Source organism: Prinia subflava, chromosome 13, assembly GCF_021018805.1.
Source record: "Prinia subflava isolate CZ2003 ecotype Zambia chromosome 13, Cam_Psub_1.2, whole genome shotgun sequence".
In the NCBI taxonomy this organism is placed as follows: Eukaryota; Metazoa; Chordata; class Aves; order Passeriformes; family Cisticolidae; genus Prinia; species Prinia subflava.
The window spans coordinates 14,635,088-14,851,069 of NC_086259.1; the positions used below are offsets into that span (position 1 = coordinate 14,635,088).

General features: G+C 47.2%; 11 protein-coding genes, 1 long non-coding RNA gene and 2 other non-coding genes across 20 annotated transcripts; 7 read left to right on the forward strand and 7 right to left on the reverse strand.

Moving 5' to 3' along the window:
- Positions 1-223: 223 nt before the first annotated feature.
- Positions 224-5,062, reverse strand: LOC134557725 (uncharacterized). Its single transcript, XR_010082150.1, has 4 exons — positions 4,923-5,062; positions 2,961-3,068; positions 2,386-2,520; positions 224-351 (listed from the first exon to the last, which is right to left on the reverse strand). It is a non-coding gene; the product is annotated as an uncharacterized LOC134557725 (long non-coding RNA).
- A 6,074-nt stretch (positions 5,063-11,136) lies between these two features.
- Positions 11,137-16,969, forward strand: LOC134557639 (fractalkine-like). Its single transcript, XM_063410797.1, has 3 exons — positions 11,137-11,405; positions 14,053-14,173; positions 14,823-16,969. Exons 1-3 carry the CDS (start codon positions 11,336-11,338, stop codon positions 15,880-15,882), a joined length of 1,251 nt encoding a protein of 416 aa, XP_063266867.1. The 5' UTR covers positions 11,137-11,335; the 3' UTR covers positions 15,883-16,969.
- A 4,221-nt stretch (positions 16,970-21,190) lies between these two features.
- On the forward strand, positions 21,191-27,253 carry CCL22 (C-C motif chemokine ligand 22). The gene is made up of 7 exons (XM_063411077.1): positions 21,191-21,345; positions 21,722-21,833; positions 22,190-22,241; positions 24,058-24,130; positions 25,745-25,882; positions 26,458-26,563; positions 26,896-27,253. Exons 1-7 carry the CDS (start codon positions 21,279-21,281, stop codon positions 27,002-27,004), a joined length of 657 nt encoding a protein of 218 aa, XP_063267147.1. The 5' UTR covers positions 21,191-21,278; the 3' UTR covers positions 27,005-27,253.
- An 850-nt stretch (positions 27,254-28,103) lies between these two features.
- Positions 28,104-91,546, reverse strand: RANBP10 (RAN binding protein 10). 3 transcript variants are annotated; one of them, XM_063410767.1, is made up of 14 exons: positions 91,251-91,546; positions 90,252-90,363; positions 75,735-75,787; positions 57,715-57,882; positions 50,452-50,474; positions 44,748-44,932; positions 43,006-43,118; positions 40,602-40,710; positions 39,523-39,671; positions 37,425-37,620; positions 35,983-36,107; positions 35,027-35,169; positions 34,445-34,556; positions 28,104-33,241 (listed from the first exon to the last, which is right to left on the reverse strand). In XM_063410767.1, exons 1-14 carry the CDS (start codon positions 91,453-91,455, stop codon positions 33,111-33,113), a joined length of 1,824 nt encoding a protein of 607 aa, XP_063266837.1. In that variant the 5' UTR covers positions 91,456-91,546; the 3' UTR covers positions 28,104-33,110. The 3 variants fall into 3 exon arrangements, with proteins under 3 accessions (XP_063266837.1, XP_063266835.1, XP_063266838.1); XM_063410765.1 differs by having other exon boundaries at positions 35,027-35,172; positions 91,251-91,545; XM_063410768.1 differs by lacking the exons at positions 50,452-50,474; positions 75,735-75,787; positions 90,252-90,363; positions 91,251-91,546 and having other exon boundaries at positions 35,027-35,172; positions 57,715-57,822.
- LOC134557628 (uncharacterized) lies at positions 91,536-93,403 on the forward strand. The gene is made up of 2 exons (XM_063410770.1): positions 91,536-92,091; positions 92,272-93,403. Exons 1-2 carry the CDS (start codon positions 91,536-91,538, stop codon positions 92,361-92,363), a joined length of 648 nt encoding a protein of 215 aa, XP_063266840.1. The 3' UTR covers positions 92,364-93,403.
- A 219-nt stretch (positions 93,404-93,622) lies between these two features.
- On the reverse strand, positions 93,623-104,001 carry CENPT (centromere protein T). Its single transcript, XM_063410764.1, is given in 14 exon segments — positions 93,623-94,019; positions 95,730-95,834; positions 96,512-96,676; positions 97,189-97,279; positions 97,925-98,131; positions 99,063-99,491; positions 99,975-100,117; positions 101,235-101,268; positions 102,083-102,216; positions 102,394-102,487; positions 103,004-103,130; positions 103,673-103,768; positions 103,770-103,800; positions 103,802-104,001. Coding segments are annotated over 14 exon segments (1,980 nt in total). The 3' UTR covers positions 93,623-93,895.
- On the forward strand, positions 104,000-106,831 carry THAP11 (THAP domain containing 11). Its single transcript, XM_063410769.1, has one exon. The coding sequence runs from the start codon at positions 104,000-104,002 to the stop codon at positions 104,732-104,734; it is 735 nt and encodes a 244-aa protein (XP_063266839.1). The 3' UTR covers positions 104,735-106,831.
- Positions 106,832-107,853: 1,022 nt separating this feature from the next.
- Positions 107,854-107,936, forward strand: TRNAL-CAG (transfer RNA leucine (anticodon CAG)). The gene has a single exon. It is a non-coding gene; the product is annotated as a tRNA-Leu (tRNA).
- Positions 107,937-108,107: 171 nt separating this feature from the next.
- Positions 108,108-108,190, reverse strand: TRNAL-CAG (transfer RNA leucine (anticodon CAG)). Its single transcript has one exon. It is a non-coding gene; the product is annotated as a tRNA-Leu (tRNA).
- A 704-nt stretch (positions 108,191-108,894) lies between these two features.
- PLLP (plasmolipin) lies at positions 108,895-111,858 on the forward strand. Its single transcript, XM_063410588.1, has 4 exons — positions 108,895-109,127; positions 110,471-110,644; positions 111,020-111,139; positions 111,218-111,858. The coding sequence occupies exons 1-4, from the start codon at positions 109,014-109,016 to the stop codon at positions 111,329-111,331; spliced, it is 522 nt and encodes a 173-aa protein (XP_063266658.1). The 5' UTR covers positions 108,895-109,013; the 3' UTR covers positions 111,332-111,858.
- Positions 111,859-112,554: 696 nt separating this feature from the next.
- On the reverse strand, positions 112,555-120,524 carry ARL2BP (ADP ribosylation factor like GTPase 2 binding protein). The gene is made up of 7 exons (XM_063410891.1): positions 120,460-120,524; positions 119,602-119,719; positions 117,519-117,577; positions 116,361-116,467; positions 115,640-115,725; positions 114,741-114,837; positions 112,555-113,670 (listed from the first exon to the last, which is right to left on the reverse strand). The coding sequence occupies exons 2-7, from the start codon at positions 119,637-119,639 to the stop codon at positions 113,608-113,610; spliced, it is 450 nt and encodes a 149-aa protein (XP_063266961.1). The 5' UTR covers positions 119,640-119,719; positions 120,460-120,524; the 3' UTR covers positions 112,555-113,607.
- A 2,144-nt stretch (positions 120,525-122,668) lies between these two features.
- Positions 122,669-155,933, reverse strand: RSPRY1 (ring finger and SPRY domain containing 1). Of its 4 annotated transcripts, none has more exons than XM_063410691.1 (17): positions 155,790-155,933; positions 151,440-151,505; positions 145,802-145,977; positions 143,286-143,776; positions 140,382-140,434; positions 138,842-138,954; positions 136,154-136,280; positions 134,725-134,783; positions 134,298-134,364; positions 133,542-133,673; positions 132,121-132,236; positions 131,227-131,370; positions 128,370-128,481; positions 127,247-127,349; positions 125,947-126,099; positions 124,436-124,540; positions 122,669-123,505 (listed from the first exon to the last, which is right to left on the reverse strand). In XM_063410691.1, exons 4-17 carry the CDS (start codon positions 143,624-143,626, stop codon positions 123,409-123,411), a joined length of 1,722 nt encoding a protein of 573 aa, XP_063266761.1. In that variant the 5' UTR covers positions 143,627-143,776; positions 145,802-145,977; positions 151,440-151,505; positions 155,790-155,933; the 3' UTR covers positions 122,669-123,408. The 4 variants fall into 4 exon arrangements, with proteins under 4 accessions (XP_063266761.1, XP_063266763.1, XP_063266762.1 ...); XM_063410693.1 differs by having other exon boundaries at positions 155,762-155,926; XM_063410692.1 differs by lacking the exon at positions 151,440-151,505.
- Positions 155,934-156,120: 187 nt separating this feature from the next.
- On the forward strand, positions 156,121-169,367 carry PSME3IP1 (proteasome activator subunit 3 interacting protein 1). Its single transcript, XM_063410830.1, has 7 exons — positions 156,121-156,263; positions 159,143-159,288; positions 159,478-159,576; positions 161,407-161,528; positions 165,344-165,477; positions 167,434-167,498; positions 168,624-169,367. The coding sequence occupies exons 2-7, from the start codon at positions 159,159-159,161 to the stop codon at positions 168,839-168,841; spliced, it is 768 nt and encodes a 255-aa protein (XP_063266900.1). The 5' UTR covers positions 156,121-156,263; positions 159,143-159,158; the 3' UTR covers positions 168,842-169,367.
- A 2,709-nt stretch (positions 169,368-172,076) lies between these two features.
- On the reverse strand, positions 172,077-214,517 carry CPNE2 (copine 2). 2 transcript variants are annotated; one of them, XM_063410844.1, is made up of 16 exons: positions 214,447-214,517; positions 203,713-203,908; positions 198,248-198,427; positions 196,516-196,590; positions 193,742-193,813; positions 190,119-190,202; positions 187,042-187,131; positions 186,713-186,811; positions 185,854-185,940; positions 185,633-185,692; positions 183,097-183,230; positions 182,418-182,472; positions 178,123-178,174; positions 177,069-177,202; positions 173,573-173,809; positions 172,077-172,667 (listed from the first exon to the last, which is right to left on the reverse strand). In XM_063410844.1, exons 2-16 carry the CDS (start codon positions 203,878-203,880, stop codon positions 172,560-172,562), a joined length of 1,635 nt encoding a protein of 544 aa, XP_063266914.1. In that variant the 5' UTR covers positions 203,881-203,908; positions 214,447-214,517; the 3' UTR covers positions 172,077-172,559. The 2 variants fall into 2 exon arrangements, with proteins under 2 accessions (XP_063266914.1, XP_063266913.1); XM_063410843.1 differs by lacking the exon at positions 214,447-214,517 and adding an exon at positions 209,019-209,327.
- Between the last annotated feature and the right edge of the window lie 1,465 nt (positions 214,518-215,982).

Below are 215,982 nucleotides of genomic sequence, written 5' to 3' on the forward strand. Positions count from 1 at the left end.
TGAATGTTTCCCAGGAAACATGGGACAACAAATATCAGACATGCTCTGTAGAAATGGCATTTATATGGAGCTCTACGATGATCAAAATTACAAACCACTACAAAATGAACACCATGAAACCTATTGTCATCTCCCTCTTTAAACCCATGGCCACATTAGTCCTTCTGCTTAGAAAAGGCTCTGCTCTGAGGGAAGCAGAGTGCCCTGTGCAGTGCCCAGTGCTCACCTGTGCTGCAATGCACTATAAGGGATGCAGAATTGTCACCAGTCTTCAGTGGCTGAAATCCCACTGTCACCTGCATGGTGTCACCAATGCCCAGCGTTCCCATGGCCAGAATGACAGAGAAAGGGCTGCAACACACAGATAGCAGGATTCCTGGGGGACATTTATGGATGTTATCCCTTTTGCAGTCCAGTTCACTTGTGCTCACGTGTGCAAGCAAGGAGCAAACCAACCACAGTCAGTAGAAGACAAACAGAACAGACAGGATCAGAAAGAGCTACTGACTCTAGTATGAGGAGATCCAGCCTTCACAAGATCCTGTGGGATTAAATGACCTCATCTCTCTCATACTCTGCATCCAGCTTTCTGCAATTAAGCTTAAGGGTCATTTACATCTTGCTTACTTTCATCAGGCATCAGCTCCCCATATTGGCAGAGCTGGGCAAAAGTTATGGCCATGAGGATACCAAGGACCAAGTACTCCTGACATAATGTAGAAACAGAGGTGACAAGTGAGCAAAGCTGGCCATTCTGTGACCAAGGCTCTCGAAGCACCATGCACCTGCACCCTTGGTAAATTCCATGTACAAGGAGGCTGCAGTCAGCTAAAAGTCCCATGGTATAGTTATCTTCTACAGCCAAACTTTCTTTTGTCCACTGGTGCCTTAACTGCCATTGTTAAATCCTTAAATTTTAGGAGAATTGATCTCATTAAAAGCCACCTCTCACTCCAAGGAAGACAGAAAAAATACTACTAATTGAATTGTCTCGTGTTCATTAAAGCCTAAGAACCCCAAATATAATTTAATCCTAATTCTCTTTATATAATTATATAATCTTTATATATTACTTTTATCTTTATATATTATTTTTAGCAATGGTGTAAGAGCTGGTGTCAAATAGAATCAACTATTCCAATAAACCCAGTCTATTAGGTTAAAGCATCCATTACTCCATGTCAGTGCTGAAAAATTCTGTCAGAATCAGCAGCTCACAAGCTCCATCTTTCCCCATCACTCCAGGGTCTATTTCATCTATTTCAGTATTTAATTCCTGAAGTTCAGAAACTTTTTACATCCCTATCAAGCAGGATCCAACATGCTCTGTAGGACTCAATAGAACACCTGGCAAGTACATTGCAAAAAGATGCCAGAATTTATTGGGTATTTATTTTGGCAGTGACAAAAGGTCTGGGAACCCCAGAGAAAAACTGTGCAGGGATTTACAAGTTCTTGCCTACATATTTGCAGAGTCCAAAGCAGCAGCCTATTTGAACAGCGTCTGAGGAGCCTGCTTGAATAGCTTTGGCTATTAAGACCCTTATGGTTCACAGCAGAAAAGTCAATTTGCCTTTTGACCTCTGTTTCCCCAGCGAAAAAATCAAAGCCAGTCAACTGCCCCAGGTTAGACAGCAGGTGTGTGCTGCATTCCTGACCTCAGCTCCTACACCAAGACCTTTGGGTTCAAGTAACCTTCAACTCACAACCAGCCAACTAAACTGGTCTCCTTACAGGTATGGTGTCAAAAATGCATTACCCTCTTCAGTTCAGCCAACTGGAGAAACAGTGATTGTCTTCTGAGACTGACAGGAACAGCACAGGCTGTCCACAGCACAGCTCACATGGGGCATCTCATGAGAGGACCACTGGAAAGCCACGTGCCTGTGGCCTCCCAGAGAACGGGTCTATTAAACAGAGCCAGGTAACCATTTCAGGAGCTGCTTGTGCTCAGGAGGGTGCAAACCAGCTACTAATGTGTTCCAGCACCCTCCAGGAAACCTGGGACAGAGAAAGCTCAAGGGCTGCATCCTGCTTAAAACACCAGAAGCAACAGCAAACTCCACACGTCCATTTCCAGCCATGGCTGCAGGGCAGCAGCTCCATGCTCTGGTTCCTTTTGTAGCTCTTTACCAACTCTGTTATCACCCAAAGGTGTTTTGCACAACAAAATCTGAGCTGCCTCACCCCTGGGTGCTCAGCTGGTAAGGAGCTGCCTGGTTACTGAGGTTTTGAACCAGCAGAGTTTTCTTGGGACAAATTGGCACAATGAACTCCTCCCTTTCAGTGCTGCAGAGGAGCTGGTGGCAGTAATCCTGCAGGAAAAGAAACTGTCTCAGCACAGGACATTTATCCCCATCTTCAGCATGAAGACTCCAGACTCACCTTGTTCTGCACAGGGGTGAAGAGGACATGAAGGGCCGTGGAGAGGCCTGATGGCACCTTGCAGCACACATCATCGGGGCCCACCAGCTGGAAATAAGGTGAGCTCTCCAAACTGACCTTCACCAGCTGAGGAACCTGCAGGGAAGACACGGAATTATGGTTTTGTCACTTGTGGAAACAGGTGGACATGCCCTGGTGCCATCCTTAACCACTTTTCTCCACTCTCATCTTCCAGCACAGTGTTAAACCTCCACATCCCAGCACTTACCTTGTCCCTGTTGCTCAGAACTAGTGGCATTTCACAGACCTTACCAGGGGGGTAATTCTGAAACACCACTGAGAGAGCAGGGAGAGGTTCAGGTGCTGGGAGGAAGATTCTGCACTGATCCCCAGTGAAGATTCTGGGTGAGTACATCTGCCCAGCCCAAACTGGGTGAACAGTGGCCCTTCCACCTCTGCCCTGGGCTGATCAAAAGCTGCTGGACCACACTGAGCAGGCTCAAGCCAAGCTGTTCTTTTGGTACCCTCCTCAAATATCACATCAAACAGCAAGGAAAAAGGCAGGGAAAGGCCACCTTGTGATGGGATGTCTCATGCCTGAGGCTGGACAATCTGGGGCAGATTCAGCTTCTTAGCTCTGGCCAGCCTCTGCTTGATATCTTCTGGAAGACAGAGGGAGTCAGCTGAAAGGTAAAAAAAAAATCAAGAGCCTCAGAAATGCACTTGTTCCTAGAGGCTTTTCTTGTTCACTTGCTACTGATGAATAATTTGTGATCACAGCCACTAGGACAGTTCTGGAAGCCCTGGAAGTTACCTGCTGAAATATTTAACATCAGTAAATTAATGATATAGAGCAGAATGCACATGCTATAACCACGTGGCTCTGTCCCATTAGCTTCTCTGTGATTTGTTGTGACATATTTGGGGATTTCTGCTCTTTGGGCATTTGTTTCTTTAGTTTCACTGCATTGAGCTGGTGACCTTTGCAGAACTCCCCTAACTCCATCCTTGCAGAACACTCACAACCCACAGCATGGAGATGTCACTGCTGGGTGAGTCCAAGGGAGGCAAGAAAGCAGCTCTGTGCCAAGACTGAAGTACACCGGAATGGGTCCAAGTTTCAGAGCTCTCTTTTTAATTACCACTTGTTTTGTCTGTCTGGCCTCACAGACCCCTCCACAGAAGAACACAGACATGTCCTTGACAGAGCCCCAGCACCAGGGCATCTCCAGTCAAGTGAGCTCCAGTCAGCAAAGGGACGTTTGTGGGTGGGAAGGAGGAATTGCCCTGACTGCACTGCTGGGCTGGACCTGTGCTCCACACAGGAGAGGAGACAGAACAGCTGGTTTGGGAGCTGTTCTAGCTGGGACCAGCCCTGTCTCTGAAGGCTCCAGGCAGAGTTTGAGCTGCCCTCCACATGCCAGGTGCCCAAGGGCAGGTTGGTGAGAGCAGCACAGGCAAGTGTCCAGCCTGACAGAAGGAATTACTGTGACAAAGAGGAGGAAAAGAAGCTCATGCTCAGGGCTTCAGCTTCACACTGGTTAACTTGGCTCTGGTGCCACAGCCAGGCAAGACACTGGACTGTCCCTGAAGCAACACACAGGTCCCTACTGCACCAGGGCAGACCTCACCAACAGGATCCCCCATACCAACTCAGTTAGCAGTGTCCTGCTCAGGGACATGCTATGGAAGCACTTCAGCAGGACAGAGGGAGCTGCTTATTAACTCCAGGATGGAAGCAGCAATTTTTAGCCTGGGTGTGTCAGCCGAGGAAGCAGTAGCTGCCGCACGATGGCATTGTCTGCTGCAGAGAGAGGCAGAGGCTCCTCCAGCTCGGGAAACTCCGCAGGAGCCTTTCCCGGGGGCAGAGGGCGGTGTGAGCTCCTTGGGGCCCGCGGGAACTTTCAGGAGCAGAAAAGCGCAAAGAACTTATGTCCCTTCCTCACAGCCTGTCTCATTAGGGCTGGGGGGCCAGTACAGGGCACTGACCGAGGGCCAGGCATGGGTGGGTTTGTTCCTTATCAGCCATCCGGTGAGCGCCCAGGGGAAGCGGCGCATCCTTTGCTGCGGGGGTTTTTCCTCCCGGCGGATGCCGGCCAGCGGTGGCCGGGGGCTCACGGGGGCAGCTGCGCCACCGCCTTGCACCTCTCCCAGGGACAGCCTTCGCTCCAGCACTTGCGAGTGCTGCCCCATCCCTTCTGTCACAGCTCGGAGAACCCCTCAGGGGCTCCTGCTCCTTGCAGTTGTCTTGGTCCCGAAATTTCATCCACTGGCCTGAAGTGGGTGAACCTGCAGCTCTCTGGAGTCACGGGCTGGGGCTGGACAGGGAGGGTGCCGGCACACAGGGAGGACTCTGGGCTGGGGTCCAGGTCAGTGAGAAGGGACACAGACACGTCTGCTCTTTGTGCAGAGAGTTCATTTTGTTTTGGCACACAGTTATGAACAGAACTGCTTTTGCTCATAGCCCTGGTTTGACATCAGCGCTGTCCTAGAGGGGGAAAATGTTCCCCAAATAACACTTTGAGTCCCGGACATACCTCATCTCTGCTTTCTTCAGTTCTTCCCTACTGCCTCCTTGGGTTGATATGAGGAATCATAGCCTGGGGCACGAATCTCTTGTACCCTTATCCACAGCACCCTCTTTTTAAACTATCCCCAGGCAACAACAACTTGCTAATATCTGGCATCTGTTGCTCTTTTAGGCGACAACACAGCTATATTGACCTTAAAAACACACCCACAGCCACGACAGTAGGTCAGGAGCCTAAGAATCTCATGCATCAGGCAGTGAGACAGGAATGACGCTGTCATGGTTCCAGAAAGAAAGCTTGGCTAAGGCAAAAGCACGCTGCCCTGGAAACAGGCTGACTCTGTTCATCTAAATGCAGTGTTCAGGGAGCAGCTCTCCAGGGGGGGTATAGCTGAAACCCACAGGAGTGTGGAGGCTCTGGGCAGAGGTGGAGGGGGATGATGCACCCTGTTCTTACAATGTGGAGTGCAGAAAACCTGGGACTGGGGAGGGAAGGGGTGCGGTGACTCCCTGGTGTCTCAGCTGAGCCAGCAAGGCTTGAAAAGGGTTAAGTACCTGGGCAGGGAAATGCTTGCCTGGGCTTGTTTTTCTCCCAGCCCGAGTGTGGGTGTATTGTGCTGGGCCATGGAAAGGCTTGTTGGCTGCTGGAAGCCGTGCCAACACGGGGCTGGGGCTGTTTGCTGCTGCCTGTGTGTAACCCCGGGCACCGGCGGGAGCTCGGCGCATGCCTGTGCTGAGGCTCGGCACAGAGAGCCACCAGAATGACACCGGGTGACAGCTCCGGGCTGGGAGGCTGTGATATCCCATTCTCTAGGAAACGTGCTGGGATGGAAGGGCTCAGCTCAGCCCGGGGGCTGCCAGTGCCTCAGCACAGCCACATCTACCAGGTCACAGCACTGCACATGGCAGCCCCCCTTGTTTTTGGGGCTGGCCCACAGGTGTCACCAGCCTTCATGGAGACCCTGCTGGGGATCAGCCCCATGGCTCCACTGGAGAGAGGTTTGGGGCTCTCTCCTGCACCCACCATCATGGCTTAATGATAACCTCACGTCAAACAGTCCCCACAGCCTTTGCTGGAAGGTTCACAGACCTCTCCCGCCCAGAGGAGATGGGAAGAGGTGAGCCTTTCTGAGAACAGAGCTGCTTCTGGTAAGCTCCTTTCTGCGAGACTGTCAGCATGTGCAGACACGCTGAATGGAGAAGTGGGAAGAGAGGATGTGGAGAGGAGCTGATTGTGCTGGCCCGTGCCTGCCATGGGATGAGCTGAGGGCTGGCTCTGTGGCAGACGGGGACTCACAACACCCCAGGCAAAGGGCTGGGGCCAGGACCTGGCTGTTCCTGCCGGGATCATCCAGACGAGGATGCCTTGCACAGGCACTGGCTGCTCCTGCTGAGGTGGGGAGGAAGGAGTCGGGGGGATAAGCAGGGCTGCTGCAAATGGGCACATTCCTTATCCTCTCCCACAGCCAGGGCAGCAGGCACTTCACATTCCTCCTGGGGCCCCAGAGGTGGGGCAACCGATCTTCTGTCTCTCCTCCATCATGCCAGCTTTGTGGAACTGTTCCCTTCAGGGCTTGCAGCTATACTAGATTATGACATCAGACTTTCTCCCCAGCTCTGTAGGGACTCGGGCAGGAGCCAAGGATGTGTTCAGGGAAGCCTGCTCTGGTAGAATCCTTTCATGCTCCTTCCCCTCAGCTGAAAACTGCCCAGGATTTCACCCCTGCCATCCAGGCACCTTTCCCAAGAGTTCCCCATTCCTTTTCCTAGGAAAGAGTGCGCTCCCAGTGGCTGTGTTGCTCTGTGGGAGGCAAGTGACTCTTCCGTGTTTAGAAAGAGCATAACCATGTTGTGCACTGGGAGCTCCATGTTTGTTTCTTTAGACACAATATTTTCAAACAACTTCAATCTCGTTCATTGCAGCAGACAGTGCAGCCCTTGGCAGGCTCCATGGGACAGGCAGAGGATGAGTTTTCCTCAGTCTGGGCTGCTCCAGCTGCCAAGGAGAGGCACCAACTCCCACTGCAGGTGTGCACCTTTCCCTGCAGGGTCCCACTGGGATCAGCCAAGGGTTTGCAGCTCAGTTGTGATGCTGCCAGGAGAAGACCTGCATTCCACAGCTGAGCTGCTTTAGGATGCTGGTTGGTAGCTGTGGAAGATACAGCACTTTGCACTGTATGCTGGACCTCAAATTAGTTCTCATTTACAGAGAAGGAGGAAGCCATTGTGTTCAGAGAAGTGAAAGCCAGTGTGATGTTCTCTACCACTTTTAAAAACATTTTCTACATAAAGCAGTTTCCTTAAAACACAAGCCCCAGAGTGGTCAGTACTTCCAAAATTGGAGTTTTTCCGTCCCCTGTGGAGACACTGGCTGCAGACAGGTCCAGACATCTGCTTCTCATTTCCTGCTTTATTCTTAAATGTGAGAAAATACAAAATCACGTGGTGCCAAGAAGACTCTCTTGATCCCCTGCCACTTAATTCTCTCCCTTATTACAGTAATGGCTCAAGAGCTCTACATGAAGCACAGACGCATCTCCAAAATAAGAGGTCACATTTGGCTCTAAGGACCCCAGAAGAGAGGGGCTTGGTGGGTTGGTTTGTGTCAGAGCAGTGGCTAAGCTGCCAACATCACTGAGGAGAGGTGGGTTAGTGTGAGGTTGAGCTGCCACAAGGCATCTGGGAGCTTTGTCAGGGGAAAGAGGAATTCCATCATGTGTCCAGAGCTGGAGTCATGTGTCAGTGTGTCTCCCTTGCAGCACCAACACTGGCTGGGTCATCCCAAGAGCTAAATGTTCCTGCTGCCTCTTTCCAGCAAAGCTCTGGGATGGAGGACAATCCTGTGAGTAGACAAGAATGCTGTCAGTGCCTGTTATCAGGCCCTGCTCTAGTGTCACCAACTCCTGAGGCACTGGGAGCTCCTGAACGTGCTTCCCATTAAGAAGAAATTATCAACATTCTCCTATGATGATCTGGTCTGGTATCTTTCTTTCAGGTTCAATACAGGCTTCTAGCTCTCAACTGACTTTCCCTTTTAATTCTCAGTCTTGACCTTATTTCAAGGAATACAACTCTACTGTAAACAACAGTTCTTCTTTCACCAAGAACCAAGTAGCAAAAATTCCCAGCATGGAAACTCCCTGAAGGGGATGGGAGGTGTTCTGGGGACATTGCCTGTTTGTTTAGGACACAGTCCACATTCTCTTTCTATATAATTTCGCATATAAAGCTTTGAAGGTTCAAGGTGCTTTTCGCCTTCAAGCAAAATTCCTCAGGCATTACTCATAAATTCCCCCCACCTGTGCTTGACCCTGTGCAGAGCTCCAGCTGGTTGTGAACAGCCCTGGCAAAGCTGTGGTGGGTAGGAAATGCTGGAGCTGCTTCTATGTCTCTCCTGGGTAAGGTGGGATCTGGCACTTTGACCTGTGGTATCTGCAGTTTGGAGCAATAAATGAGTTCCTGGCTAAGGGCTGCCAGTCAGCAACCAAAGGTTAGGGGGTGACATCAGATCAGGCTTCTGAGTGGGCCTGGTGCCTGTCACCAATGTCCCCAGACCTTGTTCTCCTTTTGTGTGCATCAAAACTGGTGTTTAGGTAGCAGAACATCTGTCCTGACACAAAAATATCTTCAGAGCATGAGCTGGAGGCAGAGAGCCCAGACTCCAGCACGGACCCTGAACTGTCTGGCATGACATCCTTTTGTGGGTGCTGAGGGTCACACCTGGGGCAGTGCTGGAAGGCCCAGAGCTTGCAGAACCCCCTGTTGCTGCCCAGTGTCCAGTGTGTGCTCCCTCTGCCCACACTTCATGGCAGGAGCACAGGAGAATGTTTGTGAATGTTTTTTCCCCTGTCCATGTTTCCAAGCCTTCCTCAGCCATACCGCAGTTACATAAAAGGGGGGAAATCCAACCCTCTTCCTGTTAGCTGCTGCTTTTCTTTGGTGTGTAACACCCTTCAGAGAGCCTTTGGGTGCAAAGGGTAACCTCCAGAAATCTCCCAAGGAGGAATGGGAACAGGCTGGGATAAGCTGGCCCTGGGTCCCAGTTAGTGAGTTTCTCTGCTCTTTGTTTCCCTGAAGGCTTGCATGTCCCTGACCCGCAGGGCTGCACACTTCATCACTTGGATGCTGTTGATTCTGGGATTGCTGGTGTAGGAGGTCACCTGAGTGCTCATCCATATCACAATTTAATCTACAGGTCCAGATCTACACTGAAAAACAACCTGCTGTTCTGGAAACTAAAGTGAAACTAAGTCAAATTGAAAAAACAAGTCCTCAGACAATTCCTATTGTAACTAAAGAAGCTAAAATCTGTTGAAGGTAAGATAAGCTCAGAGAAGTCCTGAGATCCTCCACTGCCAGACTGACACAATGCCTGTGGTTTACCACTAGTTCTATCAGGAGTATCTCCTGGAATACATCAGATCCTCTGACTTTAGGTTCTTCAATGCTGCAACATCTCACAGAAGTGAAGTAAGGGTCTGCCACTGGTGTGGAGAAGCAGATGTGGGATGGGTTGGGAGTGATGGTGCCATTTTCTGACTGGTTCCATTGGAGGCAGTTGCTGCGCCTCTGTGTCCTGCTTTTGGTGGGAAATACTTGGGGGCTTGGTGGGGGCTCAGGCCCTCACTGCTGCCAGCACTTGATGGCTCATGGTGTCCTAGAAAGCCAAGCTGAGGCTGCAGCTGCCCTCCACTCTCCTGCTGTGGAATTTCCTTGTGCAGGCGTCACCTCCAAATCCAGCTGCTGAGCTCACAGGGAGCAAATGGAGATGTACAAAAGTGACCTAGAGGAGTCCTCTGCCAGGTAAAACACCTCCAGCCCAGTCTGCAGAGGAACAGCAGCTGCATTACCTGCCAGGGAGCAGTTTATGCCTTCAAACAACAACGCCTATGGCAAGCCATGCCTTTGGCAAACAAAGCACTCCCCCTCCCACTCACCTGAATGTCAGAGCCCTTCCTCTATTTTACCTATCTCTGGTAGCAAACCCTTTGCAGAAGAAGCAGAACCTGTTTCTGCAGGGGAGATGTGAGCATGTGTGGACTGTGTCATCACTTGCAGCAGCCAGGGTGCCCAATGGCTTCAGGCAATGCCATTTCCCGGAACAAAGTTTCCTGTAAGGCTCTGTGGAGCCTGAGAAAACACTATTTGGGGAAAGGCTAGAAAACATCACAACAGACTCAGCATGTTCTGTTCTTGTTGAATCAAACAGACTATTTCAAGCCTTAATTTTTATTTGATTTCCTTGAAATGGGTGTTTTCTTCTAGTACAATGTAAGCAAAAGCTGAAGTTGCAAGCTGGGATTTTCCCCAAATGCATTATATGGAAACCTGAGGATTTTCTCTTTTGAAAACTAAAATCCCAACTGGAACTGTTGGAATTTCCCACAGCACAGAGATGCCAGATCTCCACCAGCCCTGAGAAAACTTTGGCCAAAATGATTCCTGAGGCACTCACAGACTCCGTCTTGGGCTTATCTTCATCTTTCAGCTGAGGGAGTTGGCAGGAGAATATTGTTCTGTCTCCTGGGATCCGAGATGAAAGAGAAAGCAAAGGTGCAGGATGTGACTGCAGTGTTGGTGTGTCCACTTCTGACCTGGCTTGGGGCTGGTGCCGGAAAGCCCCGAGACAGCCTGGTCCTTGCAGAGCTGGGGGTCTCCTGCTGGCAGTGTCAGCAAGACCCCGATGTCCAAGCCCGTGTATATGGAAAATCAGGCTGTCACAGCAAGTACATGCTGCAGACAGCATGGCCAGGGCACAGGAGCTGCCTGCAGAGTCACTGGGGCCCTGCTCACCCCTCTCTTTGGTGATGCTCCTTAGAGGCAGCCTGGCCTGAAGTCAATGGGTAGCTGATGAACTCATAATCCTGATTAGCAAATTCCGTCTCTTTTGGCCTAATGACTGCTGTTATAAGATGGCTGCCAAAAAGGAAAGGAATAACTGCTTTGGCATTTTGGGTAATTAATAAGCTTACTGAGCAGCAGGGAGCTGTAGCTGGAGGTGGGGAGAGCTTTACAAGCCTAAGGACAGTGATGCCTTGGCACAAGCCAAGAGACGCATTGGTGGGAGCAGAGGAAGGAGCAGTCGACCTCTGAAAGTCACTGCCTGAAAAAATTGCCAAGTAGTCTGGGGCTGCTCTGCCTATGTTAAAGCTGGTGTGAGTACATCTGGGAAATTCCGGGAGCCATCCTGCTCCACAGCAGTCGCTATTCCCTCCCTCCCTCTCTTCCCTCCGCCTCCTGTCGTCACCCTGGACACGTGTGAGGGAGCTGAATAACAACTCAAGCTCTGTCTCGGCTTCATAATCCTGGAATGAGAGGCAGCATCTGTGTTGCTCCGGAGGATGCAATAAGCAGCCGGGAGTGGGAAATACTGCCGGTAATCCCTCGCTGCCTGCCTTTCCTGCTGCCCACCACGGGAACATGAAGGCTGCCTGTCCCCAGGTGCTGCTGCCGCCGCTGTGGGCCCTGTGCCTGCTGACCCTGGCTGGAGGTGAGCTCAGCCCCGCTTGTCCCCTCGCCCCCCAGGGAACAGCCAGCCTCAGGAGGGGATGCTGATGGGGCCGGGGAAGGGGAAGGTGGCTCTGGAGCGGCTGTCGGGACCTCTGTGGGATGCGGGAGATCTCGGCAGGATCAGGCCGGCTTTGGCAGGCGGTGGGGCAATGGCCGCAATGTCTGCAGCAGGGACATCCGAGCACCCCGTGGTGGCTTCTGTCACTCCTGAGGGCAGGTCGGGAGAGTATCGGAGAGACTTCCTGATAACCTGTGCCAGAAAAAAAAATTCATAATGTACTTCTTCTCCTCCTTTTTGCGTGTCCCTGGGGACTTGGCAGGAAGACTGCAGCCTGGCCAAGGGTGGGCGCCTGAGGAGCCTTCCCGCTGTCCTGAAGGAGCCGGTGCTGCCCTCACTGTGAGGCGGGGGTTTGTCCCCGCAGTGTGTGTGTGTGTGTGTGTGTCCAAGCGGGAAACACTCCCATGTTCTCTGGATAAAGATCTCTGCGGGCTCCGGGTGGCGCTGGGCGGGCTCAGAGCGCCGGGCCGTGGTGGGCTCACTGTGCCGGGGCTGGGCCCGCTGCCAGCGGCCCGGGGCACAGGGACCGCGGCCCGGGGCAGCCCTCAGCAGTGCTGCTGGGCTGACACACGCTCTCAGCACCGCAGGCAAGGCTGGACCTTGCCCAGAGCCAAGGGGGATCTATTACCACGATGAGAAGGGAGAGGGGCAAAGAGCCCCTGGCTTCTGCTGCTGCCAGCAGACGGGAGCAGTGAGGACAGCGCGGGTGGCTGCGGATGGAGCTGCTCCCTCCCCACACCTCGGGCAGTTGTCCAGGGCTGGCCCGAGAAGAGCGGGCAGCAGGGACACCAGGCTGCTCACCCAGCCCTGCGAACCTGGGTTGGCACTGCCTGACTCTGCTCACCCACGGCCAAGCAGCCATTTCCCCCGCAACGAGGAAATGCTAAAAGGCTGGTGGAGCTCCCTGGGTGTTTTGAGGAATTGTGCTGAAAAGCAGGCGCCAGTGGCTCCTGAGAGCAGTGGTCCTGGATGGAGAAACGCCCAGATCCCGTTGGCAAAGACTCGGATGCAGCTCAGAGAAGCGGGGCTGTGTGCCTCAGGAGGAGGGCTCCGTGCTTCTTGTGGCACTCCTCTGTCCTTGGACTGTGCTTCCTAAGCTCCTCCACTCTGGGAAAAACCTACCAAGAATTCAGCCAAATGGAAACCATTTATTTTGGCGCCAATAACAGTAAAATCAGCTCAAGGCTCTCAAAGGAACAGGGCCTTTGGGAGCAGTCAGGGACTGCTCCCCAACATGCATGTCCCTGGCTACCCACAGGGATGCTGTGGCCCTCTTGTCACTGTGCCTGTTTTGTTGAACTGCGCTCTTGAAAGTGGAGGACACCAGCAGAATATCCTCTGGCTAATGGGAGTTAATTGGCAAGTCAGCTGCCCCTGAGCAGGGAATTCTTGACCCTAAAGTGCCACAGAAGACATTATTGCATGAAAAAAGACTTGGCTTGACCTAGAGGTGGAAATGGGCTTCTGTAGAGGAGCCACAGGAGAGTTGTACTTGGGATTTCTTTGCAACCAGGGTTTTCCCCGGTAAATTATTCGAATGATTCACAGTGTCCCTGTATTGATGCTCATTCTTGTACATGGTACCTGGATGATTCCTAACTGAACTGCATAAAATTTGCCACATTAACTTGGGAATCAGAGGCAACATTTTGTAAGAGACAGCCTGATTGAAACCAGATGCCAGTTCCTTTCTTCATAGAGGCCCCAGATAAGTCAGGGCTTGTTTTATGTAAATCTCGTCCCCAGGGGTGTCAGGAACAAGTTGGCAGGATGTGTTGTGCAAGTAGTGCGTGTTGTGGGAGGCTGGAGGTGGATGCAGGCATGAATGGTCCCCAGTGGTGTGACTGGCTGTGCCCCTTGAAGGGGTCAAGGGCAGTGTTATTTTTGCACTTTGCAAACTGAAAACCATATTTTTCTGGTGGAGGTGAAAAAGGTGTGTTTAGGAAGCTGGGCTGCTGAGATAACCTGTGGGGAGTGAAGCATCACTCACCAAAAGGTTCTTTCTGTGTGCACCCTTTCTCTGAGCCCAGGCAGTTCAGAGGCTGTGCACCAGCAGGCAGAGAGGCAGGATGCTCACCTGGAGGGGAAGTCCCACAGGAGGAAGAGATAAGACTGATAAGGAGAGAGCAGAGCACCCTCCCCACTGGTCTGCATCTCCTGCACCAAGAGCACTTTGGTGAGGGTTGCAGCAGGTCTTTGGGGGATGAAGAAATGTGTTTTGTGGGCATTGTGCTGAGACCAGTCCTCTCTTTCCAAAGGGGAAAGGACCTGCAGGTCCAGGGGCTTGCACGTCCTACAGGACAAGCTGAAACACTGTCCCAAAAGCCCACAATTTTCACAGTGTTTCTTTTTCCTCAGTTTTCTGGGTATCTTATTACAAGTGTGGGTGCTACAAGCAAATTTGGCTTTGTTTTCATCAGGATCTGTCTTCATCTCAGTTCAGCAGGGATTGGAAACCTTTGTGGCAAGCTTTGGACTCATCCCTGGAGAAGTGGGAAAAGAAACAGTGCTGGTTTTGAGAGGCCTAGATAAAAAGCCAATGCTTAATGAGGTGAAATTTCTATTTCAGGGCAACCCAAGGCACCTCGGAAGTGTTCAATGGAGTGCAGAGGTTTTACGAGGCAGTTGGCGGAGAAGCTGATCAGGAGCTACCGCCTGACCGAACCCAGCTGCAGAAAACAAGCCACCATGTAAGTGCTGCCCCCCTTCCCATGGGATCAGGGTTAAATGGATGGGAAAAGGGACTGAGGGATGTGCTTGGCAGGACAGGGCAGAGGAATGACGCGGAGAGAGAGCTCACGTGTTTCTCTGAAAGCACCTATTTTGTCTGAAGACAGATTCAGACTTGTGAGCTTGTCTGGAAATGAGAAAAGCTCCATTTCTTTTCTTTGGGATAATTGTTGTTTTCTGCTTATGCTGAAGTTGATGCACCATTGACACCATTTTATTGCAGCCCAGGGGGTGGCTCCAGAGTGAAGCTGCTGGGTTGACCTTGGAAAGTCTCACATCACCCAGTAAATCAGAGGGTTTTGCCTTCACTCATGTGTGCCCCGGGGCAGCTGGTGCCTGTGGAGCTTTCTGTCCTGAGTGCAGGAGGGAAACGCTGTGTCCAAGCAGGACAATGCTTCTGAAAGTGAAAAACTTCTTAGGGGAAAACCCTTCACCCGTGAGTCATGGTCAGCCGCTACTCATTCAGTCCGATATCAGAGGCACCTGCCCTTCCTGAAAGAAATCATCCAGATAACACTTGGTGTTTGCTATCTACACACCTTCCCCATAGCTCTGATCACCTGGACCAGTGTTTTCTTTATTCAGTGAGTGATCCCTTTTTATTTTCAGATTTATTACTGTGAAGTCCAAGGAGATTTGTGCAGATTCAAAGGAAGACTGGGTGCAGAAGATCAAAGACAAACTGGATGGGAAAAAGGCCACAGTGATGCCACCACATGATGTCACCTCAGCAGAAGAGCCTGGTAGTCTTGAGAGACATGTTGGTCTTCCAGAAGTGACTCCATCTCAATCCACTGCTCCAACTGGTTTCTTCCAAGGGACTGGAACAACAGTTAGGGAGAGAATACATGCTCCTGCTGCCAGGACAGAGGTGTCCAGCAAATCCCCACTGGGCAGGCAGAACCCAACCCAGCTCCCTGCAGGACCCACCCCTGTCATACAGGAAGAGGCTGCACACTCTGAGGTCTCTCCAGAAGCAAAGAGAGAGTCCTCAGATTCTCCTGTGTCTTCAACAGGTGTTGCAGCAGGCGTGGGCTCTAGCCAGCCCACTCCATACTCCACTGTTCAAGGTATGGGTTCTCCTAACTCAAATTCAGACCTGATGGCAAATGGATCCCTGGACCCTACAAATCCCAGAGCCAACACACCAGACACTGCTTCCAGCAGCTCTAGATCAGATCTCCCCTCCATCTGGGACAGTATGAAGACCACAACACTCACAGATACAGCACCAGAGACTACTTCCATTTCTACTCTAAGCTCCTCCACTGCCATGGACAAAGCTGCTTCTGTCCATACCAACAGGGTTGTTGGTCCCTCTGCAGATGTGTTTGCTACAACATTTGATTATTCATCGCCTGTAGGGAAGCAAGAGCCTTCAGACACAGTAGTTTCTACTCACCAGGCATTCTCAGGCCAAGCCAGAGTGCAGATGATCACAGTCAGGCCAAAAAATCTGCCTCTGCCCAGTTTCTTGCCAAAGTCTCAAATGCACTTTTTCATCCCAGTTTCTGTGGTTTGTGGACTGATGGTTAGCAGTGTTGTTCTTGTATGGGTGTATCTGAAATTTGGAGTCAAACCAGAGGAAACATCAAGAGAAATGGTACAGGGCTTGCTCTACCAGCAGGCAGGACATCAAGACAATGTCTATCCAATGGAAGTAATATGAATGCTTCATGGTATGGACATTTCTGGTCTCAACTGTATGTTTGTTGCTGCAGAAAAGCTGTTCATGCTGAACTGGTAACCAGTAGGAAGCAAGCCTGGGAATAAAAATGACAGAGAAAACAGATTTTTTTTTATAGGGCAGAATGCCCAACAATGTATCTACTTCATCACTGACCAATCACAGTATTTTGGAAGTAAGAGAGACATTTCTTTTCTACTGACACTGTTATGTACAAAGGCTGTGGCTCTTCTATTGCTGTTGGTGGCTCTTTGCCAGTGATGTGATTTCCAAGTCGCTGTTGGGAATTTTTCTGTGGTTCATCGTGGTCCAGGCAAGAAGCCACTCACCCACCCACACTGTTGGACTTGGGCTTAGCCACCTTGAGCAATCTTAACACCAAACCCACACAGTTTGCACTTAAACTCTCTGCTGCTTCTTTCTTTGCACTCCAGGTCTCTGCTCTGTCAGACCAAGACTGATGCTGGTGGCCAGCTGGGTGCTGGCTCTCCTTGGGCTGATTGAATTGACTCTCACCATTTTCTCTTGCTGGAGACACGAGGAATAGCCCAGCTTTTCAGAAATAGTTGCCCAATGCTGCATCTGATCAGGGGACTGAAGGTCAGTGCTACAGATCTCATATTCAGAGAAGCTGGCAACTCTCAGTCTATCTCTTCCTTGAGATCAGGCCCTTCCTTTAGCAGCTGTGGGTATTTCTTCTTGCAGATGAATTCTAAGAGCTGATTCTTGGCAAATCAATGCAATAAACCCCTTCTGCCAGCTGATGCAATTTGTGTCCAGCTGCATCCAGCACCAGGGCAGGATAACTCTGATGAATCTTCACAAATGGGAGAAAACAAGAAGCCACACAATAATTTTGCTATTCCTGTGTTATCATTGGAACATTTTTGCTGTTCTCTGCAAGCACAAAACCCCGGAAATGTGAAGCTAAAGGCAATTCTGGATGTAGTCATGCAGGAATTACTCTACCACAGCAGGCATAACATCCTTTTGATCCCATTTTCTCTCTAGAAATAAGCACATTTGCTAATCCACACACACAAAAAAAAAAAAAAAAAAAGGCACAAAATGCCTGTTCATGGTCCTGTACTTCAGCCACATTTTAGTTTTTCAGTTTTGGATAGCACTGATCACCAGGCTATGAAAGCACTGTAAGGGAACCAGGCTTTTTTAACCTCAGATTGATTTTGATTTTTATGCATCCTGACATTGCTGTACATAAGTGTTATGTTTTATCTGTGGTCAAGTCCTGAAAGCCCTTATTAAACTTTAACTCCAGGATGGATTCTGCTGGAGAGTGCAAAGGTCTTCATGATATGATCTTTTGTAAGTAGACACATATCAAGGGTCAGATCCTAACCAACCTCAGTGGATCAGATCCCTAAGTACAAATATGCCTGCAGAAAATGAAAGGAAAAACATAATAAGCAAGATCATGAGGAATGATGGGCCAGCCCTAAAGCAGAGCTGGAGGAATGTGGCCTGTTAAATCTGTCACATTGCACCTCCAGGGCATCCACCCAGCCCTGCAGGGGCAGAGGACAGACTGCAACTGTGTTTGCTTTCTGCCATCACACATCCCTTACTTCTGCATTTTGCTGACTTGAGAGATTCATCTCGGCCTTTGCAAGTATGGGATGCAATCAGATTAATTGCAGTGATTAATTTGGAGTGAAATCCTTCCTTGAGCAGCAGCTCAGCTGTGGAACTCTGGCTGGGGTTGATTTTCCTGGAGGATAACTCTGGCTCTGTGCCACTTCCCTATGCACCCCACTTGTGCACAGCTGGAACTCATGAGGCAATGTACTGTGGCATTATTTTTATATGAAACACTAAAAATGTTATTTTTGTAAAAAAAGTTTTATAGCTTTTTGGATGTATGTAATATCCTGTCTGAGCTGCTCGGAGTCCAGACCTTTTTGGCAGCACTGGAAAACACTGTGCCTTGTCTATTTTGTTGCTGGTCTTAGATGGTTTGTGCACGTCCCTGGGAGCTGGATCCCTCTCCAGGCCCTTCAGCAAACAGAGTGGACACTTGTCTGCTGCAGGTGAAGTGCTTGTCTTGGAGCAGTGCTGGCCAGATGGACGTGCACCATCAGATCAGTGTGTCAGATCACTTGGAGTCCCTCCACTCTTTGAAGGGACACTGCTTTCAGCTCCACCACCAGCTCCCACCGTCTCCCAGCTGCTGTGATCCCACTGGAACCCATCGGGAGGAGCTGCTTCTCCAGGCTGTGCTCCTGCTTTCCCTTCTCCCTCTCCTGTCCCTGGGCCGTTTGCAGGCAGGGTGCTGGCACCCTCACAGGGGACAGGTGACACCAGGACAGGGGGACACTGCTGTTCCTCTCTGCAATGGGCAGTCTGGGAGGGAGGGAGGATGGAGCCTGTGGGTGTCACCCATTTCTGGGGGTTCAAACACCACTTGCTGCAGAGCACAGTGACTGTTACAAGCTCCAGTTCATTTGTATATTGAGTGTGTGCATGAGATATGAGCTGTACATTTTTATAGAAGTAATAAAATCCTTATGTTAAAAACTTTCTTCCTCAGGGGATTGAGCCTTGAGCTGAGTTACTGGGCCTGGTCCCTGCAGAGATGAACACCTATGACTGAGCACTCATGTAGAAACCACCCCAGCATCAAGAGATGGCAAAGCTGGCACAGCTGGATGTGGCCAGGCTATTGCTCCATCTCCTTTAAGGGTTTTGATCTTGCAGATATTTGCAGGAAATATATTTCCTCGCAGGGATTTGTGTTTCCCATCTTACTAAGGCAATAGGGAAAGCAAACAGCTGGTGTTTTGCATTGCTTAAGCAAAGCTAAGGCCAAACAGCAGCTCAGAGACAACAAATGTCACACTCCAAGTCTGTTGGGCAAGGGCTGAGGTAGGACCTCTCCCACCCCAGCCAGGGCTCGGGCTGCCCTTGTGTGCTGCTCTCTGGTGCTGGAGAGGTGGGAAGAGCAACTCAGTGAACGTGTCAGTTCTTAGGGGTTTGCCTGGGATGGGGAGCTGGAGCTAGAGGGTCAGGGGCGAGCATCTTCACTACATTTCTCCTCCCAGCCATCTCTCAGCCCCGTGCCCTTCTAGACAGATGCAGAAGTCAATGAAAATTTCCTGCAGCTGAGTCACCAGGCCACAAAGGTCATTTAGGGGATAACGAAACTCTAAGGAAATGAAAGCACTTTTTAAAAAAAAATTTCGTTTCTCCACTCTGTTGTGGAGAGGGCAGGCGAGGAAGGAGGAGGCGGTGCAAACAAGGCAGGATGAATCACTTCCGATCATTTCCGACAGGGAGAGCCGGCGCCAGCAGGGCTGTTCAGGGGCTGCAGCTCTGGGGATTTTGGGTGCTCAGTCCCTGGGCTATGGGTGGCACACGCTCCCTGCCTTTGCTGGTGTTGGTGTCTGGCAGTGCAGGGAAAGACCTTGTGGCAAGGGTGTCCCTCCACGCACCTTCCCTGCTTCTCCTGGAGCTCCATGGGCTGCCTCAGGGGCAGCGTTTGGTCTGTGCAAGAAAAGATTCGAAGTGACCGAGTAGAACAAAAGAAAACAGGGAAAACTTACTCCAAACCCTCCCACCTCCTCCTTGGGGACAAGTTCCAGGCACTGGGTGATGCCGGGAACATCTCCTGCCCTGGCAGCCCAGCTGCTCTTGCAGTGCCTTCCCCAGTGCACGATGTCTGTGGTTGTGTTTCCCAGCACAGCTGGGAGTGCTCAGTCACCCACTGAGACCCCAGACCCAGCCCAACTCCTTTGCCCCTCACTGGCACCGTCTGGCACAGGCTGCATCTGGTGTCCCCTCAGCTTCCCTCCTCCTCCTCTTGCAGAATAACAAGGATGCTATTCCTTTTTTATGTAAACAAGCACATTCCTCAGAGTCCATTCAAATTAAAGGAAAACTTGGTCCTGCAGAGGGGCTTTCCAGCACTTAACAATTAATATCTCCACATCAGCCTTTCCTTTTCCAAAGTGTAAAATAAGAAACAGCGAAAGTCTTCAGGGTTGAGTCATCTGGCTTCCATAGACATGGCTTCAAATCCTGAGAAAAGGGAAGCAGAGCATCCTGGACCAGATCTTCTGCCAGAAGAAACAGCTCTGCAGAAGCTTCTTGAGGCCCATCCAGAGCAGTGGATCTTGAGACTACATCAGCAGGATATTTGTCTGATGAAGCTGGGCTTGGGGAGAACTGAGCATCACCTGAGCAGTTCTCAGCATTAGGTGTTTTTTCTCCCAAGTATTTTAAAAGACATCCAGGAATGACAGTCCCAGGCACAATATCCTGCTCCAGAGAGTGGCTGGGGGATGCCAATGTGAAGAAGGGCTTGAGATGGCCCCTTGGGTATTCATAGGGAGACCATGGTGCCAAGGGATCTGCTGGGACCCCACTGCTCCATGCATCCACTTAGAGTCGGGTTAAAAAGAGGTTAAAAGGAGGAAAAGGTGAAAAAAATGTCAGAGCTGAGCATGTCTGACAAGGACCTACAGAGGGGCTCCTTGGACCTTCAGAAGGTCTGAGGAAGGGGGAGCCCAGCACAATGGGGAGAGCTGTGCCCCAGGTTAACACAGAGAGGCTGGCCCCTTTCAGCAGGTCCCTGCAGGATCTGGGATGCCTCAAGGCTGAAGAGGGAGGAAGATGATGGAAAGACACCCAAAAACTTTGAACAGTAAGTTTTCCATCCATTCCCCTCAGCCTGATGGTGACTCCTGCCCTGCCCTGAAGCCAACCCTGTCCACAAGGAAAGGCTCAACTACAACCCCTTCTCTTTCGCCCCTCACTGCCCAGTTATAAGCAGGGAATTTTGGTGGAAAGCTTGTGTCCCTCTCCGCAGTACCAGCGTGGAATGTGATACAATTTCTGCCAGTATTTGCCAACTTGCTGCTTTCAAGCCACAGAGGGCTGGTGGCAGCAGCAGTCACTGTGCTTCTGTTTAATGCTTTCCAGCATCCACAAGCCATCCAGACATCTCCAGCACATTTGTGTTGGCTCTGGGCTGAGTGACCTCAGATAGGACACCAAGCTTTGCCTTTCCTATGGCTGTGAATCCCCTCTCTGAAGGCCCAGGAGCTCTTGAGTTTACATCTGCAGAGAGGAGGATTTCACTTCCCTCATGACTTTCCCTATGTGGGTGAACACGGATGCTGAAATCATTTAATTTGTCTTTCCAGGTACTGACTGTCTGTAATCCTGATGATCCCATGTGACATGGAAATCCCCACGGGCCATGAAGCTGTAGCATTTCTTTGAATTTGGTTCCAATTCTTGGAAAAAGGGATAACTGCGGGGGAGTGGAGAGGATAAATTGCAGCACCTCCTTGCCTGAGCTCAGAGTTCAGCTCCCTCAGAGAGGCAGAGCAGCAAGGAAGAGCCCTCCCAGAGCCACCATGCTGACTGCAAAGACAGCCCTGCTGCTCGTGGTGCTCCTCACCCTCTCCCCATGCCCTGATGCAGGTAAAGCCCCTCATGGGCCACTGCTCCTGGCTGGGACTCAGGGCTGTCCCTTTGGGGTGGTCAGGAAGAAACCCCAGTGTGGAGCAGGGATGGTGCTGCTGACAGGAGGAGCAACCCCCGGCCAGGGCAGAGCAGCACATCCTGGGGTGCAGGGAAGGATGGAGACGGCTCCTGGGGCTGGGTGGCTTTGGCAGAGCTGCTGCAGGGCTGGGTGATAACCTGGAGCATCCTTCTGCCCCGGGAAGGAAGGAGAAGGACACCTGGGCTCCTCGTGGTGGCATTTGCAGAGCTTGGGGGGTGCTGTGTCATGGGGGAAGGTCCTGAGGACAGGCTGCCTTCCAGAGCCAGCATTCACCACCTTCTTTGTTTTCTGCAGCCCCTTACACTCCGTGCGAGTGCTGCTTTGACTACGTAAAGGGTGCTCTTCGGCTGGACATCCTCGTGAGTTTCTACTCAACTCCCAGGGAATGTTATTCCCCAGCAATTGTGTAAGTCCTGGCAGGTTCCCTCTGCTGTGCTGTCTCCTGGGCTGTGGTGGGTTGGGTTCATCTGTTCCCTCTGGGGACAGGGACAGGTCTGTGTCACTTCCACCATCTTCCAGCATGAAAAGGGCAGGACGTGGCTGTTTGGGCACTTCCACAGGGCCATCGTAGCTCCTGAGGGCTCTGCACAGGCTCTGGAGGTGCTGGGCTGCAGGGTGAGCTGCCTGTGGGACACCAGGAACCCAGGGCAGCACACAGGGACAAAGGGAAAGGAGAGAGGGTGCAGAAGGGGGAGGATGGTGTGGGCGCGAGTGGAATCACAGCTGTCATTCCTCACAAAGCTTCACCTTTAACTTTGGCAGGTTTGAGACCAAGAAAGGAGCCAAGGTCTGTGCAAACCAAGAGGAGAAGTGGGTGAAGAGAGCAATTAGAGAGCTTCTAAAAAGGAAAAGGCTTCGTGGCCCATGATGTAGAGTGGGTGCCCTGGTTCATGGTACCCAACTCCCTGGTGGGAAGGAAGGGTTACAGTCACCCTCTCAGAGGGGGTTATGGATGTTCCAGCTGCTGGGAGAGGGCACCCACTCCCCAGAGCCCTGCACTGCACCCACAGCTGGGCACCAGCTCCTGGAATGCTGCTGGGCCCGCCAGTACCTGCCTGCTGATCACAGCCACAAAATAAAGTTTACTTCATGTGATACTGGAGAGTGGTGTCCTTTCTTCTCCCAGCCCCACAGCGGTGCTGCTGCCAGCAGCTGGCGCTGGGACGGTGGCTCTTCCCACTGGGTCTCACCAGGGCAGGAAGGGAGGGGGATGGGTGGGACTTCAAGGAGACACAAAGGGGGCTGAAGGCTCCTCTGAGGGTTTTTAGGTGCAGAATTGCCATCGGTTTCAGGCTTAGAGGTTTCAGCCTGTCCCGTTTGCTGTCCTGTGAAGGAGGATGTCTCTACTGCCTGTCTCTGTGTGCCCAGGCCTGGGGTGTCTCTGAGCTGGGCTGCACAGGAAGGGTTTCTCTTTAGAGCTGCCTGGGCAGGTAGGACAGACAGGAGTTGCTGAATCAGACAAGAGACTCCTGCCCATACAGCCCTGGAAATTTTGCCCTTGCCAGGGGCCATGGAGAGCTCAGCAGAGATCCCTGCCAGGGCTTTGAGACAGGGGCAGAACTGGAAGGGCAAGAGTGAGGAAAGTTGTGAGTTAAAGACAGTTTAATAAATAAAGCAGAACTGGCACACAAGCAAAGCAAAAGAAGGGATTCATTCTCTCCTTCCCATCAGTGGGCTGTTGTTCAGCCATGGGGAGCAGAGGAGGGCTCCCTCACGTGTAACAGTGACCTAGGAAGACAAATGCTGCAACTCTGAATGCCCCCTACTTCCTCCTTCTTTCCCTGTGGCAGTTCAATAAGGGGGAAAAAAAGGAGAAGCAATGAAAAAGAGAAACCTTCCAAAAAATCCCCACCAAGTGTTAAAGAACTATCACTTGCCACCAGCCCAGATGATGCTCAGCCAGTCCCTGAGCAACAGCCACCCAGAGAGCCTTGCTGCCAGCACTCCCAGCTCCTGGGGAAGGAGATTTTGGCTGCAGCAGCTCCAGGGATGCTTTCACAGCAGAGGCAAAACCCATCCAGAGCTGAGGGATGACCCTGGCACACTGCAGGCCTGGAACCTGGGGTGTCACAGGCTCCACGAAGGTGGAGATCTCTGGGTGCACCAGCAGAGGCTGCAGCCTGCAGAAGCCTCTTAAACTGTTGCCTTTCCAGGTCAGGAGTCCTCAGGCCATGGAGTTATCCTGTTTGCTTGGACTTAGTGCCCTCTCCTGGCACAGACCTCGGGAAGCATTTTTATGAATCAGAGAATATTTCCCACCTCTACTTTTTTTTTTTTTTTTTTCCCATACCTATCCATTTTGATTTTTTAATTAAGGGGGTTTCATCAGTCAGAAAATTTGCATTCAATTATTAATTACAGTGAGGTTGCAGGTGGTTTGGACACCAATAAAATCCTCTGCAGAGTCTGTACCCCCTCTTCTCTCCACTTGCCTTTGCATTTGCCCAGCCAGGAGCTCCACACCTGGGGCTGTGCCACTGGTGGGGATGGCTCAGGAGGGTGCTGGGAACACCCCAGGCACTGCAGAGGAGGCTGGAGAGGACTAAAGCCAAACCCAAAGGTTCACTGCTGGGGCAGGGGCACGGAGGGAAGCCCAACCCTGCAGAGAGAGCCTTGTGGGGCCTTTCCAGGCCTTCAAACAACCAACATGCACTGATTTGCTCTATGAAGAACTGATAGTGGAGGCATCTGCTAATGCTTCTGGTGAGGGGAATAGATAGCTGAGGGAAAGGAGGAGCTGTGTGCCTCAGACAAGCCTGAAAAAGGAGCTCAGAGTTGGCACACAAGGTTTTCTGTGCCAGGAGATGCTGGTTGGTCATTAGCTCAGTTCTCCCTTAATTACAGTGGTGTGCTTTTAACCAGTGCCTAGGAGCTGGTGTGACCCTGGTGGCTGCTGGCCCCAAGGGTCTGCACTGGGGACAGGGAGGGCAGGAGAACCTGGGGGTGATGCAAAGTCCACAGAAGAGGACTGACTGGGGCTGCTGTGTCAGGCATTTTCTCCCTGCAGAGAGCCCTGCCTGGGGACAGTGGCACTAGAAGCCAGTGGGGCTGTGCAAGGCCCCATGCAAAGCCACCAGACCCCATGTCCTACAGACCATTTCTTCTAAACCAGCACTTTCAGTATGTTTGATCTGTTTCCTTCTCCTTTCTCCTTTCAGAGAAGTCATGCAGACATGAGATAATCTTCAAAGAAACCTATTTCCACCTTTTTCCCCTCTGAGAAGCCTTGGATTGCTTCATCTCCCAAACCACAGCCAGGTCCTCTCCTGTGCTCCCACTCAGCATCATCCTATGTGTATTCCCACCAGGAGCTCACCTCTTCCTCACACACTGCTGCATCTGCCTGCCCAGGGAGCAGATCCCTGCGTGGAGGTTGGGCTGATGTCCAACAGTGCTCCGTGGTGCTGCCACTGGGATCTGTGCCACCTGCCCTCCTCCCTGGCATCTGGGATGGCTCTCCTGGGGCTGTGGAAGGATCTGTCCCATCTCCCTGCAGGAATCCCCTGCCTATGCACTGATGGCCACAAGCCTCCATCCCCTTGACCCTCATTTCAATCCCAGTGCTGGTGTGGGAGGCAGAGGCAACACATGAGTTCAGACTTGTGTTCAGACCCAGTCTCTCTTCAGACACCCCACTGCCCCTGCCCCTGCTGAACCCACCAAAAGCACCTCTGACACCTCCTGCTCTGGGGTCCCTTCTGGATTGGTCCAGTGTGGCTTCTTCTGCCAGACATCCCATCCCATCCCATCCCATCCCATCCCATCCCATCCCATCCCATCCCATCCCATCCCATCCCATCCCATCCCATCCCATCCCATCCCATCCCATCCCATCCCATCCCATCCCATCCCATCCCATCCCATCCCAGTCCATCCCATCATGCTTTCCTGCCTAACCCCGTGCTCTCTGTGAGGCCGAGGTGGCTGGGGAGGTCTGTTTGGATGGGATTCCATCACTGCCCTTTGACACTGGGCAAACCAATTAAACCCACCCGACACCTGTCCCTGCTCAGGGACTGTGGGTTGCCTCTCCTGTTAGATGAGAGATGAGCCAGACAAACAGATGAGCCCTAGACTTGATGTTCTGCCTGCAGGGGAAGATGGTTTTAATCCGCTTTCAGTTCCTGAAGCTCCCTTGCCACGTTGCAGCTCTTCCATAGAATGCAGAAACGCTCCCCAAACTTCCACTCACCGCTGGAGGCGCCCCAAAAATAAACGACAGAAACCCCCTCACCCCGTACACATCTGAAATTTCTTAGTACGTCTGAAATTTCTGGAACTGCAGCCTGCGTGGGTGGCAGGCAGGGGATAAATGAGGGCGTGGAGAGAGCCACAGACACCGGGCAGGGCGGCACAGAGGACGGAGGAAGAGCCACCCCACAGCCACCATGCTCGCTGCCAGGACTGTCCTGCTGCTCAGCCTGCTGCTCACCTTCTCCCTGCACCACGCCACAGGTGAGGAGCCCCAGGGGCCACTGCTGCAGCTCAGGGCTCTGAGCCCCCGCTGGGGACATCCCACTGGGGAGGTCAGGGAGCAAACGCCAGCGGGGAGAGGGAATGGGCAACGCCCTGGTTGGGGCAGGGCAGCACATCCCGGGGTGCAGGGATGGATGGAGAAGGTGCTGGGTGATCTCAGCAAAGCCAGACCTGGGGAGAGGCTGCAGGAGCTTGGAGGAGGCTCTGGCAATCATTTCCCAGGTCTCAGCTGGATGAGCAAGGAGTTGGAGGGAGGGAGAACATGCAGCTGTTTGGAGCCTTCCAAAACATCCTGAAAGTTGTGCCCCTGCCTTGGAAAGCCCCAAAACCTCAGCCCCAGACTGAGCAACCCGACCTTACCGTGTGCTCTGGGGGCTGCAGCAGTTTGGGCTGTGAGGTGCCAGTCCCAGTCCTGTGCTTGCTATGTGAAGGGTGACAAGCCCCTGTCCTAGGATGCCATGGGAGCTGCTGAGATGCTCCACAGCCTCCATGCTGTGTTCCAAATGGTGCTGTTGTCTGGTGATGCAATTCACATCATCCCCTTCTCTCCACAGCCCACTTTGCACCCGTGGAATGCTGCTTTAAGTACGCACAGAAACGCATCCGACACCCTCAAAGCTTCTACGAGACATCCAAAGACTGCCCCAAGCCTGCAGTTGTGTGAGTATCCCAGGCTTTGCTTCCCATCCCAGATACAGGATCCCAGATCTTTGCTCCCCCATCCCCTACCCCAGTCCCAGCCAGGGGGGCTGTGGTAGGAGAGCAGCTCTGGGGGGAAAAGAAAGAGGGGAAAAAAAAGGGTTTCTGCTAGAGGTAGTGGTCTGGGAAGACTCAGACACTCACCATCAGCCCAAGGAGGGCACAGGCTGCTGGAGATGGCTCCAAGCCCTGATCCAGGATGGGGCTGCAAAAAGGGACAGGAGAAATAGTGCACAGGAAGGGAATGGCTCATGGTTCGTGCTCTCACTCTTCTCCTCACTTGCTCATTGCAGGATTGTGGCTGCCAATGATGATCACATTTGTGCCGACCCCAAGAAGGACTGGGTGGATAAAATCGTAAAACGGCTTCAAAGGAAAAAATTGAATCCATCCACTGTCTGACTCGCCTGTGCAGCCCTCCTGTCCCTCGAGGGAGCCAAGGGTGCTGGCAGCTCTTCTCCAACGGGTGCTGTGGCCGTGGGGACTGTCCCTGCAGGAGGAGCCAGCCTGTACCCGGCAGGATCACGAGTCACAGTGCCACGGACCAGCCAGATACCAAGCTCCTCCTGCTGTCACTGCCCTGCCAGGATGTGCCTGGGGAGCAAATATTTATAATAAAGACTCATTGCCACAAGCTGCTGTTTGAATTTCTCCTGATTCTCCAGACCAAGCAGCAGATCCTAACAAACCCAGGGCATGCTGCAAGCAAAAAAAGCCTCTGCCACGAGCTTGTGTTTCTCCAGGAGCAAACTGTGCCTGGTCACAGTGTGCTTCACTGGGAATGTGACAGTGGAGCCACAGGTCCAGGACCCATAGGGGAGGTTACCCTCACCCCCCAGGCAAAGCTGTACATCCTCAGGGCATGCTTGCAGCCCTATGGGCTTTGCAGGTGCTCCAGAATTAAGGGGAGGGTTCTGGGAGAAGATGCTGATCTACCAAACCCTTAATACCTTGACAACTTTCAAATGTGCTGGTGGCCACTGTGAAGTATCTGAGGGAGATCAGGAACAGTGTCCACAGTGCCAGGAGGGGGAGAACACAACCCCTTCAGCTGGGCAGAGGTGTCCTGGCTGCCTGTCCCTCCGCAGGGCCGGGGAAGGGTGGGAGCAGTGTGGGATCCCAGGTACTAAAACCAGGCTGCTGGCCCATCTTCTCGTGGGAGAGGTGCAAACATACAAGGGAAAACCTCAGAGGGGAAAGCAAGGGATGTGGCAAATGATCCTCAGCCTAAAGCTTCATCAGTGTTTTATGCTCATGGCTAGAAAACACTTGCAGGCTGTATCTTCTAGGACACCAAATGGCACAGGAAAAACATCCCTGATGGCATTTTTGCCCATGAACTGTAAGCACCATGGGAGGAAACAATGGTGGAAGGGGAAGCTGAAGCAGAATCAGATATTGGGGACAAACACCTCGAGGACTGTGCATCCCCTGTCAGAGGGGACACGAGTGGCCTTCCACAGTGAGCAGTGACTGACAAAGCACACGGCTCCACACTGGCTCTTGCACATGGATGTGTATTTTAATAAAAATAATTCTGTCAATATACAGCAGAATGTCGATTTCTTTACCATATTTCCAGTATATTTCATAGGCTTTTTCTCAGTTAAAATCCACCCCCCCAGCCCATTTTTTGAAGTTTTCATGCGAAGCGTCAGATAACTTAATTCACAAATACTAAGCGTAGGTCGAACCAATGTGCACAGTTTGTGAAATGTCCACGTAGCCACTGTTGTACCAAAGAGGTGAAACTCCCTTCCCAAGGCGATGAGAAGCCTGCAGTGGCACAGGCAGCTCCAGGGCTGCCGGGAAGCCTGCGGAGACCTCGCACCCCGTGCTCCAGCTGAGCATTTCATACCTGAGTTTTGAGCAACCAGCAGGAGAGAAGAGTTCCCTGCGTGCTGGGCAGGTCCTGGGGCTTGCACTGCTGTGTGTGAGAGCTTCAGGGGCCGCAGCCTCCTCCTGCCTCCCCGGCTGCACAGGCGGGACCGAGAGACACGACCGCGATCCCGATCCAACGCTGGTGCAGTCCTTGGTCTGGAAGTCACTGTACTTGTGGTTTTCAAATTTTCTTTAAAATCTGGATTATCCCCAGAGCTGCTGCTGCTTCTGCTTTCTCCAAGTCTAAGCCTGTGAGAAGCCCAGCATACAAAAATCCCTCCGTGCTCCCTTCTGCAGGAAGAATTCAGTTAAAGTCCTCCCGAGCAAAAACGCCCAAGCACACGCTTGGACCCAAGTGGAGCGACCAGAGAAAAGGTGTCTGCCTGGCCATGGGACTTTCAGCAAGGAGCAGAAGTTTGCATGGCCTCCAGGAATGTTTCTGTGGTGATGTAAGTGTAAATCCCACACAGGACTTGTGGGTTTCCTGTAAGCAGGAGAGAGTTAAGCTTCCTTCCCAGAAATAAGAGCTGACAGGACGTGTGCTCCTCAAGCCAGGGTGATGCCCTGGCTTGCCAGGCACAGCTCCAGCTCAAGCTGCAGGCTCTGAGCTCTGGTTTGGGATGTGGGGAGAGGGACAGACATGTCAGGTTTCACTCATCCATCACCTGTCACCTCTTGTTGCAGGGAAGGATAGTGGAGAGCAGCTAGTGCTGTCAATAGAAGAGGCCTCCAGGCTCTCAGCTCTTTTCTTTTCCTCCCAAATCTGCTGTAGCGCCCCTCACACAGCCCCAGCAACACTTCCTCCAGCTCTCTGCCCTACACAGCAGATGGGACAAGGCTCACAGCCAGCTCTGGCTCTGACCAAGACCTGCTGGGCTGCAGTTCCCTCCATCACTCAGCCCTCTGGGGCAGCAGGGTCCCAGTAGCACTCAGCATGTCCCTGGCATGGCCCCACCAAGTCCTTCTGCAGAAACACCTTGGTACAGCTGCAGACCCAACACTTGCTCTCTACAAGAGACCTGCTCTCTCCCTGCCCCACCACTGAGGCTGCTCTCACGCTGGCAAGGCTGGAAGATGCTCCTTCTGCAAAGGGGACTCCTGGGTGGAGTCCAGGACTCCAGGGCCCCTTGTTCCTTCTCCCAGGCTGTGACCAGCTCCACAGGGCCTCACTGCACCCAGGACTGGAGCGTCAGGGACCCCTCTCTCCACCTGCTGCCACAGCACAGTTCAAATCTGCACTGCCTCTTCATGGGAAGAACTTCCTGATCCTGTGCACCACACAGCTTCACAGCACTGACACACTGCTCTGCAGCCTGCCTCCCACAGGTCACCTTCTCCATCAACCCCATACCAGCAGAACTCTGAAACGTATGTCCAAGCAACATGTGTGACACATTAACACAGACAGGTACCAAAGCACAGCTACAATCCAGCCTGGTTGGCTTCGCTGAAGGAGGAGATGCTTCATAATCCCTGATACCCAAGGTGGAAAATGATACATTCAATCCATCCCCAGAACTAGTTCCTGCAGCTCTGGTTGCTCCAGTTTTTCAAGGCAGCCTCAAGAACAAAGCTATTTAAAGAATGGACTCTTGGGGACCAGTGACCAGGTTGCTTGAGGCACTTGGAATAACAAAACCCAAATCATTTTTATAAATGTAACTTTCTTGAATTGCCATGTAGCCTCTGGTTAGGTGTACAGCCACATCCAGTGTTATAAATCCCATTTCACTTTAGCTCTGTTTTTAAAAGCTACTGCAATAATCCAAGTTTCAGCTAACATGAACCATCAAAGAGCAGCCAGAGAGATTCAAAGGCAAGAGGCTTTGAAATACAACCTGAGAAAACCACATCAGAAATCCCATCTAGGAATCAGGGGTAGGTTGGGGCCTACATCCCACCACACACCACAAACATGCTTATCTTCCCCATAGTGAGTCATGAATCTGAGTACAAGAAGCAGAAACCACTGGTGAAACCACCAGAACACTTGAAGTAAATTTAAAAAACCCCAAATAACATCCATCACACATTTCTTGGCACCAAAATAAACAGATATCTAGGAACATCTCTTGGCTGTTTTGTTTTGGGTTTTTTTTTTTTGGTAGCAAAACCAAAATAAAAAAGGCGCTCTGGGACAGTCAGCAAAGCTTTGCTGAGAGTCCAAATGGGGCATTAGTTTGACACATGATGAGAGACTTGGCTTAAAGAAACCACAAAGAGAAGGAATCAAAAAACCTCAGAAAGAGATAAAGATGGTGTTGCTAGAAAGATGAGGGAGGCCAGACTGCTGCAAAATGGTGACCAGCAGCAGAGGAAATTGCTAAATGGGGAAGGCAAAGCAAGGTTCTGGAATATTTCAGCCTCAGTACCCAGAATCAGCCCAGCAGTGTGCTGTCAGCCTGAGATTAACGAATGGAAAGCCTGCAGGAGAATCCCACCAGGCAGAGCTCACATGCTGCCTTGGCATGTCTGGGACCAGAGGCTTTGGGAAGGAAACCTGCCCACTGAGTTACCTCTGCAGCACAGCAAGGATGGCAGGCTGGGCTAAGATCCATCAGCAGAGCTCAAAATCAACAGATGAGCTGTTCCCCAGAGCAAGAAGAGAAGCCGCAGACTGGCAAGTTAAATTCTGCTTGGTGCAGCTCTCTGTCTCCCTGGAAGACAGGCTGTGGTAGAGCTCCCTCTGCTTTTTGCAGCTGTACCAGTGATCTGATAAAAGTATCCTCCTGTTTTCTTAGACCACCACGGCTCTAGCACTGCCCTTACACACTGCACACCTTCACCAAAAGGCAGGGATAATGTTCCCAACCACCTCCAACCCCATCTGCACATTCACTGCCACAGTCTGCCCTGGCACCTGCCCCCTGCTCTGCCTTGATTTCAGACCTCATGTGGCAGCTGCAAACCCATCCTGCAAACCCAGAAAATCCTTAAGGCTTCGGGCTGCTGCTACTTTCCTTCCCAGTGGCACACAAACTCTCTTGGTGCTTGAAGCTCTGGCACAGGCTAACCTCCATTTTAAGGACAAATCTCAACAAAACCTGTTCATCTTTCATCGACCTTCCCAAAAAAAAATTCTGAACAGCAGTAAAATTCATGTTTGGTTTGAGTTCCCTTGGGTCCTCTCCAGAGCTACTGACCTAAAATTAATTTGGTGCAGAATTCCAATTCCTCCCGTGCAGCCAGGCTGAACCTGCCATCTCCTAATGGTGCAGCAGAGGATGTAAAGCACACGGTGCTGCCAGGCAGCCTGGCCAGGGAACAGAACATGCTCAGAAACACTCACAGGTGCTCTGAATGCTTGGTAGCACTCAAGTCCCTGGGCCTGGCACACAGGATGGACACATTAGTCCATTTTATTCAGAGGCTACTCACCCACAGATCCTTGCTGGTCTCTTTTGGGCCTGAAACTTCCATATTTATCTTAATAATCCCTAAAGAAACACTGCTGCTCCTTTCTGAATGGCTGAGGCCTGACAGAGCTGGTACTGACCCCAACCTGGAACCTGACCTCAGCTTGTCCCTGTAAGGACAAGCACAGCTCAGCCCAGGTTTCTCCAGACACTTCCAAAATTTATAGTGCTCATTTAGATCAGTGTTGCAGGAATGGGAGAGGGCAGGAAATACTGTTATTACTGAGTCAGTGGCAGAGCCCTCCTCCATGAAGCAAACAGGGGATTTGTTATTTAATTAAAAATTGTCAGCCCACCAGGGCATCACCCACAGATGTTTCTGGCCAATTCACATGACCTGGTTCTACCCACGCAGTGGCAGATGACTTCACTCACATTCATCATCAGTGCTGTCCCTCCAACTGTTCACAGAGCTGGATTTAACTCTCAGGGCTGTGAGATGCTTCTACAGCACAATCACCAACACAGGCAATGTCAGTCTTCTACTCTTCCCACTCACAAAGCCAAGATTGAGAGCCTTGAGCTCTGAAGAGAAGCACCATGAAGGACCAGGCTCCTCCAATTCTCATCATTAGTGTGTGACAGGACCTACCTCACCCGGCCTCCTGAGGGGTTGTATGGTGAGTGTGGCTGGGACCGAGTCTGTGGGCAATAAATACATCAATGACTTTGTGGAGGTGGAAGAGACCTTTTTAATAAACATGATTCAAATAAAATAAAAAAAAAATCCCTCTGAACTGCCACTGTGAGAAGAGTTCGGATTACTAGCACGGATGATGCTGTATGTGCACGATGGAGGGAGAAGGGAAGAAAAGAACAAGCTGTCACCAACTTGACGAGCTTCCTCAGTAAATCAGCATAAACCAGCTCAGCAAAACTCTCCAGATAAAATATCGGTGGAACCATGAGAAACAACTCAAATCAAAACAAAAGAGAAAAAAAAATCCCTACATCAGAAGGCGCTACATTAGAATAACCAGCGAAATACCGGGCGCCGCTGGAGCCGCAGCAATGGCAGGAGCTGCTGGTCCTCCTGGGGTCAGAGCAGCCACACGAGAGGGACTCACTGGCTCCTTGCACAGGCAGTGTGTGTGTGCTACAGGGGTGTCGGTGGCAGGGAGCTGGGCTATCCAACGAGGTGGTGGTGCAGAGTGGCAGCAGCAGAGGGTGAGGGGCAGCACTCCACGACGGCAGCTGCGCCCCGCTCGGTGTCAGTGCAAATAATCGTCTACTCTGGCGAAGGAGCAGGAGCCCAGGCCCACACGAGCCATGAGCCGCAAGCACTCCGAGGCCTGGCCCAGGGCCAGCATCAGCGGGGGCTGCTTTGGCAGGTTCTGAGATTCTGTCAGGGCAAAGGAAAGGAGCTGCTTAGCAGGGGTGCTCTGGCTGGTGCTGCCTCACCTGCACTCAGGCCTCTCTCTGTCCCAACAGGCACCAAGCCCAGATCCTTGCTGCCTCTGGAAGGAAGCTGCTCCCAAATTCTGCCAGCTTTGTGCTGCTGCTGCTCCACACACCCCAACACCCACAGCTCAGCAGGGCCTTTGGGTGCTGCTGTGGTGGCCAGAGCAACAGAAAGCCAACAAAGCTCCTGCTGATGCTGTTTCCAGAAAACACTTAAAACAAGAGATATCAAAGCATGGAGGAATAAGGAAAGGCAGGAGAATCTGGTTCCAGGTAGAAGGCAACCTCTCCATTTCTCCCACTTGTGCACAGCAGCCCAAGCCCTGGCTGAACTCACTCATGTCTTTACAGTGGCATGTTTTCTGAGGGAGCCCTCAGCTGAGCTAGACAAGGTGTCTGGTAACCTGTGTGAAGCATGGCCAGACATCACATCTCCCTGGTGACAGCCCTCAGCAACTTGTCCATGCTCCTCAAGCACTGGACAAACAGCTGCTGACTGTCAGGGGAAGGGACTGTCCTTCCCAAAACATGCAATTTCTGTTTCTCTACTCAGGCAGAACAGGAGCCCTCATGGGTCTGTCCATCAAGTTGTTCCTTTCCCCAGGAGGTAAGCTCTAAATCTCCTGGAACATTCAGTGTGAGATGCACAGACCCCACAGCAAATCTGCCTGGGCACAGTGAGCCAGATTGTGCAGAGCATGCAACTGCATTCCCTCCTAGAAAATAGGATGATACCAGGGCTGAACTCTGCTAATCCATACAGCTGGAAAAGAGCCCTGGTAAAAGCCACAAAATGGTTCAGGTGGTTTCAGAGCATCAAGGGAGAGGGGCAGGAAATGCATTAGAGATCTCCCTTTCTTCAGTTAGCAAGGGAGAAAAAACTTGAGGAGCATCCTTGGAAGCAGCATTAAAGAAGATGCGAGGAAGGGAGTCAAAATGGGAGTGTATCAAGGGATCTGTTCCCTGCAGGCTTCCCTTCTACTCCCCTTCCTGCATTACTGCCCTGACAGTCCCCAGCAGCAGAAAGAAAGGTTAAAACTAACCACAAGTATTTCTGAACTTCCCCTAAGTTCTTGCCTGCCACAGGACAGCCCTTGAGAGCAGGTATGTCTGGAGAAACGCTCCCACAGGAACCAGATCTTACCCAAAATAGCACTATTGAGAGCAGCACACACAGGTTCCCTCTGGATGGGGTCCAGCTGTTGGCCGACGGGGCAGTTCCAAGGGTCTGAGTAAGCTAACAAGCTAAAGGCATCCTGTGAGGGGACAGAAAGGCACAGTGAGATCAGGCAGGGCTGCAAACACCCAGGAAAACCACCAAGTCCAGCTGGGGCACCTCCTGCAGTCACCACGGTGACAGGTGTCTACCTCCTGAAAAGAAATGGCCCTTTTCTTCTTGGCAGCAAGGGACCACAGTGGGCCATCAAGATAGGTTAAAGAGGGTGCCCCCTCCACCTGGCAGGAGAGCCAGCACTGGAATGCAGGTAGAGTGCCACCTGCAGAGAAGAAGAGCATGCAGTTGCTCCAGGAAGCCAGGCAGGACCTGTGTTTCTTCTCTCTTGTGCTGAGAATTGGGTGTAGATGCTCTACATTCATGTTTTGATCTCTGATCCCCACACAGGTCCCTTCTTGCTCAGCAGGTGCAGAAGTGAGGGTTAGCATGGGAACTCACAACCCCAGACCTGGCCCAGAGAACTGCTGCAATGCAGCACAAGCCCAGGCTTACCTGAAGCATCTTTTTGTGCATGGTGTTCTTCCCATACTCTCTGCAAAGCTGCTCGCTCAGGATCTGCAGCTCCCGCCCAAACTGGATCATTCTCTCTGTGGCAGCGTGGTTCCCTCCACAGAGCTGCCTCTGGGGGCAGCTGTCTTCTAAGGAGAAGCAGTGGAGAAGGAACAATCATCTTGCATTCCCCACCAATGCCACTGTGTGTCAGAATACCCACAAACTCCTTCCCTTTCTGGAGCAGGTAGTTGCTTCCTGCCCTAAGTTTATCCCAGTGGAAGCTTTCTGTGATCCCTGCCCAGTAGTGGGTTTGTCATAGTCCCTGGCAGATACAGGGAAGATTTGAGCCCTGTTTAATGCCTGATGACTACCTAGAAATCCTGATAAAATCCCGGGAGCTTGCAACAGTGTATATAACTCAAAACACCCTGGCCTAACAAATCCTGGACTCAGAAAACTTTCAGTCAGAGACGCCAACACCACCAGCTTCCCAGTACGAGTGGCCACAAGAGCCATTATAGCTGAATCCATTTCAGGGGTAGTGTAACTGCTGCTCCCTCCTGCCTAAAGCACCCACAAACAAGACAGCCATGGCTGACAGCCGTGCTGAGGCCACTGGGCAGCAGGACATGGCACAGCCATGGCACAGCCTGGCACAGCCCAGCCCAGCTCCCCAGCAGGCACTTCTGCTCTGAGCTCAGTTTCGTGACCAGCACGGAACAAACCTTTGACTCCTACTGCTTTCCCTGCTCCAGAATACCACCAGCACTGCTGTGAGTCTAGGAAAAGCCAAACTTAGTTTTAGGTCCAGGACAGATTAATTTTCCCCATGAAGCAGGCACTTCATTCACTGGGTGGGGAAAGCAGCCCAAAGTATCTGCTTTGTCCCCGCAATCTAATCACAGTTTTAACTCTTGACACCAGCTCCCATTTCCCTCCTGCCTCTGAGAACCTACCCATGCTGGACTCATCTGTCTGCAGGATCTCCTCGTGTTTGTAGGTGCCATTCATGATCCTGGTGGATGAATTTTCCAGGACCCCGTTGGGGTAATGCTCAGCCTCCATTTCCATCTCGCTGTCACTGAGGTGAAAGGAGGGAAGAAAGGTCAGACGTCTAAATTAAAAAGGGAAGAAATGAAGAGCTTTTGTGCCAAACAGTGCCCAGCAATGGCCAGCACACCAGAAAAGGTGCCAGTTGGGCTACAGGGAGCCAGATGGTCCAAGTCAGTGCAGCAAAAATTGTTGCAGGCTTCTGAAGACAATTTATGAAACAGGATTTTGTTCCCTACATGCCTGTAATAATTCCAGGTGCAGAACATTTTGCATTTTCCCTTCAGGAAGTGGTGATCGTTGGTATAGTAAACAGCAGCCAGGTAACAGATAACACTCTCAGGGACTGCACAGAGGGGAAATCTTGGTTATGATACATCCCCAGTCCTTGCAAGGAGTGCACTACTGAACACTTAAGTGTCCAAGACAGCAAGCTGAAACTGCTGATTAATTAGTGATTAACTTGAACTACAAGAAGATCTTACTGGAACTTGGGCTCTACATAAGAAGACAAATCCAGCATCATTAAATGATTCTGGTAAATTGAGTCTGAACAAGTGTTTCTCACTCAGTTACATGCTAGGTGGCTCTCCAGAGGTCACAGCTGAGCTTACAAACTGCCCTGCGAGCCGTGCTCAGCACAGCACTCGAAGAATGAGTGTCAGCTGCAATTAGCAAGAGATTCTTTTAATCAAGATGACAACCTCTGCTCCACTGAGGCCTCAAACAGCCCTGCAAGAGCAGTGGAGAGTGAGCCCAAAGGAAGCTCAATTTTCACCACAGTTCACTCTGCTCCACACTCCAGAAAAGGCAGCAGTGACAGCACTGAGCTGCTGGATCACCTGTGGCTTCTTGGAGAAGGGAGGCTCAGTCTGACCTGCTGCCACAGCATGAAACAAATTCCTGCTGGCTCAGAGGCTCACTTGGAAGGAACAGGGCAACAGGAAACCAAGGAAATTACCCAAGAGGGCAATGCACCTCACCCAGTACAGGGCAGGAAAGCTGCTCAACAGGAACAAGTGCCTGGCTGAGCAGAAGCAGCACCAGGCTGACTGGGAGAGCTTCTGGGCAAACTATCACACTGAGATCCAAAGGCAGCAGTGTGATGGGACAGCTTGGTGCCTGAAACAAGATCATCATAATATTCCTTGTGAGATGAACCTCCAAGCCTGAGCCACAGCAGAGGAGCTAGAACAGGTTTGTGTCTGCTGGGCATAGTAGTGACCTTGTAGATAACCAATATTGTTCAAAAGGGCAGGACAGATGTCCTTCTGCCTCCTTAGGAAGCAGACAGACTTTTCCCCATCCCACCCCCCTCAGGTGTCTCCAGAGAGACAATAAACAATACCTGGTTTCTTGATTACTCGTACTACTGTGCTGCTGAGATTTGGTAGAATCTGTAGAATTGGACTCAGAGTAGTTCACAGATGAAGGGGAAGAGGAGGAGGAAGATGAAGATGATGAACTCAGTGTTGGGTATTTACTGTGACTCTGTTTGCTTTTTGTGGACATGACTCCATTGCTACAGGTTGGACTATCTGCTCCTGAAAGCCAAGAAGGAAGAAAAATGAGACCAGATTGCAATGTCACTCTGTTGTGAAGCCAGCAATTCAGCAAAACAGCAAACCCCAAAAGAAGAAAGCAAAATAAGACTGCAAATCTCAAATTATGGTTCATCATTCTTAAATTCAGTGGGGTTTATAGAAGACACAAACGAATATGAAAGGAACCCCACTGCTCACCAGCAACATCTGAGCTTCATGAAATTCTAAAAATGGGCTGTGAATTAGAGATTGGCAGAAAGAGTCCACAAGTACAGAAATTATCATTGAAAGCAGAACTGCCCAGGCTTTCCACAACCTATCTAAAGTTAGGGATGTACATGATTCACACAACACAGCACACAATAACAACCCTCTTAATGAGCACAAGCTAACCTTCCTTGCTGAGCAGAACAGAAACCACTGAGAGTCAGGCTTGAAATTTCACCTGCTCCTCCACAAAAGGTGCTTATCAAGCTGCAGAGCACACTGACACAACACACTAATGTTTATTCATTACCACAAGTTTTATATGGATTCAGAATTGATAGGGGCTAAAATATTTTGGAAAAACCTCATTATGGGCTTATTTTCTTCATATATTCTTCCCTAGGCAACCAATACTGATCACAGGAAGTTGGCTAAATGATGTGACCTGGCATGGCTGTTCTCCAGAAGTGATGGTGATATATCCAAATTGATCAGCTGATCCCACAACTATGTTTAGAGCAGAGAATGTATTTCTATCTTCTATCTAGCAACACAAAGATTCAAATGGATTGTTCTGTGCGTTTTTAAGACAAAGACAGAGTAGCCTGTTCAGCTCTGCTTCATCTCTGAAATATGCTCTGATGAAATTACCAGTCCTTTGAAAGAACAAGGTCTGACAGAGAACTGTGGAAGGTGATGACCATGTGTAGACACAAATATCTATAAATGCTACTTTGCACTGCAGTTGCAGATGTAGACATGAGTATTACTAAGAGCTTTTATGGACTGATGGGATCATTCTGACTATGTAGTCAAAGAAACACACCCAGGGCTTCTCACAACACAGCAGAGGAAAACAAAGATACTGGCTTGGAAAGGTGAGTGACAGCTTGGAAGTATTCAAGTAATTGTCTTCCTTTTCCTTAAATATTTGCCTGTCCACAGTTTGTCACATGCAGCACTGGGAATACCAACCCAAAACACACTCAGAGGGCTGTGAGCAGCTCACAGCTCAGTGAAGCAGCTCAGCCTGTTTCCAAGGGCTCTGCAGGTCATTTTTTCCTGGCTCACTCCATACCCAAAGCTGCACTCAGTAATTACCTAGGGAAGATATCTCAGGTGTCCTCATTTATCTTGTTCTTTCCACTTCAAAATCTAATGTTTAATTTCCCAGACTCTGAGGAGTTGATGCTCCAGAGCTGGGTTTTACTGAAACAGAACTGTTCCTTTCTCACATGTTTAGTGCTTGCAAGGTAAAGTCCATGGGGTAGGGAGAAGCTTTTGTGCAATGTATCCCCCTGACCTTTTGCTCCATTGGCAAAGCAGCTTCTGCTCAGTTCTTTTTGAAAAGCAATTATTTTGCAGACTCCAAGGTACAGAAAACAAGCTTTACTTTCCAGACCTCCTCTCAGCATCCATCAGTCAAACACTGACTCACAGGTGGCTGCAGTAGAAGACTGCCTTCAAAAGCTGCTTTATTCTGAAATAAACCTGCTCTGCAGACAACTGTGGAAAATAACTAATGCAAAACCAATTCTGTGACACCCATGGTAAGAGAACATCCCCTCAGCTGGGGAAGGAAAGGAAAGGAACATTCTGGAGAATACCACATGGGAAGCAGCAGGTAATGTTAGACACCACCACATCCACCTTTGACATCTGCTCTCCTCATCTGGAGACACAGGACACACTTACCAGTACTGTGAACGTGGGAGTTGCTTGATCCATGTCTGGGACTGAGGCTGGGGGAGCCGGGGTAGCTGTCCTGGGAGCGGGGGCTGCGGGCGCTGAAGCAGCGCACCTCGCTGTCGGTGCCGTTCACCATCTCCACGAACTGCCGGCACCTGAGTTCATGGGAGCAAGAGGGACAAAGGGCGCGTGACAGCCGGGATGCTCTGCACCCAGCCTGCCTCAGGGCCCGCCTGGGGACTCCCAGAACTTGCAAAAAGACATCTCAGACTCCTGATGCCTTTGTATTGTGAGTGCTCTGGTGGTGCTGCAGAGGAAGGAGTTTAGAAACTTCACCTTTAGTGCTAATGGATGTAGAGACGCTACCAAAAAAGCAAGTTTAATTCCACTGTGCTAAGAAAAAACTGTTCCTTTGCAGCTTTCACCTCCAGCTCTTCTGCAGGTACTCCAAAATTCAACTGTGGAGGGTTTTTTTTCAGGGAGAAGGTACTAAATCTGTCAAATACCATCATTCCTTCACTACTCCATCAACCTAAAAATACTGATGGCCAATGGAAAACAGAGAAGGAAGAGTACAAAATGCAATATCCACCAGTGACAGTGAGGACAGTTCCTCATTTAGCTTTACTGGGCATTGTCCTCAGATGTCTCAGAAGTCTGGGGAGAGCCATTCTGAACAGCTGGGAGAACTGGGACAATTTTTCCTTTAATCTCTACCCCAAACAGCCTTTTCCATACATCTGCCTTTCTAGGAACCTTCACAGTGACCAACACTGCTCCAGCACTGCAAGATCTCCACATGAACAGTAAAGAAACTTCTCTGAAGGAACTTCTGGCAGTCAGCAGAACTAAAATTCACCCACCTATGCCTGATCTCACAAGGCAAAGCTATACTGGGTCTGAGCAGCAACAAAAGGGCTACATCTAAGGTACTACAAGCACTGTGCAAAGGACTCCCAAAGGGAGCTCAAACAGTTTGAATTCAGAGCAAAGTGTGCAGCCAGACTGGATGTTTGGCCAGGTTCTTCTTCCCTCCCTCATTTACACATTTCAGCATTAGGCAGCATAAAGCTTTTCATACTTACTTTAGCATGAAGAGCAGGTTTGGGTTATGTTCTAGGAGGCCAGGATAGAGCTGCTGGGTGGCTTCTATAGCCTCTCCCACTCTGCCTGCTAATACTAGCTTCTGTATTCCTGAAAGCAAAAGGAGACCTAGTGACACACAGGACCAGCCCACAGGAACAGCCACAAGAGCTGTCTCCTCCATTCCACCCAGCTCCCCACTTCCACCTTGCACAAGGGCTTGGGAGAACTGGAGACCATATTTGGTTTATTACGGATTAGGGTGAGGAAAAGCCTGTGAAAATGTGAAAGGATCTTTTAGTACCAAAAAACCATCAAGAGTAGAAGGATCTGAAGGATGAAGTAGGTGGGTTGGGGTGCTCTGAGATTTTAGTCCTTTAGTCACAGAGCTCTGCAGCAATGGAAATGAAAGCAGGATAAGCCAACTGGATGGAAACAAGGAGGCTGCTGGGGAAGTGACAATTTCAGAGGGCAGGTCCCTAGGTCACACTCATATTACACTCTCTGTCTGGTTCAAGCTTGGAAGCAAATCTATAGCTCAGTATGAAATAAATGGAGTAATCTTAGAGGGTCTGTGGTCTTAAATCACAGCACGCTACTGCTTCCACAATATTCCTACCACTAAGCAGAAGTAATTATATCAACAAAATTGTGTTCCTGCAAGTCCACCTCAAGGCATTCCCAGAGAAGTACCAGCTACTGACTACACTAGAAACAGCTCAACGACTTGCACACTTCTAGGAGGTGCAAAGACATAAGGCAGAAGACACTTATCATGCTGGGTGTTCATGTCCCATGTATGCTCCTTCAGCGGGTCAGAAGACATAAATGCAAGACTCAACTCAAGATCTCTGAAAGCTCAAAGCAGCTGCTGATCTATAGTGACTCACATTTCTTTTTTCTAAGTGTACTTACAGATAAAAATTGAATGTACTTAATGCATTGTTTTTCCAGCACTCCTTATAAACAGCAGAGAGAAGGTTTGGAATGGCCCCTGAGGTGCTTTGCAAGCAGAGCCTCTGATAACAACAGGCTGTAGCTTCTGCAAAGTGTTGGAGCAGTCGGAAGCCCAGCCTGGTAAATCTTCATTAACAATCCCAGTAACAAACTGCAATGACTTGTCTTGTCTCCCACTTCTGTGTCTATCTGGTTGTTATTGCAGTTGAAATCTGGAACCAAAGCCGTGGCTCTCACACCAACACAAGAGCTCTCATTTCACTCTCTTGCACGTCCATTTTCTCGTCTCGCTGCTTTTGACAGCTCTGCTTTGCCCTGTTTGGCAACTCTCACAGATTTCATTCCCTTTTATATTTCCCCCTCTTTTTGTTTTCCCATCTGTGTTTTCCTCACACCTTTTATTCAAGCCCCAACTTCAGGGCTGTGTATTCCTTCCCTCCATCTGCCTTGTCCCCTGTCCTCAGAAAACTGAGCCAGCACCATCTCGCGTGCCTCCCGTCAGGCTCTGCCACTTAAACCCACCCCACTGGGAGCACTGGCTGGGGTCAGGGTTGCATAATGCATGGCCTGGAAAGCACAAAGCCCATCAGCACTAACAGGCAGCAACTGCAAGTTATTTAAAAGCAGAGTCCCCAAATGAACCCGAATGCTGGCTAAGCACATGCAATGTATGGAGATCAAGGCACAAAGGGCACAATGCTCTGCTACGTAACAGTCACACGAGAAACAGCTCACAAAGGGAAGGGAAATGTACAGGGATGTGCTCTGTATTCAGCAGCCAGGAGAATGCAGAAAACACACTAATGTTCTGCCACTCTGCAGGCTGAACCTGTGAATAGGAAAGCTTAAAAAATAGGTACAGCAGGAGAAAGCTATAAGCTTTATTCTGCAGGACCAAAAGCACTGACAGCCCTGCCAACTGAGAGATGAGCCACTTGGGAGCAAACAGCAGCAACCAAAACAGACACAGAATACAAATTCTTCACTCAGTGTGAGCTTAACACTTTGGCTGTGAATTTGAAAACCCCTCAGCATGTAAAAGTTACCTGAAATCACAATGTGCAGAGGGGCTGGAAGAGTCCTGAATTCGGAGCTGCAGCGAAATTAAACGGCTGTGTCTGAGTCCCTGTGCCCAGGCTAATGGAACTGCCCCTGCTGCCACAGCCTGCAGGGAAGAGCTCAAACCCAAAGGGATCTCTGGTGCACAAGCTCAGCTCAGGCAAAGGCCAAGCCCAGCAGACAGGGACAGGAAGGAGCAGGGCAGTTCTCCAGGCAAAGGTGGCAGAGGGTGGAGAGGGTGCAGTGATGATGGGAAAGGGCTCCCAAGCTCTCATGGTCAGCGGGGTGCTGTGGACAGCTCTGTACTCCCAGGGAGAAACTTCCACAGCACTCACTCCTCTGCACAACCCCAAAGGGAACACACCTGAGGAGTGACACTGAGAGACTTACTTTGTCTGTTCTTTATTGAGGTCTGTTCTTCCTGGATTGTGGTGTCTGTGACTCTGGCAAAGGCAGTTGCTGTTGAACAGTACCCATGGTGAACCAAATATGATGAAACCATACTAGAAAAAAGGAAAATACAAAGAGATGATGAAGCACCAGTGAAACAGAGTCATCACACTGGAGAAAAAAGAAATCAACACAACAGAAGTTGCAATCTCAGTGAGAAACTCTACTTGCTTGGGACATAAGCACGGTCCTACTTCTAGGTCTAAACTGTGTGTACTTACAAGACAGGCACCTGGTCCTCTGCAAACAGGAGAGAGGCTCTAAATTCATTTTACAGAGTGGAAAAAAATTAAAATATTAAGAATCTCAATGCATATACATTATTTATTTATGACTGCTTTCTAAGGCTCAATACTGTGTTACTGCCAGTGACATCCTATATAGACATAAATCTGAACCTCAGAGAAGTTCCAGGCTTTCAAGTAGATCTAAAAAAGAAGAAAATATTCTGGTCCTGAATTTCTTCCATCACTTATTTGCCAGCAATTATATCTTGAGTAGTTCAACCTCCTTATGAATTCTGCACATTCACGGGTATTTTAATCTAGTGACTGTCAGCATTGATTTTATAAACTTTAACATGCTTCGAAGTTGTATTTTCAAAAGATCTTGAGGGAGGGAGGAGTATCACTCTCAGAAAACAAACACAACAAAACTATCTTCGTGCACAGACCATTTCTAACACACTTGTGCCTTCCCAGGACACAGTGACTCAATATTAATGCTCACTGGATTTTAACAAAATCTAAAAAGCCAGCAACAGGATTTCAAAGTTTCTCATGATGAATCTCAAAACAGGCTTCTTGTGATGAAGCTGGCATTGATCTGATCACAGCTCAAAGCACACACTCAACTGGGCTACTTTCAGTACAAGAAAGAAGTACTTTATGAGTCAGCAATCATTTTTAGGCATAACATCGCATGCAGGTGTGTAATTTTTAGAAGTTATTTTAAATACAAGGGGTTCTGAGCAAGAGTTCTATAGGAGGAACTCAAGTGGTGACTGTGACAACCTCACCATGCACATCAGAGGAAAAAATTCTGGAGACCACAAGGAACAAATACAGGGATAAACTGGTCCCACTGCAGCAGAATCAACAGCTCTTGTTAAGGGAGGTCCTGGCTCTCTAATTTGGTCCCATTTTGGAAGGCAAACAGCATCAGTAACACTCCTGACCTCTGACAACTCCTGCCAACTGTTCTCATCAAGTTCCACTCAATCCTTTTTGCAATGAGAAGTGCTTTCAATATTCATAAATTTATAAAATGCCGTAATTGTGCTTTCAGTTAGGTTTGGAAGCTTTTGGTTTAGGCTATTTCTTGCTCATTCATTTCTGAATTCAGCTGACATACATACTGGCTTTTCTCCTATATTAAGAGTTTTTATGGTGTCTTCTCCCCTCCTGCAGTGCATCACCCCAGAATGTATGTTCTTCCATTATATGTTCTTCCATTCCTACAAGCTTTCATGCAATCTTTGGCTGAAAACTTCTCCCATACCATTTACATTTGTAACAGCAGCAATCTACAGAGGAAAGACTTAAACAACAGAACAGAGGGCAAAACAATTTGAGCAAAATGCAGAGTGGCAATTCTTGCCATAAGAGAGCACAAATTAGCACTTCAGAAGTATTTAAAGCCTAACAAAAGGGAAGAAGCTGGACACCAAGGCAGTGACTTACTTCTGCAGCATGGCTTGCCACTCTCCCAGCCTGTCTCCAATGGGAAACCGCTTAATGGTGCTCTGGATCTTCGCCCTCCACTCCCTCATGTAGTCCTCGATGTCAAACACAAAGGGCTGCTGCCCAAAGTTGGCATCCACGATCTCTCCTGGAGTCTGGAGACCCACTGTAGGGTAGAGGTTTGACTGGAAGGAAGAAAAACAAACCTGTATTAAACACAGCTTTCTCCTTCTGGTTCCAGTTATGTGGTTTGGTAAAACCAAAGAGCTGCTCCTTAAATTGAAATAAATATAATGGAATCGGAAGAGGCAACAGCTCTTTGGGTACTTCTCAAGGAATCCTGTGACTTATTGTGCATTTATGAAAAGTTACTGCATCAATGAGTTCAATCCCTCAGAACAATGGGTTCAATCCCTCAGCAGTCTGTGATCGAGGCCATGACTGCTGTCTGTGGATGGTCACTTCTGGCTTAGTTTTCTGCAATTTCTACAAAGCTTCAAGAGCCAGCAGATAATATAACAACAACAGCAATAATAATGGCAATATATAATAATGATTGTAAACAACAATGACAATAATAATAACAATAACAGTAATAGTAGTAATAATAAATGAGAGGTGCATCACCTCAGTCAATGGATCTATGTATTCCCTCCTGTTTCAACTCAACCCTTCTATTCCTTGGAAATTGTTATCTCAGTATTGTACATCACTGATGAAAAGGGAACAGATGTTCAGTGGTCTGAGGTTAGGTCTTTGATGGTCCCAAGATCCCAATACATCCACACAAGAAATTACACTACTTATAGATGAATTTCATTTTAAGGATAAGTCTATGGATCCAAATGGAAGCTTTGACCCATCACCAGAACATGGGGAAAATAAAAAGCTTATGACCATGAAAGTGCCTCTAAAATTCAGCCAATAATTCAGCTTCTAAGGAGGATTTAATTGAAAATAGGTGTACATCAGAAAGTACATCGAAGTTCTCTGAATGCATGCTGTTTTAAGAATAAGCTTATGGATACAAATGGAATCCCTGAGCCCACCTAAATGTTGGGAAAAGAGAAACAGCATCAGAAAAGGTACAGGGATGCCTGGTTCTCATCACTGAACACATTTTTCAAGAGCATGTTCCCTTCTCTGTGAAGTTACTTCCATGCAGCACAAATTACTTTTCTGTTTGCAAAACAGACAGAAACTTCACTAATTCTCTGCTTCACAGCATGTGCTGAGAGTCTGCAGGGTGGGGGAAGAAACCTCTACCATGCCACTCAGGAACTGTTTGGTGTTGGGTTTTTTCCACCTTGCTGTAAAGCACTGGAGCCACAAACTGGACACTGGGCAAGGCTCAGGGACACATGGATGGAATTGAAGTCTGGAAGGGGCCTGGCTATGGTGCCTTGCTCAGGGCTGAACCCATATCAGATATTAGAACAGTGGAGGGGCAGACCTCTCTCCTTAAGTCCAATCAGAAACCAAGAATGACCCTCTCCTCCTCTATAGCAAGAGACATGGGCTTTCCTACAACTGTTCTTCAACTTATTCTTCACTGCTGCAGAAATGAGGATGATTTATGCTTGGAACAGGTTCCAAGAGGGACTGCAGCATCTATGTTCTCATTTTCAAAACTGAACTGGGTAAGAACCTGACCTCTCTACCTTTGAAATTATCAAACCTCAAAAAAACAAAGAAAAGAAATGAATCTATAAATACAGGCTGGAAATTGAAAACAAAGATCAGGATGACTGCATTTCTGGTGATTCACCACATCTCCTCTTTCCTGTTCTCACACCAAGGAAGTCTCTAGGTCAGAGATGTGAAGTAAATACAGCAGGATAAAGGAAGAGCTACCAGAGGAAAATGCTGTAATTACATTTAGTCTCTCCATTCTTTCAAAACTGGCTGACATGGAAATATCCCTAATGAGGGATCAGATATTTTCCACTGTCCATACTTCCAACCTTTTATTATATTCTCAGTATCTTAAACACAAGGGCTTGCAAAGCCAGGAATCAGATACCCCAAATACTTGGAAGTTGGAAGCGAATCCCCCCACCCCCAATTTACAAGATGTCATGTATTTTTCAATCGCTTTTGGCTGTGTTCATCTTTTGAGCAGAAGCTGCCTACCCTCTATGTCTCTCAAATCATCTCTGAGGTAAAATTCTACTTTTTACATGTGGGATGTGTTGTTCTCTCTGTTTAGCAGCTGTTGGGAACTGCACGTATCTCCAGCACCCTGCCAGATGCAGGCAGACACAATCCCAGAGCCCACTGACCCAGGAGATGCTTTTCCTGCCAAGTTCTTCAGGAACACCTTCCCTGTGACACTTGGCCCACCTCTTGCCCTGATGTTGGTCACAACTCCCTTGTTCTTCTTGACCTGGTTTTTAACCCTCTTGTCCCTTTGCACTCCTAAAATCCCACCCTGGGCTCTTCTGGTTTTTTTCATCTCCTATTATTCCTTCAGAACTCCAGGCAGGATAGACCTGATCCAGGCTTGTGTAAATAAGAGTTGGGTCTGAGCACTGACTTAAATTGGGGAGAAAAAAAAAAAAAAAAGGAAACTCCGTCTTTCCCTCTGTGGGAATTCACTCCTATTTCAAGCAGTTATTTTGGTTTTAACTTTAGTCTGTGCTAAGCCAAAATGTGGGTTTTCCTGTCACTGTATTTTTGTACAAATGAAAACACCCTTTAAAGGAAACTGAAACAAGCCAAAGCAAGTATGTTTCAACATATGTGCCTCTGGTTTTCAAATTAAAGTATCCAATTCAACTTCCTAATATTGTGAATTTTGCAAAACATTGCCTTCACCATTTGCCTCTGAAAGGGGAATTTTGGAACAAGCATTTCAAGGAAATTATTTCTAATCTGACAATGTTTTGACGGTCAATTTAATTCCTTGTGTAATCCCACTGATAGGCTAACCCTTAAATTTAAGCTTAAAAAGTGTAGAAGTAATGAGGCTTACTGGCCAAGCTTCTCATGATGAGTGTTCCCAGTCAGCTCCAACAGCCCTTAGGCTGTAATGCAAGGAAAAGCTCTTCCCTAAAGCCCTCCTGGAGGGGTGAGTAATGAGCAATGGATCAGAGCCAAAAAATCCATGTGGAGCTGCTCAAACCAGAGCACTTCAAGGGTCTCTCAGGTAAGTTTGCTGTTCCCACTCCTGTTTGAAGTTAAATTTCCAGAACTGCAGCTTCAGCAGATGAAGAACACAGACTACATTCCATCTCTTTCCTATAATGGACACTTTCTCTTCTCTACCTTATGATCACTGGATATTGTGTTTGAGCCTGGATCAGAAAACTATAAAAAATGAAAAACATCACCTCTAAATTATCAACTTCATATTCTCTACTGCCTCAAGAATTCTCCAATCTCTGACAATATTCACTATATTTAAACCAAAGTCTATCTTGGGTTTGGCATCCCCTTTCTTTAGGGAAGGTGGTAACCTGAACTTGGAATAACCAATAATCCATGGACCAAGGGAGCAAAAAGAGCATATGGAATACATTGGTACTTGCAAGGGTGAAAGAAGAAGGCAGTAATCCAAGGGAAGGATATTGAAAAAGAGAATGAAGCCGAGTGTAGGCATCCTTAGGATGAAGCTCAGCAGAGCAGCAGGGTGATTTAGCATAGGCAGAGGGATGTCCTAGATCCACATGGAGGCAGAAGTCTCCCATCCTTGCTCACATCCTCAGTTAAGGGATGACAAGACCCTCACAAGCTTCTTTCCTCCTCTTTTTAAAGAGGAATGATCTCATGAAGGATAATTCTCAATAGTAGGAGGCCTACAGGGCATCAGCTGCTCTCCCTCCTGGCCCAGAAAAACAGTCTTATGGATTAGCTGCTGCTGTAAAAGACAGAAGGGGATTTCTCCAGAAAACAGCTCAGCAAACTGGCTGGTAAAGGCACAGAAACCACTTACACACCATTTAACCACTGCAGATTCCACCACAAGGCATCTGCCAAAACCTACCCTGGCCAGATCTTCTCCCAGGTTCACACTAAAACATCTCCTCTGCACAAGACACACAGACAAATAAGCTTGAGATCTGGGAGGATGATCTCACCAGATCAAGAAACAGCAGGACAGGGAGATGCCAGGGGCTGAGGAGAGTTTTGAGTTGAATCTCACTGGCACTGCAGGACTTCAGTGCAGCAAACACCCTCCTGTCTGCTCTGCTTCCACAGCTGCTCATCCCCTGAGCCTAACAGAGACTCAGCACAGAGCTGAACAGCTTACACATGAACATTAAATGTCTGTGTCAGCTCACTGTGCACTCCAGGATCAACAGGATGCAAGTTAAGCTAAGCAGGACAGGGAATTTCAAGCTGTCAAATCTGTGCTGTGAAGCTCCATGGCAACACTTGAGCTGTAAATGACAGAGCAGTGGTAAATGTGCTGGACAGCTATTTCTGACTGACAGGAGCCTAAATACCCACTGTCTGTCTCAGCATGGAGACTGCTCCTGTTGCAGAAGGAGAAGCAGTCTAGCTAGATGAGAAGACAAAGTGGTGAAAAAATTAGAAGAAATATGGTAAATCTGTGACTACTAATGCAATCTATATCCAGAGGGAAAACAAACAGCACCAAAAACTAAGTGGCACATCAGAGAAGCATCTTCTTGCTGTGGATGCAAGGTTACCACAATACCTCACTCCAAAAGGTTAATCTCCATGGAAAGGCAAACTAGTCCTTCACTTTAATAAATTGTTCTTGGACCAAGTGAATGAACTGCTGTGAAACAACCCACATAAAGAGTGTCTGGTTGAGAACACACTGCAATGTTACCAAGTTCAAAGACTTTAGGACCTAAAAAAAACAAAAACAAAAAAGACCCTGTACTGACAGCTGATGTGAAAAGGCCAATCAAATAACTGCAATTGAAGTGCAGGCTGTAGTTGGGATATGGGAGAATCTGTAAAGCCCTAAATCCCATTGGGAAGGTGAACAGGGAGGGCTAGCCATTATTTCTCAAAATACAAAAATTAAAGGAACAAGGTAAATTTTTTTGACAGAAAGTACAGAACAAAACAAAGCAACCTTTCCTTCACACAACAGGGAAGTCAGCCAAGACAATGGATCACTTTGGAGGCCTCAAAAAGTTATCGAAACTAAGAAATTTGTCTGAGGACATAATTTGGGATTATGAAATACAAAGACAGGAGTGCAACCTCAGGCACAAGAGGTCCTGTGTATGAGAGATGGATGCAGTGGATGTGTTGTTGTATGCCTGACCTGGTTTTACCTTTTTTCACTGAACACATCCTCCTTGTCCAGGAACGCTTGGGTCTAGAAAAGAGGGAACATTCTCTTGTGCATGGCCCCCTGTGCTTCTGTGAGACCTGACTAGAATCAGTGTAACTACGCTCATGCACTCCTCCTCAGAGTCGAAGCTGCATTTGGAAGACAATGACCTGTAATGAAGTTTGCATCCTTGCTTTAATTCCAGGAGAAGGAGCAACATGTTCTTAGAGGTGGTGAGGGATGAAAGGAGGCATGTGAGTAGCCCACAAACCCAGTCACAGGATTACAAAGTTTCAGAAAAAGGAGCATCCACATCATTCAGTAATCTGTGTTATCATGTTTTTTCCAACAGGGCATCAAACAGAAAAAAAAAATCACACCCCCACACTCTTCCCCCTCCCTTCTGTTTGCATCCTTAGTTAAAATACTGAAAATAAGTGTACTTACAGGGAGGTCTGTAAAGGCTATACCTGTGGGGGGAAAAATATTAGAATTAAAAAGACAAAGGATTTTTCCCTGCTTGCCTACATCCTTAACATGCTACAAAACATTACTGCATTTCAATAAATCCCAGCTCTGACCCTACATTTCACTACCTCATGTATTTAAAAGTAACTTCCCTCCCCAACCCCCTCCTCTGCAAGGTTTTGCATCTGGAGAAAGGTTCAGGAAAAAGCCTAAATGTTTTCAACATCTCTCCCAAAAATCTGATTTTCTAAAAGCATCTCCTCTTTTGCTTCTCCCTCTGTTACTAGGAAGAAGTTAGCTTTCAATACTCACTTTGATGTTAGAAACACAGTTTTAGTATAAAATTGCTTTGGTTTAGGTTGTAAATGGTTCTTCTTATCAGCCAGAGAAACAGGAATGAATATTCAGCACTTGGCATTACAGCTGGGGAACAGCCCTGCAACAGGTCCAAGCTGCAGCCAGGAGCACCTGAGAAATCTGTGCAAAGAACAGCCTCATTCTCAACTCGGCTGATACAGCTCCAAATAGAAAAGATGGAAAAAAAGTGCAAGGTTTCCTTTTTTATTTACATCTGGCATATCAGAAAAGAGGTATTTAAGCTGAGGTAGCCATTCCCTGGGACAGCTAACAGAGTTTTGGCTAGAGACAACACTCACCACAGCCAGGCCACCCCAGGCACAGCTCTGCACCTGGTTTAGATGCCACTTACTGCTCCAAAGGATGGTGCCTGTCCTCCCTCTCCTGTCACAGTGGGATCCAGCAGCACAGGGAGATGGATCAGCCAGAGACAGCAGCTCTACCCCACAGGCTTTGGGCCACCCTGACCAACAGCACAGGGGACACTGCTGCCACCACCTCACCAGGCTGAGCTAAACCCAGACTTCCAGCTAACATTCAGTCAGCCTGGAAGCTGCAGCCTTTCCCTGTGTGTGCTCCCAAGAATGCTTTCCTGTCCCCAGCCAGAGGAAGGCTGGTACCACACCAGTACACCCAGTTCTCACACATGTCCCACCTCTCCTCCTTCCCTTCTGCCTGGCACTGGAAGACACTGCAGAAGCAGAACACCACCCTCTGTTTTTAATTTTAGGACTATTTTAACCCAGAGCTGCAATGTAACGTTACCAGCTCAGTCTGAAATGGTAATTTAAACCAGTTTTAGGAGTCAGGATAGGAAACAAGTAATTTCTATTCAAAACAGCACAGATCCAAATCAAATGCTCGGAAAGAAACCCTGAATATTTTACTAAATAAACAGCCAAAAAAGTTAAATTAACATCATAGCAGATAGTCAATATGGTTTAATGAACATCCTGGCAGCTTGGACCTTGTTTATTGAGCATCATCTCTACGACCCAACCAGACTGTGCACACAGGTGATGTCGATCACGTGGCTGAGAAAAACATTCAGTAAGCATTTCTCTCACCTTGTCATTTTGCCCAGATATTGTTCCTCACTCAAACATTTTTCTCATTTTGCAATTATTTCACTCAGCTGGATGAAAAGGTGGATGAAAGCTTGTTACCCTTATGCCAGAATGAGGCCAATCTCCTGGAGCCTGCTGTCCACTGGAGTCTTCCTCTGCCCCCAGCACCTCTCAGAACCAAAGGTGGCCAGGTTTGGGCAGCTGTGTGGCTGGAAGCTGCTTCCAGCACCTGGACAAGCACACATTTTTTGAATGGACTACAAGGTGGGCAGAAAATTGGCTGAACTGTCAGGATGGAAGAGCTGTGATCAGCAGCTCAAAGTCCAAGAGTTATCCCTCAGCAATCAATGGCAGCGCCAATACAGTTTCATGTCTTCACTAATGACCTGGACAATGACACACTTCATGTGCAGGCTCACAGGTGTCACCAAACAGGACAGTGGACAATAGGCTGGAGGGCAAAGTGCTGCAGCTGGAGAAATGATCCAGCACAAGCCTCCCAAAGCTCAACAAAAGCAACCTAAGAGCCCTGCCACCAGGTTGTGATACTCCCAGAAAACAGGAGAGGATGAGGCTGACTGGAGAGAAAGCAGATCTGCAGAAAAGATTCAGGATCCTGCTGGGCAACAAGTAGAGCAGGAGCCAGCAGTGTGTCCTTGCAGCAAAGGAGATCAACCACATCCTGAATTGTATTAGTGAGTGTAGGTCAAAGGATGGGATTTCTCCCTTCTTTTCCAACACTTGTTAGTCAACACTTCAGCTTTGATGTTCACTTTGAGGCTCCCCAATACAGGACACAGTGAGGCTGGAGTCAGTCCAGCAGAGGCCAGCAAGACAAAGACAGGCTAAGGGAAAGATCTCTGTTCAGTCTTAAAAACATTAGGGCAGACACTTACTGCTGCCTACAATTGTCAGACAGGAGGGTATGAAAAAGGCTTTTCTCAGAGACACATGGTGGCAGGAGACAAGAGGCAACAGAGACAAGCTGCAACATGGGAAATTCTCATTAGAAAGCCCCCAGGTGATCTCCATTCTTGGAGATCAAGTGAAAACTTGATGAGTTTCTGAGCAACATGATCTAGACTGGGCCTGCTTTCAGCAGGGCATTGGATGCTTGACCTCCAGAGATCCCTCCCAGAGAAAATAATTCTGTGATTCTATAAATAAACTTATTACACTGCCTTTACAATGAGACAAATGTATGCTTTCCACATTCTGTTACATAACTCAGACTAAAATGCTTTATGCAGGCAGCACTTGATTTGTCACACAGACATGTCTGCATAGAGTTTCTGCATCTGCACTGCTACATACCTGCATCCAGGAAAGCCAACAGCAGAAAGTGAAATAAACACAGCTTCAATGTGAAACTGTTTTCTTTCTTTGCAGCCCCTCCAAAGCCTGGATCCAGTCTAACCCACAACCTTCTTAAAGACTGGAGAAATCAAGAGGTCAGGAAGCAAGAGCAAGTGTGTGAAGGACCTCTCCTGTAAGTCCATGTGATCGTCAAGGCAATGATATAAAGACATTAAATGAAGGTTTAGTGCTAGGGCACAGTGTGATTGACATCTTCACCTGCCAATCAAACAAAGGATTTCACTTTCCATGACTGAAGAGCACTTACACATGACCCCATACACAGAACGTGTCTGTGGATCTTCCAGCCCATCTCAGCTCTCCACCCAGCAACAATCCCCCTGCCTGCCTCATGACTGGCCACTTAGAGAATTCAATCTGCACAAGACAACGCACAATAGGGAAATCAGCCACAGCACTCCAGTGCCTGCACAGCAGGGTACTCCTCCAGCATCTGCTTAGGTAACTGATCCAGAGAATCCTTAACCAGTGCTGGTGGATTGCAATAAATACAACACATTCAGCAGTGTGGGCATCCTAAAAAGGAGACTAGGAAATGCCAGTGCAGAAAAATACTTGAATACTTCTCCAATGTGCTGCTGAGGAGAAGCACTGTCAAACCCACACAAACCTCTACATGCCCTTGGAAACAGATATCCTCCAATCAGGCCACTTGAGCAAAACTGCTCAGAGAACAAGGCTGTAGCCAGGTCTGGTATTTTCTGCTCATTTTGGTAGTGAATAAAGGTGGTGAGGCCCAGGCACAGGTTGTCCAGAGAAGCTGTGGCTGCCTCATCCCTGGAAATGTTCAAGGCCAAGGTGGAAGGGGCCCTGTGCAACCTGCTCTGGTCAAAGTTGTCCCTTCCCACAGCAGAGGGGTGGGAACAACATGATCTGTAAGGTCCCTTCCAACCCAAACCATTCCAGGATTCTGATTTTAAATTTGATTAATCTCAAGTCTTGTTTTGAACATTTCAATGCTCTTGCTCTCTGCAAACTTCATTTGAAGCTTTGAGCTCAAACCTACTAAACCTGGGACTGACACCTGCATCTCTCTATGACAACAGATTTCTGCATTACCCCTCATGTTCCTCCTAGTCTCTGAACTGGCTGCAGAATGGATATTTTACTTTTTAGGTTAACTTGGTCTTTCCAAGAGCCTGCACTTGAACTCAAACTATGGGAAGTTTTCTATGCCAAGACTTCAGAGGGTTGCATGCTCTTTTTATAGCCCTGCTGCTCCATTTACCTTGGTCTGCTGTCAAAGTCTGAGATCTGAGACACTCCTACATTAGTCCCTGAGCAAACTCATCCACTTAAACCCAGAGACCTGCTGCAGTCACATTTCCTCCTCATGTCCTGGTCCAAGACTTTCTGCTTAATGGCTGGCGCCCCAACATTTCTCCCTCTTTCTCTCCAAATTCATTCTCATCACACTTCTAGCCACATCTCATTATGTTTTTTTACTGCCAGGACTCTGCTCAGAACTTGTCAAAAGTGTTTCATCAGCAGCCAGAAGACAATCAAGACATTTTCCAGAACAGAGAATTAAGACTACATACGATGTCAAACAGTTTTCATGTGACGTCTCCAAATAAAGTTCAAGACTTAGCTCCAACCAGAACATCCAGAATTTGTGATGGCCAAGAAAACAGTTCTTATACAGTGCTCCTGATGGATCTGATTAAATGAAAAAGTATGGAGACAATGGAAGATAATAGTTTAGCAACAGAAGAAATTGCAAAGAAAACAAAAGGGGGGTGTCTAATTAATAGATGAACAGCGGAGGACTTAAATGGTGAAGAGTGAATTGGAAAGACAAAGCTACAGTAATTCCATTAAAAGAAAGACAAATTCAAACACTGTAACCCTGCTCTCAAGCTAACTGGCCTCACAAAAGGGCTGATTAGTCTCATGAATATTCTTGGCACCTGCAGTAGGATTACACAATTACCTCATCTCCTAGGAGGAGACATACATGGCTTTCACAGCTTCATGTCAGGGAACACCTAGAAAAAACACATTCATCCCCTTCCTGGTAAACCTTGTGCTTACACAACACAGCAACGAGATCCTCAGGTTAGCACAAAATATCATGGAAGTTCAAGATCTTCAAGGAGTTGCTTCTTTCAGGGAAGAAAGCATTCTGACTTCCAAATAAATCATTGCTCCTGCCTCCATTTGGCCTTGGCTCCTCTGCTGACACCTGTCTCGCCCCCTCCTCACCTCTCTCCCCTGTACCCATGAGGAGCTGTGTGACCCCTGGTCAAGGGGCTCCTCTCCTCACACTCCACAGGAAGCATTTCTGGATGCTCTATTTCTTTATCAGTGACACAAATAGACACTGCTGGCCTTTACCAACAGCCTCCTCAGATGAAGTTTCCATTCTGCTTTTGTAAAAAGGCAATAAAACGATCCTGCAGCTTTTGTGAGGTCACCTAGCAAGGTCTGCTGCTCCCTTCTGTGTTTCCATCCCAGTCTCCTCTGACTACACCATCTCTCCCCTCTCAGTGTAACCATTATGCCACTACAGCTCAAAGAAAAGCTGGCACACACAGGAGCCAGCTGTGAATGCTAAGGAGAGGCTGCTACCTGTCCTTTTCTCAGACAGCTCATGTCTTGTACTGAGGAGCTCAAGAGGACACCCAGGGGACAGCAATGCTTATAACTAATGCTGTTCTCTAAGCATGGTAACTTTCTTGTTACCTTTCCAGTTTCTTCCCACTGGCATTGTTCACCACTGGGGTAGGCTGCTCCTCAAGGGGTCATTCAATGTCAGATTAGAAAAACACAAGCTTTCCATCCAAAAAAGCCCCATCTTTGAAGGAAAAGGAACACTTAAATTTAAGAAAGGAAGACTAGATAACTTCCCTGCTGTAAAGAACTCTGAATGTCCCAAACAAAACAAATCTCCAAGCAAGGACACCAGGCAAAGAATCAGAGGGTGGTAATGATGAAAGGTAACACAGAAGTTACTGAACTGAGCTCTTTACTTGGCTTCAACTGCCCAGACATCCAGACACAATACAGTCCTGGGTACAAAACAGAGAATGAGAAACTAGCAACTTTTCAACTGATACAGCTTATACTGTAAGATTCTGATCATTAGAAAGAAATTAAATTTCAAATGAACAAACTTGTATTCATTAAATAGAAGACCTGGCTTCCTCCTGACTCTCACACTGTTGTTATGATGAAAAGTAACAGCACCATCAGGGAAAAAAAAAGTGAAGCTGGAAAACCACCCACTTCAACAGAAAACATCCAGAGGAGCACAGCACAAACCACTACAGGGCTTTTGTGGAAATACATGCTAAAATTCAAGGACTGCAACGGAGAGATTTTGTGAAATATTTCACTATTTCACTACCTCAGTTGCTGTTGTTCTATCCTGTCTCCTTCTTAAGCAAAAGCTCCTGCTCTCCACCATCAGCTGCTGCTTTCAAGCCTGTACTTGTCTTACCAGTACTGGACTGACATGGGCAGCCTGAACAGCCCCAGCTCTCCCAGCTTTTCCTCCTACGACAGATGCTCCAAACCCTTCATCACCTTGGCAGCCCTTTGCTGGACTCTCCTGTAAGTCCATCTCTCTCTAATATTGGGGAGCCCAGTACTTCTCTCAAGAGCTCACCAGAAATTCTGCACTCTTCAGGCACACACTGCACTCCAATCCCACTCCTTCCTTCAGCCCAGCCAGTAATTCAAAACATCTTTGCTCTGTTAAGTGTTTTGAGCAGGGTATTTTTGGTATTTTTCTACCAATTTAATCCTAAATTCAACAATGTAGAATTGACACAGCAAGGAGAAGCAAAGGAGTGCTTGACCCTCCCTGCCAAATCAAATGAATCCCAGCACAAAAAGTGAGATGAAGTTAAAGTTACTGCACAACTTATGTGATTAAAAAAAAAAAAAAAAAAAAAAGGACAAGAATTTATCTGGGGTGGAGAACATGTCATCCAAGGAAAAGGTATTTTAGGGGAAAATGGCCAAAAATTTCTATTTTAGACAAATAAAATACGACAGATGTCTGGAAAACATCTGAGGTATTAATTTGGGCAAAGTCTTTAAATCCCTAACTTTAAGACAGTTACTGAAACAAGTGTGGAATGAACCAAATTATAGCTCAGTGCTTAAGTAAGACCTCTTGTACCAAAATTATGTCTGGCTTTGCGAATGCTCAGCCCAATGTGCTGAGGCTTTCAGATGGACAAATCCCTTCGAAAATGAAGACACCGGTACTGTGGCTTTGTAGGTAGTTGAACAACACCCTAATTAAACTTCCCACTCCTTTTCTTAACTTCCCACTTCTTTCCTTTTCTTTCTTCTCCTTTCCTCTCCTTTCCTCTGCCTGTTAAACCTTACTGACAGGTGTGGGACAAGAGTTACAATACAAACAAAGTATTAAGAGCAGCGAGAGCAGGGCTGGAGCATCCCTCTCCTGAGAACACCTTCCCTCACTCACCTAAACTGTGACCATTCTTTGTGTAGAAGCAGGTATTGTTGATAAGGTTGACACAGCAGCCTATCACATCTCCAGTGGTGAACGTGGGGCCGTAGGGCTGCCCTGTCCCCGAGGAGCAGAAGGAGTGCCCATCGTCACCGTGGTACCCATAAGAATGTTTGTCCCATCCTGCAAAAGACAAGGCAAAAGAACAGGACAGCAGTGAAGCCAGTGCAGCAGAACGTGGAACTACTGCGACTCTCAGGACACCATTTTATGTAGGAATTCTAAAATTTGATTCCTATCCCTGATTTCTCACAATATTAATTTTCACATACTGGTAACTGAAAAGAAATTAAAGGTCTTTCATTTCAACGCATTTCTCTTTTATCTTACCTGAGTTGAAACAAACTACTCTTGTAAAACATTTGTGTTTTCCAAAACCAAAATCTTCCTGCAAAAGCATTTAACAATATAATTTCAGACAGTTGCAGCTTTGTCCGTAAGCGCTGTCACAGGTGTACCAAATGGAAGGAGGCAATTTTTGCATCCTCAAATCTGTATTTCCCTTCTAGCAGTTGATAAGGAATTCCATGTTTCCCTTGGGATACAATATTCCGTTCTGCAGACAGCTTAAAACACAACCCTCAAACGTCAAAGGGGAGTTCAATGCAAAGTGGTCAGTTCTAATATTGATATCTTTTATTTTTTCTGCAGTGACATTGTGCTAAGGGTTACAGCTGGCGCAGGGATTGCACCCTGCCCACTTTTTCTTTTCTGTATATCCCAGTAATCTCATTTGGAGCGTTCCTCTGAATTGCACAATCAAAGCCACATCTCACAGAGAGAGACTTCTACCAGAAAGAGACACCTGTGTTTTATATGGATATGACTGGATTTTTAGGGAAGCAAAAGAAGGTGCTTTGGCCATCTATTGACCTTATATGCCCAAGGGTACTGCAGATTCTGTTAAAATGTGGAGCAATGGCTCTGGCAAAGGGACTATGTAAGAAAGACAAAGACTGTGCAAGAAGTGCACATCCTGCAACGAGGCACAAAAAGACTGAGCACACTGAGAACTCCAGAGCAGAGCTCTGCAAAGGTGGGCTGGAACACTTCTGTGAGCCAGGATTTTCCTCCAAAACCAACAACAACATGTGGGCACTAGAAATTTAGTCTTGTAAAATAGTGCTAAAACATTGAGGCATCAGCACCCACATGCTCAGGGTTTCTCAGAAAAGCACAAAACAGTCAGTGCATGTCTAAGGCCTCATTTATTATCACACCAAATGAATGCCAGTGGGAAAGTCAGGGGATGAACCAAGACTGAAACATGCCACAGTCCAAAATTTTGGACCTCAGAGCAAAGTTTGGGAATGAAAGGCGTGAAGGACTCCCAGCATATTCCAGTCTAGAAATGGTGAGTAACTTCCTCTGTTTAGTCCCACACATTCAACAGGAACAGACTGAGATGTCCCAAGAGTCAGCTCCATCTTCCCTCGGATCAGCTCCAAACAAGCTGTTGACAGTAGCACCAGTCCTGCTTCAGATCTTCATGAAAGACAGGGACACCAGCACAGGCAGCACCCTCAGCAAGCACAAAAACCATGCCAGAATGACTTGCCAAAACAAAGAAGGAAGTGATAGGGGCTCTAGAGTCTGTTGTCAAACTTCCACTGCTAAGACACCATCCAGTAAAAATATCATTGAAATACTTTTGAATTTTTAAAACTGTGGCTCCTTTCCACTACCCATTTTATTTGCTCTGTTGCCATCACTGATGTATTATTTTAGTTTCCCCAAAACCAGACCTGTTACATGAGTGTCAATTCAGAACTCCTCTAATGAAGCTGTTGGTAAGTTGTAATTCAGATGATAACTTCAATCAATTTATCTCTTAACCTACTCATAATACAATATTAATACAAAGTTCTAGTTCTTCTGCATACAAAACATTCCTGGCATTACAAAGCACCTACCAAGAACTTGTCATCAGTTACATCTAAGCAGTGAAGTGCTTACACATCATGTACTGGGTAAGGCTCATCATGTCCAACTGTGAGGATGAGCTCACAAAATGCTTGTGCCAGTGCAGACACTACTGGTTCTGCAGTGGAAGAAATAAAGGTTTCATTACCTACAGATCTCAGCTGATCCTACTGAAAAAAACCCTCTGCCTGTTCCTTTATGGCTTGAGCTTCACAATATCATTTCTTACTGTAGCACCAGCGGTGGTGGTGAACTCCAGTGGAAAGTGACTGAATAAAGGCCTTGAAGATAATGACAAATGTGGTACATAGAGCAACAATGCCTGGGAAAAGCTTGTTTTGAATCTTATTCTTCCAAGAAAATCACTAACATAATCAGTTAAGGAAATTTGCTCACCCAGCACTTTGCTAAAGTTATGTAAAGTTTACTTTTTCAACTCAAATGCTATATAGTGCTGAACCCAAACCTGGCACCACACTAGGGGCTTTAAATCTAGACTGTCAGCCTTATCAGATCACCATGGTCATCTTAAAAAAACAAGCCAGAGTTATTTGAGTGAACTTACTGTACTCACTGTAAACAAAAGCTGAGTGGCATTAATTATATCCCTAACCTTAAGTTATTTATTAATAAAAAACAGATCTCTATTTCTAAAATTCTGCCCAAAATAAACATGGGGGCGGTGGCATAAGGATCATTCCAGCACTGGCCAGCTTCAGCCAATCTTCTGAAATTTCCTAATAATCTAAATTAAAAACAACAATCAGCACTTCTAGTACTTCTAGGTCAAAGTTATCTGGGCCTGTTGATTTAAATAGTGTATCCCTATTGAAAGCATTTGGCGTTATCCTGGATTACCAGCAGAGTGGGGAGTAACTCATCACATGTACTTTGAAAACAAAGACTCCAACTTTTCTCGAAACACTTCAGGAAAACTTGGGCTTTTCCTGCACCATTAACAATTTGCTATCGCCACCTAGGAATGGGTCCAGCACACTACAACCTCCTCTGAGACTCCCACAGCAACCTTTGAGTCTCCAGTTACTCAACAGCGTCTTCCTCCATAAAATCCTGCAGTGCTTTAATAAGGAGTTTCATAAGGAATCAGAACTTCCTGAAAGCCCTCCCCACAGCTGCATCTGCAAATTCTCCAGACAGTTTAACCTCTGTGCCACTTGCACTCAAGTACTTGCAGAAGTCACTGCTGTGACCTGGAAGGCAGAGATGAGGTGATATCCACATGCTCTTAAAGAGGCTGTCCCTGTGGGATAGGGGGTCAGCCCAGACAAAAATGCTCTTCGAGAACTGAGACAGCAGAAGTACAGGGTGTGCACGTGTCACACCCTGACTGAACAGTGTTACCACTTTCCAACCACCTGTAAGCAAAGACAGACCCAGCCAGATGGAGATTCTGTTCACTCAGTACTCCTGACAGGATTCTGTTCCCATTAAATTGTTCAATGCTCCATTAAGAACATATAAACATTCGTATCATTCACAGTGTCCTGCAAAAAAGAGTTTGACAGCATAACTGCAAGCAACGAAAACGTGTGTCCTACTGCTTGGATATATCCTGTAGTTCTAGCACTGGAGAAGATGACAGACTATGGATTTGGTGTTTCCAGAACATACATCAGTATGCAGACCTCTGCAAAATCCCTCATCAGCCCTTTTCCAGGTTGATGACTTCTAACTTATTTGGCTATTTCCTGCTTTACTGACCATTAATCATCATCTGAACCTTCTCTGGATTTACAGTGTTGCTTGTGAGAATGGAGATGAAGGTGCCCCATGGAGAGGGGAAGCAGGCTGCAGTTGTCCTCTGCACTGTTCCCTAGTCCTCTACAAGTTAATCCTAGCATTTTCCCTTTATTGTCCTTTTTATCACTGACCTGATGTTTCCATGAAATCATTGTCATCATTCCAAAATGCATCACTGCTCTGTGACAATGCTCCCTTTGCATCTCCCTGGCAGGGCACATCGCCTCTGCTCGCTCCCACAGCTCCCCCAGCACCTCTCACCACCCTCAATCTCACAGTCCTCAGCAGCTCCAGCCTCCAGGAGTCCATCCCAGGATAGAGAGAGGCAGGCAGCTGCTCCTAAGAAAACCCTGGGAGAACCCATGCACTGACAGCTTGTGACTGGTTGCTCATTGCAACAAGGCTGCTTAAAGTAAATCCCATTTTGGTCTCTTGGTCATAGCTATGTCTACAACAATGGACACTCAGCACCTACGTGCAGCTGTGGCCAAGGCTAAAAATTCTCAAGTGCAAGTGCAGAGTCCTCTCAGAATTTCAGAAATCTGGACAAAATTGGAGAATGTGCTTTTTCTTATAAAACACAGTCATGGACTCCTGATGGGCTATACTCTACAGACTGAAATCAAGTCAGCTAGAGTGGCTGCAGGGTGCAGTTTATAGTTCTTTCCTTCTTCCCTTTCCCTTCCCCATCCTCTCTTCAAAAGCACAAAATCACTTTAACAGGGGAAACTGGAAGAGAACAGAAAGGATCTGGCCACCTCACTCATGGAAGTGGTCAAAGCAAAACCTCAACATCCTGACTTTAAGACCGTTCTCACTACAGCTCATTTTGAAGACAGCATTTGAACATGCAAATATAGAATCACAACCATTATAGGTAGGACTTCGGCAGCTATTGAGCAAAAAGAGGTTAAATTTACATCCCTTTGAATTGAACTCAACACCCAAACCCAAAATATACCTATATATTTACTAACAAGATGCAGAATAGCTTAGATTGTGCAATCAAAGAACGGGAAGAAAGAAAAACAAAAACCATGAGTAGGGCTTGGGAAGACATTTTTTTATGTTCAACACCAAACTGAAGGTTTGTTTGGCCTGCTAACAAGGAAAAGCTGATATGCTGACCTTCTTGGCAGACTACCTTGATCCCAACACATAGGGGAAAAAATGAACAGCAAGTTCTACTGCTGCTGCTTGATAAACAGGTCAGAATTATGCAATGCCAGACACGTGGCAGAAAGGACTTGAGTTACTCCAGGACACAGTTACAGGATAAACTGATAAACTAAACAAGCACTGGAGCTAGATGTAGTGTGCTACTATCCCTGACTGTCCTACATCTGTCCCTGTTCAATCCCAACTTTCCCACTCAACATCAGCCTTGTGTTACTCTTGACTTTTTTGGTCAGATCCTGACTTCTGTACTTGGGATCAGATCAAGGCAGCAAGTGGAAAGTGACTCTGTTGAGCTGGGTGACCATTTACATCTCAGCACCACAGAAATAACATGGCCATTTAGCTCTCTGCTTCAAGAGCCCTAGCAAAGAACACAGAACTTTGGTAGGCTCTGGGCAAAAGTAGCACCACAACTACATCACAACATAGGTAAACCAGGACCTGGATAAACTGCTCAACCTAGAAAGTGAGGAGCATCATATAAAGGATGGATGGATGGATGGATGGATGGATGGATGGATGGATGGATGGATGGATGGATGGATGGATGGATGGATGGGCAGGATGCCCTGATGCAACTTACCAAGGGCAATATTTTCACTACGCCTTTTCTGGCCTGAAGCTTCGTTCACAGAGGGTGGAGGAGAAAGCCAAGTGATGACATCCCCAGTGCACCAAGGTTCAAACACGTCAAACTTACCATTAGGCACAAAGGAACGGGGAAGGCAACACCCAGAGGGATCTGTACTGAGATCCCCTTTGATGACATGCCAAAGGACTGACATGCAAGGCCCAGGGATCACGGAAAATGTACTTTTCCAGTGAGTTATAGCCAGACACGTCAGACTCTTCCTGCTCTGCACTTGCTGGGCTAAAGATGTTGGCAGACAGATGAACTTTATCACTGACACACGGACCATTCCCTGCTGTGAACATTCCAAAGGAGAAACACATTCTACTCAGCCCAAGCATTCACTGTAATGGGTGTAGAAGCTGCTGCAAAGGGCAAGGCCTTGCTGACCACACAGTCACTGGTAACCTCTCTGCAGTCAGGGATACCTGGGACATGTGAAGCTGTAAGGAATGGTGGAGTATGTTTGGGCATATGAAGGGCAGACAGAAGTTCCTCAGAAAGAATCTGAAGATTTGTAGATAGGGTTTGTGTCTGCTGTATCACGACTAATAAGAGAGTTTGAGACTTACTCTTCAGGACAGACCCCAGTAACCACTCTACAGTCTTCCCAAATTTTATCTCTATCTGCTTTCTCTCTTTCATATTTTAAAACATTTTTCATTTTTCTCCCCTCTCTATTCTTCTCCAGTATTTTGCCTGTGGCATTCCTCTTCCCACTCCCCTGGCCAGCAATCCTAGCTTCCACCTCTGCCCATGCCAGGGCAAGGGGTGTGCAAACACTAGCTGCAAAGGGACAAGAACTCGCGTCAACACACCAAAATAAACCAAACAAAATAAATTTTTAAGATTTATTGAATCCAAAGTCCAGCAGAAACAGATGTACAAACTTTGCCTGTGCAGTGCTTGGGGAATGGGATGTGGAGGGTGGAGGCAGCAGCAGAGCCCAGAGCTGCTGCTGGAGCACGTTCCAGTTGGAGGCAGGGCCTCCTCCATGCACTGTGCTGAGAGGGCTGCTATTGCTCAGCCAGCTATGGGTCTTTGGCAGCAGCAGAGCATGAGGTCAGGGAGGGGAGGGGATGTTCCACAGAGGCTGGACAGATGCAATCTGGTGCACAGAGAAGTTGGATGTTGCTTCTACACTGTCCTGAGCAAGCAGTGCCAGGCAGGGAAAGGACAACCACGAATATGGGGCAGGAGCCAGTACCACAGGAGAAATGGAACCCCCCTCTGTTGATTATTCCATCTTCCAGTGGATTTGGCTCTGCAAGTGGACGTGCCTCTAGTGTACATCAGTCCAGAACAGTGAATGCAGGCCTCTGCCCACAGCAAAGGGAAGGCTCAGCAAGCTTTGGTGGTCCTACAGCCTCAGAAGCCAAATGCCTGGTCATGAGAAGTCTGTAAATGCCTGGCCACGAGAAATCTGCTGCCCCAAGAAGATTCTGAGGGCTGGAGCATCTCAGCTGTCATTCAGTTTTATAGCACTTATGCCAAACCTTATGAAGCTGCATACACATCACATGTTTCAGTGAGAGCAGGGTGGTTGCTTTGCTTTCCCTTATTCAATCATGCTTTAGAATCAAATCAACTATTAGTGCTGCACACATCTTTCTGTTTCCATAATGAGCCTACAAAAGCAGCTGCTCAGTGGCCACAGCAACCTCTGTTACAGAACTGGGTATGTGGGCACAGGGGAGGCATGGCCCTGGCATGGAACAACTGTCTAGGTACAGTCACAACACCAACTGCAGGACAGGAATAGGAGCAGGGAACAGCGTGCTTAACACATTACAGCATCTCCCTGGCAGAGCTTCAAGGGCCTGGATATCTGCCCAGAACATGTCAGGGGTGAAAAAAAAAGAAAAAAAAAGACCCTAAACCCCATACTCCCAGGGATATGAAGAAGTCCTAGCTAGAAACATCCCCAAGTTTTCTTGCTTGCAACAGCTTCTACTTCTGCTGTAAGGTGGCAAAATGACCGAATGCAGGAGAAGGCCAAACCCTGCACTACAGGACCAATACTTCTACAGAGGATAAACCCACTTTAGCCCATGGAGCACAAAGTTCCCTGAGTAGGGGCTGGATGACTTCAGGTGCCATAACCTTTGCAGCATGGCCATGAAGCACAGCAGCATAGCAGCACACACACCCCAGCGAGGCTCTGCTGCTCACGGCCTCCCCCTCACCCCAGGTCCCAGCAGATGAAGCAGAGTCAGTTTGGCCCCTGCACAGACACAGATGATGCTAATCAGAGAGTGCAGGACTCTTGGCAGGCCTGGCTGCAGCTTTGGCTTAAAAGCTATTCCATGTTTTTCAATAAAGTACTTGTAACTGTAAAAAGAGACAAAACTCAGACCAAATCCTCACAGCAAGACTTGTGTGTGGCAAGAATCCAAAGGAGAGGAAGAAAAGAAAAAAAAAGAATCACAACATCTCTCTCATATTAACAGAGAGCAGGAAGAAAAGGACACAGTGACCCAAAAATCAGTATGACTCAAGAGTCTGGGAGATTGAGCAGAATGTGGGTGCTAACCAGCATTGCCTGATCTACCACAGAGACAACAAGCAGAGTAACACTGTACAATTCAATTTTTCACAATCTTAATCTGGCACAGTGATTTTTAGACCAGATTAGCAAGTCCTATCATTAAACAACCACTGCGAGTAAACTAGCCTTCAAAATAACATCACACCACAGCCTACACCATTATATAAGGCACTACCCTCTGACTCATAAAGAAAAAAAGAGAACAAAACCAGAAGGCTCTGGACAGTTGCAACACATATGCAATACCTTTTCAACAGGAAAAGTCTGTTCCACTAGCCCCACAAATTTGTGAGGACTCAATTTCACTGTTACTTAGCATGCACTTCACCACAGAATACAGTAATCAAGATAAAAATCACAGTTCCTTGAATGAATAAAGATGGCAAGTCCTCCTATCTTACAAGCTTGATGGGTCCATCTTCTGCCAGAGTCAGAACATGATCTGGGCTTCCCTACACCAGAGAGGTCAAGATGTGCTAGAGCCATTTACAGCCCTGTGAAGAGCACACCATGGTTAAAGCAGATACAGAATAGGCTGTTTCTGTCTGCAAAGGAAAAGCTCTCCAGCATGAGCAGGTCACCACTGCACTGTTATATCCATTATATTCCCTGACACACCATAGTGGAGGGGGTGGGAAGCAGAGTAGGGGTACAGAATAATGCAGGACAGGGATGGGGAAAAAGAGTCAGATAAGGAGCTTTTCCATTTATTTAGTGGAAGGGGTAAGGAACAAGTTACAATCAAAAGCTTATATACACAGGCTTCAAATCTCATCATACTAAATAATTCACATCTTCATTTATGGGCCAACTTTTCAACCTTCAGCTGATGGGCAAGAACACCTTTATAAAATATTAAGAAACTTCCAGCAAAATCTTGCAAGGTAATGGGCAGGAGTCATTTTACAGAGACATCAAGGCAGGACAGTTTAGTGACTCAGCCAAAAACAATGTCAGAGTTCACTGCAGAATGGAGGGGGTTCATATCCACTATTAAAAACAATCCCTAAAATGGTATTTAATGAGCTAAGAAAATTATGAACAAAACCTCACTTATCTAAACACACGACCTTATGTAGAAAGAAGTCTTCCAGAAGAAGCAACTCATGATGTTAAGAGGTTGCAACAAGGACTTCTAGATTCTAAACTGAGGTTTTTAAAATACTTTCCATATTAATCAAGGTGAAGCTTCAGGGTTTTCTGAAGAGGATCATATTTGTCTATCTCTGGAAATAGCTGCTACCCAGCAGTTTGAGTTGTAGTGAAATTGAGCTTTGTGTTAATGCTACCTTTTATCCAAAAAGCTCTGATAGTAAGCACAGCCACATTGAAGAATTTGTTTTAATCTAAAAAACAAACAGTCACTAAAATACCTGGATTTTCCTTAATCTGTGCTACAGCTGGAGATGCAACCTGTGGCACTGGGGAAGGCCAAACCCCAAACCCCACTGTGCAATGCCATCTCTGCTCTACTTTGGAAACTCTGCTTTCCCAGGGCACACAACCAACACAGCCTGCTGGATGACAGAGACATCCATGCAAAGGCAGGAGCTCCAGCATACCCAGATCATACATCTCTGGGAACATGTTGCATGAGGACAGAGCACAGAACCTCTCAAAGAGGCTAGCCCAGCTCTGAGAGAGATACAGCACAGAAGTCAGGGCATGGAAAAGTGCAGGACAGCACTAAAAATCACTTACTCACACTGATGCCTGAGCACTTAATGGCCTGTAGAAACACTTTTTTGGTTGTTTTCCAAGGCCAGGATTACTGTCTTGAAATAGTGACTGATGGTTTTGTTCAACTTTAATGGCAAAGCACTTTCCCAACTACTCCAGGGTGAGGCACAGCTGCTGAGAGCTCACCTCAGTCTGCTTCTCCAGTCAAACCTGAAGTCTGGGTGCCCAAAGCCAGTCTAACTGAACAGACCAAACGAAAAAAAAAAAGTATAAAAGAAACCCAACACTTCTCTAAAAACCCAACCAAATGCCTGGCAGCAGTTTTTCTGGCTGCAGGCAGGACAATCGTCACAATCAATATGAGCAAACATGTGACCTCAAGTCAGTCAGAAAGGGAAAAAGGCAGCAACTTTTTCTTTATATAGCCCAAGTTTTCATATACACAGGCATAAATAAAACATGATATTAAATTTAACCTTAATTCAGAAGGTAATTAATCCCAATCTTGTGGTTCAGGAGCTGGTTTTGTTACTCTCTGGCTCTGAACACACCTGATAGCATCAGGTCTGACCTCATTTGGGGACCCAATCACTCTGGTGCCACCCCTCAGCACGTATCATGAAGGAAATAACACATCTGTCCAACCCCCCCGTGCCCCAGCAGTATCAGCCCTGAGCACAGGGCTCATGTTCCAGAGCATATCCACCCAGCCAAGCTGTGCTCAGCTCTGTGCACGATAAGCTCTGCAGGGGCTACACCCCAAATGTGCAGAGCAGAGCAGCGTGTGAGGACAGAGCTTGTGTCAGAAAGCCCATTAATGATTCCTGGAAAACTGAAGAATAGGAAGGAAAGGCCTTCCAGTTCTTCTAAGGGACAAAGATGGGATGGGAATGAATGCTCAGCACATGCAACAACTCAGTTTCAATATTCAAGCTGGAATTTTCAGACAAGTTCAGGTGCACTCAGCATGTAAACTGAAAAACCGATTGAAAAATAGGAAGCTGACATGGGATAAGACAACTGAGCAGTTCAGTGGGACTTAGCTGAGGCTGACAGGCAGTGGACAGGTCAACCACAAATGACAAAAATTTCCAAAGACACACACACACACACACAATTTTTAAATAAAGATCATATAATTTTGAGAATTCTAAAATTTCCAATTTTAAAAATTTTGTGGTTTTAAATTTTAATTTTAAAAGGTGTTCAGCTGATCTGCAGACAGTGGAAGCAGGAAAAGATGAGAGTGAGTTAAGTAATGCCAGAGGAACTTAGATTCTTCAACATATGATGCAGCAGAGCAGCCATTAACATATACACAGAGTACATGTACACATAGATTTAGAGTGAAGATGAAAAAACGAAAGAATATAATGAGTTGTGTATGCCCAGGATAAACAAAAATTAAGTGCTCCTCAGATTACTTTCCTATGATGGCATTTTACATACACTGAGTACAAGATTGATTCCATATGGGAACAAAAAAATCTTAACACTAAAAATATGTGAAAGCTTAAGTTCAAAGGAAATCCTTTTGTTTTATTACAAGAAGCCCAAATTTCTTATTAATTTCTTAAGTATGACCTTAATTTTGACTTAAACAAAAAAAACCAAAAAAAAAAAAAAAAAAAAAAAAAAAAAAAAAAAAAAAAGTTTTTTTGAAAATAGCAGCTGGTGCAGTACAGTAAGAGCAGATTCAAGAAAGAAACAACCAGTTTCAAGCAGTCTCAGGACACTTCCTCCAACATGGGATTTTTTAATCTTTTTATTTTTCAGATAGGGATGGGTAGCCTGTATTGCTTAGTAGTGGTGACAACTAGCAGATTCACTTATATAAATAAATCCCTTCTCCAAAAATGAGAGACTCATGTAGATAAATCCAAAGGGTTGTGACTTACAAAGGCCAGAAATCTCAAATCTGCTGTAACACATACTTCTTTCTGGCCAGGTGTGTTTTTTATCCACCACTGCTCTATGCACTACAGCAATCTTCACCCACCCATGTGAGCTCTCATATGGTGAAGAATTTTTCTAAAAATCAATTCTGCACAAATGGATTCAATAATTGAGGAGTTGAGCCATCACTCTGACCCACTTTTACTCTCTTTTCTTCCACTGTGCAGTGCTAAAACCTGCCATTTCTAAACATACTGATGACCTCTTAGGAGGTAGAAATTACGCTTTCAGATAAAGACATATTTAAGTCAGCAAAAAGGTGACCCAAGTGACATTTCAGGAGAAGGTCTCAGCCTAAATAAAAATTCAGGGAGACACAGCAACCAAGTTAGCTTCAGACCACTATGCCTGGAAAAGATGCCCGTTTGTAAAAATGTTTCCATAATCAAGATAACTGTTAAATTGGGGAGAAATTTAATTGAGGTTTTCAACACATATCTCTTTCTATCAAAAATAACCTCTGACCACTGTTAACCACGTGATTCAGGAGAATGAAGTTTCCCAAAGGAGCTGTTTTAACCTGCATTACCTGTGTGATGAACCAGGCAAGTGGACAGATCCAGGTTAATAACAACCCCAGAACCAAGCAGTGCCCCCCACCCATCATTATTAACCCAATTATGTGACCCATTTCATATGCAGCCCCACAAACTGGTTTGATAGGATAAATTAGAGGGTACCAGAGGCATAAGCAATTTGGTGGACAGGAACTGGCACAGCCAGCTGAGAGATTCACTGCATGTGTAACTAACACCTGTCTAAGGCTCTGCTGTGACATCACCTTTGCTATGATGGAAATCCCAAATGCCTTTTTGGACAACTGTTTTTAAGGCTAGCTCTGAAAGAGCTTTGCAGCAGGACAAACACCATAAGGTACTATAAGCCAGAGCTTCATCACCTGCATAAATAAATAAACTTAATAGAAATTACTTCTAAAAGACAGAAAATCAAGCAGTGTGTCCAAGTTGCTGATGTAGCCAAGAGGCCCTGAAAGCAGACTGATTCACTGTTGTTTGCCACATACTGTTCATGTATTTAATCCCATACTTCAGGGCTTTTGCTGATTGCTTTAGAAGCCAAAGGCTGCCTTTTCCCAGGTAACCATGCAGCTTCTTCCCCTCCTGTTTCTGCTGAAGCCTTAAGAATTGTGAAAGCTTGGCAAGGATTTTCCTTTGCCCTTGTTTGCAGGATGGGATAAGAGCCACTTCCTGGACTTGCTCTGAATTTTAATGTTTTCTTTTACTATAAAAAGTAAGATACTGGTGTTTGTGATACATCCAGTGATTAAACATTCAGAAACATCTACAAGACTTGTCATTAATCAAGAAAACCTGACAAACAGGGAAGGGTGAAGAGCCAGAGATGTGATTTGGAGAGAAGACCACAAAGCATTCATAGAGGTTTTCATGTATAGAGGTACAAAGAGGAAAGAAATTAATTATTTTCCACCTCCACATGATCCAAGAATAGACTCAGACTACGTGGGCTATTCAGCTTTGTCATCAGGAAAAGTTTCCAACACAAGGACAGTGTTGGAAGAAGTTGCCAGAAAAATAATGAAAGACTGGTTTAAACACACACCTGTCAGACAGGACTAATGCATAATTGAATTCACTTCAGATCAGATGATTTGGTGAAGTCTCAGCTTCTATAATTATTACAATTAGCACTGGGACTGATTCCTTTAGCACAGGTCCTTTGTTTGTCAGTGGAGTCACAGAAAGTGATATACCAAAGCATAAACTGAAAACCTGCTTAAACACATTCAAAGTAGAAAGATTCCATGGCAATCACAGAAAACAAAAGAAAAAAAAAAAAAAAAAAAAAAAAAAGGAAAGTAAGAAAAAATAAACCACACCAAAACCTAACCAAAACTGGCTAGAAGAAAAATCTGGAAGACTTTAGTAGAACTTCCCACTTGGAACAGGATTAACTTAAGAGTTACATAGAGGCTGCCAGAGCCTTGTAGAATTGAGGTTTGAAAATCTAAATGCAGAGCTGCTGCAGAAACTCATCCCCAACTCTGATGAGGAATAATATCTTCCATAAGAATTTTACTTGTGCAGGACCAGGAGTTGAACTCAATGATCCTTGTGAATCCTTTCTATCTTGGGACATTTCTATGATTTTATGACACAACACCCACCCAGCCTCCCTTCTCTGGTTGCTCCCAGAGGGGAGCACACCAGCATGAAAATCCCTTGGGAACATCCCTAAGGAAGAAACAAGTAACTTCTTCCTCTCAAAGAAAGGAACAGGATGGAGTCTTGCTCCCTCTGCTTGCATCTCCTCTGGCAGCATGTAAGAAGCTGAGAAGAAAAAAAGTCCTACCTACAAATGTCAACAGAAGACATTTTCTTGCTATCAGCAAGAAAAGTCAAAGGAAAGGATCTCCAAACAAAGCTAAAATGGAAAGCCCAGTCCATGTGTTGGTTTATGGAGGATGAAGGATGGCTTACACAGAGGAGGAGAGCATGGGGAATTCTTAATTCCCAGGGTTCATTTCTATTTTATCTTTATGTCTAGATAAATGGGTTGCTCACAAGGACCTTTTGCTGAACAAAAGACTCAGGACACCTGGAGAAAATGTTTCTGCTTTTGCTGACCTGGCTCACAGCACTACAAACCCAGAAGCCAAACTCCAATAGGGAGCAGGTCTCTGTACACCAAATTCTCCTGATGTATCTGACTGCACACTAATTCAAGTCTGTAAAACATTCTTGAGTTTGAAAGGCTGTTCTTTTAACACAGAGTTTGGAGCAGGCAGATAGTGAATAAGCCAAGCAGTATCTTTTTGTTTGAAAAGCAAGCTGAAAAAATTACCAATGTTTTTGAAAACTAAAGAATGGTGAGTGAAAGCTGGCACTCCCTTCAGCATGTACAATGCTGCATAGCAGGGCAAGTCATTTATTAACCAGAGGGTGTTTAAAGTCTCTAAAAGTGATTGGTCAGCTCCTATCTGTTAAGAAATTGAAGCAGGGTATCCCTAAGGGTGTGGTTTCACAACATTTCAGGCTCAATTAAGAACTTGCTGCTACCTTAGAGATTCATCCATCCCTCCCTCTCTGCCTGGCTCTGTGTTCCTGCTGGGCTACCCTCAAAGAGCTCAAACAAATGAAATGTTATTTCTCAAGAGCATGAAGACTTGAACTAATGCAGAACATCTCAGGCAGGGGAGACTGATTTCCAGTGTGCAATCTCGTCCACGTCAAGGACAGGACACTTATCATCTTCCCATTTTATGAAAGTTTGGTGAAACCTGTACCAAATCACCAATGCATTTTCAGCAGGGCTTAGAAAAACTTACTGGACTGAGGGCTAAATAATAACAACAATAACAACAACAATAATAATAAATAAATAAAATATTTTTTTTAAAGGACAAATACATGTTACATGCAGGATGCCCAAATAAGAGCATTTGCTCCATGAGTCCTGAAGGAACCAGCCCACCACAACCCCAAAGGCAGAGGCAGGCAGGTTCCTCCCTGGCCTGAAGGCTCACCTGGCCAAGGTGGCAACAGCCAGAGCCAAAGGCTTGCAGCAGGGAAGAAGACTGACTGCAGATAGGGTGGGGAGGAGGAAAGGGTCAGGTTTCTCTCCTTTGATGACACTGAGCTAGATCAGTTCAGCTGCAACATGTAATTTCATCCTCAAATATCAAAATGCTAAGCACACATAAAAAAAAAAGAATGTGGGGAAAGAAGTGAGGAGACATTCCAATAAAAACCACTGGTTTAAAGCAGAATGCTTATTAGTAAATGTTCTAAATGTCTTTTTTTTTTTTTTAAATTAAGATATGTCAGGGTCACAAAAGTTGGTAGTTAATAATAATCCCACAATTATTTCAGACCTGCTGACTGAATTTCAAAGCACAGTACAAAGAAATCCTGAGTCAAATACAGACAGGGAACTCTCCAATTAAAAGCAGTCCCTATTCCCAGTGCAGACAGGGATACTTAATGGAACTCAGCTCGTGTGGCTCCAATCACGTTTGTAACCTTCAGAGAAAGCTCAGCACTTCCCCCACCAGCACTCAGCTGGGCTGGAGCCAAAATAAATTTGGCAATAAAGCACAAATGCCCTGACTTGGAACTGGATATGGCCAAACTGTTTGTCCTTGTGGGGGGAAAGGAGTTTGAGACACAACCCAGCAGCAAGATTGTTCCTTGAATTAGGACTCCCAGGGTGCCACCAAGGAACCCCAGTGAAACAGGGAACAAGAAAGGGACCAACTTTGGCTCCTGTATCAGGCTCTGGGTTCCCAACCACCACTTGTAGTGGTTACACACTTCCATGGCAGCACACTGAGTGAAAAACAATCTGTTAAAGCAGAAGTGACTTAGAAAGGGTCTAAGGAGACAAACCTGGCAGGGTTTCAGGTCACAAAAAGTTAAAATTACACTCTGACAGAAAGCCAAGTCAAGACTCCAAAGTCTGTCACTTCTTTGTGAGCTCTCACTTACTCTGTGCTGTGAAGGACTTGATAACAGCTAAGCCTGGAAATATGTTTCTCACTTCAGTTACTTGAACAATATACTAAAAAAAAAATATTAAAAACCAGATTCATTCTCTAAAAGCCAGGAAGATAATTACTGAGCTGTAATACAGGGCCATGCAGTTAATCTTACACAGATGATGGGAGGGTGACCTAACTATGACCACAGAATGATTCCTGGCAGCATAATCTGCATGTGATCAAACAAACAACAGGTTCATAGGATCAAATTTGTACAATTCATTGCTAAATAAGCACCATCTCAAGTCTCAAGTTCACTTTATGCTTTATTTCACCAAGAGAAAAGAATTCCATGTTCATCACATGCCCTCTAGAAATGACAGGGGTATACAGGCACTTTGAGTCAAACTGGCCACAAATGGTGCCCATGTAACTCCTGGGCTTTACAGCCATTTACGAGAAGTGGTTTGGGTAATTTTTAGTCACTAAAGGGAAAAATAAAAAAAAAAAAAGCAATTACACTGGCTGTTCAATTTCAGGACAGCACACCTGAGACATTCAGTACACACCATCTCAGCTTTGTATTGAACTGTGTATGTACCTGTGTTATAACCCCAGGAGAATCCTAAATTAAGCACAATCCAACCAAGCATCTGCAAGGCCAAGTCTACAAGACATTCCCCCCATCTTTTATCACACGTCACAGAGCTCTTTCTTGAACAGAACAGGCTCCATTGATAGCCAAACCACCCCTTTTCCAAGCACTTCAACCCTGGGAAGAGATGATGGGACTACATTCATGCTTTCCCTTGTCCATGGCACACAACCCACTTAGATCAGGAGGACTGGGGAGAGAGGAAGAGCAGAGAGAGCAGGACTGACTGATGCAGTTGTCATAACAATTACTAACAAATATTTAGTTTGCAGTAAAGTGCAAATTCTTGTAAGCACAGGTGTCACTGAAACCATTCTCCCCAAGACAGTTATCAGATCTTTCTTATGTTAGGACATTTCCAAAACATTCTCTTTTTGAGATACCAAGATCCATAACAAGGACTGAATACAGATGTCATCTTTAAAACAACTTTACCAGAAGTAACACCCAAAGGCACAGAAGCCCTCGCCACTGATCAGTTGTCATTCATTCTGGCATCTGAAGAACATTTACTTTCTACCAAATACAAACCCCAGCTGAAAGAATTTCTGGCACAGAAGTCACTGTGTCAATACATATCTAGGAACTGTTATTTTACTCAATAAATAGGATATCGTCAAAGAAGGATTACCAATTATTTATTTCTAAAAAGAAACCACTTAACCAACTTAGAAGCAAACCCAAACCCACACATTTCAAACAAAAAAAGCAACAATATTTACTGGAAATACCACTCTGCCAGATTTTTGTAGTCTTTTAGTGGGAAGAAGGAAAGAAGAGAGACAATACAACAGGCCAATTATCCTGTCATTTTCCCATTCTTTCATGTAGATTTGTCAAGTGGTGTACACAGGTTAAATGCAAAATGATTTTCCAACTTACTTTTCTGGCACAAAGAAGGGTTTGCCTGTCTGAAAGCTCATCTTGCCCATTACTCATTAGTTTAGTTTTATTTTCTATTATCTGCTAAAATCATTATGGCTGGTTGCATTGACAACACCAGTAACTCAATTTAAGATAACACTCAATAGGCTGAAGCTTCCAGATATAAGACAATTACAGTAATGCAATTTTGTTAATAGAAACACACAGTCACTAGTTCATATATATAGAGAAAAACCTTTATTTCAAATGATCATTTAACACAGATTGTAAATCAAAACAAACCTTAAGAGTGACTTACCAGGAAGCCTGTTCATGTTGACTCCTTGAGCAGAAAGTCCTATTCCCATGTACCTTCAAAAAAACCAAACAAAATATTAGTCAAGCAAAAGAGTGGTCATGGTACAAGAGTCCCTGCAACAAAAATATAGCACTAAAATAAACCAAACCCACACATAAATTATTTAAGAATGACAAAATTCCTAAAGATTTTCCATTACTCATATCTTTTATTGAATCCAAGATAAAATATCAGTCTCTTTTAATAACTGACAGCTTTCCAATGTACAACTACAGCTACTCCTTAGCTCTTAATTGGTAGGAAAAGGACTGGACAACAATCGGCAATTTACTTTCCAAGCTGGTATTTGTGAGGTATTTTTACTCATATATCAGAAAAAAACCTATTTATATAGGAGATTAACAAGACAGTAAAAATACACCTAAGTGCAGATACAGTATATGAGGACAGATGTCTGTCCAGTCTGATGTACTGTCTCCAAAAATAGCTGATAGTGGATGCAGAGGACAGAAGACACAGTTGAACTTTCCAAGAACACTCTTCCATTGTTCAGCATATATTTTACACAATCTCACTTTTTGAATCTTTGTAAGCCCTTTGAAAAGGCAACATCCTGCAGCTCCCCATTCAATTCCTGCCCAAACAATTTTTTCTTCATACTTGCATTTTTAAAATTGGAAGAGAGAGGAAAAGCATTTCCCTGATAACTTTCCTAAGGGTTTTGAAGTCCTGATTCATGCCACACCCCCTAAAGGTCTCCTCTCAAGGCTGGTTAATCACAGTCTGCTCAGCTGCTCTTATGGAAGCTCATCTCTCCCTCTGCTCCTGCTACACTTCCAGTTCTGTAACTTCTTTGAGAAGCAGGGAATAACCAGAGCCACCAGCATCACACAACACAAGGTGATTATTACAGATAACAGCATACCAATGTTCTCTGTTTTGGTTTCTATTCCTCCCCCTCCTGATCTCTTATTCCATTTATGTTTTGACTTCAAATGAGAACTAAACTCACTTTCCATGGAAGTGGGACACAGCTTGACCCTGCACTCTAAAACCATTTTTAAGGTTAGAAGTCTGTTCTTTCAATTTTTCTCATTGAATAAAATTTAAACTTTTGGGGTGTGTATCCCCTATTGCCTCTCATCCCTGTGTCTAATTTTGTCAGCTGTCTGATCTGCCAATAAAAAAATGTCTCTGTACCATCACAAAGTATTTACCCTTCTGATTTTATTAGCTATTCTTAAACAAACTTCTTCAATTTACAAGGTTTTATTTTCTGGCTTTTTTGTTGTTGGGTTGTGGGGATTTTGGGTGAATATTGAAGTGGCAGGGTCTGGGGGCCTTTTCTAGCACTTCTCAAAGGATACCAAACATGAGTGATTATGGTCAGTGCTGCAGAGCAACTTCTAAACACCCCTTTGCTGTAAACATTTTCTGCACTGCTCAGAGCACGAGTCAGAAGTTACATCCTCATGAGCTCCCTGACTCATGAGAGCCTCTCCAAAGCAGGCATTTATGGCATCTAAAAATTCAGCCTCCCAGAGTCATCTGACATACATGCATCTGTAATAAACTGAATTTGGAGATATTTTTACAGCCTTCCAGGCACAATATGGAAGACATTCCCCTGTATCTCCTGGGACTACTCCAGCTCTTCCCTGCCACCTAAGCCTAGTGCACTGGCAGATAAGAGTTCTTGTTCAATTTCTGTATTTCTACTGAGTCTTCTGTTCTACAGAGATTTCCTTACTACATGGTGGGTTTTGCCATGTGTTTTTTTCCAGCTACGTGTGCAAGCAGCCAGGATCCCAGTCCACAGCTACAAATGCACTCAGCTCTGTGAGAGCAGTGACAAGTGCCACCTCTGCCAACTGCTCAAGCCTGAGGGGAGCTGTGATTCAAAGTACCCAGTTGCTAAACCTGAAGCAGCAACACCAGAGAGCTCATCCTGAGCTGGGAGGTCTGAAACACTTAGCAAAGACCTGTCCAGGAGCAGACCATCCTGCTTCTCTGGCAGAACCATCCCCACCAACTTCACCAGGTCACATCACCAAGCTCCAGACCTCCCGAATTTGTTGGCTGTGAGAAATTTCGTTCAAAGAGCAGGATGTGCTTCTTGGCATAGGAACATTTCTCATGTCCTGATCTATTTGGCTCAGCTGGAGGTAAAACACTGTAGAACTGTGGCCACTTTGTCATGTGGTGGTGTCAGATTCCTTCCTTTCACTATCACACAGCATAACTCTTCTGGCACAGGGCCACAGGCCAACTCCATCCCTCCTTACTGCCTGAGGGTGCTTGTCTGCCCCTCTGCCTCGACATCTGCTGCTGCTGCCATGACCAGGCCTAGAACTGAGCAGAGGGGACAGCTCTGCACACAGCCTTGGCACAGTTCCTCTGCAATCCCAGCTGCAGCACTGCCACGGGTGCCCTTTGTCCCCACCCCTTGCTGGGTCTCTGCACTCTATTGCACCATAAGGGTGGCAACACCAAGCAAAACACTGGAAATCAGAGGAAATAACCTAATTGTCAAACTCAGATAAAATAGGTCATCACCCACTTTGGCTTATCCTGCTTAACTTCATTATTTTTATGCAGATTCACCCCCCTCTTTTGTGTACAGCAGCAAATCTGATGCACATAACCAAAGACAAAACTTATACAATAGTATCTTTCCATTTTCAGACAACATAGCTTTAAATTGAGACTGGAAGCTTGTCTTTTTATAAAAAGCAAGGACTACAACTCCACACATTCTAAATTTAAGATTACACTTTAATCTAGATACACAACACCATGGAAATATGTTGCTAAAAAAAAAAGGAACATGACCACAAACCTTCCCGGTTCACAGTTTTTTGCTCTTCAACTTCTGCTCCCATTTAAAGCTCAACACAAACTTTAAAAATAAGACCATAATGGCTGCAGAACTATAGACAGAATTTGCAGACAACCTAAAATAAAACCAGACTCCCTCACCATGCTGAGTTTCAACTCCACAGCCCACAGTTTATATTCAGAACTTCAAATTGTCACAGACTTGACTGCTGGGTTTTGTTTTAGAAAGTGCTACTTTGCTTTTCCCATCTACAATCAATTTATGTAATTACACCCAGAAGTAATGGATGAAACAAGCTTTCTGATCAATAAAGCCTCAGAGAAAAAAAAAAAATCACCCTACTCTCTTGAAAATTGGGAGAGGAAAAAAAATTAATCTTCAACTCTACCACCCCCAAAAGCACCAGATGCTTTCTGAATTTCTTGGTGCAGAACAGCTTTTCATTTCCTCGATTACAAATGTTCCAAATCAGTTTTGTGTATGCAATAAATGCAATACTAGTTAAACAATATTTGTGGACATCATCAAGAGCAAACTACTGCCTGTTTGTTTGTTTGTTTGTTTGTTTTTGGTTTTGGTCCCTTAACTGGAGGTCTTTTTTGACAGATTCAAAGAGCCTCTTAAAAAAAAAAAAGATGCACAGGAATGTCAGCACCCAGTCTCAAACAAGAGAAAAACATAATTTTGTGGGTACTGATACACTGATTTCCATTATCCATCACAGGTAAGACACAAAACTAAGCAGAAGTGACCTCCTAAAACCATCTTCACAGCAGTCAACATTGAATACTTGGAACTGCCCCCACACCTAATCTGAAGCATCAAAAATGCTGCATCAGTAGACCAATTCCAAATAGAGCAGACTGTCAAAAATAAACACAGACACATGCTGGTGATTCAGTCAGAAGAGCCTTGTTTCCACTCACCAGCAGCCTCGGCAGTTACCATAGCACCAAATTTTTCCAGACTCCTACTTCACCTCAGCCCTGCCCAGTCCTGGTTGCTTCAGAAAATGTGACTGAATCAGCCACGTTTGCCACCAGCCACATCCTCAGCTCTGCCTGTTTCACCCACACCCTGGAAGAATGAAGGGCCTTGGTAAAAAGCTCTCATGTCAAAAGATGCTGGTTCCACACACACCCAGCAGTATTCCCAGGATTCCTCCCTCTAGGTTTTACAGCACTATGACTGTGCTAAGATTAAGCTCAAAGACACAAAGCTTTTTGGGTCCCTTCCCAGTTCCAAGTACTTCAGCAGTAAATACCAACATGTTGCTGCTCCAGCACAGTGACATCTAAACAACACAGCATTCACTTCTGCCTCCTAACACAACTTGGGTGGTGGACTCTGCAGTGCAGATGTTTTCAATGCTGCATTTTAAATCCGTATATTTAAAAAAAAAAAAAAGTAATTTTTTTTCTGTCAATTAAAGACTTTCCCTTGGAAAAGAGATGGAAAACCAAAATCATGACTGCACTTCTGAATTAAAATTTAACTCTTAAAGATACAAAACATCTCAAATGCACTGACTCAGTCAGGAAGAATGATATATTGTCACTGGGCAGAAATTATCTGAAAAACAATGAGAAAAGTTATTTCACAGGAGTGACAACATGTGACTGACCTAAACTGACACAGAGATCTCTTAATGAGGCTGTTCTAAGCATTACAGAATCATAGAACTAGAGGAGACACTGATGGATGTGTTTAGTTTGTCCCTGAAGGGGAATCCACCCATATGAGAAGCAATTCTTTGAGTCAAAAGATGTTTCTCCAGAACAAACATGACACCCAGAGAACCTGCCAATAAGTCAACGTAAGAAAAAATTTTTGTGTAGTCTGAAGCTACTTTGTATGAGCAAACCCACAAAAATCCTTGTGAACCCAGCAGAAAAACTTCAGAACAGACCTGCCCTTTGACAGCAAGTGGCTAATGCTGAAATTCCAGGATTTCCATCTATTTGTCTTTTCCAGGACTGAAGAAGTCACTGAGAAGAACAGAGGAGAACACAGGAACAGAACTCATGTACACATGCACTACTTTCTTCAATTTCAAGAATCCCTGGAGCAAAAAACATCTCCATGGAAAGCACCCAGCACTTGGGAAGCACTGCTATGTGCAAAATAAAGGCAGGGCAGGAGGGAAAAGGCAATTAGCCCATGCTCCTCACTAGGACAAGCAGTATACTTTAAACCAAAGGAGGTATTTCTTTACCTAAAATGCTGCAAGACTTTCTCCAATAAACTTGAATTGAGTACTCATCTCTAACACTAGCTGACACTTAGCAAGGCAGATTTATTAAGGCTCTGCAAGGAGAAGAAAGACAGTATAAATAATAAATAATAGAGGTTTCCCCTGTATTTACTGTTTAACCTGTTGAAAGGTACCAAGTCAGGATGGTAAAACAATCCCTGCCACTCTTCTTTCAAGTGGCTGTGAGGTTCACCCAGCTGGCAGACAAAATTCAACCCATCTGAAAGCTGGGGAAACAAAGGGGAAAAAATACATTGGTTTAGCATTGGCTGGGTAACAGCCACAGGCCCAGGACTCTGCCTTCCTGAGCCAGTCCCACCCTGGTACAGTACAGGAGGCTGGAATGAGACTGCCAGGGATGCCAGCTGACATTGAGATTCAGACATGAAAGAGTTAAGACCAGAGAGGTTAAATAATTTGTTTTGAAGGCCATGACTTCCAGTAAAGCAGTCATTCCCTGCTCAGTTGTGAACCAACATGAACACGACACGCGGTAGAAATTCCTGGGATTGGCATTTTATTACGTGGCTCAGCCAAAGCCAAGCAACCCCACTGAGCCACGAGTTAAACAAGGGATGTTCCACTCTTCCAGAGGTTTGTGATTCAAAGGCTTCCTGTATCCTGCAGTTTTTTCTAATAACCACACTTATGTGGTAGGAATCCTGTCTTCCCAGCTGTCGTGCTCCCCACTCTTACACCATGCACAGTTAAATCTAAAATAAACAAACTAAATTACTAAGTTAGAGGTGAATAATACACCACACTGGTGGCATTTCAGAGACTTCCACAGTCTCTTGTGCAAAGCTCTGAACTAGCATTCTTGTCTGAGGTGGGTCCTGACTTCATGCCAGGTTTAAAGAGTGGCTAGAAATGATAACTCTTATCAACTCACCACTTGAAACCACATCGTCGCAGTTTTGGTGGGGGAAGGGGAACATTGTTTTAAGGCAGTGAAAAAACAAGTTACATCTGTTTAGAAAAATTACCTAAGGCATGTAAAATACTGGATTCCAACAGTCTCTGATTCCTCAGTCCAACAACAAGTATTTTGGAACTACTTCATAATGGAATATAATCTCTAGAGTGGAAGTGGTTCTGGTTTTATTTGTGCATATTGTGCTGTTCTGTGATGGTGCTTCAGAAACAGCACTGATGGGCTCCAGGAAGAATCCCAATTCCCCAAGAAGAGGTCAGTACAGACAAATAATGCAAGGCTGAAAAGAAGGGGATAAAGGGAAGAAAATAAGATTTTATTAGCTCATTAAAAACAACTTCAAGTATCCTGAGGCAAGGAGGAGTCCATTGCACATCAGCCCTTGGAAAGGCAGAGAATCCTTAAAAGCTGAAGACCTTGGAAGGGAAGGTGAGTGAGCAGGACAAAACTGAGAGGCAGCAAACTGGTAACATTACACATCTTCTCAGGGTGGTTATGAGTAATTAGTGACAAAATGACAGAGGAAGAACGAAAAGCTATTTTTGACAGACCAAGGGATCGTATTCCCAGCTCCCTTCCAATTCTAGGATCACGTTCAACTGGTATCTGCCAGCTGTAAGCAGGGCCAAACCCATCCCTTGTCTGTGCTACCTTCAGGAAAGGAAGACTGATGATGTAGATTAACAGTGTTTGTAGGAACACTGAAAGATGGAAAAGACAGAGATGAAGACTTGACCTGAGCACCATTTAAGAAAGAAAAGGCACAATACAAGCACTACCAGGGTAAAATCACCACTAAAATCTGTAAAGAATAACCAGTTACTCCATCTGCATCACCACATGCAACAGAACCCCAAACTGTGTGGTCAAATGCAAATGTAGCTGAAGCATTCCCACCAATTTATTATTTTTTTCCACTCTTGGCAGCTGACTCGTTCTCCAAGTCAGCTGATATCCACCAAAGTTCACACACAAACCATCTCAGTAGCAAATGGTGCCTGGAGTCTGGGAACAGCACAAAGCATTACTGATACTCATTCTCTGATTATTTATTCTGGTTACACCCAACTGAATAAGTAGGATTTTTGTTCAGGTTGTCCTGCTGATTAACAAACCTCACTTCCAAATGCACTGTTCATAGTCACTGAAAATATACTAGGGAAGTTTAACAGGTTTCCACGACTGAATGGATTTAAGATTGTTTGATTGCCAGTCTAAGCAACAGAACTTTTTTTCTGCCATGAACAAAGCCCAGAAAACAGTAAAAAAAGATGCTAAGAGTTACCACAAATGTCTAACAAAAAGGGAGGAGGGAAGAGGGAAAGTCATTTAAAGACTGTTTCATTCTGGTGACTAATCTTGCATTTCAGTTCATCACAACAGACAGTCAGATTCAAAATGCACACGTTGAGCCCCTGTTTTTTCCTCTGAAAACCAGGGGGAACAATACAAATGCAACACCCAAATCAGAAGAAAACACTCCACCACCAGCTAGCTGTCTCTTGAGGGGTATTCTCACATCCTTAAAGGCTAATTTCCTTTGGTTTAGGCTTGGATGGTAACAACTTTTATGAAAGGGGGATTTACCTGCTAATAATTAATGAAATTACAGAAAGAAGTAGCTGTAATATTGACATAAGATCTGGAGGGGGGATTAATTATGCAGAAAACATCTCAGACAGAAAGTAACACTTTTGAGAGATGTACTGGTGAAATAAGAACACTTTCTCTTTAAGCAGCAGCAGAGAGTCAGAGCTGGGATGAGCGCTGGGAAAGCACCACACACTGAACTCACAGATTTTTACACACTGACATCTCCACAACAAGGGACAAAGGCTTCGTGTGGACCAGGGCATCAGGACAAAGAGCTTGTAAACAAACAGGCAGACTGTGGTGTGGAAACAGAGATCCAGTCTTATGTCACAGGTACAATGTAAATCCCATTGCAAGAAAAGCAGTTTAAAAAATGAATCTGGCCACAGAGTCGATGTAACACAATTAACAGAATTCAGCTTCAGTGGAGAGCTGAAGAAGAAGAGTCAAATGATGATAAATTCTTCAGCAGTTCATCATTTCAAGGCTTCTTGAGTGAAAAGAAAAAGGTTTTCCCTATATAAAAGTTATCCAGCTTACAAAATTTAATTATTAAACAGAATTCCTTAGCTCTGCAAGCTTAGAATATGTAAATAATTAGTTCCCATTATTCTGTCATTTGATTTAACTGTAGTAATGTTCTACATATATTTTAAAGATGTTGATTTTGTTTTTGTCACATTCTTACCTTTTCTGTAACAGATACTCAGAAATAGCAGACGGATGGGAAAAAATAACCAAACAAAAATAACCCCTTCCTGAAACTTTTTTTCTTTACTTGCGTGCAAAATTTCATAAGAAGCTCAACAAAAACCCCCAACAGCAAAAATAATTATCACAGCCTGAAATTTAGAAAATCTCAGACCTCAGGCATACCTAAATCTACTCATCACAAGTGGAAAAGTCACATACCACCATCACTGCTTCCATTTCATTGCCTTATTTCACAAATTATTTTAATGATAAATTGATACTCGACTATTACAATGTATGGCCCATGACACTGCTATAAAACACTCAGTCCAAATTTCCACTTCACTGATAAAAAACGAAGGGAATTAAAAAAGCTATCAACTGCAAATCAGATATTCCAACTTCATAACTCCTTTACACTGAAAATTACACTGCTCTCAATATTACTCCCTTTTAGAAGAATGTAGCAGTACAATGACAAAGAAATAACAACTTGTAGGAGGTGTCATCAGTTGACACGAAACCTCTGCAGAAAAGGAGTCTCTACACCTGAGAGCACCAAGACACAGTTGGTAGCTGAGCAAGAAGGACTTGCTTGGACAATCTGCAAATGGGAACAAGGCAGGAACTGTTTATGGAATCTGTCTGGGGGCTTTATTTATGTGTTGGGTCGTTTAAGTGAGTGTCTGCAGAACAGCATAAATTCAAACAAGCAGACCTACCTGCAATCACAACCACCCCTCTCTGTGCTGGTTTTGGATTCCTGAAAACCAGGATGGAAAAAAAATAAAAAGAGGGGGAGGAAATCAATTCTTTACAGGCTTATCAGTGACAAATCAGGGATCACACAAGAAATCCTCAGTTCCTACAGAATACCCCTATCCTTCCCTACAGCCACATCCAGACAGACAGGGCACTCCAAGGTGTCTGAGCATAGGCAGCCAATGCTGTCAGAGCTCTCCATGGACAGGCCTCTGTCAGCATCTGGAGCCCATTAGAGAACACGAGCAAAAGGCTTTTCACAGAGTCATCACACTCACCATATGCTGAGGAGAAATGGAAAGTTGGCAAGGAGAAACATAAGCAAGGAAAAGGGGCAGATGATTTGTTACTAATGTACAGACTGCAACCAACACATCTGACCTTTATTTTTCTTTTTCAGTCAGAGAGAAACTAAGCTATTTTTAAGTCTGGCTTATGGTGCACTTGTGTATGAAAGCTAAAGGAGGATTTTAAATAAGCTATGGTATGGACTAAGCTCGATTAGCTCTTCAGCCACTCTCCTCAAAGAACTCTTTTCTCCCTCTCCCAGAAAATTGTCCTCAGCCTAAGCTAGTGCTGACCAACACCTCTGGACAACAGGCTGCACAGCCCAAATCAACTGTGGAATGTGCTGGAAGAAGGATACCACCATTCCCTGTGGCTTATGTCTTTCCAGCTTCCCTCTCCTGTCTTTCTGGGTCTCCACCTAAAGCAGAAGTCACTGCTTCAAGAACTGATCCAGCAAGAAGACTGTGAGCACAACTGAGCTCATGACACGGTCACTAGTGCTGGCACACAAAAACACACCATGGCAAAAAGAAAAACCATACTGAGATGCTTCCTGGGATGGCTCAAACTCCTCACAAAACCACTGGGCTGCCCTGGTATATAGAGGGCTGGCCACCCTGGCACCTCCTCTGCCCACAGAGCACACTTCTGTGTCTGCAGTCACTATGGGCAGGCAGTGGCTCTGTCCCCACCAGACAGGTCAGGATGCCAGCACAACAAAGTATCCACGAGTAAGCAGCAGTCCAAGACCAATGCAATCCCAGAAAAGACGGCAAAGGCAATCCACAGGCTGCTGGGCTGTCCCAGGAGCAGCTCAGAAATAGAGGAGGCAGCAGGACAGGTGACTCCTGCCAGAATGCAGAACCCATGCATCATCAGGGTTGGCCTCTGGAATGTCCTCCCCAGTCACACTCCATCACAACCCAGCACGTGCCTGGGGGAGGTAAAACCAGTCAAGAAACCAAACTGGTGGTCAGGAACACGCATTGTCACCTACAGATAGTTCAGCTTGCCCCAGCATAAAGAGGACAAGGATGACTTGTCCTTCTGAGTCACAACGGCCTCTAAGTTGTGGGCTGGCTGCCCTGCCCTGATGAGTGTCTCCCTGTTCCTGTTTACCAAGCAGAGATCATGCAGTGGAGAAACAGAGGCTGGGAGATGTGGTGACAAATCACCACCAAACAGAACCACATACTGGAGGGAGAGAGGACAAGAGCTCAGTGCTTCAAACACAGCTAAGGTTGAACTGCTACGAACAGCACCGGGATAAAAGCCTGAGTTATTTGTGGCAGCTCAGGAACAGAGGAGTCACAGGCATTTCTGCCAATCTGCTCATCTGAGGAATGCTGGAAGCAAGCCATCCACAGACTCACGGAGAGGCTTGGACAGGAAGGGACCTTGGGACATTCTTTCTTCATCCTTCTGCCCAAAGCATAAGTAACTCTGAAACTTCAGTCAGCAGACTGAGGGCTCCCCCAGGCAAATTTGATGAGGGAGATGCCAGTGCCTCTTCAGGCATCCTGTTTGGGTGCACAACCATTTTCACAAAGGAAATTCTTTCTTATGTCCAGCTGGCATTTCCCTTGCCACAACTTGTGACCCATTGCCTCTTGTCCTTTTGTTCCAGTTGACAACACTCAGGAGACAAGCACACAATGGCTCAGGAATTAACTACCAGCAAGTCTTAAAACAAAGCTCTTCAACAACACTTTGAATGGAGGGTTGAATGAGGGTTGCTGCAATCCTACCCTTTCGTCTCCCAGCTCAGGCCATCCCTTATTGACTGGCCTTCAATTAATAACAAGAACCCTATCAAATTAAAGAGAGAAAAAAAAAAAGGAGCGATTTCTGACAGTGACATCAATAAATGAAATCATCATCCATTATTTTATATCAGCTTTCCACTAGTTATCTCCCTGAACCAGCTCACCATAGCATGGGGTAGCAGTCTGTCTGCATGAGGGAAGGAGTAGAAACACAGAAAATGCAAGGGCAGAATCCCACAGCCCTGACATGTATCACCCTGAAGTGCTGTGGAACCACTCCCTGTGTGCCCAGGACAGACAAGAGGTGACAAGAGGGCTGTGACTACAGACTCAAACTAAGTTCTCTTCTGCTCTCCGAGGATAAGAAGGATCTCTCCCCTCAAGAAGTAGCAACAGATCAGCCTACTGACAGATCTGATTTGTTCCATGGTACCTAGGAACCTTGTAAAGGCAATTTTTCAATGATATCCTGGCAGTCTCCCCTCTCCCAGAAAAAACCAAAACTGCACAAAAACCAAACCCAGTAAATAAACATGACCTCTTATCAATTAAGACTAAATGCACCATGATAAAAAATAGCCACCATTCAACTGAAAGCAACTTTGAATCACACTTGTCCCTCTCAAAGGACTGTGGTTTTATCTCACGAGCAGTGGAAGATCCAAAGCTAAGAAAAGCTGATTAATCTTAAAAGTTTCTTACATACGCCAAATGGACTTTTTGGGTGCTGTACTTGCTTTGAAATAACCACCAGTAAATTATTTTACCAATGCTGAGGCAGAAAAGTCCAGTGACGGCAAAGGCAGAGTTTTCATAAATCATTTTGTTTGCTTCTTTAACAAATGCACCTTTCTGAGGCAGGTGCATTAAGGCACAGGGGAGACAAGGCAGTGCAAAAGAGGAAGCTTTCTACCAGCTGGGCAGGGCAAAGCACCTTGTGTATGTGCTGCTGCAGTCCCTCCTTCCTTCTTCCCCTGTGCTGGCTCTGGAGCTCTCAGCCTGGAAAACAGGGGGAGGCAAGGATGTGTGTTTTGACTGCTAGGATATGATGTTGTGGGAGAAAACAGGAGAGAACCAGAGCATACTGGTTTTAAATCCCCTTAGTCCAATGAAAAACAGGGAAGTTAAAAAGGTGGTCCTGACACCTGAGTCATCTCCATAGCTCAGGTTTCTCTCCCACAGTGACATCACCACTCCAAAATGGCACTGCCTGATGCCAATTCAAGAAGCCTCTTATCAGAGCATGTCACACATCGGCAAAATCCCTTGGCAGGCTGCAAAAAGGCATCCTGTGAGCTCTGGGATTCTTTCTGCTCTATTACGAGACACTGGGAGCTTCTATCCCATTTCTTATCTGAAACCCTAGATTCTGTTGTTTATTAGCAAGTGTCAGGATCTAACCAGAGTGCAGAGCCTTAAACTAACAATGCTGAGCACAGAAAGACAACAGCTTTGAGCAAAGTCAGACTCCTCAACACTTCCTGAAATTCGCTTCACCAAAGCCTTTCTTGAGTAAGTCTTGTTTCAAAACCAAATCACTCACATTTTAAACCTAAATGTGAAATGCCATCACAAACTCCAGAAGGAGATACACAGGGAATAAATTCACATCCTGACCTCACTGCCTCAGACAGAAGTCAAATATCCAGCAATAGGGCAGAGGCTGAAATACTCATTCTGAAAATGAGCTCAGAAGGATTCCTTTTTCTCTCCCCTTGCTAAAGTGTTGTTCCTAGGGATAGGCTTTGCCACTTACACTGCTTGAAAACTTCATTCCTTCAAATCCCTTCTTTAGATGTCTGGACCTTCAATCCTTTAAACTGAAGTCATCATGATGGAATAAACACTGGGGAGCCTCCTCAGAAGAGATCTCTGCCACAGTTCACTAGTACAACACCCTGAGCCTCCAGCAGGAACAATTCAAACTATTAAAGGTGAGATACACAAAAGCACCTTCTCAAGTGACAGCCAGGCAGCAGCTACAGTGGAAATTCACAACCACAAATCCCCAGCACGACCCTGTGTGAGATAGAAGTTGGATCTGTCTCTACCAGCAAAAGAAAAACAAGACACAGAAATGGCTGAGACATCAGAGAGGCCCTCAAAGCCTCGTCACTGCCCTGACCTCAGATCAGAGCTATCAGCAGCTCCTGTTCAGGTTGTTGTGTTAACACACATGGTTCTGTCTCTTTGGAATTATTCCTGGAAGGTGACTGTAATTTCAGAATACAATAAAAACAACAGATCATTAATACAGAAAGCTCTGATCTTGGGAGACAAGCAGAAAATTCCATTATCTGCCTTTAAGATTGATCTAGACTGCAGTAAGGATTAAGTGCTGTTCAGTGACCTTTTGTAATGTGATTTCTTTGGAAAATTGTCTTGAAGCTCACTGCAAATTATTTCAGTTTTAGCAGTTACATAAACTAATCAAGGGCAGTGTTTCAAAACAGACAAGCACTTAATAGCCAGGCCAGTGAAATGAAAGAATAAGGATGGTCTTTTCCCTACATTTATAAGGAATTCAGCCCAGCATCCACCTTTGCAGATAACCTAATAATTATCAAGGGCCTAAATGCAGCACAACCTGAGATCCTTCACAAGTCCCTTCACAAGTAGGCCACTTCTCAGTTCAACGATGACAGCAAAAATATTCAACTGTAACAAGTTGTCACCTTCATTTGGTTTTTAGTAGGAACATTGCTGCCCCTCCCCACAACCCTTAAACCGGTCAGAGTTCAAATGTTACACTTGAAGGACTGGATTAATTAATTAAACCCAACCCCTCCTCCTGTGTGGCTTTCCCTTCCAGATCATATTCCTGCCATACTCATCCTTTAACAATGAACAATGCCAGGGCCATCCACAAAGTGCAGACTGACACATTCACAATGAGTACAAATTAAATCCACGTTAACAAGAGAACTCCAGACCTTGTTAGAAATGCCCCTTTATTGCCTTCCCCAGTGCTCCAGTACTCTTCACCACATCAACACCACTGCAGCAGTCCAAAATTAAGCTCAAGGTTCCTCCCTTCTGCTTCACTTCATTTCTGAGGCATCATAATTCCAGAAATCAGAGTGACCAGACCTTGCCAGCAAGAAGAAAACCTATTTCAAGAAACATTGCACCGGAGACTCCCTGCTTACTGAATTTTTAGAAGTGCCCATCTCCAAGAGCTCAGGACACAGCTGTGCCAGTGCCTCTGCTTCCAGGGCATTCCACCTCATTTACATCCATTCATCAGGAGGACAAAACCTGCCCGTGCTGTGCCTGCCTGCTGCACACAGCAGCCACAGGAGCTGGAACCCTTCCGGAAAGGAGGCCAGAGTCCAGCAGAGCTGCCAGACACACATCCCCAGCCACTGGGCTGCAATGAGGCACTTACCCATCTCTACCTTTACTGACGATCTTCACTTCAAAGTAATAAATGCCACAGGCTGCAGGGATGGGGTGAGTGGCCCTGACCGAGGCAGCATCTTTGTGATTTTTACCGTGACCTAAGAAAGAACAGAAATGTAAGTACTGAGGGGATCTGGCCTCTCACACATCCTGATCTAAAACCTCACTATATGAAGCCAGCAGGGATCTGTTTCTACACGGAGCCAGCCATTTAAAGCACACTTTCCAGAGAACCAGCACATACAACCCTGCACTGCCACCAAGAACAATTCCTACAGCACAAGCATTTCAGTTCTCCCTTTGTTTTCAGTATGAAGTTTTTGAGAAAGACTCAGTACCACCTCTCCCCCTCCCCACAGACATAATTTGAAGACCAATGTACACAGAGAGAAGACAAAAATGATTACACAAGAGGGGAATGACATCAGTGTTTACTAGCCAAGCAGGAAAAGGAATAATCAGTTCTCCGCTGGGTGGGTAGGGAAAACAGCTCCAATAGCGAGCAAGGAAAACATCACACTACAAGTCTGTGAGCAGCTATTTGGGGTAAATCCGAGGAGCCAAAGCCCCAGCTACACAGCGTGTCGGGGCCATCCGACCCCTGGGCTGGGTTTTAAGCAGGGTGACAGAGTAAACAGCCGGTCCGGCAGCACCGGGCCCGGGCGAGCGACACTGCACAGCGTTATATAAGGCCACAGACTCCGCCGGGGAGAGCCCCCGGCTCCCCAGCGCCTCCGCCCCGAGCCCAGGCAGCCCGGCCCGAGCAGCCCAGCCGGGGCCCGGGGCCAAGCAGGCGCCCCCGGCCGGAGCTCGGCGCCGCCCGTCCCCGCGCTGCCCACGGCGCCCCTGACCCGGGGCCGCCGGACCCGCTGCCGCCTCAGCCCGCGCCCGGCGGGCCCCGCGGAGCGGCCGAGCCGAGGGCCACGCCGGGGCCGTCCCGCTCCGGGCCGAGGCCGAACCCGGCGCCGCCGCCCCAGCCCGGCACCTTTGTAGTGGACGCGCAGGTTGCCCTGCGAGAGGCCGATGTAGTTGTACTTGTCCTTGGGGCTCCAGGAGCGCGGCAGCGGCGTCTCGTCCTGGTTGACGGCGGGGTAGAGGCGGCGGAGGCGTCGGCTCAGCTCCTGCTCCTCGGGCGGCCCCGGCGGCGCCGCGTCCCCGCCGTGCGGGCTCCCCGCGCCCGCCTCCGCCATCTTGGACCCGCTTTGTGTCAGCGGGCGGGGAGCGAGGCCCGGCCGCGGCCGGCAGCCAATGGGCTGCGAGCGTGCCCACAATGGGGCCGCGCCGCCCGACGGGAAGCGCAGTCCCCGTCACTCGCGCGCGCTCGCCCCTGGCGCTCGCAGAGACTACAACACCCGAGAGGCGGAGCTTGCAAAGCCCCGCCCCCCCTCTCGGCGAGCTGCACGCTGGGAACTGTGTCCCCGTTCCGCTCTGCTCCCATCAGTGCCGCGGGGTGCGAGACTCCCATTCCCAGCGTGCTCCGCGGCAGCGCGGACCCAAGGGCCGCCCAGCGCTTGCAGGCGGCCGCCGGCCGCCTCCGTTCCCGAGCCGGTTTCGGCCGCCGCGCGGCGACCGCACGTCAGGCGCTGCGTGGGCAGCTATGGCGGCGCGAGAGGGGGTCCTGCGGGCGTGGCCGTTGCCATGGCGACGGGTAAACGGAGCGCGCGCCGTGGCGGGAGCGGCCGAGGAACGGAACCGAGCGCGGCCCCGGCAGCGGCGAGAACCGGGCTGCGGGCTGCCCCGGCACTGTGAGCGACCCTGGCCCACCCACTGCTGCCCACAAAGGCTCCTCTGGTTCTCTGCTGGATCCGTATTGCTATACAGTCTGTGTATGTATTTATATATATATATAAAAATGAATTATGCATATAAAAACTGAACTCCTGCTGTGAAGCCACGGCCAGCAGGAAGAAAAACAAGATCCTTGAGCCGACTTATGGTATGAGTTCATTCTTCTGCATATGACACACATAATTCCATGTTTCCATTCCTTTTCCTTGTCTCCATAGCAATTAACAGGCCCTTGTCATCATTCCAAAGCCGTGATTGTCAGAGCAACTGGGGACCTGCTGAAGGCACGAGCTGCATTCTCTCGATCTGAACTGAAGTTACAGGTCTGACACAAGGTTCTCTTGACAGAATGATCTTCTCTTCCTTGAGAGAATATTTATATAGTTACATATTTAGACTTGTTATATTTAGATGACATATATAGTTATAATATATATATTTAGACATCCATACAAGCCAGTTTGATACAAAAAGTTACAACCTCGGAGACTCCAAACTGCCAAATCAGCTGTTTGGAATACACCCAGTCTAAGGAAAAGGCTCCAGTGAGTTGAAGAATTCCTGTGGAACATCCAAACCCAGTGTCAGCCCAACAGAGTGACAGGCAGCAGATGCAGAGCACTGTCCCCTCCCATTCCTCCCCTTGGGAAGCTGCACCTTCTCCTGAGAAGAGTGAACTCTGACACACACTGGAGAAGGGAATCCCATCCATGCAGGACATGCAGACACCTACTGCTCCCAGCAGAGCTTCTCAAAGGACTCTTTTCCAACATTTCAGTCACACTGTATCAGCAAAAAATGCTCTTTGTTGTATTAATGGAATTATGTTTAAAAAAAATCCTTGAAAAATGTCAGCCCTTTAGATTGGCATTGCCTGCTGAAGAGATTTAAACTCTGTTGGCCATTATGTCCTTTAGTGTTGTGCAAAACCTGTTTAACTTCCAGTCCCTGCTGTTAAGAGCTGGGTTGGATTTCCAGGAATTGGCTGTAGTTTGAGGAAGCTGTACTGCACACACAGCATAACCCAGAGAGGAGGATCCACACCTGCAGCAGGATTTAGGACAGCCTCAGGATGGGGAGAAACAACTCGTGTCACACTGACTGCCCTGAAGGACACTGAAGAGAAAGTTCAATATCCATCTCCGTCCCTCTGAAACTGATATATGGGACAGGCATTATTCTTTCCCAGCTTCTGAACTGTTCTACAAAGTCTCACAATCCTTGACAGCCTTTGCTGTGTAAGATCTCGTTCCTACTGTGGTTTAGGCTCCCTGGAAGCAGCACAATCGTACACAGAAGTTTTCCTTTGTTTCCCTGTGTAAGGAGCACAGCACAGACCAGCTCCTCCATGCAGCAACTGCCTGTGCAGGAACACCAGTGGAAAACAAAGGGGCACCGTGGCTCCCACAGGGAGCAGAGCCACAGAAACCACACAGGTGTGTCAAACACAGACACCTGGCTGGCAGGAAGAGCACCAACACACCTGAATGCCTGCTAGGAACATTCTGAACACCACAATGCAGCAGCCTCTCAGCTCACTGGCATAAGCAGCATTGGCATTACACAAAATACATGCAATATTTTATTTGTAAGAGCTGTACAAGTATTCAAAGGTAACATGTAAAAATATGGATAGCCAAATTACTTGTAACAAAGGCTGGTGAGACCCAGCAGGGCGGTGTGGTGGCCACAGCACCACCTGCCTCCACCCAGGAGAACATCCAGCAGTCCTTGCCTGACTGGTTACGTGTGGAAAAGCATCAGCTCCAGCAGTAACATGGAACAACCCACAGCCAGCCCCTGGGAGCAGCCTCCCCACCCACAGGGGCCATCCCTGCACCTTCACTTGCGGGGAATCACTTTATTTCCACTCACTGCAACTGGAATCAGGAGCTTCCGGTACTCCAGAGGGAGGTAACGCTCTATCAGCACATTCAGAGACATCTTGTCAGTCACCAGCCCTTGCCTTTGTCCAAAAAGAGAGCAGAGAAGAAACCAGAGTTGTTAGTGAAATGCGTTTCCATTCGATATCAGAGTACAGTTTTCTTGCACTGATGTTTTTGCATTTAAGAGCTGAAATGCTCTGGCTGCTTGTGACAAACAGCTCCAGACTCGTGTTTGCAGGCAGCTTCTCAGCTCCTGTGCATGGTGCAATGCCAGGATTGCCCACACAGCAGAGCAGACCCAGAGGGTTCCTGCACAGCAGCTTCCCACAGGGCTTCCCACTGTTTACCATGGGGATATTCATCTATATTGATCAGGATCAAAGTAGAAGCTCATTGCTTTTTAAATTCACAATCCACCTACCATGGGATAAATTCTACCCTTTGAAGACGTGCACAGAACGATGTGACAGAAGGAAATAGCTCAGTACCCTGATTTTTTTACAGTCACAACTCAGAGGTGGTTGGCATTTGCCAACTGTGTAGGCCATGGAGTTTTCCAGTACACCATTTAGCTGGCCTGAAAAAATCAGCATCTCCCAGTTTTGCAGAAAGGAAGAAAGTGCAACATTTATTCACACTTTCTGTGTGGAAGGAACAGAAATGCTGTTCTTATGCATGAGCCAGCAACAATTCCTGATCACGAGGCAGTAAAAAGGCATAAAGACATCTAGAACAACGTGAAACAGCGAGTACATGGAATTCTTAAACCAGGACAACTAACCCATCAAGCCTCCTGACCTGTTCATACCAACTTCAGCACACACCTGTCAGGAGGGAAAATGAAATCTCTGGATCAGGACAGCAACAGATGAATCTTTTTAAGCAGCAGCACCAGCTCACCTACAGAAGCCCATACAACGCCAGTGCCATCAGCTGTGCCATGTACTATCCTCCAGGTGACTTGAACATCACATTTGAAACTCTTCCAGTGGAGATTAAGACCAACAAGCCAGAGCAATGACTTTAAATGAAATGCTGTGGATTGCTTCACGCCTCACAGAGTTTTACAGAGGGCTTCCAAGCCAAGAATAAATCCCTTGTGTTTTGGTCAGAGAACAAAGTAAATTCAGGCACAAGATAGGGGAGCTGTGAGTGTCCAGAAGACAGAATACCAGCGAGGCAGCTCTCAGAACAGCTCTTCCAGGCTGCTGTCCAGGAATGTCAATGTTAGGAGAGGTCAGCCCTGCCCACCCGGGCTGGGGGCTCTTTCTCCTGCTCTGAGGAGGAACTGTCAAGTTTGGATCCCAAGTAGCAGCTTGTGCAGCAGCAGGAAGAGGTGTATTTTGTTTAGAAGAGCAAGACACCAAAACAGACAGCAGGACATGTGAAAATGCTCTGTGTCAGTTGCAGATGATTTTAGCAAAGAGATCACTCCAGGATGCAAAGAGTGCAGCCCAGCCGCCCTCTCAGCATTTCTCTGCTTTTTCTATACATTTCCCAGACATTACTGCTTCACCCTCACACAAATCCTTCTCCTCTTGAATCCTCAGATGACTCCTTGCATTCACAACCCCTCACTACATCCTCTTGCCCCTCCACCATCACTGAAAGGTGCAACCCAAGCCCAGGGACACCTCCTGGGACAGAAGCGGCCTCACACAGAGTAAATCCCAGATCCCACACTTACCATGCTAACACTGCTGGTGCACATTCTGGCAACAACCAGGTGTTACTGGGCTATCAAAGCACCACCAAACACTAATGCAGATTAGTAACAACCCCTCCATTACCTTCTCATGAGGACTTCCAGGTCAGCTGCCTCCACTGTCTTCCTCCCTGCATGGTGGGTGTAAGCTTCCAGATCATCGCTCAGCTGCTTGAAGTATCTCTCGGAGCTGAGGGGGAAATCAGATCAGACTGTGGAGTGTGTGAACACCAGCTACCCACCCACCTCTGCAGGACAAGCTGCACTGGAGCTGCTCGTTGTGCAGGTCACAGCCTGCCAGGGAAAGCTGGGGGAGAAGTGACTCCAGCCCACGAACAGAGCTTGGCCTCTCAGCCCAGGCTCCCTGGAACTTCACTGCCAAGACAGCTGTGAAAGAGCTGCACATCTGACGACCAGAACCTTTCCCAAACTGCTTTTTGGCTGCTGCAGTGACACTGTTCAAACAATATACAGATTTTACTGATGAAGGTAACAAGGTCTAAGGATTCAAAAAGCTGAGAAACCTGGATTCTAATGGAATACTGCACATCCTTACTGTGCCATGACCATTGTCCAGAGCCATCCTGCCCATGGAAATTAATAATGACAAGACTCTGCTACAATTTGTTGGGACAAACCCCAGATGCTCCTGGCAAGGCTGCACTGATCAGATGCCCATGTGGCAGCCCAAAGCACTTTGCACATTTCTGCCCGTTTTTATCAGGCCTCCCAAGACTCTTTCCAGCTGAAGAGAGAGGGCTATCAGCTTGTCAGCAGCGCTCTCAACAGATTTATTACTTCAGGAGAGAAAAGAAAAAAAACCCTCAACACTAAAAATAATGGAAAGAGGGGTTTGTTGCTACGTACCATTTTTCAACAATTTTGAATGCATCTCTGGTCACTGGCATTTTAACAAAATGTCTGAATATCTCCTTTATCAAATTCCTTGGTACTTGAGGCTCACGTGGTTTCCTCTGGGATGTTCCCAATCTCTTTGGAACTGCCTTAGGATGCAGCAGCCGCAGGGGAGACCTTTGAGGGAAATTGAAAATTCACACATTGAATGAACACGGGAGAGGCAGAGAACACCAAGTGGAATTCAGAAAAACCCTAAGCTGAACTGGAAGGGATAAGAGCTACCTTGAGCTCTTCATTCTTTCTCCCTCCCAATTCTTCAAAACTCTCATGCCCACACAGGACAGTGTGCAAACAGTTCATGTGGCACCATGGCCTAAAGGAAATCAGAATTGTCTTCCATTCTAAAATAGGAAAAATTGTAATGTGGAAGAGTTAAGTGAAATCCATGGATTCACTTAGTATACAATTGGAAAACAACAGAAAAAACCTAGAACCTCAGGCTAACACATGCAAACCCAGAGGAGGCATATGGATCATCTGACCCTCTCCAGTACACCCATATGTGGGCACAGAATTTTGTCTTATTGTTTATTGCTTTAACAGACAAAGCTCTGAAGTCATGGGCTAGTCTGCTCTGCCCCCAGCCCACTTCTGCCAGGTCACTGCTGGACATGGCTTAGGCTTACCTGGGGGCAGCAGGTTTTGCAACATGTGGCGTTGACAGCAGGAGGTTCTCAGCTGGAGCACGGACAAACGCAGGAGTCTTCATGGAAACCTCTGGGAAAAAAAGTATTTAAGGAACCGAAGACTCTTTCCAGAACTCCTGGAGCAGGCAGTGCTGCCACAGCAGACAGAAACCCAGCCAGCTCCCCACATGCCTGGTGCTGGTCACACTCCCTGTGCTCTGGCTGTGTCCCCACAGCACCCTGAGCCAGCACAGCTGCAGTGCCACCCCCACAGCTCTGCCACAGGCTGGTGGCTCCTCTTGGGCCCCTGTGCTGGCCCAGCTGGCTGGCCAGGCTGCAGGGACACACACTCAGGACCAGGCTGCAGCAGCCACTGGCTGGATTAACTTAGATTGCCACAAAACTGCAGTCTTTTTAACCAGACAGAACTTCAGTCTACAAGCTAACTCTGTCATGTTGCTAAGCCACTGGCAAATTCTCCTGAACAAAGGGACAAGCTGAGCTACAAAATCACAAAGGCTAGACTATAAACTTCTCTATGTTTGCAGATTTTCATAACTCCCGGCAGGCAAAGCTCCTGTTATCAGCATCTCACCTGTTCTCTGCTATGAACCCAGAGCAGTTTCCTCCAAGTCTGATCTGCATTGTCTTTAACTTCACTCTTGAACTTCTTCACTTAACAAGTGAGAGCAGGAAAGAAAACAATGTTAACAGAAATGCTGAGCAGCTTTCTTACCTTGGCTTGCAGGGTGTTCAGCTTCATCCTCAGCAGGCTCTTCCCCTGAACTATCCAAATCTAGCATGATAGCCTGGTCCTCCTGCAGTTCATCTCCTTGGTCATCAGTTTCATTTAATGGAGTCGTCTCAGGTTTATCAAACGAGGGAAAGGCATGAGAGTGCTTGCCCAGACTTTCAGCTTCAATGCCTCTGGTAATCTCACGCTCTAGATATCCAAAACAGGAAAAACAAAGCACTAAAATAAATATCTTTGCCTGATTCTGAAACTTCCACTAGTAATTTTTAATCAAAGATACTACTCTAACTATACATTTGTAAACACTACTGCCAGTACAAGTTTTGGTTTCCCTTTAAATAAAATACAGTCTTCCAGCTTAAAATGACAAAATTGGTTTGATATTTCCCCAGTAATTAGCCCAGATTCCAGAAAACAAAGGCAGTTAAGTCTCTCTCTCAGCACTGATGCCAGTAATGCAGCATGAGAGAACTCTGGCACTACAGGGAGCTGTCAGCATTAGAGGTGTCCTCACCAGCTCCAGGAGAGCCGTGGGCTCCAGCGCTGCCTTCTGCCAGTGTCTGGACTAGGAACTTTCAAAGATCCCTTCCAAGTCTGTCTACACGTTCTACATATTATCTCCTTATTTTCTGTGACCAGTTTAGAGTGCCCTCTTCTGGGTCCCAGTACAAAGGAGAGATGGACACAGTGGAGAGTCCAGCAAAGGCCCACCAGGACCTCAGTTAAGGGACTGAAGCATCCCTCCTAGAAGGAGAGGCTGAGAGAGCTGGGACTGTTCAGCCCAGAGAAGGCTTGGGGCAGATCTTACCAATATACACAAGTGTCTGAAGGCGGTGTGTAAGGCAGACAGAGCCAGACTCTTTCCAGTGATGCCCAGTGCCAGGAGAAAAGGCAACTGGCACACACTGGAACATGGGGGGCTCCATCTGAACATAAGGAAGAGAGCCTGCAGTCATTACCCTTGGAGACTTGTAAGAGCCACTCAGTGTCCTGGGCAACCTGCTCTACGTGGCCCTGCCAGAGCAGAGAGGTTGGAGAAAATAAGCTTGAGGTCCCTTTCTACCTCAACCACTCTGTGAGTTCAGATAATACCTGCTAAGCCTTAACCCATAGTACTCACTGCAAGCCACCTCTTCTTCAGAAAAAGAAATCTGTGCCGCTGGGTTACTCTGCTGGGGATGATCCTGCTTCTCCTCTTGCTGTTTTGCAGGGGTTTCTGGAGATACATGAGTCATTCTGTCAACATGTTCATGATCAAGGCTTGAGTTCTTGGAGTATCTTTGGATCCTTCCCTCGTTTGTGCTCACAGCAGATACTGGGTCCTCCAGCCTAGCTTCCTCTTGATCTGCATCAGAAATCAGGCTCCTCTGCGCTGAATTTTTTGAATCTGACAGCTGAGGTTCAAGAGCAGAAAATTTATTTTGGCTCTGTTCATCCAGCTGGGGCTGAACAAAGAGCTCTGTGCTATCCATCATCATTTCTGCATCACTTGTCAGGATGCTTGATCGAATCCCAGATGCAGATTGTGAGTCCACAAGATAGTTTTGTCCTGTTGAGAAAGGTTTAAAACAAATTTTGTGTGAAAAACCATTCAAGATCATAGGAACACACTTTACTACCAGAACTTGTGTAATTCACAATTTAAGTCATTCAAAGAAACTTTAGTCCTCCTCAACAGATCTGAACAGATCCTGATTCAACACTGAAACTGTATGACTCCATTTCTGTGCCCACAACTCTGCCTACCAAACCAATAGAGACCTTAGTACCCACAGATGAAGATGATCCCAAACAATTCCTGTGGTTTAAATGACCAAAATGGGCAAAGTACATATTGAAGTGCACAGAATCAAAGGAACTGCCAAGGCACAACCTCATTCTAATCTTGCTTCCCAAATCCCACTCTATTTCTGTGAACGTGTCAGTAAATTTTAAATTCTGAAATACAGACCATGCTTCAGTAAACGCTTCTAAAAGCCCCTTTAACATAAGGCCCTGCCTGCCAAAAGAGAAATAACACCACAAAAGGAACCTTTGTTCATCAGCATGTTCTGTTCCACTCTGCCCTCAAACGCTTGCATGTCAACAGCCTTGCGGGTTTTGGGCCTCCGGAGCAGCCCCCTCTTCTCAACAGTGTCTGGGGCCAGCAGGGAACCCACAGACATCCGAATGGATCTGCAAAAGAGGGGAGAAAGAGTCAAAATCACACTCCACTTCCACCCTCAGAACACAGACATGACAGCTCTAACAGTGACACATTGTGCACAACTAGGAGAAATTTCCCCAAAAAACCCTTCAAGATTACATGTCAGTCTTTAAGTGAACTGTTTATTTTCATACTCTCACCCAACATCAGGGTATGTATCACAGAGATGAGGAAGCAGGCTGTTTTACTGCCTCCCTGAGACACTGCAACACTACAGCCGACAAAAGGGTCAGAGTTAAAAAAAAAAAAAGTTAACAATAAAAAAGGGAGAACAGATGTTTGAGAGTAAAGACATATTCTAGATGACAATGAGGTGGCAGGAAGACCTCCCAACAAGTTTAAGAATCTACTTAGTTTTAATATTCTCAGCAAAGTACAGCTACCAACACACTGTGAGTGTTTCCAGATGAGAGCTGATAGTAACACCAAAAGCACAGGGAAAGATGTGTCTCACTGTAGGTGTTCTGCATCCTGAAGACTGACCATGCCCAATGACCTCCTGTCCCTCTCTCCAGGCAATCCAATTAAAAACGGGGTTCAAAGAAGTAAAGAACACAGCCCCAAAAATGATCTTGTGTAGCACCCCAGACAAGGGCTGCAGTGAGAAAGATGAAATAATGCTGACTTGGGCCAGGGTCGTTTGCAAAGTACACAGGCAACACTGGAAAGTAAGTTCTTTGACTCACTAAAAATCTTTTAAAGTCCAGAAAATACTGCATAGATGCAACTGAAGTGACAAAACATTCACAGGCAGGGAAAATATTCTAAGGTATATTGTGTGCTGATTTACTGCTGGAAGCATGACAGCACAAGGAAAAAATGAATGATCCTAGCAAGTAAAAAGAGAAGCAATAGAAGTAACACAAGTTAGATGAACCCAGGCATAGAGAGCCACAATTTCTGAAAATCAAATGGTGTGTGGTGCCACACCTTCAAATTCCATCAGCAGAGGGGCAGATGACTGTGTTATTGCTAACACTAACACAGGTCTTTAACACAAACCCAGGTATCTGCACTGCTCTTCACCCTTCAGATGTGATCACACCTAGGACAGCCACAAGTTAAGACATTTTAGGTTAAACTCACCGAGTCATAATTGTGCTGTCCAGCGCTGACTGAGCTAGAAAAAATTGGTGGCACATTAGTTGAGAAATTACCCTTTACACAACAGGCCACAGAAACAGCCCAATGGATCTTCCTCCTTTCACAGCCAGTCATGCTACAATCCTCAAACACCATACTTTGGGGTAAACAGAATTACAGGTCACTTTACTATTTGTCTCCATCTCAGAAATGCATATTAGAAATCCAAAAAGCAGTTTCTGAAAGGTTAAGAAAATAGTTATTTCAGTGGAAATTTAACATGGTGTATACCCTAGATTTAATAATTTTAATTTTACCACATTGATAACAAGATGTTAGGCCTTGGTCTCAACCACCTTTCAGCAACCCAACCCAAACACACCTGGAGCTTTAGAAACACAGGTAACTATTCCACAGACTCTTGATGAAACTGGAACTCAAACCTGTTCTACTCACAAAGAACTTTACAATTATTTTATATAATTAATTAATATTGCAATGGAAAGCATGCAGCTGTTGTATTTTAAATCTTCCAGAACTGAGAAGAAGACAGGGATTGCTTCCTCTGGGGACACTTCAAAACTCAAAAAGCACCAAGCTGCAAAAGTAGTCAAGAGATTATATATATAGACATGGCAGAGCCTTGAACTTGGCTTTAAAAGGTTTCTTTTAAATTTGATAGGATAGGGGTTTTTACTTTCTCCATCATCCCCTTTGCATGAGATATTGCAATCTGGATTCCAAACCTACAACTGCCCAGCTGGGCAGCTCCTGGCAAATGAGCTGAGCAGGTGAGAACAGCTGACAGCAAATGCAGCACTGAGCAAGGTAATTCCTGCCTGCAGCCTTACCTTGGTACTGGGGAAGTCGTCTTTCTGCTGCTCTCTCAAATTCAGAAATGCTGAGTTTCTTTCTCTTCTTTGTCATGTGGAACACAGTGATGGGTGTCTCCTCAGGACCAACATCTGGCAGCTGCAATTCCCCCCTACCAAAAAAAAAGCAAGCTGAAGAGGTATTTCTGATAATCCCACCCAAAAAGATGCAATTTCGATCACGGAAACAAACACAAGTGGAGAAGTCCTGCTCCCCAGTCCCATCACAGGAGCTGCAGCTACACCTGGCAGTGTAATAAAAGTGTAAATTATAAAAAAACCCTACTTACATGCTGGAAACCCTCTTAGATGGGACTTCTGAATCAGCTTGTTTTGTGTCTTCAAGGGCAGATATCTGAAGTGCCAGCGGTGAAACCTCGGGTTCTGCCAACAAACCAGAACATTTCATTTCCACAATTCAATACAGCAAGAGCAACAAAATGCAGCAGGGCATCACACCTACACTACAGGCTGTAAATAACATTTACTAACAGGTTTAAATAAAGACCTAGTGAAAACTGTTTGGGTTCTGCTCCTGGGAAGGCTGGCAGTGACAAAGCCAGCGGTGACAGATGGCAGCACTGCAGCAGAAGGTGCCTCTGTAACTCACACCTGATCCTATGGCCAGAGGCAGCACCAGGATAAGAAGAGCAAGTGAAGAGGGTTTTGAAGAGGATCCTCAAAGCTATGATTTCACCAGTGCAAGGCCTGGTCTCTCACACAGCTGCATCCTGCATCCCCTGCAGTGACTCCTCTGTTACATAAATCAGTCATACAGCAATTGATTTCTGTTCTGTGAAACAGGGAAAGGACAGTGGGCTACCAAGAAACACGCCCCGTTTTCTCAACTTTACAAAAGCATTCTTTCTGTTCTCAATTCTCCCGAAAAAAGACACTTACGGTTCTGCATGACTCTCTTGAGCATAAGCCGTGGCGTGCCATTTCTGAGATCAGGGAACACTGCCAGTCTCTGCTTTGCCAAGGTGCTGCTGACAGACTTATTCCTATTTTCTACACTCAATCCAGTCTACGGGAAATCAAGAGACAAGCAATTCAAAGCTATTATTTTCATTATTAAAGACCTCAACAACAAAAGCATCCACCACCCATGTTCTAGTAACAAGCTAAGCAAGCTGGTAAGAAGCTTTTTCCAAACTCCCGAGAGAAATTACGCATGTTGACTTTCTGACAGTGGTGGCACTTCCCGTGTGGACGGGAGACAATTCAGCTCGGGGCATCATCCGGATGGGTTCCAGCATAAAACCCTGCTGCTTTTTCGTCCTGCTCCGGGACGAAATCCGGAGTGCCCTCAGCACAGCCGTGACCTAAACCCGCTGAACTGCGGGTTACTCGGCGAGTGCCAAAGTCAGAGGCTTTGGCCCATTTTCCACGATTAAAGGAGAACAAGGGTGAGGGAGCGGCCTCCGCTTCTGCTTCAGAGGCCTCGTTTCTGTCTCAAACCGAGATCCACCGGGCGAGTCCCACGGGATGGTCAATGCCAACAGCGACTCTCCTTTCCTTCCTTTCCTCCCTTCCCTCCCGCTCGCCCTCCCAGACCCCTCGGGGCACCTGGGCCGCCGCCCGCGCGTTGTGGCGGCCGCTGCGCCTGAGGCCGGGCTTGGCCCGGGATCGCCCGTCGGCCATGGCGGGCCCGGTAACGGCCGCGCACCTCCCGCGTCCCGCCGCCTCTCGCGAGACGTGCGCGCGCGCGCCGGGAGGGGCCGCGGCGCAGTGTGGGGCGGGTAGTTCCGCCGGCGGCGCGGTGCATTGTGGTCCGCGTAGTTCCGGGGCGGCGGCGGCGGCGGCGGCGAGAGGCCGCGCGGGCCTTGTGGGAGCTGTAGTTCGGCGGGGCCGCTCGCCCCGCTCGCCGCGGGTGTCCCCCCGCCCCGCGAGGCCATGCCGGGCTTCACCTGCTGCGTACCGGGCTGCTACAACAACTCGCACCGCGACAAGGCGCTGCACTTCTACACCTTCCCCAAGGACGAGGAGCTGCGGCGCCTCTGGCTCAAGAACGTCTCCCGGGCGGGCGTCAGCGGCTGCTTCAGCACCTTCCAGCCCACCACGGGCCACCGCGTCTGCAGCGAGCACTTCCAGGGCGGCCGCAAGTCCTACCTGGTGCGGGTCCCCACCATCTTCCCGCTGCGCGGCGTCAACGAGCGCAAGGCTCAGCGGGCCCGGCGCCCCCGCCCCGCCGCCGCCGCCGCCGCCCCGCAGGGCCCCGCGGCCGCCGCCGAGGCCCCTGCAGGGGGCGCGGCCGAGGACGTGAAGCCCATCGACCTGACGGTGCAGGTGGAGCTCGGGGCCGCCGCCACCATCGGGCCCAGCCCCGTGCGGCTGCCGGTGCCGGTACCGGCGGCGGCGGCGGCGGCGGCGGGGGAGGAGAGCCCGGTGGAGGGCGGCCCCCCCGATCACTCGTACTCGCTGTCGTCGGGCACCACGTCGGAGGAGCTGCTGAGGAAGCTGAACGAGCAGCGCGACATCATCGCGCTGCTGGAGGTGAAGATGAAGGAGATGAAGGGCAGCATCCGTCGCCTGCGTCTGGCTGAGGCCCAGCTCCGCGAGGAGATCCGCGAGAAGGACCGGCTGCTCCACGCTGCCAGCGCCGGCACCCGCAAGCGCCACGGCCTCTGAGGGCTGCCGAGGCCCGGCCCGGCGCGGGGCTCTCCATCCCGGAGCCTCCGCCGCGCTCGGCGCGGTGCCGGGCAGAGCAGAGATGGGATGGACCGCGGCCCCTCAGTGCCCGGCTCGGCCCACGCCACAGCAGCCGCCAGCCGGGCGAGGCCTCGCCGTCGGATTCCCCTGCCTGGACTGGATCAGCTCGGTGCCCAGCCCCATCCTCGCCCCGACGTTATCTCCGGTGTCACCTCACACCGGGCCCATCAAACCCGCCGTGTGCGGTGTCAGAACGCGCTGCTCGTAGCGTGGATGGGACCCAGGTCGTCACTAAGTGGACGTAGGGTATCAGTTTTCAGCAAATAAACTCGCTCTGTGTCAAGTGAGGTAACAGCAACACTACCCTGGAGAAGGCGTGTCCGACTGCCGTGGGCGCTGTGCCCATCATAGGAATGGTCGGTGATGTCGCGTTCAGCCTCGCTCAGTGGAGGAAAGCTTTAGAAACCCTCTCAGGGTGATGTGTTTCTTCAGTAAATTACTGATGCCGTAAAAGACTGCTGTTCCTAGCGTGACAGAACCCCCAGATTAAAGAGTGTTCTTGTACCGTGTAGTTTCTGCTTTCTCTGCAGCGTGTGTGTATTGGTTACAGATGTCTTGGTGCTCTCCACACCAGTAAGGATTACAGTCTGGTACAAAGAACACGGTGGCATTTAACAGCTGTAGTTTATCTCATTGGCTTAAGACTCCATCTAATGAAACGGAGGCTTTGTAACACATCGGAATTTTAATCCTTGGCTTTTGTTCAGAGAACCACGATGAAACAGAAGTGACTTTACCTGCAGTGGTTGCAAACCTTTCCTGTCTAATCCTAAACTAGTTGGCATGACTAATAATCTGTACATTAGGCAAGACCATACTAAAACCTGCTTGTGTGTTCTAAACCAAGATTTAAGAGTATTGTAACAAATCTATGTGGAATGGTTGTGTAGTTTCTGTTTCTAGCCAGCGTCAGTCCCTTCACTTTCTGCAACAGGAAACCAAACCATCGTTGGCTAGAAAGAGGGTGGAGTGAGGGTAGCAAACCCACAGGTTTGGCTTGGTTATGCACTTCCAGCCTGGCTGGTGGAACAGATCCCTCAGCATTTTGGAGGAGGAGGAGAAGGGTAGTGTCTGGTGCCTCAGCACAGCCCTGTGGCAATGGGCAGTGATGATGGATGTTGAGAACAAAAGGCACTTCACCACAGTGTGCCCATACTCACCTTCGAGGGAAGAATTCCCAGGGGTTCCCTGGGTCTGTGAGGTCCTTCTGGAACCAGAGTGCGTCACACTCAGCAGAATGGGATGTCACTTTTACTAAATTTTGTAGAGGGATTTTCTAAATGTAAAAAGTATCTTTAGTTTAAAATTATGTAATCTTTGTAACACTGGCTAATGTAGCTTTACAACCATCAGCTTCAACACTGTATACAACCGAACAAAGGGGCACCGTGGGGTTTTGTAGCCGGAGGTTTCTCTATAGATCCTGAAGCCAGTTCAGCTCCAGGTTGTCACAGCCTGCTATGTGATGCATGGGTCATTTTTTATTAACGTGTGTGCCAAGTTGGATGATCATCTGTAAGGATACTACATGTCTATCCATGTACTAAGTACTTCCCGTGACTTCAGTTTAATTTATTCTCCAATCTGATATGTAGCTCTCCAGCTCTGTGCTATCCTGATTTTTCTGCGAGTCGAGTTAGCGGCAGTTTTTTCGTTTGGTTGGTTTGGCTTGTTGTTTTGGGTTTGTTTTTGGTTTTTTTTTTTGTAGGACAAGCAGATACCTGCTCCACCATGGGATCTGACATATGTGATTGGTCCAGCAGCTCTAGATGCTCCCGTCAAGACAGTAGGCAGCACAACATCCCTCCTTGCAAACGAGGCTGGTTGTGCATCTGAGCTTGTTGAGAATGTGCATGTCATGACGGTCATGGTACTTTTTCTACCATTGGGATGCACTTCAGGATGTTCAGCCATTTGGCCTTGCTGGACTGGTTACCTGCTGGACTGTTTGACTTCTCCAGGTTACACTGAGGTGCTAACATGCTTAATTTTAATAAAGTATATTTTGTTTTCTTACGTTTCCTGTCTCCTCGTGGTTTATATATCTACTTCTGAAGGTTTTTGGCTGTAGCTTTGTTTTCTCTTTTGTAACATCTTTTTATTCGTTGTGAGGTCCACAGCTGGAACAGCAGGAATGTCTTTACATTCATGTAGGGTGAGGAGGAGGAGTTTGAGGTCGGTTCAGTGTACCACACACCTACCTGTGCAGAGGTTGGAGCCACTTGGATGAGCAATCAGTCCCAGGGTGCTCTCTGTGTAAACAGCAGGGATTTGAGCAAGGCTTCCCACAGTGCTTCCCCCAGCATGACTCTCCTGTCTGATGCCTGGTGGAGGAAGGATAAGGCACAGCCTCCCATGAACCAGCCTAGTGCAGGGAAGAGCTTGCATGTACTCTTAGGAGTTGTAATTCCACTTGCCAAAGTTCCTGGTTTTAGATTGGTTTAGAGCTATTAGTCTCAAGCAAATGTATGCAGCAAAAAATTTCAGCTGTGCCTCAGCCATTACACTTTAGGGTTGAACTGGGAATGTTAAATGCAGCTGCAGGATGGGGAGGTGATTGTCCCACTCTGCTCCGTGCTGGTGCAGCCTCACCTCGAGCTCTGGGAGAAGATTTGGGCACCACAGTATAAGAAGTATCTAAAACCAAAACAGAGCATCCAAAGGCGGCCATGAGGATGGTGTAGGGTCTAGAGGAGAAGCCATGTGAGGTGTCTGAGGGCGCTTGGCCTGTTCAGCCTAGAAAAGAGGATACTGAGGGCAGAGCTCAAATGGGGCTGCAGCTTCTACAGGAGGGGCAGCCCAGGGGCAATGCTGATCGCTGCTGTCTGTGACCTGTGACAGGACCCGAGGGAACGGCTGACGCTGTGCCAGGGGAGGTTTGGGCTGCATGTTAGGAAAAGGTTCCTCACGCAGAGGGTGGGCGGCCTTCGGAAAAAGCTCCCCAGGGAGGTGCTCACAATGCTGGGTCTGACAGAACTCACGGAACGCTTTCACAACGTCCTCAAGTGTAGCACGGGCCGCGACGGCTGCCCAGCGGTGTCAGGATGGCCGAGCGGTCTAAGGCGCTGCGTTCAGGTCGCAGTCTCCCCTGGAGGCGTGGGTTCGAATCCCACTTCTGACAACACTGACGTTTTTGCATTACGCTCGCCCATAATTGATTATTGAAAGCGAGCGTTCAGTTGCTTTTGAGCGCGCACGGTCGGTCGGTCGTGGTATTTTTTATTTTTTTTAAATTCACGCTCCCACCCGCCTTCGCCAGCTAAAAGCGGCCGCCGGGCGGCGCAAAAAGAGCTGTCAGAAGTGGGATTCGAACCCACGCCTCCAGGGGAGACTGCGACCTGAACGCAGCGCCTTAGACCGCTCGGCCATCCTGACCTGCCGCTGTACGCTATTTTACAGCCACGTCCCATGCCAGATGCCAGCCGAGCTGTCGTGTCCGGTCACTGCCGGGACACCCCGGGGACAGCCCCGGGTCCAGCCCTGTGTCCGCATTAACGACCTGCGTGACGGGGCCCGGGGCGTCCCGGGCACACGGCACCAAACTGGGAGCAGTGGCTGATAGTCCAGACGGTCCTGCTGCCACCCAGAGGGACCTGTGCCAGCCCGAGATACGGGCTGACAGAATTCTCCTGGAGTGGAGGGTGATGAGGCGCTACGCAGACCGCCCAGAGAAGCTGTGGCTGCCCCGTCCCTGGAAGTGTTCGAGGCCACGTTGGAGCAAGGCCAGGGTCTTGGAGCAATCTAGTCTAGTGGAATGTGTCCCTGCATGGTAGGAGGATGGAACGAGGTGCTTTAAGATCAACCCAAATCATTCCACGATTTTACAAGGAGACGCGTGTTGTCCCCCGCCCCCGCAGAGGAGCAACGCCAGGCATCAGGATGCGCCGGGGGCCACCAAATGTGAGCACCGAGCAGGACACGGCTGCACAGAAGGTTCGCGCTGAGCCGGGCTGCTCCAGGCAGAGCATCGCCAGGATACGGGGAGCGGGGCTGTCACGGCGGGGGCCGCCCTTTGCAGGCGGTACCCCGATACGGGGACACGGGCACACACCGGGAGCGCAGCGCGGCCCCGGGCGGAGGCGGGGGCAGCCGCGGGGCTCAGCCCGGCCGCCCCGGAGCCACCCGCGCCCCGCCCGCGGAGGGGCTGTCCCGGGGCCGTCCGGGGCTGTCCCGGGGCCGTCCCGGGGCCGGTGCCGGTATGGCGGGGCTGCCCGGCGCCGCGCGCGCCCGGAGCGCCTCCCCGAGCTCCCCCCCGGCCCTGGATGGCTCCTTCTTGCTCTCGCCGCTCGGGGGGCTGATGGGCGCCCAGGCCGTGAGTACCGGGGAGGGGGCGCGGCGGAGGGGGGAGGGCATCACCCGCTGTGGTGCTTTTCTTCAGCTGGTAACAGCCCGGGTTCTCTTTGGCTGCCATTCCGACCCCATCTCCTCTGTCTAACCCTAGTTAATCCTCAGCCCTAAGATAGTGCAGCCCCCTCTCTCCTCCTTCCCTCTGTAAAGCCAGAGGAGAAGTCGGATTCTTGTCCTCACACCCCTTGCCGGTTGTAACTCCGCTCAGTGCCGGGTGGTTCCCGGTGCCAGGCACCGGCTGATCCGCGCAGGCATCTCCGCAGGGCACGGCCGGTGTGTCGGCGGGTGTGTGAAGCCCGGGGACTCCAGGTGAGGTGTGCTGGGGTTGCTGGTGAGGCTCTCACACTCCCTGGAATACTCTCAGCTCTCCAGGTTGTCCTCCCAGGCTTTGGCGGCTGCTCTCAGAGGAGCCCAAGGGCCCTTGTACCGTCAGACCGAGCAGCAGCATCACCTTCCCATTGCTTCAGCATAGGAGGGAGCCACAATAATCTCCCGCTGGTGCCCTCCCCGGCACCGCGGGTGCCACACAAATGCACGGGGGTGGGTGTTCGTTCAGCTGCGTGCCGGGCCGCTTGTGACCTGCCCACGGTGCTGCCCCGCTGCGCGGGAGCCTGTTCGCTCGGCCCCTCTCCTCGGGGCAGCGCTGTGGGATGTGCCCTGAGCAGCCACTGTGAAACAGCTGGCACAGACCTGGCTCCTGGCTCCAGATTCCAGCCCCTGGGCATGGCTGAGCTGCTGGTAACATAGGGACAACGCTCAGGGAAGGGGCTGGGAAGGATGCTGCTGGGGGTGCCATGTAGGAGCATCAGGAAAGAAAGATGGAGGCAAGACCAGCAGCAGACACCTTTCAACTCTGCAGCTGGTCCCACCTCTGCAGCCCCTTGCTCAGGCCAGACTGTCAAACAGGCTCCTGCTTTCCCGTGCCAGCTGCCAGAGCAGGGCAGCTCACACGTGCCACCTCCCAGCCCTGCAGGAGCCCCCTCTCCATGTTTCTCCCCAGCACATATTTTGCGATCACGAGTGTTTGAAATGGATGTGACGGACAAGGAGGCATTGTCGGCGCAGCCGAGCTCCAGGGCGTTGGCAGGACAAAGGCTTTTGTGTTTCTTCCATGACAATAAGTGCTGCGGGCTTACACAGCGGCACGGCGGCTTTCCAAGGAGCCCTTCTCCTGCCGAGCCTGCCGCTGCTTTCCTGGAGTGGGGGGAACCCAAGCGCTGTTGGTGCTGGTGTGCCTGGGCTTGTGGGTGATGTTCTGTGCTCCTCCTGCAGGAACCAGCCCCTGAACACCCCCGTTTCACCCCACAGGTGCTTGGTTTGCTGGTGTGGTCTCTCATCGCCGCCACAACGTATCACCTCCACGCGGCATACGGCTGGGTGATGTTTGTGTCCCTCTTCTTCTGGATACTAACACTCCTTTTCTTCGTGACTTACCTCCTGCAGCTTCATCAGAAGTTCTACATGATCCCCTGGCCCCTCGTGGTGCGTAGCTGAGAGGGAGTGAGGGGGGATCCCAAGAGGGAAACATCTTGGTAAGATAGTCTGGGAAAGCTTCAGTCTCTTCTGGGCTGATGGAACCAAGTCCCCTGCACTTTGCACAGTGACATTGTTTCATTCTGCCCTTGAATTGCTTAGAAAATGCTTAAATCAAAGTCCTGTGTCAATCCAGAAAGCTACAGCCACCAACTGCTGCAGCTGTGGTGTCATCCAAAAACCTCCTGGCACAACCTGGGGAGCATTTAATGTGTTCCCCTGGGGAATGGGGAGGAATGTGAACCTGCGCCTTTTGCTCCTGCCTCACTCCAGCATGCACGAGGCCGAGCCCAGAGCTCAGCACCTCCTCTTTGCCTTCCCCAGCTGCTGATCTACAACGCTGTGGCCACCGTGCTGTACATCACCGCCTTCGTGACGTGCGCGGCCGCCGTGCAGCCGACGTCCTGGCGGCAGTGGGACTACAACCGCAGGGCGGCCGCCTCCGTGAGTACCGGCGGGCAGGGGAGGGCCGGGGGCCGGGGCAGCCGCCGTGGTCACGCGTGGGATGTGCTCCTCTTCCAGTTCTTCGCCTGTGTCACGATGATCACCTACGGGGTGAGCACCTTCTTCAGCTTCCGTGCCTGGAAGGGGCTGGGCAGCAACGCGGCCACCAGCCAAGTGACTGACCACGCGTAAGGAGTGCACGGCGAAGCCCAGCCACGGGCCACCCCGCACCAGCTTGTGCCAGGCTTGGTGGCTTGGAGCCTCGTGTGCCACCAGGGCTCGTTTTGGGACCAGCCTGTGCTGGCAGCAGTGGTCAGCACTGCTCACGTGGATGCTGCCCTGTGCTTTCTGATGATGCTTCCAGCTGACGTGCCCACAGCACAAACCACCGGCATCACCGCTGGGGGACACAGCTGGGGGACACAGCTCCTGCTCATCCCCAGGGGCCATCTGGATCCTCACTGGAGCAGCTCCACTCCAGGGGGGGCTCAGCCAATCTGGCACAGTCCAATACTAAAATTCACTAACCCAAGCCCAGGCTCCCCTCTCTGCTCATTCACAGCTACAGTGTAAGTAATGCAATTAACAGGATGCAGAAACAGTGGCAGAGCTGGAAGATGGGAAGTGAAGCAATGGAAGTGGTCATAGCTGCTCTTGTGTTGATTTCTAACAATTTGAATATAAATTTTATGCTTTAAATAAAAACATTCCTGAATCCAGCACTGGAGTCTGTCATGAGAAAATTTGTCTTGTGAGGAGGCAGCACATCCAGCCTGGTGGGGACAGTGGAGATGTCACTGCAGAGGTGGCTGCTCCCTCCCACTCCGTGTGGGTTTCAGCCCGTGTGGGCTATGGAAGGAACAAGTCCACAGGGTTCACCTCTCAGTGCTTTATGCACACACACGCTCGGAGTGTGCATCCAAGACCACAAGAATACAAACAAGGTGCCAAGGCTTTGATCACTCCCTCCTCCTGGCTCAGCACCACACACTCCTGAGTTCACCTCATTAACCAGGCAAGTCAACTTTGCCCATTAGCTGCAGGTCATTTTCAGAAATTACAATCAAGTCTGTGAAAGCTCTGGGAACACAGGCAGGATCAGCGCCTCAGGAGAGGGAAGAACCTTGCTACTCCCCCTGCAGAGTGCTGCAGACCACAAATTCACCTTTTATCTCTGTCAGAATGAGAAGTGACGCCCAGCCAGGCAGAGCAGCTTTTCCTTTCACACCCTCCTTGTACAAGTTAGTAAAAGTAGATTAAGTAAATTCAAAAACTGGTGCATGGTGAGCTGCACTGCAAATCTTACTGCATGCTCTGCATGGGCAAAGTTTTACCAGGTTGTCTGCAAAGGCAGGATCAGGACACAGAACTGAATTGATGGAAGGTGAGAACTGAAAAGGAATGGACACATGGCATTGGCCCATGACAGATCTGCCTTTATTTGGTTGCCAGTGAGTAAATCAAGGGTCAAATTTCCACAATTATGAATATATAGACATAAATATATATATATATAAATATAACAGGAACAGTAGGAAAATAAAAGAAAAAAATTAACAAGGGAGATCATGTTACTGAATTTCACAGTTAGAAATAGGTCTATTTAGAACAGGTCTAAATAAAAAGTTATAAACACTGATAAAAGACACGAGTCTCAGCCTTCCAAACTCTGACACAGTCCAATTTAATTTAGCATTTCTCCAGATTCAGCTGCATCACCAGGCAACTGAGTCTCCTGAACCTCCATCCCTCTGGGAAGGATGTGACCAAAGAAATGATGTGCTGTTCTTCTAAAGCAGACAATGGCTGATCAGCATGAATTCTGCCTTGGCACCTTGTAAAAAACTTCCCTGCACACACTGACTTCTCAGTTCAAACCACATCCCTGAGAACTGAGCATCTTTTACTGCCAGATGGCCACGCTGGATGGGATTGTGAGCAACCTGCTCCAGTGGAAGGTGTCCCTGCCCATGGCAGGGGGGTTGGAACTGGATGATTTCCAGTTAAGCAATGGTGCTGCAGGAACAGAAGGAATAAACTGTTCTCTGTGTTCAGCAGAGACAGGACAAAGAACAAGGAGCTCAAACTGCAGCTCAGGCACTTTACATCAGAGTGCAAAAGGCTCCCTGCAGCAGCAGCAGCAGCTGGGCACTGCAGAAAACTGCCCAAACCACAGGAGCTTCTAAGGAGATCCCAGCAGACATGTAAAGAGAAGTTTGGGTTGAGCTGGGGAAAGAAAGACTGCTTCTCACAGTCTCTTCCATCCATTTTGTAAAAGGGTATAAAAATTCCAGAAATCCTTTGATTTCACCCCCAGTCCCGGCCCTGCCCCACCGCACACCCACCCCCCTCAGAGCCGCGGTGGAGCCGAGTCCCCGCCCCTCTGCCCCGGAATCGCTGCCTCTCACCTCTGAAACGGGAATAGACCTAGCTTAAAATACAACAGCACTCCCTTCAGAATGACTTGTTTAATGGTTTAATGAAGTCACCACTAACGCAGTACTTAAGTCCAGACTTCGACCTTCTTTTTCCTAGAAACATGGGGAAAAAAAAGAAATCCGTGACTCCACGATGGCTTGGAGTAAGCATTTCAAAAAACGAAACAGGCAATGCATTATCTGCTGCATCAAACCAATATTAAATTACGTGTGATTAAATATTCAATTGAGCATCTGTGAGTGAATGTGAACCTGAGAAGACAGTGTAGGAATCCCTGGGGTGAGGGGGCAGAGTCCTGCTCCCTCCTGCTCGGGGATGCTGCTGCCCCAGGGATCTACTGAAATCTGGCTCGTTTGCCTCTCCAAGACCCCAACCTGCAAACCCCAAATGAAACCCCTCCTGCTGCTGATACATGCACTGCCTCTTTCTCTTCAGCCTGTCCCAATTTCCACAAAATTCACAGGGATGGGGAAGGGGCAGAGGCATAATCACAACTGTGCCTCTATTGCTCTTTGTCAAACAGGACTGGACCGACACTGATTTTCATTTTGCTAAGAAAAACCTAATCCAAAAATATTAGCATTTTTGATTATTTCTCCAGCTGGAACATAGAGGAGGAGAAAAGAAATGAAAGAGGCTTAAAAAGCTAATTTTGGATAGACTAGGAATAAAAAATAAAAGAAGATACTACAGAGTCAGAACGGCCAAGGTGGAAAGGGATCTCTGGAGGTCATCTGGGCCAAACCCCATGCTCAAGCACAGTCACAAGGACTGTGTCCACACAACTTTAGAATATCTCCAAGGATGGAGACTCCACAACCTCCCTGGGCAAGGAAGCTGTGACAGTGCTCAGAGACCATCACAGTGAAAAAGTGTTCCCTTCTGTTCATTTGGAAAACAATGTTCACAAATGCAGGAAATTCACAAAAGCAGGAAGAGCTGCTCCACATGCCAGCTTCATTCACGTTTTCTAGAAATTATTAAATGTTCAGTATGAGTTTAAAAAGCCACTCAGTGAAGTAATTTTTCTTTTGACTCTGTTACAGCCTTTGATTAAATACTGTGACCTACTGTAGTAACTTTTCCTTTGGCACTCTCAGGTGGAGCTACACAAAACCAAGAGCCATTGTGCCAATGAAAATAAACAATGTGATATACTCACAGCTCTGTATTCCAAGAACATTTCTTTGAAAGCCAGAAAGTCTGTAAATGTGAGCAGCAGATCAAATATATCACCTGGCATTTCATCTTTGTGTTGTCTACAGAGAAAAAGAAGTTAGGGAATGAGAAAATTGCGTGAGAAAAAATTGTAATTTTAAAATGATACAAGGTGAAAAAGGACAAGGAGAACAATATCAGTATTTAAACAAGAATGTTATTGCAGGTTATCATACAGCAAAAGTGCAGCCAAATGCAGTATTGCCAATCCAACTACATTAGGACATTTATCTAAATCTAAGACCTATGAGTATCATATCAGTCCTTGAAAACCAGACCTGTTTACTTATGAAACATTAAAAATTAAACAGATTAAATATTTTAAGATACTCAGTTCCCAGTTACACTTGATTTTCTTATTCAAGGAGAAAAACCAGTGATCTTTCAAAAACCAGCTCTTCAGGAAGCTGGTTAAGCTAAAATGACCCAATGCAAAAGCTGAACACAAAAACCAAACTCTTCTCTGAATGTTCCATAGGAAAATGGCAATAAAGGAATTTAACCACATGACTGCAACACCACCAGGCTACTGAGGAGCCTGGAAGAGATAAATAAGATCCAACCTGTCTGGCTTCAAAGTGACAAGAAATATGAAAATTCTCCAGTGCTCTCATTCTGATTTCCCTTTCTATCCCTTCAAACCCATGACAATTCAGAGATTTAGAGCAGCAGAACATGCTGAATGCAAGAAAAGTGGTCAGGCACTCCCTGCATGAACACTTTTTAAGTTAAAGTGGAACCATTATCTAAAGGGACAACAGCCAAACCTAAGCTTTAATCTAGATAAAAAGTACTGAGAGGCACATAAGCCACTCCTCAACCAGAAGCAAAGCAGAGACTTACTGCAATGACACTGTGAAAGCAACCATATCAAACCCACGGATCCGATCAAGCAACTTCTCTTCAATGTATTTCTCTACTAAAGAGATCTGAAAAAAACCCAGACAAACCACGGCAGTAAGATCACAACAGATTTCAGAAGCAGATTTCAAACAGCATCCTCACACTGACACCTTCTTGACACTCTGCATGATCCTTACTGGGCACAGCTGCAGGCTCCTCAGTGGGCGCTGCAGGTTCTGTTCTCACACCAGCCCTGAGGCACAGAGCTGAACATTTTTTGCTGGGGATCTTGGGGAGCTCAAACACTGACTATTTGTATGTAGTAACAAATGTTTTTCCAACATATTTAATGGTAGACTGGTCTAGTTTCTTGATTATGCTTTGCAAAAAGAATGTGATTGCATTATCCAATACAAGAAATAATACAACTGGAGAAGAAGGAACTTGGTTTGCACACATTAAACATATTATTTACTACAGCAATTGGCTAAATTTCCATTCAAAAGAGCTACACAACTTCCAAAATGTCTTCAGAAAATTTTGTGTGAAACAATGAGAAAGGAACCTAAAGCTTCAGAAAAAACTTTTCTTGCTCACAGACAATGGCTGTGCTTCTGAAGGAGACAGGAACATGCTGGGATCTGTTCCATGTAAGCTCAGTATTTATAAAGGGACAACTATATAAAAAAATACATATGAAAAATAGGAAAAGGTATCTTACATATTCATTAAAAATGTCCGTGTAGATGAGCTTGTTTTCTTCTGAGTCATCAAACTCCTGGTAGTGCTTCTCCAAAAAATTCCTCTGTATTAACTGGAAATCATCATCTGGGCCATAACAGAAAAGCAGCAGAGTTAAGAGTTCAGTCATTCTTTCTGTAACACAAACCCCACATTCACTGCTTCCTCTGCTCCCCTGCTGTAACCACAGAGCCCTGCACACGTGCAGAGTTCATCACATCAGCACCACAGCTGCTGCCAAACCTCCACTTCTGACCCAACTGTGAGAGGACACAGGCTGCTGGTGAAATATCACCAAAACAGTCCTCCTGCTTTACATTTATTTATAGTTATTTATTCTGAACCTCTTTCTGCTCGAGCTCTAAAGTCAGCAAAACATCTGTATTTTTTATTAAGTGAATACCTCTTCCCTACAAAATAAGTTTTTTTTCTTTGAATTTAAAAATATTAGTGAAACTCTCAGATTCAATTTTCAATTGCCAAAGAATTTTTTTCTAGTAATGGAAGAAAAAAAGAGTAAAAATAAACATGGTAGGTCACCATGGAATTCCACAGAACAGGTCCATTTCAACCAAAACCATTCCGTGATTCTGTGACCATCTTTGTGCTTTAGGGCTGGATACAAAGAAATAAAGTTCCTCATTCTTGCAGCTTTTAGTGCTGGAATAGAACCAACTTTCAGTCTGCAGCTCAGACACTTTATATCAGAGTGCAAAAGGCTCCCTGCAGCAGCAGCAGCAGCAGGGCACTGCAAAACACTGCCCAGACATGGTGGCTTCTAAGAAGATCCTGACAGACATGTCAAGAGAAGTTTGGGCAGAGCTGGGGAAGGGAAGGCTGCCTCTCACAGTCTCTTCCATAAAAATCCCAGAAAACTTTGATTTCTCTGTGAGAAGCATCTTTACTGCTTCTCTAAGAAGCAGTGTACTAGAGTGATGTGGAAAATAATTTTCAGGAGTCATAAGCACAGAGAAGAATTTTATGTCTATTTTTACAGCTCTACCAGGTTAGAGGTTCATGGTGAAGGAAAGCCTCCATGAAGCAGCCAGGAGCCCTCTATGATGGTTAATTAACAGAAGAGCAGCTGGCAACAGGTTTAGCAGCCCTGCTGTTGTCTGTACCTACTTGCAGACCTTACCCATTATGATATCCTCCAGATAGCCAACCACTGCATCAAACTCATCAGAAGTGGTGGAGCTGAAAGCAAAGGAAGACACGACTGCATAAGTATATATTTTGACCACAGCAGAAATTAAAGTTAAAATTAAAAAGTGTTAACAAAAGCCTAAGTAAAAATAAACCCAGTAATTACAAGATAACTGAAAAACTTCCTAGTTTCAACCTACAAAATAATCCATGGCAATGATGAGAAGACTGCTCCATGGAGATTCTCATCAGGCCTCTACTCTATTTCCTCCCAGTAAGGTGCCTAATTGCAAGAAAGAATAAATGTTGTTTTACTGGCATTACTGTCAAGGTAATTCTAGTTCTGGTGCAAAAGAATGTAAAGAGTGTAATTAGAACAGCAAATTAAACCTTTTCCAACCCACAAATCCCAGCTGCTGCCAGTTTCCCTTCTCTTTCCTGCACATGGTGATCACAGAACTACAGACACTCTAGAGAATATTTTGAAATATTTGGTCTTGTGGAATAACTTAAACTGAATGTATAAACAAGTATTACATAACTGAAGAAATGTAAATATTTTTATTATGCAAGAATCATCCTTATATAGTCCAAATAAATGGGATAATCTCCTAAGATTATTCTATCATGAGCAAATATTAAACACCATTATGGATCTGAATTCATCCAGGGAAGAAATCTTTGGTGCCAGCATAAGGAGTCTGGATCTATTATTGTGCAACTTGTTCAGACACAGTAAATAATCCACAGGATGTCTTTGTCATTCACAGCTCATCTTTAGTGGGAGATGAACTCTTCCTGTTTTTTCCAAGGGATGAAAGACAAACTTCTCTCACACATGAGGAAAAGAAGTCTCAAAGAAACAGGGACATTTGTCTTTAAGAAAAAACTCGCTTCGATCAGTGAAAGCACCATTTAAATTCAATTGAATGTCTCTTTCTCATCAGTAAACAGAGCAGGATAGCCCTTCAGACTAAGTTTTGAAAAGCTCAATAAAGTTGCTTTGCTATTAGAGAATACTCCGGTGAAATTAATCCCATAGTATTTTAGCCGACAATTTAACTAAAACCAGGCTCGCTCTGATCAGGAAAATTCAAGAGATCTTGGATTTAAAAAGGGGTCTGCTGAGCGAGCGATATCCTAGCGACAACACTCCTGCTCCGGGAGCGGAGCCACGGCCCGGGACAGCCCGCGAGAGGGCGGCACCGGGCCGGGAGCGGGGCTGGCACCCCGGGCACCCCACCGGGGCCCGGCGCTTCCCTTGGAGGCGCTGACCTTGCCAGGGATAATTTCCACTCTTTCTCCCCCTCCACAGAAATGCTACTGCTAGTTTTACAGCTTGTCCTAACAGCAACAGAAAAAGTGTTAATTTAAACCCTGGCTTAAGTCTGCGCAAGTAACAGAATTTTAACTGTTGCAAAATAACCCAGTTCCATCTCTGTATACAACACACGTGCATCCACACACCTACAGAGACACGAGCTCACCAGCCCTGGGGTTTAATTCCCTGCCCTGGCACGGGCGTGGTTCAGAGCCTGAGGCTGAAGGAGTTAAATCCGTTCATGACAGAGGCACAGTAACACCTCCCCTCCTGCCACAGCTCTTGGGAGAGGAGCAGGCACACACCTGTGCGGTGAAGCAGCGTCTCAGCATGTGCCAGTGTGGAATCTGGTGGAACTCACCGTGAATGGGCTGAGTTTCAGAAGGAGAGCACTCAAACACACAGGAAGAGTCTCCTCTCAGGATCAGACAACAGACACTCTTGGAAAGGAGAAATTCTGAATTTAAGATGAACCAGAAAAAGCAATTTCCAGCCTTACAAGGCTTGCTCTGATCCTTCAGCAGAGCTACCCAGTGCTACATTGACCACACTGATATTTAGTTTGACTTCACCTAAACTCTGCACTGATGTTATTCCCTCTTGCAGCTTTGCATTCTGCATCTTTGTTCTCCTGAGGCAGCATCTGCTACACAGCGTGGTGTAAATTCATTTGTGTAATTATATTCCTATCAAGGTACTTTAATTAGCAATTATCTTATTGAAAATCTGACACACGAGAACGTAGCATACTCACGTGGCCACACCCAAACTTTCTCCATCAGAAGTGTCCATTGCTCCTGCCTAGCCAGAGTGGAAGAGACAATCTGTATGTTTCAGCTGTAAGTGGTTATTTCTTCTTTTTGACCAAAGTGCTAAGGAATAACATGACTTAATGTTAATACAAATTCAATTGCTAAACTGCCATACATGTCCTAAAATGTAAATCGGGCGATAAATTTTAATTCTTAAACACAAGAATTGAAGCATCACATTTTTATAAAATTATTACTACTACTTTTCTATAATAACCTAAATAATCTAGAAACTTACTCTGCCTATTCAGAGAACAGGCTCAAAATGCAACCACTCCCTATAAAGGGGTTTTGGGCCACCTCTACATCTTTTCTCCTGAAACATCTCTGACTATTATAGAAGAAAAGGCAGACAAGATGAAGGCGCCCCCCTCGCTACAGTGTGTCCCAGACCAGGCTGGCAGGCCAGGCTTCGGGCAGCGATCCCAGGGGCTGTGTGTTGGCCGGGCGCTCGGCCCGGGGCTGTGAGCAGGTGCCGGCACAGGGCACACGGCCCCCGGCAATGGGAACCCAGCGCTTCCCGCGGCCCTCGGAGCAGTCCCGGGGCAGCACCGAGTGCGGCAGAGCTGAGCGCGCCCCTCGCCTCCCCATGCTCAGTCCCGGCGAGAGGGGGCAAAGCCCCAGGCACCCACCCCGCCTCACTCCCTCCCTGTCCGCAAAGGGACCCGGGGCAGCGGGCCATCACCCTCCCTCTCTCCACAAAGGGCCCCGGCAGCAGCAGCCCCGTTCCCCCGCGGCCCCGCGCCCCTCTCCCGCCGCCGTGACCGCGGCCCCGGGCCCCGCGCCCCGCCCGCACCCACCGCCCTCAGGCCGGCGCGCAGCCCCCTCCCCTCGCGCCGTCTCCTGGGGAACGCGCTCTTCCGCCCCGCCCGCAGCCAATCACAGCGCGGCTCCGCCCCGCTGGGCCCGCCCCCGGCCCGCCCGCCCAATCAGAGCGCGGCGGGGGCCGCGCGGGAGGGCGGGGCCGGCGCCATGGCGGGCCGGGGAGCGGGTCCTGCACCGGGCCGGCTGCGGGCCTGAGGCGGGGGCCGGGAGACAGCGCTGTTTGCTTGTTAATGGCGTTGGTAAAGCGGGTTTCCCCTCAGAGAGCAGAGCTCCGAGGGTTAGGGGTAGCCCCCAGCTGCTGCAGCCCAGCGACCAGCGCGATGACCTGGGCCCCCGCGGCACGAGTGTCCCACCCGAGCGCATAGCTACAGCTCGGTCTCAGGCGAAAAGGAATTAAAGAACAACAAACAGCCTTCAAGATGTTTTTATTGTTGAATGGACAACGTTGCTACAATTCATCTCCCCCTGTGAGGGCCTGTGGAGTCACCACCTCCCCTCCCTGTCCCCGCAGCCCTGGGGTGCAGGGGGCGAGGCTGGCACCGCAGCGGCCGTGGGGGCTCCAGCCTGACAGAAAGCCGGCAGTGCACAGTCTTTCCCTTTATGAAATGAACAGGACAGTTCTCTGCAACACAGCTCCCGCCTCTGCCCAGCACCAGCTGCATGGAAGACGGTCTGGGGCAAAATTTTCCAAAGCATTCACGTATTTTCCACATAAAGAACTTGGACGCTTAGTCCCGTGTCCACAAAGGCAGCGAGGGCCTTAGGTCACCTGCACTCCAAGGGGACAGCAGATGCCTAGAAGCCATTGTGGACTTGGGCCTGAAGACCTTAATCTCATACAGCAGTTGATACAAATTAGGAGTCCCAGGCACTTCTGAAAATTTTACCTCAGTTAATCCTGGCCAGGGAAACCAAAGCCCTGAAATTACTAGACTCTATTAAGGCAGAGTTCAAAATGGTTCTGTCCCACCTCTTCCCTAAAGTATGATTTGGGACTTTGTACCTTAGGGATAAAAACTCCTCATTGCATTTGGAAGCGCTTTAAATTTCAGGTGATTCTGAATTTCTAACACCCTTGTGGCAGTGATGACGGTCACATTTGCTCATTGAACACCGAGCTGGAAAGGACTCGGCCCTGACTGAAAACAAGGATACAGCAAAACATTGTGAAGTACAGTCAGCGAGGAAATGAGATCCCTGTGGCACAGATTTGCCAGTCTGACTTTAATCAAACCAGGCACCCAAAGTGGAAGAGAATCCACATTTTAGCAAAAACACTAACTAGCAATCTGCTGCTGAAGTCAGTCTACATTGGGACTAAAGTCAACGTGAAAATGATGGACAGAACTTTCCTAATTCACACATCTCTGGATGAGGTTCAGCACCCTTGAGTTAGCAAAGGCAGAAGGTGAAAGGAGTTGCTAGAGAGCTGGGTTCTAGGACCTGTGTGCAGAGCTCTCAGCTCCTGCTGAGGTCTGTAGGAAGCCAGAGTGCTCAACAGGAAGAAGCAGCCTCAGCTCTGCTTTGTCAGTACTTCATAGTACAATAAAGATAATAAATGATTTTAAAAATAAACTACATCACATCATGAGAATTCACTACAACAGCCTCTGCTGCTGAATCATTGCTGAGAAGTGGGATGGTTTTGGTGTAAATTGTGTGTGAATTAGTAAAGTTCTTCTATACAGACAGATATTTTTAAAAAATCAACCAGTGCAAGACTTGGAAGAGACCGAGTCATATCCTCAGTTGGTGCAAACTAAGCAGAACCCCACCGATTTTTGTGCTACTTCACTGACACCAGCTGTGAACCCTGATTCCTTGTAGAAACCTAGTAAAACTCAAGAGCTGCCTACTGAAGTGCATCTTTGACATACAAACATCACAAATGTGTAATTAAAGTGGAGCAGAGATTCCCACTGCATGACCAAAAATAGGAATTGTGGCCCCAAACCTGCTCAGAGCAGGACTGACACGTGGCAAGCAAGGTGCATTTTTAAGGAGTTAAGAATAAGACTGAAATTGCTATCCAAATAACCTTGTTTTAAATAAACTGGTCCAGAATTCTCTTCTAATATTGTAAGGTATATTCACTTTGGAAAAATTGAGCTAACTTTCAAAAACAACACTGATTAAAAAAGATGTTTGATGATACCTTAAAAAATACCCAGAATATCAAATCAATTCCAGTCCAGCATTATAATTAGTTAAGAATACCTCCCGAAAATTATAACCTCACAAAAAAATGTGGGTACTGAAGTTAAAAGCATCAGAAACATTATGTACTTGAAAATACCACTGATCTTTTAACGTTTAAAAACAAATCAGAACATTCTTTGGAATCACCAAGTTATTAAAACCTGTGAGTTTCTCTACAGTCTCCACACTGTCTTCTCAAATCAGTCTGTGTTACAGATTCAGTCTTTGAGCAGTTTAATATCGGAAAATACAGAGTCTCTGACCAGCAGGAGGCTACATTAAACAGGAAAACATTGGCATTCTCTTTTTAGTACTGACTTCTGCCAAAAATAGAGACTTTCGAGCACAAGCCAGCACGGCCCTGTTTTAGGAAATACTTATGTTCTCTTCTCTGCTAAAATGCATTGTATGTGTACTTCCAGTGCAAATTTTTTCAGCACTTTGCGACAGGCGAGAAGGAAAAGGGGAAGAAGAGACAACTCCCTCTGCTCTTGCTCGGAGGAACCAATAGCCAGAGCTCCTGACTGCTGAAACCAGCTCCCATCGCTGGCAGCTGGGAAGAGCTTATTAAAGATTTCGGTTTTAAGATGAACAAATTACAGGTTAGCATGAAATCTGGCCGTGGCTATGGTTCTATGTGCATAAAGACTGGTTAGAGATGCTTTCCCCTTTCAGTATTGGTTGGAGTTCATTAAAAACAAGTCTGTGGTCTTTCTCCACGTGTGTCATGAAATGTGAGAGATCTGTCTGACTCGGGTTTGTATTTCCTGTCGACACAAAGGGCAGGTCTCCAATTGCAAGGCACACTCCATGCACAGGTCACTGAAGGAGAAGAAAAAACAGTTAAAGCCTGCTTTTACAGTACGAAAAACTAATCAACAACAACAAAATAATACGAGCACTAAGCAGGTTAGTCAGCCTGCCAGAGGCACAGTCAAGATAAGTCCCTCAGTGTGGAGATTAGGCATGGCAAGTCAGGTGTTGTGGATCCATTTAGAGGCTTTGAGAGGAGCTCCTGCTGCTCTCCATCTCCCAGAGCTGCAGCTGCTCCTGCAGTTGGTCCCACTTCCCTGTGCTCATTAATCCGAGCACTCACTCTGGTCTGGAGAACAGCAGCCCCAGTGCCCTGCAGCGATTTCTCCACTTCTTGTTGGCACAAACCAGGCACATCTCTTTTTAACTTCCCAGTATCTGGACACACGGCAAGACTCCTTCCATGAATGCTCTAAAACTCTATGGAACTGGACTTAACTGGATTAATTTCCTAGCAGGCTGCTTAAAGGCAGGAAAGTGCTATTATGGTATAACTCATACCGCTGTCTCATTTTTAGCTTTTAGAGGAATTTGTGAGGCAATCCATTTGTCGAACATTTAATGAGTATATGATGAATTTTCTGCTCTCCTCACGTGATCTGGATTTCACAGCACCAGTATCAAGTACTAATCAGGAAAGCCTTTGACATCAGGGAAATGAGACTCAGCCCAGGGCAGCACACAGATGCAGCCTCTGTACTTCTCCAGATAAACACACAATTAGGGTTTCAATCTGCTCAGGTCTAGGATGAGGGGAATAGGGAGAATACTGTGTTTAACCTCAACACATCACATCCTTAAAAGGAAAGAAGGAAGGTTATTTCCTTTATCCTGAGGAGTCAATCAAGATGAGCAGGGACTGCATATGGCCTCATCTAAGCTGAACATCACACACACATTTTCTTATTTCTTTGGATTTGGGTTTTTTTTAAGTTTTACCTGTGTCCACACGGCCTGAGTTCTGTGTCTGCCACCTCATCACAGCAAAGTGTGCAGCAGTTCTCTCTGATACTCACTTGCTTCAGCAAAGCCAGGCGCCTGTGTCTGAAGGGAGAGAGAGAGACCCCCCAAAATTAGTTTGACTCCAAGCAATAGATTCAAAACTATCCTGAGAATTGCATCAAAGTCAATGTAACACTTGTAGCAGTACTACACCACACTGCTGATAAACATCGATCACAACTGCCCACAAAAAAAAAAGCTTAACACACCCAGAGACCTGCAAAGCAGACTGATTCCCTATTCTGGTCTGTCAGAAAGGGACAAAGAGGGGATTAAATAACAATTCTCCCTAGTTCCCTTTAAGCTGAACACTTAAAGAAATTGTTCTTCTATACCTAGGAACTTCTAGGAGTTAAGAAAAAAGAACTCCAAATAAATAAACCTCACAAATCCATGTATCAACAATACACAGAAATCCTATAATGCTCTAACAGGGTTTAAAAGAATAAAACCTGCAAATTAAATCAACATCCCAGTATGGCAACAGCCACAAGGGAGAGCAAATAGGTAAAAATCCCTCATTTGAACACACACAACACCCATCACAACTGTTCAAGGGCAGGGTGATGTGTCTTGCCCCAACACCAGATGCACTAAATTCAGCACAACTCTGCAAGAGTTTAGGTTAAATCCTGTGATGGATAATTAGGATCCACTCATACAGGCCTTTGCCTTATCTCCTATCACATTTCAGATGAATCAAAGCTATCTTTTAATTTAGGATTGGCTTATCATTTCCAAGCAGTCCAGGCTGTAGGGCAGGGATGATCTTTGTTTACACAAAGAACAACAGTGTCCAACCTTGAATGGAGCCTTTCAGTGCTATTGCATAACAAGGAGCCTGTAACACAGGAGGCCAAGTTTCACCAGTCAGGCATCAATGGGAAACCAGTTTCTCCCAGTTTGTCTCTCTTCTTTTGGCACAATCATGTAACAGCTCTCAGAGCTATTGCCTGAACTTTGCAAGAGCCGTGCCAGAACGACATCAACTCCACCTGAGCATCAGCCAGAAACTACAAACCTCAGGATCAGGACAATTTCAAGACTTTAAATCATTCAGCACCTCCATGCTGCCAGCACCACAAATTAGGTCAATTTTAAATAGGACATCTTTTTTAAATAACACTATACTGCCTCAATCAACCTAATAAACCTTAGATGGCAGAAGGTACTTCTACTAAAACAGCCTACTGTGTGTGCTACTAGTTAATATTAATTTATCTTAATATTACAAAATATATTTTAATTTAATGGATTTTGGTTGCATATCTCCTGCCTTACTGATGAAATTACACTGGAACCTATTGTCTCATCCTTTTAGAAGAGGAAACTATGAAAGTATGACCCCATAAGAAATTAATTTTGCTGAGTACAAGGCAAGACTTTGCAATTCAAAATATAAAACATTTTATTTCTCTGTATGCAAATACATAAGGCAGGAGGATTACCTGGGCAAAATGATTTTCTCTTCTGCTGTCAGAAAAGCATGATCATTGAAGGTACTAAACTTCATTGGTGGTGGGTACTTGAAAGGTTTCGCCCCAAAGTTGAACTCACATTGTTGATAGGACATGAAACTTGCTGCAGCAAAAAACCCCGATCTGCAACATGATGAACAAGGATTTTAGAAGGACTTTATTATTTAAGAGAGAACTTTCAGACATTTCAGACATGTTACTATTACCATTTGAAAATATACCCTGAGACAGAGAAGTTGAATACCAGTGTTTTGCAGCTAACTGGGAGAGCATCAAGTTGCAGCTGCACATACTTACCTTGTCTAGTTCTCCACTCTTGAATTTACTATCAGGATTTATCTGAATTTCTTACTGAGTCAGCCAATAAAGGCTGCCTACTGTACAACTAGGATTAGTCACACTTTTAAAACCCCAACTATCACCTCTCAAATTTACTGGAAGGGACAAAGTTCAGTAATACCCCAAGTTCTAACAACTACTCAAGTTTATCAATTCCATACTCAAAGAACAGAGCACTAAAAGCTGAAGAAAGAAGATACTCAGCAACTCTTTAAACTGAACTAGTCTCTGCCTGCATCTTGAACTTTATTTTGAGGAGAAAACATGGATGAAATTACTAGCCAGGTAGGAATAACTGACACAGTACTGTAATGTTTAATTAAGCTGCATAGGAAGCTGCTTTCTCAAGTACTACACCAGTTTATCTTTTCTGTAGCAAAAGGCTGAACTTCCCTGTGAGAGTTAGAGGAGTTCACCATGTGTTAATTTTAACAACAGTTGGCAAAATAAGCCCAACACCTGCCTGCAATGCTACCAAGAGACATCCTCTGATGAATATTCAATGTGCGGCTCCAGGAGCTGGCCCCAGTGAATGGCAGTCAATTAACAAGCCCTCTCCAACATGTACAAGATAGGCTTTATTTTTATATATATTATTATATATTTATTTTAAGATAAATTCCTCAGGCACCAGGAAATTGTTCATGTTTGCTGCAGCCTCATTCCATTTTAATGCTATGCTAATTTGACAGTATAAAACACTGAGCTGAACATACCTTTGGGAAGCCAAAACTATTTTTTTGGGACTCTGAAATCCACCTGTAAAATTATATCCTTCTTACTGATTTCTATGCAACTTTCCATGGGGAAACTTGCTTAATGATGGCTTCAGGTAAGTAAATATGAATTTACATCTCAAATTGAAGACTCTTCATATAATTAAAGCAATTATCCACAGAGGTCATGTCCTTCCAAATGAGCAGATACTTACACAGCAGATGAAAATACTTGCTTCTCAGCAGGAAGCTGGTTTCCATTTAAATAGAAGATCATTTGCTTTTCTTGCAAGTCTAGTAGAAATCCTATTGTGTCTCCTAACATGCAAAACAAAAATAATTTAAAGATTTCATTGCTGTTAAATGCCAACCACTGAAACAGTTACTGTTTCAAGTATCACATATGTCACTGTGAGTTGTCTTACTTAAAAGGAACTGTTTGCCAAAGCACAAAAGAAGAAACAATGATACAGACAGTAACTAAAAGAAAACCAAAACAAACCAACCCAAACCAAAACCAAAACACCCAGGAGAAAATAGTAAAAAAAAAAAAAGTATTTTAGTCTGCCAGAGCATTAATACTACACAGTTGTAGAAGTATTGCAGAATATTTGCCAAAGCCAGAAGAAAGCTGCACTCTGTCACTCCTTGGCTATTTTACACCTGCTGAAAATAGACTTTAGCAAGTGGGTGTTCTGAGAAGAAATTTCTAATATGCTTGTGCTATTTATTTTTAAGAGGTGTTTTAATTTAGCCATCCTTGGGGGAAAATTTTAATAGAAGAGAAGGCGGCACAGTTCACACAAGCATGGCATGCACAGAATCCTACCAAGATTTCAAAGCTGAGATCAAGAACAGAACTTTGCTGTCCAAGTAGTTATCCAAGAATTTAAAGTAAGCAAGACAGTGCAACTCCTCCTTAAAAAAGAAAAAAAAAAAAGTCTAATTCAGAGATCAAGGTTTTTTTCCCCCTTCTCTAAAACAAGTCTTTCAACTCAGAAAGGAAGATTTCAACCCTGTTGTGTACGACTACAAACAAGTGGAAAAAATCTAGTGATTAAATGTCCAATGTTAATTGATGCTATGATTTTCAGTATGCATTTGAAAAGAAAAAGTGTTTTACAACAGGAGTCTCTTTACACAGATTGGGGAACAAGACTGTAGTGCCCACTGTGCTCACTTAAATCACTCTTAAACACACAGTAATTATTAAACCTTCACAATCATCAGAATTAGGCAGTAACTGCTTTGCTCACTCCTATGAACAGACACCTGCAAGGGGAAAAAATCCTGTGCAGAAAGGCAGTTAGGCTAAAGAGCAGAAGACAGACTGGATACCTTCTTTCCAGCAGGGATGGGAATGTGGTTTACTTCTGGCGTTGTACCAGATCAGCTGCCGGCAGCCATCGTACGCGCAGGAGTATTCGTCGTCCCCGATGCCGTAACCTTCCTGGGGACACAGAGCAGAACCCTGCAGCCTGCAGCCACTCCTCACAGAGGGGCTCAAGCTGCTTTCAGTCACCCAAAACACTCTTCCACGAGCAGGAAGGGTTTCTTTCTCTCTCCCCCATGAACTAGTTTTAGTTCCATTTTCACATCAAAAGGGGATTTGTTGGGGTGAGGAGGAAGGGAGAAGGGGATATTGTTGCCCAAGTGTCTTCCATTCTGTGACCTCAAATCACTCCTGTCTGTTAAAAGTATTTAAAAATCAGAAGGCTAGCACCCAAATAGGTGAAATTTTTGCATCTTAAAATGTCACCACAGAATAACAACCACTCTCTTATCTTGAAGTCCCAGTACCAAACTTGTGATGTCTTCCCCACAAGATATCCATGTGCCACCAGAACCCACAGTGCACCAAGAGAACAAACACACAGCCCCCTTCACCTAATTTATTGCACAGTTTCCCTTTCACTGCCAGCCTCCCTCAAATTGTGAAAACATTATCAAGTGATAATCCTAAGGTCCAAACACAAAACTGAAGAGTTTCAGAGTGGGAGAAAAATCTGTCACATAGCATGAAGCCCAAAAGGATTATGGAAGGTCAGTAACTTCCTTGTGCTCAGCATGGTTTGTCTGGAGTGCAAATACCAGACAGCTCTGATTACACAAGCCTCCAGTGTCCCGAATTAAAGCTAAGCCCAGCTAATGGGTGTTTAATGTCATATTTAGGACTAGTCTTTTTGTTACAGATGCTGTAAATAAAGAGCATATGGCTTCTGAGGCCTGTGTTTGTGACACACCCAGAGGATAATACCCTTGGATTTCAGGCACACACCTGATGAACTTAAATAACAGCAGCATTTGGCCACCAGCAAAACAGCTGCAGCAACAGAAAAACCATCCTACTGTGACATCTCCCATTTTCATACCTTGTACAGGACACACAGAAAAAGGCACAAACACCAAGCTCCTTAACAGTAAGTGGGAAAAAAAATCTTTTAAGCCTCTTAGCAGTCTAAAGGCAGACACATGGCCTTTTATTTCCAACAGTTTCTGTTACATTCAGTGTCTACAAGGACTGTGCTCAGCACATGTCTGCAAGGTATTTTTGTATGGTTGGTGTTTTTTGATTTTGTGTTTAGTTTGTAACTTTTTTTTACTTAAATCACACTTCAATTCCATGCTAAAAATGTGGGACTGGATTTTGGATGTGACAGTTTTTGGACATGTTATACATCAGCAGAAGACAATGCTATTTCCATGAATAATTAGAAGAAATGGAACAAAACCTCTGAACTCAGAGGAATACCTAAGTTAAATGGTGAGAGATGCTATTCTTGCATTCCCATTGGGTTTCTTGCCACTGATGTTTGTTTAATCTCCTTAATTTATCTCATACCCCCACAATCAATATTTCCTCACATGTATTTGGCCTATCTTCATATTAGCTTCTGTATTTGACTCAGCTGTAGAATGACTTTTTCTATAATAATCAGAAATGAGCAGTTTTAACTGCTTACCTCTACATTAAACAATTCTTTTCCTAAAATAATTTCTAAGTAGGAACAGAAAGCTATGCAATTACAACAGTAAAGAAGGGCTTCAGGTGAGTTTCTCACTCAAGCTTAGCCAGTAGAAGTGTCAACTTAAAATCCCAGCTCTGTTTCCATTCTCAGCACTAGGCTAGGCCTTAAATTTTATCCTAAAATTCCAGCTTGCACTTTAATTAACTTTAATGGTCATTTGGAAGGCTGATAACATAAGAAATTAACTCTAAGATGAGGTAGAAAAGTTTTTTGGGTAGTAATCATTAGTTTCTTATTATGGAAATACTGAAACAAATTATACAGTAGCATAAAGAGTATACAAAGTTTCTAACAGTCATGCAGAATTATCACAAAGATTTAAGAAGAAAGAAGACTTAGTGGCATCTCCATGATGATTGACTATGTTTGGACTTCATGTGCAAGTGGCACATTTTGCTTTCATGTTAGCAAGAACATAATCTTACAAGTAAATACTAGGAAGAAGAATACTTAGAACTTAAGAATAAGATCCACAATTATCTGGATGAGAAACACAGTAAAGCAAGTTATAAAATAAGACAGAAGACTTATTCTGTAATCTCAGGGAAAGGCAAGAAGGTAGAGGGCTTATTCTTTTTGTAATCCTTATTTTTAATTAAAAAGAAGCTTTTGCATTCTAAGACTGTCCCATACTGCTGCTACCAGCAAGTCTAATGATACCATCTTATCCCAGAGTGAATTAGAGTTATTTCCCTTGTGAAAGTTAATTTAATAGGAAACTGTGTTAAAGACGTTGATGAAATGGCTGCTTGGTCACCTGTGCAAAGGACAGTGTATGAGAAACTGCTGCTCCTAGTGACTCATTGCTTGCTTCCAAAAACTTAAAACTTCCAAAAACAGTAACTACTGTTATCTAAAGAATTTCCAAGAGATTATGCTACAGGAAATAAGTTCCCCATAGCTTCCAGACAACAGCCAGCAGATTACAAGCTGTCTGTGCTGCAGCTTTGCCTGACTTAAGTGAACACAGTCTGCAGCAATAACAACTGACTTCTCTTGTACCACCACATTCAGCAAAACCAGCTCTTCATGGACACAGAAAAATTGAAGGAAACAAGCAAGTGCTCAGTTATGACCACAGAACAACCAGAGCTGTTTTCACAGATGTTGTAAGAAGGAAAATACTGACATTACATCACCAGCTGGATGACATTACAGGTACTCACATGGTTGAGAAATTTGCTGTCTTTGGTTGCCCATCCTATCTGCATCACTCCTGAAGTAATGACTGTAACTTCATAGTACCAGACTCCAGAATCCACACAGAACGTGCACCTCACGCTTTCAAAGGACGAGGCATCACATCGTGCCTACCAAAACCAAACAAATTCAAATTTAGCTTTCAAACAAACACCTTTCTTCCCTGCATCAAGTTTCTTGCATATAAGAACGCACCAACATAATTTTAGAGGCATTTTGGACAAAGTGACCTCTCTTTATAGCAGTAGTTGTCACACAAACTAGTGAGTAGGCAAGACTGAAAATTGTTCAGTGGTTAAGCCACAGGAAAAAAAGAAAAAAACAACTTAGAAAGTTGACAAAGAATTTAAGATTAAAAGACTAAGACAGGAAAACCTACATAATTGGTTGTTAACTGATTCCTGGTAGGAAGGACAAGGAGGCATTCAATGTTAATTCATGAAAATTCTTCTCTAAGTAGTCAAACAAGTTTTTAGAAGGAGTTAGAGAAGAAGGAAAAAAACCCACGTGGCTGAGACAACAGTCTGACTGCTGTGAGCTTTTCAAGATGAGACAGGACAAACAACAGAATGGCATTTTAACTAGAACTGTTCACAAAGTCAGTGAAAAGTCATCTGACTCTTAGAAATCCTCCTCACTTCTCTGAAGTTTTGGGGCACAGGCCTTACTTTAGTGTGAACATTTCCACAATTGAGATCAGGGTAGTATGTTACAACCCATTGATGACAAAGCAAGTTTTCTGTACAAAGCTGGCAGACAGCATGGATTCATTCTACAAAATCACAGGAGCAAGTGCAAAGCAAAACCTGCCTTTTTCTTCAGCCTCTTTTTCAGGTTGAAAACATGAAACAATTTCCTACCTCTAATCCATGTGGTGAGATCTTCAGGTATTCACTGACATCGTTACTGTTCAGCATAGCCCTAATGTTGGTCAAGTCAACCTTCTCATATGTAAACTGCCTGCCTTCTTTTAAAACTGAAAAAAAAAATCCCAACCAGTGTTAGTTATCACTGCTGTAAAATTTGATTTTAAAGATTTTCTACAATGATAATCTCTCTAGGATCCAGGTAGTTTTTGGTATAACTGAATGTAACACTGAGATTTTGCCTGCATGAAAACAGCTTCCAATACAGTGTGTGTTAAAAAGCCTGCAAAAATGAAAGCATGACCTGTGCCTCTGACTAGAGCTCCCAAAATCTAATTAGTACTTGCAGGAAACCCACAGGCAAATGGAAGGCATCCAAGTTCACACCAAGATGCCACTGTTTCAGGATTTACCATTGTATTTGTATATTCAGTGGGGAGAGTTTTTCTGATTCATTACAGTGGAAACATGAGGGGATAGGAAGAAGGGGAAAACAAGGATTTAAAGGTTTCTACCATCTCATTTTTAGGTGATGAAATTGAATTGATCCAAAGCAGTGCTCTTTCTCCCTGCTTATCCTTTCTACATGGAAGGATCAGAAGCATTTCTCTTGCCAGGTGCCAAATTGTTGACACATTCATGTTAATTTACAAGTCAAAGACCTTATTTTAAGACCCTTCATGTAACTCAAACTTGCTACAACACTTACACAGACATTTACTAAACACAGCTGACACTGGCTTTCCATAAGCTGACTAAAGCCCCTAAAGCCCAACAGACCTTTTACCCAAATTTATCTAAAAGGCATTAAAAAATACAAGGTCAATTAGAGTTGCTGCACCCTTGAAATCACAACTAACCAAGCAAATTCAGTGATTTTTAGTAATCCAGAAGATCGACCTAGAGAAATGCTTTGCCAAATACTTTTTACTTTTGATCACAAAAATCAAAAAGTGTATTTAATTTTAAAAGTCTTCTGTATTTAATTTTAAAAATCTTTCAAAGATTCTTTGAGCCAGTGGGGAATGACCCCAGGAGTGGCCGTCACCAGGACATGTCAGCAATCCAGATGTTCCACAGATACAGAACTGCACTGTTGAGCCACTCAGCAAATTTGCTGAAGTGTGGGCTACAGGAAATTGGTGAGAAGAATAATCTTCATTGCAGCTCCAACTTGCAGAGTACAAACCACTTCCTTTCAAAAACATTTTCCTTGCCAAAATTTTCTTTCCATACAGTAACACTAGATATATTTGTTGGTGTGGGGTTTTTTTGGTTTTGTTTTCTTTTTCAAGGACATATTACAAATGCAGCCAGGTACACTAAGTGCTCATACAGAATGAACACAAAGCAGTCCTCCATTTCTTTGGAGGAGTGATTACTTTTAAATTCATCCATCCCTTTGTTATACCTACACAGATTGTCTAAACTCCACTGGGCACAGAATCCAACCTGGCGTTTTAAGTAGTCTGGATTATCTGTCCATTTCTCCAGCAAGATCAGTTGGTCGCTAATGCACGATTCAGAAACTGTCATTTTATTTTCACCTGCAATTTAAGAAGAAAAAGAGTCATTGCCATCAGCTAGGGATAAGTTTAGTTAAAAATAATATCCCACAAATGAATGCAGTAGAACTCTCTACACACATCTAAATCTCAATATTACAAGCAGCTTGAAATTGTTTCCCCAAGCAGATGTGGAATTATCTTCACCCAGATTTACCACTGCTCAGCATGGAGCTGCATCATCAAGAGACCAATCACAGCTTTCTCCATCTCTCCAATACTGATTGATTTCTTTTCAAATAACAAAGGGCTCATGTCATAAGTCATTATGTAGTAATTTCTAAGATGAGAAGGACTGAGTTTCAGCAAATCTCTTAAGGGTTTGTGGGTGAGGGTGTCATTAAAGTAAAAAATATTTTTTCCTGCCTACAAACCCTCAATCTTAACTGTTGTCCAACTCCAATACAAATTTATGTTGGTGACAAAGGCCTCATGTCACAAATCCTTCTGCAGCAATTCTGAACAAGAAAAATATGTTTCAGCAAGTATCTCAGGGGTTTTGAGGGGTAGAGGGATGTCACTACAGCAATAAATACCAATGCAGAGTAAGTGACAATAATGCAGCAGAAGCCATGGTGTTGAGAGCAGTACCAGGCCAATACTCACTTGTTTGTGCAAACTTCTCCAGTGCTATTAGTGCAAAAAGCATCACTGTCGGGTGGGACTGGAAGTTCTAAACATGGGCAGTAAGAAAAAGTTAATTAAGAAATAGCCAGTACAGACAGATAAGAAGAGCTGCAAGTCTGTCACAGAAGGTTTTGGATTCAAAGGAGCCTCCAAAGTTCCTGTATTCCACCCTCCTGTGGAGAGCTGGTTCAAATAGATCAGTCTACCCAGAGCCTTGTTCCATTGACTTCCAATTATCTCCAAAGATGGAGATTCCACAGACCCTGGAATCTCAGCTTTCTGGAACATACACTGCCAATATTTAGCAGACATGACTCCAACTTTTCACAATAATAATAATAATAAAAATAAAATTGCATTCTAATTGCTATGTATGGATACATACCAAAAGATCAAAGGCACTTACCAAGCTGTGAAGTAAATATTCCAATATGCCTGGGCTGAGTAAGCCTATGCTCGCAGGACCTGCAAGAACATCAGGAATGAAACCCCTCCACAGGAAGTACCACATCACCACAGATCTTTTAAACACAAGGTAACAAATTAAAGAACACCAAACAGCTTCACAGCAAAGCAAAACTATAATATAAAACAATTATCATTGTTCCCAGGAAAATACTTGGTGCACATTTAATAATTACAGTTACTGGCACTTCACAGTCCTGTTCAGTTCACTGCTTTAAGTGGTACAGAGTTCTAGCCACGCTTCTGAGATTTGGCAATAAGAGTCCACTTAGCATTTTCATGCTCTTTACTTCTGAAAAAGACACTGCCTCCCCTTTACTTCCAGAGTCAATGTGTAAAGACCAGCTCCATCTATCAGCAGCCCAAAATAAGCAAAACTGAGCACCTGATATGGCCAACTTGATAGTTAATTATACAGCTTGCAGCAGCACCAGAGCAAGCAGCCAATTTAAAATGGAAAAGCCCTGAAATAGTGTCCACTTAATCAAGAGAGAGACACGAGGGAATCAAACTCTGGCATCTACAAGCTCTTAAGAAACTGCAGTGGGTTCCAACACTTCATTAGCGAATTTGTTGCCTGAGCTGACACAATGAGATCTGTGTCCACTAAGATGGAAGTAGATACAGTATCTCATTTTGATTTAGTATAATACAGTACAAGTATTACAAAAACACTTCTAGACCTTGCTCTTTGGTTTTTTCCCATAGAAATACAGTAATTGGGTTTTCAAAACCATTAGGTGACACCAAACAATCACTTTTTTCCTCTATTTCCTGTCCACTTTCAGAAAAGGAGCAAAAAAACTAGATACAAAAGAGATCATCAGCAGGAGGGAAACTTAATCATCAATTTCCAACAGTGTACTAGGTAGGAATGACAGGGAATAAAAATTCTATCTGAAAAGTCACCTTAAAATAGAATCTCAGCAATTTTCTTTTAAGCAACACAGAAGAGAATCTTTTTAGCTATCTACAATAGAATAAGACATGTCTACTGGAAAAAGCATATTTCTTTTTTATTTCTATACACCCTCCAAGACCACTAACTCAATATTCCTGCCTACACTCTAGAGAATGTGTCCTCAGTAATTCACAGCCAGAGCAGGTATGTAGAAAAGATTGATTACCAGTGCTAAAGGCAATAAAACAAACAGTGATCCCCAGTCACTAACCACACATCAGAAGGATTTGTGAATGGCTCATTGAGACATTTGAATCGACCAGATTCTGTCACACCTGGCACCCCCAACATGCAGAACATTGTTCAGTTCTAAGAAAACACCTCTGACCCAGTGGGCAGCATGGGTGCTAAAGCAGAAGGTGCTGCAGAGAGCCAAAGGGCAGCTGTGAGGAGAAGCCCAAGGCTTTACCTGCTAATTTCTCTGCCAAGCAGCCGAGCACCGCGGTCGTGTTGCGGTGCTTGGCGGGGTGACAGGCGTCCTGGCAAGCAGCAGCTCCACTGAGGTTTAATATTTCAGTTAACTTCTGTAATGCGTCCTGCAAAAGAAAAATCAGAAATCCCTTCAGTGTTACTGACAGAGCCAGCTTTCCCCTGGTTCAGTATCATAAAAACAGATTGTTTTTATACATTACTGAAGTCAGCATCGTATTACAGACAGCATGGGGTGGTTATCTTCTAAGAGAAGATAATGAAGGAGAAGAAAAGCTCAATAGATACAAGAGTTGTAACTTTAAAATTACTACCAGATTGTTGGTTGTTGTGATCAACAGCTCAGGACACTTCTGGACATTCCTAAGTGAGCTCCCCATGGCAATAGGAACCAATTAGCAGCACTGCTGCTATCTGATCTATTTCCAGTGTCCTAAAACTCACACCTTTTTCAAAAGACAAGGACTATTTCAGATTTTAGAATTCAGGACTAAAGATACATGCCCCCTTCCCAAAAAGCCCACATTCCCATCATAAATTTAGGATGTTGTCAGCTTTACAGGATGTCAAACTATTCTTGAGAGCCTAAGTGGTTTTCTGTAGCCAAACAAATTTAGGAAGTAACCAATGAGGGTAATAAATCTAAAATGCCATGCTTCGACTTGCTTTGTTCAGGCAGTATGGTGTGAATAAAATTCCAGATAGGTCTAGAGCATACTCTGCATTTTCAGGGTGGTTAGGGGTTAATCTAGAACAAGTCATCCTATGGGAGAACCCCACCCTGAAAAGTTCCAAATCCTCCTCAACTTTCCAGACTTCATGAAAGTTTCAGCTGATTCAGATTGAAACTGCATAATCTCAGGCAAGGATCTAATTAAAATAGAAGAACTCCTCATATTGAAGTCATCAGCAGCCATTTGGAGGAAAAATGAGCACTGCTCAAGTTGAATAGATGTGTTTTTTTGAACTCTGTTCTCAGCCACACTCGAATCAGTTGACTGTGCTAGAGTCTAAGGTCTGTGCAGAGATCACACTGAAAAGTAGTTATGTTCTTAAAAGGAAAGCCACAAAAACAGAACTGGTGAACAGGACTGAGCTAAGTGGAAAGAACAGAGAAAGAAGAAAGAATGACTGAGCTACAGACTTGGGATGGAAAGGACTCACTAAAATTAGACTCTTGACATACTGATACTGCTTTTAGCCATTATTAGAACTGTCAGAGAGATCAAGTATTTTAAGTTAAATAAAGACTTTATAGAATAAACAATTTACTGCAGTGCCCTTTTAACTTTATGGACTTTATAGCCTGCAAAACCAGAAAATGAAATACAGCCTGCTGCTGTTCTCCAGCTGTCATGGAAGTGAGGCACTGACTTAAAATCCCTAAGACAAGAAACTTAAAACTTACCCTCTACAGAAAGAAAATGAACAGCAGCACACACTTTACGAGGCTGCATGTGGCCAGCAGACCCCACAGCTGCAGCTCCTTGTGCTGTAAAGAAGCTACACAGCAAAAACCACTGTGCCCCCCAGAAAAACAGGCACCTCATTCCTTGTCTTGATAAGATCAACTATTTTATAGAAAACTCCTTAGAAGTACCCAAATAAAAGTCACATGGGTTTTGAAAAACAAATCATTTGATTGCCAAGGACATTGTAGAACCAAACAAAAAATCCAAAATCACTCTCCCTATGGTGCATTCACAGTGGTCTCCATTTCCTGATTTCTTTTTTAAAGCAAAGTTTCTAGTCACAGCTTTGTTTTCAAAATAATTCAGCAGTCTCTGTGATAATCATAATACATTTATTTTGTTTAAAAGTCTCAACTTTAATCAATAATCCAGAGGAAAAAAACCCCACTTCAGGTATTATGAGAGTTTGACCAATTCTCCAGCCATTGACGCAACCAATTCTTTATATCCCTAACAAAGGCAATGGAAGACTAAAACTGGCAGCATCAGCAGCTTAAGAAATGAAAGAAGCAACGATGTGATCATCAATTTCTGAAGAAATGAGATAATGACAAACATTTGAAGACAGACAAGTTCTCTGTACAAAGATTATGTTTAGCATCCTAAGGCACCTGAGGCTTTCAGTTACACATCTACAGCAACAGAGAATGAACATCTCAGGACAACTTTCTGCCCAAAACCAGATTAGTGGCCAGTAAAACAAAAGCATTCTCATTTGCCAAAACCATATATAGGTATTTCATAGTAGAAAAATATAATCTGTTTAGCTTAACACATTGTTTGCATTGCATTCCTCATGCGCAGGGCAGGAATAAATTAAGGGGTAACTTGTAAATGTGCAGCTTTGCAAATGAGAGAACAAAAGGGCAGAACTTGGGCAGCTTTTGCAGCACCTGCAGACCTTCCCTGCACAGTGTAAGTACAACATTGGCAGGAGAGACGGGCAAGAAAAGCAGCCCAAGGGTCTCTTGTTCCTTCCCCATGGACCAAATTTATCTTTTTTTGGGAATGCTCCTAGCATTAATTAGCATTTAGACACCAAGTCACCCCAAATTACATGAAGTGAATGCTACACCATTTTCTGAACCACAATCAGTCTTGCATCACTGGTGAAAGTCACTCAGAGAGATGATGGGTGTGGCAGCCACACATAACTGACATTGAGCCACAGATAAATGCATCTGCTGTCGACTCACTTTTGTTGGCAGCGGACATTCATCGAGGAGTAGTGTTATAACAGCTGGTCCCAGGGGATCTTCTAATGGAATAACTCTAATTAAAGATTGGACAACTTCCAACCAGCCTTCATCTGTCAACCACAAAACAGAAGTCACACTCAATTAACAGTGCAATTCAGAAGTGTTCAAAATACATCCCTAAACTGAAAAATCCTCAAAGTTACCCAGTGAGCTTAGAGACATCAGGAAAAACAGGGGGTTTTTTACACCACTGTCTTAGTTTGCAGTAGTTCAGAAGTTTAAATTCAAGAAAGAAAACGTTCACAGCAACTTGGGCAATAGTGAACACCTCTATGGTTTGGGAAGAGTCTTGCCCAGGCCAGAGCATCCTTTAGTTCTACTACTATTAGGAGGGAATACTCATGGTGGTACGGACAAGTACTTTGTTCTAGTGTGATACTCAGAGTTCAGCATCCAGTGTCAATTCTTAGATGTTAAATGCTACATACACAATGACACTGAGGAAATATTTCTTTTTATCAGAATCAGATCTCTCTTTTTGAGCTCCCTGAAGTAGCACAAGGTTCAGAGAAACTCAGTTGGTTTTCCCATGCCTGCTGGTCTAAAGAATGTTTGTTTTCCTAAGGAGCAGCTCTCACTGTTGAATGAGTAGACAAGGAATTTTACCTGCAAGCAAACATCCACTAAGAAGATGTTAAACTACTGATAAAGTAAACAGATTTGGATTTACAAGGAAATAGCTCCTGTAGAGGTGAAAATAAAAACAGACTGTATCTGTATACAGGTGAGTGAGGTTGAAGAAGCAGCGTTTCCTACAACAATAGAGCAGTAATACACTGGGGCTTGAGTTATGTTAGCACATTCCCTTGAAAAATATTTTATTGAATTGCTGCACTATCTAATCAGATTGATTAATTTACTTTAATACAGAAATATATTTCCTACGACCACTAGCAACACTATTAAGTAGGGAGATAAAAATTCAGCCAAACCAGAGGTTTTGTTGAAATCTTAAGCTGGGAGAATTTCTCCTGCTGTAACAAAGATGAAACAGCCCTTGCAGAAATGTGGCTTGTCTTGCAGGAGCACTGAGGGACAGGGCTGGGACAAGTACATCAGTAAAGCAGAGGTCTAAGGTCAGCAAGATCCAAACTAAAGGGAATGTGCTGTCTGCTGACACTGGAGCACATGGGCTCTATGGATGTGTACAGGATGGTCCTGCTCAGCTGCAAAGAGCCATTCTTTGTTGGTTTAATGCCACTACAGGGTGTTTGTGGCCACCCATTTGCTGCTTCTGGAGATTTCATGAGGGAAGTTTAACTGAATTAAAAAAAAACTCAGGCCAGTGCATGAGCTCAGTGAAGCTCTGGAGGGCAGAACTGTGTTGTGGTTCCTGCATCCCCAGAGCTCCACCACATCCCAACACACCTGGCTGAGGTGCATTTCTCTATGCAAAGAAAAAAGAGGGGCTTGGGGTTTGTCTTGTTTCTTTTGCTTGTGAGTCACAACTGAAATGCCCAACACAATGCCTTGATACCTGTTTCTGCCATTTCATGCAACGTGATCATGGAATAAGGAGGCTCCTGGTCACTGAAAGAGATATTACACAGGTCAAAATTTACACACAAACATCAATGTAATACACTGAATAGAATGATTATACACAGAACACAAATCCAGCAACCATTTAACAAAAGGAAGTGACACAGGCTGCACATTGCTAATGTCATTTTCAGATCTGAAACAGAGATGGGATTTGAGCCCCTCTCTGACTCAACATCAACATCTGTATGTCTTCCACAGCTGGCAGGTGAAATTGTGATCCACATCTGCATGTCTAAAAGCTGAACACAATGCTAGGCTTGGTGCTGCTCATTAGCAGGTTCCTTGTGGTAAATAATGAGGTACTGCCTGTCAGAGGTCACAAAGTGAACCCAGAGCAGTGCACAGGGGGCATCTCTTCAACAGGATTTTTTTCCCTCAGAAATTCTCTGCTAAATACATAAATATTAAAAAACCACCACAAAACTTAAATAGGAAGCCACCTAACAGCATCACAGTCTTCTACTAGAGATGTTAAAAGAAATAGTTAAGGCAGTTTAACAGAAAATAATTACTCCCATTTTCCAATGTGAAAACCACGAGAAGTTCAACAGATCAGATCCTCAGTACAGTGTGCTGGAATAAGGACACAAAGCTATGGACACATCTGTCTATCTGAGCAGGCACTGCCAGTAAAAGTACCTAAAGCAAGACCCCAAAATCCTGTTCAGTAGGCACTTCTAGGTCCAAAATGAGCTTATCCAGCAGCATGTCCTAAAATACTTTATACAGGCTCCTCAGGCACTGTGAACTAACCCCAAGCTTAGACTTTATGCTCCACACTCAATCTCTATCACACAGCTCTGAAAAGAAATTAGAAATGTGAAATATACAGGAAATTCAGAAAATTTCAATGGACATTAATTATAGAGATAATAAAACTAGGTAGTTTGAGAGATTAATCATGAAGAAGAGAAAAACCTCAGCTTTGATGAAATATATATGACATAAATACATCTTTTTTTTTTCTTACAAAAAGGTCAACACACTTAAATATTTCCACAAGAAAATGCTAAAGTGAAGTTTAACACATTTTTATATTGCCACATTTGAAACAAATAGTTGGGTTGTTTTTTTTAACTCAAGGCATCTTTACCTTTCTTCTGGAAAGTAATCTGCCCAGAAAGAAAAAGAAGTGCAGGACAAAGGATAGAAAGATTCAAAGAAAGGAGAAAAAAAAACCCAACAAAAATCCGAACCACAAGTAAAAGTAAAGGCTATGACAAAAAAGGATGACATTTTTATCTGCCAGACTTCTGATTTTGTCACGAGCAGCAGGTTCCCACAATACTGGCACTGAGCAAAGGACAATCCTACCCCACGGATTTGCCATTTTAACCACTTAATTTCCAACATCCCCCTTTCTCATTTTGAAACAAAACAGCCATTTTGGTAATTTCTTAATTTGCAAGGCAGCTTTTAATATAAGCCCCAAAATATAGAACTTATCCTTCTGAGTTTATGAAATTAAACTTCTAGGAAGTGGCTATCTCTAGATAGGAGAGAAAAAAAATTGTCAGGTATGTTTGAGGTCAGAACTTTGAGATTTGATAAAACCAAAAACAACAAGGAAAAAAATGAACCCCAAGAAAAAACAAAGAGCAAACAGGGAAAGCAACTATTCATTGCTTATCACAGTGCATTTTACAATAGTCTGTAGAAAAGCTCCTGTAATAATACAGCAGCTTCAGGAATTTGTCAGAAACAGGACTCCATGGGCAGTGAAATAACCATGTTATTGTCTCTCAGTAGCATAGGAAAGTGCTTACAAGATTACAAAACTTACTGCAAGACCCACAGGAACAGATCAACTGGGCACAGAAGTGTTGTGAAACAGCTGAAGGAGCTGAACTTGCAGGAGAGGGGACGGCATGTGAGACTGGGCAGAGGCTTTAAAAAACATTTGCCATGATTTGAAGACAGAGCAAAAAATAAATGCCCATGAAAAAACATCAGTCCTGGTATTTTCACTTAAAGCCTTTGACAGCAGGAAGGCAAACTCCTTCTCTGCAGGCACATTCCAGAGTTGATGCAGGTATATGAATCAAGGCTCACTTATTCTGAGCCTCATCCACCCTAAACTCAAACCCCAGCTGTCAGGTTGGAATAGTGTTTTTCCTTCAGTTCTGGTCTTTCCAAGTCCTAGCCTACACCATTCCCAAAAGGTGTGGAGCTAACTTAACCCATCATTTTAAAGGTCCTTTTGAAGCTCTGTAGAAAGAAACACAAAAACAAAAAAAAAGACAAAAAAATGATGAGCCCATAAATATCCCCCACGCCCTTAATGGATGCTTTGAGCATGCCAGGAATGCAAATACTGGGATTGTGAGTTGGGCAGTCACAACATGTGATCTTTAAAAAGCAGTCAGACTTAAAACTGGAAAGAAAACCTCAGTCTGTTTATTGAGGCTAACAAAGATCAAAGCTCCCTATTTTGCTTCACCATTTCCAAAGAAGTAAAATCCAGCCTGCAAACAGAAAACTGCACAAGAACCAATTTTTAGGACAGAAGTTCCCAGCCTCTGGAGCGTTTATTGCTCCCTGAACTTTGTATCTGTGCCAGGTAAGAAATCCTGAGCACACTCCTCATCCCACACGGGTGCAGGCCCACAGAGGAACTGTGAGAAAGCTCCTCAGCTCCTGGGAGAGTCTGTACCTGAGCACTCAGGAGCTACTTCTATTACCTAGGAAAGGTGCTCCTCTCCTAAGCCTCCAGATGGAAACACGTGGCTGCTTCAGGGAGGGTCAGGTGGAGATCGGTGAGAGGCTGGAGCCACAGTTTGAGAGAAGACAAGAACACTTTCACTCATGTTGAATTATCCCTTGAGGAGGTACTTACTTATCTACCAACGTCCGAATTACAGCCAGTGTGTCAAGCACCAGCCCATCCACATTCTGTTTTTTCCTTCTTGGCTCGTGAGGCCCTCGACCCCTCCTGGGTGGACGGACAGGGTCCCTTGGGTGGCTCCTTGCTTCAGGGACGTGTGCTCTGCTGTTCTCCGTTTGCCGGCCCCGAGGGTCCCCGTTGTCCTCGGCCCCGCTGTCGTCGCGGCAGACGCACGAGTTCCCCATGCTGCCCAAGGCTCCCAGGAAATGGGGAATGTGGTGCTCTAGAGTCAACAGCAGACCTTGGAAAAGGCTTCTGCTAGCATAGAACACAACCAAAGCAACTACAATCATCTAGGAAGTTTTAAGAGAAATGTTTGTGCGATCCCGGATTGTGATCTTTTTGCATTTTAAACGTTGCTACCAGCTGGAATGAGTGGGAAGTTGGAGACTTAGCTGCCGACAGAATCATTTAAAACACACGTTGGTCATCCAGAAGGAGGTCTGAAAAAGCAAACCCAGAACAAGAGTTAGTGTTACTACTGCTAGAAAACAACAGAAGAATTCCTATTTTAGCAAACACCACCGGTTGTGGTGGATAAAGCAGCTAAGAAACACAAGGCTCTACCTGAGGTCTACTGTGGGGAAAGGGAAAGGAAGGAAGAGGAGGAGGAGGAAGCTCCCCTGGTAAGGAGCTCTCACCCACAAACTGTTCCTTTCTACACCACCTATCACTTCCCAGCTCCTTCAGGGTTTTTGGATGCAGAGGAACAAGTTTGCCTATAAATCTCACACGTTGCTACTACCTTTAAATACTAAGTATCAACAAAGCAATTTCATTTACCCTTTACAGAGACATAAGGCTTATGCCACCCCAATAAAGGCTGTACACTTAAGGTTCTCATTTCACATCAGAACATTTCCAAACAATAAAATAGACAAAATTGTAAAGGACTAATCTTACAGTTATGGTTTATCTCAACAAACAATAGATTTAACAGAACCATTTGGTCCACCTGCACATAAATGCACATTTTTGGAAAATGCCTACATCTCCTGCATTCTCACCCAAAGAAGCACCAACACTGAATTAAACAGGAATTATAGACATATTTTAATGCCTTACAAATCTAACTGGGATTTTGAAATGGCTGTTGTGTGCCTGTTTGGATCTAGTGTCAAAGCAGTCTTCCCTTTTTGGGAACAAGGACTAATTCAATCATTCTTCTGTTCTTCATTCAAAGGGTTTGGATCACATACAGGCCCAAAAGCAACTGAGACCACGGGGGAGTCTCTCCCAGTCATTAAATTGAAAATGCAAGAGAAGAAGGATTCAAAGCCCCATTTCATAATAAGTTATGTTTCAAGCCATAGGGCATATTTCTGTAGAACATTACTTAGTCTCAGGTAAAACAAAACCTTACAAAAGATATAATTTCACTATTTACACACTTCAGGCATGTCAGAATAAGTAATTAATTTTTATCCTTTCAAGAATCAAGTTTAACATTTACACTAAATTCTGAATATCCTGTAATAGGTTATTACTATTCTTCAATTATTAAATAATGTCATTAACAGCAGACATGTAGCACCCTAAATTCAAAAGAAAGTCACAGAGAGCTGACACCTTTTAAATATGGAAGGCTCCCACCATCAGAGCCAACTGGCAACTCTGCAATTGCTGGCTGCCCTTTGGGACAAGATCACAACAACATTCAGAAGCCAGACACCGGTCATATGAGCGAGTCTTGGGATGTCAGCTGTCACTGAAAAAGCACTGCAACCAAGCTCTCACAGGCTCTTCTGTAGTTTAAAGTACATAATCTTTTAGCACAGCAAAATGTTCAGTATGAAGAAATTAACTGGAGGCTAACTAAGAAAAAAAAAATCAATTCCTCAAGGGACGCTAATTGGAAAAAAATACAAGATCTTGACTTCTTGGTCAAGAAATTCCTAAACCACAGATCATCAAAAGGGTTTCAGCATCACATCATGCTTGCTTTATGCCCTAAGCAGTTTGGCCATCAGGCCCAGAGTCCTTCCATCCGAGCCAACACAGCTGTCACCTTCTCAGTCAGCGAGCCACAAACAGATGAAAGGTGCCAGTGCAGATTGCAAAGACCTCAAACAGAATTGTCTGAGTTCACAACTGCTTCAAATGTCTTTCTTGATTTTAAAAAGAACTAGTTATGTTAAATGTAAAACATGTCTTTCTAGGGAATATGTATGTATTTATGAATCTGGGTCATTTAAGGCCATTTTAGCAAGATAATATTAAAATGTAAGACTGTTACAGATTTAGAATCTGAATAAAGTTATTCTGTAACTTATTGAAATAACAGTGAATCCATCTTGTCACCAATACAAGAAAAGAAAAGTTGTATTTTAGAGATTAACAATGAGTAAGAACCTACCTAAGAAACAAAAACAAACACGTGTCAAGATTAAAGCTGATTATTGAAGCCTAAGTTTTTCTGGCTGACAACTTAAAATGTGATTAAAACCAAGTAATTATGCTTAACTCACCTGTAAGTTTGCTTGGTTCAGGAACGGCTGGGGGAGCTCACAAAGTGCTGTGGCAGAAGTGGATTGTTCTCCTCCAGGGCACGGAGCCGTATCTGGAAAAGGCAGCACTCCTTTATGGTGGGCAGTGAGTCATGACTGACTCTGCTTTCACTCCCAGGAACTACGCTGAGGAGTCCCTGGGGAGAGGTGGAAAAAAAAGAGAATTCACTTGGAAACTGCATCCAAGGTAGATGTACTCCACCTCCTCCCTACACCTGCCATGACATCAAGCTGTGCTGTTATTTTCAGCTGTATCCAGCCTTTACAGAGGGGATTCTTTCAAGGCTTCAAAACCCAGTTTGTCGTCTAAAAGCTTTAGGACTAGACACAGATACAGAACGCTCAACCTCTTTCTACAGCCTTGGTATTCCAGACAACACAGCACCAAGGGCAGAGCAGTGACCAACTCCTCACCTCAAATTACTCCTACAGGAGGAAGAAGAGAAGCAATAATATCTGCTCCAGATCCCCCTCAAGTAGACACAGCAGAAAATAAAAGTACACTATAAAAGTTGATTAGATAACAGGAAGAGAGAAGTGACAGGATAAACTCCCCTTATTTAGTAAAGAGCTGGGTTTGACAGCATCCACTTGGCTCTTGCTCACCATCATATAAAAGGAGCTCATTGTCAAGCCTCAAACAAACTGAAAGGCTAAATAATCAGGAACACAAGGTAGGAGAGATTGCTACAGATCTAATCACAAACCAGCTTGTCTGGATAGGGCACAAATGCAGGAAGAAAGGTTCTGAAGTGCAAAGGAAACGAATAAAAATACAAGTTTTTATTCTATAAGGAATAGCTGGTACTCCAGCTCTCACCAAACAACACAAAATGCCAATGCTTGATATCTCCTCTGCCCCAGTGGGACACTCACTGAACAGCTGCCCCAGCACAGCTTGCCCTCAACAAAGCCCCCAGATCAGATGCTGCTGGAGCTGGACACCCTCCCTGCATGGGAGAAAAGCAGCTGCAGCCTCCAGTGCCCCCTGGGACCATCCCCACCACAGAACACAACTGCTCTCGGGGCAGGCTCAAGCATGCATGGATGCACAAAGGAGCTGTGAGCTGCACAGGGTGACCAACCTGCCATGGCTGGAAGTCCAAGAGGGAAAAATGAAATCATCACCCAGTGAAAGGGATGCTCTGGGAGTGGATCTGCACCTGCCTGATGCCCAGCCTGCCCCCGAGAGGCCTCCTCTGGATCATCCGACCAAGCACGCCAGTGCAAGAGTTGGCTCCAAGTGGCACTGGGATCATTTCTCTGCTATGTGCAGCACAAGAGTCAGTGATTCATCCCCTCAAATATTTGGTTACAGCCAACCATAATACTGCCTCATGATGGAAAATGCCTCTTCTTTCCATGAAATGGAGTGCACTGCCAAGCAAACAAAAAACCCCTCGTGCACATAAATGGGGAAGGTTTCGGCTACTAAAAACACTTTTCCAGTTCCTGCCACCACTACAAGAGTGATTTCCCCCCTTGAGCAGAGTAACACAGGAGCTCAGTCAACAAACCACACAGTAAAGCTGAAAGGTTTTCAAAAGCAAAACTGGAAGAGTTTTGGCTAGCAGTTTCCTATTAAGGAGAAAATAATTAGAAATATTTCCTCAGCATTTCTTTCTCAAAGAAATGATGCTCCTAAAAAGGAAGAGATGGAAATACTTGTAATGCCTGTCAGAGGAAAGTTCAAACCAGAAGGAAACACAGCTATCAATTGCTGCAAGATAGTCAACTTTGATACAGGAATAAGAGGAAGAACAAGCCTGTTCGAAAAGCAAGTTTTTATAATACAAATTTTCAGCTTTGAAATGATGAGGTTAGCACTGAAAACCAAGAATTTCCAGTAAATTACATATAACTAGAATGTGAAATGGAGACTTTCTCAGGAGATCCCATTCACATGAAAGGTCAACCTCTTACCTGTGAGACTTGTGCAACTAAAGAGAAGCAGCTGCAGGGTGTCCAGCCTGGTACCACGCAGCGCACGCAGCCAGGGGACTGCAGGCTTCAGGAGGAGCCAGTAAATACCCTGCTGGTTCCTTTGCATGTGGTAACCAACCACCATATTGTGTAATCTGAAGCAAACCCCTAATTCAGCTCTATTTTCTTTAAAAATACCTTGGAGGGTTAAGACTAGTGTCAAAACACGATGGGAAGCAGCCTTTGCTGGCGTGCAGCATTTCACAAAGCCATTGCCACAGCTGGTTGCTTTCTTGCTGAGGCAAGAGCACCCTAAACCAAAAGCAGACAGACCTTGAGTGTGCCAGTTTCACAGAAAGGGAGGCTCACCACCTCTCAAAGCTTTCCAGCTCCTGCACAAGTGCTCACCAGTGAAAACCCCCAGGGTTGTACAAGGTTTACACAACAATCCTGATGTCTTCTCTGGGTAATTCATCTTTGTCACAAACACAGGGCTGGAGGATCTGATCTCTTGTTTGACTTGATGTGAAGAAGAAGCAGACAGTAACTACCACCACAGCAGTTTCTTTTTCTGTATACTCACTGTGAAAGTCAGATTTTATAGTCACTTGCACATTGCATTTGTCTTTTCACTTCCTTTAAACCCCTTTTTTAAGCTGGTACAGGAACACTAAAATTGCAACACGGATTTAAAGTGAACTTCACTTTCTCACTTAAATGGGTGTGGCCAGAGCAGGCCTGGTAGGGATTCCTCCCTGCACAGTTTTCCCCTCACCTCTGGATACAGAGATACTCGTGCTCAGGACAAGACTTGTTCAGCTTTCTTTCTGAAAGGCAAACTGAAGCATTTACCACCTTCTGAGCTTCCCCATCTCAGAGGTCATTACTTGTCATCTCCCAGTCATTTAGGTGGAACTGTCCCTTGTACTACAGAAAACCTCAACTGTGCTTCAGTCTGAACCAGCGCTGGTATCGATCACACCTCCTGCTCCTCAGCTCCCCAAGCCACAGACGGATCATTAAATTCCTTATCAGAGACTGAGCTTAAGTCATGCTTTGAGGCAGATGAAAGTGCTTCTGAGATAATGATCTTTTAAAAAGATAGTGCTATCTGACAGCCCAGTGAAGTTGAACAAGAAGTGCCTCCAGCAGGGTGATGTGGCCTGGCAGAGCTGAACAAGCTCAGCAGTTGCCCAAGGAGCAGAGTATAATGCACTGCTTCAGAAGTGGCAGGGAGATAAAGATAATGCCCTGTAGATGGCAAGGAACACTAATCCTATAAGCTGCAGGGATACAAGCACATGAAATAAAATCGATTAGCTATACCCTATTAAGTTTTGGCACAGACATTCATTTGGAAGCTTATAAATAACTCTTTCAATTAATTCAAGTTAATCTTCCTTGCTGCCCAGAAAGTTAAAGGCGTTATCAACAATATAATTCTGACAAAAGCATTCATGATATCAGGATTCAGTATTAAATAAAAAAAACCCACAAAAAAGCCCAAAGCTCTCCCAAAAAATCCACAAGAAATTCCAGAATAGACAATGTTGAGAGAAAAGTGACTCTTTGGATACCAAGCAGAGGTGTAGAATGGCAAAGAAATCACACACGGAAAAAAAAAAAGAAAAAAAAGAAAAAGAAAGAGGCTTTTTCTAAAGCTTTATCTCGTAAAATTTACAATAGTCCATTTCAGAAAGGATAAAGCTTTATCTATATCAGTATCTAGAAATCACTGAGAGAGTTCTCTTCAGTCATGTGGAGATCAACTCCTTGCAGTACTTAAAGAACTTTGTGCCTGCGCAAAATCTAAACCACAAAAGCATTTTGAGGGGCAAGTAAAGAGACTGAGCAGCTCAGTCACAGCACAGCCCTGCCCTGGGAACTAGGATTAGAGCTAGCACAGGGGCATCCGAGTCCCAAGTGCCCAAATGACATTGTGGGCACCAGGAAGATGCTTCAAGGAGGGACTGCTGGAAGCAGGAGCAGACTCTTGTCAGCAAACCACCAGCTTCAGGTAACTGAGCCAGAAGAGTGGCAACTCAGAGTTTGGCTGTTTCTTGTCTAAACTAATCTTAGTGCTTTTCTTTCTTCTAACTCAGAGCTGGGCTTGTTTTCAGAAGAACACTGAGTGCAGAACCACTCTGTAGAAGGCAGAACAGTCTCCTGCTGCAGACCACAGAACTAAGCCCAGCTATGTGGCATGACTAAGCTATTGTGAATGCGTAAAATTCACATGTCCAAAAACTGTTTTCAGTGTAAAATTTTGATAACATTGCTGAAAAACTGAGCAATGCCTCAGTTGGAAGCTTGCTTTATCAGCTGTCTGGCAACTGCCTCAGTGAGCAGGGCACAGCAGACAATGTCTAGAAACAGGCTGAAGAAAGCTCCATGTCTTGATAATTGAAGCAGCAACAGAGGATGGCCTGATCTTTCAGTGGCCAGAGTTGAGAGCCACCTTTGTGGCCTTCCCTGCCAGCCATGGAAAGCTGGCTGCTCTTTGCCAGACAAAGTTCAGGGCTGTACTGACAGAGCAGGAAAAGCCCTTCTAATTCTCTTTCCTCCCCTGAGTGGATACAGTGACAGCTGCTCGAGAGACTGTCATCTGAGACCAGTACAACATGTAGGTCACTAGGTTAGCAAACCTTGGAAGCACTCATAGAAAGCACGATTCCTGAACTACCTGGGGCTTCAGAGCTGAAGAACACAGAGCCTGAAACACAGCTCTGGGCAGGTCACAGGAACCCCCTTATCTCAGAATAAGAGGGCCAACCCCCTTCTTTCACAGAATCACTAGGCTGAAAGAGATTTTCAAGATCATTTAGTCCAATCCATGCCCTAATACCTCAAATAACCATGGCACTGAGTGCCACATCCACCTTTTTTTAAACACATCCAGGGATGGTGACTCCACCACCTCCCCGGGCAGACCACTCTTGTACTTTTATCACAGAACTTACTTAAAACAACAAAAAACCCACTCACACAAGAACTCAGCTTCATTTCTCCCCATCTGTCTCTTCAGGACCTTTCCTTTGTGCCCTGCTACAAGTCTGCCAGTAAAGCACACGAGAGCCGGGTGTGGATTCACCAGCCAGGTGGAACGAGTGCTCCTGCCAGCTCTCACAGGTGTCCTGCTCCAACCACTGGGCTGTGGTATTTTCTTACAGTGTTTCAGGGCCCCTGCCAGCACAAAGAAACCCAGAGGAAGTTGCTCAATGTGCCGTGGCCAAGGAGGGGAAGGGCCTGACTGCCCGAGAGGTGGCTCGGACAAGTGCAGGTGGGTTAGGAAGTGGGAGGATGATGAGCAAGGATGTGTCTCACAAGGCAGTCTGAACGTGGCTTAAACAAGACTGTGCACCCACTTTAGTCAAAAAAGGTAGAAAGCTCAAAAACTAGTTAAGAGGCTTTCAAAATCCTGTAACAGTACCAGGAACATGAAGTCTCAGCCACCTGGGGCTTCTGCTAAATAACTTTCTGAGGAATTTCAGGAGAATTAAGGTTAAATTGTTTTGATAATTACATTTAAACACCACTTCACTAAATGTTACAAAGGGGTAATGCTCTAAAGAGAGAATAACTCACCTATTGTTAATTTTTTAAAAAATCTTTTATTTCAGGACTGATATATTAACCAGAGTTTGAGTGCAAACACACACACCATTCTTTGACTCACCATTAGCTGAACGTTTTTAAAAGCAGGGAGAACAATTCTAAGCCTGCTCATGCCAGACAGCTTTGCCTTTAGGGGGAAAAAAAAAAAGAGCATCAGCAGCTTGCTAGATTTTCTTTTTTCAGTATGACTTTCTAGCATGTCCCACTGCCTGCAGGAGGGTATAAGATACACATGAATGGTGCAGCCTCTTGGCTCATAGTTCACCAGCTGCCCTCTAACCTATGATTCAAGCTGTAATTCTACCAGTTTGGACTCATGCACCAAAGCCAGCAATCCAAAAAACCCATGCCAGTACTTCAGATGAAAATGTCCTCGACACTTGTCCTTCTCACACCTAAAAAAAGACCAAGATATTCAGATACTTAGAGCAAAAGGGAAGCATTTACTATGAAAAAAAAGAAAAAGCCTTAGAAAGGGAGAAAAATAATTACAGTTGTGTTTCATATGCTCAGAAACCACTGTTTCCCTGAGGGGAGAGATTTATTAGGAAAAAGATGGATTTCTTGTTGCTGATTATGATAAGTGACTGAATTCCATCTAATAAACGTGCATTAAAAACCAAGGAGCAGCACCTCATGCCAGACTTTGGACTGCCAGGCATCCCTGCTGCACAGGCAAAGCCCACCAAGCACACAGAGTTCCCACAGCAGAGTTGTGCTTCCAGAGCAGATCTTTGGATGGCAGATCAAGGGCAGGTAATTACAGGCACTTCTGGAGAGAGATCGTGATGCATTGGTCAGTCATGCAACCTTGTGAGTCATGTGTGAACATTTGACTTTTATTAGACCTCAGCAACATAATGAAGAATAGAAAAGGAAATAAAGATCATGCTGGCACAGCCACTGCCCTGCAATGTGAACTTTGCAGTTATCACACACAGACCAGGAAAATAAAATATATTGTCAGGACACAAGGAAATACAAAGCACACGAGATACTTGAAAAGTGAGGAACCTCAGTGTAAGACCACTGCCTGCACTGCTTTAAAGCAATGAATAAATTCAAAGTCTGCTAAGCAATCATAAGTTCAAAAGAGGGAAAAAACTCCAAAAAAACCCAGTTTGAAATTCTGAACACAACATACTGATAAAGGAGCAGAACATGACAAATATTATGACATTAGCTGGCCCTCAATTTACCACAAGGTGACAGCATTTTAAGTTGCTGCCTCTGTGTTGAGAGGGAAACCACACAGTGCACATGATGAGCTTTGCTCCAATTTGTGAGGATATCACCATGTAGCTACAAGACCAACAGAGGATATTTCCAAACACAGCACATTGCCAGGTAGGGGAGATAACGATAGGAAAGGAAATTTGAATGAAGAAACCTCAAGAGTTACAGGCCAGTAAGTGTTCTATAATAAATCACTGCCTTTATCACTAACTTACTGCTTATACTAATAAATATCTTCCTGCTATTCCTTGATTTTAACAAACAAGCAAAAAGCTTGAGGAGAATTGATTCTGATTCCACCTGATGGGCAGAATATGAGGCATGTCTTACATCTTACAGGAGGGAACCAAAGCATTTTAATGATCTATTTCAGTCCTATCCATTAGACTCACAGCAAATGAAATGCACTTCAAGCCAAGACCTCCTATGTGAAAACACTGATAATGTACCAAGGGAGAGCACTGCAGGGTTGTTTAGAAAACTATCATGTCCCTTTAAAAGGGGAAAAAAAAAGAACATTAAGAAAAACACAGAATAATGTATCAGTGAGAGAACATGAGAGCCACTGAGTGATCACCAAATTATGAGGCCACAGAGTAGGATGCCACAGGAGCTACCACGAAGCATTGCAGTGAAACTCCATGTATAGGAAGGAGGCTGAAGGTAAATAAAAAGGAAAGTTAAAGACCTCAGGGAGACCAATAAGCCCACCTTCCTGCAAACACACCTGGTATCACAGCTGATGATAAGGGAGTTGTGTGGACAAGCTGGATTAGGTCTATCAGCTATCCAAGAGTGGGTAAACAACCAAGGCTAAGCTAATAAACAATCAGCATCAGCTATGACAAGAGTTGTGCAGAATACAAAATACAGCACTAAAATACCCTGGAGGAGCTTCCTACTCAAGTGATGGACAGGGGAAGCTGAAAACTTTCAGTTAGCAGGAACCTCAAGAGAATGTCTGGATGAAAAGGGAAGAGACAAGAAGTGATCACGCAGCTACAATTGTGCTTCACTCATCTGAAAAAGAACACACCACGGGAAATTCACAATCTGTTCAAGCAGACCTATAAATAGGAACCAACAGCAGAGATTGGGGCACAAAGCAATAATAGCAATGTCCTAAAGGGAGGGACAGATGAGTGGGTGCCAGGAGGAGAAAGGGCCTCTTTTGCTGAGTGGACTTCGGCAGAGAACAAAGACAAAGGCAAAAGCGCTTACAGAAGAATGGGCCAGATTTAGATCAAAGAACAGATCAATTCTGGGCATTTGGATAAATGCAAAACAAAAACACATTTAACAGCATCACAGACTCTTAAAATAATATGACAAGTTTTGAGAATGCACAGTCCTCCAGAAATCCATAGTCAAATACAAGAATTCAAGAGGAGACGAGATGCAAGGGAATATTTCAGATGGCTCACAGGTGATGAGAACCTTCACTGTTTAAAAATCTGTATAGTTTATCAAGAAAACAGAAAAAAATTTAATACCAAGAAGAAAACAAGGGAAAGTCACAGTACACAAGTGGATGCAGATTTCCACATGATAATCTCATAGCAGTGATGGATGTACAGAAAATTAGTAGAAGAGCAGAACTGAGCTGAGGACCAGCATGAGAAAAGAAAACAACATCAAAACAAATACATGCATTCAATGCAAGACAAAGGACAGAAAAACTAAAATCCTGAGGCAAAGCTATTGCTGAGTAGAAAAAAAACCCCTCTTATATTGAAGAAAACAAACACTGACACAGACATAAAATGAAAAAAAAAAAACAACCACAAAACACACCAGCATTCAGAAAACAGAGCAGACTGAATAAATTTAGGAGAGGAAAGGCAGCTCTTATGTCTGTGTTTCTCCATGGACCAAAGTTTCACTGTGTGAGAAAACATGATAACACTGGCTGAGCACCAGAATGAACTCTGGGCTCAGGGATGAGAGTTTGCAATAACGAAACAGAAAATGAAAAGTGAGGTGACTACAGTGATTCTTGAGACCTACACTAAGATTGGACCTAGAAGGGACAGTGCACCTACTGCTACACAGCAGAACGCATAAAAATGGGTAGTTCTTAAAAACAGGGAGCTAATGAAGGCCTGCGAGACTGAAACAGCAATCAGCAGGGCAGAATCAAAGGGCTTAAAAGAGAAACTCATAGACGATACGGGCATAACACAAGCAGTGAACAAATCCTGCTCTCTAAGCACTGAAGGGGGAGAGCAGAGCCGAGCCGGGGTGTTACCGCACCGTAGGACAGGTGCCTGATCTATCGCCCAAAAATGCCAAACAGATGCAGGTACACGAGGGCATTGGTGGCCCGCTCCGCACCTCACATCTCCTCTGTAAAGGCAGAAAACTCTCCGTGGAGAGGCATTTTCACACTGAGAGCAGTAACAGTTTTCCGGATTCTGCCTCCTCACGTTCATTTAACCCTACTCCGCTATAACAACACCGCCGTGTTTCCGAGCTGCCGGGCGCTGCCACAGCAGCACGTCGAGTCTGTGGTTCCGCGATTCGATGTCATTTTGCCCCTCGCACACCAGACCCGCCGTGGCCGAGCCGTTGTTTTGCAAGTCATACGAGCACCGGGAGCTCTCCCCGCAGCCGGGAGGCGCCGTTAGGAAGTTCCAACCCCTCCCGGCCCCGAGCAGCGCCGGACCCGGCGCGCCCCAGCTCGCCAAACCCTCCGTTCATTCACCTTTTGCCGCTTTCTTCAGCGAGCTCCCAGCTCCACACGCCAACCCAGCTCTGGGGCCTCCGGGAGAGCTCAGCGAGCCCGGGGGCTGCACCTTGGCCACCAGCCTCTTCCCCTGCTTGCCCTCTGCAGGAGAGGCGGTACCGGTGGCCCCGGGGGCAGCCGAGGGGTGCCTGCGATCCCTGGGGGGCACCTGCATCAGCCACCGGAGCCGACGGGACCCCGGGCCGCTGCCTGGGGCCGGGGGGCTGCGCTGGCCCGGCCCCCGCCCCAACCGGGACCTCCGCCGGCGGCCCCTGGGGGAGCCCAGGGCGGGGTGGGCTGAGCACGGCGCCCTCACTCATTAACGCACGGCCAGCAACGGGGCCAGCAGCGCCCAGCCCGGCGCTGTCCCTTCCTCTCAGCCCAACGCGCGCCCCGCTCCACCCTAGCCCCGCGGCACCCACCGGCGGGGCCGCGTACGCTTTGCCTCACCTCCGCTCCGCGCAGCCCGGCCGGGAGCGCAGCGGGGCCGCCGCGGACCCCGCGCCCTCCGCCCCTGCCCGGCCCCGGCCCGGCGCTGCCGCCGCTCCTTTGTGCCGAAAGATGGAGGCGACTCACGGCGCGGCCCCGCCCCGCCCCGGCCCCGCCCCGCCCGCGGCCGCGCCCCCCGCCGTCTCCCGGGCGACCCGCCCCGCCCTTGGCCCTGCCCCCGGCGGCGGGGCTTCGCCCAATCGCGGCGCGGTGCTGCCGTGACGTCATCCCTCCGTCCAACCCCCGTCGGCTCCGCGCTCCGCTGTGCCCGCCGTAAGAGCGGCGGGGATTGGCTGCCGCGGGGGCGGGGCCGCCGAAGGAACGGCTGGCTCGGTTGGCTGCGGCGGGCGGAAGGGGCGGGGCAGCCGGCGGAGGGGAGCGGGGTCAATGGCGACGCTGCGGGCCCGGCGGTGCCGCTCGCTGTGAGGGGCCGCGGTACGTGCCGGGGGCGGGCCCGGGGCGGTGGGGCCGGAGGAAGCGCCCGGGGGCGGGAATGGCGGCCGTGGCCGGGCCGCCGGGCCCTTCGGGGCAGGGGTGAAGAGGCCCGGGCCTGGGCCCCGCGAGCGCGGCGGGCCGGGGGCGGCTCGCGGGACGAGGGGCTGGAGGGAGGGCGGGGAGTGGGGATCGCAGTGAGGACTCGGAGCAACGCGAGCCCCGCACGCCCGCGAGGGTTCCCCGCACGGAGCTCCGGGGCCGCCGCAGGAAGCGGGGCCCGGGGGCGGGTTCAGGCTGGTGGGGAGCGATTCATCCCCTCCGTGTCCGGGGCGGCCCCGGGCTCGGCACGCAGCGCCTCGTTTGATGTGATGCGGGGAGCGCTGCCGGCTTGGTTCAGTGTGGGCTGGTGAAATGTGTAGGTGAGTTGTCTTTGTTATTTAATGACGGCTGAATGTACTGGAAGCTGCAGTCGGGGACCCAAGACACCGTCGCTGCTCTGCATCTGTTCCAGCCTAAGTGGTGGCAAGGGTTACGAAGTTTGCGAGGTTGTTCGATCCTGAGGGTGTCACCATCTGGTATTATAAAACCCTGCGGTTTACAGCTGTGACAAACTTTTGTCATTTGCAGTGACAGCACAGCCCTAGAATACAGTCACCAGACGAAAACATAAATAAGTAGGGAAAAGTTGCTAAGTGCATGTTTTTTGTCAGGTCTGATTTGTATGTGTTTGCTTCAGGTGGGAGAAGGTGAAGAATAGAGCAAGATTAGCAAACTTTTTAAGTGCAAGTGAACTTTAATCTGATGATGCTTGATGGGGTTTTTTCCCCCCAAATTTCTTTTCCCCAAGATGGGGTTGTCAATGTCAGGCACCAGTTTTGAGAATGGTTGGATGGTTGAAAACCATCTCAGGTTGTTCCATCTCAGGCCATAATTAAACCTTAATTGACTTCATGTGTCTTAAAGTATATTATGAGTGAACTGAGTGATCCAGGTGGTTTGCTGCTGAAGGCTTTAGTCCCCAGAGGATGCTGTGTTCTTGCAGAATCCCTCCCTCTCAGTTTACTTTTATTACTTTCTGTCACCATTGTATTGGAACCTTTTGTTTCCTCTCTAAATACAGAGCTTGAGATGACACAAGTGGAGAAACAAGTGATGTTATTTATGCAGCACTTGGATAGGAAAGCTGGCCTTGTGATCAGGACCTGTATTCAGCAGTGAGATTCAATTTTGATTTTCTCTGTAGGTTTCCAGCTTGAACCACCTTCAGAAATTAAACTCCAAGATCAAGTGTTCCATGCTTTCTGGAAAGTGGACTTGTCTTAGGGTGGATTTTTTGGTTAGATATTAAAAAAGAAAGTAAGTTTACAAAAGGGAAAATCACTAGCCCTGGATCTGTCCTTCCTGTCCTCAGCTCTTAAGAGAACTATTTTGTCTTAAATTCTTTTGATAATACTAACCTTAAGAATGCATCTTGCTGTAATAAATGTTTGTCCAGCTCTAACTGGGATTTCTCCTGAGGCCTCAATTTTTTCATTTTTGTTACAAGCAATACCCCACAAAAGTATCAGTTTTTGTAAGGATTTCAAGACTCCCTGCAGGACTGATTCTTTGTGGTGTGAAGGAAGGATGATAAACAGGTTTCTTCCCTTATCTGGGTTACTGCATCCCTTCCTCCTTGGAGGAGTAACTGTTCTGGGATCCCTTCCGTGCTGAAATGCAGACAGGGTGAGATCCCAAATGAATAAGACTTGGCAGAACTGTGGGCAGTCCTTAACTTGCTGCAGTTATACCAGGGAGATAAGTAGAAAAAAAGTGATGTTTGCATGTCTTTAAATGAACAGCTCTGTGTGTACAGTTTGGATGTACAGGCTTAAAACAAAAACAGGCATCAGGGCTTCATTGTGTAGCTTGGAGCTGGCAGAATAATTCTGAAAGGTGACAGACACCTAGGACTTACAGGAGCAGTTCGTTTCATCCTGGGCTTACAGGTGTCATGACCACGAGCTTCCGTGTTAGGTTGACTACCTGGAGCATCCGCACCCTGCACCTGATACTGAAATCTTGAAGCAGAGGGTGGCTGCACTGTGTGGGAAGGGGCTTTGCTCTCTCCAGGGGAAGTGCTGCTCATTTTTTAATCTCAGCTCTGTTTTAGCCATGGGGAATTCCCTCTCACTCATCTGTTGAAGCCAGGTCCCCCTGGTTTATATACTGGGCACAGTGTTCTGTGGAATATCCCTTGAGACACTGAGGAGTCCTTGACTTAGGCTAAAACTGCAAGAGTGTTATTGATGTTATTGTCACACCAAACCCAAACCACTGAGCTGTACCAGCTACTAAGAAGTTTAGCTCTGGCCCAGCCAAAACCATTGCTAATTTCTGAAATCTCACTGTTAATCACTTCTAAATACACGCATTCATCAACTGAAAACAGGCAAGCTTTCTCAAATTTTCAGAGGTTGGGCAAAAAGAACTTGGGATTTGATGTTTTGCCATCACTTTATCTCTCTTCAGAAGAGATGTGGAGGAGCAGAAATAAAAGAATGAAAGAGTAGGTGAGGGTGTTTAATTTTACTTTTTAAAAATATTTATTTAAGCAAAGCAAATCCATTAAAACATGACTTTCAGAAAAACAGCCTGAGGCAGACAACTAGCAGGAAAGACATAATTATAAAAAAAGAGTAAAGCAGGAGTAATAGATGATGCTTATTAGTCTTAGCAGTTATGCAGTGAGTTTGTGTCTCAGTGCTTACTATCCAGTGTTCTTTAGAGAACTGAAGTTATTGTAAGGACAGCAGGTCTGTTTCTCAGGATATTTAATACTGTTTCACTCACTGAAAAGCATAATCAGACTCCTGCTGTTTTGCATTTTGTGTTTTTAGGAGACACTATTCCACAATGGATGGGGGAGATGGTACTGCTGACCTTGTGATTAACAAGAGGTTCGTGTCTGAGGCAGAGCTAGAAGAGCGACGAAAGAGAAGGCAGGAGGAATGGGAAAAGGTCCGAAAACCTGAGGACCCAAAAGGTAAGGGCTAAATTTTAGTAATTACAGGAAAAAGAGCTGAGAATTTTTCACTTTTGTGAAAAGTAGAAATAAAAAGTAATGGCTTTTTATATCCTATAATTTAAAGGGTTTTTGCATGATGGAACTGGGAGCTGTTGGTGGTTTAGTGTTTCTAACATATGGTCTCCCTTCCTGATTTGTTCCTTTCAGAATGCCCAGAGGAGGCGTATGACCCACGGTCCTTGTATGAAAGGCTCCAGGAACAGAGAGAAAAGAAGCAGCAGGAGTTTGAGGAGCAATTTAAATTCAGTAAGCACCAGCAGCAAACTGCATGTGTTGTATGCAACAGCTGTGCACAACTTCTGAGTCAAGGACATATCTGTGTGTCTTGTCTCCCTGTCTGGGAGGGAAACAAAGGCTTTAGGAGAGAATTATTGAAATCCTGGATTTTTAAAGGAACATTTTCTGGACACTGAGGCAGCACTGCACACACGCAAAACTCAAAAAGTGTTTGCAGTTATCAAACTGTGTGCCTGTAAATTGTTGAATACTGAGCTTATATTGTATATTATATATATAAAAAAACAACCAAAAACCTAAACAAACTTGACAGCAATCCATGAAAAAGTGGAAATGTATTGTGGTTTTGTGACTCTTGAACTCATACTTTAACATATGCTTGAATCAATTAAAGAAATCCTGTTACAGCAGATACTACATTTCCAAGCTATAATTATTTGACTAAAAGTGATTAGAGAGTTGAGATTATGATTTGGAAGAAGTAAATGTACATGTTTTGATTCTTCAGAAGTAGATACTTGACTCTGCTAATGAAATGGGAACCTCATTTCTATTGATGTTTGAATTTCTGCTTTTATAGAAAAGCCCTTTGAAAAGTAGCAAGTACAGATAGCAGCATTCATGCATTACAGTCTCCAGCTGGAGCTACAGGATTCTTTCCATCTAAAGAGTTTCTAGTAAACTTCAGGAAACTTCTGATCCCAGTCATTTCTGGTTACATGACTGAGCAATTCTTCCCCAAGGAGCCACCCAAAAATTAACTGCTGTCAGCCTGAATGGGAAGTGCTTCTGATAACTGTCTAAATGAATAGTTTTTCTTGCCCAGTTGTATTAGATCTGCAGCACCTTTGCTTTGGTAATCCAAGTACTGGAATGGGAAGTAGCCCTGAGAAGTAAGCCCACTTCTGCTTTTAAGGTAATCACAGCAGAATATCAGATACTAGCTAACCTGGAGAACAAAAACTGCTGCAGAGTGTCTGGGAGGGAACCTCAATAAAACCTCAGCTCAAAGGACCTCAGTGGCTGCTCCTCTTGGTTTGCAGATGAGGCAGACAGAAAATGAAATTAATTCATGTCACTTGCTTTAAAAAATGTCCCAAGTTTCACACTCTCTGAAGGGGGTCTCAGCAGTAGTAGTGAGTGCTACAACTTACTGTTTAAAGATTTATGAATGAGCTCTGCATGAGTTGGAAGGAGCAGGGATTGGCTTTTATAAAGTAACCTCAAATAATAATTGATTTCCAGAGCTTTTCTGCCAGACACAAGCTTGCCAATTATCAGTATAAATGGATTTCCTAGTTTGCCCTCAGAGTGACTAGGGCTTGCTTATGTGGGTGAAGATTAAAAATATGGTGACTTCATGTAAAAGCCTAAGAATCCTCCTATGGAATTAAACTTTAATGAGGACTAAAGGTGATGTTAGGGCTAAGATTTCTGATGATGACTACAAACAGCAAGATTTGATCTTTCTAAAACATACTGTTTATTTTCTTTCAAATTAAATCATTTGCTCAAGAGGTGCTGAACATCTGCAGAACAGGAAATAAAAGACCTTCCAGGTGCACTAGCATGTACTTTCCTTAAAGTAAGGTAGCATGTTTAGAAAGGATTTGTTTATATTTGGAAATTAGGAGTTGTCTCGTTTCTACTTTTTTTAATTTTTTGAACAGGTGTTAAAACTAATTAGATAGGAATTGTTTGCTGTAAGAAAATGTACTCCCTCGTTTGAGGGAAGAAGTAGTGTGGGTTTTTTAGTTGTTGGTTGGTTTAAGAACATTCAGAGGAGACAGACTTAGGCTTGGTGCCTGAAACCAATAATTTTCTTCTTTCTTTATTCAGAAAATATGGTAAGAGGCTTAGATGAAGATGAGACACATTTCCTTGATGAGGTTTCTCGGCAGCAAGAACTACTAGAAAAGCAACGAAGGGAAGAAGAGCTGAAAGAACTAAATGAATACAGAATATCCTTTGCACTAAAATGCCTGGTGGTTACCTAGAGGAGGGTAAGAGTGGGCTGTAGTTTGTTCTGTCAGTTGACATTCTTTCTATAAAACTATCACAGAACCTGTATAATGATACACTTTCAAAATTTAATGGTTTCATTGTAGCTTTGATAGACCACTGCAATGTTTGATATTCTCCCCCTCAACTCCCATTTCTCTGATACTTTTCTTTCCTTCTCCCCTCTCCATTGTTTTGGGGTTTGGTTGTGGTTTGGGTTTTTTTGGTATTGAGGTCATAAAATACCATCACTAGAAAGAGAACATAAAGAAGAAATAGTCTATTATTGCTAATCTTTTACTTTTGTCTTCTTTTGGAAAATTACATGCTCTTTTTTTTAACTGTATATTGCCTGATTTTAACATACCTGTTTGAAATAATGTGTGGATTGCTCTCTCTGTTACTGTTCTTGGGGTATTAGATACTTTCTTCCTTGCTAATACCTGCAGGACAAGAAATTAAATAAATCTGTGCAGATGTGCTGACTTTCTTCTTGGAAGTCAGTGCCCATGGAGTCTCAGCTCCTTTGGGTAATACACACTTGTAGGCAGGATTAAGAGCAGTTTGGCTTTGCTGTTAAATTGCCTAATTGTCTTGTAGATAAGCTAGAAAATCATATAGGATGCTTGTCCTCTCTAATTAATGTCAGTCAAAGGAGGTTGGAATGATTTGAGGATTTCTGTGCTAAGCAATATGTTGCCTTTTTGAGGCTTACTGAACCTGATGGTTTCCTTGTCTCCATTGCTTTTGAGTTATGGGTGAACAAAACACAACTTCTCAGAGAAGCTTTAGTGTTAATGAAAGAGCTTGTAGACACAAGGAGGTGACCAAAACCAGTCACCAAACAAAATTGAATAGTGCTGATACTACAAAGATTGGTCTTAACTTGTGTTACTCAATGATTTACAATTTGGAGCGTGCGTCCTGTGAAGAGCATCTCAATTAGCTCAGGGATATGTTTATGTAAAAGCAATCCTGATGCATTTTTTAAACTTCAGAAATAGACTGCAGCTAGCTGATGGATTTGGAGTATTTTCTTGATTTGCTGGATGTAATCATGGGATATTTGTGGGATATATTTAGTTTGGGTGATGACTGCTCGCGGGGCTGGCTGATGCGGGGCTGTGCCATGGGAGCAGCTGACAGCTCTGGTTATGTCATGTACAGCTGGGGTGAGCCATACCAGCCTAGAGGGAATTTCAGTTGCCTTGAATTAGCCACATAATGCACAGATCCCTGAACAGCCTGATCAAGATGTACAGGCCACCTTACCTCAGTCTTTGCACTCTCAGTAGTATTGGTGCCTCTGAATCCATAGTCCTGCTGTAAAAATTAAACTTATTGCTGATGGGGTGGAGGAAGGGAGAATGTTTTATAGTCACCTCATCTTGTGAGAAAATCAAAATTGTTGCCCGTTAATTTCCTTTCTTTAATTATTTTTTATTTAACCTTAATATTTCAAACAACTTCAGAGCAAAATGACTTGTGTTTGAATTTTTTGGTGGTCTGAAATGCAAAAGTGTTTTTTGCTTCTGCAGGTTGTTACTAATGGTTTATCATTGCAATGACAAAAATCACTGTGCTGTATCTATAGATACTGTTTAAGTGCTCTTCCAAATAAGTGAGAGGAATGTCAACCCAATGGATTTCATGATTTGCTCTTTTTCCTGGTATAGCATCTAATTTAAGCTACCCAGAGGCATGAATTTTCATGGTAAAAACTGCATCAATATTCAAGTACAGAGATATTTTTCCTTAATTTTTCAGGTTGAACAATCACAAAATTATACATCTTCAGGATAAATATGCTTTGGAATATTTTAATGTATTCTTAAGCATAAGAAATTCATATGCATGGATAAATAGGAATTTTTCTTTCCCCTTCATGAACAACTAGGTTTGTTTCTTCCTTATCCTATCCAAACCCCCCTGTCTGGATAAAGATTTACAAATATTTTTTAATCCATTTCCAAGAAGTATTTGAGAACAAGATCATCTTGTCTTCATTGCTATCTAAATGGAGGAACAGTCCCCCTCCAAGAAGCTGGCTTTACTGAAGGACAGCTTGTTTAGTGCAGTTGATATTTAAGATTGAGAGGTTTGTTTCTAATGTTGTCTTCCTGAGAGGGAACACTTCTTGGCTGGGTATAGCATTACATATGCTAATGACAGCAGGATGTATAAAATACCTACTAAAAATGTGCTGTGCCTTTCTAGTTGAGGAGTTTTAGGAGAATGCCATCCTGGATGGAAGCTAAAAGCCTGTAATTTGGTATCTTTTAAAAGAAAAGCCTTTGAGCTCCTCAGCCAGGCTTAGAATAACAAAGTAATGGACCTGAATATAACAGTTGAACACTGCAGTGTGTGGAAGAATTGTGTGGCAACATCAAATTGTGTTTGACACAAGGAGCTTTCAGATGACTTCAGACAGCCACAGGATGGCACTCCTGTGCCATCTCAAAAATAGATAAAATTGAACAGTGGTTTGGGCTGAGAAGACCTGGTTGAAGGAAGGAACAGTTACTGCTGTATCCTTAGGAAAATCAAATAATAAATGGTATCTGAACATTCCTGTCTGTAAAGTGATTGGAGGCTGAGTGTCTCTTCAAAGGAAAGTCTAAGAGTTTTTGATTTTCAGATGTTCAGTGTGGGGAAAAAAGCTATGGCTTCAAAAATATGGGCCATCAACATGAAATTCACTATGCAATATATGTCTGCAGTGAGTGGGGCACCTGTGAAACTCCAGCTTGTGGAATTGCAGTCTAACAGAGGAGAAACTGTTAGAACAATAGATTTGAGTTTATAAACATGCTTTAAAACTAGGTTAATTTGCCTTTGCCTGTGCAGTTAAAAATTTTTGCAGAATTTTGTGTGACTTTCCTGGCACCTCATCTACAACCAGGGTCTTTGACATATTTCTCTTCATCACACGAGGAGATGTGATCAGTGTGTGCAGAGTGTGCCCTAATAAACAGAGCCAGCTCCTTCTTATCCCATCTGAGAACCTGATTAAGCTCCTCCACTTCATTATAGATTTCAACTGCATTCCACCTTGCTAACACTGTTTTAATCTACTTAGCTTTTCTGAGCAGTTGCAGTCTTTTTTTGATGAATCTTGGACCACAGTTCCCCTTAATCAGTGTCTCCTTTCTCTTGGAATTGTTGCTCAGAGCAGCAGTAGAAGCCTTGTGGTCCTTACAGAGAGATGAGCTGAAAAGGCAGAGTGCTAAAGACCAAACCCAAAAAATGGAACTGTTCTGTCGTGCTTCTTTCTTGCTGAAATCTGCTGTGCTCAGCAGAAAGAGTGGAACTGAGTGCATATATTGTTACTTAGCTTTTCTGCTAAGGATGAGAGTGTGGAGCAGCAAATTTGAATTACAGATATGTTGGTCCCCTAGAAGGGGAACTGCTACATTGCCTGTTTGGTTTGTTTTGGTCCAGCCTGACCTTTTTTGCTTTTCTAAGGCCTTTAGGAAAAGGCAGGACGGTGGATATGTTCATGGCTGCTGGGTGTTTTTTGTTACACCTTTCTGGCTTCAGAACAGCAGCTCCCTGGACATCTTCAGAGGGAGAGCTGGTCCTGATACCCCAGAGGGTGAAGTGTCTTCTCTTTTGGCTGAGGCTACCAGCTCAGTGTCGTTACAAATAAGTTCATTTTGATAGAATATGTGAATGAACTTCGGTCACTGCTGTCAGCAGAGCGGGCTAAATATATCAGGGAGGAAATGTCTGTTCTCCCCATTCCTTCCCAGCTGATCCTTAACCCTTAATTCACAGCACTCTCGCTAAAGTGGGAGTCAGTATGGACCCAAAGAAGGAAACTGAGAAGAAATTGCCCATGAAGTCAGTGGAAAACAAGAACAAATTTTCTCAGGCAAAGCTGTTGGCAGGAGCTGTGAAACACAGAAGGTTAGTTTCACACCTCTATAAATTCATGAGGAACGGAACCCAGTTAGCAATGTAAAGGGAGACAGGCCAAAACTGCCTCCAGAGAGTGAGGTGTAAACCTTAGCCCTAAAGAAAAAAGGGGGAAGGTATAAGAAAAGACCAGTCTTGTTTCTATAGGCTCTCACAAACTGTGGGGAAAAACATGAAGCAAATCAAATAGATAAGTGTGTGTAATGCAAGTGGGTAGGATCTTCATTTTAGAGTGCCAGGCTTGGGCAATCCTGCTTGAGGTTTGAGGGAATCTGTTTTACATCTCTGTTTGTAGATAACAGTGTCATCTCACGAGTAGAATTCCATTCAGGTTGCCTCATTTATCAGCCAATTCTACCTGTGTTGAAAATGGATTGTTTTAATTGCTGCTGGGGGGACAGCATGGGGGAGACAAGGTTGCAAGAGAGGAGCTTTGTGTATCAGTTTGGTCCTGGGGATATCAGAGAAACTTGCCGTGTTCCTCAGTGATCTGCACTGATACATCAACACCCTTTTCATCCCAGGGAGGTGACAGCTGGGTTTGTAGTGTTTTTACTGCTTTGATCTTGGCCTGCAAGCACAGCTGCTGGTGTGCTACAGGTTATGGAGAAACCAGGCATGTGGGACCAGACTTATTTCCCACAGATGAATCATCTAATACTTAAGATGATTACTGACATCTCAAAATTCAGTGTGTTCAAATCGTCTCAGAGAATGTGAGATTATTTTTGAAGCTTATCTTGTAGGGTGATGTTTAGCTCCCAGTACAGGAGTTAATTGCATGTCTGAAAACTGAAGTAAGCACTTCCACCACCTAATGTCTGTGGGGTTGGGTGAGAGTTTGGGTTTTGGGAAGGCAGAGAAGAAAAACCCTGAGCTGATAACAAGCAGCCAGTAAGGTTGGTTTTGTCTTGTAACTAATAGTACTTATCGCAGTGGGATGTAGAAGAGGAGCTGGCATGTGCTTAATGGTACTTCTAAAGTCTGCAGATGGCATCTGTTTAAAGGGAGCATCTTAACTGACATGTCAGTGCCATTGCAGACTTGCTTTGCAGTCTTCTATTTTTGCCATCTTATCTTTTATTCCAAAGTGGCCCAAAGCAAGTGTAGTGTGAGCTCAACATCTGCTCCCTGAGCTTTGTAATTTCCTGTAAAGGATGTATTGCTATTAAAAGCTCTCTGCAAAGAATAACCTTTCATCTGTACTGCATGTTCTGATAGGGACCGAAAAGAGTTAATGCATAATAATGCTCATGCTTCATCAGTTCATCACTGCTGAATCTGGGAAGCATTTGTTTATGTGGATGCCTTAGAATCGGGAACATGCAGGAGCAGGGGGGAGGGGGATCTGAGCAGTGACAGGGGAGAGCTACAGAACCCCTGAAGAGTCAGAAGTCCAAGTCATGCTCCTTTCTCCCAGTGCCACTTTGGACCCAGAAAGGACCTTTCTGCACACTGCAGCTCTGTGAATTGCTGTCAGACTCTCTGGGCTTACTGGGTGCAAGATTTCTAGATGTTTTAGAAAAGGCTCTCTAGGTGCTTGAAGGAGGGGAAGGAAGCCCTGCAAGGAAAAAGTCATGAATATTGGCACCACGAAGCATGGTAATCATCCACGTGTGCAAGGCTGTGGTCATGTGGGTGTCTGAAGCACAGGTAGTCATTCCCCTGTGGGGCACATCCTGCTGAATAGGCAGCTCTGGGTTGCTGTGCAAGGGGTTTAACTTGAGCTCTGAGGTGTGTTCCTTTCCCAGCTTAACAAGTGATACTTGTAGTGTAGGTGTTGATGCTTCCTTGGATCGTGCATGTTCCCCAAGGAGCCTCAGCTAATGGTCATCAGGGAACCCTGCTGGCATTTGCTGTAGCATTTGAGGCAAGGTGTAACAATGACTTCACAGTAATTAAGTGGTTGCCTATGAAGAACAAGACACTTTCGTGTTTTTTCCACAGTTCAGATGGTGGTAACAGTGTGAAGAGGTTGAAACTAGACACTGACCACGAGGAAAAGAATCAAGGTATGTCCCAACTGCTGCATGTGGGAAGCTGTGTGTCTGTCACTGAACAGCAACTGAGCTGGGGTTAAATCTCACAGAGGCTTTGCTTTTCTGTTCCTTCACTGGGCAAGACAGCACGGACTTTGGTTGGCACGCTCTCTTTTAAAGCAGTAGGAATGGTAAGTGTGGGTGCTGACAGCCTTTGTGGAAAATAGGGCTGCAGGGAACCTCTGTAGGTTATCAGGATGTCCCCTGCCCAAACCAATCCTGACAGATGTTTGTCTAAGGAACTCTTAAGTCTCCACTGATAGAGACCGTGCATCTTCCTTTGAGAATTTATTAATCTGAAAGAGTTTAACCTGGCAGCTAATGGAATTGTCCTTAGGTGCATTTCAAGCCTAATGCTTGTTTTGTGGACAGGAGACATGAGGAACAGATCATCCCCTTCCCGTTCACAGCAGCATTGCATGTATTTGTGTACATCCACTTCAGCTGTATGCTCTGAAGTGATTCAGTCCATCCTGAAATCAATTTGTTTCAGAAAATTGTGAGGAACTAGAAGAAAAATTAAGTTGTGTTTCAGCTTTAGCTGTCAGGGCTGCAATTGACTTGCTGTCAAGATCCTGTGACACAAATCGGGTGAGCTGCAGTTGTGTAACGACAACCCAAGGCGCTTCCTGAATCTCCTTCTGTTCAGTAAACTTTCAGAACAGCAGAAATAATTAATTAGCCATGGAAGATGGGAGATGTTGACTAGCAGAAAAATGGAATAAAACTTTTTCTCAACTATTCTGTCGGATTGCAAAAAAAAAATACTCAATTACTTAAAGCAGAGCCATTTATTCTTATTTAGTGGGTTTGGTATTTGACAAGCATCAAACTGACAACTTAAGAATAAAAAATCTGTAATGCCAGCATAGAGCTGGGTTTAAACTAGTGATGAGAAGAAAAAAATCCCCTGAGGTAGCAAGTCTTTCCTGTCAGAATGGCTTTATTACAGCATAAAGCTGCCTTATGCTTTAATTAAATCCTGAAATCATCTGCTGCTTATGTGGGAAATGCAGGTGAGTGACACGTGGCAGTTCCTGGGCTGATTGAAAGCCCTTTCCTGCGCTCCAGCTGTTGACTGAGGTTTCTCTCTTGCAGAAAAGCCCTCCTGTGTTCCCTTGGGGAGCAGCTCAGTGGGAGGCTCCACAGTGCATTGTCCCTCAGCAGCCGTGTGCATCGGGATTCTGCCCGGCCTGGGCGCCTACTCGGGGAGCAGCGACTCGGAGTCCAGCTCCGACAGCGAAGGCACCATCAATTCCACTGGCAAGATTGTCTCCTCTGTCTTTCGTGGCAACAGTTTCTTTGATGGTCCATAACAAAATCCCTCCGTGTGTAATGTAGTGCAGAATATCTTCCAAAGCCCTGATGGATGCTTGTTGCATCCTTCTGCCCCAAATATAATCTTTCTAGCTAACCTCTCAACTTTAATACACTCAGATATTCCTAAAGTAACTCATTATTTACCCCACCCCCCATCCCAAACTTTCCATTTCTGGGGTGCATACTGAGCCTGGAAGAAAAGCTGCCATCCTAAGGCAGAAGGCACACCTAACCATGTCACAAAGGTCTGAGGGTATGGAGGAGAGAGCTTTATCTTTTACAATTCTTATGGAAAGAATTATGTTGATTTAAGAAGTTTATACAAGACTAACAGGCAAAAAATAATCACTTGAAGCAGTGAAGTCTTGTAGAAGCAGCCATGTGTTCTGTTTTAAAATGTCATTTTTATTCTGTATTTGAAAAATGGGGGCAGAACCAAATTTGAGCAGATGGTGAAGTGTAGATTGCCATGACACTGTAAAGAAGTTTTAGTGTTACATGATTAAAGACGTTCTGAATGCATTTTTTATCTCTGCCTGTGCCATTCATAATTGTTCTCATTCCATTAATCAATTTCTGCTCTACTCAACCAGCCCTTCCCTCAAACCACCATCCACAAGAGGTGTAGGTCAGCTTCCCACAAAAGCAGAGGTGTTGATGGAAAACTTAGTCTGAGTTCACAGAAACTGCAGCTGCCTTCTCTTCTCAAAGGCTGTGGCTGCAGCACCAGGGCTTGACAAGTCGTGCAGCTTTTCAGCAGCAGTGTCCTGAAGTGCATGAATCCAGGTGGGTGGGACTCCCCTGTTCAGCCAAACTCCTTTGTAGTAAAGCTGGAGAATTCCAGAAGTAGGGCTGAGGGCTCATCCTTTTAATCTCAGTGTGCTGATGGGATTTTGGAGGGTTGCAACAGCTCAGCTCAGCTGCTTAGGGGTGGAAGTGTCTTTGCCAAACCCCCACAGCACTCCTGCTCTATGTAGTGCCCTTGTGAGACAGCAGCTGGTCAGTGTGTTCCAAAGGGCACTTACCTGGAGGGACATGTCAGGGGGCAGCTGGACTAAAAGCAGGGAAAACAAGGCCTGTAGTGGATTCATGCCTTGAGTGTTGAATTTTTCCAAAGGAAATGGGGAGAGTTGTGCTCACAATGAAGCTGTCCTTAGCCAAATACCCTTTCTGTTTGTACAGCTCTGTTCCACAGTCAGATCCTTACAAATACACTGAAATTCCTCCCCTATTCTGGGCTGCCTGGCACCTCCTGTGTTTGCTCTAGAGTTGCTCCTGCCTCTTCTAGCTGCTGTAATTATGGCACTTTCAGGTAGAAAATTAGTAGATCTCGTGCAGCCTCTCTAATGCTTTGCTTTTGGTGACTTTCATCTTACTGAGCTATGGAATGAAATGGAAGTGGTGCACAAAATAAAAAAAACGTTTTTTAAAATTAAAGTTGCATGGGCAAGAGCCTCAAGGAGTTGGTACAAGAGCTGCTGGTGTTCTTCCCTAGCATTAAAATAGATCAGTAATCTGACTGTGGAGTCAGAGCAGCCTGGCCCAGCTGTCAGCATGTTGGGGCTATTTTCCTGAGGGATATCTTGCACAGCTGCAGTCAAAATGCCTGATTTAGACAGAAATTTATAGTGGGAGTTTCCAGCCCACTGTGGCAAATGCAGTGCTGGGCTGGAGGTGAGAGGGTGTGTATATTATGGTGTGTACATTAGGGTGTGGATATGGGGGTGTGCAAGGCCAGGAGGAGACATAATCCAGGAAAAGCAGATGTGCAGGCCCTCTGCCTTTCTCCTGTTCCTAGAAGAATGGAATAGAACACTTGGGGAATGCCTTTGAGTCTGAGTCAGCTCTGCTGTTCTCAGGACCTGGCCCGTGTAAACGAAGTGCAGAGCTGTCCCAGCTCCTCTCTCCATGCCTTGGTCCCATTTACCTTGGTACATCTGACATTAAAATACTCCAGTGCCCTGGGAGATGTGCTGGGAAATGCACATTGCATGGGATGTAGGATAAATCAGACCTGAAAAGGGCAGCTGTGGCAGTAACCTTGCCTCAGGCTGCCAAAGCTGGAGATGAAGAGCTTTGGCTGGCTGCAGCAACTCTCATTCATTGGTGGATTTAGATACTTTTTTTTTTTGTTATTTTTAAGGAAAAAACATGACTGCATAGTGTGTGCTTCATCCCCTCCCCAGGGACAGCTCAATAAACCGCTTGTTGTCTGTGCTAGTTGTTAAAGCTTCAGTGAGGTGTTAAAAAAACCCGACAAACCCCCACAAACACTCTACTAGCAGAAGAGCTTACAAGCTCCTGCAGCTGCGTGTGAGGTTCTCTTATGGAAATTTAAAAAAAAAAAAATTTCCAAAGCCACAGACTTCAATCTGGAAGCTGAGCTGGATACAGCATTATTTTTAAACAAGCCACCCTTCAAAGGCTGCTTCTCCCTTTGGAAAAGGGTGGTGTTGGTTGTTTATTTTCCCTTCCAGGAGGTTTTGCAAGGCCAATGTTTCTCAGAGCAGTCCCACCTCTCCCCAGGGATGGGGTCTCACCCAGTGCTGTGCCTGGAGCCAGCTGTGTGCTGGTGACTCGGTGGCAGTAGTGACAGCCACGAGGTTGCTGGCAGAGAGCACAACCAGCAGCACAGGCCTGTGCAGAAAGGGCTGCAGGCTTTATACAGGGACAGCAACCTCCCACCTCAAAAGCTTCCATTAATGGGGAGGAGACTCAAGTCTACTTGAGTTTGGAGTAGGGCTGGTGATCCCTGCCGGATATTCAACAGGATACTCAGCTTCAAAAGACCTTAATCTAGTTAGGAACAGCATAAAGCAGCAATTAGCACATTGCTGATGAGCAGCTCAAAGGAGCTGCTGGAAAGCAGAATTTCATTACCCAGCCCATCTTCTCCCAGGCAGTAGGGAGCTTTTGTTACTCAGACTTGGAAAATTTTCTAGAGTTGAAGCAGCAGTGAACCATGAAACTCCCTTCAATGGTTTGTTGTGGGGTCACTGGGGTTTTCCCAAACACAACAGACTCAGCTCAGGCAGACATTACTAAGGGTATGCTGCCTTCCCCAGGATATCCACCTTCACTAAATCTCCCTCTGGGATGCTGCCTTTGACAGTGTGGGGCAGAGCCAGCAGAGCAACTGAGGCACCAGGACAGGCCCTGTCAAGGTGAATCCAAACACCCAGTACTGCTGACAGCATAAGCTGCTCCCAGACCTTCCCATCTAGCAGACTCTTATTTTAAATGTCCAAGTTTCTTTATTAACCTGAGTATAACAAATATAACATGTACACAGTATAAAAATGAACACAGAACCTGACAGGTGTACAGGTACAACACAAATACATGAACTATACAACGACCAGTTCATTGAATGATAATAATATATTAAGCATTTCATTGCTTGGAAAAAGCAAGTTTTGATCATAAAAATTGTATCCTGTACCACGGAAATTATACAAAGTACATTCAATACTGAAAAGTGACTCAACAGAGCAGGACCAAGGCATGGCCTGGCTGCTTAGTGTTACCTTGGGCCAAGACTGTACAAAATGAATCCAGACGCTTTGCTGGGATGAGTCTTAAGAACTTAGCAATTAAATTAAGAAGTACAAAGTGTTTCAGGGAGGGTATTCTTCTCTTAAAAGCATGTAGGACGTGCTTTTGGCAGGACCAACAGGCTTCGGCAACATGCAGAGGGTGCAGCCTGGCACAGCTCTACGCGGGTTCCGAGTTGATGGGTGGCAGGTTTTGGTGCTTGAAGTACTGCACGACTTGCTGGGGCAGCTCTGCCAGCACAGCTTTGGCCAGGGTCTCCTTGGGGACCTGTGAGCCAAAGAGAACCAACACCAGTGTTAGGTCAACCACAGGGGACTGACTGAGCAAACATGGCTGGGCTGTCCCCAGCTCCAGATCTTGGCATTTCATTTGATACCCCCTTGGATGTACTGATAGCCAGCATTTTATACACCTGGGGTTATTATATTCTACACTACCCTTCCCTCCAGGAGAGAATTCACTGGTACAGAGGAATAAAACATCCTGGGTAGGTCAGAAAAAACAGGTATGAGTGGCAGGAAGTGAAATAGAAAGACACTGATTAATTGCAAAAAAAGGGGAAGACAAGCACAAGCTCCATCCTCGGCAATCAATCCTGTGCCAGCAACAGCCTCTGTGCCAGAGTTGTCTCCTGGAGGATTGTGGCAGACCCATCCCACAGAGGGGCCAGTGCCACCATTGCTTCTTCCTACAGGGGATCAGGGGGCCTGGGGCTCCTTCCCAGGATAATCTAACATGAAGTCCTTGGTGTGTGGCACACTGAGGGTGCTGGAGTCAGCAAAGCCAACTCCAAAGTGACCCCCACCTGAGTAGGAGTCAGCAAAACCAGCACAGGACTGTGGCAAGGGACATGAGCCCAGTGCTGCCCCACCCTGCTGCACTCAGATCCTGCTCTGAGTCACTGGGTTTTGCTCCCACCTGTCTGACAACGACAGGGACTGGAGAAACATGGCCTGCTCAGGTGGAGCCCACTACAGAGCTGCAGAGCACAGCCACCCCTTCCTGCAGCAGTGATTTATGTGATCCATGCCAGAGCATCCCTGAGGGCAAGACAGAGCAAGACAGAACAGGCACCTTTTGCCTCTGCCTCTGCCGTGGTTGTTCCACCAGCAGGGCAGTTTCCAGGTCTGACCCCCATCTCCCCTCCATCGCCTCCCCCTGCCCTGGCTCACGTTGCGGAAGTTGCGGAAGGGCACGAACTGGACGATGTCGCGCACGGCCTCCTCGCCGGTGTGGGAGTGCAGCACGCGGCTGTCCCCGTCCAGGAACTCCATGGCAGCGAAGTCGGCGTTGCCCACGCCCACGATGATGATGGACATGGGCAGCTTGGACGCCTGCACCACGGCGTGCCTCGTCTCGTCCATGTCGCTGATCACCCCGTCCGTGATGATGAGGAGGATGAAGTATTGCTGCGGGGGGAGGGCACGGGGTCACACACAGGGGGACACCAGGACACCCCCACACTGCAGGGCTCGCTGTGAGCAGCCAGGGTGCTTCACATGTTACACGTGCAGGTGCACAGGGACCAGGCTGGGGGGTCCACCACACACCAACCCAGCAGCACCTGCCTCCTTTCTCCTCTTTTTCTTGTTAAAATGGCCAATCTCTGCATCCACAGGGGCTCCCGGGGTGATTCCCCATCCATTTGTTAGTGGTATCAGCAAGCAGGCTCAGGTGGGTGAGCAGGACTTGGAGGGATTAGGCAGCACTGACCATCATGAGGTGAGAAAAGGGGTGGCTTGGATGTAGGTCCCCTGGGGATTTGGGGATTTGGGGGTGAGGTTCACCAGTTCTCAGGACAGCTGGCATCATGCCCTTCAGCAGAATCCAGAAATTCAGGTGTTCCTATTCCCCCTGGTTTTTGAAAGATCTTAAACAACAAACCAGCTCTCGCTCCAAAATATTTTTCTGAATTACTGATTAACTGTATTTAGTGATGCAAAAAACCCAACTTCTAAACTGTACAGGATCTCTGTCAAGGCCAGAAGGAATGAGGGTTGGGACATGAGCCTGGCTGGGAGATGAAATCTCCCTCTGCCCGCACACAGTGGGGTGTGTTTTGGGGTGCTCCCCATGAACATCTCCCTGCTCTGATGGGGACAGTCTCCTGTATTGCACTGCCAGGCTGTGGGGCCATCCCGTGCTCAGGGCTTGTCCATGTCCTGTACAAAGCCATGGGGAAATGCTGAGAGTATCAGCAAGCTGGGGGATGGATGACAGAGCAGCAGCATCAGAAACTGCTCCCCTTCCCTTGGGAAAAGGAGGGCACCAGGGCCAGTCCTGCAGAGCTGGGGAAGGATGGACAAACAAAGAGATGGACAGATGGTCCTGCTGGACTCAGCTCAGCAAACCTGGAACATGTGGACCCCCCAAAATCCCATCTCCTCTGTCTCTAGGGAAAGCAATGGCTCAATTTTGGCACATTACAGAGCTTGTGTGTGCTGGAGAAATGACGAAAACAAGCACTTAAGAGCAATAAAGCCCTTTGTTCCTCTCCTCATTCTTTCCATTTCCTCTGAAAACCGCTAGTGCAGCATCCTGGGAAAGCAAAGGAAGGACTGCTGCCCCAAGCCTGTTTTTCTGGTCTTCCTCCAGCCCACATATCCTGAAACCTTTCCTAAGCTTTCTCCACTCTTGATGATCTGCAGTGCTAAACTCCATGTACTAACAAGGCTGGGTAGAGCTTAAACACAACCTGAGGAGATGGGTGAGGAGATTTTCCTAAGCCAGACCCTTCCCCACTCCAGCCCCTCTTGATGCATTAACCCTGCCAGCACAGCACTGTCCAGGGTTTAGTTTTCATCTAAATATGAACTTCTGAGAGCAAATCATGATGAAACGTAAGTCTGCAGAGCAGGACTGCAACATCTGAGCCTGGAGGACAAGACTAAACTTCAGGAGAGGACCTGCACTGGTCATAACTGGAAGCAGGACTTGGACCTCACCCCATCTGTGAACCACTATGGGAGGAAGAGTATAAAACCTTGAGGGGAACAGCTGATAATGACTTCAAGCTGATTCTCCATTTCCCCACCTGGCCTCTCCACTGGAAACATGGAAAGGGTTATTTCCCTTTGTTCCCTTTTTTCTGTGAAATCTATAACAGGATTTGGGAAAAATGCTGGAAAGTATGCTGGAGAAGGGATGGAGAGGTGGAGCTTGTCAAATGTTTATCACAACGTTATTTCAGAGGTCAAAAGAAGTGAGAGCTGATGCTGGGGATCAGCCTCAAAGCCCAGGGGCTGTGTCAGGGTGATGAGCATCACTATAAGCAAAGGACCAGGGGGCACTGCTGGAGATCATCAGTGGGAGATTCCCCAAGGAGCAGTGACAGTTTTGGTGGTGTCAGTAGATGACAGCAGCACAGGAGTGCTGGTGGCACCTCCGGGCTCCAGCTGCAGTACCCAGCCAGGGTGGCACTTCTGCCAAGCCACAATCGGAGCTGCTGGTGCACAGGGACCAGGCTGGGGGGTCCATCACACACCAACCCAGCAGCACCTGCCTCCTTTCTCCTCTTTTTCTTGTTAAAATGGCCAATCTCTGCATCCACAGGGGCTCCTGGGGTGATTCCCCATCCATTTGTTAGTGGTATCAGCAAGCAGGCTCAGGTGGGTGAGCAAGACTTGGAGGGATTAGGCAGCACTGACCAGCATGAGGTGAGAAAAGGGGTGGCTTAGATGCAGGGACCCTGCTGGAAAGATGAGGTTTAATTCCCCAAAGCTAATTAATCCTTCCCCAAGAGTCAAATGGTGCAACATCCCTCTGTCCCTCCCCCAGCCCCGGGGTGTTTTAGTCTCCCACCCTTAAGAGCTGAGGGCTCTGTTTGTGATCTATGTTGCTATGGAAAAACTACGAGGGTTTTTGGTTTTATTTGAAATGCTGGGAGCGAGCGAGAGCGGGAGGAAGAGGAGGGCAGGTCCAGGCAGCCACTGAAGCCACCAGCACCGGGGGTGGCTTTGATGCACGAGCTGAAGATGGGATGGAAGAGGAGAAGACCCCGGGGGAGTGAGATCCCTCATCAATAACGCTTTGTGCTGCCAAAAAACGCCCGAGCCAAGCCAGGCTTGCCTCTGACGGCACTATTAGTGCCCATTATTTAAAATCTCCCTTGATTAAACTATTAGTGCCAGCAGAGGGGTGCAATTTGCATACGATTAGCGCCTCTGCTCAGTGCTGAGCCCGTGGGCTCTCCCTCCCCCACTGACAGAGGCACAGAAAACCAAAGAACGACCTGAATCTGAGCTGAATTAAACTAAATTCAGTATTTCCTTATGCCTGGAGCTGGGAAGAGCAACAGCAAGGCTGGAAAAGGTCCTCGTGGGGAAAAGGTTTTAGGTGTGATCCTGCTTTGCTCCAGGCAGGAATCAGAGAAACTTTTACCCCAACATCTGCCATGCAACTGCTGATGCCCAAGCCAAGCTGTTTTGGCCAGCAAAAGCAGGGGCAGATCTGCCATCCTCCACGGGCAGCCTGCTGCCACAGGGACCCAAAGGAGCTGCATCTTGCAGACTTCAGATGCTCTTCACACCCCTAAGATGACACCTTGGTCACCACTGGTGAGGCTGGACCCACAGAGAAGGGAAAGACACAAAACCCAGCTCAGGCTTTGTGTTCCCCCGCCCAAAGCCATCAGGACTGCCATCACATCATGCAATTTTATGGACTTACCGATGCAGTTTCCTGCTGGGTGGCTTGAGCTGCAAAACGGGCCACGTGGTTGATGATGGGGGAGAAGTTGGTGGGTCCGTAGAAGCGGATGTGGGGCAGGCAGGCAGAGTATGCTTGGACAATGCCTTCCACACCTGGAGGGAAAGCAGAGAAACCAGGCATGACAGTGTCACAACCCAGGACCACAGCAAGCCCAGTTAGAATCATTAGCTCTTGCTGTCATGGAGCTGAAGTCAGATCTATTCCCCCTGCTTCCTGCCCGACTCCTCCAGACCCACAAGTTTCTTCCACCCCAGATTTCTGAATATCCAAGCTTTGCTCTTCAGTCACTTTGCAATGGCTCCTCAGACCTTCTGTGGTAAGGAAGCCCCCATAGTACCCACAGTCAACAAAGGCATTCCTTGGGATTGTGAAAAAATCTCAGAATCAGCCAAGAAGGAGAAGGAAAAAGAAAAGCAACTCCTGGTCTCTGAACATAACCAGAAAACAGAGGGTCCATGGTAGCCCTTACTACTTAGGATTTGAGCAGTCCTTCAGCCATCACTGTGAGCAGCTATCAGCTGCTAAATGGAGCGTCAAGTCTGAATCCCCCATCTGCTGAACAGGCCTTGTGTTTCTTGCAGCCTTGCTGGGAGAGCAGACGGCTGGTAGGACACACCAGACAGCAGAGCGAAGGCGGATTTTACACAGTCTGAATCCAGTTGCATCTTACCCTGGGCCTTCCTACACACCCCCAAAATTTCTGTGCTTTCCTGAGTGTGCCTTTAGCACGTGCTCTGCTTCACTGTTCATGTCTGTCTCTGAACATGCCTTGAAAAATCCCCATGATCACAGAATCATGGAATGATTCAGGTTGGAAGGGAACTTAGAGATTATCTAGTGCCAGCCATGCTGACATGGGTGGTGATGCCACCCACTAGATTGGGTTGTTCAGGGCCCCATCCAACCTAACCTTGAACATATCCAGGGTGAAGGTGCTACTGAAGAAATGCAGAGGAAGGACAGAAGGCACTGAAAGCATCTAAGGAGTCCTAAAGGTCTGGTAGATGCTTACCTGAACAGAATGGATTCCTGGGATTGAAGTTAATGGCAAACTCATGAGATACCTGCGGAGAAGAAAAGACTCAAATTAATTTGGAGGGCCAGTGCAGGGCAGGCAGCTCATTAACAGGCTAATTAGCTGATGCTGCAGGGCTGGTTTAGGTGTGATGCCCCCCTGGAGCAGAACCAGGTGGTCACAGAGGTCCATCCTGCTGGGTCAGTGACACCTCCCAGCCCTCTGCTACCCAAACAGCAAACACAAACGTGGTCAGGGCTGAGCAGCACTTGAGGACGAACTAGTTCCTCAGTGCCCTCATCATGGAGCCTCCTGAAATTATCACACCATACATTCTTCCACAGTTATCAAAGCAGGTCTGTCCACGTGGCTTCCCGCTGGCTGCCCAGAGGGGAAGTAGGCAGAAGGGATGCTCTCAGCCAGTTGTGCCATCTCAGCAGTCACTAGGAGAAATAACTTCATCCTAATGCAGGTTTTAAAGGGAGAAAACTCAAACTCATCACAGGGAGTCCCAGTCCTGGCAGCATCTCCATTCCCTATCTCTCTGCCTGAGGATGATGCAGCAGGAGGGAAGAAGGCACAGAGTGAGCTGTGTTGAAGACCTGGTGTGGCATGTCAGGTAAATGGCAAACCAGCAGTTGATTAACTTTGTCATCTGGGTCAGCATGAGGGTGAAAGGCAGCATGGGAGAGGTGACATGAAAGTTGGGTGTGATGGACAGCGAGTCCCAGCACAACCTGGGCTGGTTCTCATTGCCCAGGAACCCATCCTTCCACCACAGCACATCTCAGATCCTTTAGCTTTTCCACCACCTCCTTTCAAGGTGAGGGAGATGATCTTGCAAAAAGGTCTTGTGGCAAGAGCAGACAGCCCTCACGCCTCGATCCCTGGCTGATGCACTGGACAGCAGTTGCTTTGAACCTGTCTCTGCCAGCAAAGGAAGCTCAGCAGCCCAGCTGCAAGAGAGGGCTCCTGGCTTCCAATATTAACCTTTCCAGAGCTGGTGTGGGTCTTGTGGAACAGCCACCAGATGGGTGGGGTCAGACATTCCTCACTCTGCTCCCAGCAATTTGGGCACCCCAAGAAGCAAACAGACTCTCAGGAGCATCAAGGATGTGCAACTGCCTCTTCCAGCACCTCTGAAAGCTGAAGGGGTGATCTGGGCTTTCAGGCCACCAGCTCAAGGACTCTGAAACAAAAACCTCCCACCCTGTTCGTGCCAGTGTTACAAAACAAGGACATTGTCTCTCTCTTGGAAGGGTGGAGGTTTGCTGAGCTTTTCAGCAAGGGAATTGCTTCAGGACATGCATATTCCCAGTGCTGGCACAAACGAGTGTCCTCCAAAGCGCCGTGTGAAGCCAGAGTCCTCTCGGGGCTGCAAACCCAACGCATCTGATTCAGACTTTCCAGTTATGCTGGGCATTGTTGAAAGCAGCAGAAACTGTTTGTACAAGAGGCTGTGGGGTGGGAAATAGCAACCAAAAAAAGTAAAGTCAACCCAAAGTCCTCCCTGTGCTGCAAAGCTGATGGGCTGCACGGCTGGCCACAGCCTGCTCAGGTCCCTCCAGGCCTGCAGAGCACCAGCAGGAGCACTCACAGCCACCAGGTTAGAGCAAGCTGAATACATGACTGTGTTTTGCACACACCCCTTCTTACAGAAGCCTTGATTTTGAGCAATATACCCAAATTCAGTTGACTTGCGGTTGTAATGGGCTTGCTGCTTTTTTTTTTTTTTTTAGAAGATGTTCAAAATTCTGCCACGAGTATTTATAGACAAGGCAGGCAGAAATATTTCCATGTTTTGCTCTGCAAAAGAGGGGTTTCTCTTTCTTTTAAGCAGCAATGAAATGGTTTCAAGCTGCTGGTTCCTCACTGTCTACAGAGCAGAACCCCTATGTGGCAGAAGTGCTGCAAAACCTCCTCTGGAGTTTTTATGAATTTTACATATATATAAAAATACATATCTATATATACATATCTGCTAAAAAAATCAACAGGAGGGCTTCAAAGTAACAAAAAAAAATTAAAAGAAAGGATGTCATTCCCTATTCAGCTTGTACTTTGAAAACAGTTTCTGTGGAGTCCAATCAAAGGTACGTCAAGCACCTACAGGTATCCCATTCCCCAGTAACTCATAGGGAGAAACTTTTGAACCACCCCACAAGGTAAGACCAACCTCACAGAGGGCTCTCTGCCACCCCTAGAAGGAATCCCACCCCTGCCATGACTCAAGTTTCCCTATATATATATATGTATTTAGAAGGCAAAAGGATGGAAAGCCTTTCTTGAATGAAAGGATCATTCAAGCTGCCAGCCTCCTTTGGCTGATGCCATCTCCCAAATCCAGCTGACCCGTGTGGCTCCAACATTAAGAATCCCCCTCTCTGCTGCTGCTTTGCCTTTGCTCATCCCCCAGAAAGCACAACCCATCTGCTCCCCTCTCCTGTTCCCTGCTAGGACGCCACTCAAGGCTCTCTCCAGAGCTGTTACACGGCAAGATGTTCTTTGACATTTCCAACGCGACTTTTGTGTGCAAAACATCTTGCTCTGGCGGGCGCCCGAGGAGCGTTGGGGGAGCCATGGCAACAGGAGCACAAAGCACCATTTATCTCTTGGCAATCTTTGCTTGGGTCTGTGGGTCCCTGCTTTCTGTCCACCCTCACACAGGGCACGGGTTTTCGTGAGGAGCTGCTGCTTTGGCTTTGAAATTACCCAATGAGCCTTGATAGCCAAAAAATCTTTAGTGGGTGAGTGGAGCCAGTGATGCTCAGAGAGAGCTGGGGAGAGATGAAGCCCCCAGCCTGGAGTGGTACAGGGAGATAGATGCACCAGGGATGGCCCCAGTGATAACATGAGACAACTGGTGGGTCATGGGGGACTCGTTGGCATGGGCCAAGCACCTGGGGAGGATGAAGGTGCTCCCCCACTGGGGTTTATTTGGGCTGAGAAATCATTCTGGGGAAAACAAGGTGGTTTTTCTGGTAGCTTTTACAGAGCATCTCCATGCCCACAGGAGGCATGTGCAGAGCCCCCAGCCCTCATCCTCAACCCAGTACCCACCTCCAGGCTTGCCAGAAGGGCTGTTTCCAACCCAGCAATGCCCTTCCCGTGGGCACTGGCTCACACACATGGGCAGCAGAACAGGATGTTCCCCATGATGATCCCGAGCTGCTGTGCCCTTTCCATCCCTACTGCATTTGTCATTCCCATTCTTCTCCCCAAGTAATAAATCCCTGGCAGCAGCTGGCTCTTAGACCTTGGAAGCCGCCTACCTAGATTTTCCCAAGAAAAGTGATAAAGTGACAGACCAGAGACATTTGCAGGCCAAGGAGGTTGAATCAGCTCCAAAGTGCACATGGAGGGATCTCCTTCTGTGGCTGGCAAACTGCAAGAGCTCCCACTTGAGTCATATGAATTCTGGCTGCCAGGAGAGCAGAGAAAAGCACAAAGCCGGAGCGGGCAGGACATCCCCAGCCACAAGGGCTGGCAGGGATGAGCTTCCCAGCCCAGTTCCCAGCTGCTCATGACTTACATGCCCCGCTGTGCTCAGCCCAGAGCACAACTCCCCTCCCACACAACACAAAGGGCTTGCTGAGATTCAACCCCAGCCTGAAGCTGGGAACGCCTCAAAACCAGTGAGCAGAAAGGAAATGCACATGAAGGGCGTGAGCAAAGAGGGGCCAAAAGACCCAGCCAGTAATTAATGATGGTGGTGTCCCAGCACATTGTCTCAGCTGTGAGAAGATGCTCCCCATCTGCCAGCCAGGCTGCAGGAACAGCCCCATTCCCTGCCCTCTAGATGAGCAGGATGTGCAGCTCAGCCTTTGTAGGACCAATGTGTAATCCTAACCAAAGAGCAAGGTGGATTTTTGGGAAAGCTCCTCTGCTTCAGTCCTTGCAGGCTCTGCCTGTGAAACATCACATCAAGGCTCCCTAGCTCTCAGCCCCCTTCCAGACTTAGCTGCCGTCTGACACATTCATCCGAGGCCTCTTCCCTTCCCCAGAACTGTTCCTGCCTTCTGCCAGAAAAGTGAATCAATGCCTGGCTCTGCCCATTAATGCCAGGGAGCTGCTGCTTTCCTGCTAGTGCAGAATGCAGGAATGGGCTGCTTATGTCCCATCCCTGCCTTGCTGCCCACCCACACTGACACACCTCACTGGCTGAGATTCCACATCTGCCCATTCCCCCTCTCCCCAGCAGCTTTTCCCTGACCAAGGCCTGGCAGTTCTGCTTCTGCCCAGGCAGTATCAGGACAAACCCATCTCAAACTCAGGTGGCCACAGCACTTCACCTTCCAGTCTGGTGGGAGCTGGGCGCCGAATCCCAGAGCAGGAAACATCTTGTCCCTAAAGGGAAGAAGGAAAACACACGGTTGTACTGACACACACAAAGCAGGCTTGCACAGCTTCTCCCAAAACATACAGTGCTTTAAATGGGAGATGAGCAGAGAATAGATATTCCCCCTTGAATTTGATCTTTAGAGATAAAAGAGTCCAGCTTTGCTCTGTTTCCCACAGAGACCAGAAGCATCCTCTTGCCCAAACATATGCGTCTCTTGCAGGCATGTAACCCTGGAGATTTTTAAAAATGAACAATCCATTTTGGCCATAAAAGCCATCTCAGTGAAAGCAACAGACTTCTGGTTTGTTTTCTCTATCAGTTTCTGAGATGATATTTTTCTGATATGTTCTCCACTCCTCAGGATGTCTGAGGAAGGAGGCAATCCGAGGTCACAACAGCACTTTGAAGGCACCCACCCCCACCCCCCCTCTGCTAACACTCCTTCCTCTCCACAGCAGCAATGGGTGGAGAGGAGAAAGCCCCAACCCTCTCCTCCTGCATCCTGCTCTTTATGGTAAAGAACACCCTTAAGGTATTACTTAGCCCCGGATCAAGGCAGATGCATCCCAGAAGAAAGCCAGGGAAAGATCTGCAAAACAGGGGTGGTGGCAGAAGGGCACGGTGCTTACGAGTCATAGTCCTGGATGATCTGGCCCACAGCCCAGATGGCTGACAGGTACTCGTTTGTCCCCAGGGGGTTGATGTAGTGCAAAGAGGAGGGTTCTTGGGGGTTCCCATTGGAAGCTGTGAAGTCAATCCCAACCTGGAGGATGAGAGAGATGCATAAACCCATCCTCTGTTAGCAAATGCCACCAGAGACCTGGCCACCAAGCCTCCATTGCTGTGAGGCCCACACATAGTTCCCTTAAACCCTAAACCTCAAACTTTTGAAAAACTTGAACAAAATCCGTTTCTTCAGCTGCCCTGTAAAAAGCTGATTAAATACCACATTAGGCAACACCATTCTAGTATTACCTTTCCACTTTTCATCAAAGAGCATCACACAAGGTGTCCCCACCAACCCCTACTCCTGGAGCAAGCCGCCACCACCTCCAGCTGAGCACTGTCACTGGCCATCTCCCAGGTGCACAAGAACTGTCCCCAGGGACACCAAGGCAGCCAGGGCCATCTGGGTATTTGGATCTCAAGGTCTTTGACCAAAGAATCACAACCCTGAGCAGATCTTTCCCTGCAGGCAGGAAGACCTGCTCTTCACCAGGCTTCCCCAGGGACCAATATATGCTGAGCTCTCAGGGGACTCTGTCAGGAAGGCACTCATTTTTATCCCTCCTAAATTAGGCTTTCTATTTAAAGGCATTTGTAGAAATGCCTGTCTCAGACCCAGATAAATCTGGCCAGAAGAGGCGAGATGCAGAGCCACCCAATTTGACATGACTGAGAAGGAAGAGTTGGGACGAGGCAAACAGGCAGCGTGACTGCACTCGACTTGTTTGCTTAGCAAAGAGGCAAAACCCAAAATAACTCCACTGCCTAAACTGAGCTCAGGGATGTTGTCAGAGATTTTGCTCTGTATCCATAATGGGAGAGGATGAATGGCAGTTTGCCTGAGAAGGGACCTTGGCCTGGCTGGGGCAAGAAGACATCACAGCCCAGGACGTGCCACCACCTTGTGCCAGGCTGGTAAAACAGGCATGGCAGGACAAGAGAACGTGTTTTTAAACTGGAAGAGTGCGGGTTTGGATTGGAGATAAGGGAGAAATGTTGCATGATGAGGGCAGTGAGGCACAAGCTGTGCAGAGAAGCTGTGGCTGCCCCATTCCTGGAGGTGTTTAAGGCCAGGTTGGACGAAGCCCTGGGCAAGACGGTCCAAGGGAAGTTGTCCCTGCCCATGGCAGGGGTGGAATGAGATGATCTTTGAAGGTCTCTTCCAACCTAAACCATCCTGTGGTTCCATGAAGACCTAACCTCTTTCTCAAACAACTGTACAGCCTCACCAAACCTGTGATTCACCCCTGTAACACCCCTGTGCCCAGCTCTGGCCAAGCCACCGTGGCCAGAGAGCAAGAGGGAAACTGAGGCATGGGGTGGGGACTCGGTGAAGTCAGGCAGGGGCCCTGCTAGTGCAAGCAATGTCACCAAGAGCAGCACTGGGCAATGGGTCTGAGAGGGACACAGCTGGTCTGCTTCCAACACAAAGCACACAACTGGGCACAAACCCCTCTTCTCTGTGGCTTCAGCCCTTCTCTCCCGAGCCCCTCCCTCGGGGGGGAGGACACCAGTGGCCTTTCCAAACTGCAGGGGGGGTGTGCAGCGTCCTCCTGCCAGCTCAGGTGTTTCTGCAGTGGTGCACCCTTTGGAAACACACCCTTTGGACCAAAGACGCCTTGGGAGGAGGAGGAGGAGCCCTCCAATAACCAGCAGATCTTTAGACAGGGGGGAAATTTCTGCATTCAAACCTAATTCACACAAGAGCTCTGTACTACCAATAAATTAACTGATTTTCTCTTCTATTCACTCTCCAGCACCAAGACCAAAGCACACAGAGGCAGAACAGCACACAAAAAGCTCTCCCAATCATTGCTGTTCCTATGGCAACTCTTCCTCCTCCTCCTACTCTTCCCCCATCATGTTTTCAGATAAAACAACAAAATACAAACTGATCTAACTGTGAGTGCCTGCAGCTCTCTGGATACTGCACCAGGAAAGTTTGCAGAAATTGGGAAACTCACTTCTGCATTGTTGTGGTTTCACTTGGGGTTGTCATGTTCTTGCTTATTTACTCCTTACAAGCTGTGGTCCAGCTTGTAAGGAGGTGGAAATGCCAGTAAAAATGCAGAAAACCATCTCTATAACATCCCAAAGCCTCCCATCTGGGTTCAGAATAAGGAGAGCTTCCATAAAAAATGAGAGTGATTAAAGCCTGAAATGGGCAGAGAAGGTGACATTTTTTGAAGGGTCAAAAGGTCCTTTTTAAAGTCTGGCCTTCAGCCAAAGTCCATCCAGCTCCCTCCATGCTACTGGATGTTCCTCAGCATCCCCATAATTGCCAAACCCACGTGGTTTAACAGCAAAACAGGCAGCTCCTCACTGCCATGAGAAGTCACCCCCAAACTGGTGCTAAACCTCACACACAACCTGACTGCACAGCTCTGCCCATCACACAGGGGTTACAACTGCTGGGCAAAGAGAGGCACAAGTCCTTACGGTAAACATCAGCTGGCAGCCTCCCAGGATGTAGTCCAGGAAGGAGAAATCTCTGGTTATCTGAAAGAAAAAACACAAAAACCCCAGTGTTTCAGCAATTGTCGTCATTGCCATCATTACTCAGGCTATGCAGGTCCTTGGAAACACAAGAGAGGCAGGGGCAGAAGGGATGGGGGGAGCTCAGTCAGGGGCTGAAGGAAACATCTCAGTAACACACTCACTTTGCAGGACTTGGCAATGATGATCCCAGAGTTCTTGTAATTCTTTTTCTTCTTTTGCTTTTTGGGGTTAATGCACTCCAGCTCGAGCTGTAACACACGAGACAGAGCCAGGTGTGAGAGCAGTGCTGGGCTGTGCCACGTGGCTGCAGATGCCACCAGCAGCACATCCTGGGGCAGCCTCCCTCCAGTGCTGAAGAGGAAGATTTTATTGCCAGGTTATATGTTGCAAATCCAGAGGAAAAATAGGTTCTGCAATGCCTGCAGCTGGCACCACCACCTTGTGCAGTACTAGACAGGGCACTGTCACTCTTTTGTGCCTCAGTTTCCCCAGGCAGGAAACTCAGTGCACCACACGTGGTGTTTTACACCCCTCCATGGTGCAGACAGCAGTGCAGCCCTGCTACCCAGGGTTCTTCACATGTTCAACCAGGAGGCATCTGCCAAGCATCTTGGCCAGCACTTCAGGGCAAAATGGGGACACCTTTGGCACAAAACTGGTGTTGAGTTGCCAGGGAGCTGGCACTCCTGGGGACCAGGCTGCCCCTGCTGCAGATGCAGCCCCAGCAGCAAGTCACACCTCCCCTTCTGGCCCCACAAACCACAGAGAACCCTCAGATCATGGGTGCTGCTTCAGACACCCTAGCAGAGCCTGATTTTCAGCAAAGTCTGCCTTAGCTCTCACTAGCTCAGATGTTTTAGCTACAAGCATAGCCTGGGTCACTCATGGTGTGGGTGGAAGGAGAAAGGAATTTTGACTTGACTTCTTCTGAGCACAGGTTGAGGGTGCAAGTACCAAAATCTGTCACCAACCCTGAGGAGGCCCTTCCTCATTCTTCCCCAAAAGCCTGTTGGCACTCACTGGAGAGGCATCTTGGGCTTCACACAACCTGGCCACTGAGGTCTGCAGCTCCCCGATGAAGTCGTGTCCCCCATCGCTGTCGTAGTCGTAACACACCACCTGGGGAGGAAGGAGCACAAACCAGCCTCAGAAACAGGAACTGTCTCCTGCAAGACCTGCTGAAGTCCCCAGCCTCTGCTGCTGCAGACCCCAAACAAGGAGGGTTTTTTGTTGTTTTGGCAATTTGCTGCTTTGGGGTTTGTTAATAAGCCAGCCAGGGGAGTTCAGATGTTTACCAGTCAATCCCAGAGGCTGACCCCCACAACCTAAGGCAGGGGGCTCCCCATTACCTTTATCAGTTTCTCCATATCTCCATCACACAGTGACACCAAAGGCACAGTGAATGGCTTCCAGACAGGGTCCAGTGTGCATTTGATCACCTGGAGGTGGGAGCAGAGGGATGCTGTTACAGTGGGCACATCCACAGGTGGAGATCAGGACCAAGCAGGGACACATCTCCAAGAGCCACCCTGAAGCAGGCTCCCAGCGGGGCAGGCCAGGCCAGCCAAGCTGTCTCAGCCCTCTCCTGTCTCCATAACTGAGACACAGCAGCTGTCCCTTCTCAGGCTGCAGCACGTGTGACTTAAAACAGGTCAGTTTTCATTGCCTTGGGTGATTTATCCACCTCTGGGAGCAATTAAGAAAAACTGCCTGAGAGAACAGCTGTGGCACACTGGGCAGCACGGGCACAGCAATGCCTGAGCACAGGCACAGCCACTCCACAGCTCCCAGGCCAGCAGCTACTCTTTATGCCCTCTGCATCCCACTGCTTGCCCCCCACTCATTGCTTACAGCCCCCCAGCACCCAAACACAGCCTGAATCCATCTGGGGTCTGACCACTGGGAAGATGGAGCAGCAAGATGCTGCAAGCAGCCCTGGGAAGCCAAAACAGCCCTGGGCACATAAAGCTCTCTTGTCTCATCTGTGTAACATCTGCTGCCTGAGCTGGAGAAATATTAATTGATGCATTTTGACATTTCCTGAGAGAATGCAATTGCTTAGTAGAAACCTAAGCAAACTCGAGCGGGCTCGAGGCACATGCTGTGTACATCAGAGGTGCCTGCAGGGCAGGCAGAGATCCCTTTTCACAAAGGTGTGGTACTCACAAAGAGAGATTCACATGGATGCTAAGAAAGCCAGGCACAGGCAACAAATTAACCCTTCTCTGTGCAAGCCAAACACGGGGGATATCTGGTGTGGAGGACCTTGGATCTTTGCAGTCACTGCACAGAGCAGCAAGGAAGAGATCCATGGCTGCTGCTGTGGGCCAACAGCTGGAATTGGTATTTTGTTTGACAGCCAGGCTCTTTCTGAGAGTGGGAGAAACCCTGACACTGCAGGAACAGTTTAGCTGAATTTGTAAACACCTCCTCCAGGAGCCTGGGAGAGCAGGGAGAGTCCCAAGACGCTGCCCACAGGTTGCCAGGTCACCAGGGTGGGAGGGAAGGGATGCAGTGTTCCAGTTGGAACATTCACATTTGTGCTTAGATAACAAGCTGCAATAGTGCACTAATCCTGCCCTGCCAGACCTGCCCTGTCCACTGTGGCAGGAGAAATGCCAGCATCAGACTGAAAGCTGGTTTATATTCCTGCACTGAAAGCTGCAGGAATGGAGAACTTTATTTCTTCATATCCAGCCTCAAAACACAAAGATGGTCACAGTACCACAGAATGGTTTGGGTTGGAAGGGGCCTTACAGATCACCCAGTTCCAAACACCTTCCACTAGACCAGGTTGATTCAGGCCCATCCAGCCTGGCCTTGGACACTTCCAGGGATGGGGCACCCAATGTGGTTTCCCTCTCAGGGCAGCTGGATGCATTCAGGGCTGGTAAGGTGGAACCTGTTGGAGCATCCATTGCTTGAAAGAAAACTCTAGACCTTGATCCAGTGAGGCAGGACAATGGACAGGACAACGCAGAGGAAACACCAGTAGAGACACCTGCTCCCCACAAACCTGATACAGAGATCCCAGCAATGGCTGGTGCACAGCCACCTTCCCATGCCTCTTCCAGGAGGAAGGGCTGGAGGCCACTCCAGGCCCCCACATCTGAGAAGCAAGTCTTGTTGAGTCAAAGCCCAGCTATGCACGTTGAATCACGAGGGAAAAACCAAGTAAGGTCCCAGCCTGCTCCCACAGAAACACAGGAGAAATACTAAGGTTGATATGAACTAAATATGCACAGAAAGGTGTGTGGGAAAGCACCAAAAAATAAACAGCAGAGCTGAGATTATAAGGATGGCCTGTATTGATACCACAGGACACAAGATGCCACCCACACCCTGGTGCCCATGTGCACGTGGGTGTGTGAGTGAAGGAAATCCTCATGGACTTTGCACAGAAGTGGTAAAACTGAACATACGGAAAGACTTTGTAAATAAACACCACTTTCTCCTTCCACCTGAGCTCCCCCTGTGTTTTGTTACAGCAGTTTCCTGTGATGGTACAACAGGCTCCTTAACCAGGCTTTGAGGGGACAAGAAAAGTAATGGAAAAAGGAGGGTGTGAGACAGGGTGAAATTGAGCTCTCCTCCTCTGCCATGGAAGCTGCTCTGAGCCCCCCCCTCCAGTGATACTCCCTCCTCTCTCTGCCAGCTGCCAGGAACGACTGGCAAACTAAAAAGGGCCTTCAAACAAGCTTTGAGGATAAGAAAAAAAGCAGTTGAAAAGTACTTATTAGTCCATTGTTAAAGTAAAAGCCAGCCTTTATCTCCCTGCCCATGCTGTGCTTCGTATTCCTAACATCACTGGCTTTAGCAGCTTCAGAACGTGACCAGAGGGAGCTCAGACCAAAATACCACAGCAGGTATAAAGGAGGGAGAGGAGGGTCAGCTGGCCATGATCAGACCCACCAAGACCCTGGTACAGGTCTCTGCTTCCTTGGCTGTGGCTCTGGCTCATGAGAGACATGAAGCCGAGTGCTCAGGCACTGAAACTGGTGGGTGAAGGTGGCAAAAGCTCATTCTAATGTTTCCCCACCTCACACCACCTCTCTGCACCATCTGCCCAAGTCACAGCTCATCCTGATGCTCCTGCAAGAGGAGAGAGAGCAGCCCAGGGCTCAGTCTAAGCCCAGGATGAGACTACAGCTTATCAAGGGCTTCAAGACCATCTCCCTCTCTGCATGCTAGATACAGCAGTGGGTAGTACAGAAAAGAGTTCAGGACTTTGCTGGCCTCAGTGGATCTTCATCTGCTGGAGTCCAGCAGCCTCCACTGGACAGCAGGAAGCGAGCTGCAAGGTTTTGAAATCCCTGGATCCCACCCTGCTCTACAGGCAATGGATAATGCCATGAAGGGCAAGAGGAGCTGATGTGAGGATGGAGGACGGGGGTGCCTCAGCAGCTCAGGCTGGAGCTTTGCTCACCTCTGTTCTGTGAACCAGCATCCACTTCCCATCATCACCTGGTTTATGAAACTCCAAGAAGGGGTCTGACTTCCCAAAAAGGTCCTGGAGGGAGAAGAACAGGATTGCTTACGTGGTGCTCTGCAAGCAGCAGAGGTCCAAGAGATGTTCCTGTGTCACTGCCAGCCCTGCAGACACTCTCCTGTCCTCACGGGGCCAGGTCAGGCACACTGGCAAACAGGAGAGTCCTGCCCACCTCCCTGTCCTGGCTGTGTGAGTCCCCTCCATTTCCCACCACATTTTGGCCAGGTGGGTGTGTTGGCACCCCAGCATGTGCCTGTACCCAACGAGCTCTTGGACACAGATGCCAGAAAACAACCCCAGCTGGGAGGCAGCTGCCTTTGGGCTTGGAAAAACATCCGAAGCCTGAAAGGAAAAACAGAATTAGGAAGTGCATGAGTGTCTTGGGAGAGAAAGAAAAAAAAAAAAATCCACCCTCCTACACACAGCAGCGAAGCACAAGCAGAGGAAATCTTTAAGGAGCGAGCTGCCCTGGTGTTGACAGAGATCATGTAACACCCCCCGAGATCCGCAGCCCTGAGTCAGTGTGTGTGTGCTGCCTCTCCTGCCAGCGTCTCCTCAGATAATCCCCCGACAAAGGGCTGCTGCTTGCTGAGGAATATGCACACACACACACACACACACACCCCTGCCAGGAACCAGCACGGGGGCTGCACACAGGGGAGGCGGAAGGCGCTGGTGGCACCGCCAGGGAAACTCCAGCTTTTCTAGGCAGAACCTCACTCCCATTCAGAAAAAACCAAGGAGCTGCTAACAAGAAGGCAAATCCCAAATATTCCAGACAATCTATTGAGAATTTAAGTTATTTCAGCTGGGTTTTCCTCCTAGAGGGAGGCGGGTGTCTGAATCCTTCAAAGAGCTGGAGGAACTTTTTATGGGTTTGAGCAGGAACTTTTTGTGTTTCTGAGTGATGCAGTGGGGATGTGAGGGGTTGTGCATGGAGAAGGAGGAAACATGGACACTCCAGGATCTCCTGTCCACAGCCAGCCCAGGAGATGGCAGCTGGGAGGCACAAGGGTTGTAGCAATGTCCCAGCAGAAAACCCATCAACATTTCTATCTAAATCCTGCTTCTAAAGCCAGCCAGAAAAGTAAATCACTGCAAAGTGTTTAGGCCTGGGGAAACACAACTTGCTTCAGTCAAAATTCTTCTGCAGAGAAGCAAACCATAAAGGCTCACAGGGATGTTCTCTGGTGAAATGAAGCTATTTCTTCTCACCTTTTTCCACACATTTGTAGGACAGAAACACAAGCCTTTCCTTCTGCAGCATTATGGCTATAGCACAGCTCTGATCCTGCTCACCACCACCTGGACTTGGCACTTTCAGGCTTTACAGATGGATTAAAGGACCAGTGGTGGGTACTCAACCCTGCCTGTGCTGGCTTAACCTCCAACCCAAGGCAGCTTCACCAGCACCAGCTCTCAGGGCAGTGGGGAGCTCTGAAGGATGTCTGCTGCCAGCCCATGTGGATAAGCCTGGCCTGCAAGTCTGGTCAGCCTTGCTCTGTTCAAAGCAGGGTGGGAGATGCCTCCAGACCACGAGACTGTGGGCTGCTATTTTAAAACATCAAACCCACACACATCTCACCCCTGCAAACCTGGCGGGAGATGGAAACTGAGCAACCAAAGAAGCTCAGCAGGGCAGATCAATCTGCAAATTGGTCCAAGAATCAAAATGATCCAAACTTGGTTTTAACACACTATGGAGAAGGAGGGTGGAGATTCCTTTTTCCAGCAGATACAGCTCCCTAAATCACAGCCTCCAGCAGCAGTCCTGGCTCGCAGGGCTTGCTGTCCCCCAGCCATGCTGAACATCACTGCCCTCCTGCTGTCCCCACCACAGCAGTGACATGGACAGCTCTGGGCTTCACGTGCCTGGTCCCAGGTGGAAATACCTCCTCTTCTGCAAGATATTTTATCTTTCAACAACTCTCCCAAGAACTGATCTGACATAAGGTATAAGAGCCCCAGGCTGAATCTGCTGCTGACACGCTCCCGCTTTGCAGCTTCAACATTTAAATCAAGGTAGTGAGCTGCAGGTGGAGAGAAGGGAGGTGTGATGGGGAGGAGGCCCTGCTGCAGCCTCAAAGACATCCCAGCCCCAGGGCAGCCATGGCAGAAGGAGCTGCCTGGGGCTGAGCACAGCTCCAGGCTGGGTTTGTGGCACAGCTGCCAGTAAGGGATGACAGCAGCTTCAGCTCAGTGTGTAAGTAAAGATGATCCCATGGCCCCACCAAAAAATCCTGTGAGATGCAGTCCCTTCCTATAATGTCTGAGCCTGCTGTGCTCCCCAGCTCCATGCTGTGTGGTACAGGATGCTGTAACACTCCAGGCTGCAACCTTAGCCCTGGTTTTCTTTTGTTTATTCACTGTCAATTCACTGTCAAATTTTCACTGTCTTTCCTAAGCTTAAACAAGTTCTACTCAGCTCCCACAGCTGCATTTCAACCACAACCAAAAAATGACCCAAAACCAAAGTTTTCCATCCCATTTCCTTGTTCAAAGGCCATTTTAATTTGCATGAAGTGGTCTGGACATCTTTTGCTCATGAGCAGAACTTTGAGCACTGCATCTCTGTCCTGCAGTATGGGAATTGGCAAAGACACTTTGCCACTTCTTGGTGACACCAGGTGGTCACTGAGCACAATCTTTCTGCTGACACCTACAGATGAAATTGAGTTGTTTGTTATTTGTTACTTCTTAGCTGGGGCACTTGGCTCCTTGCACTAGGAAAGGTAAGCAGAAGGGTGAGAAAACAGCCATTTCCAACAAGTGGGAAAAAACACTTGGATAAACCAGTTACCCACCAAGTTCTAACAATGGGACTGGATGAACCCCATCTTCTGCCCCAGCAAATACCCTTCTGCCTGGCTGCTTGCTTTACCCCCTTTTCAAAGAAACTGAGGGCCATCCTGCCAATAAAACAAGCTCTGGAGAGACTAGGAAGAAGGAAAAAATAATATTCCCATTGCTTAGCAACAGGACTGGTTCAAGAGGAATAGCTCTGGTTGCCTGGTAAATAAGGTCAGAAGACGCTGTTCAGAGAGGCTCACTGTTTCCTGTGCATCACAAAAAAAAGCTCATGTGTTACCTGCCTCTGTGAGAGCCACACTTCCTTGGAGAAGACTTTTAGGCCCTACACTTTGATACAGAAGCAGATTTTTGCCCCATTTCCAGAGAGGATGAAGGTGACAAGCGAGGAGCTCTCAGCACATCTGAGATATGGAGTCCAGGGTCATCAAAACTTCCAGTTCTGTCAGGAGGCAATTCCAGAGAGCTGCCACTGAAGCAGTAAATCTGCTGCCTCTGAGACGTGCTGATACACAGATCCCATGCCACACAGAATTCTTCCATCTCAAGACACGTGATGAAGGATGAAATACTGTGACAACAGGGAAACTGAGGCACAGCTGTACCCAGCAGCCAGAGGATCTCGCCCAGCTTCACCCTGAAGTTTTCTCTGGTGGGACTGCTTTCTGCCACTGCTACACCCAAAGCAGAGACTTCTTTCAATCCCAAGGGCAGCAGTTTAACATTGCATCCCCCCACACAGCTCCACTCACCTTTTTATCCAGTTTTCTGCCAGCCATGCTCAGAGTAATCACCCTGTTATCTGAGAGCTCCTGGGCAGCTATCTGAAAGACAAGGGAAGGCTGCATTCATTTTCAGCATAAAAAATTGAGCTCCAGCAAAACACTCAACCCCTTTCTCAGGTGTTATGCTGGACTTGGTCTCACATGGTTTTTCTGCACCAGGGAACCAGGTCATTCAGGACCTCCAAGGAGGAGAAACCTCCAAGGACTGAGCCAAGAGGAAGGAGAAGCCATATAAACCCTTGCCAGCAAGATGTGCCACCTCACCCTCCCTGTCCTGGGCTGGGCATGGCAAAAAGTCACCCCATCCCTTAGGGGAAATGCAGGTGGAACCCAGGACCTGAGCCATGACCACCTGATAAGGCAGCCCCAAGGATGAAGATTCCATGATTGCTCCTGAGGAGCTGCAGCAGGCGGGAGCACAGCCCAGACCACTTCAGCTTGAGAGATTTTATTCACACGTGCTCCAGAAGGGCTTTGGCTGCCATCCCCAGTGGGCCAGTTTTGTCTGGAATATGGTCTAATCAGTCTCTTGGTATTTTAAAGGAATGTTTATAACAAAACCCCACTTTTATTTCAAGACATTTTCTGAATCACTTGTCTTTTTTTTTCCTGCCTAAGCATCTGCTCCCCATCTCTCCTTCCTCTGATCTCTTGAGGTGGGCTGAGCTGTTCCCCAGCATTCCCAGCTGCATCCTCCTTCTCCCAGGGCAGGAGCCAGCACCAGGACAGCCAGGAGCACAGCATGGGCACTGTCCTTGTGCACAGTGCCCCAAGCATGGCTGTTTGCTGGCTCTCACAAGGGGCAGTCCTGCACTGAAGTCATGCAGTGTCATTACACCAAGGCTTTCAGAAAAACTTGCAGAACTCCAGGGGACAATTTTCCACAGAACAAGCAATCAGAGGGTTATTGGCACTTAGGAGAGCTGGGGAGTTGGCAGAGACGAGGAGGCAGAGATGCAGCTTTTGCATCTGCCTGGGCAGCTGGGTGAGGGGATGAGCCACAGCTCCTGGGCAACCTCCCAGCCTTCCCAAGGTGGACACAGCCCTTTGCTCCACAGAGGACCCACTGACTGCTGCATATGAATCCCAGTTTTCCCCTCTGCTCCATACAGAAGTTCCCTTTTGCCATGCCATGGAATTACTTTTCTCTCCCACCTAGTCCCTGGTGGGTGTAAGCAGTCACCAAAAGCAGCAAGGAGAAGAAGAGGAGCTGTAGGGCAGAAGATGAAATTTGCCCTTTCCTGAGCCCCACAAAAGCATGCCCAGTTGGAATCCAGCATTTTAGGGCTCACTTGTGTGCAGACAAGACAGGAATGTCCTTGTGCCACCCTGCCACAGGTTGCTGGTGGCATCTTCTCTTGGCCAGCAAGGGCAATAAAACCATCCCTACTACTATGTCCAGCAGAGGTGTGCAGCAATATTTTAAAACTAACTTCTGCAAATGCAGAGGTTTGCTTTGGGATCTTCTCTCTTCAAACCTAGGGACCCCCACACATTCCCATCTATTCAGCCAAGGTTCTTCTGCTGCATTCACCTGTGTGGCATCTCAGTTAGGAGAATGGATGGTTGGGAAAACAGAAGGGAATGAGGACAAGGAAGTCAGGCTTTGGTTCCAAACTCCCTGAAGCCTGCTCCTCCAGTGGAGTCCACAGCCTGTGCTCCAGCACTGCACCAAGCAGCAGGGAAAGGTGCCCACCACACACAACCCTGTTGTCATCTCCTAGTCCAGGCCAGGACAAAAAAACCCAGATCAAGAAATCCTATCAGTATTACAAAATGAAGCGGATTTTGCTGCCCCTTAAATGTCTAATGATACATTAGTGACAGAACAGGACCTTTATTTTTCTAAAGCACATAACCTTTGAACTTGACTGGAAACTTTTCCAGCTCTTCCCACTCAAGCATGAGATGGGAAGTGGAGAGCCTTGAGAATGGCCCCACCTCTGAACCTCACTGCAGCTTTCCCCCTCGCATTTAAAGACTAACTGCAGCAATTAGGAGAGACAAATGTCTTCCCCTAAAGCAAACAGCAACAGAGATGCACCAACAGAGATGCAGCCCAGGCTTTTAAACCTCTCCTGTGCTTTTAAACCTGACAGAAGTTTAACTCCTTGCTGGCCTTTCCTTCCACAACTTTGCAGCCCAGCTGCACATCTCACAAAACCCGTAACACAGCAGAGATCCAAAAACGATGGGAGCCATGGTAGAACAGAAACACACCTAAATTTAGTCTCTTCTTTTCAAAAAAGAACATTGCTGGAGATCCACAGCAGGAAGGCCACTGCCCGAAGGGGTCTGCATCAGAATCAGTGGCTGTTGCTATGAGAGTGGTTGCCATGGCACATCCTCATCCTACAAACAAAATCACCCATCCCTGGAAAGGGAATGAGCCCTCTTACCTGTCACTGCACCAGAGAGCTCTGAGCAGGACCTTGTACCAGATAACAAACAACAGCAGCACAGATTTACTTTGGACTTCTCCAGACTCAGATTTTTTTTATTTCTGAGACTGAAGCAGAAGTTGAAGACTCACAGTGCTAAGCACTGGACAGACAATGAGCAAGATCGTCCCTGTCCCAAATAAACTGCCCTCCAAACAGACCAAAGGGGCCAGGAAAACCAGAGATAAAGAGAAAAATATTCAAGAGATACACCCCAATCTCCTGGACCCCATGTGAATGTCCTGCATTGCCCCCATCCACCTTTACACACCCAGCAGTAACATAAAGGAGCAGACGTACTGTGATCATCCCCTTCCCAGCTGGTTTGCCATTCCCCAGGAGGAGAGTCCGTGTCATTTTCTTGCTGGAGACAATCTAGAGAAGCCAAAGACAATAAAGCCATGATTGTACAAGTGATCAAAAGCAGACTCATAAGCAACTGATCATTGCTCATGTTGGTTAATTGCAAGAACAGAAGAAAGGCACCAATACCCAGGGATGACGGTGAGAGTGGGAATATCACCACTGACACCCAGCCCTCGGGGTGCATGGTGCAGAGAGGTGATGGCACAGGAGCCTGAAGCATCACTTCCCCCCGAACCCAGGGACAGTGGAGGAGATCAGTGGGTCCTCACACAGACAGAACTACTGTAATTTGTTCCCAGCAAAATCACCACTCAATCTCTCAAACCTCATTTTACACACTTCTAACATGACCCCTGACAGCACCTTGCTTGCAGGACATGTTTCCATGGGTGGATCCTGATTACAAGCTGGATGCTCTCCCCCAGGATCATTCTGGACCCCCTGCACAGGGTCAGCACCCCAAAGACATGTTCTGCAGCCCTGGACTGCTGCAGAGCCACGTTCAGGAACAGCAAGGTTCAGCTGTGTCCTTAGGTCCTTGAACTCTCTGCTTCCACAAAGACCATGACCTTCACAAGCAGCCCTTGCTGAGCTGCCTCAGACTGGAGCTGGACGTGTTTCAGCAACAGCAGAACTAGCAGAAAAGGATGGGTTTGGGCTGAACCACTGAACATAGGCCAGAGCTGCTGCCTGCACTGCTTCTTAACTTCTGCAGGAGCAGAATTAGGTCATCACAGAGCACTTCCAAAATCCCTGTCATTAAGCTTCAAACTCTGTAAATGTCAGTGCTCTTCTAACACATCAAGCCCTTGAGCTGGCAGTGGTGAAGTCCCTGGTGCTGCCTGCCACCTGCAGTGCCATGCTGCAGTCTGTGTAACAAAGCAATTGTGTTCATGAGCTTCCCTGAGCACCCTGGGCTGGCTCCTCAGGCTGACCCACCCATCACAGCTCCTCCTTCCTCCCCATTCCCAGCACTGAGCACAACAGAAGCAGTTTCTCCCAGCCTCTGCACTTGTGCCAGGTACCAGAGCAGCCTTCACTGCCGGATGCTGCAAAAAGATGGAAAAATTCCCCTCATTCCCTGCTTCTGAGCCAGGGGACAAAGACATTTGGAGAATGAAGCTGCCAGCTTCTAACAGGGTCTGGGCTCACGCATGAAAAGACCTTCCAAAAACTTATAAATTGCATTATGTCCCAAAAGCTTTTTTACAGAAGAGCAGAAGACACATTCCAGCACCAATGTGCCCAAGCAGGAGGAATGTTTTGCTACACAACAGCAATGGACAAAACTTTCAGAAAGAGAAAACTCAAACTGAGAAAGAAAAGCAGACTGCATGCATCCTAACTTGAAATATCTGGAAGTTTCCCAAGCCCAAACTGGTCATCAGGGCCCTGACTAAAACCCATGGTGAAGATAGAGCCAGAAGCTTCCAGCTGATGTATCTTTGCCAGCACTCACACCACGACCAGCTTAGACCTGAGCAAGCAGACAACAGCCCTAACGTGGAACAGCTCAACAACTGAAGTGTGACAAGCAAATTAAATTTGTCTTCCCAGGAAGGAGCCGGAAAACTTTGCATGAGCAAAGAAGAGCAGCTGTAACCTCACCACATCTCCGTGTCTGATGTGTTTTGGGGTCCTTTTGCTGTAGGGACCTCAGACTCACCGTGCCCAGCGTGCAGGAGAACTCTCCCAGGAAGTCATGCTCATACAGCTGTGTGCTCGACTTGTCCTGGTCAAACAGGGCAAACTTGAGCTTCTGCACTTCTTCAAAGTGGTAGTCAACGATGAATTTCTTGGCAAAAGCTGGGTTGAGGTTGTTCACTGCTGTCTCTGTCCTGTCCAGCTGCAAAGAAAAAGAGGTGTTTAGGCAAGCACGTCTTACAGCTTTGTCACTGAAACTGAACTCAGCCAGAGCCACCCAGAAACCCCATGGTGACCATCAGAACAAGCACACCAGGCCCTCAGCAGAGCTGTCCCTAAACACAGGCTGTGACACCCAGGGGCACAAGCTGGGATCCATCTAAACACACAGTGGCACCTCATGCAGAGCTGCCTCCCCGGGGATGGGGTACCTGGGGCTGGACAACCCACCCCACCCAACAGCCAAGGCTTGGCATGGACTTGAGCATCACTAAAGCCAGAATTGCTTTGTTTGCTTCTAAGCCCTGTTCTCCCAGGAGCTGAGGCTCTCACACACGTCTGATCCTCAACCAGACCCCCACAGCTGCAGTGCCAAACTTGTTTCTTCCAGACTGTGAAGCCAGGAACAAGGACAAGCAAAACAAGAAGTGTCATGAGCCAGAACACAACTCTAGCATTTCCCTCTAGGACTCAAACCAAAACATCCATGTGGCTTCATCTTTATTTGCCTTCCATAGACAAAAAGACAAAAAAAATCATCACCACAGTCCCTTTTCCACAGATTTCATCAAGCATTAGTAGCAACAAGAGGTTGGAAGGGCCCAGAGACAAACCTTCAATAGGCATTGTCACCCCCAGCTACTGTGAGCAGGCTGGAAGCAGCGATGTCCCTGATGAAGGGAAGGGCAGGCACACAGAGGGTGATGGAAATGGGAAGGCATGTGGGGAACCTGCCAGAGGGGAAGCACCACGGCCCTGTGCAGCATCCCACAGGCAAGAGCAGAGATAGGAGCAGAGGAAACTCGGCAGGCAGCTGGTGGAAGTGTGGGTTTATGGTGTTATGGTGGTACACCACTCTATGGTGTAGGTGGTCAGAAAGCCTTGTGTGAGCCAAAAAAAAAATCCTGAGGACAGTCACAATGGAGATCCCAGAATGCTGCCCTCCAGGAATGGAACTTTGGTCCCAGAGCCCATAACTCGCACTGCAGGGAGGGTGGCAGCACCAGCAGGATCCTGTCATGAGCTTGCACAAAGACAAACCCCCATGATTTTGGCCAGAGTGTTGGAAACTGGGAAAACTGGGAAACTGAGGCTGAGAAAAGCTGGTGTATTTGCTTCTGGAAGTCAATGGGCAAGGAGAGTCTGAACTCTAATGGCAGGACCCGTACTCCCTCCTAGACACACTGAAATGCAGGAAACAAGGGCCAGTTTAGAGCCTGAAAAAATACCCTTATGAAGCTGAAAGGGCAGGAAGGACATGGGCAGCAGAGGCTGAGAGCTGAACAAGAAACACCCACAGCTGGGGGGGAAATCCTGCAGTGGACAAAGCGAGCAGGAGCTTTGTCAGAAGAGCAGAGTTGATATCATCTTGATATAACTGTTCAGCCTGGAGAAGATAAGGCTCTGGGGAGACCTCAGAGCACCTTCCAGCATGTAAAAGGGTCCAAGAGCATTGGAGAGCAACTCTGAACAAAGGTCTGGAGTGACAGGACAAGGGAGAAGGGCATCAAACTGACAAAGGGCAGGTTTAGATTAGATGTTCTGAAAAAATTTTTGCCTGGGAGGGTGGTGAGTCACTGGCACAGGTTGTCCAGAGAAACTGTGGTTGCCTCATCCCTGGAAGTGTTGAAGGCCAGGTTAGATGTGGCTCTGAGCAGCCTGGGAGAGTGGAAGGTGTTATGACAGCACTGGCATTTTGCCACATCACCCCGTTATCCCAGGATATGTAACATGGATATTAAAAGAGAAGAAAACACAGGCACTGCCCAGAGTGATTTTATCAAGAACTGCTGCCCTCAGTGCCTGGAAAGACCATCCCATCTCTCTGTGGGACAGCACAAAGCCGCTGGCCATGCTGTGGCCCTGGCTGGCATTCCACCTTGTCTTGCAGCCAGGACACCCAGTTCTGGGCAAGGCTGAGCTGCATGTGCATCCCAGATCCAGGGCAAGACCTCTCTGGAAAGCAGCTGGCATCCCTGGGCAGCACCAGGCTGTGGGGCGGTGGGATGTCTGCCAGAGCTGCCGAGCCAGGAATAAGCAGAGCAGAAAAAAGCCAAAAAAAAAAAAAAAAAAAAAGTAAGTAAACACATACCTTAGTCCCAAAGAAACTCATTCAGCACAGAAGGCAGATTTTGGAGGGGCTCAGTGGAAATGTGGTGAGTTTGCTATATATACACCCAACGATCGCAGGGTTTTTTGAAATTGCTCGCTTAGTCTGTCTTAATTGCCAAGAAACGACTAAAGTAAATGCTGTGTTCCCAGAATAGCCACCTGCTGTACCCTGGGGAATCAAACCCATCAACACCAGTGGGCTGTGAGCTGGCCAGGGCCACACAGCTTCCCACAGATCCTCCCCTCTCCGCTGCCACCCTGTACTGAAGGAGCCAAGAACCTGGACCAGGGGCAGAGGGCATCCACAGCTCTGCTTTATTTCAGCAGCACAACGCACACAAATTCCCCTTCAGGCCTAGGAAATGAGACTACACAGGCAGTAGAGAAGGATTTTAGGTCCTTCCACTGTCTTTGAATGACTGGGAAGCCAGGGACCAAGGGAAACTAGTCCTTTTCACCCAGACCCCAGTATGAAGGAGATAACTTGAGGTCCCACCTCCAGCTCTGCTCTGGAAGAGGTGGCCAAAGGAAGGGTATGAAAATCCCAACCAGCCTGAGGTAACCTTGGGAGTGATGGGGCTTTCTTCAACACCCAGATTCAACAGTTTCATCTCCTGCCCAGTGCCAGTGTGAAGCACAACAATACCCCAAGCCCCAGCTGACAGCTGCACAAGGTTTGATCTTTGGTTTGGTGAGCACAAATCACCCTGCTGGTGACCAGCACATAGGAGACCTCTTCCTACACCATGCCTCACCTGCCATCAGCTCCTGCCATCCCCTCCACCCCTTCCAGAACTGCAGACCCTGGAAAGAACAGAGGTGCCTTTGCCACCAAAAAGCAGAAAAGCACAAGGGTTTTTAAGAGGCAGCCAGGCTAATTAGAGAAATCTGTGTGGATAATAGCCTCAAAGGACCACAAAGACAATTAGAGGCATGCAGTGTCTCTCCTGTGAGAAAAGGCTGAGAGGCTCGGGATTGTTCACAAGACTCAGGGGAGACCTTAGAACACCTGAAAGGGCAACGAGAGAGCTGGAGAGGGACTTCAGACAATGGCATGGAGTGACAGGGCAAGGGGGAATGGCTTCAAACTGATGGAGGGCAGGGTTAGATTGGGTATTTGGAAGAAATTGTTCCCTGGGAGAGTGGTGAGGCCCTTCCACAGGTTGCCCAGAGCAGCTGTGCCTGCCCCATCCCTGGAGGTGTTCAAGGCCAGGTTAGATGTGGCTTCAAGCAAGGGCCATGGCAGGGGGGTAGGAACGAGGTGATCCCTAAGGTCCCTTCCTACAGGAACCATTCCATGGATCTAGGATTCTGCAAATCAAGCATAAAACCAGGAAATCATCTCCAGCAATAGCCCTTGTGTCCAGTGAATGCAACTGAAGAGTCTCCCAGAGGTCAGTGGGAGGTTGGCTGCAGACCTTGCAGCATGCCCAGCATGGGGAGGTGCTTCATGCTCCAACACGGGGAGATGCTGCCTGAAGTGTCAAGGGAAGTTCATGCTGAAGCTGCAGGACTGCCTGGATGACTCAGTGGCACAAAGGCAGCTGCAGGGCTGAGTCATGTGTCCCTTGTCCCTGTTCCTGGCACCACAGGTCAGCTCTTTCATGGCTTCTGTGAGATGACATCACCGGGCAGAACATGTAAACATCACCCATCTTCACTTCCCAGCCTGTGGTTTATTGTCCCTCCCTCCCTCCCCCATGCCTCCAAGGCTGATTCACAAAGATTTTTAATTCCTATTAAGCTCAGTGAGACAAAATAATTGTATTTGGGAACAAATGTTACAGCTAGAAAGAACAGCGAGCAGAAATCTTCCTGCTGGCATCAGTTGGTGCCACAGCCCCGCCACCCAGCTCAGAACTGGCACCAGGGCTGGTGTCAAAGGAGGAGACCCACTGCCACAACCAGGCCCAAGGCTTGGGACATGTTCCTAATGTGGTGTGGAGGACAAAGGGGCAGTGGGGTGGGATGGGTTCACACCAAAGAGCTTATTCTGCCCCCATCTGTCCCCTACATTTTGGCTGTATTATTAAGGCCACCACTTCCAGACAGGAGAGGAGAGGTTCCACTTGGGGCAAGTGGCACATCTGTGTGGCCAAAATCCATACAGAACAAAGGGAAACCTCTGAACCACGTGGCATCAGTTGCCAAGAGTCCAGCAAACATCCCATCCAGCGAGGTTCTCAGGGGCAATCCCACCTCTCCTGACCCTGCCTGGCACCCAGCCACCAGCCAAACCCACAGAGTACCCCTGCCAGATGTGGGTGCTGGGGGATCTCCATCCCAGGAGTGTCCCCGAGGTGCCCCTGAGCAGGGCCAGCTCAGAGGCACAAGCACACCACGCCCTGTGCCAGCCCATTCCACCTCTGCTGACACCCTGGAGCAAGCTGCCACTCAAGGCTCACGTCCAGTGCCTACCGTGCCAATTAAAAAGGAGCTAAAAATAGCAGGAAAAACAACAAAAACAGCAAAAAGCCTAAAAGCACCACACATTTGTATTCCAAAGAAAGCTTCGGGATCAAAATTGCTGGACTGAGACATTACTGACAGAAAGAAAAATTCCTGAAAAGCACAATTAGGTCAGAGATGACACCTATCAAGGCTGGAAAGCTCATTAGTCTCATCCAGGCTGTTGAAAAAAGTTAATTGCAGACTGTGGCAAAGGGAGGGTTTCCCCTACACTCTCCCTGCTGAATGTGAGATCAGCTGCTGGACACCTGAGGTGGTGCTGGTTATTCACCAGCTCCTTGGCCAAGTACCTGAATGAGACCGCCTAATTTCCCAGGAACTGGGAAAATTTTTGTTTGGTTTACATGATTTAAATCCCTGAATGCTCCTTTTCTGCTGCACCCAGTGCAGGTGCCTGTATCCATCCCATATCCATACTCTGCCTACCCTGCACCCTCCCAGACTCACCATCTACAGCTGCAGGTATGAAATGGAATTTGCAGCTAAAGCCAATGCCCAGCACAAAGCAGAAAGCAGTGATGGGGGAAGGACCAGTCGTGACACAGAATTCACACACTGGTGCCACACACAGCCTCAGGAGCACCACAAAAGCCTCCACTTCTGCCCAGGGAGTAACAAGCGCAGAGAAAGGGACACCAGCACCAGCAAACCACAGGAGGAGGAAATCCACACAACATCAGGACTTACCTCCACCCACTTCCCGTTGACTTCCATGAAGAGGACGCAGAAAGGGTCGGATTTGGAAGTGACATCCCTGTCCAGGAGGTTCTGGCCGCAGATGGACAGCTCCACTTTGCAGACACAGTACTGGGAGCCGACGGGCCCCGCCGGAGCCGGAGGGGCGGTGTAAGCCATGGGCTCCGCTGGCACAGCTCCAGGCACTCTGGGGACAGCACAGGGACAAACCTCAGTGCTGGGAGCAGCAAACTCTCTGTCAGCACTGCTGGGCTGGGCACACACGGCGTGGCCACAGGCAGAGCCTCCTGCTCTGGGTTACACACAGGATCTAAGCCAGGAGGTTTCCCTGCCTCCATCTCCCAGATGTCCCAAGAGGAATCCCAGCAGAGCACCCATGACCTGCTGTGAGTTTGCTCCATAAATAACAGATTTGCAAGGAAAGGTAACATCTTACCCCTTCAAGGGAGAGGGAGCTCCCCAGCCTCTTCCAGCGTGCTGGGCTTTTGTTTGTACTGAGAAGCCAAATTTCCACACCATCTTTCTGCACAATCCTGATTGTTGTCTGGCTGTCCCAGGCAACAGACCACTGACCTAAGCTACGAGGGGCAAACTTGAGCTCTGAAAATCATCACAGGGAAAGGGGTGAGACTGTGAGGATGAGTGTGAGGCAGGGCAGCTCCAGCCCTTGATCAGCCCCATCTCCACTCTGCTCCCCAGGCCAGCAGAGAACAGTGGCCCTGGCAGCAGTTAAAAAGTGGCAATAGTTGTTTCAGAGAAGTGAAGGCAAATGTGACAAGCACTGCATGACCTGGAGCACGATTTACAGGGCCCTGCCTAAAAATCCATTTAAAATCTTATCAGAAGTCTGCTACCAAAGCCATTTTGCAGAGAGATAAATGCATTTTATACCATTATTAGTGCAAAACCCCATCCCACAGGACAGTCTTGACTTCTGATATACATTTTACTTGTCACGAACCACCAGTAGTCTTCAATGGAGAAGAAAGGGGAGAAAAAAGAGAAAAAAAAGCATTTCAGATTAATTTATATGAACAAACCTTTGTGGCTATGGTTGCTAGTGGAGAGTGAGCTCTCCTCAGCAGCTGCTTCAATACCTTTTGTCATCTTTTTCAAGAGTGGCTACTGGCTCATCTACTTTATCTGAAACCCCCAAACATTGCCTTCATCCACCTTGATAAACCATCTGCTTCTGTTTGGCAATGAAACCCCAATTAATATTATCTATTTGTTTTGCCTGGGTATGAGTATTTACAAGCCCTTGTGCTGCCAGGAGCTGGGCTGCTGCCCTTTTCCCTTGCAGCTCAGCTTCCCAGCTGGAATGGGGATGGAGGGCAGGGACAGGGGGATCTCAGCAGGGCTGGAGAAGGAGCTCTGGGCTCACCACCAGCTGTCCCAAATGCTCAGCCCTGCTGCAAGGAATTCTGAGCAGAAAACAGCTCCAGCTCTCAAGGCTTGAGCCCTCCTCTGCTGCCTGCCAAGATCTCTGCTTGGCACTAAGTCACCAGAAACAAGTATTAACCCCCAGCAGTAAACACAAGCTCTTCACCCCAGACTGCTGCTCAGGGAAAGAGTGGTACTGTAAGAACTCAGAAACTTCTCCAGAAGAAGGAAAACCCCATCCCTTGCTCCAGACACTCGTGTACATCACCAAAACAGCACCCATGTCCCTTTCCCAAGCCTGGCTGCCCCTTGCCTAGACCAAGCCTGTCTCGTGCCATCACCCCCCGTGCACAGCAGAGCAATGCCAGAACAGTGGCAGTGTCACACCAAAGCAGTGGCACACATGGGCAGCCTTCCACCTACTGCAGCTTCAAGGAGGAACACACGGAGAAGTAAAAGTCCTCATGGTTCCTCCACATGGCTGGGTGCCTCCACATCAGCTCCAAGGTGCCCAACCCTGCCTCAGCTCCACCCAAGCCCATGTTGCCAGCTGCAGCTAAAGTGAAGATTTTTACCTAATTATTTTTTTAATGCACAGATCATGTAATCAACATCTTAAAATAGCCAAGTCTGTTCTATTTATGCTGCTGTCTGTCTGCTACTCCCTCTGAAAAGCAAACACGGGGCAGCTGTGCTGCCATGGACCTGGTCCTGCCAGAGCAGGGAGATCTGGGCTGGGTTTTTCCATCTCCCCTTCCCCCAGATCTCAGTCTCATAAAAAGCAGAGGCAGCAAGTGACTCAGTGGAAAAACCTTTTTTCCCAGGGCTGGCAGACACCAAAACATCCTCAGTGCACAGCACATGGCCCGTGCTCCAGCCCCTGAGCCCAGCCTGCCCGGCTCCCCAGGGTGTGCACGGTCAGGACAGGCACTGGGGTGAGGAGGTGGCCAGCAGCAGCCAGAGCAAACACTGGGAATCCACCCCCCCTCCTGCAACTGCACTGGCACAGATCCAGCACCTTCCTCTCGCTACACCAGCGTGGATCCAGCACCTTCCACAGGGCCAGGTTTGCATTCAGCCCCTGCTACCCCAGCACCAGCCATGGGTCCCCTCAGCTCAGAGGCTTCACATCCCAGGCACCAGCAGCGAGTCAGCACCATTCTAACACCCCACGAAAGCTTTAAATTCAGGGGGTATTGGAGCTGGCACTGAAAGAGTCGGTGTGCCATCATCTGTATTCCAGTCTCTCCTCCCGTTTTTGTTCTCCTCTCCCCACACTCGCTGCCCTGAACACAGTCCTGTGACTCGCTCAGCATCTGCAGCCAAATGCTCTCCCCAAGTACAATCCCAGCTGCCGTCTCCGTGCCGGGCACGCAGAGCACGTGGTCTCCCAAGGAAACACGGCCAGGTTACCAATGAGGGGTCTCAGGGACAAGCCTGAAGGTTTGGCTGCCCCACGGTCCTGGCTATCAAGAGGAGTCCCAAGAGCAGGACCAGAATGCAGGGACGTGGTCACCAATGCTTGTTGGGCTCCAGCTTCCAGGACCTGCTGAACCGAACATTGTGCTTACAACTTTCAAGTGCTTTTTCCTCCATGGCTTGGTCACTTCCAAGCTGCTCCATGCCTGTAACACCCCACAGAGAAGGGTTTTGCTGGCTGGGGGCACACACAAGCCCTGGGGCTGCCTGAATAGCTAAGAATATCCAGCCTGGATATCCAGAATATCCAGTCCCAGAACAGAGTCTCATCCCACGGCACCTCAATCTCTACAGCAGACCTCCAAACCACTTTTACAAAGTGTAAAAGGGTCAGCAGAAAAAGCTAGGAGCTTTACTTCCTCTCTTATCTGAAAGTGAAAGAGGGGAAGGAGATACCTGTTTTGCAAACTAACTCATGACTGAAGAGGTCTCCCTTCCCTCTGCAGAACAGCCCCATGAGCAGCAGTTCCTCAGGCCATGCTAAAGCTCTGTTTTAAGCATTAACAAGAAAAAACAGAGGGGAAAATAATAAAGCTGTGCTTCAGGTGAAACATTTTGGAGAGGGTTTCAATCTTAATAGTGCCCTAAATTCAGTTATTCCTCTCAGTAAAGAAATAATTTCTTTTCATAAGCAATACCTGGATTTGAAACAGACACAGAAGTGCCAACACCCAACAGTGATCTCATGCAAAATCCTGCTATGTCTATCCCAGGGAACAGGAGATCCTTCTTTGGGATGATCCACAATTTCTGTAATAGCCCACAAAAGTCACCTGTGACTGTTTCCCCACTAATTGCCACAGCCTACTGCAATTGTGGGAGCAAAATTCCTTTTAGGAAAGTGAAAATGGGAGAGGAGTATCCAACAGGTAAATTTTGGGATTGTTATAAATCACATATCTGAGCTCACAGGCAGTGGAGACACAGAGGGAGAGCAGTGATACCTGAGGGAGGATTAAGGGCAGGTGAACACAGGTTGTCAGAAGATTGAAGCAGGAGAGGAGTGTGAGGATACAGAATCTGATTGCCCAGTGCAGCAGCTCCCCACACCACCACAACTCACAGTGGTCACTTTCCTCTGTCCTGCTGACAGAGTCATCTCCAGAATTCTTTCCCAAAGCAAAAACATTCGTCTCCCAGTCCCACCGAGGCAGTGCAGTGGATTTACAGCTTGCCCCTGGTCCTTTTAGCAGCCTCGGTCCCTTTTGTACACAGGGGCAATCAGTCATGTACACAGCACCCTGCTGCCAGTCCCCCAGCAAATGCCTCTGGCACAGGTGAGCAGGCTGGGAGGCACAAAGGGGACATCCCTGGTACATCCCTGTAGACGTTCCTTGGGTACCTGCTACCATCAGAGGACCTTCCTCTCTCCCACTGGGCAGGGAAAGGCTGAAAATTGTCTCTGAGCATCCCAGCACGGGCAGCTGGGCTGAGACTGAGCTCAAATTCTTGCAAATTCACAGAGACTTGAGGTAGACCCAGCAGAGAGAGATGCCCAGGCAGGGCTCTTGTTTCCAGCCTGATGCACAAGTCCCGCAGTCTTGCCTGCTGGAAGCCAAGGGGACTGTACTGAGATACTTTGGTACCTCACACAGAAGGACAAAGTGTTTCAGGACAGCCTGATCAAGTGGTATCTCCAATTAACCCTTCCTGATGGAAACTGGCCCTAATGGGCTACAACAGACAATGCTGCTTGTGCTGACACCTGCACCTCTCACACCAGCACTGAGGAATTACCTCTCGAGGGCTGGTGGCACTGGTGTGACAGTGGCTGCTTCCCCATTTCCTCATTTCACACTTGGGCCATCCCCACCCACAGTTCCAGCTCCTCTCAGACTGCTGCTGTCCCCAGAAAAGCTCTCACCCACCAGGTCTTTGCAGGTGTGGTGCCAGTGAGGGCAGTGCCCACCTTGCTGAAACCCCAAGCAGCTGCACCAACCAGCACATGGGCAGTGCCCAGCAAAGCTTCTCCAGGGGGTGACGATCAGCAGAGCCCTGAGAAGTCACCTGAGGTAATCTGGGAGTCACAAATCACAAGAAAATTCCCAGGCAAACCCTGTGGCACCAGAGCTGGACACTCCCAAAGTGGCTCATCTCATTTTGAAAATATCATCATCTGAAAAGCAACTCCAAAGCACTTTCCCATGCCCAGCACAGAGCTGAGACAGCCTGGCCACTGCTCCAGGACCAGAGGATGGACCCAGGTCCTCACAGAGGGGCTCACACCCACAGAGACACCAAAACTGGAAATCTCAGCAAGCCAGGGGTGGGAGAGGAAAACCCAACACCTTTATGTGCTTCTGGCGTGGAGGCAGCTTGGGGCAGAGCCTGCGCTGGCACTGCGGACGGACCAAAGAGCAAAGTTGTGCTCCAACTCTCTACAGGTGAAGCCTGAAAATGTCCCCCAAATTACCCAAGTATCTAAACCCACTTACCGATGAGAAATCACGAGCCCCAAGAGCAGGAGAGCCAAAGAGAGGGGGAGCCCTGAGCCCTGAGGGTGTTTCCGCAATCCTCAGCCGTCCTCGCAGAGCCCGGGGCTCCAGGGCGGCAATCGAAAGCAAAACCCGCTCCTCCACACCCCCGGTGACGTGGGGACAAGGCCAGCACCGCTGGTGGCACGGCCGGGAGGAGCCGCAGGGGCCGGGCGAGTGCTGGGAGCGTGCTCAGAAAGTCACAGAGTGGGAAAACAAAACAAAACCAAAAAAAAAACAACACAGGAAAAATTCCTTCCTCAGATGCGGAGAGGAAACAGAGCGGCTCTGACGCTGCCACCAGGCAGGGGCAGCGGGTGCCCGTGCAGGGGGCAGAGCCCGCCGCGGTGCCAGCCCTGCCCTCGCTGCCAGCCCTGTCCTCGCTGCCAGCCCTGTCCTCGCTGCCAGCCCTGCCCAGACCCGTGTGCGCCTTCCAGGCCAGGCTCGGACACAGAAAGGGCAAATAAGGAGCGGGGCGAGGCGAGAGGGAATTTCTCAGTGCCGGTGTGAGAGGTGCAGCAGTCAGCACAAGCAGCATTGGCTGTTGTAGCGCATTAGGGCAGGTTTCATCAGGAAGAGTTCATTGGAGATGCCACTTGATTAGGCTGTCCTGAAACACTTTGTCCTTCTGTGTGAGGTACCAGAGTATCTCAGTAGCAGCTGCCCCTGCTCAGGACACACAGCGATGCCGAGCCGCACACACAGAGCCCATCCCGGATCCGCTGGCACGCACGTATTTGGCTCAGATACGCCGGGAAGGGTTGCACATTTTCGCTTGACTACGAGTTTCCTCTGGGGCTCAATTTAGGGAAATCTGTGATTCAGGGCAGAAAACATCGTGAAGTCGCTGTGAATCGTGGCGATCACATCAAACCCTGCACACGGCCGCCCTACGAGGCGGACCCAAGGGAAAGGTTCGTGTGCCGGCTCTGCACTCACTGCGTTCGCGGGCACAAATCCACGCTGCTCGCTCCACGGGTGGGTGGGAGGCTCGGTCCTGCGGGAGCAGCCACGGGAAGCACCCGTGGGAGCCTCTGTACGAAAGGGGGAAATGCCAAACAAAAATCTCCTGCCTCCCCAGGGCAGCGATGCCCTTGTCAGACACCTGCTCTGGGTGGGACAAGCAAGCAAACCGGGAGATGCAGGAAGGGAGGACAAGGCACTCGTAGGATTTGGAGCGTATTTTAACTTTCACTATTAAAAATTCCCTGCTCCATCCTACAGCAGCCATATGAAAGCTGGGCACACTGTCACAGGGAGGGGGGATAGGTTTGTTTCAAATCTGGATTTGGAGGAAAAAGTGGATTTAATTAAAGCTAGGCCCTATGGAAGGTAAAGGATCAGGGCTGTGGGGAGGGTGGCTGGGCTGCAAAGGACACACAGGCAGCAGGGCTTCCGTGCAGGTGCAGAGGGAACCTCCCACATCCTCACTATACACCATGTATATAACAGGCTGTTTAACTTATTAACCACTTTTCTATGCTATTGAAAACAGAAATGCTGGCTTTCTGAATCTTAATTGGATTCCTATTCCCAGCCAACACCATCTATCACATGTGAGAGGGGAAGAAAAAAAAAATCATCATTTATGTGATGAGAAATATCTTTATCTGCTTTTGGACCTCACTGCGTGTCAGCCTAACCTCGTGTCAGCCAGAACAGCCCCAGCAGCAGGCAGCTGTGCAGGTCCCTCCATCCCATGCACCATTTCATCCCTAAAGCAACCAGTGCTTCAGAGCTGATAAGATAAATAAATATTAATTCGTGGGTATTTATGTGCAATGCTTGTTTGCACTGGGACACCAACACCAAGTCATGCAGAGCACTGATGTCCCCACAGCTGGAGCCACCTTTCCCCCTCCCTTCCACCCCACCACTCGGAGCCCCCCATCCCTTCCCCTTCACAGACAAGATTTTCATCACTGAGATCCAACATTTTCCCACAGAATTTTAATTTTTTTGGCCTGCTTTGCAGCACAGAAATGCTGCCACTTGATGTGTGAAGCTTCACCCTGAGATAGAGCTGTGTGCCAGCGACACAAAAATGCTGTGGTTTGTGAGAATGACGTCTGACTAATCTCGACCCCTTCTCAACAGCTTTAGACACCGCTCGAGGGAATATCAGACTGGGTTTAAATGGTTGCACAGCACTGGACTTGGTTGATAGCAAAACTTGTATTTCCAGCTTGTATCATTTTTAAAATCAGCCTCATGACAGCTGATGTTTCTTCCTAAATCCTCAGCTTCTGGAATCACGTGATGATGGAAAATCCAGGGCTGGGGGGAAGGCGACTATTTTAGACACAAGATTTTTCCTGCTGGCTACAGGCAGAAAATATGACAGCTCCCAAACACAAGGCCATAGCAAAAGCAACAGACAAATAAAGTTGGAGCCCTTCTTGCTGGATTCTACACTCATTTGTTTTTCTGGCATTTTTACAACAATGTTATGATCTCCAAACTCACCTGAGTTCTTGGGAATTAGTTTTTCCCCTGCTCCCATAATCCAAACAAGTAACCTCGCAAAGCCAGCAGCCAGGGAACTGAGCCAAAGCAGCAAAAAGTGATGACTCAAGTCTTTCAACAAATATTTTACAGAGGTTTAAAAGACAAACCGTAAGATTTCAGGGGCAGAAAGGGTGGGGACTTCTTCAATTCTTTTTTTTTTTTTTTCCACACTGTTTTGTGGGTTTCGCATCCTGCCAGGAGCACTATTTCAAATGCCAGGTGACTCCACTGCACCAGAAAATTCACCTTTCCTTCTATCCCCCCACCCTGCCTCTGAACACCAGCCAAGGTTCTCACATAAAGAGCTCCTTATGAGGGCTGGCAGCCCTGGACCCAGACAGGAGGCTGCGAGCGTTGCTTTTTCATCAATTAACCTGGAATTACGTTCCCGGCACGCCGACGGCTCCTGGAGAACAAGCCCTGATTTACGGTGCCGCGAGCGGCTCCGGCCAGCCCCCCCCGGGCAGAGCTTTCCACTGAAGTCAGTGGGAAACTCTTTCCACCAAGTGTAACAGGAGCAGGAGTTATTCCTCCCAGACTCCTCATGCACCACGCTGAGGCTGCTGAAAGGCAAACAAAGCTGATGCAATCCCAGTACACAACTGGGCAGACTGGTAAATCGTGGGGTAGCCAGCAGCTGCTCCAGCACCACAAAATCCCCGTGTTCTGGGGTGAGGGAGGGGGATCGCTGGAAGAGGAGCAGAATCCAGGACTGCCACGGGCTGTGCAGCTGATATATCCCCTGAGGGTAAAGAGCATCTTCATCCACAGCTCAGCTGAATCTGAAAAGGATTCTTCCACACTGGAATCCCCAGTTCCTGGGGCCCAGGCTCCCTCCTACAGCACACACTGACCATGCACTGGAGTTGTCTAACCCTGACAAGCAATAGCTTCACAAACAGCTTGTCAGCAACCAGCATGAAGTCCCTTGCTGTCCCCCAACATGTTGATCCTGAGGATCTCAGTTCCCTTCAGCCGGAGCTCCAAGGGCAGCAGGGAGGGAGAAGCAGTTGGACGAACCTGTCCACCCTCACACTACACCAGGGCAAAGTCTGCAGCCCCTGCAAGAGATACAAACTGTGTTCCTGACCAAGCAGGTCCTGGGAACAGCAGGGCACATGCCAACAGTGCCAGCAGAGGCAGGCTGCTGGCAAACTCCATCCCCAGGGGCTTGGAGACAGCGTTGGCCCTTAGAGAGCAGCTCCAGGACTGCATGTCTACCCAAGGCAGGTGCTAGGGGCTGCCTGCACCACAGGAAGATGGAATCTGGGGACACTTGGAAGCCTCACTAGATGCCTTCACTCCTTCCCTCCACTTTATCCTAGTCAGGATGCTCCAGCAGCAACAGCAGGGAAAGAAAAACACACATCACCAGAAAATGTATGTCCCACGCTATCACACAGCTGTAACCAAAGCAAATGCAGCATTTCCCCAAGGCAACTACAGGAAAACATCCTCCACTGACCATGTTCTTCAAAACAACTCCTTTCCACATGCCCTGAGCTTTTGTTCCCAGCCTTCCTCCTCCCATCCCTCCGTTCCCTGCTCCCAACGGGCTTGGGTGGAAGGCTATTTCTGGCTGATATGAAATAATTTTCTGACTCCAGAAAAGCACAGTGGTATCATAGGCCCCAGTACCTGGGCTGGCTCGAGGAGGCTGGTGCAGGTGACAGGGGAGCAGGATCAGAGCTGAGCACACCTGGGCTCTGCTCACAGCTCCAGCTTTTCCAGCGAGGTTCAGGGGTATCGCCAGGAGGTTCAAACCCAGTCCTCGAGGTGCATGAGGATCCTCCCAATTCCTTTCCACAAAGCAGCTCACACTCTGGGGAGTCAGCAGCAAGGACCCAGACCTTCGGAGATGTCTCTGCCACCGAAGCTCAGCTCTCCACTCACCTCTGTTTCCTGTTCCACCCTCCGTGTGGTCACCGGCTCCAGAGGGTGTGTTTGCCCACCAAGCCCTCCAGCCCCGCTGGCTTTATCCAGCCACTTACTTAAATTAGAGTTACTCACACAAAGACTTATTGCATCAGGTCTTCAGGCTGGCAGAGCTGACAGGAAAACACCTCCCTGCCTGCCATCCTCCAAGCACCCTCACGCTGCCGAGAGCAGCGCTCCGCTTGCCTTGTCCTCGGAGAACAAAGCGCCTTGCTGGGCACAGAGCAGAGAGGCAGCACGCCCGTGAGCATCAACCCTCCCAGTCCCCAAAAAATGCACGGCATGAAGGACAGCATGGCCAGCTGGAGCAGCATCGGGCTGCAAACAGCTCCTGAAGAAGCGGCTCTGCGATTCCTCACCCTCCAACTCGCCAGATCCCCCCTGTCACTCGATGCCACAGGATAAGGAGAGGGGCTTGCAGCAGCTGCCTGGAAAAATCCCTACAAATATCCCCAGGCTTGGGGATTGAAGCCACCAGGCCCTGGCATTGCCTGGGGGTTGCATGCCCAGTTGACATCTTTAGAAGTGGATACAGACACGCAGAGAGTGAGAACAGAACAACTTCCACACCGTGCACGAATGACGGGACCTGGGCTGGGGAAGGGGAGCGCAAAGTGACAGGGGGACTGTCCTGAGGGATGGCCAGGGAACGAAGGGTCTGTCTCAGAGGATGGAGGGGCTGTCCAGGAGGACAGAGGGTCCCTCCCAGGGGATGGAGGGTCTGTCTGGGAGGACGGAGGGTCTGTCCATACGGATGGAGGGCAGAAGCGCCACCACACACCTCGGGACGGGCCGGCGGGGGAAACCACCCCGCAGCGGACACCGCGGTTACCCTGTCCCAGCCACGCCGCCCTCCCACCGCACTCTCCGCTATCTCCCCACCCACCCGAGGCACGGCGGACGATCCCGCTATCCCCAGGGCATCCTCGGGGCCGCCGGTACTCACCGCCGGGCCGGGCCGGGCCGAGCAGCTCCCGCGGGGCTGCGGGCTCGGAACCTCCCCGCGGCCGCGCCCGCCCCTCGCCATCACCGCCCACCCGCCCCGGCGGCGATGGCGAGGGGCGCGGCCGCGCTCGGCTCCCCCCTCCCGAACGAGCATCATCCGCTTCGGCTTAAAAAAAAAAGAGAAAAGGGATCCACCTCAAAACTTCTTCGCTGGCTGCTTTTGCTTCGCTGTTTGGGGGGAAAAAACCCCACAACCTCATAAAGACAGGCTAAAAATACATGTAGAAAATTATTTTCCATGTTATGCACTCAGATCCAAGGAAAGATATAACTTCGTTGGATCAGCACCCATCACACGTTGAAGCAGGAGCACTGGGCTTTGTGCTGTTTGGTGTAACAGGGTTTTCCCTGCCCAGCCAGTGTGGGTGCTCCTGGTGCCGAAATCACTCACGCCTGGGCCGTGTCCCGCTGATTCCGCTTCCCGTGGGAAAAAGATGGTTAAAGAAGGAAAACAGGCAGGCCCCAAATGCACGGCCCAGACATGAAGAGCTGGCCACAGGGCTGGCCAGTGCTACACTGAGCCATCACCCTACTCACCCCAAGGAACTGGTGTGTGCTCCCTTGGAGCCTGGTACCACCAGGGTTTGACCCCAGCATGCCATTAGCAATGTCACCCAACCCTTGGTATCCAGGTATCATCAGGTATTCAGGATATTTATAGAGATATTTTGGATGTGGAGATAAGCTAATAAAGCTGAAAACCTCCCTCTGAGGCTGCCAATTAAATAAACAATCAGTATTTGTTCAGAGCTCTTTACTATGGGCTCTGCTCATGCCTTGGAAGATCACAGGCAAATAAGCAAGTCCCGAATTCCCCACGCCAGCTGGAATACTTTCCTTCAGTCTGAGCTGGGGAAGGCATAAGGAGTTTTAAGGCACCACGTTTTTAGCTTAGAGAGAACAAAGTGTTCCCCTTGCCAGCCCTGCTCCTCTCCCAGCCCCAGGAGTGGAGCAGGGGACACAGGACAGGCTCAGGGGTCACCAGTGCTCCTGCTCAGCACAGGCACCACGACAGGCAACATCCAACTAAAAGCTGAGCTTTAGTGTTTAGGAGCGACCACGTTCCTTCTGTGCAAAGAACTGTGTGGTCAGAAACCATCACAGAAAGGGACGAGGTTGTGCCTGAAAGAGAAATTCAGTGGGAGAAGCAAGGTCTGTGCCAGACCTGCCCTCCTACCTCCTTGCCTGAGGCTTAAAATGTCCCTTTGAGGGGAAAAGGGAGAGGCAGACGGTATTTCACAAATGCCAGTATGCCTGTTTTCTCCCAGATCGGTTTTTCCTTTGTTTCCTCTCCTGCCAGCACGATACCTCCAACTCACAGCAGATTCAGGGCTACCTGGAACTGGTTTCAGCAGAGAGGAAGCAGTGGCTGCCTTTCCAGCTCTTTGGAGCTGCTGCCATCGTGTGCAGGAGCCTGGCCCAGCCTGGCTCCAGCTGCTCCCCAGCACAAAACCCAGCACCGTGTTTATTTACAGCA

What these genes read in the sequence shown, in the direction of transcription:
- LOC134557639 (XM_063410797.1), top strand. Translation starts at nt 11,336, where the DNA reads ATGAAGGCTGCCTGTCCCCAGGTGCTGCTGCCGCCGCTGTGGGCCCTG. An exon ending in CCTGCTGACCCTGGCTGGAG is followed by an intron (nt 11,406 to 14,052) that starts GTGAGCTCAGCC and finishes TTTCTATTTCAG; the next exon opens with GGCAACCCAAGGCACCTCGG. An exon ending in TGCAGAAAACAAGCCACCAT is followed by an intron (nt 14,174 to 14,822) that starts GTAAGTGCTGCC and finishes TTTTATTTTCAG; the next exon opens with ATTTATTACTGTGAAGTCCA.
- CCL22 (XM_063411077.1), top strand. Translation starts at nt 21,279, where the DNA reads ATGCTGACTGCAAAGACAGCCCTGCTGCTCGTGGTGCTCCTCACCCTC. An exon ending in TGTTATTCCCCAGCAATTGT is followed by an intron (nt 21,834 to 22,189) that starts GTAAGTCCTGGC and finishes TAACTTTGGCAG; the next exon opens with GTTTGAGACCAAGAAAGGAG. An exon ending in TGCCCCAAGCCTGCAGTTGT is followed by an intron (nt 26,564 to 26,895) that starts GTGAGTATCCCA and finishes TGCTCATTGCAG; the next exon opens with GATTGTGGCTGCCAATGATG.
- RANBP10 (XM_063410765.1), bottom strand. Translation starts at nt 91,455, where the DNA reads ATGGCGGAGGCGGGCGCGGGGAGCCCGCACGGCGGGGACGCGGCGCCG. An exon ending in TGGCAAGCCATGCTGCAGAA is followed by an intron (nt 43,119 to 44,747) that starts GTAAGTCACTGC and finishes CCTTTTTTCTAG; the next exon opens with TATGGTTTCATCATATTTGG. An exon ending in ACGAGTAATCAAGAAACCAG is followed by an intron (nt 36,108 to 37,424) that starts GTATTGTTTATT and finishes CTTTCACCTCAG; the next exon opens with TGACAGCGAGATGGAAATGG.
- LOC134557628 (XM_063410770.1), top strand. Translation starts at nt 91,536, where the DNA reads ATGGGGCCGCGCCGCCCGACGGGAAGCGCAGTCCCCGTCACTCGCGCG. An exon ending in CGTATTGCTATACAGTCTGT is followed by an intron (nt 92,092 to 92,271) that starts GTATGTATTTAT and finishes TTGTCTCCATAG; the next exon opens with CAATTAACAGGCCCTTGTCA.
- THAP11 (XM_063410769.1), top strand. Translation starts at nt 104,000, where the DNA reads ATGCCGGGCTTCACCTGCTGCGTACCGGGCTGCTACAACAACTCGCAC.
- PLLP (XM_063410588.1), top strand. Translation starts at nt 109,014, where the DNA reads ATGGCGGGGCTGCCCGGCGCCGCGCGCGCCCGGAGCGCCTCCCCGAGC. An exon ending in TGATCCCCTGGCCCCTCGTG is followed by an intron (nt 110,645 to 111,019) that starts GTGCGTAGCTGA and finishes TGCCTTCCCCAG; the next exon opens with CTGCTGATCTACAACGCTGT. An exon ending in ACCGCAGGGCGGCCGCCTCC is followed by an intron (nt 111,140 to 111,217) that starts GTGAGTACCGGC and finishes CTCCTCTTCCAG; the next exon opens with TTCTTCGCCTGTGTCACGAT.
- ARL2BP (XM_063410891.1), bottom strand. Translation starts at nt 119,639, where the DNA reads ATGGACACTTCTGATGGAGAAAGTTTGGGTGTGGCCAC. An exon ending in GCTTTCACAGTGTCATTGCA is followed by an intron (nt 114,838 to 115,639) that starts GTAAGTCTCTGC and finishes TTTTCTCTGTAG; the next exon opens with ACAACACAAAGATGAAATGC. An exon ending in TGTTCTTGGAATACAGAGCT is followed by an intron (nt 113,671 to 114,740) that starts GTGAGTATATCA and finishes CCATGTTTCTAG; the next exon opens with GAAAAAGAAGGTCGAAGTCT.
- RSPRY1 (XM_063410692.1), bottom strand. Translation starts at nt 143,626, where the DNA reads ATGATTGTAGTTGCTTTGGTTGTGTTCTATGCTAGCAGAAGCCTTTTC. An exon ending in GGAGAAGTTTGCACAAACAA is followed by an intron (nt 133,674 to 134,297) that starts GTGAGTATTGGC and finishes CTTAAATTGCAG; the next exon opens with GTGAAAATAAAATGACAGTT. An exon ending in CTCAGGCCGTGTGGACACAG is followed by an intron (nt 123,506 to 124,435) that starts GTAAAACTTAAA and finishes CTTCTCCTTCAG; the next exon opens with TGACCTGTGCATGGAGTGTG.
- PSME3IP1 (XM_063410830.1), top strand. Translation starts at nt 159,159, where the DNA reads ATGGATGGGGGAGATGGTACTGCTGACCTTGTGATTAACAAGAGGTTC. An exon ending in AAAACCTGAGGACCCAAAAG is followed by an intron (nt 159,289 to 159,477) that starts GTAAGGGCTAAA and finishes TGTTCCTTTCAG; the next exon opens with AATGCCCAGAGGAGGCGTAT. An exon ending in AAGAACTAAATGAATACAGA is followed by an intron (nt 161,529 to 165,343) that starts ATATCCTTTGCA and finishes CCCTTAATTCAC; the next exon opens with AGCACTCTCGCTAAAGTGGG.
- CPNE2 (XM_063410844.1), bottom strand. Translation starts at nt 203,880, where the DNA reads ATGGCTTACACCGCCCCTCCGGCTCCGGCGGGGCCCGTCGGCTCCCAG. An exon ending in GCAGAAAACTGGATAAAAAG is followed by an intron (nt 190,203 to 193,741) that starts GTGAGTGGAGCT and finishes TTCTCCCTCCAG; the next exon opens with GACCTTTTTGGGAAGTCAGA. An exon ending in ATCATCCAGGACTATGACTC is followed by an intron (nt 182,473 to 183,096) that starts GTAAGCACCGTG and finishes TCTTCCCTTTAG; the next exon opens with GGACAAGATGTTTCCTGCTC.